Source organism: Nelumbo nucifera, chromosome 1 (assembly GCF_055504915.1).
Source record: "Nelumbo nucifera cultivar China Antique chromosome 1, China Antique-T2T, whole genome shotgun sequence".
Classification (NCBI taxonomy): Eukaryota; Viridiplantae; Streptophyta; class Magnoliopsida; order Proteales; family Nelumbonaceae; genus Nelumbo; species Nelumbo nucifera.
In genome coordinates, this window is record NC_142649.1 from 6,230,535 (window position 1) to 6,518,892 (window position 288,358).

At 38.5% G+C, this 288,358-nt stretch overlaps 7 protein-coding genes, 2 long non-coding RNA genes and 1 other non-coding gene across 25 annotated transcripts; 6 read left to right on the forward strand and 4 right to left on the reverse strand.

Moving 5' to 3' along the window:
* Positions 1 to 5,144: 5,144 nt before the first annotated feature.
* Positions 5,145 to 6,330, forward strand: LOC104605313 (protein HEADING DATE 3A-like). Its single transcript, XM_010270034.2, has 4 exons — positions 5,145 to 5,352; positions 5,484 to 5,545; positions 5,632 to 5,672; positions 5,961 to 6,330. The coding sequence occupies exons 1-4, from the start codon at positions 5,152 to 5,154 to the stop codon at positions 6,185 to 6,187; spliced, it is 531 nt and encodes a 176-aa protein (XP_010268336.2). The 5' UTR covers positions 5,145 to 5,151; the 3' UTR covers positions 6,188 to 6,330.
* A 1,682-nt stretch (positions 6,331 to 8,012) lies between these two features.
* LOC104605312 (glutathione S-transferase L1-like) lies at positions 8,013 to 46,592 on the forward strand. Its single transcript, XM_088896540.1, has 16 exons — positions 8,013 to 8,019; positions 8,831 to 9,020; positions 9,162 to 9,230; positions 9,387 to 9,447; positions 9,592 to 9,678; positions 9,923 to 10,032; positions 10,180 to 10,262; positions 10,354 to 10,430; positions 10,670 to 11,083; positions 11,170 to 11,288; positions 12,230 to 12,324; positions 12,539 to 12,651; positions 28,591 to 28,740; positions 30,765 to 30,884; positions 35,106 to 35,256; positions 45,559 to 46,592. The coding sequence occupies exons 1-9, from the start codon at positions 8,013 to 8,015 to the stop codon at positions 10,799 to 10,801; spliced, it is 816 nt and encodes a 271-aa protein (XP_088752666.1). The 3' UTR covers positions 10,802 to 11,083; positions 11,170 to 11,288; positions 12,230 to 12,324; positions 12,539 to 12,651; positions 28,591 to 28,740; positions 30,765 to 30,884; positions 35,106 to 35,256; positions 45,559 to 46,592.
* A 1,815-nt stretch (positions 46,593 to 48,407) lies between these two features.
* On the forward strand, positions 48,408 to 53,370 carry LOC104605187 (uncharacterized). Its single transcript, XR_736552.3, has 2 exons — positions 48,408 to 53,109; positions 53,200 to 53,370. It is a non-coding gene; the product is annotated as an uncharacterized LOC104605187 (long non-coding RNA).
* Positions 53,371 to 67,385: 14,015 nt separating this feature from the next.
* Positions 67,386 to 68,559, forward strand: LOC104605311 (protein HEADING DATE 3A-like). The gene is made up of 4 exons (XM_088896371.1): positions 67,386 to 67,591; positions 67,723 to 67,784; positions 67,875 to 67,915; positions 68,204 to 68,559. The coding sequence occupies exons 1-4, from the start codon at positions 67,391 to 67,393 to the stop codon at positions 68,425 to 68,427; spliced, it is 528 nt and encodes a 175-aa protein (XP_088752497.1). The 5' UTR covers positions 67,386 to 67,390; the 3' UTR covers positions 68,428 to 68,559.
* A 2,736-nt stretch (positions 68,560 to 71,295) lies between these two features.
* On the forward strand, positions 71,296 to 80,238 carry LOC148802865 (uncharacterized). Of its 7 annotated transcripts, XR_016081136.1 has the most exons (6): positions 71,296 to 71,718; positions 71,858 to 71,927; positions 72,084 to 72,144; positions 72,590 to 72,687; positions 79,870 to 79,988; positions 80,101 to 80,238. It is a non-coding gene; the product is annotated as an uncharacterized LOC148802865 (long non-coding RNA). The 7 variants fall into 7 exon arrangements; XR_016081138.1 differs by lacking the exon at positions 72,590 to 72,687; XR_016081137.1 differs by lacking the exon at positions 79,870 to 79,988 and having other exon boundaries at positions 80,101 to 80,229.
* Positions 78,558 to 91,687, reverse strand: LOC104605310 (linoleate 9S-lipoxygenase 2-like). The gene is made up of 9 exons (XM_010270031.3): positions 91,203 to 91,687; positions 90,872 to 91,114; positions 89,905 to 90,185; positions 87,783 to 88,023; positions 86,053 to 86,397; positions 82,470 to 82,555; positions 81,639 to 82,018; positions 80,040 to 80,303; positions 78,558 to 79,394 (listed from the first exon to the last, which is right to left on the reverse strand). Exons 2-9 carry the CDS (start codon positions 91,035 to 91,037, stop codon positions 78,626 to 78,628), a joined length of 2,532 nt encoding a protein of 843 aa, XP_010268333.1. The 5' UTR covers positions 91,038 to 91,114; positions 91,203 to 91,687; the 3' UTR covers positions 78,558 to 78,625.
* A 6,155-nt stretch (positions 91,688 to 97,842) lies between these two features.
* LOC104605186 (FAD-dependent oxidoreductase family protein) lies at positions 97,843 to 129,492 on the forward strand. The gene is made up of 10 exons (XM_010269824.3): positions 97,843 to 98,489; positions 110,878 to 111,027; positions 120,390 to 120,604; positions 120,692 to 120,762; positions 120,838 to 121,000; positions 121,654 to 121,843; positions 126,462 to 126,620; positions 126,790 to 126,878; positions 127,470 to 127,564; positions 128,689 to 129,492. Exons 1-10 carry the CDS (start codon positions 98,075 to 98,077, stop codon positions 128,690 to 128,692), a joined length of 1,551 nt encoding a protein of 516 aa, XP_010268126.1. The 5' UTR covers positions 97,843 to 98,074; the 3' UTR covers positions 128,693 to 129,492.
* Positions 129,493 to 132,862: 3,370 nt separating this feature from the next.
* On the reverse strand, positions 132,863 to 225,282 carry LOC104605184 (calcium-dependent protein kinase 8-like). Of its 9 annotated transcripts, XR_016083908.1 has the most exons (12): positions 224,569 to 225,282; positions 209,639 to 209,698; positions 185,906 to 186,029; positions 185,641 to 185,784; positions 185,305 to 185,457; positions 176,499 to 176,614; positions 176,217 to 176,384; positions 165,176 to 165,409; positions 164,967 to 165,065; positions 145,860 to 146,027; positions 133,142 to 133,356; positions 132,863 to 133,028 (listed from the first exon to the last, which is right to left on the reverse strand). XR_016083908.1 is itself a non-coding variant. In XM_088900405.1 (11 exons), the coding sequence occupies exons 1-11, from the start codon at positions 225,094 to 225,096 to the stop codon at positions 145,589 to 145,591; spliced, it is 1,830 nt and encodes a 609-aa protein (XP_088756531.1). In that variant the 5' UTR covers positions 225,097 to 225,282; the 3' UTR covers positions 145,189 to 145,588. The 9 variants fall into 9 exon arrangements, 5 of the variants coding, with proteins under 5 accessions (XP_088756531.1, XP_019054603.1, XP_088756952.1 ...); XR_016084360.1 differs by lacking the exon at positions 145,860 to 146,027 and having other exon boundaries at positions 132,864 to 133,028; positions 224,569 to 225,280; XM_088900405.1 differs by lacking the exons at positions 132,863 to 133,028; positions 133,142 to 133,356 and adding an exon at positions 145,189 to 145,624.
* LOC148802866 (small nucleolar RNA R71) lies at positions 149,392 to 149,499 on the reverse strand. The gene has a single exon (XR_016081577.1). It is a non-coding gene; the product is annotated as a small nucleolar RNA R71 (small nucleolar RNA).
* A 15,196-nt stretch (positions 225,283 to 240,478) lies between the features above and the next one.
* LOC104605183 (putative E3 ubiquitin-protein ligase ARI8) lies at positions 240,479 to 272,195 on the reverse strand. 2 transcript variants are annotated; one of them, XM_010269818.3, is made up of 16 exons: positions 271,711 to 272,195; positions 270,619 to 270,743; positions 269,950 to 270,058; positions 269,744 to 269,834; positions 262,366 to 262,538; positions 262,145 to 262,249; positions 261,959 to 262,047; positions 259,782 to 259,889; positions 258,432 to 258,522; positions 258,225 to 258,314; positions 249,393 to 249,440; positions 246,376 to 246,447; positions 244,515 to 244,614; positions 243,475 to 243,601; positions 240,923 to 241,174; positions 240,479 to 240,841 (listed from the first exon to the last, which is right to left on the reverse strand). In XM_010269818.3, exons 1-16 carry the CDS (start codon positions 271,864 to 271,866, stop codon positions 240,835 to 240,837), a joined length of 1,743 nt encoding a protein of 580 aa, XP_010268120.1. In that variant the 5' UTR covers positions 271,867 to 272,195; the 3' UTR covers positions 240,479 to 240,834. The 2 variants fall into 2 exon arrangements, with proteins under 2 accessions (XP_010268120.1, XP_088745168.1); XM_088889042.1 differs by having other exon boundaries at positions 240,754 to 241,174.
* Positions 272,196 to 288,358: the final 16,163 nt, after the last annotated feature.

Genomic DNA, 288,358 nt, shown 5'->3' on the forward strand with positions numbered 1-288,358 from the left:
CTAATTTTCATCCTCATCACTGCCTTCAAAGTATAAGATATATCTTGGGTCATCCTCACCTAGCCGGTCAAAAGCTCTTTCAAATTTTTCAGCAACTTCCAACATCAAATAAGTAGAATTCCACATAGTCTCAACATCAAGGCATACAAGATTCTTATTTTCTATTTTCTCCTTCTCAACACACCTTTTGAAAGTTTGAAACCTAAATAGAGATGATCTCACATATCTTACAACATTTCGGATTTTGAGAATAGACTCATGTAAATCTTCCAATCCTTCTTTCACTATTAAATTCACAATATGAGCAAAACATCTTAAATGCATGAATTCATGTTCTAAGATGGTGCATTTCCAATCCCTAGTTCTTCTTTTTAAATATCTAATTACACCATCATTACAACTTGCATTATCAACAGTAATTGTAAAAATTTCATCAATGCCCCATTCTAGCAAGCCATCCTCAATAGTCTTACCGATTGTTTCTCCCTTGTGATTAGGAACTTGACAAAAGTTCAAAATTTTTTTGTTCAAATTCCATTCACTATCAATCCAATGTGTTGTCAATCACATATAATTTAAATTTTGGATTGATGACTAAGTATCAGTGGTAAGACATACGTTGACTTTTCATCACTTTTTGCAGTTTCATCTTCTCCTCAAGAAAAATTTTCATGCAATCTCTAGAAACTGTGATACGGGATGGGACTGTAAACTTAGGTTGCAAAGCTTGAGAGTAGTTCTTAAATCCTTCCCCCTCCACAATCCTAAAAGTCAATTCATCAATTATAACCATTTTAGCAAGCTCATTTCTAGCTTCCTCAACACTAAAAGTCACTATTTTTAGCTTACCAGTAGTGAAACCATCTTCTCCTCCTTCATTTTTAGGCTCAAAAGATAATATCATTTGCCTTTTATCAACCTTATAGGGATATTTCATGCACTCTTGTTGCAAATGACTCCACATGTTACTAGTGCCATGATTTTTTGTGTCACATGCGTAGTGTTTGCCACAATAGTGACATGCAGCCCTAGGTTCATCCTTATCATCCAATTTAGCGAAATGGTCCCAAATTTCTGATTTTAATCTAGAACCTTGCCTTTTGTTTTGTTTAGTGGGCTATGTCCTAGTAATTTTACGAGGAGCAAGGGGATTTTTTACCGGATTTGTAGCCTCAGAATCTAGTTGCTTTGAGCCCATTGCTACTGGATCTTCAATTTCATAAATCCCATGCACATTTTCATTTATTTTAGGATCCATCTAAAAACAAAATACCAATATAAATTTATAATTATTATTGAGTTTCTCAAGATGAACATTCCTAATGTAACAAATTAAGAAAAAAACAACTAATTGGTTATAATAAAAAACTATATATGTTATTTTTTTATCTAACATCAATAAAACTGAAATATATAAAATAATAAAAACATTTTTCTGAATATATATAATATATTTTTGAAAATATATATTCGGATATTATATGTATCTGATATATTTCAGTAAAAATATATAGTTTTTGTGCAAATTATGAAATTACTATAAATATCTATTACTACATTTCAAATATATATATGAAAAATATATATTCCGAAATATATCAGATATATATTTGTGGAAATATATATATATTATATTTCAGATATATATTACTATATTTCAGTTTTATATATATAATATTTATTTATTTATTTCAGAAATATACTTATTATATATAAAATTTCAGAATATATTTTCTGGAATATATTTAAAAATGAAAGCTGAAATATATAATAATATAAAGATACATAGTATATATATATATTTCGGAAATACACATATTATATATAACAGTTTTAAATATAAAATAAATTTAAATTAAAACCGAAATATATATTTAAATAGATTAGGTTTTTCATACAAAACTGAAAACTGAAGTTTTTAAGATATTTTCTGGAAATATATTTAAAACTGAAATATGTATTTTAAATATATATATATATATATATATATAAACAAAAATATACATACAAATATATTGGAATATATATTTTCTGAAAATATATATCTCACATATTTCAGAATATATACTTTTTAGATATAGATTTTTTCAGATATTTCAGCTTTTTATGTAAACTGAAATATCTTTATTTAATAATTTTAAATATAAAGTTTATTTAAATTAAAACCGAAATATATATTTAAATAGATTAGGTTCTTCACTTCTTCATACAAAACTGAAGTTTTTTATGCAAATATATCATCATTAACCGGATTTTTTTTTTCAAAACTTAAACTTAAACAATACACAAATAAAATATATCAACTTGTAACATGCATTAAATTAAAAATAAATAAATAAATAAAATACTAACCTTTGAATGACTGAAGTTGAGACTTTGAGAATGAGACTTGAGCTTGAGTTGGGAGAATGAGAACTTTGAGAAGATGAGAGTTGGGAGAGCCAAGTTCAAATGATGTTTTGAAGTTGAGATGAGAACTTGAAATTTTAAATTTTTGATTCTTGAGTTGAGAGTCAAATTGTAATATTGTATTAGAGAATAAAGATTGTGCTTGAGTTGAGGGGCTAGGGGGGCGGACCAAGTTAGAATTAGAATAGAAGACAGAAATTATCAAGAAAATAGAAAGTCAAACTGATCCATAGAAAGAATGCTGAAATTTGTATATTTCTAGAAACTTTCTAAGTTCTAATCTAAGTAAAAAAAGGACACCTATTTCTAAATGTAATTGCCTAATTGGTTGCCTATTTGGTGTAAACGACTATAGAAAGTAGAAACTCGGATAGAGACAATTAGACAACTTAGTTAAGTAGGAACTAGAAGACTAGGTTAGGTTGTAATTAGGAATTAGGATAGAGGCAACTTAGTTAAGTAGGAACTAAGTCAATTCGGTTTGGGTCAGTTTCGGTTTTCACACAAGAAAATCGAAACCAACCCGAACCATCGGTTTATGAATTTGTACAACCCGAAACTGACCGGTGCTGATGAAAACCTGGCCGACTCGGGTTGGGTCGGCCCGGGTTGGTCAGTTTGGTCGGGTTGGGCCTTCTTATGAACAGCCCTAGTGTTAAATGATCGGCACCATGAACTCCAATATAGTGCTAGGGCTTTTGACATGTTGGTCTAATACTTAGGAGGAGAGCCCCCTCCAGTAGCCATGAAAGATATCATGGAAAAGGCTATGTGGATTAGAACAGGTTCTAGAGAGCTGTAAGAGCACTTGCTAAATGGAGATGGCTACTTTTCAGTAGTGATATGCCAAGAAAGGAGCTAACTATTTCTATAGTTAGAGCTGATCTCCACCATGAAAAGAGCATTCCCTCATTTTTAAAATGAGTCAAGAAAAAGTTAATCTATTTAGGCCTCATTTATTTTTCAAAAAGTTATTTACCTAGGTAATAAGTGAATTTACCTATGTTCTTTTAGTTTTTAGGTAAATTATACTATGGCTCTTTTATCCATAAAATATAATCATTGAAATGGATAAAATTGTTTCTATACATTTTGTCAAATGTTCTTCTAGGTGGAAAAATTACTTATCCACTTGGGGGATGGGTATGATACTTGGGCCTCGTTCGCTTTTAGGTAAGTTACTTACCTGGGTAAATGCAGTTAGCTAGCTAAATTTTTCCTGGGAAACACTTACCGGAGTAAGTGCATTTACCCATATTCTTTTATTTCTCATGTAAATGAGACAATGATCATTTTAGTCATAAAAATCTATTTTTAAAAATGACATTTTTGTCCCATTCAAGTTTTGGCAACTTTCCCCTTAGGTGGAAAAGTTATTTACTCACTTAGGAGATGGGCACCACTTACCTAGGAAAAAAGAATATGGGAATCTTGATCAATGGGAACCAACTTTCCCCCCTCTCAAAATCTGAAAAATGAATGCCCCCTTGGGGAAAGCGAATTTTTTGTGAGTCTTAGATGAACATGAACATCAAAAACAAGCAGGGGAAAAATGGTTACTGGGAACCACAATCCTATTGACTGACTTCCGTCCTTTCAGAATCCTAAAAAATGAATGGGGCCTTAACATTGATTGATAGACTTTACAATCTGTGCTCTAGAACCTCAACAGGTCCTATATAAATTGGCCAGATAATTATTTTTAAACCCTAAACTTAACTCCTAGTGGAAGGGGGCACCGTAAGGCTTTATTCATAGGCAAGAAAAAATCTATGAGGTGGGAGGGGGGGACCTAAATACCTTACCCTAGCGAAAATCTATATACAATAGGGATCAATAAACATATATAAATATATACATGAACATACAAAAGAGAATTTACCCCTAAATACCTCAAATTAAGCCAACTAAAGAAAAGGGAGACCCAATCTATCAGAACAAAGCCGATATGATGCTGAATATCTGCAAGAAGAAGATCTTCATGAACAAAGATGGAATTAGATCTAGTGAAGAAAGCCATATTTGTAAGACCATCCACTACCTGGTTGCCTTCCCAAAGGATATGACTACAAGTGAAAGAATCAAGTCTCTAAATCGTATTATTTAGTTGTTCATACCAACCAAAGGTTACGTTGCAAGGGAGCTGTAACTGAACCCTACAAAGGATCCAAGAATCAACATAACACTCAATACGAAATATACCAATAGCCAAAGCCAAATCAATGCCCTCAAGAAGCTCCAAGGCTTCAGCTAGCAAATTCGAGGAGTCAGCATAGAAATTTGCCAGATATTATAAGGGCTTGTATAGATAGACGTAGAGTATAAGAATTGTAGGTCTCTTGCAAAGTACTTGCAAATATATTATGGTTCGTGAGAAATTGGATGTTTAGACTTAAAGCCATATCTGTAATAGATTGGCAAACTATCTTTCAAGTATATATTTGAACTCTATATAAGTGGTGGGTCCCAATTTTCTATCCACCATTCTCAGAATATTCATAGCACACACTTTTATAACCTATATATTATTAGGGTATGCTAGAAAGTAGATTCCTATTGTGAAAGAAAGGTAAAAGAAGCAGATTCCAGCATACATTATATTTGCCATTGCTAACAAGAAAAGAAAAACCAAAAGGAAGACTTTTTGCGCTATATATATATATGTATATATATATATATATATATATATATATAGCTACGGCATATAGCCATGGATTGTAAACTATTCAGTATTCAGTTACAATGTCTGGGACAGGGAGAAGAGATCCTTTGGTCCTTGGTCGTATTATAGGGGACGTATTGGATATTTTTGAAAGGTCTGTATCTTTTAGAGTCTCATACAGCGGTAGGAATGTCAATGGACGTGAGTTTAGGCCCTCAGCTGTTGTTAACCAGCCTAGAGTTGAAATTGGAGGCAATGACCTAAGAAAACTTTACACACTCGTGAGTATATATATATAGTTAACCTACTTTAATCCATGCTTTTTCTTATTCTGTTTTGATTCAAGCAAAAACTCCCATTAATTTTCAAGTAGGAATTGCTAGCTGCAGTCTGTGGGCTGATAATTTTGCAGGTAATGGTCGACCCTGATGCTCCAAATCCTTGTGATCCCACCATGAGAGAGTATTTGCACTGGTTATGTTCTACTCTCTCTCTCTATCTCTCTCTCTATATATATATCTGTGTGTACTAATTGGTTTCTTGTTCTTGTTAAATTCTAGGCTGGTCGTTGATATCCCAGAAGGAACTGACGCAACTTTCGGTACGTGAAACAAGCGTTGAAAATGTACCTAGCATTCGTTTAATAAGGGGCTCTCTCTCATGCATCTAATGCACGTGAAATTAAGCATCGAACTCGAGAACAAAAACCTGTTTTATTTATGAAAATTTGCATCTATCTTAAGTTCTATATAACTTAATACGTCCATTTTTCTACCACTAGTGCATTTCTACTGAGCCTATCTTTTGCACCTCGATTGCTCCACTGCATATATAGTTAGTTTATTTAATGGAGCCACAAGTAAAGCAGCTTCTGATCTCCTGTTTTCAGGCCAGGAGATAACAAGCTACGAGGGTCCGAGTCCAACAATTGTTGGGATTCACAGGTATGTCTTCGTGTTGTTCCGGCAATCTGGCAGACAGACGACTGGTGCTCCGGGCTGGCGCCAGAATTTCTGCACCAGAGACTTCGCTGAGATCTACAATCTTGGACTGCCGGTTGCTGCCACTTACTTCAACGGCCAGAGGGAGGGCGGTTGGGGAGGAAGAAGATGGTAAACGACCGAGTATCTATCTATATAGATATCTACTGTTAAAATAATAAATAAATGGATATATAGTTATATATATGCCTGGAATATTATACTTATGTTCAGCTCATGTTTCATTCTTCGTGTATTGGCTTTTAGAAGGCATGAAATCTAAATATACACATATGGATCGATGCATGTATTACTTTCCATTTCACTTTTGATGATCCCCTGTCTCCCTTACTCTTCGCTGTGTTCTATCTGATATATAGCCCTTAAGGCTGTGTTTGGTTTGAAGGAAAAGGTAGGAAAAGAAAGGGAAAGGTAAGAAAACCTTTATAAACATTGTATAGGTTTTCTTAACTTTTCTTTCCTTTTCTTACCTTTTCCTTCGAACCGAACATAGCCGAAGAGAATTCTGGTTTTCTGAGTTGCCTAGCTAACGGGATTTCCTACTCTATCCACCCTAAATTGCAATCATACATCTCTCAATTCATAATAAAGATGTGTGGCTGCAATTCAAGGCGAGTAGAAAGTGGGTAGGAAAAATGAATAAGAAATCTGGGTTCAAAATACTTTGAATTAAACATTCGCCAAGAATTAGAGTCCCCACAAAAACCCTGCAGACGTTTATTGCAGTCACACATAGAGAACACCTCATCCTATGTTGTGGGTAGACGTGGGCAGTACTTTTTTATTCAAGCGATAAGACAGTACTGCTTTTATTGACCACCCTTAACTGTAGCTGTTTTATTAATGAACTCATATCTTGCTAGTCTTTACAAAAGCAAAAGAAAAAAACATGAATAATATAAACGATTGGCAAGCAAATAGAAATATAATAGGAAGAAAGAACAGCACGCATAGAAAGATTTACGTGGTTTTGTTTCTACGTCTACAAGGAGAAGAAATCCACCAATGAACAATAAAGATTTATAGTTACAGCTTCACACCAAATCTCTCTCTCTCTCTCATATCAGAACACCCAAAGTTCCCTCTTCCCTATATCTCAGACACTCTCTGGTTCACTTTTCGTAAGTCCAGGCTTTGACTACGGTATGATTATCATCTGATTTGTGATTCCAAATACTTGCGATTTCCACCTGATCTAGGATGCAATATCCAAGTGATCTACGATTTCGGATACTTGCAATATCCACCTGATCTGTGATGCGATATCTAAGTTCAAATGACTCATCTTATTGAATATAATTCCATCCGCTTTCACCATAGATGATTCTGAAATTTTGCCTATGGGGTTCTCAATTTTATTTGGGTCTGGTCATAGAGCGGATTTGTCAATCACCAACACAATAGTACCTGTTCATAAAGAGAGGAAGCTCTACGAAAAGTTTACTTTCAAAAGCCTAAACTCAATCGAGTTTAATCTTAAACGTGGCGGGATTACTAACTTGTGAACCCAATTAAAGAAATTGCTATTGATTTTAAATTTACATTTCATGTTGAATTTCTGAACAAAATTAGTCCAAAATGTAACCTTTTCTCATCACCTCACCTCAGCCACCGGTAGACCTGTTCATGAGCTGGGCTTTTACTCTTTATAAATAGGATTTTGTTAGGCCCATGCCTGACCCCGGCCCGACCAATGGGCCTATAACATGTGCCCGAGTCCGGCCCTAATAAAAAGTCTGAAGCCCAGGCCCAGCTCAAAGTTGATTGTAAACATCGATATTGAGTTTGAAATTCACTTCATGGCTAAAAATGGATTGGAGCCGCCACCCATCAAAACAAATAACATAAAAGTGATGGGTCTTCCATGTTCAAGAAAACAATAATAAATGACTCACACTAAAAAATAAAAATAATCTAAATACTTTATAGGATGGAGAGAGATGGAAGGTATTAGACACCCATCTCCCACAATAAGTAGTACAATTTCCCTAATTTAGTGAAAGGAAAAAAAATCTATAAAGAATTAAGTGTACAAAATGCTAGTGATTTTATGCATAAAAGATGGGGGTTATCATAGAGGATTCTTCTCTCAAATGACTTAACCCTTTCATTCTCAATTCGGGTGCGGGAAACCTTTGAAGGAGCAAAGGAATTGACAAATACATGCCACTCTCCTTTTTTACCGATGGTTCTCCTCACTCTTAGAAAGCAAATGGAAAAGGAAAAGCCACAACTGATTCAATCCCCTGTGAAAATCCCTTATAATTGTTATCCCCAATGTTAGAAAAAAAAGTTCAACGTGATTAACAAAATGTTCTAATGATTCCTCATCTCCCCACCACCATTAAAACTATTCAAAAAAATTACATAATATCACTTAGGTGAAAATGTTACATGCTAAAATTAGAAAATGCATAGTCATACCAACAAAATTCCACTACTAGAATTTCTATTTTTAGAGGCTCCTCGCAGGAGGCAGTCAAGAAAATCTGCCTCCATAACATATTAAACGAGGTAGCTTTAATGGATTATTATAGAGGCAATTTTTAATGCCTCTTGAGGTATAATTTTGGCGCACAAAAAAAAGTAGTCGCTGATTTTAAGTTTGGCACTCAAAACCCATTATGCGCCTACACCCAAATCTCTCTCGAACGAATCTCTTAGTCTCTCCCTCAAAAGCAAATCCCGTTTCCTCTTTCATTTCATTCTCCTCTCTTTTCTCTCTTGGACGAACAATTATTCACTTTCTTGCTCTAAGCAAAACCTGGGTTTCAAGTCGGCACAACACTTGGACTGGATATCTCCCTCGCGCCTCTTCCTCTTCGGATTTTCATCCTCTTCCCGCCCACTCTGTATTTCATTCTCTCCCACAGTCGTCTCTTTTTCTCTCTTATTCAAACTTCTCACAACCCTCGTGGACGGAACCAGCGGACGGCATCTAATCACCGGTAAATCTCTATCTATCCTCTCTCTCTCTCTGTATTCATCTCATATTTAATTTTCTTTGCCCTCTGATGACACCAACCAGCGACTTTATTCTCATTGTTTCGGTTGATGGGTTAATGTTCCCTGTTTTTTCCTTGTTACAGAAGCGTTCGGGAGTTTCTCCCCCTGGATTCTACCTCCTCTCCACCTTCTCTGTTCGATGGAACAACGAGGTTGGTTGTATCTAAATTCATTCTTTTATCTTTCTACCCTGGTTTCTCATTTCTACAGTTTATTCTTGACTTAAATGTTTGTTGAATATTTAAGGAGAAAAATTGCCCTCTTTAGGTTATTTCTTGGTTTTCTGATGTTGGGTTTATTGCTTGAAGGCTGTATATATCTTACACATGCCCATATGCCCAGCGAGTGTGGATTACTATGAATTGCAAGGTTATTTCTCGGTTCTCTTCACGATTTGTTTTCTATTGGTTCAATTTTCTGGGAGTCTCGATCTTCAATAAAGTATTTGGCATAGTTCTCTGAGCTTTTCTCTCTACAGTTTTACTTTTTCTATTATAACTTTTCGATAAATAGGGATTGCAGGAGAAGATACAACTGATTCCTATTGATTTACAGAATAGGCCTGCTTGGTACAAGGAGAAGGTCTACCCAGCAAATGAGGTGACACGCTTTGAACCCATACATGATAATGATATTACCAACGTTTTCTAGACTTAAATAAGACTGTTGTTTCTCTCTTTCTGAAACCTTATTGATTCTTGACTTAGTTACATTACATGAAAAGTTATAACTTAAAACCAGTGCGTTCATGGTGGGCTTGAAAACATGAATCCTTTAGATATAGGAAAAGGAACGGATGGGGTTAAGCTGAGAAGTCTTTTTATATTTCCTGTATTTGTTGCAGGTGCCATCATTGGAACATAATAATGAAGTCAGAGGAGAGAGTCTCGATTTGATTAAATACATAGACAGTCACTTCGGAGGACATCCACTTTTTACTAATGTGATATTGAGATAACATATGTTGATACCATTTATGAAAACCCTTTTCTATAGCTTCAAATTTTTAATAGAGGCTATGCTCAAATAAAAAAAAACTGTAGGATCCAACGAAGAAAAAGTTTGCTGAAAGTTGCTGTCCTACACTGACACATTCAATAGAACTGTGATAACTTATTTATCAAAAAAAAAAAAAAAAAGAACTGTGATAACTTCATTCATGGAAGATATACAAAAAGAAGTTGGTGAGACTTAAATTTACAGTCTTTTGAGCTCTGATCTTTCAAAATTAGGATGTATATAACCTTAAGCTAATGTACTAGTAATCTGTATCAGAAACTGCACTTGATTACATAGAAACTGCTGTTTCCAAATACAAAGATGGGCCTTTCTTCCTTGGACAGCTCAGTCTGGTAAGTGGATATTCCATACATGTCTCCCTTCTTCCATGTTTTCATATTTTTTTCAGACACTGCTAATCATGGTTTGATTATAATCAAGCATTAATAAACCAATATCTCCATACCCATCTTATGAAACATTGTATGGATTTTTATATTGCTTTAGACTGGGTAAAAAAAATGTAGAACTTAGTTTGATTCTCTTGTTTTGTGTTGAACTCTGATTTGTAACTGAAAATGTCTAACTTCAGGTGGACATAGCCTATGCTCCATTTATTGAAAGATTTCAGCCCTTCTTGTTGGAAGTAAAGAAGTATGACATCGCATTTGGAAGGCCTAAACTAGCAATGTGGATAGAGGCGAAAATTTATTCTTTGAGTTAGTTGGATTCACACTACTAGAATGGCTTAGTTGGTGGGTTCTCTCACTAGTTGTAGACTTGTAGTAGAGACTCTGCCACCGGGGTTTGGGGGGGGGGAGGTATGGGTACAGGGGAGGGGGTGGGCTACCCCCAACTGTGTAGCCCCATAAAGCCAAAAGAAAAAGTTAAGTAACAATTTTCTCCTTATTCTTTCTCCTCCTGTAGCTTTGTTTCTGTTGTGCATCTACTAGTTGGAGTAGGGTACTTTCTTGTAAGATGGGCTATTGGCCTGCCAAAACATGCTGTAAGTTTTTACACCCAAGAATTGCAGTTACATTTCCTTAAGATATGGTTTAAATAAATGGGTTATTACTGTTTCTGTTTAAACAGCCAATTGATAAGGATCTCTTAGCACTCTTCGTGCCGGTTGCTTTCTGCCATGCCCTTGGACATGTAATGTCAAATGTCTCATTTGCAGCTGTTGCTGTTTCTTGTACACACAATCAAAGGTATATAGGGCTGAAGAAAGTAAATCTCCCTCAATTAAGTAAACATCTTTCATTCATATGCTACTAAGTTGTTTGTCAGGGAGTCCATGATTCGATTTGCACATAATAGATGGAAGTACTTGTCATTTACAAGTATACTTTTTCCACTTGGATGTTCTAGAGGTGGGCCTACTTTATCATGTACTGTATTTTTATAGGATTCTTACCACCTAATGACCTAGAACTAAAGTTTAATCTACTTATTTTAAATTGTTCTTTGCTTAGCAGTTGGCATTGTGTTATATTCTCAAACAAATTGACTGAGGGAACCAGAACTTTGGGGATCCCCCTCCTAGGGGTGGGAAATGATACTCTTGTCTGAATGACCATGCTCTAAAGCTGGCCCTTAATGTCTAGATGAACCAAATTATGCATTGGGAATGGAAGGGAGTCTAGGGACCAATTCCAAGTGATGGTCCTCAAGATCAGCCTAGCTATCATTTTGTTAATAAATGTTCCTACTTTTTTCTATTGCTTCATAATTTAACAAACTTCAGTAGTAACTGTGTTGTTATCATGAATCTATCTTCTTCAAAGTTCCATTTAGGATTCACTTGTCAGAGGTTTGAAAGCAGTACTCTTGCTAGGCTTGCTAGGTGCTACTAATAGTTAGAACTTACTCTCCAATTTCCTTAATTAATTGACTGGATCTGTTTCTTGAATTACAACTCACTGTTTCGTATTATGTTATTCAACCTGTAAATGATCACATATACTCTTTTAGTCTTTACTTATTAGAACCAATGCTTCCTGTCCATCTGTTTTTTCTTATAGATGATAATTAAATGGTCAAAAAATAGAAACATGGCAAGTGTGGGATGGTAACTTGACAATTTCATGTTGCTCCCTACATAGTATTCTTTTTAGGCCCTTACCGACACCTTTTTCATTTTGTTATGCAGCGCTAGAGCCCTTTTCAATGCTGTTGCTTCACAGTTAATTTTAGGCCACCGGATTCCATTAGCCTTATGGCTATCATTGGCCCCTGTTGTTATTGGTAACTTTGTGGCATCTTCACATTGTTCCTTTCTTTCCGCCTAAGTTAAACATCTATATGGTCCCCTTCTCTTGCCCCCACGCCTGAAATATTTGAATATTTGTTTTGGCAGTTTTGGGTTTGTGCTTGATGCTTGCTGGTAATAAGTTCAAGTATGAAGTACCTGCATGGTTATATCTTATTTGCTGACATGATCATTGGATTTGTGTTTTAGGTGTATCTATGGCATTGTTGACTGAACTTTCTTTCAACTGGACTGGTTTCATTAGTGCAATGATTTCCAACATTGCATTCACCTACAGAAGTATCTATTCAAAGAAAGCAATGGTACAATTTTGGAACAATATCTTCTTTATTTGTAACTTTAAAGTTTTTGCCTCTTCATGCTCTGTGGACTGTTGAACTATCAGACAAAAAGCTCTGTGGACTATTAGGAACAAAATATGTTCCCATTAGCCCATGTAAATTCCTGGTTACCCTGGTGCGTAAGACCCTGAGATATAAAGCTGTTGACTTTCTGGGTTTTGTACCTTAAGTTTCCTATGGAAGCCTCCTGGGCCATTGGGCCTCCCATGTGCTATCTTTTGGAATGATGGGCTATACTCTTAGAATAAAAGTGGATGCTAGAACCAGAGGAAAGCCAACTTTTAATAAAACCAGTAACTTAAAAGAAAGATATTACTGATGCCTCATAAACCAACAATATTTTTATTAATATACTACATATTTTTTCATGGGTAGCTGATCAAAAAAATTATGAAATTTCTGATACAACTAGTAACAGTTAATTCAAGAAAGGAAGTATTCTGTTTTAATCCTACATTTTTATTCTCATTCTTTAGTTCACAAGATGGGCCTAGCTTTAAGTTCTAACGATTTCTGACTTAATGCATTTAAGTCCTAATACTAGTTTACTACAAAGTTTAAGCAAAACTAATGAGGGGAATCTCAGTTATCTTTCTTACCTAAATTATGACATCAAAATTTTATCCCTTAATGGACCTAACTAAAAGATTTTAGAAATACTGCATTTCATCATCTGTTAATTTATTCATTGACTCTAAAGTAACCGACTTTTTTTTAATCAATTTTAAAGTAACAATCATCAATAAAAGCATTCTCTATTTACCTGGGCTGGAAGAAAAATTAAACTCTCCATAAAGTATGGAATTCATGCATGGATGTTTTCAAATTGTATTATTATGCGATTTAGATGTCTTATTTGTTTTGTAAATGATCGGAATTGAACAACATAGGCCATATGTTTTCTCTTGATCCTTTTTTTATCAGTAACCGAAAGTACCTTTTTATTCAGTTAAAAGATAAACAAATAGGTATATCTTTCAGCTCCCATTAAGCCAACCCCTTACATCTTAAACTCAAAAACAAGCCCAAAACAAATGTTCCCTCAATCCTTAGTAATTTACTCTTACTTAATGTGGCATGCCAGTACTATTTCAGGTTAAATAGCACTTCTAGTCTTTTAGATGCTGTTTTGGTCCTTCAGGAAACTTGCATGTGTTCTTTTCACAAATAAATCTACCCCTGTTTGTGTGCTTTACACATACACATGGTTGATTGCACATATATAAGTTCATTTTATTTGGGCATATAAGTTCTAATTTCTCATGGAGACAATTTTGTCTAGTCAAACAAAGATCTGGTGTTGATTGCAAGTTAAGCTGGACGAGGCACTTTTCTGCACAGATTCCCTATATCCTTATTTTCTTTCAATTTTCACTACTAGAATTTCTATCTTTAGAGGCAATCGGCAGGAGGCAGTCTGTGTTTTCTGCATAGATTCCCTATATCCATATTGCATAAACGACGAAACTGGAATTCTTTGTATCTGATCATGATGAGATGCTCTGTGTTTTCATCCACCAAGATGGTTGAGTAATGGTTTGTATCATGACAGTATTTTAGTTTTAATTTTTTTAAGGGTCTGGCATTCGATATATAACAGCTGAGAGGGATGAACTGAAAAGATAATTGCGTTGTCTTTTATTAAGACTTTAAGGAGGGTGTGAGATCCTTAATGGCTGAAACTGAAGTTGGACAAACCACTGTATCTTTGAAAAATTTTATTATTTAATTGTTTTAACAATTAAAAAACAGAACAAGTCTTTCAATTCAGCAACTTCAGTGCATAAACAATTAACCAGTCCACAAAAGAAAAGCGTATATAAGTGTTGTTTACCGCCTCCCCTGCAATGCTATTGTTATGGACACACTGCCCGGCAGTGCACTGCGGCGCAGTCATAGGCAGCAGCACGCACCGCCCGGCAGCGCGCAACACGCACCGCCGGCAGCGCACAGCACGCACCACACGACAGCAGCACGCACCTCACGACAGCAGCACTGCGAGACGTGCGCACCGGCCGGCAGCAGCAGTAGGGCGGGGCCCACATGACAGCTCATCAGGGTGGGCCCGCACTTATCTTACCACATCAGCTCTGCCCGCCAACTCGCCGCCAGGTACACCATTCCTCATCCCTTATCCTTATCTTATCTTAAGTAAGAGTTGTGTTACCCTTAGGAGTAGGTAATTAGGAGTTTGAGTTTAAGTTGGATTACCCTAGCCTAGCCGAATCCAATAAGGAGTTTCCTTCTGTAATCTCCTATTTAAGGAGCTACGAATTGAAGTAAAGGTATTCGGTTTTCCAGTCAAGAAAAGAGTGAGGAGAGTTCGGGTGGTCTTTTGGACAAATCACCCAAAATGAGAGTTCGGGTGGTCTCTTGGACAAATCACCCATTCAGTTTCCGCAATAGGGTCTGCACGCAAGGGAAGGCGCAAGGGAAAGCAGGGATTTCTCCCTGTGGACCGACCCATGACGAGATCTTACGCGCAGGACCATAACAGCTATTAAGCATTCTACTTCATGCATCTATTTATTAATGCTAAACTGAAGTTTCCCATATGAGAATCTTATTTATCAGAAATCTACTTATCTCTAGACCACTCTTGTTTTGTCAATTTCTAGTTGGGTTGTTTGGTGAAGAAATCAAAACAACCTAGGAAACTCAATGTGTCGATGGGGCTTGAAAATAGTCTCTGGATTTCTTTCATCACCTCATACATAGAAGACATTTCAGCCTAAAATACCTTTCCACTTACTCAAAGAAGCCCCCTTTTAAGTTGCAGGTTGTAGAGGAAGAAAGGATTTGATTAAGACTACAAAGAGCATTTTTTGTTGAGATGTCAAAAGGAATTTCTTTTAGGCTACTCTATATTTGATTTATAGGTTAAAAAAAGAAGACATCTGCTCAAAAGGAAGAATGAATATAATGAGGGCTGGATGTTGTGTTTTTTTTTGTTTTTTTGTTTTGTCTTTATTCTTAAAATGATGATGGAAGTCAATTGGAATTTTATGAATATATATATATATATACACATATATATTCATACATGTTTTATGTTTTGTTTGAATATATTTTTATATAGGTGTATCAATTTGAATTTTTATGTAGTAATATTTACAATATATTGCACTTTTTAAAAAAAAAAATTGGAACCTTTTTAGAGGCGGCCAAAAGTGCCTCTAAATATTAAAGCATACAGATTTTTTCTTTCTTAGATTTCTTTTAGAGGCACATAAAATTGTTGCAAAATTATTTAGAGGTATTCATATGCGCCTCTAAATTGAACTTTCAGAGGCACTTTTAACTACCTTTATATAGGACTTTTAGCGTCAGTGCAATAGAGGCAGTCGTATGTGCCTCTAAAAGTCTATTTTAGAGGTGGATTATAAAGCCACCTCTAATGCTCAACCAAGTGCCTCTAAAACATTTAACGGCAGGGCTTTTAGAGGCACTTACCTGGCTGCCTCCTATAACCTTTAGAGGCATTTTTTAAGCTTTTAGAGGCAGTTATGATCGCCTCTATAGATGAAATTTTCCAGTAGTGTTCAAGAAAAAAAATGTAAAAAAGAATGAGATAAGAAGCTCACCTCTTTGTGGCCTTTTGACAAACAATTAGTGATAGATGGGATGAGTTGAAGTTGATGGTGTTGAAATGCTAAAAGAATGACAGCCCGAATTTGATTGGAGGTAATTGGGGTTTTGTTCTTTCCTTTCTTCCTTGACTTGGCCGAAATGGAGTAGGGCTTTCTCTTCCTTTCTTCTTCTTCCTTGCTTCCTTTGGCCGAATGGGAGGGGGTTCTATCTTCTTCCTCTTACTTCTTCCTTGTTCCCTCTTATTCTTCTTCTCCCTTGACCGTGTGAGTAAATGGTGTTGCTCTTTCTTCCTCTTCTCTCGTTTCTTGGGTGAAGATGGAGGGTAATGATCAATTGGTGGTGGAGAGAAAGGAGGCTAGGGTTTTTGGTTGTTGGGTGTGAAGGAGAAGAGATGAGTAAGAGGGAATTAGGTGGTGGAGGAAGGAGGTAGAGAGAGAGGAGGAGAGTGTAGTTCGGTTCTTGAGAGGGAGAAGGGAGAATGGTATAAGTGTTAGAGAAAGGAGAAGAGTCTCAAAAAGAGTCCAAAAAAAAATCCCCCATGTTATGTTCGGATTTGGGTCTTATGGCCTCTTTTCTTTGATTTTTTTTAGTTTTCTTTGGTTTTTCTTGGTTCAAAGAAGTGGGAAGGGTCCTAGTTTGGTTTGGGGGGTGGTTTAGTTCCATTAGAACTGAATTGGGTTTTGTTTAGGGTTTGGTTAAACTTGGACCAAATTTGGAGAGTTTGGTTAGGGTTTAAGTGTGAGAGGTTAAGGTTTTGGGCATGGTTTTCAAAAGAGATGGAAGGCTAGGATGGTTCGATCCTAATCTAAGGGATGGTGGCTTCCTAGATTCTTTCTTTATTAATCTCTTGCATTTTGACCGAATTTAAGGTAAAGAGACAACTTCCCTTGATTTTCTCCTCCTTCTCTCCTTCCCTTGAATGCTTAGAATGGGGGGAGTTTTCAAAATTTGAATTGAAAATGGCTTAGCCGAATTTTAAGGAGGATGGCTAGGGTTTTGGGGTGCTAAATGATGGTTAGGCCGATCCTAGGGTGGAGAAGCAAGGGGGGCTCAAGTCTAAGGCTAGGATTGATTATAAGTTTAGTAAGGGCTTTGGCGTGATTTCTAGAAATGTGAAGGGACTTGAGTGAAAAAACAAAAAAGGGGGTTTTTTGCAATGAGAGGGCAAGTCCAAGGGGTGTAATGTGGAGGATTCAAGGGCTGAGATTAAAATTCAAAATATTAGGGTTTTTCTCAACCAACGAGATCGTACGAATTGGAATCTTTGTAGATGGAGGGGTAAAATGGGGAATTTTGTAATGAAATTTTCCAAGGGGGTTTTAAGGTGTCTGAAAAGGGAAATGATGGGGTTTAATGGCCTCGAGGGGTGTCAGAGTGAGAAATCATGATTTGGAGTGTGTCGAGCAATGTGGGCCGTTAAATCAGGATTTTTCTTGATAGAAGGGTAAAATGATAATTTTGAGTCTAAAGATGGGGGAGGGTTTATCCGGGTGTCTAGGAAGCTAATGTCGTGGTCTAGGTGTATATGAGGGTGTACTGGAATGCCGGTCTTGAAGTAGGAGAGTAACGACTAATGAGAGCCTTTGATTTGGAATCTTTATAGATGAGGGGTAAAATGGTAATTTTAAGGCTTGAGGTTTAACGAATCGATGATCGAGGTTTTGATGGGGTTTGTAGGTGTTAGATGATGTGTGATGATGGATCTTGAATTTGGGGTGTATTGGGCGATGATGATAGTCCATTTCGAATCTTTTTAAGCTAAGGGTAAAATGGTCATTTTAGGGTCTAAATGTGATGGATCATTGATCGGGAGGTTTTGATGGGGTTTAGAGGTGTTAGATGATGTGTAATGATGGATCTTGAATTTGGGGCATATCGGGCGATGAGGATGGTTCATTTGGAATCGTTTTAAGCCAAGGGTAAAATGGTCATTTTAGGGTCTGAAATGTGATGGATCATCGACTGGGAGATTTTGATGGGATTTGATAGGTTTTGAAGGTCCTAGATGATGTGTCTCAATGAAGATCGTCGATTTGGAATCTTTTTGGATGGAGGGCAAAATGGTTATTTTGAAGTCTGATGTTGGGTGGATGGTTGATCGGGTAGTTGGTGGAGGTCTCGGGGTCTTGGATGGAGTATCTCGATGAAGATCTTGGATTAGGAGAGTGGTGGCTAATAAGGATCGTCGATTTTGAAATCTGTGTATGAAGGGCAAAATAGGTATTTTGAGGTCTGAAATTGGATGGATGGTCGACCAGGGTTTGATGAAGGTTTAAAGAAGACGTGTCTCGGGGGAGTTTTCGTGATGGAGATCTAGAATTTTAAGAGTGGCAGCCAATGAGGATCGTCATTTTGGAATCTTTTTGGATGAAGGGCAAAATGGACATTTTGAGGTCTAAAGTTGGATGGATGGTTGATCGGGAAGTTGATTGAGGTTTTGGGGGTCTGAGATGATGTTCCTAGGTGAAGATCTTGGATTTGGATAGTGATGACCAATGAGGATCGTCAGTTTGGGAATCTTTTTGATGAAGGGCAAAATGGTCATTTTAAGGTTTGAAATTTGGCAGATGGTTGATCAGGGGTCTGATGGAGGTTTAGGAAGATTTGTGTGTCTCAGGGGAGCTATTGTTATGGAGATCTAACACTTTGAGAGTGTAGCCAATGAGGATTATCGGTTTGGAAACTTTTTGGATGAAGGGCAAAATGATCATTTTAAGGTTTGAAATTTGGCAGATGGTCAATCAGGGGTCTGATGGAGGTTTTAGGAAGATCTGAGCGTCTTGGGGGAGCTATCATGATGGAAATCTAAGATTTTGAGTGTGATGAACAACGAGAGTAGTCAATTTGGAATGTGTGTACAAAGGGTAAAATGGGGATTTCTGGATCTGGTATTTGGACGGTGGATATCTTAGGGTATTTGGGGTCTAACGGGAGTGTTTGATAGTTTTAATGGTGTTGGAATTTTGGGAATTTACATCGTGGGTCTTTCGGTTAAAGAGGGGGTTAAAAATAGAATATTGGCTTGATGGATGGGTAAATGAGGGAATTTTAGGTTTACGATTGGTAGAGTGGCATGGATTTGAATTACAAGGTTGTGGAGAGGGTTTGGTCATGTCAAAGATGCGTGGATCATATGTTTTTTGTTTGAGAAGTACTGTAATGTGAGATATGTCAGAATGAAATCTCTAATGGATGAATGGTGAGATCAAAGAATTTATTGCTGAAATTTGGTGCGATTGGTTGTTCGAGAAGTACCACAAAAAATGCTGCATCTTTTCAATGAAACTCACGATGATACAAGTGAAAAAGAAAAAAAGGGATATCCGCAATTTAGAGACCTTTGGTGGAACTCAAATTTTCATCATGAGGCACCTGACTGACTTCACCCGCCCATTAAGGGAAATTTATTACGAAGTATTAGGTAGTCTTGATGCTAAGTTTCATTTTAATAAATTTATCATTTGAATAGAGAAAGAGAGCTAAATGTGGGACCCCCCTCGCGGATGAAACCAGACTGAATTTTGATGATTGTAACCCAGAGGAGTCAGTGCCCGCTGGTTGTAGATATTGACGACTGCACAAAATCTGCTTCGATGGCAATGGCGATGGACATTGCTAAGTGGATCTGATTCCTGTAGCAGTAGTGCAGACAATCTGAAGATGGTGATGGAGATTGCTAAGCAGAGGAGATTCCTTCAGGTTGAAGCTAAGAGTTTTTCTATTTGAAGAGATGAGAGCTAGAGTTCAGAGTGCTCTGAAAGTCAGGGAAATGAAGATGGTGATGGTGTTGCCAGTTGGAAAAGAAGCAATAGCTTGGCTCAAGAATTCTGTAGGAGCAATTAGGTCTTGGGGTGAGGTGGAATGGAAGAGTACACTTGGTGATGAAGGATTTATCTTGTAGAAAGGAAGGGAAGTACTAGAGGGGATTTCTTGGGCAACTATGAATACTTTGGGAATGGGAGGAAGCAACTAATGTGCCTCCCTGAAGGGAGAAAAGGTGAAGGGTGGGAGATTGGATGATTTCCTCACACTGGCAAAAATGAATAGCAAGAGTAGACTTGTTGCCATGATAGAGACAGAAGAATGGGAATGGAGGCTGGTGATGAAGGATTTATCATGTAGAAAGGAAGGGAAGTACTAGAGGGGATTTCTTGGGCAACTATGAATATTTTGGGAATGATAGGAAGCAACTAATGTGCCTCCCTGAAGGGAGAAAAGGTGAAGGGTGGGAATGGATAGCAAGAGTAGACTTGTTGCCATGACAGAGACAGAAGAATGGGAATGGAGGTTGGTGATTGAGGTGAAAGAACAAGTGCAGGGCTGGAGGAAGATTATTGATAAGTTAAAAGGATGCTGATTGTTACTCCATTTGAGAAGCAAAATGGAGTAACAAAAGGTGCATGCCTGGTGCACCTTGTGCTTCAGCCCTGGCATGTGCCTTTTTTTAATTTTTGCGCTTTTGTTCTTTGTTGAACCTAGTAGCTGGGTTGGGGGCTTTGCCCTCAGACCCCTGACCAAGCCCTTCAAGGCAAGCCCAAACAAGTCCATGCTAGGGTCTTAAATTCTTAACCTTACACAAAAAAGTGATTTCATAATTTTAATTGCCTTTTAAGAAGATATTTTACTAAGATGAATGAATGAACAACATTAGCAAATACGGGGAGGGGGGTTCTGGGAGCTTGGTACATGGATTTGTTTGTGTAAGGATTAAGAATTTAAGACCCTAATATGGATTTGTTTGGGGTTGCCTCAAGGAGCTTGGTACAAAGGTGGTTCGTAGAATCAAGAATGCATAATGTTTAACATCATAATAGCTATTTGAAGTAATGCAATTGGGAAAGAATTAAAGAGATTAAGATTTTACATGCTTGAATATGTTTTATATGTTATGCTTGATTTTATTTTTAAATTTCCATTTTAAATATGTTTTATATGTTATGTTTATGTATTTTAATTTGAGACAATACGCTTTTTAAAGCATTTATTTTAAAATTTAAGTTTATATTTTTATTAATAATTTGTTTAATATTTCAATAATTTGCATTCTTAGATTTTTTTTTTTTGCATTTTTGCACCTTGCTTCAAAAAGGCGCACGCTTTGCTTTGCGCCTCTGGCACAAAATGGCCCTTGTGTTTTTTTTTTTGGTGCCTTCCGCTTTGAAAACACTGTTTCAGCCAACCAAAGGTCCATCCAAGACAGTACTCAGGTCCCACATCTCACATCAAATCTAGTAAAACTAATGAAACTTGGGTACTGTACTGATTTCCAGGGACAAAGTACTGTCTAGGAAGAAGCTGCTTTTCATCCTCTTCATTATTCAGTGTCCTGTGAATGCTTGCAATTACCTAATGCCACAGCCTGTTGCTCTCCAGCTGGCCCACTTTTCTTCTGAAACTGTAGGCTGATCGTGAAGTTTCCACTTTCCAACAATGCTCTTTGTCATGCCAGTCCTTCCCACAATAGGAACATCTTAATTTCCCTTTGTCCACCTTCTCACCCTTCCCTTTAGCATCCCTATATGGAATCGATATAGATCACTCTAAGGATATCATACCATACTGCTGCGTAGTGATCCTTCTACTTTCCTCATTGAACTTGGGCATACACTTGGTGTAAAGAAGGTAGCTCATCCCTACTAAGCATTTGAACCCGAACTAGCTAAAACTCAGGATTAAGACCAGAAAGGAATTCAAATATGCAAGTTCCCTCTATCTTACTCTTATATGCTACATTATCAGTCTTACAAACTGGGATACACGAGTCATTATAATGTAGCTCCTCCAACAGATGCCTTAATGATGCATAGTAATTTGCAAGAGACCTCTCCCCTATTTATGATGGGAAATCTCTTGACTAAGCTGATAAAATACTGGCAAAATTCTTGACTTAGGAGTATGTTTCTGCAACTGCATCCCAGACTGCTTTGGAAGTCTTCATGAACATAAAACCACTGCTAATATCTGGCTGCATAGAGTTCAACATTAAGGACATGATCATTGGATTTTCTGCTTCCCATGTGCCAGGAATTGGATCATCTGCATCTGGATCAATTGTCTTCCCGTTGAGCTACCCAAGTTTTCCTTTACCACCAATAAGCATCCTCAGAGTGAGGACCATTATCCCACTGAGTTTCATATTTATAGCTTGTAGTCCAATGTTTTCCAAGGTAGAAGAAAGGACATTAACATTCCTTAAGACCTTTCTGGAGGTAGAGCTATCTAAAGTACCGCTTCCCACCATATCAACAGTTCAAACTTTTCAAAAAAGTGTTTAGCTCCTGTAACCCAAGACACACCAATAAGGGGAAAAAGCCAAATAACCAATCTTGGGAAAAATTGAGGCACAAACAGTCAAAGGGAAGGTTGCTATCTGATACCTTGCTACAAAGATGCTCTGGAAATGTTTAATGACTGAAATCAGATCTTAAACACCTCAAACATGAATAGTCTTCTCCTTCCAAATACCAAAAAAGGCAATAGCACCCTCTCAACACTGTTCAAGACTGATGGTACAGTCCAAAAAAGGGAAAAACTGGTCTGGGCAGTAATATAGGAGAAAAAAACCATTAGAAGTTCCAAATTTCTCCAAATAATGTCAAACTACTTGGGGTTTGAAGAAAATTTTGCCACAAATCAACCATATCCAATCTCAACAATAAAAAACTTCCCAATCGAGCCCTGGAGGGATTTAAACACAAAACTAAATGTCTACAATTTTCCTTGTAAAAAAATTGGAAAAATACCAACCTTCATATGATAGATAAGAAACATACCCCAAAATACTCCATAAATCCTACTCTATCAAGTGGTGATATTCCCTTCCCTTAGTGGTAGGTCCCTTTACGACCACTGATGTCTTTCGTATGGCCTAATGACATTAGTTGGTCATATAGGTTTCAGAAAGAGTCTCCCACTCAGTCCAACACTGCTTTGATATCAAATTAGATTTGTTAGTTGTTCTTGAATTAGTAATTTAGGGCTTGAGTGCAAGAAAAAGAAGATAAAGAAGAGAAAAGGAAGGAGAGGAAGAGTAGGGTTTGATGGGTTCAACCCAACCTCCTCAGTATGTTTGTTCTAATTAAGAATTGCATGTAACAGATGAAGGGATGGGAGATCCATCATATGGATGACCGAACCCTACAGGAAGGTTGGGTGAAATTTCAAAAAATTTCTTTACTTCCATCCGGTAATCCTATTCCCAGTTTAGAAAACTACATTTTCAAGGTTCGTTCTTATAACCAAACCAGACCAAATCTGAAACCAAATAAATGGAGGGATATACCTTATACGGAATCCATGCAAGAATGCTCCTCCCAACGCTGGTGTTCACGCCCAAAGAGAGTACCAAATCCTTCCTCTACGGGAGATGACACAGCATAGGATGAGGCAGGATCAACAAGCAGTTTTTCACCAAGAACTAGTGATTCTTCAGCAAGAATCGAATGGGACAATGAGCACAAATTCTATGTTGTTTCTTTTGGGAAGAAACAATGTCAAGATTGAAGCTTGATCAAATCCAAGAACTGGAGATCAAACAGGGTAGGGCGGCAAGAGCAGGAAGAAAAAGAGCGGAAGGCAAGAATAGTCTAACTATGTTGTCTTCTCTCTGCATTCAGTGAATGTGTTTTGAAGGTTCGCTCTGCTCTCCTATTTATAGCCTTAAAGAGACAATTTCCTAATCTCATTAGGAGTATATGGGGCAGCAGATCATTCACCACTGAACCCCTTCTTTCTTTTCTCCTCTCTTCACTCTTTTTTTATCTCTCTGTTTCTCTATTTTCTTCTCTTCAAACCTGTAATACAGTAAACAATTCTTCTTCTTTCTAGTTGGTATCAGAGCCTTAGATCTAGGGTTTCTCATGTGGATTTAATTCAGCCGACCACATGAGAATTGTTTAGGGCTGAAAGTTCAGAATGATCCTTATTTCGGCTGATTCTTGGAGGTTGCAAGAAGGCTTTAGCAGCTGTCCTAAGATTGGAGAGAGCTTCTTGTAATCAGGAAGAATCAGGCAGGAATTGAGTGATCAAGATCGATTCTTGATCAAGATTGGAGGTGCTGATCGGTTTTTTTTTCTTGGTTCTTTGATCAAGATTCATGGTGCTGATAATAATCGATTAGTCAAGTTTGAAGACTAAAGGTAGCAATCAGTTTTCTAGGCTTTTTTCTTCATAAAGTAAGTACCTTCTCTTGAGATTTATACTCAAAAGGACTTTGATATTCATTCAGAGAGGTACAGATAGAAAATCTCAGGACTGATATCAATCCCAGGACAGTAGTTGACTGTTATCTAATTGCAAAATCATTGTCCTAGGTCGGCTGTTATCAGCCTTGAAATACAATTATTTTTAGTAACAGTAGTTTTCTTAACTTAGAATGGAGTACAAGAACCAAGGGGAAGGTGCTTTTGGGACTGGTGGTTCAGGTAATGACTGAAAACACCTTTCAGATTACAATTGTTAAGTTTTATGGATCAAACTATTTAGAATGGGCCCAATCAGCCATAATGGCTATTGGGGGTAGAGGAAAATCGAACTTCTTACTAGGAGATGTGAAGGAACCCTCCAAGGAGGACCCTACTTATGCTAGGTGGGTCCAAGAAAAATTTTTGGTGATGACATGGCTGTGCAACTCTATGCAGTCACACATCAGCCGAAACTACTTGTGGGCCAAAATAGCTAAGGAAATATGGGATGTTGTGAAGGAAACTTACTCTTAGCCTCTTAATGTTGCTAGGGCTTATGAGCTAAAATGTGAGGTTAAAAATCTGAGGCAAGGAGAGAAGCAGGTCTCTGTTTACTTTTCAACCTTAAAATCCTTGTGGCATGAAATTCACCATCTTGAAGCAATTGAATGGGAGAGCCAGAAAGATGCACAAACATATAGGAAGCGGGTTGAAACTAATAGAGCTTTTGAGTTCCTAGTTGGTCTGAACTCTGAGTATGACATTGTGAGACAACAGTTGTTGACAAGAGATAGTGTGACTTTATCACAAGCCTATTCCCTAATGCATAGTGAAGAAACTAGGAGAAATGCTATGTTGCAGCAACAACTCTCTGAATCAGCCTTGGTAGCAGTTAGACCTAAATCTGGGGGGGATAAGGAGAAGAAGGAAGCTAAGAAGGACTTAGTATGTGAACACTGCAAGAAACCTAAACATACTAAGGACACTTGTTGGAAGTTGCACCCTCATCTAGTTCTAGCAAAGCTGAGAAATAAGAAAGGGAATGCTAATATGACTATCAACACTAATAGTACAACTTCATCAGGCATAAAAGGCACTCTTCTAGATACCCTAGCTGCAATCGAACTGCTCTGACTCAGCTAGAAAATGAATTTAGTAATTCAGCTCAGCCTACATCAGCTCAATAGCCTACTTCAGCCCTTGCTCATACAGGTACAAGAGCTATTGCTTGTCATGCTTCTGTCCTAAGTAATACTAGACCTTCCTGGGTAGTAGGTTCAGGTGCTTTAGATCATATAACTAGCATATCTATTCTATTTAGCACCTATTGTTTATCTTCTAGGAGAGATAAAGCTTCTTTTGCTAATGGCTCTCTTGTACCAATTTCTGGCAAGGGAGACATCAGATATCAGATACCATCACCCTATCCTCAGCTTTGCATGCTCCCAAGCTTATTGCTAACTTACTTTTAGTTAGTAGTATTACTAAAAATCAAAATTGTTCGGTAATTTTTTTCCCTACTCAGTGCATTTTTCAGGATCTGGAAACGAAGAAGGTGATTGGGATTGGCCGTGAGATGAATGGAGTCTATCTACTTGAACATTCATAGGGGGAGTAGAGTGAAGTGGGGAAATTGTTTGTTTCTGAGACTTGTAGTAAGATTATGCTTTGGCAGAACCGCTTAGGTCATTTATCTTTTGGGTTTTTAAAGAGTCTTTTTCAAATTTGTTTGAGTCGGTAGAAGTGTCTGGTTTAAAATGTGAAAGTTGTGAACTTGCAAAACATAGTAGATCATCCTATCCTTTAATTAATAAAAGAAGCAACCTTCCTTTTGAGATTGTGCATACCGATGCTTGGGGGCCCTACCATACTCCCACCATGGGGGGGGTACAGGTATTTCTTATTATTTGTTGATGATTATACCCGTTTTTCATGGGTCTATCTTATGCACCCTCAAGATGAGGTCTCCTCTCTGACCCAAGCTTTCCATTAGATGATCCTAACTCAATTTGAAACCAAGATCAAGAGTCTTAGATCTGATAATGCTAAGAAATATTTTGCAAAACCCTTGGCATCCTATCTCCTTGATCATAGGATCATTCATCAGAGCACCTGTCCTCACACACCTCAGCAAAACGGGGTTTCTGAGAGAAAAAAACAAACATATTTTAGAGGTAGCCAAAAGCATCATGCTTAACTCCAATGTTCCCATACGCTTCTGGGGAGATGCAAGCTGTACAACCATATATCTCATTAACAGGGTTCCTTTACAGGTCTTAAACATGCAAACCCTGTTCAATCTTCTATATCCAAATAAGGACCTATTCATTATTCCCCTCAAAACTTTTGGGTGTACTTGTTTTGTTCAAATCCTTAGACCTCATCGCTCCAAGTTTGATCCCAAAGCCACTAAGTGTATTTTCCTTGAGTATGAACAAAATCAAAAGGAATATTACTGTTATGAGCTAGTTTTAGGGAAGTGCTTTGTGACCATGGATGTCACCTTCTTTGAGGATATGCCCTATTATCATAAGGCTTCTCTTCAGGGGGAGAATAGTGAGGAAGGGATTTCAGTTCCGACTCTAAGAGTTCCTTTACCTGTCCCAGTTACCTACCTGCATTGCTCATAATCCGGTTCTACATGACAGGGCTAAACATGTTGTGATTGACAGACACTTTATAAAGGAGAAACTTGAAGAAGGAATAATTTGCACTCCGTTTGTACCAACCACGCAACAAATTGCAGATGTTTTGACTAAGGGCTTGTTGAGACAGCCATTTGAACTTCAAGTTAGCAAGTTGGGCATGATAGATATCTTTGCACCAACTTGAGGGGAAGTGTCGACAAGATATGATTTGCGGCAAATTAAGAAAGATATGATTTGTTGCAAATTTAGAAAGATTTGATTGATTACAAATATGAATTGATTGATTACAGATTTGAATAAATTTAGGAAAGTCATATCCTAGGATTAAGGGAAAGATTTAATCAATCCCTAATTGAGAGAGATTCTAGGAGTTTGTGTCTCCTATCTTTTCTTATTTAAGTTGTATGCTCAACATGTTTTATCAACACATTATCAATACAGAAGTATTTATGCTTCTCTCCCTTTTCGTTTCTTCTTCTCTTCCTCTTTATTTTTCCACACCTTGCTTAATGAGTTGGAGATTGATTATGAGAAGCCTCTAATGCTATATTGCATTAATTAAGCTACAATTAGTATTTCCCCCAACCCAATTTAGCATGATAGGACTAAACATATCGAGGTTGACAGACATTTTATCCGAGAGCGAGTTGCATCCCGAGAAGTATGCCTTACATTGCCTCAGACATGCAGTTAGCTGATCTCTTCACCAAAACAGTCACAAAAATCAAATTGGAGACAGATTTACGCAAGTTGGGCATGACAAATATCTACTCCCAACTTGAGGGGGAGTGAAGAAATTAGTCACGAGTGTGGTGTTCCATACCCACACTCAAGCTCTAGTGTGTGTGGTTCCATACCCACACCTAGTTTCCTAATTGTTTTTATTTTTCTTTTAAGATTGGGCCGGCTGGCCTTTTCATGTTTATCTATATTATATTTTGTCTTACTAGGACTAGGACTTAAGTATTTCTGTCCTATTATTGTAAGGAATTAAAGGTTATAAATAAGAAGAATTTGGGGCGGTAGATATCTACTTGCTATATTCAAGTAACTCCATGCATGACTGGATAATATCACACCAATTGCCACCACCATAGTTTAACTCAATGAAAGTTCAATAACTCCTAAAGTAATGATTGTCATTTTAAACACAACTAAACTATGAATAGATGAAGCAAACTCTAAGGCCAGAACCAATGGATACTATATAAAATGACTGAAACACCCCTACTATTCTAAGAATACAAATAAATAAAAAATCCATAGAACTTCATACCTGAGCTTCTTGCTCTTGCATCAAGATGATTCAGTGATTTCTTTGGAATCTTAGTTATGTTCATGGGTGTATCTCAGTCAATTCGACGGGTAATTGTGGACTTTATGCTTTTCTTCCTTTGAATGTTTTCATTACATTTCATGAACTTTTTCCTGCTTTAGGATTTCCTGACTTTCTATTTTTCCTTTTGAGCTGATGTCAGGCCAGGGTTATATATGGATGATCCACAAAACACCTGGAAGTGATATATGGGAACTTGCAATGAGAAGCAAGCAATTGTGGGAAGTACTGGCAGATAGTATACAACATCAGGGCATGAGTCCATTAGAAATATTGGGTTGGAAGAAAACAGGTACGACTGCTTTATGCTATTCTATAAAAAAAATAATCTGATTATTAATCATCTTGTTACTTTATTGGGAATTGTTTATGGAAAAAATGCCTAATCAGGTTGTCTGGATTTCTTTTCTATACTACCTATTGTATTTTCTGGTAGATTGTGCTGCAAGGGCACTATTGTAAATTTCCTTAATATTAGTTGTTGCCGTATTATATTTTTTGATAGGGAACAGAAAATATTTCATTAAAAGGCTCAATACTGCTTAAAAGCAGACAATAAGGCAAACTGGTACAAAGTACAACCATCCAATCACCATGCCAGGTGTCACACAAACATAAAAAAAACAGAAAAAACAACTGATATAATTTTTTTTGTTAAATAACAACTGATATAATTTACAGCTTATAAATTAGCACCTGACCCTAGACAACCCCATTCTTTGCATTCCCTACCAATCCCTGAGGTTTAAAATGTCAGCATCAGTGGAAATATTAGTCATCCAAATATAGGAACCATGTCAGAAATATCATATGGAAATATTGTAAAAGTTATTGACATGGTGGAAACATTCTGAAGTATGCTAAAATACAGAATGATACTTTATGAAATGATAAAAGCATGGACACACTTTTTTTTTGATAAATGCATGGACACACTTTTTTAAATTATTATCTTGTTCCAAATCATTAAAAGCTTAGAAACTAAGGTTATAGGAAAAAAGAATACGTTCTGAAGTTGTCCTGTAAACCTTAAGATTTTGAAACTACATGATAGAATGAGTTAAAGCAAAATTTAACCTTATAGAAAATGCAAATGATTCTAATAGATTAACCAAATAATCTATTATACAATGAAAAACTAATATTTAACTTCATGTATGAAATGAATATTGAGCTAGCTCAAAGTTTTAATCATGTAAATTAGGCGGGTAGTAATATTGCTACTCCACATATCTACAATATTGTCATCAACCTATGTTATAATGCTATCTCTTGTACTCCACAGTGCTGGTAGTCTTCACTGGGGAATATGAAAATTGTGTCCCTACCCATGGAATTGGAAATATGTCATAGAAATATTAGGAAATATCTGGGCACTTTAAACCATGTTGACAACAAATATTCTGTTTGGAGGAAGTCGGGAGTAATCTCATAGGTTTGCTTTGTTTTTGGCTGGGTGTACATAGAACGTTTCAGGCAGTGGCGGAGCCAGGAATTTTCTTTTGGATTGCTAAGTTAAACAAGCAAATGAATTGGGGAGGAGTAGGGTTTGGGGGAAAATGGCCTGAGATGGTTTTGGTTTATTACAGATTTTCTAAAGAAAAATAAATAATTTTTTTTTTTTAAATTTTAGGAGTTGGAGGAGCCTTAGAGTGTGATCCTTTACAATTTTAGTTCCTTTTTTATTGGGGGGGGGGTGGTGCAAGAACCCACTTTATCATGTTTCTAACCCAGCCTCCACTAGGTAACCATGGTTTTAACAAAATGTTTGGGTGGCCAAGGACCCCCCACCAATATACTTGGCTTCGCCCCTGGTTTCAGGGTGTCCAACTAACTTCTTTATTGCAAGCTTTCCCTTTTTAGGGATGACTCTTCTTTGTTTTGTATATTACCAATGTACGGTTTCTCATTGTACATGAGCTGATGTATTTTTGCTCTCTATAGTAAATCAATACAATATCGATACTTAAACCTTTTTTAAAAAAATAATAATTACTTCACCTGTTCAAAAAACTAAAAAAAGAGGGGCTGTGGGTGATTAAATATGAAGGATATGTGAAGAGTCCCGATGTTGTACTATATTATTGTAGCCCCTGTTGTATGCTATTCTTTATTTGTTTCTTTGTTTTCTTCTACTTTAATCCTATAAGGGCTTTTCTGTAATTGTACATATATTGGCTCTTTTGGGGTGGGGTTGATTCATTCTGTGAAACGCCCCTGATTTCTGGTGCATTCTATCTAGCACGCACTGGTTATGTGACATGGTATCAGAGTAGGTCATGGATATCAGGTTGTAATCTCAGGTTCTTTTTCCAGTCTGAAGGGTTTTCATTAGGCTTTCAACATCCATCTTCAAGCCTTTGGTTGGAGGTCATTTGAAGGCTGTTTTGATCAGCACAAAACAGCACAGTTTTTTCAAGAGAAATCACATAACAGGTTGGTTGAATCCCTTTTTTTCTTAATCAGATGTTTCATTTTTCTTGGGACCCTAGATTTGGTGTCACCCTAGGGTCTTCTTGCTTCTCAGTTTCTTGGTTGAGGTTCTAAATTGGTTCTAAAGGGTTTTAATCCATTTTCTTACTTCAACAGTCCTATCACCCTACTGGTTTGGACTGTCAACACTAAGTATCAGTTGTTTGGAGCTGTTTTGGTATTTTCTTGGAGGATTTCAATTCCTTTATAGGGTAGAGCATCTTTGTGGCTTGTTGAACCGAAGTTGATTGATTTTATTACTTTTTGGACTTGATTTATCTTGTGTTTCTTGATAGTATCTTTTTGGCCTTGCTGTCAGGTGTTCATTTCTTGAGAAATCCCATTGTTTGGGTGTTGTGATATTGATTTCAGTATTTGGCGTGTTTCTTGATCAAGTTAAGTGATTAACAACCTTGAATAATCTGTATTAGTGCTGTCATTTTGTTCTCTGGATTGTATTTCTTGTTCAAAATGGCTGAAAAGATGGATATCATTCCGATGAAGTTTGATGGAACCAACTACAACATGTGGAAGTTCCATTTTGATTTCTTTGTTGAAGGAAAAGGACTTGAAGGCTGTTTAAATGGGATAGTTACTAAACCTGATGAAACAAATACTAAGGCCTTTACGCAATGGAAGCTTGACAACAAAAAAATAGTTACTTGGCTTCTGAGCTCAATTGTATCTCACATTGCTGTTCCCATGAAAAGAATGCAAACAACCTATGAGATGTATACCTATTTGAAAAAGGTTTACCATTAGTCCAATTTATTGAGACAATATCAAATTGAGTCTGAGGTTTATTGCCAAGGGCTAAAAAGATATATGAATATTATGCAGGCTTTCTTGACTTGTGGGCAAAGTATGAACTGGTTCATATTGATCCCTTACACTCCTTAGAGTGTGTTAAGTATCTTCAAAAGCAATATTTGAAGAAGAACGTGAACTAGTTCCGTATGAGACATAAACTTGAGTATGAACTAATAAGGTCTAATATTTTGAGTAGAGGCACCCTTCCAAATTTAGGTTTTGTAATGGGAGAACTGCAAACGGAAGAAACTAGACTTATGATTGCTGTAAACATAGGTGGAAGGTTACTTGACTCTAGGGCTGATACAGTCTTTATTGCAAGGGAGTAAGAAATCTGTTGGCAAGGATTTTTCTAAAACCTAGTGGTATGAATGTAAAGGGTTTTAACATATTGTTTCTCATTGCAAATAAAAGAATGTATTTACTTATTGTAAACAACATGGTCATATCATTCCAGATTGCTCAGTTCGACCATCGAAGGGTACTATTAAGAAGAATCAACCACGAGCTTATCAGGTGACTAAGGGACAAATGTCTAATGCCTTTTTTATCAAAGGTGAATCTTTTGCTTATATGGATGAGGAAAAGATCTGCCAATTGGTATCCTCTACTATCTCATCTGCATTTTCTACTATTGGCTTATCTGGTGAGTTCTTTGGTTACTACACTTTTCCCTCTCATGTTGGGATAATTGATTTTGGAGCTACTAATCATATGATTAGAGCCTACCTTGAATCTTTAATTAAATTTTCTAAGGCCTACTATAAACACATTTGTTAAAAGCCGAATAGAGAAGAGAGGAAGGAGAACAGAGAGAGGAAGAGAGGAGAGAAGAGTGAAGAGTGAAGAGGAGAGAGATGTCTGCAAAGTGAGTTGTCTTAGGTGTGCACTCCTAAGAAAAAACTGCTTTAACTAGTCCAAATGGACCCTAACTCAGCAGAATACAAACATAAGAAATAAAACTAACATTCCTACACTCCCCCTCAAGTTGGGACATGGATGTCAATCATGCCCAACTTGTCACACAAATTATTATGTCGCACATGGTGAAGATGTCTGCAAGTTGTTCCTTTGAACTGACATAAGGAGTGCACACCTCTCCGCTTACAAGTTTTTCTCTAATAAAATGCTTGTCCATTTCAATATGTTTTGTTCTATCATGGAGGACTGTGTTAGCAGTAATATTGATAGTATCTTTCTTGTCACAGTAGAGTGACATAGGTTTATTTATTGCAAAACCCAGCTCTCCTAACAAGTTTTTTATCCACATCATTTCAACAACTCCATGAGACATGGCTCTGTATTCTACCTCAGCATTAGATCTAGCCACCACATTTTGCTTTTTCTCCAAGTGACTAGGTTTCCTCCCACAAAGGTACAATCACTGGTAGATTTTCTGTCATTGATTGCCCTTGCCCAATCAACATCTGTATACACCTCCACTTTCAAATGCCCATATTTATAGAAAAGCAAACCAGCTCCTGGGAATTTCTGGAGGTATCTAAGGATTTTTTTTGCAGCTCCAAAGTGAGTTGTCTTAGGGTTTTGCATGAACTGGCTAAGGACACCCACTGCATAGGCAATATCAAGTCTTGTCATAGACAAATATAAGAGTCTCCCTATAAGTCTTTGGAACTTCTTCGCATCTTTCAAACACTCCCCTTGACCGTCTCCTAGCTGATGGTTGGGTTCAATGGGTGAATCAATTGGTTTCACTCCCAACTTGCCTGTATCCTCTAATAGATCTAGTACGTATTTCCTTTGAGAAATAAAGATGCCATTTTCTGAGCGGGAAACTTCAATTCCAAGGAAATAACGTAAGGGGCCTCGATCTTTCACCTCAAATTGAGTGGCTAGGAATTTCTTCAGCTTTTGTATTTCAGTCTTCTAGTCTCCGATGATTACTATGTCATGAACATACACAATTAGAGCTGCAATTTTCTCTTTACCTTACTTCACAAACACAGTATGATCTGACTGGCATTGTTTGAATCCCATCTGTTGTACTGTTAAATGAAACCTACTAAACCAGGTTGAGAAGCTTTAGCATATAGAAAAATGTAAACCTACATGGTCGCGGCCACTCTTGATACCTCATTTGGCAAAGAGAGCTCCAGATAATGCGTCTGTAGTGACACGGTTGACGTTGCTTTGGAAGCACTCGTCAAGTCGTGCGAGTCCAAAATCAACATCCCACATTAGAGTCATTCCCTACAAAAGCCTAACTTTGAACATTGACTAGGGAAAGCTTCTTACCAAGGAATGTGGATCCCGGTGGGGAAGGAAGGGAAATACCAGAGTTGTTGCAGCGCTGGTCTTCCACCGTCCTACATTCCTAAATTAGGGCTGTCAACGGGTAGGGTCTGCCCAACGGTCCTTGGCTAACCGAACCTAGTATAACGGTTCCGGTTCCATAAATTTGTCGACCTGAGAACAGGGTCGGTTCTTGCTATCAACACTCCCAAAACGATTAAGACCCATAGCCAATTGCTTGATTAATTTTATATAATAATTTGGTGATTTTCTTATAATTTTATCACAATATATGCTGAAAATTCTATGTTTTACTTATAGTATTAGTTTTAAGTGTTTGGTATTTTTAGCTTATCAATGGTTTAGTGTTTTCTGTCAATTTTTATTATGGTTATATTATCAAATTTTAAATTTGGGTTGCTTTTTAAATAAAACACTAATAGCTTTCTATATGATCGGTTTGGTTATTAGCGTAGTTTATTATATTATCCTAGATTTTATACTATCAAGAACGGTTCTAGGTCTACAATTTTGTTCCGATTAACAGCCGGTTGGGAACTGTTCCTGCCTTGATCCGACCTGGACCATACCCTTTGATAGCCCTACGTTGACTGGCCAACTCCTGGTGGATCCACCCCTTGAAGTTTCAGAAGGACCGGTCGACCACTCATCCAGCACAAGGATAAGAGAAGATGAACCCATTAAGCATGTGCAAAACAGAATTAACAAAAACCAAATCATCACATAAATTGATGTTTTGTTACCTTGCCAAAATCAGCATTCACAACAGCACTGACAAAAGGTTTCCGCTGACGTCTTTGTGCCTGGCTGAATCTGCGTTGTCACCAGATGTTACCTAAAAAAGCCATACATAATGAGTTCATAATGCTGTTGTCTATGCTATTTCTACCTACTTCTTCAGACACACAAGTGTGATGAAGCGTTGTGTACTACCAAGAATAAGGTTTGTCTTTGCCATAGATAATGCTGTTGTCTATGCTATTTCCATCTCATAAAATTTTCCTCGAGTATAATCAGAATGAGGTTTAATTATCTTGCGATTAATAGCATATGTGCTCTTTAAATCTTATAAACCTTTGAGACCTGCACTCCTTTTTGCAGTACTTATGGCAATGTTTATCTGGGCTCCATGGCCACTTAATTGGTTATCCATGGATTTGAAGGATTGGTTTCAATGTGAAGCCTTTATTTTCTGTTTTTTAGGAGATAGCAAATCTTTTTTGTGGATATTCAGTGGGCATCCTAGTCAAGTGTAAGTACATTTTTCCTCTATACTCGTTCTGTAGAAATATTGAAAAGAAATAGGTTGTGGAATCTGATGCTACAATGATCATTGCTCTTTCTTTTAATGTTTATAGCTTTCTTTAAACATATTGTTCAATTGTAGACTTTTATTTCTTTAAGCAATAAATCTAAGGTTGTTACCAGTAAATGCTTTTCTTTGTCTTTTTTCCTGTTTTAGTTCCATAATACCTATAGATGATCCCAAATAATTGGGACTTGGGATTAATGCTGATTTGAGTTGAGCTGAGCTGGTTCAGTAGTACCTAGATTTTTTTTCTTCTATTTTTTTTTATAAGAAGAAGCAGATTTTAGTAGCTTTCTTCTGAGAATTTCTCAAGTGGTATTGATTCTACAACCCCCCACCCCCACCCTTGTCTGTATTATGGATTTTGTTAGTAACAGGGGGAATGTGCAGAGATGCGTTTTTCCCTCTCCCTCACCCATGATGAGTATTTTTTGGCAGCATTTTCCATTTCTGTACATCTTCTGGAAGTTATGTAGAGTAGTAATTACTTTGTTTCTTGAAATGTTAATATGTTTGCCTATATTTGCTGTTGTCATTGTTTTGTAGGTATTATCTACATCCAAAGATTAGATGTTCCTAAAAATTGGAAGGAAACAACTCTTGGTTTTACAGTTAAATCAGCTTAACGAATCCAAATTCAAGAATTATGTCAGAGAAATGAGGATAAGATCCCATTAGAAGCTAGCTACTTGATCACCTCATCCGTCTTCAGATAATAAAATACAACTCCTCCTTGGACAACATGCAGTAAGTGAAAACAATTAAAGCAATAAGAAATCCACTTAGCAAAAAGAGATGAAGGAAGATTTGGCCCGACCTCGCAAATCACGTCACGTGGCAAAAAAGCAAATAGCTCGGCACTTAAAACAGCGTATCGAGGGTACAAACGCCAAATGGAAGAGACCAGCGGTCCGAACTCCCTAGAGATTGCCCGAACTCCCTACTTAGTGGTCGAACTCCCTGCAAGGAGCCCGAACTCCCTGCAAGGTGCCCGAACTCCCTACGAGGAACCCGAACTCTCCCTTTGGCCCCGAGTCGCACAAAGCAGAGATCCGAATTGGCCCGTCCTATGACACTTCGGGGCCCCCTTATCCGAACTCAAGACTTCGCCTCACGCACCGCTCCAGGCACTTCGCTTCTGGAGCATTGAACTGGATGAACCGTGCCGTATCTGACACCGAAGGAGTCCGTATACAGGGGCGGCGCACCTGACTGACTTGGGATCTGACGCTTGACGGCCGCATTTCAAACGACCACCTACCACAGTCACCTGTCACCGCTATCTCCAGTTATAGAGACGGCTCCGACAAAAGGAGCAGTGACGGTTTTGCCCCAGCAGAGGCGATGACGCCCGAACTGGCAGAAGCACGGAAATACTCATTCCCGACCTGACAGGAGTCTAGGAGTGAGTGCGCGAGGTGGTTATAAAAGGCTCTCCACCCCCAAAGAGGAGGTATGCAAACTGTGCTATTTGGTTTTACCTTGCCTTTGAAGGATTCTAACTTAAGCTTCGGAGGCTTTACACCGGGTTCCCCCCGGAGATTCCTCGCCTTCTCCGTTTCAAGTTTTTTGCTACTCAGTTCAGAGGCAAGGTCGTTGATAGCTAAGACCGGCCGGATTGCACATCATCAATTGGCGTCGTCTGTGGGATCGCTTCAAAAAAGCCTCCCTCCAAACTCTCATACCCCCTTTTCTTCTTCAAAAAACCCAACACTCATGGTCTCTTCCAGCAACGCCAAATGTGGCACGGAGACAAACACCACCGGGGAACAACTTCAAGTTCCCGTGGTGTGCATTGGACAGTTCACCATCCCCCTTTCGGTGGATGGAATCCCCAGCTTGAATGCGCCACAAGCAGTGGCGCTCATAAACCTTCCTGCCACAAGCATCCCCTTTCCTCCCCCTATTGAGACAACTTTTACTGAACCGACTGTCGTCCCCCTGGCAGCCAGCCAAAACTGGTTGGACGACCTGATGTAGTGCATGCGGGCAATGCAAGCCCAAATGCAACAGTTCCAGCAACACCAGCTTCACCAGCACCAAGTGCTGCACAACATCTCCCAGTATCACTATCAACAGCAGTTCCCCCAACTGCCACTGAACCAACCACTACTTCCACCTCGCCACCCTTTTCCGAGGCCGGTCAAGGCCTCCTCGCAAGATGGACGCCCCCACCAAGGAAAGGCCTCCAGGGCCCAGAACCCCCATAACAGCCAGGCCTCGTCCCCAGGCCGAAGAGAAAAAAAAATCATCCCCGCCTCGTAGCTCGCAGTCCATGGCCCTTCGCCCAATGGGGCATTGACCTTCTCTGGCCATTCCCACCAGCGATAGGTGGGAGAAAATTCCTAGTGGTGGCAGTAGATTACTTCACAAAGTGGATAGAAGCTGAACCTCTAGCGACAGTTACAGACCGAAACATACAAAACTTCTTTTGGAAGAACATAGTATGTCGCTTCGGGCTACCTCGGGTACTGATCTCCAACAACGGCAAAAAGTTCGAGGATATCAAGTTCCAAGAATGGTGCCAAAGTATGGGAATTAGTCAGAACTTCACGCCGGTCGCACACCCGCAGGCAAATGGCCAAACAGAAGTAATGAACAGAGCCATATTCCGCGGATTGAAAGCACGACTAGATCGAGCTAAAGGGTTGTGGGCGGACGAGCTATCAAGTGTTCTATGGGTTCACCGAACCACGGAAAAAACCGCCACAGGGGAGACCCCCTTTAACCTCTCCTACGACACCGAAGCGGTAATCCCGGCGGAAATCGAAGTACCTACGCTGCGACTAGAAGCATACGACGAGCAGACAAACGAAGACGAGTTACGCACCAACCTCGACCTACTGGACGAGGTGAGAAACCTCGCGCACATCCGAAGTGCGGCCTACCAACAAAAGGTAGCTCGGTACTATAACGCCAGAGTAAAGAAGAGGAACTTCCACGTCGGCGACCTGGTTCTCCGTAAGGTCATGGTACCCGAACCCGGCGTAGGAAAACTCGGACCAAATTGGGAAGGACCCTACAGAGTAAAGAAAGCACTCGGGGGGGCATACGAGCTTGAAACCCTAGAGGGAAAACAAGTACCCCGAGCATGGAACATTGTCAACCTAAGGCGATACTACTTGTAACCGTCAAGCAAAGTGGATAAAATCACCACCAAAGCCTACGGGATAGGATGCCGAACTAACAAAGGAACCTCGGCACAGGCAAGCAAAGAAAAGAGCTAAAGCCGAAACGGAGACAACGAACTAATAGAAACGGACATATAGTCAGTTCGGCAAATACGTTCAGTTCGGCAAATATGCTCAGTTCGGGAGAAAGAATAATCAACACTTAAACAAAGTCATTCCATTCCAAAAGTAAGGTAGTACATAAAAAAAAATATTTACAAGCCCGGAGCTATTTCTTCATCATCAGAAGGCACTTCAACAAAACCCGAAGGCCTCGCCTCGCCATCAGAGTCTGGCTCGGTGTCAGCAACATTAGCCATCTCCTGAGTTATGCGCGAAGTGGATATGGCGCTAACATCAAGCTCGGGGTACGTATTCCGGATCATCCATTGGCTTAGTTTAAAACCCCTCCTATATGAATCCACCATCAGATCATCAAAGCCCGGCGAAGCAATGTACTCATCGACGACCTTCTTCTTGGCATCTTCGATACCTTGAGAAAAGATCTGCGTCCTCTCCCTGATATCCTCCTAAAACCCACTAGGGGAGTGTTCGCGGGTTTTAGTTCGCTCCTCTGTAACTGTAGTTGGTCAAATGCTGATTTAAAGAGGATGTCCGCCGAGCTGCTCAAATCTACGAGTACGTGTCTGACCTCGAAGTCGCTGATCCTTAGTTTAATGACGAGCGCATCATCGTGGGGGTAGCGGACCCCCCGCGCGTCGTCCTCCGTGAAGAAGATTGGTTCTTCGGTCTTTGGTCTCTTTGGGGGGTTCCGTTCCTCGAGGGCCGCTTCGCGAACTGAAGTCTGGGCTGCTGCCGAGGTACACCCTGCTACCACCGAACCTCCCACAATTACATGGATGGTTCCCCGAACTGGCCTCTCCTTCGGAGGCTATCGCTGCAACGGTTCGGTAGGTCTGCTACTAGATTCGGGGGCATCCTTTTCGTGCTCCCCTTGCCGACCTGCCTTATTGTTATTATTGTTATGCTGTACAAAATTTCTCAAGTATCCGCGACGGATGAGCCCCTCTATCTCGTCTCGGAGATTATTACACTGCTCGGTACTATGACCATGGTCTCTATGGAAACTACAATACAAATTCTTATTTTTTCGTACGGATTTCCCTTTAGGCGAGGTGTCCACTTCACGTATGGGGCGTCCTTGATCGTCATTAAGATCTCGGTCCGCCTTGTGTTCAACGGCGTGTAATCCGTCCGAACTGCTAGGGGAGCTCAGAACAACTGGTTCGGCTTCGCCTCTCGGGCCGGGTTTTTCCAGTCGATTGGGTTGGAGGGCTCACCTTCCCTCTTTCTTTTCTCGTTCCCACCCTCGGTTCGTTGGTTGATTTCTTCCTCTGTCCTCATGAACTTGTCCGCGAGCTTGAGGAATTCGGCCACGGTTGCGGGCTGGTTAGCTACCATGTGCCATTTGAATTCTTTGTGCGTTACCCCTCTTTTTGCCGCCGCAAGCTACACCGCGGGGTCCAACTGCGGTATCTGCAAGCATGCTTCATTGAATCGCTTAATGTAGCCCCGTATGGATTCTCCTTCCCTTTGGACTACTCTGAAGATGCTTTCCTCTGTTCTGGGACACCGTTTGCTGGTGACAAAGTGTGCGGTGAAGACCTGCAAGAATTGAGCCCAACACTTTATCGACCCAGGGGCCAGGTTCCTGTACCAAGTGCGGGCTACCCCCCTAAGGGTGGTGGTGAAGGCCACGCACATGCACGATTCGCTGGCCCTGGCGAGGTGCATTTGGGACTGGAAAGCGTCAACGTGGTCGTTGGGGTCGAAGGACCCGTCGTACTTGTCCAGAGGTGGGAGCTTGAAATCTCTGGGCAAGGGGACCGCCAGGAGTTCTGATGCGAGGGGGGAAGGAACTGAAAGAATCGGGGCAACTCCTACCTCGTTCGAGCTCGTCTCTTCTTTGCCTTTGAGCTTTGACAGGACTCGGGTGGCGGTTCGACGACTTCGCCGGCGCCTTCGTTGTTGAGTGGGCCTTGTACTGGCGCTGCTGGCCTCCGTGTTGCCGAGCTCGATGGGCCCGGAATGCTGGTAGTATGCTGCTGCCAGGGCGCCGAATCGGTTTTCCGTGAGTGGGAACTCGGGCTTGGAGCGCCGAGGTGCCGATATCGCAGGCGAGGTTCCCGACCCGCCTGCGAGCTACGAGGCGGGGATGATTTTTTTTTCTCTTCGGCCTGGGGACGAGGCCTGGCTGTTATGGGGGTTCTGGGCCCTGGAGGCCTTTCCTTGGTGGGGGCGTCCATCCTGCGGGGAGGCCTTGACCGGCCTCGGAGCAGGGTGGCGAGGTGGAAGTAGTGGTTGGTTTAGTGGCAGTTGGGGGAACTGCTGTTGATAGTGATACTGGGAGATGTTGTGCAGCACTTGGTGCTGGTGAAGCTGGTGTTGCTGGAACTGTTGCATTTGGGCTTGCATTGCCCGCATGCACTGCATCAGGTCGTCCAACCGGTTTTGGCTGGCTGCCAGGGGGACGACAGTCGGTTCAGTAAAGGTTGTCTCAATAGGGGGAGGATAGGGGATGCTTGTGGCAGGAAGGTTTACGGGCACCACTGCTTGTGGTGCATTCAAGCTGGGGATTCCATCCACCGAAAGGGGGATGGTGAACTGTCCAATGCACACCACGGGAACTTGAAGTTGTTCCTCGGTGGTGTTTGTCTCCGTGCCACGTCCGGCGTTGCTCGAAGGGGCCATGAGTGTTGGGTTTTTTGAAGAAGAAAAGGGGGTATGAGAGTTTGGAGGGAGGCTTTTTTGAAGCGATCCCACAGACGACGCCAATTGATGATGCGCAATCCGGCCGGTCTTAGCTGTCAACGACCTTGCCTCTGAACTGAGTAGCAAAAAACCTGAAACGGAGAAGACGATGAAGCTCCGGGGGGAACCCGATGTAAAGGCTCCGAAGCTTAAGTTAGAATCCTTCAAAGGCAAGGTAAAACCAAATAGCGCAAAGTTTGCATACCTCCTCTTTGGGGGTGGAGAGCCTTTTATAACCACCTCGCGCACTCATTCCTAGACTCCTGTCAGGTCGGGAATGAGTATTTCCGTGCTTCTGCCAGTTCGGGCGTCATCGCCTCTGCTGGGGCAGAATCGTCACTGCTGCTTTTGTCGGAGCCGTCTCTGTAACTGGAGGTAGCGTGGACAGGTGACGGTGGCAGGTGGCCGTTTGAAATGCGGCCGTCAAGCATCAGATCCCAAGTCAGTCATGTGCGCCGCCCTTGGATACGGACTCCTTCGGTGTCAGGTACGGCGCGGTTCGTCCAGTTCAATGCTTCGGAAGTGAAGTGTCTAGAGCGGTGCATGAGGCGAAGTCTTGAGTTCGGATAAGGGGGGCCCCGAATTGTCATAGGACGGGCTAGTTCGGGTCTCTGCTTTGTGCGACTCGGGGCCAAAGGGAGTGTTCGGGTTCCTCGTAGGGAGTTCGGGTACCTTGCAGGGAGTTCGACCACTAAGTAGGGAGTTCGGGCACTCTCTAGGGAGTTCGGACCGCTGGTCTCTTCCCTTTGGCGTTTGTACCCTCGATACGCTGTTTTAAGTGCCGAGCTATTTGCTTTTTTGCCACGTGACGTGATTTGCGAGGTCGGGCCAAATCTTCCTTCATCAGTATCCAAGTATACGCTTCAGAAAAATTCTAGAATTCTATGTTCAGCTTCCATTTTCCAATCATCCAGACTTAAACAGAGAACAAACAAAAAAAATCCCGCAAAGCAGGAGGGAAGCAGTAATGCAAGATGTCTAACCCCATCAAACTAGTTCAAAACATCAATCACTTGTTTCCAAAGCAAGACAGCAGTATGCTGAGAAAAACCGAAAAAGAAAACTTTCCTGTTAATTGAAGGAAAGGTCTTAATTAATTCAGACTTGTATGCAAAGCAAGACAGCAGTGTTCCGGACTTGGCTGGAGCTTTAGACATTATTGCGAAAGAAAGGCCTTAATTAATTCAGAGCTAACAGTTAAATTTTATGGATACAAACTTTCTCTTTTCTTGCCAATACATCTATTGTTGGACATTTCCCAAAGTTGCAGCCCACATCAGAACTGCAACTTTGGGAGGGGCTATCGAATTCCAAGCTCTTGCCTCTGGGCAGCAAAGTATGAGATAATTTTCATTCAATTCACAAGTTACAACTTACAATTTAGAAGAAAATGCAAGACTAAACAGCCATGGTGATTGCGTACAACACAATGTGCCAAGCGTCCCTTAATTTGATAGGCTTGCCCCAGCTAACCTATTTTTGCATGCCTTCTAATTATCATTCTGTCTATATGGGCAATGACCCCAACACCCTAATACAGAAATCTCCTGTTTATCCCTTACTTATCTAATGTATTAGCCAGACTATTGGCCAATCTTTTGGTCCACCAACTACCATTACTGTTATTTTTGAGCCAGCCCACAACTACCATTTACTCCCCCTCCACCACAAAATCTCTGTAATCAAGAACTTTGGCCAATCTCAGTCTGTGAAACAGTCAATAACTTAGCGCTTGCAATATTTCTGTAGCCTATAGGGCTAGAGAAAATGTGCCATTATATTTCCTTTACTGTTTTTGAAGACTCCACTTATACCAGATGGCTTTGGATTGCATAAATAACACCCATGGAGTGAGGTACCGGTGGAAGCAAACAAGGGTAAATAAAGGAAGTGTTCTGGATTTCTAGTGAAAGATGAGAATGCCACTGCCTATCCACACCAAATGAAATCATTTGCTATAGTTATATACCTTCTTGGATTTCATATTTCTGAAGAGAAGCTTGACAAATGAATAATAAGACAGCTCAACTTCCGATTTCCTATTTGTGTCAATGTGATTATTAAGGTCAAACATCTTTTCTGGGTTTTAAAATCCCCTATGTAATTTGAAGATACAGAGAGAGTTCTTTTGGGTTTGATTCCTGGATTACTTTGGATGTTGTAACTGAAGATGTTTAAAAGGATTTTCTTTTATTCCTCTCTGTCATCTCTTCTCTCTCTCTCTCTCTCTCAGGAGAGCTTTTATTGCCCCATCGAACCATCTCAATAATCCTAGTTGGACTCAAAGCAAGTTGTCATATCCTATTTCAATTCAAAGAAGACAAAATAACTCTAATCCTACTTATGCAATGACTCTGAAATTTTAACCATAAGCAAACTATAACTAGACAAATTAAACCCTATCAATGGATCCCACAGAAAATTGCAAAATGACGAAATTATCCTACTGTCCAAAAATACAGAAATACATAAAATTCCAATTTTGACACTTCAGCTCCTGCACAACAGCAAATGACTATAATTGGCAATTGGCGGGCTTCTAAAAGCCCAGATCTTTGGTCCACCGGGCGTCTAAAAGCCCAAAAATACATGAAATACATAAAATTCCATTTTTGGTCCACCGGGCTTCTAAAACCCCAGACCTTTCAAAAAGACTTGCCAAACAGGGCCTAAAGCAAACCAACTGGGTGCCCAAAACTGAAATTATTTTCCTTTATTTTACAGAAAAAACAAGAAAGGAAAAACAGCAAATGACTATAACCAACCAGTACCTAAGCTCAAAATGTGGCCACAAAATAATTCACAGGAATAAAACTTCTCACAATAAGCTTTCTCTGCCAATGGAATATGGAACCTTCCTATCCTGAAATCTGAGATTGACCCAGCTGTTCTATCATTCCATATGTTCATAATTTCTTTATTAGTTTGATGAATTAAATTTGATTATGGCAGAATAAGAAATATTGTATGGGGATTGGATTTTATTTGTGGGGATTGCCTTAGATGTAGAGTTTCTAGGTCAGTAGATCAATTTGTTTGACTAATATCTGAATGGCTACCTAAATTTGGAGTACTGGGACTTTGGAGTAACCTCAACAGGTGATGGGATGGCAGAAAATTGACTGTTATTATTCACTCTTGTGCATAGGTGATCGATAATATATATCACTAGTGTTTTGAAGTCTGAACTATCATTTATATACATTGGAACCATTTTCACATACTCTCCTTAAGTCCTTAGTAGCTTAATCTTCCACTTTCTCTCAATACCATTTGAAAGTTCATTCACATCTAGTGTTTATCTTCAGCTTTCTTAAAAATTTAAGTCTGCGAATCCAGCATGTGAAAAGTCTATATGTGGGGTTGTCTGATTTTAAATTTAGCCACCAGGTGGTGCATTGACCTAATCTAGCCATGTAGGATATGGTTTCTGGATAAGTATTGTCATACATTGGAAGTTTTTCATAGATCAGCCTACTTGTCCCACATCACTGATGTTTAGTATCTGTGCCTATCAGTTAAAAAGGTTCTAGCAAAGCAAGGGTCATAAAACAGGTATAGTTCAGATTAATCAAAAAAGAACCTGTCAGGACTGAGAATATTTAAGAAAGGCAAATTTATAGGAGTTAGATTCACTGAGTCCTCTGTTAGTCTTCACTGAGAATATTTAAGAAGGTAATATTATCATCTGTTAGTCTTCACTAATCCTCTCTAGTGTGGCATACGAAGCTGAAAGGAGTTAGATTCACCTTACAGCTGCTTGTGTCAATACCATCCTGAATCTTCTTTAACGTTAAATCTGGTTAGTGTTTTTTCTGACATCTAAAGCTCTTCTCTGAGAATGTAATCCATCACTTCGAAGTTCCAACACAATGAAAGCTTATTTAGATCTACTTTGCATTGGACAATTGGGACCCCCTCCCCTTCTGACACTCAAGTCTCAAGTCAATTCTTTATTCCAAAATTAAGACACCATGAATAATTATCTACCATTTCCATGGAAAAGCACACCTTGCAATATAGACAGAATTTACAATAAGATTCTATATATCCTTCCCAGAGAGCCTATAGATATAAAATCCTTTAAATAATTGTTTCCAATTTCTGGTAGGAAGAAAAAGAGGAAAACATGAGTAGTGTAGCCAGGTAGGTCTTAAACATTTAATGCGGTATCATTATCTATCAGCCTACCTGTCAAAAACAAAAAAAACTATATCATTAGAGAACACCTGGTACCTTTTCTTTTCCAGCATTTTCTGGTTGTGTTGATGGTGATGGTTTCTTGTTTTGCATTCTTACACAGTACACTAAAACTGTAAGGATCTTCGAGCACCTCTCCATGTATGACATTTTCCATAATTGGCAATTGGCGGCTGTGTCCTCTTCAGGTAAACAGTGATTGGGCCCAAAATGTGGCAAGATACAGAACTAATTTAGAACAATGGGCACATGGAGCCGGAATAAAAATGGCGAGATGCCAACTTTATGTAAATTGAACAGCCTAAAAAGACAAGGGAAAGACCAAACACTGCAATTGCTTTATCCACCTGAGCAACGAAAAAACCAAGATGTTCGTGGAAGCAAGGCATTTTTCATGTTCTTGGATTGAGAGAGGAGATTTGCAAAAGGGAAAACTTGGTTTGGCAAAGGTAGTTGGTAGTATCTATCTGATGACGACGAAGCCTAGACGACGAGTGGTTTCCATCAGCTTCAAGACTTCTGAGTTCGAAACAAACTTGACTGAATCAGAGAGGAGCAGGGGAGCTGGGATGAGAGTTACATGAAGAGCTGAACTCGACTGGAAAGTCTCTCCCGGAGATGAGAAGGAATCCCGAAAGGTTCTTACAACCTAGAAGATTTACAGTCAATAGAAGGTCTGTGACTGCGCATTCAAGTACAGGAGAATAGATGGGGTCGGTTCATCAAGTCAGTGCATTTCAGAGGAGGAGAAAAGCTCCGGTTGAGCAATCTTCCAGGAGGCCTTAACCGTTCTTGATCTAAGATTGGAAGAGAAAATCTTTTCGAATCCAAACGAACAGGATCCGCACTATCAAATCTTTTATGACTGTTGGCCGGTCACCGGTGCAATGGAAATGCGCACAGACCGAATTCCAGGTGAGGATGGCAACTATTGAGGTTCGGATTTCAGGTATTCCGAACCACACCCGTTCGGCATCCAATCCTTTCCCATTTCGTAGTTTCATTAAATAAAACCAATTCCGATCTGGGTTTTCTGACCCATACCCGTTTCCACATCCAATCCTTCCCTATTTTTAGTTTTATTAAATATTGTTTTATCACTTATTTCATTAAATCAAAGAATTAGAATTAATGTCCCTCACTTGAGTAAAATTCATCTCAAGTAATTTCCATTATTTAATAATTTTCAAGAAATAGTAATGGAAAAAATTGTAATTCTTAATAATAATAATAATAATAATTTCCATTATTTACAAAAGCTCTAATTGGGCAATCTTCGAGGAGGCCTTAACCGTTCTTGATCTAAGATTCGAAGAGAATCTTTTAGAATCCAAATAAACAAAATCCGCATTGTCAAATCTTTTATAACCGTTGGCCGGTCACCGGTGCAATGGAAATGCGCACGGACCGAATTCTGGTAGAGGATGGTAACTATTGTGGTTCGGATTTTGGGTATTCCAACTTGCACCCGTTTCGCAACCATTCCTTTCCCATTTTGTAGTTTTATTAAATAAAACCGATTCCGATTTTGGGCATTCTGACCCATACCCGTTTCCACATCCAGTCCTTCCCAATTTTTAATTTTATTAAATATTGTTTAATCACTTATAATAATAATAATAATAATTTCCATTATTATAATTACATATTAATTACAACAATGTATAATATAATTACACATTATAATAATTTCCATTATTTAATAATAATTATTACATAATAACTCTTAAATTACAATAATAAAAATTAATAATTACAATAATAGTAATAATGATATAAATATTTTTTAATAATTACAACACTGTAATTATTACATAATGGCAAATTATTATTATTATTAAATTACAATAAAATTATTGGAATATTTATTGTTATTATTGGGATAATTATTACACTAATATTTCTTACGTCAATAATCATTTAATAATTACTGAGCTATTTTACTTCCTCATTATATAATAAATTATTATTAAAAAATTATTCACATAATATTTTATCTCACTTATTTAATAATTACCTATTACATAACTATAACTATTTAAGAATTATTAAATCCTTTCTTTAAGTAATGGATTAGAGAATATATTGAAAATTATTTCGAAATGTATTTAAATTATTAAACTTTAATTTTTTAGAATAAATTATTAAATTATTTAATTATTATTATTATGGAAATTATTTACATAATAGTCCATCTTTATTATTGAAAAATAATTACTAAACAATCATTTAACAAATAATTATTAAATCAATAATTATAAACTAATTATTTACATAATATTATACCTCAAATATTTAATAATTATTTATTAAATAATTATTGAAAATTAATTAAAAATTATTAAAATAAAATATTCAGGAATATACAGAAAATTATTCAAAAATATTTTTTAAATGATTAACTTTCAATTTCCTGGAAGAAATTATTAAATTATAATAAATTAATTTTCAGAAAATTAATTTCCCCAAATTAAAAAAATTTAATTTTCGAAATGAAATATTTGATAAATATTTCAGAAATTGATTACATAATAGTCCATCTTTATTGTTTAACAAATAATTGTTAAATAATCATTTAATGAATAATTTCTTATGTAATATTTTAGCTCGATTAATAATTGTTTGTTAAATAATTTTTGAAAATTATTTTAGAAAATATTAACTTTTATTAAAATTTTTTGGAAGAATCTATTAAACTAGAATAATTTACTTTTCAGAAAATTAATTTACGCAAATTATAAAATTTTAATTTCTTTGGTAAATTATTTAATAATTATTTTCGAAATTGTTTACCTAATGGTTCATCTTTATTGTTTAAAAATAATTATTAAGTTAATTATTTACATAATATTTCACCTCACTTATTCAATATTTATTAAATCTATTATTTCAATAATGGATTCTGGAACACATTGAAAATTATTTCAGATTTTATTTAAATTATTAAATTTTAATTTCATGGAAATTATTAAATTGGAGTAAATTAATTTTCAGAAAATTAATTTCCTCTAATTATAAAATTTTTATTTCATGGGTTAAGTTGTTTAATTATTTAATAATACTTCGAAAATTATTTAGATAATAGTCCATCTTTATTGTTTATAAATGATTATTAATTAATCATTTCATAAATAATTATAAAATAATTAATTGCATAATATTTTATTTTATATAATAATTAGTTATTAAATAAGTATTTTACCTTATTTATTAATTAATCATTTCATAAATAATTATAACATTTTTATTGTTTACAAATGGAGTATTTTCTTTCTAAAAACCTAGGTAAGTTATTGCTCTTTGTAATGTTTATGCAACTATTAAAAATCATTTCTTACTAATATTAGGGTCATGTGTTTTCTTTACCTATTGTTTTATAATCTTTTCTATAATGTTCGTTAGTTTGTTTATTCATGATTGTTCTGTAATGAACATGGAATCACAAAAACGACTGTATCATGATCGAGCGTATGGTATGACTGTCTTCTCTGAAACATGGCTTAGTTTAGCAATTTTCTTTTTATTTTTAATTGTAAATGTTGTATATGGCTAATTATTAAGGCTATGTTTGGTTCGAAGGAGAATGTAGGGTAGCCTTTACAAATCTTGTACTAGTTTCCTGTATTTCCCTTCCTTTTCCTACCTTTTCCTTCAAACCAAACATGGCCTAAGGGTTCGACTATGATAGGGAAAGATATGATATCTAAAAAAACTGTAGGTTTTGATTGGTCAAAACTCTTCCAATACCATATCTTTCTGCCATCATAAATTTTCCCAATGATTAAATAGTAAATGAGACGGTGTTGTTGTTTTGAACAAAGCAAGTTGTAGAGGAGTAAACTGAGCAGGGAATAATGGAAAAGTTAATGTTTGAGAGATAAGACAAAATGCCTATGTGAAGGGCATTTATGGCTACCAACTTTGTTTGGTGGAGAGGTCAATATTTGGTGCATTAGGGGATTTGGCTTCTAATAGATATTGTCAATATTAATTAGGAATGCCTACTTCAAACATGTAACTTTATTCCTTACTATCAAATAGACTTGTTCATGGGTCGGGTTCAGGTCGAGCTTTTGCTCTTTATTAACTTAAATTTTTCAGGCCCAAGCCCGAGGCTGGCCCGACCAACGGGCCTAAAACTTGGGCCCAAGCCCAACCCTCATAAAAAGCCCAAAGCTTGACCTGGGAGTCTGAGCGTTGGTGCCCTCTGAGGATTGAGAGAATGATGTCTGTTGAGTTCGCCAATTCTTGGGAGTCTGAGAGTGAGAATAGAAACCGAGAAAGTGAGAAGATAGAAGATGACAATAGTGTCGGCCAGAGAAAGAGAGAAAGAGAGAAAGAGAGCTCATCGCTTGAGAGAGAGAGAGATGATCTAGATCTGGTGGTGCCAGCCACCGGTGCCTGAGTTCACTGAATGAAAGTAGTGCGCCTGGGTTCTGGTGGCGCCGGTTGGAGAGAACTGAGAAGATAGAAGACCTAGTTCAAAGAAGAGAGAGAACTGAGAATGAGAAGAAAGAAGATGAAAATGGTGCCGGATGGAAAGAGAGAGAGAGAGAGAGAGAGAGAGAGAGAGATCACCGCTAAAGAGAGAGATGACTAGTTCTAGTGGAGTTGGCCACCGGTGACTGAGTTCGTAGGTGCAGTTGGGTTCGTTGGTTATGAGAGTTGAGAGGGAGAAATGATTGCTGCTTTTGAGAGGGAGTGAGAAAGGAGAATGAAAAGAAAAATTTTAAGTATTTAGGGTTAGGGTTAGGCAGTTTAGGAAAAGTCGGGTCGGGCTTTTTTAACAAATCCCGAGCCCAACTCGTAAAATAGTCCGGCTCGGGCTTTTAGGCCCGAGGTCAAGCCCACGGGCTAAAACACATGCCTATGAACAGGTCTACTGCCAAAGACTCTTTTGGGTGCTGCCATGCCCATTCAAACTCCAAGATTAAGTTAATATAGTATGCAAGTGATGTAAACTCGGAAGCTGAAATTTTCAATCAAAGTATACTGTCATCTTGCCTCAAATTGGGAATTCCCCAAAGGCACATGAGCCAACTAAGGGGTGGCTTAATGACCATCCCCAACAATAGCTTCATTTCTAACTCTCTTTTCTATGTTCTCGATTTCGCACCTACTTGGTTATTGTTTGTTTGATTGTGGCCAACACTATGTTGTGGCCCTAAAATTCTATTGAGTCTATGGAGAAAGCTCCTTGTAGTTAAGTTTGTGAAATTTGACTTTGCTTTTGTCTTTCTAGATTAATTTCACATTTCACATAGGCCTCATAACTCATAATCAAGATCTTATGTTTTGACTTTGCTTTTGTTTGTATTGATTTCGCATGGGCTTCATATTGTAATTTTTTCTTGGATTTTTAGTGGATTGATTTTGTTCCATCTTTGCCCATGGATATAGGCAATTTGTTGAACCACATAAATCTTATTTTCTTGCATTTTTCTTTAATTTCTTTATTTGCTATTTGTTTGTGATGCTAGATCTCTTTGGTTTATTCATACTAGTAAACATGTGCCTGCATTTGCACGTGACAGTATCTCTAAGACAAAACTATTTATAATTCATGAACAGTTTAGGAACAGTTATAAGTGGGTAGTTTTTGGACAATTATAAGTGGACAGTTACAAGTGGGTAGTTTCTAAAATGAGAGTAAAGGGCATATATTCCCTCTTTATGCCCATTGTATGTTTAGACAAGAGGGATAGAAAACGTCCAATGAAAATTCTAGAAAGAAGGGGCATTCGCTCTTTTATAAGTAGTATAAATTGCTTGAGAAAAAGTTTTTCACATGAAGAGTATTTGAAATTAACGTGGTGGAGTATTTGTGATTATCCAATATACTCCAACAAGCGGTATCAAAGCATTGGTTTTATAATGAGAATCAGAACTTTGGAGTATGATGGCATCAAAGATTTTAAATACACGATTTGAGATTAAGAATTTCAATGGAAAAAATAACTTTTTATGGAAAATTAAAGCTCATAATTTGTTAATCCAAAGGTCTACACAAGGTTTTGAAGGGGAAGACAAATCCTTTTGTCTTTGCTTCCTTCATCTTATAAGCATCTTGTTACTATCTTGCTTTATGGAAAAGAAAGTGTTTTAATGGAGGATGTCACAACAATTCTTCTTTCTAATGAGATGAAAGAAAGGGGTTATTGTTAGTGATGGACAAAATGAAGCTATTGTTGTCTAAGATTGGACAAGGATAGGGGTTCTAAAAATCATGATGACTCAAGATATTCATCCAAACCTAAGAAAGACATTGAATTTACTATATAAGTTGGGGTGCATTAACAAAATTTTCATAAACTTGGGGAAAAGCAAGAGAAAAAAAAAAACTCAAACACAAAAAAGTGGTGGAGAGTTATTTAAAAGAATAATGGATTCTTAATTCTAGTTTTTAGTGTTCGAATATAGGCTGGTTTTTCACTTACACTTGGAATGATTCTCCATGCAACATTTTTGGGATGAGAATAATTAAAATTAGGATGAATGATGATGTTGTGATAACATTGACAAACGTGAGGCATTTTTTATCCCTAAAGTTCACTCTAAGAGGGCATTCTTTTTCTGGATTTTGAGAGGGGGGAAGCTGGTCATTGGGATTCTGGTTCTCATTGACCAAGAATCCCATGTTCATTTTTTAGATTAATGTGGGGAGTAGAGAAAGTTTATTTTCCTGGGTATCACTTACCTAGGAAAGTGATCCGCATCCCCTAGGTGAGTAAATAATTTTCCCACCTAGGAGAAAAATTGCTAACACTTGAATGGGACAAAAATGCTCATTTTAATAATGGATTTTTATAACTAAAATGGTCATTACCTTGTTTATCTGAGAAATAAAAGAATATGGGTAAATGCACTTGCCCGGATAAGTGTTTCCCAAGAAAAACTTATCCAGGTAATTGCATTTACCCGAATAAGTAACTTACAAAAAAATGAAGAATGCCTAAGTGGAAGGGTGGCCATCTTAAAATTTGCATGAAAATTATAAAGGAGGACATAGTTCACCTTTCCCCAAGCCCAATACAACATGTATACCACACTCAAAAACTTATTTACAACAAGTATCATCAAACAATAAAAATTGAACAAAACGTGGAAAAGAACTCTTGGAATAAAAAAGAAAACTTTGAGAGCTATCACACGCCACATTTTCCAAACCATCAGCCGCTGCATTTCCTTCTTTGAATATGTGAGATAAGTTGAAATGCATATCAATCATCATGTTTGAGACTTCATCCACCCAAGGGGATGGACGTGAGACATATTCTTAATTTGAAGAAAATTTGATTTCTTTGAATACTTTAGGCCATGTTTGATTCGCTGCCATTGGCCTCATTCTTTTAATTCTTGCCGATTCTGAGAAAGAATGAGCAAAATGGGATGTAGGTATTTGGATAATCATTTCTTGCCGTAGGACTCATTTTTCCCAAAATGAAATTTCAGTTTTGGCAAAAAACTTAACCTATTCTGTGGCACGAAAATTTTTTGTGCTGCATTACCAATTCTTTTTTTCCTTCGAGTTTGAAACTCAAGCCCTCTCACTGAACCCTCGTCTCCCCTCTCTTTCTCCCTCACTTTCGTAAAATTGATTGAAGCTAAGATCTCGATCTGTTGAAGTCATCGATCCAAAGAGCTCAAATCCAAGGTAATCTCTCTCTCTCTTCGTCTTCTTTATTTTTCTTTCTGGTCTTCTTCTTCTTCTTCTTCTTCTTCTTACTCTCTTTTCCCCTTTTAGGTTGACCACCAATATCAGCCCTATAACCACAGTGAAAGAAGCATCGATTAAGTTATTTGAACAATTTTTGTCTCGTCATTATTTTCTTTATTGTTAATCTAATATGTAACCCTAATTTCTGAAGTTGATACTACTGCTGAAGCATTTGAAGAGTATTGACCAATTTATCAATCATGTATCTGTTGGCGGAAAATGATTCTTATTTGATACCACGGTTTTGCTAAGCAAACACCAGCTTTTGCTAAGCAACACTTGAATTCCATGGTTTGAAACATCGGAATCTGATTCTTATTTGATACCATTGCAATAAGTTGTAATGAAATATGTGTCAGTATATACTTAAATATTCTTATATTTGTGCATTGCCTTTGAAAATTTTCATTTTTAAATATATAGTTCATTTCCATTTATTTAGAAAAATTTCAAAAAGTAATCTCAAAAGAGATTAATAAATACAAGGCAACAAACTCAAAAATACCAGAAGCCCAATAAGAAGGCTGCCCTCCTGTTGAATAGCATATGTCCTGAGAAGGTTTGGATCTTGATTCAGGAAAAGTATAAGATGTCTATCCTGCACTACCAGTAAAATGACGAGATTATTACTAGGACATCTCCCATGAATTGTTAAGGAAATATTTAACATAACAAAGGACCTAAGTATATGCTAAAAGTATGGAACAAACAAACAAATCAGAATTTAGCCATTACCCAGTTAATACAAGCCTTTTATCTTGACTCTGTAAAGCATCAGTGATGATGTCAAAGATGCCTTCATTCATGAGATCCCTACAGGAGACAAATAGAATAAATAGAACAATCAATAGATTTGATAGTCTGCCTAAATAGTCACAGTTGCTGGACCAATTATAAGCTCTTACTTAAACTACAGAACTCATGCAAGAAGAATACCTGTATCATGGAAAGCTTATATTGAGTTGACCCTAACAAGGTAAAACCAAAAAGGAAAAAAAAACAGTTACAAAAATACATGTTATACTATTATACCAACAATGTTGCATCAAAGCCGTCCAAACATTTATTGTTACATTGTGCCCAGAAATTTGTAATTAAGTTTGGCACATACAAATCAGCCAACAATATCACCAGAGATAATGCTCACATGCAGAATTCTCCTACTTGATAATTACACGTCTTTTGATGTGAAATGGTGGTAGCAAGTACATTTACAACCTAAGATTGTAGCTGTCTACGATAACCCTCCCAATTCAAATTAATATTTGAAATAGTTTTATCAACTATACTCGGGGAAAATCCCTTCTGAATTGAATCTTGTAAACAAAGAAAATCTGATTAAAGGGTTAAGAAGCAGGGGCTTGGCAATTCTTTCCTCAAGGGGTTTCTTGGCACGCAATTCTTTTGCAAACCTTTCTTTATTATCAACTCAGTAGAATTAATCGGTTACCAGTCAAAAAAAAATACAGTTCTGACTTCTAAAGCTGGGTTAGAGAAAGGAATCAAAATACAGCATAGGAGAAGGCAATAGGGGGCAATATTGACAATTTTTCGATATAGTTTGGGATAGAAATGGCTTAATACAGGACAACCATGAAATGTCCAATGCCACAGTGGTGTGGAGAACTCTTCTCAGAAGAAACTTGAATGACTGGGAACTGCCAATGATTTTGGAGCTCCTCAAGTTGCTAAATAGGGAGCATGTCAGTCTAGGTCAAGAGGATAGTAGAATCTGGAAGTGGGATTAAATCCCTATACAATCAACTTACTGGGTAAGGGCCTAATCTATTCCCATCCTCGCTGATCTGGCTTTCTACTACTATTCCATCAAAAGTATCCTTCTTCGTTTTGATTTCTGCTCAAGATAGATGTCTAACCAAGGAAAACTTAAGAAAGGGTGTTGGGCTGTCAAGCAATTGTATGTTTCTGTGATGAAGCTCCTAAAACTACGAATCATTTATTCATCCATTGCAAGATTGCAGATTCTCTGTTGGTGTAGGTGAAGGAATTTTTTAGATGAAGGGATGCAACTCAGCTTCAACAATTGATTTTCTCTCAAGCTAAAAGCTGCAAGGTCTGAGAAAATAAGGCTCCATAACATGGAAGACTGCTTTTCTTGCTATGATGTGGACAATATGGACTGATAGGAACCAAGAGATTTTTAAGAATAAAAGTAAATCTGAAGACAGGAATGCATTTTGAAGGATGGAATTTTCTCTTGGGTCAGCACACATAGGTTATTCAAAAGTAAACCTTACAATACTTTTTTTTTATAGAGATACTCTTTTTGTAAATAAGGTTAATATGTAAATTCCCAGTGCATGTCCCTTGGTGTACATGGGTCTTGTATCTTTTTTATCTTATTAATATACATGACATTTTATAAAAAAAAACAAAAAATAAAATCTTTTATCATATCCCATGATAAATGATAATGGATATCATTCCATCACTAGTTCTGTTTTATCTTTTTTCTATTGTTTTTTGTTCCTTTTCCATTGTTAATTTGCTATTTGGTTATCTCGGCATCTTCTTTTATCATTAATAAATTTAGGAGGGATAAGGAAGGGTTTGGTCAATAAAGAGTTTGAGTAATCTATTTGTTTTGGAGTTTTTGTCTCCTTCAGCTAACGACTTGCCACTTAATATAGGAATTTTGTCTCCAGAACATTTCCTCCAACTTGTACATTTCATGTAGAATCTTCCTTTTTTCTTTGAGTTGCTGCTGTTAACATCAGAATTCAATTGCAAATTATGTTCCATTTCAGCCCTTTGTACTTCATCTTCAACATCCCTAACTGCTTGATGGACATTTCCGAATTAGTCATGGTTCCATACTTTCAAGGCACATCTTCAACATCCCTGCACTATATAAATAAGTGAGATCTTTCTCCTAATGCTTACACATAATGCAAATTCTTGGAAACTGAAATCCCCTTGCCATCAACCAATATCTTTAGGAGCACTTCAGTTGTTTAATTGAGCATACATCCTTGCATTGCCCTATTTTAGTCGAGGCTTGTACATCCTTATGAGATATTTTAAATGTGTATGTATTCTTAGATTGACTTTTTAGGGCCAAGGCTAGCGTATCCTTGTGAAATATGACTTAGAAATCTCCAATACATCTAGGACTTTCAGCTTCATATGTTCTCAAAATTGAAAATATTTGAGACTTGTAGCTTGAGAGCTGACTCTGCTTTTCATCCTTTGATGTTCACTTTCTCAAGTTTGTTGGTTTCTTCTAGAATATAAATGCTGATAATTCTGGAATCCTATCAGCCCCTCTAAATATAACTTCTCGGTTTGGGGTTTGGTGCTGGATGGATAGATGCCTATCTAAAGATAAATTGGCTAAGAGGCCTGCAGAGCTCTCTGACCTTTGCTGAAGTTTTTTCATATCTTCTTACATGTGACAAATAAACAGGTGGTTATTATCTAAAATTCCTTTTTGCTTTCCCCATTTATCTTAAACTTACTCGAACTTTTCAATACCTTGGGAGTCTCCCTGTCAGAAATCAGAATCTACTTTGAGGAGAGGAACAATTTTGTATTCCCCTCCCTTAGAGGTTGCATGAAATTTTATACTACCCAACCATCTGAGAGATTGGGAGGCAGGGGTTCATCTTGAGATTCTTGGGTCTTCTGGGAGAAGGAACCTCTCATAGAGCTTAACTGCTTGTCTTACAAGGCTTAAAGTTGGCCTATTTTTTAGGTTAGAGCAGGCTGATGATTAAAGGTGATTGTAAGTGATAATAAAGTTGGTCCTTCACATTTATCCTTAGACTTTAGCTTCCCTCTCTAACAAGTAACAACTCCAGGTGTATGAGAGGATTGGATAATACCCTAGCTGACAGTCTAACTAGAGGAGTTGGAGGAGAAGTCCTTGAGCTATTGTTGTTTTCTACTATTCCTGTTATTAGACTTTCTTAATAGAAGAGGTATCTTCTCATGATTTTTCAATTTTATTATACTAATTTATTTAATTATTGCATATATAAGCAATTGTATACATCAAAATTCATATAAAATTACAATTTTAAGTTGTTTTCAATTTTTTTAAATGAATAGCTTTGGCTCGGTCCATGGCCTGACCTAGCCCAGCCCAAGGCACAGGCCCGCACGAGCTTGGGTTGTGGGACGTGTCGAGCCGACCCCCCAAGTTATCCCAAGGGAGGGTGGCACGGCACGACCTGCACTTTACGTGGATCCGACACGACACGTTTAACACCTCTAACCCTTATATTATTATTTTGATTAATAAAAAAAATGAATGAGAATGAAATTTGTAACCAAACAGGTTACAAATTTTACTCTCATTCTTGCTGTACGTTTGGTTCGTAGCAATATTTTCTCATTCTTCCCATTTTTACTCATTTTTGTACATTTTAGAATTTCATCTTGTGTAAGAATGAGAAAGAATGAGAATTGAACCAAACATGGCCTTAGATTCCAAAGGATGCAAATTTGTTGCTCAAAGGCGGTGTTATGAAGGTTTGGAAAGGTGCACTCAATGTTATATTGGAGAAAAAGATTGAGAATTTGGAGCTACAAAAGATTTGAAGCCCGAAATTTCAACCATAAGGTTTGGTCAAATGGTTGACCTTGTTACGGTAGATGCAAGCAAGTGGGATTTGGTTGTTGATCATGAACAACTTAATTAGAATGTTGAATTCAAGTGAGTATTGTGCATTCAGCGTTTGTGACCTCTTGGATTTTTTGTAGGTTGATTTTGTTTTGTCTTCACCTACGGGGTTGCTGACAACTAACCCCTGAACTTTCATTTGCCACAAATACCCTTGGCCATTAAGTCAGATGATGGAGTGCATTAAGGTCATGTTTAATTCAATTTTCATATTTTTTTATTCTTACCTAAGATGGAATTCTAAAATAGAAAATATTAGGTAAAAATAGACAGAATGAGAATATTGTTATGAACCAAAGACTTTTTTCCTAAAAATGAATTATTTTCAGACCGACAAGTGTCCTATATAGTTCATTCTTATTCTTCAAAAAAAAGTGTCGATATTTACAAACCATCAACCTAGGTCTCCAATAGTCAATGTTTACCAATTGGTATAGATGTTTTGTAAAAGTATTTTGGTAAAAATGCTTTTATAAAAGTACTTTATAAAAATGCTTTCCTAAAAGTACTTTCTTAAAAATACTTTCACAAAAGTGCTTTTAATACATGTAAGGGAAACTTTGTAATCTACCCTTTTTATTTTCTATTTCTTTTGTGATGCCATCATCTCTTTGATTTGTTCTCATTGTTTAAAAAAAGAAAATTTCAAGTGAAGAATGGGATATTTAAGTTAAGGTGATGAAGTATTTGTAACTATCCAATATACTCTCCGGTGCATGAGTAGGGCTCTACATGTAACTTCCCATTATCCCTAAATAGACTGAATGAGCTCTATAGATTACATGACAAAACAAGAGGAATGATACTTGTGGAGGATGAACAAATAGGAGAAAGAAGTAGATGGGGAAAGATAGAAGAATAAGACTGACAACGAGAGCGAAAATGAAGACTTCCGCTTTAGTGGAAACCAACCCTAGAGGGTCTCTTACCAGAATAAAAGGTAAAAGATGATGGCTTCTGTTTTATGAGTGCTTGGCCTTTGTTTTTTTTGGTAAATGCTTTTCCCAGCACCATAGGGAGACTTTCAGTCCTTACTAACAGATTTTTTCTGGTTGCAACAACTAATGTACAATTCACAAGATGCACCATATGTGCTTGTTCCTTATTAATTACAGCTAATTCAAAATTTTCCCTAGTCCATTATTTTATTGAAGAAAATATAGCTTTTAATTAATGACAATGATCACTCAGAACGTACTATCTTGTAATACAACGTATACGCTGCAACCCATGTGTTTGCAATGTCAATGCTGTATTGTTGCACCATGTTCTAATAGAGTTTTGGTGCAACATTACTGCATGTTACAGCTCTACATGCATTTTGTGGTAAAAGTACTTCTAGGCTGAGAGCTGAACATTCAGCTAAGTTGGTTCAGTTGCATTGAGGAGCTCTGTATAATCTGAGGCTGAAGCTGATTTAGAGTGTTTCTCGCAACAAATCCTATCATGTATTGGGAATATGAATAACAACGTATAAGTATAGGAGATGTTTTTGATGCACAGTGCTGTGAGATTGGATTCTTACACTTCAACCCTTTAAAAACAGGCACTAAGAACGCTACTTTTGTAATGTAAAATTGGAAAAATTTATGATGCGGAAAAGATATGATATAGGAAGAGTTTTGATCAATCAAAATCCACCCATAAATATGAATTTTGATAAATAACACCTAATTGGTTATAACATTTATGATTCTAATTGACTGGTTAGAAATTTTTCAGATATCATATCTTTTTCATATCAAAATTATTTATTTATTTCCATTTTAATTATAACGTACACCTTTAGCCTACATCCAAAATGTAGAATCTGGATTAGCTACAGTTGATGGCTGTATTAATTAATGACTGTTCAACAAATAAAAACGCCCCATGTCAATGTCTCACTTTATATACCCCACAGCGAGTTCTCAATTGTATGCTTGGCTAATGTGGGATGCTATTATTGTTTAACCCTAAAACAGCCAATGCAATTAATCCAGACTCTAAGTATAACAAAGAACTTGTTGATTACCTTTTTCTTCTTTTTTTTTTTTACTTTTTCTTTCCTTTTTTTTCTTGATATAACATTACATGGGGCTATGGGGTGGGGACAAAGAAGGGTACACACATTAAGGTTCAGCCCATGCATCTTATGGAGGGACCCGGAGTGACCACCCGAAGTCCAAATTACTACGTCATTTGGCTTGCAAAGAACCTGTACACGCAGCAGGTTTTCAACCACATATTCTGCAAACATTCAAAGTAGATGGTTTGAATTTGTGTGGTGTAGGATTTCTACGTTTGAACTGAAAAGACGGTCCAAACTATCACTTTGATCAAACTTTACTAAACTAGCTAGAAATGTGCACAGTCCAGGTATATCATGAGTGGGAGTTATCAGAAAAGGTATACTTTGAGAGGGACTCTTTTTTTTTCAGAAAAATTAAATAATGAATTATTCTGGTGGAGGAAGAAGCTTGGGTAAGAGATAAATCCTACATTTACAAAAAGGGCAAGGGAGAAAAGAAAAAAGATGAATCCTGCGACCACATTTGCTACAGCGCTGCGTTGAAACAACGAAATCAAAGCTTTGATGTATTGTTATAGCCCTACCTTGAATTAGACGAAGTGACGTCTTGAGCACTGCAATATAAGTTTAAGACATGCTGTTGTAGCAAAAGTGGATTTAAGACATGCAATGCACGTTGACAAAAATTTGGCTGTTAGAATCCTCAAGTTTGTAGGATTGGGCCTATACTCTTTAATTAATGGATTGGTGTCGTAATTTAAGTTCTTGTATACAAAATAATACAAAATACAAGGTTTTGCACTTTATATATTTGTGTTTGTATTCCTTCCAAACTTTATATATATATTTGTATATATATACAAAAAAACACTTTGCAAATTTGTATTTGTATTTGTCCAGATTATGATATTTGAATTCTTGAAGTTTTGTAGCCGACGATCGAAGAATTCCTCAGCCACAACCCACATTGCACGGGTGACGAGTTCCGCCAAGCACCGAGGAATGCGAGACAGACAAAACACTAAACCAAGACTTCAACTAAGAGTTCCTCAACCGATAAACAAAGCACCCTGTCGCGCTATACCTAGACTGAGCATTCCATTCCTCAGCTTCAAAACTGGGGGAGTGGTGTTTGGGTCATGGTTGAGTTGGCCTTAAACGACACGTGGCTGCCCAGTCATTGCCTGGTCAACCCCCACCACTTCAACATGGCCCGGCCAGTTCCATGACATATGCCGACTCCGCGGCCGTGGCCACGCTACGCTATTACTATAGTCCTCCATCTTATACTCTCAGCCACATCAGCTACACATCACATGGATAAGCACGACCAAGGATAGGAGGAGGGAGGAGGACAACTCTGTTGGGGAATAGGACTCTATCCCAAAGACCTCGGCGATTAACCTCATCCTAGCAACCCCGAAAGCCCAATCCGACTAGGACACGGACCTCCGGATATAAAAAGGTATCTCCCGTTCAAGGTAAGGGATTCCGACTTTTAGCACCCATACTAATACTTTGCTCAAACCAGCACCTTTATTGCTCGGCCTGACCATTCACCACCCTCTACTGACTTGAGCGTCGGTGTATCTACCCGGGGATAACACCTTAGGCCTTTGACACCCTTTCTTGATCACAGGTCTTGAAGCATGGCTCCGTCCTACCACCTTGGCTCCACCCTATTGGCAAGGACTATCTGACTAGTGTTCAGGTCATGGTTGAGTTGGCCTTAGACAACACGTGGTTGCCCAGTCATTGCCCGATCATCCCCGACCACGTCAACATGGCCTGGCCAGCTCTGCGGCATATGCCGACTCTACGACCATGGTCGTGCTACGCTATTACTATAGCCCCCCATCTTATCCTCTCAGCCACGTTAGCTACATGTCACGTAGATAAGCACGACCAAGGATAGGAGGAGGGAGGATGACAACTCCGTTGGGGAATAGGACTCTATCCCAAAGACCTCAGCGATTAACCTCATCCCGGCAACCCCGGGAGCCCAATTCGACCAGGACACACACCTCTAGCTATGAAAAGGTATCTCCCGCTCAAGGTAAGGGATTTTGACTTTTAGCACCCATACTGTTATTTTGCTCAAACCAACACCTTTATTGCTCGACCCAACCATTCACCATCCTCTACTGACTTGAGCGTCAGAGTATCTACCCAGGGATAACTCCTTGGACTTCTGACACCCTTTCTTAATCACAGGTCTTGAAACGTGGCTCAGTCCTATCACCTCAGCTCTGCCCTATTGGCAAGGACTATCTGACTACCCTCCTCGGTTCGTGCACCACCTCGGATCGAACAGCAATAGATTGGCGTCGTCTGTGGGAACACACAAAAAGCTTTTCCTAAAATCTCTTCCTTATCGCACAACCAAGAAAGTGATCAAGATGCCCAAGAACCAGTCCGAGCGACCGACAGGCCGATCCCCATCTCGAGAATCTCGCTATCGCAACCCTCCACACCAAGAAATCCTGCAGCCCCTAGTCGCGGTTGACCTTGCACAATTCCAAGCAATGCAAGAAAAGGTTGACAAGATCTTTGAGATGATGCAGACGATGGGTTCCGCGGCATCGCCCAACTAGGTCGTCCCTCCTCACACCCCGACGCGTACGAAGGACGATCCTCACCCTAAGGACCCCAAAACGCGCCGAAGCGCAACACAGGCTGCACAACACACGCATAGCTTGGCACACAACACTGACTCGACTAATCTTTAAATGGCCTGAGCCCGCGACGTATAGCTCGGCAGTGTATCACTAACCAAGTAAACCGCCTCGATTGTCCACGGCCCGAGCCTAAAGCAGAGAAGAATGCCCCTACCCATCATGGCCTGAGGGCGGTCATTGAACTCCACACATCCATTGACTAACAATTAGACCAAAGCTAGCTAAGCAACAACCAACCCTCAATGAGCCAAAAAGCTCCCGAGACTAGTAATTGAGCGCCGCAAATATGAGAGCTCGAAACATACTCTAGCCCCACTAACCGAAGATTGAAGATCTCGGCCACAACAAGACTGAGGAACCCAACTGGAAAAAAAAAATAAAGAGAACCCACACTGCATCCCAACCAGGCACTCCATTCTTCGACTTCAGAACTAGGGGAGTGGTATTCAGATTCCAAAATGTCGGGTATTTGTTCCTCAGCCAAAAAATGAAGAGCCCTTCCGCGACGCAGCATAGCCAAGCATCAGAGAGGTCCAGACTTCGATGCCCAATTTAGCTCCTCGCACCTAACCAGGGTAAACGACCGTGCAATGCCTCGGCTGAGCACTCCTCTCACGACCGCACAATGCCTTGGCCAAGCACTCCTCTCATGACCGCGTAATGCCTCGGTTGAGCACTCCTCTTACAGTCGCGCAATGCCTCAGCCGAGCATTCCTCTCCTCGACTTCAAAATTGGGGGAGTGGTGTTCGGATTCTGAAATTTGAATTCTCAAAGTTTCGTAGCCGACGATTGAAGAGCTCCTCAACCACAACCCACATTGCGCAAGTGACAAGTTCTGCCAAGCACCAAGGAATGCGAGGCAAACAAAACGCTCAACCAGGACTTCAACTTGGAGTTCCTTAGCCGAGAAACAAAGCACCCAGTCGTGCTACACCTCGGCCGAGCACTTCATTCCTCGACTTCAGAACTGGGGGAGTGGTGTTCGTGTCATGGTTGAGCTAGCCTTAGACGACACGTGGCTGCCCAGTCATTGCTTGGTCATCCCCAGCCATGTTAGCATGGCCCGGCCAGCTTTACGACATACATCAACTCTGTGGCCGTGGCCGCGCTACGCTATTGCTGTAGCCCCCCATGTTATCCTCTTAGCCACGTTAGCTATATGTCACGCGGATAAGCACGACCAAGGATAGGAGGAGGGAGGAGGACAACTCCGCTGGGGAATAGGACTCTATCCCAAAGGCCTCGGCGGTTAATCTCATCCCGGCAACCCTGGAAGCTCAATCCAACCAGGACATGGACCTCTATCTATAAAAAGGTATCTCCTGTTCAAGGTAAGGGATTCCGACTTTTAGAACCCATATTGTTACTCTGCTCAGACCAACACCTTTATTGCTCGGCCCGACCATTCACCACCCACTACTGACTTGAGCATCGGAGTATCTACTCGGGGATAATTCCTCGGGCCTTTAACACCCTTTCTTGATCACAAATCTTGAAGCACAGTTTTGTCCTACCACCTCGGCTCTACCCTATTGACAAGGACTATCTAACTGCCTTCCTCGATTCGTGCACCACCTTGGATTGAACTCCTTCCAAACTGAGCCTCTAAATGAGAACAAAAGTAAAATTCTAGGAGTGACAACAAGGTATATAATAAGATGTCAGACACCCTAGCTATACATGCCTGGTTAAATCAACCTCTGCTCACTAAGGGAATAAATAACTTGTGGGTTAAAATACTTGGAAATACACAATAAAACAAAGAAAACAATTAACAAACAAACAACACATTTAATGAGGAAAACAAATTAACAAATTTTAATTGTGTTATCTATCTATGATCATAGTTCAGTAGGTGAACTAGCCGCAGTTTGATTAACCAATTAATATCATTGTTTAGAAAATCAGATTGGACCAGACTGGTCAGACGTGTTTAATTATGACCTAGCCCTTTGGATTGTTCAATCATATACTGAAATTCATAATTCATGAAAAATCAGTCAAAACTAGATGATTATCTGGTTTAACCAAAAAACCAATGAACTAGTCCTAGTTTTATAAAATCACCTGGGCCATACATAATTAGATAGAAACTTCAAAATGTTGATAAGAAAACCTGAATCCAAGACCTCTTATGTAAGTGTATATATTGTTTGGTTACCATTAATTCATCTTTTTGTTTACATTTATTTATGCTTCTTTAATATTTTTTTGCTTTAATGCACATATATTCTAGAGAAAATGTGAATTAACAGACTTGAATTTTGACCATTTATTTTACAAACTTAAAAACAAGTCATCTATCCACTAGCATATTCCTTCCATTGTCACTAAAAGCATATCTTCCTGTCCACGAGGGTGAGTGTGGCATTGGGGCTTTTCTAAGACGACGAAGAAGTGTAGAGAAGAAAGCTATGATGGTTACAAATTGAATGAAGCCCAACTCAAAGCTCACTATAAGTGAAAGTTTTCTCCGGACTATAAACCACAGGCTTAGAATTAGTTATATTCTACATTTTGTAACAATGTTTTAAATCGATCTAGAACCCGAACCGCTTTGGCCACCAGTTTCTGGGTCAATGTTTCGATCGTTTGGTTTGAATGGGCAGCCAGTTGTAATTAAAAAATAAAAAATAATTAAAATAAAAACTGGCCAAAAATTGTTGTCTGGGTTGAACGGGGTTAACAATTTGATCACCTAGGTCAACGGATTCTTGACTAAGTCAATGGTTTTTGGCCAAAGAACGGGTTAAGGGGGAAATAAAACTGGTTGCCTGAATGGCTTCCTGGCCGAATAGTCCTAGGGCTTTTGACATGTTGGTCTAATACTTAGGAGAGCTCCCTCCAGTAGCCCATGAGAGATATCATGGAAAAGGCTATGTGGATTAGAGTGGGATCTAGAGAGTTGTAAGAGCACTTGCTAAATGGAGATGGCTACTTTTCAGTAGAGATATGCTAAGAAAGGAGCTAACTATTTCTATAGTTAGAGATGATATCCACCATGAAAAGAGCATTCCCTCATTTTTAAAATGAGTCAAGAAAAAAGTTAATCTATTTAGGTCTCATTTATTTTTCAAAAAGCTATTTACCTAGGTAATAAGTGAATTTACCTATGTTCTTTTAGTTTTTAGGTAAATTATACAGTGACTCTTTTATCCATAAAATGTAATCATTGAAATTGATAAAATTGTTTCTATACATTTTGTCAAATGTTCTTCTAGGTGGAAAAATTACTTATCCACTTGGGGGATGGTTATGATACTTAGGCCCCGTTCGCTTTTCGGTAGGTTACTTACCTGGGTAAATGCAGTTAGTTAGCTAAATTTTTCCTGGGAAACACTTACCCGAGTAAGTGCATTTACCCATATTCTTTTATTTCTCATGTAAATAAGACAATGACAATTTTAGTCATAAAAATCTATTATTAAAAAGGGCATTTTTGTCCCATTCAAGTTTTGGCAAGTTCCCCTTAGGTGAGAAAGTTATTTACTCACTTAGGAGATGGGCATCACTTACCTAGGAAAATAAACTTTCCCTGGTCCCCACATAAATCTGAAAAAAGAACATGGGATTCTTGGTCAATGGGAACCAACTTCCCCCCCACTCAAAATCTGAAAAATGAACGCCCCCTTAGGGAAAGCGAATTTTGTGTGAGTCTTAGATGAACACGAACATCAAAACAAACAGAGGAAAAACGGTTACTAGGAACCACAATCCTGTTGACTGACTTCACTCCTTTCAGAATCCTAAAAAATGAATGGGGCCTTAACATTGATTGATAGACTTTACAATCTGTGCTCTAGAACCTCAACAGGTCCTATATAAATTGGCCAGATAATTGTTTTTAAACCCTAAACTTAACTCCTAGTGGAGGGGGCCACCGTAAGGCTTTATTCATAGGCAAGAAAAAATCTATGAGGTGTGTGTGGGGGGGGGGGGGGGGGGGGGGGGGGGGGACCTAAATACCTTACCCTGGCGAAAATCTATATACAATAGGGATCAATAAAATATATAGATATATACATGAACATACAAAAGAGAATTTACCCCAAAATACCTCAAATTAAGCCAACTAAAGAAAAGGGAGACCCAATCTATCAGAACAAAGCCGATATGATGCTGAATATCTGCAAGAAGAAGATCTTCATGAACAAAGATGGAATTAGATCTAGTGAAGAAATCCATATTTATAAGACCATCCACTACCTGGTTGCCTTCCCAAAGGATATGACTACAAGTGAAAGAATCAAGTCTCTAAATCATATTATTTAGTTGTTCATACCAACCAAAGGTTACGTTGCAAGGAAGCTGTAACGAGCTGTAACTGAACCCAACAAAGGATCCAAGAATCAACATAACCCTCAATGCGAAATATACCAAGAGCTAAAGCCAAATCAATGCCCTCAAGAAGCTCCAAGGCTTCAGCTAACAAATTCGAGGAGTCAGCATAGAAATTTGCCAGATATTATAAGGGCTTGTATAGATAGACATAGAGTATAAGAATTGTAGGTCTCTTGCAAAGTACTTGCAAATATATTATGGTTCGTGAGAAATTGGATGTTTAGACTTAAAGCCATATCTCTAATAGATTGGCAAACTAACTTTCAGGTATATATTTGAACTCTATATAAGTGGTGGGTCCCAATTTTCTATCCACCATTCTCAGAATATTCATAGCACACACTTTTATAACTTATATATTATTAGGGTATGCTAGAAAGTAGATTCCTATTGTGAAAGAAAGGTAAAAGAAGCAGATTCCAGCATACATTATATTTGCCATTGCTAACAAGAAAAGAAAAACCAAAAAGAAGACTTTTTGCGCTATATATATAGCTACGGCATATAGCCATGGATTGTAAACTATTCAGTATTCAGTTACAATGTCTGGGACGGGGAGAAGAGATCCTTTGGTCCTTAGTCGTATTATAGGGGATGTATTGGATCTTTTTGAAAGGTCTGTATCTTTTAGAGTCTCATACAGTGGTAGGAATGTCAATGGACGTGAGTTTAGGCCCTCTGCTGTTGTTAACCAGCCTAGAGTTGAAATTGGAGGCAATGACCTAAGAAAACTTTACACACTCGTGAGTATATATATATAGTTAACCTACTTTAATCCATGCTTTTTCTTGTTCTGTTTTGATTCAAGCAAAAACTCCCATTAATTTTCAAGTAGGAATTGCTAGCTGCAGTCTGTGGGCTGATAATTTTGCAGGTAATGGTCGACCCTGATGCTCCAAATCCTTGTGATCCCACCATGAGAGAGTATTTGCACTGGTTATGTTCTACTCTCTCTCTCTCTCTCTATATATATATATATATATCTGTGTGTGTACTAATTGGTTTCTTGTTCTTGTTAAATTCTAGGCTGGTCGTTGATATCCCAGAAGGAACTGACGCAACTTTCGGTACGTAAAACAAGCGTTGAAAATGTACCTAGCATTCGTTTAATAAGGGGCTCTCTCTCATGCATCTAATGCACGTGAAATTAAGCACCGAACTCGAGAACAAAAACCTGTTTTATTTATGAAAATTTACATCTATCTTAAGTTCTATATAACTTAATTCGTCCATTTTTCTACCACTAGTGCATTGCTACTGAGCCTATATTTTGCACCTCGATTGCTCCACTGTATATGTAGTTAGTTTATTTAATGGAGCCACAAGTAAAGCAGCTTCTGATCTCCTTTTTTCAGGCCAGGAGATAACAAGCTACGAGGGTCCGAGTCCAACAATTGTTGGGATTCACAGGTATGTCTTCGCGTTGTTCCGGCAATCTGGCAGACAGACGACTGGTGCTCCGGGTTGGCGCCAGAATTTCTGTACCAGAGACTTCGCTGAGCTCTACAATCTTGGACTGCCGGTTGCTGCCACTTACTTCAACAGCCAGAGGGAGGGCGGTTGGGGAGGAAGAAGGTAAATGACCGAGTATCTATCTATATAGATATCTACTGTTAAAATAATTAAATAAATGGATATATAGTTATACATATGCCTGGAATATAATACTTATGTTCAGCTCATGTTTCCTTCTTCGTGTACTGGCTTTTAGAAGGCATGAAATCTAAATATATACATATGGATCGATGTATGTATTACTTTCCATTTCACTTTCTGATGATCCCCTGTCTCCCTTACTCTTCACTGTGTTCTATCTGATATATAGCCCTTAAGACTGTGTTTGGTTTGAAGGAAAAGGTAGGAAAAGAAAGGAAAAGGTAAGGAAACCTTTATAAAAATTGTATAAGTTTTTTTAACTTTCCTTTCCTTTCCTTACCTTTTCCTTCAAACCGAACATAGGTGAAGAGAACTCTGGTTTTCTGGGTTACCTAGCTAACGGGATTTCCTACTCTATCCGCCCTAAATTACAGCCATACATCTCTCAATTCATAATAAAGATGTGTGGCTGCAATTCAAGGCGGGTAGAAAAAATGAATAGAAAATCCGGGTTCAAATTACTTTGAATTAGACATTCGCCAAGAGTTAGAGTCCGAATCTCCTGCCCACGTTTATTGCAGTCACACATAGAGAACATCTCATCTCTGCATAATATTGTGCAGGGGAGATGTTCAATTCACAGGGGTAGTGTGTTGTGGGTAGACGTGGGCAGTACTTCAAGGGATACGGCAGCACTGCTTTTATTGACCACCCCTAACTGTGACTATTTTATTAATGAACTTATCTTGCCGAATAGCAAGTAAAGAGAAATATAATAGGAAGAAAGAACAGCACGCACAGAGAGATTTACGTGGTTTTGTTTCTACGTCTACAAGGAGAAGAAATCCACCAATGAACAATAAAGATTTATAGTTATAGTGTCCACAGCCTCACACCAAGTCTCTCTCTCTCCCACGATTGGCAAGTAAAGAGAAATATAATAGAAAGAAAGAACAGCACGCACAGAGAGATTTATGAGGTTTTGTTTCTACGTCTACAAGGAGAAGAAATCCACCAATGAATAATAAAGATTTATAGTTATAGTGTCCACAGCCTCACACCAAGTCTCTCTCTCTCACGATTGGCAAGTAAAGAGAAATATAATAGGAAGAAAGAACAGCACGCACAGAGAGATTTACGTGGTTTTGTTTCTACATCTACAAGGAGAAGAAATCCACTAATGAACAATAAAGAGTATCCACAGCTTCACGCCAAATCTCTCTCTCTCCCATATCAGAACACCCAAAGTTCCCTCTTCCCTATATCTCAGACACTCTCTGGTTCACTTTTCGTAAGTCCTGGCTTTGACTACGGTATGATTTTCATCTGATTTGTGATTCCAAATACTTGCGATTTCCACCTGATCTAGGATGCAATATCCAAGTGATCTACGATTTCGGATACTTGCAATATCCACCTGATCTGTGATGCGATATCTAAGTTCAAATGACTCATCTTATTGAATATAATTCCTTCCGCTTTCACCATAGATGATTCTGAAATTTTGACTATGGGGTTCTCAATTTTATTTGGGTCTGGTCATGGAGCGGATTTGCCAATCACCAACACAATAGTACCTGTTCATAAAGAGAGGAAGCTCTACGAAAAGTTTACTTTCAAAAGCCTAAACTCAATCGAGTTTAATCTTAAATGTGGCGGGATTACTAACTTGTGAACCCAATTAAAGAAATTGCTATTGATTTTAAATTTACATTTCATGTTGAATTTCTGAACAAAATTAGTCCAAAATGTAACCTTTTCTCATCACCTCACCTCAGCCACCAGTAGACCTGTTCATGGGCCAGGCCTGGCCGGGTTTTTATTCTTTATAAATAGGATTTTGTTAGGTCCAAGCCTGACCCCGGCCCGACCAATGGGTCTACAATATGGGCCCGAGTCCGGCCCTAATAAAAAGCCTGAAGCCTGGGCCCAGTTCGAAGTTGACTGTGAACAACCATATTGAGTTTGAAATTCATTTCATGGCTAAAAATGGATTGGAGCCGCCACCCATCAAAACAAAGAACATAAAAGTGATGGATCTCCTCTATTCAAGAAAACAACAAGAAATGACTTACATTGAAAAATAAAACCAATTTAGGTATTTTATAGGGGAGAGATGAAAGGTATTAGGCACTCTTCTTTCACAATTGATAAGTAATACCATTTCCCTAATTTAGTGAAAGAAAAAAAATAAACAAAAATAAAAACTAGAAAGAATTAAGTCTACAAAATGCTAGTGATTTTATGCATGAAAGATGGGGATTATCATAGAGGATTCTTCTCTCAAATGACTTAACCCTTCCATTCTCAATTCGGGTGTGAAAAACCCTTGAAGGAGCAAAGGAATTGGCAACTACATGCCATTCTCCTTCTTTACCCAAGGTTCTCCTCATTCCTACAAAGCAAATGGGAAAGGAAAAGTCACAAGTGATTCAATCCCCTATAAAAATCCCTCCTAATTGTTATTCCCAATATAAAAAAAAAAAGTTCAAGAAAAAAAGTTTTAACCTAGACTAAATCAAATTGAAAAACCATGAAAGTGAATAGATTTCAACATTGAAACGAATTCAAATTCAACCCAAAATAAATACTATAAGACAAGGCATATTCATTCAAAGTGATTAACAAAATGTTCTAATGATTCCTACACCCCACCATGAAAACTATTCAAAAAAATTACATAATATCACTTAGATGAAAAATGTTACATGCTAAAATTAGAAAATGCATAGGATACCAACAAAATTCCACTACTAGAATTTCTATTTTTAGAGGCTCCTCGCAGGAGGCAGTCAAGAAAATCTGCCTCCATAACATATTAAATGAGGTAGCTTTAATGGATTATTACAGAGGCAATTTTTAATGCCTCTTGAGGTATAATTTTGGCCTTTCAATTTTGGCGGACAAAAAAAAGTAGTCGCTGATTTTAAGTTTGGCACTCAAAACCCATTATTCGCCTACACCCAAATCTCTCTCGAACGAATCTCTTAGTCTCTCCCTCAAAAGCAAATCCAGTTTCTCTTTCATTTCATTCTCCTCTCTTTTCTCTCTTGGACGAACAATTCTTCACTTTCCTTCTCTAAGCAAAACCCGGGTTTCAAGTCGGCACAACACTTGGACTGGATATCTCCCTCGCGCCTCTTCCTCTTCGGATTTTCATCCTCTTCCCGCTCACTCTGTATTTCATTCTCTCCCACAGTCGTCTCTTTCTCTCTCTTATTCAAACTTCTCACAACCCTCGTGGACGGAACCAGCGGACGGCATCTAATCACCGGTAAATCTCTATCTATCCTCTCTCTCTCTGTATTCATCTCATATTTAATTTTCTTTGCCCTCTGATGACACCAACCAGCGACTTTATTCTCATTGTTTCGGTTGATGGGTTAATGTTCCCTGTTTTTTCCTTGTTACAGAAGCGTTCGGGAGTTTCTCCCCCCTGGATTCTACCTCCTCTCCACCTCCTCTGTTCGATGGAACAACAAGGTTGGTTGTATCTGAATTCATTCTTTTATCTTTCTACCCTGGTTTCTCATTTCTACAGTTTATTCTTGACTTAAATGTTTGTTGAATATTTAAGGAGAAAAATTGCCGTCTTTAGGTTATTTCTTGGTTTTCTGATGTTGGGTTTATTGCTTGAAGGCTGTATATATCTTACACATGCCCATATGCCCAGCGAGTGTGGATTACTATGAATTGCAAGGTTATTTCTCGGTTCTCTTCACGATTTGTTTTCTATTGGTTCAATTTTCTGGGAGTCTCGATCTTCAATAAAGTATTTGGCATAGTTCTCTGAGCTTTTCTCTCTACAGTTTTACTTTTTCTATTATAACTTTTCGATAAATAGGGATTGCAGGAGAAGATACAACTGATTCCTATTGATTTACAGAATAGGCCTTGCTTGGTGACACGCTTTGAACCCATACATGATAATGATATTACCAACGTTTTCTAGACTTAAATAAGACTGTTGTTTCTCTCTTTCTGAAACCTCATTGATTCTTGACTTAGTTACATTACATGAAAAGTTATAACTTAAAACCAGTGCGTTCATGGTGGGCTTGAAAACATGAATCCTTTAGATATAGGAAAAGGAACGGATGGGGTTAAGCTGAGAAGTCTTTTTATATTTCCTGTATTTGTTGCAGGTGCCATCATTGGAACATAATAATGAAGCCAAGGAGAGAGTCTCGATTTGATTAAATACATAGACAGTCACTTCGGAGGACATCCACTTTTTACTAATGTGAGATTGAGATAACATATGTTGATACCATTTATGAAAACCCTTTTCTATAGCTTCAAATTTTTAATAGAGGCTATGCTCGAAGAAAAAGTTTGTTGAAGAGGTAGGGAATGTTAGAGGATAGTCGATGAAGAGGTCGGGAAGCTCTTAGCGGTAGACTTTATCAGGGAAGTTCATTACTCGAGTTGGGTAGGTAATCCAATTCTGGTAAAAAAGGCCAACGGCAAATGGCGTATGTGCGTCGATTATACCGACCCGAATAGAGCCTACCCAAAAGATTGATTTTCGTTGCCCAAGATCGACCGCTTAGTGGACGCAACCTTTTTTGGATGCATACTCTGGTTACAAGCAGATCAGGATGGACCCTGCTGATGAAGAAAAGATGGCCTTTATAACTGAGTTCAGATTGTATTACTACAAGGTCATGCCCTTCGGATTAAAAAATGTCGGGGCCTCAAGTAAATGACATGGTCGTGAAGACCCAATTTTCAAAATTTTTGTTAGACGATTTGCAAAGTATTTTTGACATTTTACGAAAGTATAATATGAAATTGAATCCCAACAAATGTGTCTTCGGGATCACCTTGAGTAAATTTTTGAACTACATAGTCAACCGATGCGGCATCGAAACCAACCCGGAAAAAATAAATGTCATCTTAGATATGAGACCACCCCGCAAACTAAAAGAGGTTTAGAGGCTGAATGGCCGGATAGTCGCTCTGAGCCGCTTTATGTTCAAATCGATAGATCGTTGCCTACCTTTTTTTAAAGCTATAAAAAAGAATAAAAACTTCTAGTGGACTACAGAGTGTCAACTCGCCTTCGACGAGTTAAAAAGATACTTAGCTAGTACTTCAGTTCTAACTTGACCCGAGAAAGGGGATATTTTAAAGTTGTACCTCTTCGCAAGTGACAAGGTGGTCAGCTCGGTACTGATCAAAGAGGTAGATCGGGTCCAACAACCCATCTACTATGTTAGCAAAGTTTTGCAGGATGTTGAAACGAGGTACCTGGAGATCGAGAAACTGGCATACGCGCTAGTCATAGCAACTCACAAGCTTCGTCCGTACTTCTAAGCCCACACCATCATCGTCCTCACCAACAAACCTTTAAGATAGATCCTGCTCAAGCCCGAGATGTTTGGCAGATTGACGAAGTGGGCTATCGAACTCAACGAGTACGACAACCGGTATGAACCTCGGATGGCAATTAAAGCCCAAGCCTTGGCCGATTTCATGGCAGAATGTACGTTCAGTACCGCAACTCTCGAGCTGGTCGAGCTCGAGCACACGGTGGAAGTTTCAACCAATGCAACACCAATCCCGGTTAGAGCGAGTCCGACCTGGGACGAGGAGCCTTGGATACTCCACATTGACGACTCGTCCAACCAACAAGGAAGCGATGTGGGAATAATTTTGTACGGTCTAAGCGGGGTGAAGCTAGAATATGCACTCCGGTTCGGATTCATGGCATCGAACAACGAAGTAGAGTACGAAGCATTGGTTATCGGGCTCACTCTAGCAAAGGAAGTGAAAGCTAAGCACCTGGACATATGCAACGACTCTTAGCTCGTGGTCAACCAAGTCAGCGGTGAATATGAAGCCTGCGACCCCACCATGGCTGCTTATTTGGCCAAAGTCAGGGAGGTCCTGAGCGGCTTCATCTCTTACTTCATCAAACAGATCCCGAGATCCGAGAACGTTGAGGTCGACGCCTTGTCCCGATTAGCCAGCACAAGCAGCATCACCATGCGGACTATGTACATAGAGGACTTACCTCGACCTAGCATTCTCGGGAGGGCAGGAGAGGTCACTCCTATAGCACAAGCAAAGCCGAGCCAGATCGATCCACTCGTGAGTTATCTGCTTTACGAGACCCTCCCTATAGAACGCAATGTGGCCCGAATGGTAGAGCGCCAGTCGGCTAAGTACGTCATTATAAACGGACAATTGTACAGAAGATTCTTCATGCTCCCCTACTTGCACTATTTACGACCCTCAGAGGCCGAGTTCGTTCTCCGCAACACCCATGAAGACTTGTGCAGCGGACACTTGGGGGGCAGGTCCCTCGCCCGGAAGGTGTTACGGCAGGCTACTACTGGCACACGATGAAGGCAGATGCACTCGAGCTCGTCAAGAAGTGCGATAAGTGTCAAAGGCACGCTAACATCCACCACTAACTTACTACCGACCTGAAATACCTCACCAACTCGTGGCCTTTTGCACAATGGGGAATCAACATACTTGGCCCATTCCCGCCAGCAACATGACAGAGGAAGTTTCTAGTCGTGGCAGTAGACTATTTCACAAAGTGGGTGGAAGCTGAACCTCTAACAACAATCACAGCCCACAACATACAAAACTTCTTTTGAAAGAACATAGTGTGTCGCTTCGGGCTACCTCGGGTGCTCATCTCCAACAACGGGAAGCAGTTCGAGGATATAAAATTTCAGAATTTGTGTGTTGAAATGGTAATTCAGCAAAATTTCACCTCGGTGGCACACCCGTAGGCGAATGGGCAAGCGGAAGTCACCAACAAAGCTATACTCCGCAGACTGAAGGCTCACTTAGCTCGAGCCCAAGGATTGTGGGTAGACGAATTGCCCAGTGTACTCTAGGCCTACCGGACCACCATCAAGATTGTCACAGGTGAGATTCCTTTTAACCTCACTTACGGCACGGAAGCAGTGATCCCAACATAGATCGAGGTGCCTACACTACGCTTTGGAGGCTACGACGAAGAGACGATGATGACGAGCTCCGTACTAACCTAGACCTGGTGGAAGAAGTACGAGACCTAGCATACATCCGGACTGCAGCTTACCAACAGAGAGTAGCTCGGTACTATAATGCCCGAGTCAAGAAGCGACACTTCCGCGTCGGCGACCTGGTTCTTCGGAAGGTTATGGTACCTAAGCCCGGTGTCGATAAGCTCGAACCGAATTGGAAGATCTGTGCCGAGTAAGATAGGGTATATGGGGAAGGTACGTACGGGCTCGAGACTCTGGAAGGGAAACAAGTACCTCGAGCGTGGAACATCGGCAACCTAGGAAGATACTACTTGTGATCATCGAACTGGAGAGAGGACTGTGAGTCACTCCCAGAAGCCTAAGGGTCATGATGTCGAGCTAACATAAGACCTCGGCACTACGATAAGTCTCAATCGCCTCTTCGGCATGGGCGAATAAGTCCTGTCACCTCTTCGACATGGGCAGATCAGTCTTACTCACCTCTTCGGCATAGGCAGACAAGTCCTAGTCGCCTCTTCGGCATAGGCAGACAAGTCCTAGTCGCCTCTTCGGCATAGGCAAATCGATTTTCATGCCCAAGGCATAGATAGCTCGAATACAAACCCTACGACGTCTAGCCCGCCTTGGCATATAACAACAGGTTGATCCCATTTGAGGTCAGGCGCGACGACTCGACACTAAGGGATAACCGACACCTAAGCGAGTAGCCCGTGTGCAGACAGGTCGGGTATATACCCTACAATGTCCGCCCACCTCGGCGTACAATAATGCGAAGTTACCCCTACTCGGAGTCCAACTCGTTAGCTCGACAGTTCAGGGTAACCAACACTTAGAAAAAATATACTTCAGTTATCCCTACTCGTAGTCCAGCTCGTTAGCTTGACAGTTCGGGGCAATCAACACTAACAAATTTTTGCTCCTATGTGGTTTAGTTCGCCAATTCGGAAGTTACTTACACTTTTAGAAAGTTTTCACACAGAGATAGTCAAAATGCTTGCATTTCATTGACATAAAATTTTGAGTACAAAAAGGAAGAAATAAGAAAGAAAAAAAACTTTCACTATGAACCGAGCTTGGAGGCTCAGGGTATACATGATAAAGACCCAAGAGAAGACAAGACTCATGTATCCGAATTACCCGGCAGGTCAGTCTCCATGCGATCTTCCTCCGCGTCCTCTCGACCTGATGGGCCCGCCTCGAGGACTTCATCGTCCTTTTCCTCTTTAGAGGAGCCAGGTTCTTCATTCGTCGCCTTTGCCACCTCGGGAGTAAGGTCAGACATAGAAACAACTCCGATGTCCAGTTTGGGAAAATTCTGCCTCATCAGATATTTACATAGCTTGAAGCCGGGTCAGTAAGAGCTCGATTCGTACTCGACCTGGAGATTGTGGAACTCTGGAGACTCCTTGAAGCTTTCGATGGCGCGCTCTTTCTCTTCAGCCCGCGCCTTTTGAATGGCGGTCTCAAAGATCTTAGTGCGCTCTTTGATTATCACTTCAAGGTTCTCGTTCTCGCGTTGAAGCTTCTCCTTCTCCTCAGTCAGTGCCAGGATCAGCTCCTGTTGACTCCGAGCTCCCTTCTTAGCCCCTCACCCCGAGTTATGTCCAGCTCGCGGTAAAGTTTCTATGCATTCTCCTCGGCTTCCCGAGCTTGCTTCAGGCGGACCTCGGACTGGTAGACCAACGAGTGAATGGCGGAGTTCACCTAGCAAAAGGAAGCAGAGGTAAGTACACTTAAAAAGCAGACAAGGAAATGAAGTATGAAGTTAGAATACTCACCGAGGTACACTTAAAAAGCAGACAATAGCTAGCAGCCCGGCCTTTGAGTTGGCTTGTAGGCATGTCAGCCCACTCCGCAACCTCGACAGGAAATACGGCGTCCTTACTCTTGAGGAGCCCGAGCCGAGGGGTCATTATGCTCTCCCTTGGGAGCTAAGGCTCGGGCGCGGTAGTGCTCTCCAATTCACGAGGCGGAGTGCCTTCGTCATGGTCTTCGTCCAAGTACACTTAAAAAGCAGACAAGGAAATTCTCAAGTAGTATGCATGGCCTGAGGGTGTAAGTTGGGTTTGGTTGAATCTTTTATAAAACTTGTGTGTGTTGTATTTTCCTTTGTATTTTTTAAATCTATTACACATTATTATTCCTGCCACATGACTCTCTACATTATTATTTCCATAATACATCTATTTCGTATATATTGCAAGTTTTGAAAAAAGAGATTAGTTTGGATGGAAGCGTGTATAATCCAATTCACCCCTTTTTGGGTTAGGCTACTTAGAGAGAGGATATAATGGTATTGTTGGTACCTAAAAAGTTTAATTGTTGTAAAGGTTTTGTTATAGTATTTAAAAAATCCAACTAATTAGTGGAAATTCTCATGGAGAGAGGATGTAGGCTAGCTTTGATTCAACCTCTATAAAACTTGTATATGTTGTGCATTTCTTAATATTTTTTTATTTGTTACACACATTATTATTTTTGTCACATGACTCTTTACATTATTTCTCTCTAGAATATCTGATCAATATTCAAAGTTTTGAAATATTGGGAAGTAGGAGTGTAAAACCCAATTCCCTATGAAAAGACATTGATTGATGGTGTGATACTTGAAGAAATCTTAGGGTCCGTTTGGTTTGCAGGAATAGGGGTCTAGAATTAGAATTGGAATGAACTATTCCGATTCCAACTGTTTGGTTAGGCAGAATTGGAATCCCGTTCCTATTCTTGCTGGAATGACATTCCCCCATTTGAAGGAATGGCCATATCCTGCCCCTCCCTTAGGAATGAAATTCCATTCCTATTGATTTTAATTCGCATTCTCATTCTTGTCTAAACCAAATAGACTATGGGAATGGACCATTCCAATTCCGATTCCGTAGAATTTTGATTTCGACTACAAACCAAACGGATCCTTAATATATTTAAGTGCTTACACCATGACATCAAGGTTTAAGAGTGTTTTCCATTTTATATATGAACATGGAAAGCTTTAATACATCATAGAGTCCCTTCTTTTTCCAATTTTGCTCTGTATTGGATGCAATATGGGTCTCTAGACTAGTATTGCGAAAAGGAGAAGAAGAAGAATCATAAGTGGAAGAAGACGACCAAGGTGCCAATCTTTAGAAATAGTAAATGAAATTGGAAGCACTGAACCAACATAACACCAGATAGGAAAAAAAAGAAACACTAAATAGAAACACTATTTGGGATGCCCTTCCCGGTGATTCCCCATGTTGAGCCCATATTCAACGTATCAGGATACAACAATGTGTATGGAATCTTTGCAGGTCCAATCCTATTCTTAAGATTCGGATTTTTATTCCTCTCCAAGATTCTCTTCTCCGCCTCTTGGAGATGCTGCCTGAACGTTTCAAATCTCTGGCGAATTTCTCCGCTATCTGTCCATTCCAATGACCGTCCCTGACCCAAGTAAGCCTCATCAGAAGTATGCCTAGAGAGGACCTCCATCAATGCCACACCCACCGTCATCTCAAATCTTTCCGGTAGCATCTTTAAAAAGTACTTATCTGGGTTCTTAAGAAACTCAGCGTATTCAAATGTTCCTTCCTCGGGGATGAATTTCTGGCAAAGCGTCGGACGGTTTGGTGGGTAGCCACCATAGTCGTATTGCCCAAAGTTCACAGAAGCATGGAGAGCCGAAGCAATCCATATAAGAGTTGTTAGAGTCTCCACCAGATCAGAGAGGTTGTCCATTTTGTACCACCATGTCTCGTTGCGTTTGTCACCGTGACCCACATCTCTAATCTCTGACCACCATGCTTGGATTTCAACGTCAGAGAGAACATCTTCATCGCTGCTATAGAAGATTGAGCAGAAATCCATTACCCATGTCTTGACTGCAGCCCATATCTCCAGGCCATCGACACCAAATGGGTAGTCTTCAAAAAGGAGTCGGACCCCGTAGGGATGGTCTGGGTCTTCACATGCCAAACCCCTGCAAAGTTTTCAGATGAGTCACTCAGATTTTACAAGAATTCGCATCGCCCACACATCCCACAGCACATCTCAACCATGTATGGAGACATCTCACCATGAAAAGTACGGGAGATGTTCCCAATGCACATTAAGATGTGCATGTGGGGATGCGTTAATTCTGTGAGTATCAATTTGAACTCATTTTTTGCTATAGAGATAAATTGAGTATAATAATAAGGTGAATGGTATTTTCATTAGACAATTTGACTTATTTTTTAAATTTGCTCTTTATATCAATCTCTCAAAGGTAAATGTTCAACTTTAAACTCTTTTTTTTTGTTTGTTTGTAAATTCTGTATTATTTATTCAATAAAAATCAGTCTCAATTATAACTGTATGGATATTTTAGACATTTTTGTGCCTTTTGTTAGAAGATTCTAACAGAGAATATATAAAAAAGTTCATAAAAAGTAATTGCCATTAACAAATTTCAGGAGAGATTTCAACAACAGTCAAAAACTTCAGTAGGATGTTAATGGATGGAATTTGGTTGTCTTAACCAGCCGAACCGACCCAACCCAGCCCACAAATTGCACAACAATGCTCAATCAAGGTTATATTTACAAATGATCCAATCTCAAAGTCAAGGGAGAACAACAAATACCTTTTAACAAGATCAACAGGAAGTGCTTGTTCCCTGAAATTCCAGTTTCTGTATATTGCAGATGACAACTCCATGGAAATCTTGCCTGTATACATCGTCTTCTCTAGAATTCCTCCAGCATTTATGAGAATGCTCCTAGCTAGAGCATTTGTGTGCATGGTATCCTTGAAATGTGGATGTAGCAGTCGGTGAACTGGGTGCATCTCACTCAATTGCCTTCGCGTGGCGATAATGAATGGCTCGATGATGGCGTGAGTCTTTAACCTAGTTAAAAGAGGTAGCACAATATATATATGGTTTTTTATAAGTAATTTATAGTTTGAGGTGGATGTAAATACTGTTAAAGGTTCAAAGTATCTTTGAGACACCGAAATGCTAATTACACAGAGTTAGGACATTTGGCCACTCTTAAGAGTTAATAACCTTTATAGAGATGTACTAAATTAATTCTTAAAATCTAATTAAATTTTAATCTAAATTTAATGCTCATTTGAAATGCCCGATATGATTAAACCATGATAATTATAGCTGAGATAGGGCTGCAATCACATTTAATAGAAATGGAAATAGGTGGATCTAGATTTGATTTATTTATATTCGAATTCGAATTGGATGCATAAAATTCAAGACAATCTAGGCAATAGATGCTTTTGTCCCAATTCAGTTTGGAAAGAGTACGAATATAAATATGTATAATACAAAATATAAGAATTTGTACTCTACATACTCCATATATTTGTATTTATACTTTTTCCAAATGGAGCCTTTTGGAAGGAGTATAAATACAAATATGTACAATACAAATACATATAAAATACATGGTTTTACATTTGTACTCTTCCCAAACTGAGTCTTACCTTATATATATTTGCATTTATGCTCTTTCTAAATTGAGCCTTAGTCTCCTAAGAAATAAGCACTTTTATAATAAAAAATATAAATCCTAGGGTAATTCCCTCCTATGGGCTTGGGCCCATTTATGTTTCTCTTACTGTTATGTCTTATGTTTTATTACTTATTATTGTCTATAGTAATTGGATTTAAGTTATTAGGCCCATTAGTGCCTTTAAGTGATGAATCAGCTTATGTCACTAATCAGGCAATTTATTGTAGTTTTATGTAATCCTAAATATCTTCTTAATAAAAGAGATTAGGAGCCGACTATCTATGATATCTATGGTACATATCATAATGCATGCTTACGGGTATGTATCATAATATATGGTATGTATGATATTGTATCGATATTTTAAACCAATGTTTTAAAAATTAATCTGGAACTGGAACCGCTTTGGCCATTGATTTTTGGATTAGCAGTTTGACCATTCAGTTTGAACGAATGGCTCATTCTAATTTAAAGAAAAAAAATAATTAAAATATAAAATGACAAAAAACTATTATTTGGATCAAATAGATTGACAATTCAACCACCCAGGTCAATAGGTTACTGATCATATCAACAGTTTTTTGTCAGATTTGGGTTAAAAATGAAACAGAACCAATTGCCTAGACGATTTCCAGGCCGAGTGGTCCAACCATACAGGTCAATGACAGATTGAAAACCATGCTTTAAACCTTAATGCCCATGAAGATACTCACCAGTGGCTTATTAAGTGATGGTGAACTGAGTCATTAACAGCGACATGAGCTCTAGCAAACTGCCATAATGCTGCTTCCGTACCCATTGTTGCAGGAAAAAGCACCCTACTACTGCACCCAGGCAAGCTTAGTTCTATTGCTAGTGGCTTAAGCGTGTCATCGTTACTCCGAAACAAAAGCGTCCGGGATGCGTAAACGGACACCCCCTCCGAGTTGATTATTCTGGTTAGAAATGGCATGAGATAATCATGGTGGTCCAATATGAATAGCCTTCCTTGCAACCGTGCTGCTTCTAGCGTTAGACCATCCAACTGGGTCTCCTTTATATCAGAAGTCTTTATTGAATATATGTAGCCACTTCCATAGCCTCGAGGAAAATTCTATAAAACATATGAAAGATGTTAATTAGACAGGGGGAACAACTTGGCTGTCTTAAATTTGACAGCCTAGGCTGTCAATAAAACCATTTTTGCCGATTTCAGATCTGCTCCTCACACTGACTTTGCTACACATTTTGGCTGTGCACTAAGGACATGTTGTGAGGTCAATGTGAAGCGGGCTGTGTGAGGAGCAGATCAGATCTCACTTTTGTTATACTATGACAAGGTTTTAGTCAAATTTGTCTTATTATGTTTTATAAACTTTTCCTTTACATTATTTACCCATTTGAGAGATGGACAAATTTTACTTGGATAAATAAAGTTGACTTTACAGTAGGTGAGGCATAGTAGTTATTTCAAAAAGAACACTATAAAGTTGGTCAATGGGAAAGAGATACCCATTGACCAACTTTTCTCGGTAAGTAATTTTCTTTCCGGTTACATCACTCACCCACATGCATTGGATCAAGGAGGCATTAACGCCTGCAAGCATTTCCCGAGCAAATTCCGCATCATCCATCCATGCCAACTGGTTTCCTGGTTAAAGCAAATAATAATAATAATAATTAGTTAATTAATTAATTAATTAAATAATTTTCCAGTAAAAAAGAGGAAAAAATATAAAGGAGAGTTTTCAATAACAAAACTGACAATGCTAAAAGAGCAAAGAGGAAATACGTCACAGTTATTTTGGAAAAGCCAACAAACATTTTGGCTCATCATGGTTAGGGAGCAATGGATAAAACAGTAATTTACTAAAATACTCTTATGATTTTAGATATTTACTAATGCTTACTCTATAGTTTTCATTTTATTAGAACACTCATATGGTTTGTATCTGATTTACTTAATGGAAAATGATAGTCTTAACCCTAATGTCCATTCAAATAAATATAAAATCAAAAGCAAATAAAACTGAAAATGTCATTCTTGTCCTTGGTAAAGTGTGAGCAAACTCTCCTACCACATCAACAAAAATGTGAAGAGATGTCACAATAATGAGGTTGTAGTTCTAATTGATGCAAGTCAACAATGTTTTAAAAACCAACTCATAAGCTGAATTGTTTTTCTTTCTCAATGTCGGTCAATGGTTTAATTGTCCAAGTCAAACAGCTCAAACTATTAAAAGTCATCATGTGTGTATATATTTCAGTTTATAATTTTTTGATAAATAAAGAAAAAATTAAAACTTGAGGCCAAAAAAGTTGTCTTTTGGCAAAAATAACTTGGTACACAGATTGTGGAAATTTATTGAAAAAAAAAAGACGACATCGATCCAACAACTGAAAACAAAGTTATGAAACTCAAAAGTTTTCAATAGATTTGTAATGTGTAACTTGTGACTTGGTGGCTAGTTAAAGCTGGTCAACAATTCAACCACTAAAATCAACAGGTCTCTAAGGGATACATTTGTAATGTGTAACTACAAAGTTCTATTGCATTTACGTAGAACAAACTATGCCTCTAGTAGTTTTGTCATAAATGACAGTGATACTTGTATCTACAGCAAATTTAATCGCAACTCTAGAGTTATAATATGCTTATATGTTGATGATATATTAATCATAATAACTGATTTGTTGGTTATGGATTATGCTAAAAAAAATTTAACATTTTAATTTGATATGAAAGACTTGGGTAAAGCTAATGTTATCTTATAGATAAAAATTTACAACACAAATAAAGGTATTCTATTATCTCAATCACATTATGTTAAGAAAATGCTTAGAAGATTTGGCCACTTTAAATAGTAATCCTATTAAAACCCCTTATGATCCTAGTATTCAGTTGGTTAATAACAAATACAATGTTTTATCACAATTAGAATACTCCAAAACTATTGATAGTTTGATGTATTTGAAAATTTGCACTCGTCCTGATATTACATATGTTATAGGTAGATTAAGTAGATATGTTCATAGTCCTAGAAGTGATCATTGGCATACCATTGTTAAATTACTTAAATATCTTAAAAGGAATTATTGATTATGGTTTATTTTATTTTGACTATCATTCAGTATTAGAAAGTTTCAGTGATGTAAACTCTATTTGGAATTTAACTCTTCTTGTGGTTATGTTTTCACATTTGGTTGGGGGTGTTGTGTAACAAACTTATATAGCCAAATCCATCGTGGAGTCTAAATTTGTTGTCTTAGAAAAGGCTAGGAATGATGCTGAATGGTTGAGAAGTCTCTTAGCCAATATACTTTTATATGAAAAATCAATTCCATTTATTTCATTATATTGTGATTTCCACTCAAGCAAAAAATAAGACCTATAATGATAAAAATAGACATATCAGATTAAGACATAATGTAGTGAAAAGGTTAATTTATGTAGGTTATATCCCATGATTTTGTAAGGTCAAAAAAAAACTTAATTGATCCCTTGACCAATGCTCTTCCTAGAAAGCTTGTTTTTTAATCATTTAGAGGTACGGGACTTAGGCCTATTTTAGAAGTCATTAGTGATGGAAACCAAATCTATGTGAATGGAGATCAAAGAAGTTTAAATGGAAAAAAAAAAAAGTAGATGACCCAATGAGCATTATAAATATTTATTATGTCCCTATCTCATGTTTTAAGTGATCCTTTGCCATTTGAGGTTTGAGTTGTATATTTTTAATGAATCCTTGTTATATTTTGGTTTTATGTAAAATGGCAACACACATGCTAAGAGGCTATGGCCTTGTATTTTAAGAAGCGTACACTTATGAATCATTCCTCAAATTGGTGAGACGTATGCCTCACTAAAAGGAAAATTAATGAAAATTTATTATCTATAATACACCTCAAAGTTCAAGAGATATTATGAGTGATTTTTGAGCTTAAACTGATTTTGTTTTATGTATGCCAACCAAATAATTAGGCTCACTTTGGAAGGAGTACAAATACAAATATGTAGTTTAAGCTCAAAAATCACTCATAATATCTCTTCTAACCAAACATATCCCTTTGATTTTTTTTTTTTTGTCTCTTACTAAATATACATGTTAAAATAGCATCTTCAATCACATGTTTACACATGACACTTTAGTAGGACCTACTAATTTACAAACTAAAAATAACATTTATAATTTTATTTAGCAAAAAAGTAAAAAAAAAATCAATATAACAAAAATTTAATAAAATTGTTAATTAAATTATTTTTATCTGCACTCAATTATATATACAAGCCGTTTAATTTAAATAAAGAAATTGTATATGATGAAAAATATTCACTAGGTTTCTTCTTGATGTCCAATTCCAATTTCAATTAAGTTGAAAAACTTCATATAGCATTTGGATCCTCAACCAAACCTCCACCCCCCCCCCCCAACAATAAATAAATAAATAAACTTCCTTGTTGATCTAGAGGCTCCAACAGAACACCCCCTTTTTGTTAGTATTAATTATTCATTGTTTATATTGTAAAAAAATATTAGAGTACATGTAGATAAAATCAAGGTATTATTTCATCCAGGTAGAAAAAAATTATAAATGTAAAACAAATTAAAATAATATATTAAAAAGAATATAATTTAATAAAATATAAATTAACTATGAAAGAAAAAAATTGTATCAAAAAATGTACAAAGAATTAATTATAATAAATTTATTTTGTTGTGTATATTGGAATCAACTAGGACCATGTGATTAATTAGATGGATTATTTTATTAAGGTAAATAAAAATTACACATAAAAACTAAAATTAAGATACACATATACATACATATGTCTTATGTCTTATGTATTATATATATATATATATATATATATATATATATATATATATATATACTTTGAGGCTTACACCTATATACATATATATGCATATATACGTAACAACTAAAAAAAATACATTATGAAACTCGAACCAATGAACCTTTGGTTGAAACACAACAACAAACCAACTATATGAATATATAAGCATATGCGTTAAGATTGACCCATATTCGATCCAGTTATAAACAGATTGAATTCTGATCACCCTTACAGGATTCAACTAGAATTCGGTTAATCTGCAACCCTGATTAAGTGATATATGTACTAACCTTGTATGATCTGAGGCAGTGGAAATTTCCTTGGATTTTCTTTGCTTGCATGATTAATTTCTTTGACAAAGTCTTGGGGAAGCAATGTTTTCATGCCCTCTTTCACCCATCCCTCTACAAGAAGATGACGATTGCTGGAATACAAATCCATTAACTGGGCGAATGATTCGAAGCTGCCAAAATCTTGGTGGAACAAGTTCTTTGCCTCGGGGAGTATAAAATTCACGATTGCTTGGATCGAATTTCCGATAAACTCTGACATTTTCCGAGGACTGAACCTCTCGTCCGGAGGAACATAAACGTCTAATAAACCCCGTAACTCAGGTCGACTTTCAGTCAGTGGATCTAAACATGGGAAATATCAAGTAAAGAATGGTAAGTTGTGGTAAATTCATCATTGTGAAAAAATAAAAAAAAAAATGGCCGTCTTATGTTCGACAGCATGTGCTGTCTATGTTTAACAGCTTGGGTTATCAACCACAGGGCTGGCTGTGCGTATTTGGATTTCCTATCCATTAGAATCTTATTCACACCTACCCACAAGATAGTACAGTCGCATATTGTAAACATCTTTCTTATTTGCATGTTATTATTCATGGGAAGATATTCTTAACATACAGCTGTACGTAAAAGTTAGGAGCTTACCCATAGGACACTATAGTTGTACATTAGGAATATATTTTGTATTTACATATTATCTTTCATGGGAGATGTAAATACTAAAGGTGTTCCCAATGCATAGTTATAGTGTTCTGTGGGTAGGAGATCCAGATTCAATAATTAGTTCACCCAGCAGTCTGTGAACTAACATGTTCAGCTTTGCTCTTCATAGTGCACTATGAGGTTGGTGTGAGGAGCGTATGAAGAGCAAATCCAAATTCTGCCATGCATCGAAAGCTTTGTTAACAGCTCACTAGGGATGATCATTTATGACCCAGCCCGGTCTGACTGTGCAGCCATATTTTTGTCAAGTCTGGCCCAGCCCAGACCTACATCAAGCCCACACATAATGTGGACTGGTCCCGTGTCAAGCAAGCCTTAGGCCTGGCTGGTTTGGCCATCTTATATAAGAATTTCTATGACTCCGGAAAGACATGATATCAGAAATAAAGGTTGTGATCAATCAAAACTCCTCATAAATTTTGATGAATATCACCTGATTGGTAATCACTTTTGTGATGTCGGTTGATTGGTCATAACTCATAAGAATTTTAGTCCAACACATCTTTTATATATATATATTTAAATTGACATGCATATATGCATATATGATATTTATTATATTTTATCAAATATATTTGACAGTATATATGGTATTATATATTAATACATAAATAATAATTTTTAAATATAATTTTCTCTAATTATGAATATAAAACTAAAATTTTAATTTTAATTCATACAGGCCAGCCCAGGACCAGGCTGCTTGGACATGTAATATCAGGCCCAGGGTGTGGGCCAGGCCAGGCCCGACAAGGCTTAATACTGTTGATAACCTATAAAAACCCGGTCCGGCCCGGCCCAGCCCAGCCCGGGCAATGATCATCCCTACAGTACAGCTCACTCTATTACAGGCTGTCGAATGAGGACAGACAGTTTTTATTTTATTTTATTATTATTTTTTTTGGGGAGATAGAGAAAGAAAAGTACTTAGTTGTAACCAATTTTCAAGAGTAATCAACTACTTTCTTCATAGGACTAATGAGAAGAAAACCCATGACAAGTTATACCTTGCTTGCTCGGAGGACGTCCTGTTCTTCCCCTACGTGGGTAAGGGTAAGCTTTTGATCCACCAAGAACAGGTCTCTCGTATTCCAAACCTTTATCAGGATTTCCGAGATCATTGTAGCAATCGTAGTCATATATCCGATCCCATTCTTTCCTTTCTCCTGCCCCATCCCCTCTCAAGCTGGCAAGCTCTTCTTCCCTTAACTTTTTTAGTGCTTCTGGTGTAAGGCTTGGAAGATAACTCTAGGTATTATCACCAAAACAGATTTGTCATAAATATAGGTCATTAATGGACTATTTTGTTTACCCTATTCTATCTTTACTTCAACAGGTTCTCAAACTCAAAACTCAAGAAATTGGCTGGTTTATGGGGTCAAGGTTGCATGGGATGTCAATGAGTTGGGTTAAATGGTAAACCTGTAATGAACCAATGTTATTGAGTTCAAAGTCAGGTCAACCATAATCAAGTTTTTGGATCAGGTTCAGATTGAAAGTTGATCAATGCTAAACCCTATCTGTTAATATTGCTGCAGCATTGAAAATATATTTGTTCATATAGCCTTGGTTGGGTATAAATGCGTACCATGTGCCTGTTCAATAGGGTTTTTTTGTGGAGTTTGGATTTATTTGCTCCTCAAACAGTACTCCATACACCGATGCCATAAACATATTTCATCATGTATCGAGAACATCTTTTGTGCTATTTTATTTTTATGGGAAATGTTTCCAATGCACAGTGGGACGATGCACATATGAGGTGCATTCTGTGAGGAGCAGATCCCCTGTGCATTCAGTGGATTTTGAATATGTATGATGGATTTTGTGAAGATAGTTTCAAAAAGGCCAATTTTCATCTTCAAATTATAGTGTCATTTTAAGGCTAAAACACATGACCGTAAAAATGTCATTAACAGTTCCGTTAGACAAATAATAAAATAATAAGGCCTGCAAATGTGGCGCTATTTAAGTAAAAAAATGATTTGAAGCTCTTTCAACATGAATAATTTTAAGGGAAAAAACAAGTGGGTCTCACTTAAAATTTCCACCTATTCACCTTTGATTGAGAGTAATTTTATGTAGGATCTATGTGTAATTTTTCAAATAATATTTTCACTTGAAAAACCACACCAACAAGTCCTATTATTTTATATACATAAAAATATAAAATTATAGAAAATTTTAAAAAATACATATTCTAACTATCATGATCTAAAATTGTCATGGACAAAATACATACACACTTGCTAGTTATCCAAAAAAAAATAAAGAAGATTCCAATTAAATCTGAATCTTATCAAGCTCCATAGAATTCAAATCTATCCAGGATCCCTAGATTCAATCAGATTTATGTTTCAATTTTCAATAATCAGAACGCATTCGGATGTGATCGGATCCGATCCAAATCAAACCTTTCACAGCCCTATCTCAGATCAAAAGGTGCATCAAAATTATCTTAAACCATTGAAAGGCTAACCAGTGAAGACACCCATAAGACTATATGATGAAATTGTTTTTATGTCTTTTGTTGTTGGGCTAACCCACATTCCTGGGTTGTCCAGGTCAGTTGGCTGGTTTGATCAGATTAAACTAAATGCTCTGACAAGGTAGATATCCTTTAAAACGGTGTATATTCCCAAACGGGATTTCTTGTTCACTTTTCCTATTACTCTCTAAGGTTCAAAATATCATCATATATTGGCATGTACCGGCCGATACATATCATATTGGAGCCTTTTTGACATGTCTCTACAGGGAGTGTTTCAGGTCGATGAGTGGTTTAGAGGGTAGACCAGCCTTTAGACCTGCCCTCTCTGAACCAGATTTGAAAAAAAAAAAAAAACAATACCCTGTATCGATATTTTGAAACTTGCCACTCTTTACTTACCGTGAATTACAGCCATACATCTCTATTATGAATTAAGAGATGTGTAGTTGCAATTTCATTGAATTGGGTTCGCATATGCCATTTCTGGAAGGAACATTTCACCAAAATTTTATCAAATTGTGAATTATGTTGGTGATTTTATTGCAATATAATCAAAATGAGAGGAACAAAAAAGCCTACGAGAATTGCCTTAACAAACACACCTACAAACTTTAGCAAAATGAGAGGGAAAAGCGTACCGTATTGGAGAAAAACAGGCGATCTGCTTTTGTTTTGCTATTTGGATAAACCCACGAGTTGCACTCGAAATGAACGATCTGATTATCGCTTAGTTGAAGAGTTGCAAACATCAGGAAGAATTCGTGATTATTCGGATTTTGTATAAGGAATGCTCCAGGAACTCCAAATTCTGGCGGAACCTCGAACGATGTACTGTAAGTAATGGTTTTCTCACCATTATGTTGGGTTTTCTTACCATGTTTGAGGTGTGCCTTCTCACTTAGTTTTCCTTTCCCAGTGTCTGAAAGCAACAGAACTGATCAATATATACCCTCTAATCTCCTTGTAATCCTAAAGGAAACAATTTTAAATATATCATGTTATGTGCCTCTGATTAAGTCTGGGGGGATGTTTTTCCGGTATCGGCATCATAGTTGAACCCTCTTCAATCGGGAAATCTATTATGTCGGAAAGACACCATACTGAAAAAGGCTTTGACCGATCACAATCCCGTGTGAGTTTTGGTGAAAACCCATCTGATTGATTCTTACTTTTATGATCGATGCTGGTTGATATAGGTTGTATGTTTTTCCGGTATTATATCTTTTGGGCAAATCATAGTGGAACCCTTTTCAACTTAAATTGTATTTCTTGTTACTAGGCTCAAAAAACAAAACAAAACCAACTGGTTTGAAAACATATTGATTCTTAAAACTAAAACACAACATATTATTGGTATTCTTCGTTTTTTTGAATTTCTGGTATTTAAAAAACATGCTCTGATCATGTACTTTTCAAAAACAAAATCACAGTTAAAATTTTCAAACAAATGAAAACAAAACCATTTATATGTTGTACAATTAATACCCCTAAATCAAATAGCTCATATGTCTGAATTAATCGAATTAATCCTCTAGGAGAGTAGAGGGCATATTTATTAACAATAGCATAGCAGTAACTAATCATATTTCAGCAAAATATACATACTTGGATCAAATTTAGTGGCACTATAGAGCTGAACTGAGGCTGATTTTCCAGGACAACATCTGCCTACAATCTGGCTAATGACAAATGTCCCCTTAAAGGCAGGTGATTGTGCTGCATGAGAGGAGCTTACGTATTTGGAAAGGCTAGCAAACCAACCTTGACCCATTTTATTAATTTTTTTTTGTACGTACAGGCATAGATCTCTTGAACTCTATCTCAATGACCTTTTATTTGTGTTCATCTCTGTATGGAGAATTTGGGTACATCAGGAATGCTTGAATGCAAAGAAACAGTAAAACGAGTTATATGGAAAAGAAATAAATGTTCTTGCCTTAGACATTGGTTGTGCATCTGATTCCATTTCTTGCCGGTTACGGCCCATGCTCAGGTTTTAGAGTGACTGAAGATACGGAATACAAAATCCACGTGAAACCATACCCTATCTTAGGCCCAATCCCATGAAAAATCTTATATGTAAATGATAGATACGGAATACAAAATTTAAAACCAGCTTTGATGTCATAAAATCTCTCTCTGGTTTTCCCTCTCTATGCTCTGAGAGAGTCTTCATCTTAGGGTTTCTTTGGTTATTTCTCTTCGTCCACCCTCCGTCATTCTTCTTTTGTCTTCTCGTTTTTGGGGTGACTCCCCTCGTGGAGTTACCCCTATCCCCTTTCTTTTCTTCTCCCTCTCCCCCTCTCTTCTCCGTTCTTCTCCATATCTTCCTTTCCCTTACTCCTCTCTCTCCATGATTTTCTTGTTCCACTTCTCGTTCTTTCCTCTCACTCATTCTCCTCGTTTATCTTTTGTTTTTTTTTTTGTTCTTTTATACAGGGATTTTGATATAAAAGGTTGACTCTTTCTTGAAGAAATTGGTGTTGGGCGGTGGCCTTCCTCGCTTCATTGGCTTTCATCATCAGTGGTTGTTTCTAGAGTGTATTTCATCGGCAGTTACATTTCTATATGATTACAATTCCAACGGTTACATTTTTAGATGGTTACAGTTTTGGCGGTTCTGGCGGTTCTAGTTCCGACGGTTACAATTATGGTGGTTACAGTTCTGGGTGGCTTTAGTTTCTTGGTATGAATCACTACTATCTTTATCCCTAACTTTTGATGGTCGGAGATGCACTCAATTGTTTCTTTTGTTGGTGATTCTGCCTCACCTTATGTTGGTTGTAGAAGTTCTTTTTTTGTTCTCCTTTATCCACAGCTTATATTTTGTTTTTTCTAAGGATTTGTTTTTGCGCTTTTTTGCTTGGTACTATGATTACTTCCCTGTGTTGATACAAGTTTCTTAGTTTGAACGAAATATGATTCTTGCCTTAAAAAAAAAACTTTGATGTCATAAATAAATAATAAAAATAGAAAAAGATAAAAAAATATAAAAATATAAAAATGAAATGTTACATAAATTTTGAAAAAAAAAAAAAAGCTTGGGCACATCTCTAATATTGTATAGTTATCATATTAAACAAACATAATTTTGATAAATAAAAATCATTTTTATATACATCAAAATATAAAAAAAAATGCAGTCTAAGATAATGGATTTGCACAAGTACATTAACATAACTCTACCAACTCAGCATAAGTTCAACTTAAATTGAACCGTTTCATGCCAATTAGCCACTTAAACAAAACTACCTACAAATAATTCAAGAGCTAGAATTTACTAGAATAATAACATTTAAGAATACGATAAATTTCTTAAACTAAGTTATGATATAGCTAATTGACTAAGTATACCCTTATTGTTTGAAAATTGACTAACGCTACTGACAATTGACTAACTCTATCCTTGTGTTACCGTTTGTTAATACTCCTATGCACATGTGACCCTACCTAACCTATAATTTTTTTTCCAAACTCAATATTACCCTTGTCCCCTGAGCCCCCACTCTCTCCATTCTCAGACCTCTCCCTCCGCCTCTGGTCTCTCTCCCCTTCTTTCTCGGTTCTGTTTCAATTAATAAAAACGTAGGAAAAAGGAGGTTTTCTTCTCTACGAAGCTGCAAACAGAAGGGGGTCTTATTCTTCTCAACCGGAATGAACGCAATAGAGACCCATCGCCATTACTGACGAGCGATCACCCCCATTTCTCTCTCTCTCTCTCCTTTTAGTGTTCTTTCCATACTTTGTTTCTCTAATTGAAACAAGGTGGCAAACCAGCTCACCATCGGTCTCTCCCTCCTTTTCTTCTTCTTCCCCTCTCTTCTCATTCTCTCCTTTTTCTTCCTTCATCTTTTATCTCTCTCTTTCTCCATTCTCTTCCCTTTTGATCGAACGAATCAGAGGACGTAAGAACTAGTCACCGTCAACATCTCTGCCCTGTTTTCCCTTCCTTTCTTCTGCTCCTTTCTCTTTCCTCTCCTACTCTTTTCTTCTTCCTTCCGCTTTCCCTCTTTCTCCTCCCTCTCCATTTCATCTCCTTTGGTCTCCTCTTCTCCTTCTACCATTTATCCGCTCCTTTGTCTCCTCTCTCCTCTCCTTCTCTCTCTCTCTCTCTCTCTCTCTCTCTTGTTTCAGTTCATCTCTACCGTCAACTAGGATTGAGACCATCATCACTGAACATAACCCCTGCTTCGATTTCATTGTTGTTTCATTGAAACCAATCCAAACCCGACCTACCCATCAGTGTCTTGGTTGGGTGCCAATTCCTTGCTCATTGATCAAGTTCGAACGTAAAACCCAAACTATTGCAGTCCCGTGGTGCCTCTCACCCAACCATCGATGAAAAGGCAACATGAAGGGGTGTATTAGCCACCCTATCTTTCTTTTTCTGTAATGACAGATCGTCAAAGGAAGCCAGTTAGGGTGATTATGCTAGTTGTGGAAGCCTCCTCCAACGAATCGACTGGTTGGTTCTTCTTTTACTCTAGTTTGGTATTCCTTATCCTAATATCCTTCTATTCCTACTTTATCTCATTTTTAACCGGTCGGAGAAGGGTTAAATAATAAAGTTGGCATTACTCGAATCCGGATTTCATCCTCACAAATTTAATCCTCACAATTCGAATATGGATTTCATTCTAAAAAAAATTGGTCCTTGCACTATCTTCACAACATTTTTCAACCGTGCACTGGCATCACAACTCCCAATTTCATTAAGGTTTTATGCCTCGAGACTGAACAGAATGGGGGGAGAGAGATAACGAAGGGGACGAAGAGAGAAAGGGAGAGACGTACGCAGCTGCTGCGGTGGTGATAAAATAGGGGTGAGAGGGAGAGAGAGACAACGAAGGAACGAGGAGAGAGAGAGAGAGTTGTAGAGAAGTTTGGACTCATGGCTTCATTCCTGATTTCTTGGGTGGTTCCTACGAAAAATAGAAGGGTAAAATAGTCCTATTATCTTGCTATTAACGGAATATTAAGAGGTACTAATGGTAAGGGAAGTATTAGTCAATTGCCAAAAACAATAAGGGTAGCGTTAGTTAATTTTCAAACTTAGTCAATTAGCTAAACCATAAGAGTAATTTAAGAAATTTACCCTTAAGAATATTCAAGAATAACAATTAAAGGCATTTGCAAGGGCAAAATAGACAACAAGAAAATATGAAAAAGATTCTAGAAATTAGAGGTTTAAAACACTATAAATAGGACATATGGGGACTTATTATTAAGAAAACAACCCATTAACCATTATAGAGAGTGGAGCTATTCATGGGTAAAACTCGGGCTTGGCTTTGCCAAAATTTGAATGGGCCCTATTATTAAGAAGACAACCCATTAATCCATTATCTTCCTCCTCTCTCCCTTCTCTTAACAATTACCACAATTTTGGACCTTTAAAAGTCAACCACCTGAAGGGATGGGAGATCCATCATATGGATAGCCGAACCCTATAGGAAGGTTGGGCGAAATTTCAAAAATTTCTTTACTTCCATCCGGGAATTCTATTCTCAATTTAGAAAACTACATTTTCAAGGTTCATTCTTGTAACCAAACCGAACCAAATCTGAAACCAAAATTAATGAATGATATACCTAATACGAAATCCACGCAAAAAGCTCCTCCCAACGTAGGTGTTCACGTCCAAAAAGTGTACCAAATCCTCCCTCCATTGAAGATGACACAACTTAGGATGAGGAATGATTAGTAGGTAGTTCTTCACCAAGAACTTGTGATTCTTCAGCAAGAATCGAATGGGGTAATGAGCACAACTTCAAAATTGTTTCTTCTAGCAAGAAACAATATCAATATCAAATCTTGATTAGATCCAAGAACTGGAGATCGAACAGGGTAGGGTGGCAAGAGCAAGAAGAAAAAAGAATTGAAGGCAAGATCAATCTAACTGAGTTGTCTTCTCTCTATGTTGTGTTTGGTGTCTTTTTCAGGTCCGCGCTGCTCTCTATTTATAACCTTAAAGAGACAACCTCCTAATTTGATTAGAAATTTCCTGATCCAAATATTTATTTGGATATGGACTCTTTAAGTGATAAGGATAATCCCTTATCTTATCTGTAGTTCAAAATCAGCTTATTCCTAATCAAATTAGGAGTTTCCTGATCCAAATCTTTATTTGGATCTGGACTCTTTAAGTGGATAAGAATTATCCTCTTATCCTTATCTGTTGATCCAAACCCAGATCCGCCCCTATTTAATTAATCCAATTAACCCAGTTCGAAATGGGCTTTTAGGCCCATTAAGCTTTCAGACTCACTTCTTTTTTAATGCTGGCTAGCTTGGCTCTCTTTGTATGGCGTGGGACCCTAACATTGATCTACACATTAGCCACATGGATTCAGCATGGTCGAATTCACTGCTGAATACAGTGAACCCCTGAGTCCATCACTATGGGCTCTTAATGGACCCAACATTTACACTAAATGGTTATTGGGTCCAACCATTTTATGAAAGCCCAAGGACCCTCAATGGTATTACACTTAACCTCTCAGCCTTTAATGATCAAACACTGCCCAACAAGAGATGACATCTCCCTCAGCTGCAAGGTATAGTGTTGCACTCTCTACTCACATTGATCCCAGGAATTAAAACATTTTGCAAACATTTTGAAACCATAATATATATATATATATATATTGCAAAACCAAATTTCAAACACATTTGAAATCCACCGCCGGCAGTTTATGTTTCCATCAGAGAGAGCGCATCCCCGATCATTAACTTTGTCTGACAAAGGGGCTGATCCTATCACTATGATCACCCACTCAGATGAATTCTCGGACTATCCCAACATACCCAAGTTTTGGCCCTCTCTAAGGATCTCATTGATTGGCACATCAAAGACAGCCTAATCCGACACCTAGTGTAGTATCATAATCGAGTCTAAGGGTCAAGTGTAACATTCCAGTTTTGCCCATTTATCTCTAAGGTCCAGGGCAATATTGGAATTTTGGTTCGATTAAGGGTTTCAAGAAAACCCACACTACATATACCTCAAGTCTCACCCTGGCGGCTAAGACAAGCCACCCCAACCAACTTACACGAATCTCATCAAGTGTTCAGTTTAAGGATATTACACAAAAACACACTACAATAATATAAATCAAATATGTACTTTATTCATTTACAATAAATGTCATAATGTACATCATGCTGATTGGAGGTAAGGGCATACACTGTCTAACACCACCACCATCACCTTACCATATTTAGTGGAATTACATGTAAAATAAATAAATACAAGTATAAATGAGCTTGATGAACTTTCTTCTAACTAAATACCTTTTTTTTATTTAATCATTTCCTAATTCAAGTGCAAAAACATATTTTGAATTATTACTTGTCACCTCATTCAAATTCTTCCTATTTGGTCATATATCTAAGGCATTAACTTTCACTCTCTCGTGATTTATATCTAATACTATTAACAATATGAATTTTATGTTATTTTTTAAATGATAAATTGATGGATAAACATTTAATGGGGTCATGATTTCATATTATAATTAAATAATAAAGATTAAAGATAAATACATAAATAATTATGACAAACATACATAACATTTGTAATGTACAAATATTAATATGATATATCGAAAAGTACGGACATGCCCAATGCGGATAGGGGTCCACCGGTTAACTGCAGTTCGGTTTTTTGATTTTTTATGCACTTAAAATAAAAAAATAACTAAAACTGTTGCAATTGGTGGTTGCTGTTGGTGTCGGTGGTTACTGTCGGTGCTGGACTAGTTGGTGCCAGTGGACCAGTGGTTGCTGTCGAGTGTCGCCTGAAGTAAGAGCTTAAGACTTGAGAAATGGTGCCTAGTGGAGATGGCGTTGCTGGTGAGGTGGCGATCGGCGTTGCCGCTTGGTGCTGTTGCCTGCCGTGCTACTAGTGGTTGGCACGAGTCACATGGTTGTTTGGTGGTTGTTGTCGAAGAAGGCAAGAAGTTAGAAGAGTTAAGAGATCTGAGACCAAGATGTAGAGAGGAGAGGTGAGGGAGAGAAGAGAGGTGCAGATGGCATTGCCGGTGAGGTGGTGATCGGCGTTGCCGTTTGGTGCTGCTGGTGGTTGGTGCGGGCCACGTGGTTGCTGTCCAAGAAGACAAGAAGTTAGAACTTAGAAGAATTGAGAGAGATTTAAGAGAGTGAGAGAGAAAAGAGAAAAAGTGACTAAGAGGGAAAAAAGAGAAGGGGTAGTTTGGACCCTAGGAAAAGACAAGACTGCCAGAAAGAGTAGGGGCAGTCAGTCTAGGGAAAAGATAGACTGCCCATATTAAAAAAAAAAACAATTGTCAAATTCGATTTTCAAAAAATATATATATATATATATATATATATATATATATATATATAATATCGGATAATTTGGTTAACCGCCGGTTTTTTTAAATGGTTAACCAAAACTGAATTCTGTTAACCGATTTTTCAACTTTTTTTCTCATCCTAAATGTAAATTTCTGAATTTCAGTGCAGATACGTAAACATTCAAAATGTTAAATACCCACACTCTATGCACCAACGCCTTAGTCGTCATTCTCCCTTCTTATTTATAAACATTATTTCACGTACACATTTGGCAATTCCAAACGTTCGAATGCTGCAGCCTGGTCGATAAGGTCGGGTCAATGAGGGTGTACCACTTGGTCCGAACCACTTATTTCCCCTCAGAAGTTTCAATTGGACTTTTGGACTTCTGCCGGTACTGGTAGCAAGTGATGTCCCCTGCGATTAGCTGAAGTGCTGAACTGAGCTTTCTTCTTCTTCTTCTTACTTACTTACCGTACAAAGAAGCTAATGGCGACTTTGATCGGTTCTTCAGATCCTAACCTTAGCATAAGCAACGTTTTCCCTTCTCAAACACCGAAAGCACTTCGCCCTCCTTCCGCCTTTAAATCTGTGAAATTTCACAACTGTACATTGTTTGATGGTTACGGGAGTAAGATCAGACGATTAGGAAGAAGAGATCATTCATCTCAATCATTCATTCGTCGTTTTTGTCATCGAAGTGTCGTTTCGGGACCCAAGCTGGCTTCATTGTCATCTTCTTCTTTAAATCCGATCGTTGCTTCATCTTCGTTTGACTTCGATGTTGTGATCGTCGGTGCCGGAATCATAGGTTTGACTATTGCTAGGCAATTTCTTCTCCAATCGGATCTCTCCGTCGCCGTCGTTGACGCGGCTGTGCCGTGTTCCGGTGCTAGCGGTGCTGGTAAGCTACATTGATGTTTCTATCTTGTGAGTCCAGAGCGATGTTTCTTCTTCTTCTTCTCCTCCTCCTCTTCCTTGTCATTTATTACTGATCAAACAAAAATAAAACAGTAAAGATGAAAAGGAAGAGGATATTTGCACTGAGGCCAAGCTTAGTTGGTGACCTCGTGTGTCATATGATTAGTTTTAGGATGTCTGTTAGGTAGTTCTTTGATTTTGGAAATTGATAAGTAACTTGGTACTTTGTATTTTTGGTTTGTTTGCTAAGTGAGAACTGATGAAGAGTTCCTTATGATGATTAAAGTAGATGCAATTTTTATAATGTATTTTTTGGAGATGGTATTTGGTTATTGTCACCTATTATGATCACCAAATCGACAGGATGTTTTAGGATGTCTGTTATTTAGTTCTTTGATTTTGGAAATTGATAAGTAACTTGGTACTTTGTATTTTTGGTTTGTTTGCTAAGTGAGAACTGTTGAAGAGTTCCTTATGATGATTAAAGTAGATGCAATTTTTATATATGTATTTTTGGAGATGGTATTTGGTTATTGTCACCTATTATGATCACCAAATCGACAGGATGTAAGTATATGGCCATTTTCTCGTAAAGAAAAAGCGGGTATTGGTGTTTTATTGAGTCTATTGACCACAAAAAATGCTGCATCTTTTCAATGAAACTCACGATGATACAAGTGAAAAAGAAAAAAAGGGATATCCGCAATTTAGAGACCTTTGGTGGAACTCAAATTTTCATCATGAGGCACCTGACTGACTTCACCAGCCCATTAAGGGAAATTTATTACGAAGTGTTAAGTGGTCTTGATGCTAGGTTTCATTTTAATAAATTTATCATTTGAAGAGAGAAAGAGAGCTAAATGTGGGACCCCCCTCGCGGATGAAACCAGACTGAATTTTGACGATTGTAGTCTTGGTAACCCAGAGGAGTCAGTGTCAGCTGGTTGTAGATGTTGACGACTGCACTAAAATCTGCTTCCATGGCAATGGCGATGGACATTGCTAAGTGGATCTGATTCCTGCAGCAGTAGTGCAGACAATCTGAAGATGGTTATGGAGATTGCTAAGCAGAGGAGATTCCTGCAGGTTGAAGCTAAGAGTTTTTCTATTTGAAGAGATGAGAGCTAGAGTTCAGAGTGCTCTGAAAGTCAGGGAAATGAAGATGGTGATGGTGTTGCAATTTGGAAAAGAAGCAATAGCTTGGCTCAAGAATTCTGTAGGAGCAATTAGGTCTTGGGATGAGGTGGAATGGAAGAGTACACTTGGTGATGAAGGATTTATCATGTAGAAAGGAAGGGAAGTACTAGAGGGGGTTTCTTGGGCAACTATGAATATTTTGGGAATGGGAGGAAGCAACTAATGTGCCTCCCTGAAGAGAGAAAAGGTGAAGGGTGGGAGATTGGATGATTTCCTCACACTGGCAAAAATGAAGATACACAGAAGGAAGCATTGGAAAATTTAGCAAGGAAGGAAAGAAGTACCGTTGGAAGGAAAGGCAGATTGGATGATTTCCTCACAATGGCAAAAATGAATAGCAAGAGTAGACTTGTTGCCATGACAGAGGCAGAAGAATGGGCATGGAGCATGGTGATTGAGGTGAAAGAACAAGTGCAGGGCTGGAGGAAGAAAGGACATTAACATTCCTTAAGACCTCTCTGGAGGTAGAGCTATCTAAAGTACCACATCCCACCATATCAACAGTTCAAACTTTTCAAAAAAGTGTTTAGCTCTTGTAACCCAAGACACCAATAAGGGGAAAAAGCCAAATAACCAATCTTGAGAAAAAATGAGGCACAAACAGTCAAAGGGAAGGTTGCTATCTGATATCTTGCTACAAAGATGCTCTGGAAATGTTTAATGACTGAAATCAGTGAAGGGATGAGATATCCATCGTATGGATGCCCGAATCTTGCGGAATAGAATGGGCGAATTTCAAAAATTTCTCTCCATCCTACTTGGAATCGTATTCCCTATTTTAGAAAAATCATATTTTTCAAGGATCAATCTTGAACCAAGAACCGAACCAGATCTGAACAAAAGCAGTAGGAGACGGATATACCTGATACGGAGAAATAGTATCTCCCAATGGAGGTGTTCACGCCCAAAGAAGGAACAAAAAGCTGCTTCCACTGAAGATGGCGCAGTGCAGGATGGAGCAGAATCAGTAGCGTTCTTCAAAAGAACCAGATCCTTCGCAAGTATCAATTGGACGACACGTGAGCACTTCTTCCAATCAGCCCTTTCACAAAGGACTGATATCAAGATCCAATCTTAATCACTCCTACTGACAAGAGGAGATCGAATTGGCAGATATGGCGGTGGTAGGAAGGAGGCGGCAAGAGAGATTTAGCGCTGTGATGCTGAATTCTCTCTTCTGTGATTTCAGCTCTGAAGAGGATGTGAATATGAATGTCTTCTAAAGGCTGTTGCCCCCTCCTTTTATAAGCTTAAAGGGATCAACTTCTAATCCCATTAGGAGTTGCTGATCCAAATCATATTTGGATCAGAATTCCCTTTAAGTGATAAGGGTAAACCCTTATCATATCTGTAGATTAGATCAGCCCCCTCCTAATCCTATTAGGAGGTTTCCAGATCTGAATGTGATTCAGATCTGGACTCTCTGAGTGGATAGGGTTAAGACCCAATCCTATCTGCTAATCTAATCTCAGAATTCGCCCCTCATTTAACTGATCAAATCAGCCCAGTTCGAAATGGGCTTTAGGCCCATTAAGGTTATGTGCTCACTTAGCCTTCCAAATTGCTGCCCAGTTGGGCTTCCTTGTATGGCGTGGGACCCAAACATTGATCTACACATCAGCCACATGGGTTCAGCCCAACCTTTGTTACAAGGCCTGGCCGAATACACTGTTATGGACAGTGCACCCCCTGAAACCCATCACATGGGCTCTATGGGCCCAACACTTACCCTAATTTGTCCTTGGGCCAAGCCACCTTGTAACACCCAGGGACTGTGGGCAGATGCAAGATTAGCCCATCAGGTATTACCCTCAATGGTCTTACACTTAACCTCTCAGCCCATAATGATCAAACACTGCCCGACAAGAGAGGACCTCTCCCTCGGTTGCAAGGAACAGTGTTGCACTCTCTACTCACATGGATCCCGGGAATTAAAACATTTTTGCAAACGTTTGGAAACCATAATATATATATATATGTGTGTGTGTGTGTGTATATCAGTATATATTTTGCAAAACAAAATTTCAACGATTGAAATCGGTTGCCGGCAGTCTTGGTTTCCATCAGAGAGAGTGCATCCCTGATTATTACCTTTGTCCGACAAAGGGGCTGATCCTGTCACTATGATCACCCACTCAGATGAATTCTCAGACTGTCTCAACATACCCAGGTTTTGACCCCCGTTAAGGATCTCACTGATTGGCATATCAAAGACAGCCCAATCCGACACCTAGTGCAGTATTATAATCGAGTCTAGGGGTCAGGTGTAACTTTCCAGTTTTGCCCATCAATCTCCAAGGTCCTGGCCAATACTGGAAATCTGGTCTGGTTCAAAGATTCAATTAATCCTACATTGCTTGTGCCTTGGGTCTCATCCTGGCGGCTGAGACAGGCCACCCCAACATTTGGCAGCACACTAGTGTCAGCCTTGGCAGGATAAATCTCCCCAAACTTATCCAACGATTGTGAACATTCTAAACTAACACGAGTCTCATAAGTGTCCCGTTTAAGGGTATTACACAGAAACACACCACATGAACATGAATCAAATATGCACTTTATTCATTTACAATAAATTTATAATGTACATCATTCTGATTGGAGCTAAGGGCATACAACTGTCTAACAATCAGATCTTAAACACCTCAAACATAAATAGTCTTCTCCTTCCAAATACCAAAAAAGGCAATAGCACCCTCTCAACACTGTTCAAGACTGATGGTACAGTCCAAAAAAGGGAAAAATTGGTCTGGGCAGTAAAATAGGAGAAAAAACCATTAGAAATTCCAAAAATCTCCAAATAATGTCAAACCACTTATGGTTTGAAGAAAATTTTGCCACACATCAACCATATCCAATCTCAACATTAAAAAACTTCCCAATCGAGCCCTGGAGGGACTTAAACACAAAACTAAATTTCTACAATTTTCCATGTAAAAAATTTGGAAAAATACCAACCTTCATATGATAGACATGAAACATACCCCAAAATACTCCATAAATCCTACTCTATCAAGTGGTGATATTCCCTTCACTCAGTAGTAGGTCTCTGTACGACCACTGATGTCTTTCGTATGGCCTAATGACATTAGTAGGTCATATAGGTTTGAGAAAGAGTCTCCAACTCAGTCCAACACTGCTTTGATACCAAATTAGATTTGTTAGGTGTTCTTGAATTAGTAATTTAGGGCTCGAGTGCAAGGAAAAGAAGATAAAGAAGAGAAAAGGAAGGAGAGGAAGAGTAGGGTTTGATGGGTTCAACCCAACCCCCTCAGTATGTTTTGTTCTAATTAAGAATTACATGTAATAGACGCAATACAACTCTGCCCTTACAATAAGAGATATATTTCCCCCTCAGCCCATTAAACATGAGATTGCCAAAATACCCCTTTTATACTAGAATACAAGATTCCCCATACCGCAAAAATATATTATCCCACCAGAGGGGGAATGTTGTAAAATGTAATATATATGCCATAGGGGTATTAATGTCTTTTTGTCATTCATTAGGTTCTCTTACAAATATTGGCCCTTTCTATTTTCTTTGGTCTTTCTTTTCTCGTGTTCCCTTCCTTCTCTAATTGACCGACTGCAAGAAACAAGCCAAATCCCAAAAACTAATGACTGCTTGTACAATTAGAGAGAAGAAGAGAGGACTTGTTGCTCACCTAGAATCAATATAGAGTTTATAGGTATCACTAACCATAAGTACAATGTGCAAAAAAAAAAAAATCATTCATCATGTTTTTAACTTGAAAATACATATTTACACTATAGGGGTAGCCAATCTTGATATAACTAAGAAAGGTAGAAATTACAGAATTCTATGATGCATTTCTTTTTACCGTGCTTTGATAATTTGGAAGGGAAAAAAGAACAATGCTTTTTCTTCAAGGAATAGTCTACCTCCAATAGATATAGAGAAAATTTAGATGACTATCTGATTGTCTCTCATTAGTGTAATCCTCCTCCATCTACAAGGGGAAGGAGGGTAGCTCTTTGGACAACAACTCTAGATGCAAACTCTATAAAGTTAAAACTCGGTGGTTGCAGTAGGGGCAACCTAGGAGAACATGATGACACTATGTCAATCTCAGCAGAACTTCTGGCAATACTCTAAGGCTTGAAGTTGCAGAACACCCTAAGCCTAAACTACAAAGACATAGTAGTGGAAGGGGATTCAAGAACTATCAACTACGGTAGCGTGGAAAAAACAGCAAGATGGGCACATGACAGTATCAATATATACTGAAAGAGGTAAGAAGCCTCATGATGGAGTTAATAACATCAGTCAATTGGGTAGAGAAGTCAGCAAACTGTGTGGCAGATGCAATGTCCAGGAAAGGGATTGACTGAAGCTATATTGAGCACAACTTATTGTTTATTTTTCTTTCTTTTTTTTTTCATTAGTTAGGCACAACCTATTTTATATCAATGTTTAGAGAACCAGACTGGGCATAAAACCAGAAAAGGGGAGGTTCATGGGTCAGATGTTTAATTGAGGGTCACATATGTACTATATATGATATATTTTACAAATCATATCATACTTGAATGTGGTGGATAGATGACTAGTTCCTTAATTTTTTAAAGCAAATACAAGGGTTCAAACCTCTCAACTCACATTTATTTGAAATACATGTGTTTAAAGCACTATATACAGTTATGAGAGAAAACTGTCGACTGATATTAATTCTTTGCTGAAGTCTGAAGATCGACTTCTGGATTGCTTTTCTGTTCCTCTCTTAGTGTTTCAGCAAAAAAGAACTCTTCTTCTTGAAGTTTTTTGACCTATTTTCAATCTACATAGTATGGAAAGGGTTGGAAGTGAGGTGAAAACACAAGGGGAAGGTTTTGGGACTGGTAACATGGCTGAAAATTCGTTCCAGATTACTACTGTTAGGTTTGATGGAACAAATACTTGGAATGAGCCCAATCGGCAAGGATGGCCATTGGGGGCAGGGTAAAATTAGGGTATGTAACCGGAGACACAAAAGAACCAGCCAAGGAAGATATATCTCACCCAAGATGGGTCAAGAGAACTACTTGGTGATGACCTGGCTATGTAACTCTATATAGCCCCACATTAGCTGAAATTATCTTTGGGCAAAAACAGACAAGGAGATTTGGGACAGCATAAATGAGACCTATTCCCAACCCCTCAATGTTGCTAGAGCTTATGAGCTAAAATGTGAGGTGAAAAACTTCAAACAAGGAGAGAGGCCAGTCTTAGTATATTTTTCTACCCTGAAATCCCTTTGGCATGAAATTGATCACTTGGAAACCATTGAATGGGAGAGCCAGAAGGATGCAGCAACATATAGAAAACTGCTTGAAACAAACAGGGTTTTTGACTTCTTAGCCAGCCTAAACTCAGATTTTGATATTACAAGACAACAACTTCTCACTAGGGAGAGTGTGACCCTATCTCAGGCCTACTCATTAGTCCATAGTGAAGAGTGTGACCCTATCCTTCCAACCCACATAAGCAGCCTTGGCAGCAACGAAATTCAAAACTGGAGGAGAAAAGGAAAAGGAAGTTAAGAAGGAAGACAAAGGGGATATTTTTTATGATTATTGCAAGATGCCCAAGCACACTAGGGAGACCTGTTGGAAGTTGCATCCGCACCTAATGCCAACTAGACTCAGAAACAAGAAGGGAAGTGCTACTAATACAACAACAAATACTGACAGTGCATCCTCTTCCAGCACAAGGACCACATCCTTGGATGCCTTGGCAGCTGTCCAAGCTGCACTGACACAGTTAGAAAAGAAAGTTGGTATTTCTGGATCTTCAGCTACTACACCAGCCCAGCCTACTTCAGCCCTTGCTCATATAGGTAAAAGAGCTATTGCATGTCATGCTTCTGTCCTAGGTAATACTAGATGAAGAAATAGTTGGTTAGCCACGAGTGTGGGGTTCCATACCCACACTCAGGTTCTAGTGTGTGTGGTTTCATACCCACACCTAGTTGTTTCTAATTTCTTTTATTAGTAGGTTCTAATTTCTTTTTAGTAGTTTCTAATTTGTTTAGTTTCTAATTTCTGTTAAGTTGGGCTGGCTGGCCTTATTGTCTCTATTTTTTTGTTTATTTCCTATTCTTGTAAGGATCCTAAAAGCTATAAATAAAGGAGTGTATGGGGCAGCAGATCATTCACCATTGAACCCCTTCTTTCTTTTTTCCTCTCTTCACTCTTTTCTCTCTCTCTCTCTCTCTCTTTTCTTCTCCTCAAACCTGTAATACAGTAAACAATTCTTCTTCTTCTTTCAAGTTGGTATTAGAGCCTTAGATCTAGGGTTTCTCATGTGGATTTAATTCAGCCGACCACATGAGAATTGTTTAGGGCTGAAAGTTCAGAAAGATCCTTATTTCGCCTGATTCTTGGAGGTTGCAAGAAGGCTTTAGCAGCTGTCCTAAGATTGGAGAGAGCTTGTAATCAGGAAAAATCAGGCAGGAATTGAGTGATCAAGATCGATTCTTGATCAAGATTGGAGGTGCCGATCAGTTTTTTTTTCTTGTTTCTTTGATCAAGATTCAAGTTGTTGACAATAATCGATTGATCAAGTTTGAAGACTGAAGGTAGCAATCAGTTTTCTGGGCTTTTTTCTTCATAAAGTAAGTACCTTTTCTTGAGATTGATACTCAAAAGGACTTTGATATTGATTCAGAGAGGTACGGATAGAAAATCTCAGGACTGATATCAATCAGTCCAGGACTGATATCAATCCCAGGACAGTAGTTGACTGTTTTCTAATTGCAAAATCATTGTCCTAGGTCGGCTATTATCAACCTTGAAATACAATTTTTTTCTTGTCACAGTAGTTTAAAGCCTCTTCTTAACTTAGAATGGAGTACAAGAACCAAGGGGAAGGTGCTTTTGGGACTGGTGGTTCAGGTAGCATGACTGAAAACACCTTTCAGATTATTTCTGTTAAGTTTGACGGATCAAACTACTTGGAATGGGTCCAATCAGCCATGATGGCTATTGGGGGTAGAGGAAAATTGAACTTCTTGCTAGGGGATGTGAAGGAACCCTCCAAGGTGGACCCTACTTATGCTAGGTGGGTCCAAGAAAATTTTTTGGTGATGACATGGCTGTGCAACTCTATGCAGCCACACATTTGCTGAAACTACTTGTGGGCCAAAACAACTAAGGAAATATGGGATGTTATGAAGGAAATTTACTCTCAGCCTCTTAATGTTGCTAGGGCTTATGAGCTAAAATGTGACGTTAAAAATCTGAGGCAAGGAGAGAAGCAGGTCTCTGTTTACTTTTCAACTTTAAAATCCTTGTGGCATGAAATTGACCATCTTGAAACAATTGAGTGGAGAGTCAGAAAGATGCACAAATATATAGAAAGCAGGTTGAAACTAATAGAGTTTTTGAGTTCCTAGTTGGTTTGAACTCTGAATATGACATGTGAGGCAATAGTTGTTGACAAGAGATAGTGTGACTTTATCACAAGCCTATTCCCTAATGCATAGTGAAGAAACTAGGAGAAAGGCTATGTTGCAGCAACAACCCTCTGAATCAGCCTTGGTAGCAGTTAGACCTACATCTGGGGGGGATAAGGAGAAGAAGGAAGCTAAGAAGGACTTAGTATGTGAACACTACAAGAAACCTAAACATACTAAGGACACCTGTTGGAAGTTGCACCCTCATCTAGTTCTAGCAAAGCTGAGAAATAAGAAAGGGAATGCTAATATGACTATCAACACTAATAGTACAACTTCATCAGGCATAAAAGGCACTCTTCTAGATACCCTAGCTGCAGTCTGAGTTGCTCTGACTTAGCTAGAAAATGAATTTAGTAATTCAGCTCAGCCTACATCAGCTCAATAGCCTACTTCAACCCTTGCTCATACAGTTACAAGAGCTACTGCTTGTCATGCTTCTGTCCCAGGTAATATTAGACCTTCCTGGGTAATAGATTCAGATGCTTTAGATCATATGACTAACATATCTACTCTATTTAGCACCTATTGTTTATCCTCCAGGAGAGATAAAGTTTCTATTATTGATGGCTCTCTTGTACTAATTTCTGGCAAGGGAGACATCAGATTATCAGATATCATCACCCTCTCCACAGCTTTGCATGTTCCCGAGCTTAGTGCTAACTTACTTTCAGTTAGTAGTATTACTAAAAGTCAAAACTGTTCTGTAACTTTTTTCTCTGGTCAGTGCATTTTTCAGGATCTGGAAACGAAGAAGGTGATTGGGATTGACCATGAGATGAATGGAGTCTACCTGCTGGAACATTCACAAGGGGAGTAGAGTGATGTAGGGAAATTGTTTGTTTCTCAGTCTTGTAGTAAGATTATGCTTTGGCACAACCGCTTAGGTCATTTATCTTTTGGGTCTTTAAAGAGTCTTTTTCAAACTTGTTTGAGTCAGTAAAAGTGTCTAGGTTAAAATGTGAAAGTTGTGAACTTGCAAAACATAGTAGATCATCTTATCCTTTAAGTAATAAAAGAAGCAACCTTCCTTTTGAGATTGTGCATACCGATGTTTGGGGGCCCTACCATACTCCCACCATGGGGTGTACAGATATTTCTTATTATTTGTTGATGACTATACCCATTTTTCATGGGTCTATCTTATGTACTCTCGAGTTGAGGTCCCCTCTCTGACCCAAGCTTTCCATAAGATGATCCTAACTCAATTTGAAACCAAGATCAAGAGTCTTAGATCTGATAATGCCAAGGAATACTTTGCAAAACCCTTGGCATCCTATCTCCTTGATCATGGGATCATTCATTAGAGCACCTGTCCTCACACACCTCAGCAAAACGGGGTTGCTGAGAGAAAAAACAGACATATTTTAGAGGTAGCCAGAAGTATCATGCTCAACTCCAATGTTCTCGTACGCTTCTGGGGAGATGCAATCCGTACAGCCATATACCTCATTAACTGGGTTCCTTTATGGGTCCTAAACATGCAATCCTCGTTCAGTCTTCTATATCCAGATAAGGACCTATTCACTATTCCCCTCAAAACTTTTGGGTGTACTTGTTTTGTTTAAATCCTTGGATCTTATCGCTCCAAGTTTGATCCCAAAGCCACTAAGTGTATTTTCCTTGGGTATGAACAAAATCAAAAGGGATATTGCTGTTATGAGCCAGCTTCAGGGAAGCGCTTTGTGCCCATGGATGTCACCTTCTTTGAGGATATGCCCTACTACCATATGGCTTCTCTTCAGGGGGAGAATAGTGAGGAAGGGATTTCAGTTCCAGCTCTAAGAGTTCCATTACCTGTCCCAGTTACTTGGGGGGGGGGGGAGTTGCGAAGAAGGTTGTCAAAAATGCAGGAAGTTGAGGGTGTATCACAGCAAGTGGTGGAGGCAGGTTGATTCTCATACAGGTTCAGTTAGATCACACTCTCTTCTTTAAGAAGACAGGTCCTTCCCTGACTCTACTTGTAGTCTATGTAGATGACATTGTGATAACAGGAAATGACACTAGTGAAATTGAAACCCTTAAATAACACCTTCACAAGAAATTTGAAGTAAAAGACCTAGGGAAATTACACTATTTCCTAGGAATTGAGGTCGATCTAAGCATGGCATTTTCATCTCTCAAAAGAAGTATGTTCTGGATTTATTGGAAGAAATTGGAAAGTTAGGAGTGAAACCTGTTGATACTCCCATTGAGCCTAACCATAAGATAGTGCAGAAAGTGGAGAATTACTTGAGGATAGGGCTATGTACCAAAGGTTGGTTGGGAAATTTCTTTATCTCTACCTAACTCGGCCAGATATTTCATATGCTGTTAGTATTGTCAGTCAATACATGCATTCTCCCAGGACCACCCACCTCCTTGCAGTAGAAAGGATTTTTGCTTACTTAAAGAGATGTCTAGGGAGAGGTATACTTTTCAAGAATAATGGTCATATGAAAATAAGTGTATACAGATGCGGATTGGGCTAGATGTGTTGATGACAGGAAATCTACCTTTGGATATTGTGCATTTGTGGGGGGAAACCTTGTTTCCTGGAGAAGCAAGAAATAGAATGTTGTTGCTCGCTCCAGTGCAGAAGCAGAATACAGATCCGTGGCCAATGGTGTCGTAGAAGAGTTGTGGCTGAAATCCTTGCTTAATGAGTTGGAGATTGATTATGAGAAGCGTCTAATGCTATATTGCGATAATTAAGCTGCAATTAATATTTCCCACAACCCAATATAGCATGATAGGACTAAGCATATCGAGGTTGACAGGCATTTTATCCGAGAGCGAGTTGCATCTCAAGAAGTATGCCTTCCTTACATTGCCTCAGACATGCAGTTAGCTGATCTCTTCACCAAAGCAGTCACAAAAATCAAATTGGAGACAAATTTATGCAAGTTGGGCATGACAAATATCTACTCATTAGTCACGAGTGTGGGGTTCCATACCCACACTCAAGCTCTAGTGTGTGTGGTTCCATACCCACACCTAGTTTCCTAATTGTTTTTATTTTTCTTTTAAGATTGGGCCGGCTGGCCTTTTCATGTTTATCTATATTATATTTTGTCTTACTAGGATTAGGACTTAAGTATTTCTTTCCTATTATTGTAAGGAATTAAAGGTTATAAATAAGAAAGAATTTGGGGCGGCAGATATCAAGAACCGAACCCCTTTCTTCTCTCTTCTCCTCTCTTCTCTTCTTCTTATCCTCTACTCTTCTTTTCTCTTCTTCTCTTTTCTGAATTACATTAGAACAGAAATCTACTTGTTTTATTCAAGTAACTCCATGCATGACTGGATAATATCACACCAATTGCCACCACCATAGTTTAACTCAGTGAAAGTTCAATAACTCCTAAAGTAATGATTGTCATTTTAAACACAACTAAACTATGAATAGATGAAGCAAACTCTTAAGGCCAGAACCAATGGATACTATATAAAATGACTGAAACACCCCTACTATTTTTAAGAATACAAAAAAAAAAATCCATAGAACTTCATACCTGAGCTTCTTGCTCCTGCATCAAGATGATTCAGTGATTTCTTTGGAATCTTAGTTATGTTCATGGGTGTAGCTCAATCAATTTGTGGGAAATCATAAGGAATTTGATGGGTAATTGTAGACTTTATCCTTTTCTTCCTTTGAATGTTTTCATTACATTTCATGAACTTTTTCCTGCTCTAGGATTTCCTGACTTTCTATTTTTCCTTTTGAGCTGATGTCAGGCCAGGGTTATATATGGATGATCCACAAAACACCTGGAAGTGATATATGGGAACTTGCAATGAGAAGCAAGCAATTGTGGGAAATACTGGCAGATAGTATACAACATCAGGGCATGAGTCCATTAGAAATATTGGGTTGGAGGAAAACAGGTACTACTGCTTTATGCTATTCTATAAAAAAAAAATAATCTGATTATTAATCCTCTTATTACTTTTTTGGGAATTGTTTATGGAAAAAGTGCCTAATCAGGTTGTCTGGATTTCTTTTCTATACTACCTATTGTATTTTCTGGTAGATTGTGCTGCAAGGGCACTATTGTAATTTTCCTTAATATTAGTTGTTGCCGTATTATATTTTTTGATAGGTAACGGAAAATATTTCATTAAAAAGCCCAATACTGCTCAAAAGCAAACAATAAGGCAAACTGGTTCAAAGTACAACCGTCCAATCACCATGCCAGGTGTCACACAAACATAAAAAACACAGAAAAAACAACTGATATCATTTTTTTGTTAAATAACAACTGATATAGTTTACAGCTTATAAATTAGCACCTGACCCTAGACAACCCCATTCTTTGCATTCCCTACCAATCCTTGAGGTTTAAAATGTTGGCATCAGTGGAAATCAGTCATCTAAATATAGGAACCATGTCAGAAATATCATATGGAAATATTGTAAAAATTATTGACATGGTGGAAACATTCTAAAATATGCTAAAATATAGAATGATACTTTATGAAATGATAAAAGAAGCATGGTCACACTTTTTTTTTTTTGATAAATTCATGGACACACTTTTTTAAATTATTATCTTGTTCCAAATCATTAAAAGCTTAGAAGCTAAGGTTTTAGGCAAAAAGAATACGTTCTGAAGTTGTGCTGTAAACCTTAAGATTTTGAAACTACATGATAGAATGAGTTAAAGCAAAAGTTAACCTTATAGAAAATGCAAATGACTCTAATAGATTAACCAAATAATCTATTATACAATGAAAAACTATTATTTAACTTCATGTATGAAATGAATATTGAGCTAGCTCAAAGTTTTAATCATGTAAATTAGGCGGGTAGTAATATTGCTACTCCACATATCTAAAATATTGTCATCAACCTATGTTATAATACTATCTCTTGTACTCCACATAGTGCCGGTAGTCTTCACTGGGGAATATGAAAATTTTGTGTCACTACCCATGGAAATGGAAATATGTCATAGAAATATTAGGAAATATGTGGGCACTTTAAATCATGTTGACAACAAATATTCTGTTTGGAGGAAGTCAGTAGTAATCTCATAGGTTTGCTTTGTTCTTGGCTGGGTGTACATAGAATGTTTCAGGCAGTGGCGGAGCCAGGAATTTTCTTTTGGATTGCTAAGTTAAACAAGCAAATGAGTTGGGGAGGAGTAGGGTTTGGGGGAAAATGGCCTGAGAAGGTTTTGGTTTATTACAGATTTTTTAAAGAAAAATAAATAATTTTTGTTTTTTAAATTTTAGGAGTTGGAGGAGCCTTAGAGAGTGATCCTTTACAATTTTAGTTCCTTTTTTTTGTGTGTGTGGGGGGGCAAGAACCCACTTTATTATGTTTCTAACCCAGCCTCCACTAGGTAACCATGGTTTTAACAAAAAGTTTGGGTGACCAAGGACCCCCCACCAATATACTTGGCTTCTCCCCTGGTTTCAGGGTGTCCAACTAAGTTCTTTATTGCAAGCTTTCCCTTTTTAGGGATGACTCTTCTTTGTTTTGTATATTACCAATGTATGGGTTCTCATTGTACATGACTGATGTATTTTTGCTCTATAGTAAATCAATACAATATCGATACTTAAACCCTTTTTAAAAAAATAATAATTACTTCACCTGTTCAAAAAACTAAAAAAAGAGGGGCTGTGGGTGATTAAATATGAAGGATATGTGAAGAGTCCCGATGTTGTACTATATTACTGTAGTCCCTGTTGTATGGTATTCTTTATTTGTTTCTTTGTTTTCTTCTACTTTAACCCTTAAAGGGCTTTTCTGTAATTGTACATATATTGGCTCTTTTGGGGTGGGGTTGATTCATTCTGTGAAACACCCCTGATTTCTGGTGCATTCTATCTAGCACGCACTGGTTATGTGACATGGTATCAGAGTAGGTTGTGGATATCAGGTTGTAATCTCAGGTTCTTTTTCCAGTCTGAAGGGTTTTCGTTAGGCTTTCAATATCCATCTTCGAGCCTTTGGTTGGAGGTCATTTGAAGGCTGTTTTGATCAGCACAAAACAGCACAATTTTTTTCTAGAGAAATCACATAACAGGTTGGTGAATCCCCTTTTTTCTCAATCAGATGTTTCATTTTTCTTGGGACCCTAGATTTGGTGTCGTCACCCTAGGGTCTTCTTGCTTCTCGGTTTCTTGGTTGAGGTTCTAAATTGGTTCTAAAGGGTTTTAATCCCTTTTCTTAGTTCAACAGTCCTATTACCCTACTGGTTTGGACTGTCAACACTAAGTATCATTTGGTTGGAGCTGTTTTGGTATTTTCTTGGAGGATTTCAATTCCTTAATAGGGTAGAGCATCTCTGTGGCTTGTCGAACCGAAGTTGATTGATTTTATTAGTTTTTGGACTTGGTTTATCTTGTGTTTCTTGATAGTATCTTTTTGGCCTTGCTGTCAGGGGTTCTTTTCATGAGAAATCCCATTGTTTGGGTGTTGTGATATTGATTTCAGTATTTGGAGTGTTTCTTGATCAAGTTAAGTGATTAACAACCTTGAGGAATCAGTATTAGTGTTGTAGTTGGCTCCTACCAACTATGACACAGATGAAGGGAAGCGGGAGTTACAAAGAATAGTAAAGATAAAAAAAGAGGGAAAATGGAAAGAATGACAGAGAAGGTTAGAATCTTACATTGTATGAACAAGTTGGGTGTTGGAATGCATGCTTCTCTACAAAGTCCTTGCCGCATGTAGAACTAGATGTTCGAATGAACAGGTGAGTAAAGATCAAAAAATGAAGGGAAATGTGGGATTTACAAATGAAAATAAAGATAAAAAAATGGAGAGAATGACGTAGCGGGAAGAAAGAGAGAAGGTTAGAATCTTACCTTGTCTTCCATTGATCGAATGAACAGGTTTGGTCTTCGGATGTTGCGTGGAAAATAGTGAGTAAAACTGGATGTTCGTCTTCTTCAAACAAACGCCAGTGAATGGAAGAAATGAAGAAGGAAGTTGGGAGGGGAGAGAAGATTAATGCCGTTGGGAGGAGATAGAAGATTAACTGTTTAACCGCGATGGAATGTTAGGGGTATTCCTGGGTTTCTCTATAGAGGGTCGAGAGTCAAGTGGGTATCAGGGGTATTTCGGGTATTTTTATAATATGACAGGACGTTGGGGTGACGTGGGTGTGGGCCAGTGGAGTTGATGGGAATTTGTATTTGCAGGGTATAAAAATTCGAAATTTCTAAAGTAGTACATTGCTTTTGGAGGTATTTTTTATGCCCCTGGCTGGAATTTGCCTTTTTTTTAAGTAAAAACATGTATCTTAAGGTAGTTCCCTAGGTTCCATAATCATATTTCCTTTATAAATATCCATAATTTTCATAAGAAAAGTATAAACTTCATGTTAAAGTATAGAAAATCAACATATTCCAACATATTCATGAGAAGAAAAAGAAGAAAGAAAAGAAAATTCGAAAAATATAGGTATAGGAAAAGAAGAAAAGAAAAGGTGGAAGAAGAAAAAATTAGTATACAAAAACACAAAATTCGTAAATAAAAAGAAGAAAATGTGTTGATTGGGCAACATTTTATTTTCTTACTTATTGGTTCAGGTTTTGAAGTCTTTGACGGTTGAATACAGCATTTATGAATGTTTGTGTTGATTAAACCCTAACAAATAAGAAAATAACAAAAAGAAATTAGTATATAAACACACAAAATAATATTTTAGTTTAAAAATGTCTATTTTATAATTATAACCTCAAAAAATTAAGAATATAGAAGTTTGTTATAACACGCTATAGAAAACTGCTTGGCGATTAGGCGAGGTGAGACTCCAAGGGCACCTTGTCGCCCAGGCGGGTCCCTAGGCATCACCTTGACAACTATGATTCAAACACTTGGTTATCCTCCATGTTCAAACCCACAAGGCAATTCTTATCGCAATTCACTTTTAAGTTGGACATTCTCTCAAATAAGATGACAATTCTCCTATCACTCCCATCGCAAAACAAAACGGTGTCATCCGTAAACTGAAGATGAGTGATAGGGATCTCCTCTCTACCAATCAGCCCTCGTAATTAGTCTCTCAAGCACATCTGCAACCAAAGTGGAAAGAAAGGGGGATAGGGGGTCACTTTGTCTAATTCCCTTAATAGTTGGAAAGTGATCCAGTACAACAATTAACCAATTTTGAATAATGACAAGACATTAAACAACCTGAAATCCATCTACATCACCTATCACCAAAACCAAAATTCTTCATTACTTCTAACAAAAAACCCTAAGCAACCGGGTCATAAGCCTTCTCCAGGTCCAACTTGCAAACCAACCCCTTCCTTAAGAAGATCTCCTTTTGTCCTCACCACATTCATTAGCAGTTAAGATTTGATCAACGATTTTCCTCTCTTGAACAAAGGCTCCTTGAGTCGGATTAATCGAAGAAGGAAGAACAACCCAAATTCTTTTGGATAGAACCTTAGCAATGATTTTATACAAGCTATTGATTAGATTGATAGGCCTAAAGTCCTTCGGATGCAATGCTTCACACTTCTTGGGGATGAAGTTAATAAATGTGGAGTAAAGCCCTAGATTGATAATACCTCTCCCAAAATATTCATTAAACACCTTCTGCAAGTAATCCCTTAAAATTTCCTAGCAGTCTTGATAAAAATCCTTAAGGACCCAGGGGTTTGGATTTGAACCCCTTCCATCCAATCAGCATGCTTTTCTTCAATAGATATTGTTGAGGAGAATGGCCACACAAGATTTTCATTACAATCCTGAACAATATTAAACCAATCAATAAAGTCATCAGATTTGAATTCATTTGGATCTATACTTCTATGAAACTCTGGGAAGTCATTCTGGAGATTTGTTTCCCACTGCTTTGGGTTACCACTCACAACTACAACTACCTTAGTTGCTTCCTTGATGATTGTAAAGAACAAGTGAAAGAACCTCCATGAAACTTTGGGATCTCAAGTGAAAGAACCGATTTCCTGTCGTTTCTTGTCACCACCTGCAACTACAACCAATCTGGTTGCTTTCCTTGATGATGAAAAGGAATGAGTGGAGGCACTTGTGTCGGAGTTGCTATCCCTTGTTTCAGAACGAGAATGTAGCGATCTCAACTCTTGAGCAAGTGCGTCGACTTGTCTTTGTTGGACAGTCTTCTCAACTTTGCTATCCTTTCAGTCTTCTCAACTTTGCCACATCTTCTTGTGTTTTGTTGTTGATTTCCTGCTCCATGATGTGTGCCGCTTGTTTCTTCTTAGTAGACCTGTTCATGGGCCGGGCCGGGCTTTTACTCATTATTAATGGAAATACGCTAGGCCCGAGCCCGAGCCTGGCCCGACCAACGGGCCTATAACTTGGGTCCGAGCCCGGCCCTGATAAAAAGCCCGAAGCCCGAGCCCGAGCCCGAAGCCCGACCTAATAAAAAAAATTACAATTTTCCCTATTCAAATTAGAATTAAAAATTCAGATGGTTTTTTTTCCTATTTAAATGAACAATGGGCCTACAAGATGGTTTTTTTCCCTTTCTTTTATGTTTTAAAACACAATTTTACATTCTTAAATCAAAAATTTATTCAAATGGACATAATCACATAACCCATTTTAAGTTTAATTTTAGGTCGGGCCGGGCTGGGCTCGGGCCGGGCTATTTTGACAAAACCCGAGTCCGGCTCGAATTTATTGCGGGCTGGGCTTTTTGGTCCGAGTTTAAGCCCGCGGGCCTATAAACATGTTCAAGCCCATCCCGGGGCCGGGCCGGTCCGTCGGGCCACCCGACCCATGAACAGGTCTACTTCTTAGGAATCTCAATCCAAAGAAGGATTAAACTTGTGCTATGATACCAAATGGCGCAGTTTTGAAACAAATCATGTTTGGAGAAGCTTCAAAGAACGGAACCAAAGCTGAAAGAAAACATGAGAAGAACAATTCTTTGCTGAATAATTAAGAGAAAATCAACCAAAACACCCCTAGCTTTGGTCTAGCTACTCTTTATATAGACTTCTTTACACCTTTTGCCTCCGACAAGAAGGTTTCCTAATCTAATTGAACATTCCTTATTAGAATGCTACTAAATCTCTTCTAAAACGAAAGTGATAATTTAATACAAATTCGGAAATCTCGTTGAGATGCTAACTTGGTAAATGCAAATCAAGATAGATAAATCCAAAATCCTACGGTGATGCTATCTTGGTAAATACGAACTAAGATGAGTCATTGAACTAACCCAGTAAATGTTTACTCAGCTGGGCCAAATCCCATACTGCATCATCAACCCCATTTGACTGTTGTCCACCGGATTATTCACTATGTTTGTGGTACTTTATCATAGGGACTATTCTTCTGTTCAGCCTCTCCTGTCCAATTGAGGGCCTATGCTGATGTTGATTGGGCAGGCTACCCTAACACCCGACGTTCCACAACAGGGTGGTGTGTCTTTATGGGTGATTCCCTCATCTCATGGAAATGCAAGAAACAACAAACTATCTCTAAGTCATCTACAAAAGTACAGTATAGGGCAATGTCATTGTGTGCAGTGTGGTTGTTTGGCTTCAATCACTATTTGAGGATCTTGATCTCCCTCTCTCTATGCCTATCCCTGCTGTAAAGATATGCTGGGAATGTGAAGTCTTGATGTTGATCTTCCTCTCACTATGGCTTCACTCACTATTAGATATGCAGATGAGATCTAGATATCTATTTCTTGTAAGCAAACTGATGCTAATGAATTTGCATTAGTTTGAAGGGGAATGTGAAGTCTTGATGTTGTATTGTGTTACTATAGTCCCTGTTTTATGCTATTCTTTATTTCCTTTCGTTTTCTTCTTCTTTAGTCCTATAAGGACTTTTCTGTAGTTGTACATATTTCATACACACACACACACTGGCTCTTTGGGTGGGGTTGATTCATTCTGTGAAACACCCCTGATTTCTGGTGTATTCTCTCTAGTACGAACTGGTTATGTGATAAATTAGGAAGAAAGAGGTATGATCTTGCATTTAGAGTAAACAACAAAGAGTCAGATTGCTTAGAAGAAGAGAACTAAGAGAGATGGGGGAAAGAGAAAAAATTTTGGCAGCAACCAGGATTTTATAGACTCAACTTACTAACTCAAATGTCCCTTTACAGACTCCAATTTGGACTAGGAAACTGACCCAAAATCAATTTCTAAGCTTTGAAACTAAGAGAAATCCACAATTAACCCACACTGACTTAAATAAGGACTCCAACTCCTAAACAACTCTAATAAAACTTTTCTAATCCCACTAACTTAATTTTTTTTGGTAAAGACATCAGAAATTACTAAAAATAGTAATCCATAGTTTATTAAAATATTAATTATGAGAATTACTATAATTAGTAAGCCTGAAAATTATCATAAATAGTAATTTTCATTTTTTCATATTATATCATTAAATTTCACAGTTACTGATTAAAAAAACTTCTCTGGCAAAATTGAATTTCTATGATATTGGAGTCAGCTTTTATTGGTTTCAATCAAAATTCTTGCAGCATTGACTTTTTTCCATATTTCGTTCATTCGATCTATTCTTCCAAACTTGCAGATTTTACCTCCAATAGCCCTGAAAGTTTGCACACACCTACATGAAGAGGAATGCTATTATGTTGATCGGTTGATCCATAAGAATTTCCTCCCTGAAAATTTTCTAACCATACCAGCCAAAAGAAACCAATGTCCTAACTGAAGTTGAGGATATCAGTAATAGCCACTTTCCATGGCTAACAGTCTCCACCAAATCTATGTTGTCAAAGATGAACATGAATAACCCTACCTCACTATCAGTATATGCCTCTTTCCATGTCTAACATTGTAACCACCGAATCTATATTGTCAAAGATGAACAAGAATAACCGTGCCTCACTATCACTATCAGAGATCCTTCCTGATCCCATTCCTTCACAGCCCATGCAAACTTTCTATATCTGGATCTGCTCCTATAAACCTGCTGATCAAACAAGCCTCCAGTAACTTGAGTCTCAAGCTTTCCAACATAACTTGCAATAACCATTGAAATTGAATTTTGCAAAACTCTAGGCTGATAGGAATCTTCCATCAGACCTCTATGGGGGCCAGAATTTAATCTTCCATAACTCTTGCCTAATGAACTTTGGTGGCTAACAACCCTTTTTTTTCAAGGAATCTTCACAGAAGAAGAAAAGTATTTTTTGTTTCTTTTGGTGAAACCTTGTCACCTTTTGTAATGTTTGTTTATGGGTTAAGGTTTTGTTTTGTTTTGGCTGCTTTTTTGGCTTTATGTTATGGGGGTTGAAGTTTGGTCTTTGGTGTCTGGTTTTGTTTGGTTGGATTCTCTCTTGGGTGACTTATGGTCCTCTTCATTGTATCTATTATTTTTTTTTCTTTTAGTAAATTTTTATTTTATTTACCAAAAAACTCACCTTTAAGTATACTGTTCTTATGTTCTTCATATAATTTTTTCCTATTATTATAAAAGAAAATTCTTAGACCCGGAGAAGAAGGGTATGCTGTTAAACACAACCGTCTGTGTGCTTTGTCAGAATTAGTCCGAGTCAGTAAACCACCTGGTACTCCACTGTGTTTTCTCTTGTGAGGTCTGGAACAAAGTCAAGAATTTATATGAGGTGAACAGTTGCTGCCCTGAATCAGTGGCAGACTTTGTGAAGAGTTGGAGAGTCAAAGGTCTAACTAAAGAGATACATAAAAAAAAAGGTCTAACTAAAGAGGGCAAATTGGATTGGAATCTGACTCCTGCTGCGGTTTTCTGGTGCATATGGAAGGAGAGGAACGCAAGGATTTTCAAGAACCAACACAGCTCCTCTGATACAGTATTTCAGAAAGTTGTGGGAAAAATGTTTCGTGTTTAGCAGTAAACAATGTTTTCAAGGACAGAAATTTTAATTCCTTTTTTGCGGTTGGGAATCCTTTTGTAAATCGGGGTTTGGGGATCTAGCTCTGCTGGTGCAGTTTTTGTAAACCTCTGTGTACAGCTCTTTGTTGTACATGTTTTGTCTTAATGAAATTCTTACTTTACCTATTTCAAAAAGAAAAAAAAAGAACTTCTTAGACCTGAAGTTACTGATTCCAAAATTGCGTGTTTGCATGATTTTGATCAGCTGAACTTAGCATGCTTGAATAATCCAGTTGTTGTAATATGTTGGGGCTTCAAAGGAACAAATTTGAGAATGCTTAATAACGAGTTTCTTAGATCTTATAATGCTTTCTTATTTAATGATCTTTTTATATCCTTCAATACCTATAAAAATAGATGATCATGATATGATATTCTTAATTAATAGGAAGCTTGTTGATTGGTAGAACACCGGAAGAGCTAAACATCTTAAAAGGTAGGGTGCAGCAATTAGCTGAGGCTGGTTTGGAGGCAGAGTACTTGTCTGGTCATGCATTACTTTCAGAGGAACCAGCACTTGAGGTTGGGAAGGAAGGTGGAGCTGCATTTCTACCAGATGATTGTCAGTTGGATGCTTATCGTACTGTTTCATTCATTGAAGAAGTACGTTGAGATTATAGCGTTTGTTTAATTGGAAATGTACAGCCAACTTAGTGTTGGTTTTGCTAATGTAGAATGTTTAATATGTAGGGTAACAGGCATTTTGCCTCAAATGGCAGATATGCGGAATTTTATCATGACCCAGCCACTTATTTATTAAGGTCTGTTAATATCATCGGAGGTGATTTGAGATTGAAAATTTTCATTTGAGAGTGTAATGTTCATGTGTTAACCAGATCAGGTTGCAATGGAGAGATTCAAGCAATTCAAACATCAAAGAACACATTGTATTGTAGGAAGGCCATTGTAATTGCAGCTGGTTCTTGGAGTGGGTCTTTGATGCAAGACTTGGTTAGAGGATCAAATGTTGTACTGGACGTCCCTGTAAAACCTCGCAAGGTTAGAGGATCAAGTGATTTCTTAAAATGGCATTTGTCAAATGGACTTCTAAGCCTGTGAATTACTTCATTTATATTTTTTCTGTATTGAGGTTATAGCTTTACACTGATAAAATAAATTCCAGTTTTATAGGATATTGATGGAATCAATCAATGATTCTTATAAGTGGCTGTATGTCATTTTCTGATTGTATTATATGTATGCTATCATTTTTTCTGCTTTTACTTTTAGGGTATTCTGTTTGCTTGTCCTTGTGTGTGTTCTTATTATAGTACCCTAGAGAGATTGGAACTTTCTAGGGTTTCAATGAGCCAATTTTAAGAATCAGTTGCTTCTTTTACTTCCAAGAAGATGAGGGAGTCATTTGGAACACACCATCTGATGGTAGAGCAATGGGTATCCAAGCAACCAGACCAATCAACATAGACATAGACTCTAGGAAAGAGGGAAGGAACACCACTCTTGATTGGGTTAAGAAGAATGGGAAGGAAATAAAGTTAGGGAAGCACCGTCTCATTTTCTGTAGTGAAAAATGCCTCTTGGCAGACAACATAATGCAAAGTGAAAAATGCCTCTTTGTAGAACTGTGTTGCATGAATAGTTTTCAGTTAATACCCTAGCTAAGGCCATCTTTTGTTTTCTTTGCATCATAGGGTCACCTCCTTGTGGTTGAGAACTCCAACATGCTGCAACTGAACCATGGTCTGATGGAGGTTGGATATGTTGATCATCAAATGGTTTCTCAATGTTATACCAATAATGCATCTAAATTTGTTGACCATGATCAGACCTTGTCTATTTCAATGACTGCCACAATGGATGCAATGGGAAACCTTGTTCTGGGTAAGTGTTTTACCTATTGAATGTATTTTCTTTCAATACTCTGTGGTATAATAAGCTTTTTTTGACAAGTAGCTTAAACTTTATTGCTCTAACTGTATGTTGTACAAGGGTATATACAGACTGTTCATATGTGAGTTACATAGAAAAATATGCCCCAGCACCCCTATCTTGGTTGATCGACTGGAAATAGAGAATAGAATGGGTTGAAGAGTGTCCTACATGCACCTAGATATGAGTCAGACCAATAGAAAATAGTAATTTGATCTGAAATTAGAAAGAAAATAGAGAAGAAATAAGAGAAACCAGAAGAGGAAGAAGAAGACGAGAGAAGAAGGGAGAAGAAGAGAGTTCTATCAGTCCTCTTCTTTCTCCTAATCACTTTTATTAATCTAATCTCAATGCCCTTATTACAAAGATGCCCTTAATGGGGCAACCAGTTCATAAACATAACTTAAAAGAATGAAAAATAGTTAACAGGCCGATATGGACAAGGCCCGTTAACATAAACATAACAAATAAAATAAGACAAGAAATAAGAAACTAGGACCCATTTGGCACAATCTCTCTACACTCCTCAAGCTAAGCATAGATGTCAATTATGCTCAGCTTGCTTATATAATGCAGTAGCTTCCCTTTTGAAACTCTCTTTGTCAAGACATCTTCTAATTATTCTTTAGAATCAATAAATGGCAAACAAACTTTCCCTGAAGCAACTCTCTCCCATATAAAATGTCTATCAACCTCAACGTGCTTTGTTCTATCATGTTGGAGAGGATTATGTGCAATGCTTATGGCTGCTTGGTGGTCACAATATAACATCATCAGCTTCTCATAAACAATGCCCGGTTCCTCCAAAAGTGATCTAAGTTAAAATAACTCCGAAATTCCATGGGCCATTGTCTTGTATGCTTTCTCAGCAGAAGATGTAGCCACTTCTTACTTCTCCATGAAACAATGTTCCGTACCACCATAGCATAGTTACCCGAGGTGGATCTCCTTCCATCAGTACAGCCATTCCAGTTTGCATTTGTATATGCCTCCAGTTTCATATGCCCATGTTTAGTAAAAAGAATGCCTTAGCTTGGAGTACCTTCAGGCATTGTTTTGAAAACTGGATTGGAATGGACAGTCAGACCATTTGACCTGGGAACTGGTCATGTCATCGGTTCCATTTTGGTCCTGAACCTATCTTGAAAAAAATGTTGAAATGGTCAAAAATTTCTGACCTGGGTGGTTGAACTGTTGATCTGTTCAGCTCGGGCAATGGTTAGCAGTTTTCAATTGAAACTAAAAGAAATGAAAGAGTCCTAAACACGGAAACACCTATTCATTAATTAGCCTAGGGTTTGTAGTTTTCTCAAGATTCTTGAAATCTGAAGTCTCAAGACTCTCAACAAGTAACAACTCAATGGCTGGATTTGGAGTTTGCAATTCATTGTCGACAACCACAACTTGCAACAATGATCTAAAATTTGACTTTTTGTTCTTTCTCAATTCCCTGTAATTCAAAGCCTGTAACAGTGGAATATGATCTTTGCAACTCGGGGTGCGCCAGCAACATTAACCCTGTTGTAGTGGTGATTGAATCGACAACTACCACCTGCTCAAGATGCCTTTTTCTCTTGTCCTCACTTTTTTGGTTGCTTCAGGCTTTGTTCACTGACGAAGACAAATACACAGCAGACGATGCAAAAGGATTGATGAGGAAGCTTATGTTTACAGGCTAGACGGCTCACTCATCTCTTTGGTTTCTACCTGAAATTGCTCATTAGTCTTTATAGATCACTACAAGGCCAGAAAATATCAACAAATCAAATCTATTGTCAGAACAACACACATTGCCATCATTAAGGGGGTAGGTCTATTGTTCCCCTTTTGTTCTGACAATCAAATATAGTCATTACAGATCACTACAATCCGTCTTTCCCTTTTGATTGGTATCCAGAAAAACTGCATCTATGCCATGTTCTTTCTTCTAATCAAGAGAGGCCTGAGTAAGAAACCGAGTTTCCTCTATTAATAACTCTTCAAGGATCATATCTGGGTCAGGTACAGTCTTGCTACTGAGTATGTTTCACCTTACTGTCTCATAATTAGATTGGAGACACACAACTTTCCTCTTATCAAAGTTCTTCTTCACGAAACCAGCATAGTACTCCTGAATCTGTTTCTCCCCTTGAGCACAAGAAAATATATGTAATTCAATCTGATATTGCGTAGACATGTTTGACTGTTAATAGACCTTCTCAAGGTATTTAAACATGTCATGTGCGGTTTTAAGCCCCCTCATTGATATTGCAACATCAACAATGACAGAGAAGATGTCTAAAGCTAAGAGAAACTGAGATTTGAAATCACAGTCTAGACGAGGAAAGTAGGTTTTCTTCCACCCAAGAAAGATGAACACAACACCTTCAGCACTTACCCCAAGCTGATGAAACTTCTAGAATATGAAGAATAGGACCAGGCGATACTTCAGTTGAAGTTTTATCACAAATTGATGTCTTTCAAGAGAGATATAATGAGATTTCTCTTGCTGGTTGCACAGAGTAAAGGAAGACAGATTGATCTGAATGTACTGAAAATAAATTAGAGAATAACCCACTTTGATACCATGTTAACCTTGAAGAGAGAGGGAAACAAGAAAAACTCTAAGATTGTTAGGGTTGATCTAACATCGATCAAACTTAGAAAAGATATATTTTTATTAAAAGATGAATGGATAAAATTTTCCTTACAAAAGAAATAAAGTACAAAGCTATTACAAGGCTGTACATTAATATACATGCCTAATAATATACATACAAAGAAGGTAAAGAGACAAAACTAGCCCTTCTCTTCTCTACAACGTACACTTCAGGCATTTAAATAAAACATGCCATAAGGATGAGTTTCCCCTTTTCAACATAGAGCTCCTCATATATTGTACAAGTGTGCATGAACTCTATTCCTTCTTGGATGCATATAATGGTTACAATCAGATCCTTATGAACCCTGTAGATGGTTACAATCAGATCCTTATATGGTGATGCCTTTCAGGCTTAAAAACACTGAAGCCACTTACCAAAGAACTATGACATGTATCTTCCATGATATGTTGCATAAGAAGATTGAGTTTTATGTTGATAATGTGGTAGTGAAAGCTAGGCATAAAGGTCATAAATGTTTTGAGAAAGGTGTTGGCAGTATAACCCGAGGATGAATCTTGTAAAGTGTGCATTTGGTGCAAAATTGGGCAAACTTTTAGGGTATTAGGTATACTGCAGAGGAATCCATCATGATGAAGCTAAATTTAAAGCAGTAGTAGACATGCCCCACCTTACCAATGAAAAGCAACTCTAGATATTCTTAAGGTGCCATATTTACGAAGATTTATACATGTACTTGCAGTGACTACAATTCTACTAATAAAACTAACAAAGAACACCCATTTCCAATGGGCATTGAGCATGAAGAAGCATTTCAACAAATTAAACAAGCCCTAGCTAAAGCGCCAGTAATGGCATCTCTATTAGAGAGGAAGGAGTTTAGGTTGTATATTGACACGAGTCCTGAACCTGTAGGCTGTTTATTGGCCTAGGAGAACGAGGAGAGGCAGGAGTGCCCCATTTATTATGCTAGTCAAGTCTCAAAGGATGCTGAGCAAAACTACATAGATATGGAGAAGCAATGTCTAGTCTTGGTATTTGCAACACTAAAGTTCAGACATTACCTTTTGGAACACGAAGTTCTCTTGGTCATAACAAGCGATCCTATTAGGTATTTCATAGACAGACTACCACTGTTAGGATGAGTAGTTAAATAGCTCATGCAGCTTAGCGAGTAGTCTTGGTATTTGCAACACTAAAGTTCAGACATTACCTTTTGGAACACAAAGTTCTCTTGGTCATCAAGCGATCCTATTAGGTATTTCATAGACAGACTACCACTATTAGGATGAGTAGTTAAATAGCTCATGCAGCTTAGCGAGTACTCCATCAAGTGCATTCAACCTAGAGCTATGATCATTACAGAGGAGATACCAAGGGAGGTTCCATTAGTTGCTATGGTGAAACCACGGAAGAATCATAGTGGTTATTATATTTTGGTGGGTCTTTTACCACAGTTGATGAAGTGCTAGAACAAGAATTTGATCTATAATTTTTGGTTCCAACTTATAAACCCAACCCTTTTTACCAATTGTTTTCATGTCCTGAACATGCTCATTGGCAATAAGAATTTGATTTGGTCTATAATCTTTGATACAATAAAGTTCTTATCTTGTTTTTATTACTATTTTTTTTCTTCTTTCAAGTAGATCTATCAGTATAGAGCATGGATGTCAGAGTCAGACACATTAAGAAACTTTAATGTGCAATATTTTTATTACATTTTTTCAATAACAAAGATTTAAGAAAGCATGAGATTTGTCAGTACCCAACAACCAGATAGATCAAAGGAATCTTATCATGGCTTAATTTCTTTAAGCTACAAGATCACTTGTATGCCATACTTGTGTGTAAGGTTTCATGTATCAATATACACAACATAGACAAGGAATATGGCTGCCTCTCCTTATTCATGTTTGTTTCTTGTGCACTACTCTGCTCATTCATCTCCTAAGAAATGTATTTTTCAGGGAGCAGCCGCCAATTTGCTGGATTTAACACTGAAGTAGATGATGTCATCATAAACCAAATTTGGTCACGTGCTGGGGAGTTCTTTCCCTCTATAAGAGAACTATCCTTGGCTGACTTCACTAAGAACAGGAAAGTGAGAGTAGGACTGCGGCCTTATAGTAAGTATCAATTATCAAGTTCCTTGGCTTGCTATAATTGGAGAATTGTATCCATTTTTCATTAGCTTATATCACCTTTTCTCTCATATTGGAGAAAAGGACATGGTTTGTCTTTTCAAATATACCACTATGAAACTGATGAAGTGGTGTACCCTTACACTGATTTTAGTGCCTGATGGGAAGCCAATTATAGATACTGTTCCTGGTCTGCCAAAGGTCTTAATTGCAACAGGACATGAAGGTGGAGGACTTTCAATGGTAATTTTCTTATCCTTAGTTTCCAAAATATGCATCATCTTTGGGCAGGTTGACACACAAATGCAGGTAGGTTACCCTTTTACACACTTGAATTGAGGTTCATGTTGCAAGCATGAAGAAATTACTATTGGTCAGTGTTGCATGGACTCTTCTAAATGGATGAAAATGAAATGTTCATGTTGGAAACATCGTATTCTGACACTCTTTTGGTTATTGAGGGTCACTTAAAATAAAGTTTTTGTATCCTAATTTAACATAAATGTATGCCACCTTTCCTACAGAACACTAAGCATTAGACAACAAATATAAAATTGTAGACCATTTTCCATAGGCACACGATGTTAGAATTAAAAAATATATGGATTTTTTATTAATGTATACTTTTCTTTGGGTGCATCAAGTCTTTTTCTGGTCTTGTAAGTCAAACTCCTGGACATGATTGGCTTGTGACTCCCCTGCTATTAGCCCTAGTGATACATATGCCAACCTCTACTAGGTGGCAAATTATTCAGAGGTTTGGAATTTAGAGTAGCATTAGTTCCATTTCTAGTTGTCTTGTTAATTCTTACATATTTTTTCCCACCTTTTCAGGCACTGGGAACCGCTGAGTTGGTTGCTGATATGGTATTGGGCAACACATTGAAAGTTAATAATGCACCATTCTCTTTTCAGGGTCGATGTTGTAGGTAAACATCATGGTTCCTTTATTCTAAAAAAAACATCGTGTTTCCTTTGGGGGAGAGAGAGAGAGAGAGTTATGCATGCTTTCACAACCGACCAGGCGACCATCAGATAATGAAAATAAAATTATTGGAGAAGCAAGTTCTTGTCATGATTTAAATGCTATTGTCAGCCAACTGCGTTATGGACGCATGCTGTGTAAACTTAAGCTACGCCTGATTTGAATCTACTTTTAAAATTTTGGTTTTTTTCCCCCCAGGACCCTTTTTATTTCTTCAGGCTGTCTTTGGTTTGAATGAAGAGGTAGGGAAACCTATACCAGGTTTGTACAGGTTTCCCTACCTTTCCCTTCCAATCCCTACCTTTTCTTTGAAACCATACACAGCCTAAGGGAATTGATTAATGACCTGTGACTTGTGAATCCCATATGCACAACATTCAACTTATAGAATACAGGCGTGGTTTTGTATGAAGTGGCATAGAGTCTTAGACAGGTCTTGAACCTGAGCAGTGTCTTTAAATCCCAACTTTGCGATGGTTGCAAGCATTAAGTAGGCATTTATCAATGGATCCAAAATGGAAAGAAGAAAAATAACGTGAAAAATAACTGGCTGGGTTTTGCATGCCCTGTCCCCAACCCCGAACTTAAATGCCCTGCCCGAAAATCCATCACTGTCTCCACAGAGAACTCGGATCTTCGAAGTTGTCCCACCTTGCCCCTGTTACTCTTGCATATTTGTAATTTTATTTTTTGAAACCTATCTAAAACTATTTCATATATATAATATAATATGGTATAATATAATATATAATATATTATAATATAACATAATATATATTAACATGTATTAACAGTTTTATATATATTATGTCATATAATACAGTCAAGGCAGGTTTGGGGTGGGGTGGGGTGGGCAAATACTATCCCTGCCCTGCCTCCGATCCCCAGATTCTTGGGTTTTCTGAAAACCCGCCCCAAACCCTGATGAGTGGTCAATAAACTCACCCCAGTCGGGGCGGGGCGGAGTCCCACGGTACAAGTCAAATTGCCATCTCTAGGCTTTTGTGTTTTCCTTGTTTCTGCTTTCCGGTTTATAAGTGATTTGAGTTAACCTTGTTTTAATTGCAGCTGACACTAATCACCTTTAGCATATGACAATGGCGTAGTACCAGCTCCAGAATAACAACTTTGCCCTATTTTCAATTCTCCATGTAACGCTTTTATCCCTTACATTTCTCACCTCCTACCAATGAAGATTGTCTATGCCTTGGTTTTACTCGCACAAGTGAGAAAACACCTGCGTTAGGGAACTACTTTCACTTTCCAATTTTTTCTCTCGGTTTTCCTCAGTTTACCTCTCGAGATTTTTTCTGGAGTCCCTTTCCACCCTCAAACTTTTATTGTCATTTTCTTTTTGGGGAGCCCCCCTGGGGCGATTCCCCCTCCCAGCGTCCTGCTCCGCCCCCCACCCTTCCCCTCTTCTACTTCATTTCATCTTTTTTTTTTGGGTTTTTTCCGTCCTTATTCTATTCTGCTTTAATTTCTTATCTCCTTTTATCCTCTTGATACTTTCTTGTCATTTATAGTTTTCTTCCTCGTCTACTCAATTTCTCATCTTTCCTTCCCATTTTCCTTTCTCTTCTTCCATCTTTTTCCTTTTTGTTTTCCATCTATTTTCTTTTTGTTGTTTAATGTAGGTGGTTATTTCTCTATTTGGTGCTATTTTTGGTGGATTGTTTGTTCTATTTGCTGCTGATGCTTGTGATTTCTATCGGTTATAGTTTCCATATTGCTGAAGATTGGGATTCACCGGCCATCTTTTGTACCGGCGGGTGGTTGTATTGTCTTTTGTTTGCTGATTTATGTGGGCATGGTCCAACTTTTTCAGCCAATTTTGGGTTGTGGTTGGTTTGGTTAATGCCTTTTAGAGTTCTACCTTTCTACAGTTTTTTGGGTCTCTACATGCTTGTGGTTGGAGTGGTGCTGATTTATGCATCGTCTGTTGGTGGTTTGAGTACCACCACTAGGCATACCTCATGCCTCGTGTGTATGTTGCTTGCAGGAGTCTAGTTTACTATTCTCCACCATTATGGTTTTTTTTTTTCTTTTCAAGAATTTATATTTAGGTTCTCTTGCTTAGCAATTTCCTGCCATTTTATACTTGTTCTTGGATGAACGAAATCTGCCTTTAGGCCTTCTAGAAAAAAAAGGCACCTAAATTGCAGATGATATGAAGGTAGGAAGAAAACATATGAGGTCTACTTTACATGTATGTAGATTCTCTTTTGAGCATGGGTTTCCTTTTTTTTATTTTGTATTTTTTTTGGGATGTTACATTATGCACATTACAAGGGGTTCATGGGGTGGGGGCAAATAAAGTGCATTTTAGAAGTGAGCAAATGGGTTGGTTCTACCCAGAATCAAATGAAATTGGCCTCGAATCAACCCTACCCCCACCCTGGTTGGTTCCAAGGGTTGGGGGCTACCCTACTTGAAACAATCTGAAGAATCGGCCTTGATTGACCTTGGTCGGTAATTTTCTTCAAATACACCCGTGCACTCCTATATTTACAAAGATCATGGTTTCACTTGACCATTGAGCCACTTAAGTGAATTGATAATTTTCTTCAATTTAATATTTGAATATGTATATAAGTAATGTAGAAGGTAAAATTTACAAAGTTTAAATTGTAATGTCTATACTATTGTAGAGTCATTTAAAATTTACAAACTATATATTATCATGATTACTATAAAGTCAAGTTTAAACATTTTATGATTGTGATTTTTAATCAGTAATATATCTATACTATTATAAAATAGATACTTGCCCTGGTTTTGGTGCAGGTCATAAAAGTTAAATTTGAATATATAATATCAATTTATATCTTTACCTTTTTCTTGCACAAGTTTCATAGAACATGCCACTACACTAATATTAATGATCACATTATCAATGATGCAATTTGTGATTATGTAATTACGTCACAGTTCCAATTTTTAATGTTAAGAATTCCATGGTTGGCCTTGTAACCACCAAGGCCAGAACCAACCCTAGAAGTGATCTTGATAGGGTAGGTTCTAATTCCAAAAACTTAGAATCAGCCTATAAGGTGGGTTCCAGGTTCTACCTTTGAATTAAACCGAACTGACAATGCTTAACCCCAGTGCACGTGAGGTCCACCAACCTTAACATGGAGAGTGCGTATATGTGGGTTTGATCCTGCATCTCCTCTTTGAGGGGATTGCCAAGTGACCCACTAGATCATCAGTAGCAAGGTTCAAGCTCTAATGTTGTATTGGTTAGTGTTTTAAAAACTGACCTAGAGGGTGACCCATTTTTTCTTCTGGGTGGTGGGTCAGTAGTTCAGCCTTTTGGGTGGACTGACAGGTTTGGAGTTGAAGTAAATTGCCTTTCCCTCCAAACGACAGGTTTAACAATTCGATTGTATGGGTCAATGACAAGTTGAAAACATTGGTATTGGGCTGTATTATGCCAGTTGTGTATTTTTTAAATGCATTTTTATTTAATTGGGTAAAGGACTTCAACTTTGAGATTTGTTATAAATACTGAAACTTATAAGGGGGTTAAAAATGGACAGATATTCCCCCCTCGAGATGCATGACTTCATCCATGCATTCCACCATTGAAGCATGGGGCTAGAAAATCCATCGAAAAATAAGCTAACAAGGCCAGCAGTTGTGGGAATGAGGGAAAACCCTTCTCTAGTATTCTCTGTTAACAGTCGTGGCTTTTAATGGACTGCAAAACCAATAACTCCATGTTTGCATCAAAGTCCAATGCCAAAATTGATGATGCGACACAGCATACATTGATAACATTTCCACCAAAACTGCAAACTGGTGGATCACAAGCATTTGTCACGATGGTGTCTGAGTGTCTGTTGTTTATTGTTTTTTTTTCCAATGTAACAAGCGTTTACAGAAAGATTTGGTGGCGGAGATGGTCTAATCACAGGGGCTGGTGTATTTGATCTTTAGATAGACGAGAATTGAGCCAGCAATAAATGAATAGTTGAGGACATTCGCTGCATATCTAAGAATTCACGGTATCATTGAATCAAGGTTTTTAAAACCGATTCAGACAGCGAGCTTGTCAGAGGTCAGGTTCTCATGTTGATTGGTCTGATTGTTTGAACCGAACAGATGACCCATTTTAACAAAAATAAAAAATAAAGATCAACCAAACCGTTTAGTGGTTCAAATGGTTCAACTGCCCGTGTCAGTAGTTTGCTGATCAAACCAACGGTTTTGAGTAAATAACAGTTCTTGGTTTTTTTTGTCTGACCATCCGGTCCAGTATAACAATGCCTCTCCGTTCATATGCATACATAAAGAACTCTCCACTAGAATTCACCTTAATTAAGATAAAGAAAAGCAGACCATACAGTAGCTAGCAGAACTAATGGCTACTTTATTGTAGCCTTGAGATCGAATCCCACCTAGGTTGGGTGGGGGGTTTGGGATTGGGGATGGACTACCCCTGTTATGTAGCCCCTTGGAGCAAAAAACAATGGCTACTTTATTTCAAAATCTTATGACCCTCCGGTGCCCCAACCCAAACCGGCATAAAATCATACCTTGACTCTTTTATCCATCCATCAAGGATTTTGATGGATATTAAGTGTGTTTTAGTCTCCATCAACGTGGCCATCAACGTGATCAACGAATGGATATTAAGGGGTACTCATTTACTTAAAGAAATGGAATTACAGATGTTTGATGGATATGGGTTCTTTGTTAATCGAGCCGAGCTTGAGTCCAGTGAAGCTCGGCTCGTGAGGTTCATGAGCTTAATCGAGCCTAGTATAATAAATAAATAATTTTTTATTATATACATAAATATGTATATATATAAATATAAAAAATAATTTTTATTAATAAAATAACATTTTATATATAATATTTTTATTTTATGTATAATGTAATTAATTTTTATAATCCTTATTTTTGTATGTAAAATAAAAACATTTTTATATGAATATATTTTGTTATTTTTTATATGTATAATAACAACTAATTTTTATAATTTTTAATTTTTTCTACGTAAAATAGAATAATATTTTTATATGTATAACTTTTATTTTTTAGAAAAAAACTTGACTTTGCAATCGAACTCAAGCCAATCCGAATTCAAGCTTGAGCCCAACACAATTTCAGCGAACTGAGTTCAAATAACCAAGTATTTGGCTCGAATCCACCCCTATTTATGGATATATGTTCAGATCTAATATTAAGGTTTCCGAACGTGATGGAAGAGAACATCCACAAGAGGATTTTGGAATACCTCCAAGACATCTTTATTTTCTCGATTGCAATAATTCATCTTTGAACAATTTGAGGCTAAGTGTATTTTACATTGCACATGAATATTGGTGAGATGACTTTTTCCAATCCATACCGGCTTTCATCATTGCCTCGAATTCTTCATAGCTGATTCGACCATCCTACAAAAATCAATAAATCAAACAAAACAAAACGGATGTAACCTGTCAGACAACAAAGAACTTTGCACGAGATTGTTATGAAGAAGATGTTTAACAGATGTTTCTAGATTCACCTTGTCTGTATCAACATCGGAGAGTATGTCTCGAATCACCTGCTCATTGTCAGGGCCAAGGTCATCCTCTAGTAATGCTTCTCTCAATAAACCCACTATCGTTCTTGTTGAACAAATTAAAAGCTGTGTACAGATGTTCTTTACTTCTAATTCTTTTCAGGTGAATGGAGATTGTGACGAACTCAGTTCAGAGTGTCACTCCCATCAATGTCCGCCTATGAGCATCAGGACAGTGATTACTCAGGGTGGATGATAGATGATAAAAATATAGCTAAGTACAAGAAAAAGAAAAGTATTGCACAAGCTGCTTCAATGAAAAACAGAAAAAAGTCAGTATGGATGGCTTATAGAATCCCAAGTAACCGAAATGTGTAATGGAGTCTGAGCACAAGAATGTCAATTTCAAAAAGCCCACCATGGAAACTCGTCCAAGTTGCATGTGTTTGTGTATCACATTCGGTATCTAATGAAAAGGGGATGGAATATTCAATCTGTCCACAACTTAATAGAGTAATCTAGGCTTCAAAGCAATGGCACCAAAGATTTTCGCGAAGAATCAACAATGGTTTCAACATAGCACTCATCTCAATCCCATTACTTGATGAACAATGGTCCAATAAGTAGAGAATAGCAATGGGAGTTTTCATGCAGGGATCTTATCAACTTTTTTTTTCCCTCCTTAACCATCTATAAGTTCTTTTATTCCTTCTTTTTTTTATCAATAACAAAACTTTGAATAATCAATCAGAATAGTTAATTATACAAAGGGGGAGATAAAGTCTCTTAACTCCCCAGCAGAGGCATGAACCCCCACAATGAGAAAACCAGAATTACAACTGAGCCCAATATATAGATTCCTTGTCCACCCCAAGCTTAACTAACCCATCAGCAAACGAATTAGCAGATCTCTTCACCCAACTGAACTTTATTTCCATGTCCTTAACTAGCCATCTGAATTTTCTCCTTTCGTTGTTGTAGTTCCATAATCCAGCCTTGTTTTCTTGCAGCCACCCTACCACCACCTCTGAATCCCTTTCAATTTCAAGCCTTCTAATGTTCATATCCTTTGCTCTTTGGGCACCTTCTAAGACTGCAAAGATCTCAGCCCTGAGAGAGTCACCGCTCCTGATTGGGCCTGAGAATAGAACTAAAACAGTCCCATTCTCATCTCTAAATACGCCCCCTATGCCTGACTACCCAAGATTCCCTCTTCTACTACCATCAAAGTTTAGCTTTATAAATCTAGTGGGGGAGAGGTCCAAGAAAGACTTAAACCCGTTTTGACCTGGGCACTGCTAGCAATCTCTCTCCAATTCCTTAGGAGATCATCCACAGTAAAATCTATGAATAGGTTCGATGATTTCAGCCACTGAACTACCCTGATGTGAATCAGCTCTATCAAATTTTCAAACTGACTAGCACACCGCAGCCCTTAGGCATCTCCACATAGTTCTGCCCCTTTTCAAATGCCACCTGATAAAAGAACAAAAAAAGGCTCTGCACATCTACAAGGGGTTCAACTCAAGCCCGAAGAGAGAAAAGGCCCATTTCCAAATAGTTTTTGCAACCCGGCAAGAAATCAAAAGGTGAAAACCAGTCTCCCCATCATCTTTACAAAGAATACACATATGAGGAAATAAACAAGTCTTGGGTCTCTTTTTTTGAAGTAGATCACTAGTGTTGATTCTATTCAGAAATAATTTCAAACAAAAACTTCCAACCCTAGGAGGAATTGGCTTGCATCAAATCTCTTTAACAGGGAAAGAAAAGCCTATAGGATTATCTAGCTGAGTCAAGACTTTAAAGAAGGAAGCATAAGAGAAGGAACCTGATGGGGCGGGGGTCCAAATTCTAGTGTCTTCTTTAGTGGGGTCTAAGAAAATATTTTCAAGAATACCCAAGAGAGTCAAAGTGTTGTTCAATTCTGCATATCTAACAACCCTTCTCAAGCCCAGGTTCCATCCAAACCCAGAAGTTGAGGAAGGGACAATGAAGGAGGATATGGGCTCATTTTTTAGGTTAGGGAGAGCATACAAAGATGGAAACTGACCCTTCAAAGGGGAATTCCCCACCAAACTCTGTTCCAAGAATTTTATGAGGTTGTCTGAGTTTGAATCATACCTAATTACCAGAGTTCCAACATCCCGTCCATTGTCCTCTAGCCCATTAATACTTGCCACTATTTTCCCATAGCTTCTCCTTCGCTAAAGAAAACCTCCATAACCATTTCTCCAATAAGGTCATATTCCTTTTTCTAATGTTCCCAATCCTTAAACCTCATGACTCTTACTTCTAATCACCACCTCCCACTCCACTCTATGATCCCTCTTCTCCTCTCCTGACTCCCAAAGAAAATCCCATTATCTTTACCAACCTATTAGACACCTTTACTGGAATCTTGAACACTGATAAGAAGTAGATGGGTAAATTGGCTAGGGTGGCCCTAATTAGTGTGGTCCTCTTAGGGTTGTCTCCCAAAGGTAAGCCAAGATAACCTAATGGCCAACTTGATATTGTGCATCCTAAAAGCTCCACACATTCTCTTATCTCCCCATCCTCCATGTTAACTCCCACTACACAACTTTTCTCAAAATTCACTTTAAGGTTGGACATTTATTCAAAGAGCTGTATTACCATTTTCAAGTTCCTAATCCACCTCAAATTTCCACCTCCATAGAAAAGTATTGTCATCTGCAAACTGTAAATGAGTAAGTGGGATCTCCTCCCTTCCTAACCTCCACCCTCTTATTAAATCCCTTGAATTTACTCTATGAATCAATCGTCCTAAAACCTCAACAATCAAGGTAAACAAGAATGGAGAGACTAGATCACCTTGTCTTATTCACCTTATAGCTGGGATGAAATCTACCACTATCCCATTTACTAACACAGAGTAATGACAATTCCTAACACAACCCATGATCCATTTACACCATTTTCCCCAAACCCAAAATTATCCATCACTTACTTCAAAAAGGACTAGTCCACCAATTCATAAGCCTTTTTAGGTCCAATTTGCACATCGCTCCCTTCTTTTTGACCTTTTTGAGATTTTCCACACTCTCATTGGCAATTAATAGTTGGTCAACTATCTGTCTACCCTTCACAAAGGCTCCCTAGTTAGGTGCAATAATATCAAGTAGAGCTTGCTTTAACCTCAAAGACAACACCTTTGCAGTTACCTTATATAGATTGTTTACCAAACTTATTGGTTTGAAATCTTTTGGATGAGAGGCATCTTTCTTCTTTGGGATCAGAGCAATAAAGGTGGAATTCAACCCAAGATCAATTATTCCCCTCCTATGAAACTCATCGAACACTAGCATGAGATCCCTTTCCAAGATTTCCCAACAGTCTTGGTAAAAGGCCATTGTGAAACCATCCAGGCCTAGAGCTTTTGTTCTGTCCATAGAAAACACAAATTCCTTTATTTCCTCCATTTCAAACCTCCTTTCCAACCTTTGTCTATTTTCTGCCCCAACATCTAGCCACTCCAACCCTTCTAACCACACCCTCCCACTTAAAGGCCTTTTGAAGATGGATTTAAAGTGATCCGTAAAGGCCTTTGCTATCTCATCCTAGCAGGTCAAAATTGACCCCTCAACATCCAGTCTTGAGATAGAATTCTTTCTTCTTCTACCATTTTCCACCACATGAAAGAAGCCAGTATTTCTATCTCCCTCCTTCAACCACTTGCATCAAGATTTTTGTTTCTAGCTAACTTCCTCCTTGTAAAGACAATCCTCCAACTGTATTCTCTATTCCCCTCTTTGTTCCTTGTCTCCCTCTTCACATTCTCAGTTCAGAGATTCTCTCTTTAAAGGCTATAAATAGAGGAGCAGGGCAAACCTCCAATATACAATTCTCAGTTCAAAGATTAAAAAGAGAGAAGAACCTGTAATTCGACTGCTCCTGCCTTCTGCTCTTTCTTGTTCTTGCCGCCATACCAGTTCGATCTCCACCTGTGGGAGCAATCAAGAAGTGTTCTTGATATTACCTTTTGGTAGAAAAGGTAATCAGAAGTTGTGCTCACTAGCCCTCCATTAGATTCTTGCTGAAGAATCAGGTTCTTGCTGAAGAGACCATCCTACTGATTCTGCTTCATCATGCATCGTGTCATTTTCGGTGGAAGCAGTCTTTGGATCTTTCCTTGGGTGTGAACACCTTCATTGGAGGTTATTGTTACTTCGTATCAGGTATAACCCTCCACTCCCTTTTGGTTTCATATCTGGTCGGGTTTAGGTTCAAGATTGATCATTGAAAATGCAGTTTTCTAAAATCGGGAATGTGATTCCCACGTGGGAGAGAGAAATTTTTGAAATTTCGCCCAACCTTCCTGCAGGGTTCGGCCATCTATATGATGGATCTCTCATCCCTTCAGTGGTATTAGAGCCAGGTTCAAATCTTGAACCAAAATTAACCAGATTTGGAATTGTGCAAATGAGCAGAAGGCATTCTACCCAATTTGCGCAGATTAGCGATTTTTTGGAAAATCGGTTCCCAGATTTTGGGCGATTAATCTAAAATTAAATATTTATAAATCTGAATTATATTTAGAATCGTTCTGCATATTTTTATTGATTTATGGGTTGTTTGTACGGTGGAGATCGAAATCTTTAATGGCGCAAGGAATCTGCGTTTTTGTTGTTCTTTTACATTCTTGGTCTGTAAATAATTTTTTTTTTTAGACAGAATGTATAGGAATTCAATTTTAATGTAATATTAATAGAAATTAGGTTTTCTATTTTATTTCATTCGAAATTGAAGCAGAAAACGCAAGGAGGAGATTTTCACAGATTAGGGTTCGACTATCTGCAATTTACAGTTTTGGAAACTGCATGCTGCAATCTAACTTTTGTTTTGCAGGGTATCAGTCCTACGAACAACCCTCATACTGATTCTTGAATGTCTTGTTTCAGTAATTTAATTTCAGATCATGTTCTTGAATTAAAAATCAAACCCTATACCCATTCGAATTAGATTGGACCAAACTGGTTAAACCGAATCTGTGGTTCGATGGGGGCTGTTCTCAGCCCTATTTTTTCACTAATGGGTCCAGGAGTTGATGGTTAATTGCAAGATGCAATTCAGCCCACACTTGTAAAACCCAATTTTAATATGTTAAAACTACTTTAGCCCATTTTCAGCATACAAGCTATATGGGCCGAACTGCTTTCTACAATTCAGTCCATATACCTAGATAATATTAATCAGTAATATTATGAATCTTTATGGGAATTTAATTATGGGTTTACAGTTATTAATTGATTAGATCAATTATGTTGTTCCTGCATGTGATGTATGGATGTGTGATGTGCAACGTTCATGGGCCATAAGTGCTTGGCCCATGCTGAAACGATAGTGGCTCTTGCGCACACCATGGCTGAATGTACATCATTGCCATGGTGTCCTTAAGATCATTGAATGATCTCCCTTCATGGTGGGCCCCACACAAGCTTCCTCCCCAAGAGGAACCGTGTGGATCCCTAATCGTTTAGGGCCCATCTAAATCTAGCTTTATGAAAGCCAGTGGGAGCCACTCTAGTTTGACCTAAATTAAACTAGGGCGTAATATTTCATTCCCACCACTGAAATATGAGTGCATGTGATAGGGAGATTCATATGATGAACTCTTTAAAGGCCTTCCATCATTAGCATGAAGATGGGTCCTTCAGTAATGAGGAAACGCACCATAAAATTGGGCTATCCATTTGCTGTTGGATCTGTTGGATTGTTTCATAAGATGATAGGGGTGTCATAAACCGATGTGGGAGGGGCCTATCCTAAAATGGAAGACTCTCTCACGGTACCTTGGCGTTCACGAATATGATGGGTGAGCACTCACTGGACAGAAATGTTTAACCTAAAATGGCAATGAACCTTGTCTGACAGAGGCCAAAGGGAAAGCTCATAAGATGAGTGGATATAATCCTTCACAGAAAGGTGATGGGGTTATGCAGCTAAAACAATTGCCTCCATGCACCCTATGTGATTTCTCACATTTCAAGAGACATAATTTGCAATATCCATCACTGAAATAGGAGGGAAATCTCGGAGATGAATAAATGAAAATGAAACATAGATTAAAAGCCATATCTATGTAGATAACATGAATCAAATAAGGTTGCGGACTAATATTTGCTTTTTATCAGAAATGACAAGCAGACAATTCACTAAATTGTTGGACGGCAACAAACTTAAGGGCCCAAATTACGCTGACTTGTACTGTAACCTTATGTTGGTCCCAACGTCCAAAAAATTGGACAAAGTAGCTAAAAACCCTGCTCCGGACCGTCCGGGTGATAGGGCTTTTGAGGCCCGTAGGAGGGACTATCAAGAATCGGAAGAGAAAAATTCCCTTGCCCGCTGCTACATCATAGCATCCTTAGACAATCCGATACAACAACAGTTCGATCAGATCGAATTGTCCAAGGATATCTTGGACAGTTTGAGGACGATGTATGAGGAGCAAAATCATTCTACTCGTCAGAAGGTCTTGAAACAGTTCATGACCGCGCAAATGTCCCAAAACTAGCAAGTTCATGACCATTGTCTTAAGATGATGGGATACATCAATGAACTTGAGGCTCTTGGATCCGGGCTTGATCATGTCACCAAGGTTGATGCCATCCTAAATTCTTTGCCTCATTCCTTCAATCAATTCATCATGAACTACAACATGAATAAACTAAATGTTCGCATCCATGAACTCAGCAATATGTTGCAGAAGGCCGAGGAACTGATAAAGAATGATGAACCCATTGCCATGCTTGTTGAAGCAGGCAAATCGGGCAAGAAGAAGAGGAAGGCAAAGGAAAGGCCTCAGAAGAAAGCTGCCAAATCCAAAAGGCAGAGGAAGGACAAAGCATCAGATGCTTGTCACTTTTGCAAGCAGGCCAGCCACTAGAAGAGGAACTGTCCTCAGTACCTGGAGACTAAGAAACAAGGTAATTTCGAATCCTTTGTCATAGAAACCAATTTGTTGGTAACTTCTGCTTCCTGATGTATTGACTCCGGGGCTTCAACTCATGCGTGTAATTCACTATAGGGGTTTAGGACAAGCAGAAGACTGAGTGACGGAGATGTGACTCTTTACTTGGGGACTTCTGCAAGTGTTGCAGCTACAACTATAGGAACTGTAGAGTTAGCTTTCAGAGAAGGAATTATTGTACTGAAAGATTGTCTTTATGTACCCACTTTGAGAAGAAATTTGATTTCTGTTTCAAAACTGTGTGGATGGATATTCTGTTCTCTTTAGTAATATGATTACTATTAAAAGAAAGAACAAATTCCTCGCATACGGGAACTAGAGAATGGTCTCTATGTTCTCCATCCTTATCTGGAAACTAACATAACCGAAACTACGTCGGATGATATCCCCAAGAAAAGAACCCGTGATACAGTTAATCCCACGTGCCTGTGGCATTACCAACTTGGCCACATCAACATAGATCGTATCACAAGGTTGGTAAAGGATGGTCCTTTAGATTTTCTAACTGTTGAAGATCTTCCAACCCGTGAACCTTGCATTCAGGGTAAGATGACAAAACGACCATTTAACGGTAAGCCTGAAAGATGTACAAACACGCTTGACCTTATACATACTGATGTATGTGGTGCCATGAGTGTTAGAACATGTAACAACACGCTTATTTCATAACATTTACCGATGATTACTCACGGTATGGTTAAGCGTACCTAATGAGACACAAGTCTGAATCATTTGAAAAGTTCAGAGAGTTCAGACAAGAGGTCGAGAAGCTGTTAGGGAGAGAAATTAAGACCCTTTGATCGGATCAAGGTGGCGAGTATCTCTCTGACGAATTCAGAGACTACTTAAAGGACAATGGGATAGTATCACAAGTAGCTCCTCCTGCTACACCACAGCCAAACGGTGTGTCAGAGAGGAGGAATCGGACTTTCTTGGATATGGCCTGATCACTTCTCGTACACTCGGAGTTACCCACATCCTTTTGGGGTTATACATTAGAGACTGTGATATACCTGCTGAACTGGGTTCCAACCAAATCAGTTCCGAAAACTCCCTATGAGCTTTGGACCGATAAGAAACCAAGTATAAGACACTTGAAGATTTAGGGTTGTCCAATGCATGTTAAAAGAACAAGTACGGAAAAATTGGAATCCAAGACCAGCCGTTGCCTATTTATAGGCTACCCCAAAGGCTCTGTGGGTTATATTGTATGACCCAAGAGAACAAAAGGTATTCTGTAGTCGAAATGCCCATTTCTTGGAAGATGATTACATCATGAACAATCATCATCAAGAAGTTGTTCTTGATTAGGAGAGCTCATGGGTAGTGGGAGATGTCTCACAAGCTCTAGCTAATGACCAACCAAGAAGATCTACCCGAGTTTCCAGGTCTCCAATCCGTTTCGGCTATGACGAAGAAAGTTACTTAGTGGAAGCCACGACCAGTGAAGAGGATCCCGTGACTTATACGGAAGCTATGTTGGACATAGATTCTTTAAAGTGGGTAGATGCCATGAGAGCTGAGATGGACTCAATGGAGACCAATGGAGTCAGGACTCTGATAGATTTGCCCCCTGGAGTAAAAGCAATTGGTTGCAAATGGATCTATAAGAGGAAGAAGAGCCATTAGGATATAAGGAAACCTTGAGACTTACAAGGCTCATCTTGTGGCGAAAGGGTATACTCAGAAAGAAGGAATCGAATATAAGGAAACCTTTTCGTCGATGGCCATGCTTAAATCCATTAGGATCCTGCTAGTTGTAGCAGCGTACCATGATTACGAGATTTGACAAATGGATGTCAAAACTGCGTTCCTGAATGGAAATCTTAGTGAAGATATCTATATGCAACAACCACAAGGCAAGGTTCACAGTTTGATGGTAGAGTCAAACTGAATCTTCCAACCTGTGAACCTTGAACAAAATCCGGATGAACCCTGTGTTTAGAGGAAAACCAGTGGGGACAAGGTTACGTTCCTATTTGTATGTAGATGACATTCTACTTATTGGGAATGATGTAGGAATGTTGACTATGGTGAAAGTATGGCTTTCACAGCAATTCTCCATGAAAAATCTTGGAGAAGCCTCCTACATACTGGGTCTTCGACTTTATAGAGATAGATTGAAGAGGATAATAGAATTATCCCAATCTGCTTATATTCACAAAATAGAGATACAACATGGAGAACTCCAAGAAAGGAAATGTTTCTTTCAGGCATGGAGTCACTCTCTCCAAGGGTATGTCTCCCAAGACTCCCGAAGAGATTGAGGGCATGAAGGACGTTCCCTATGCCTCAGTCGTAGGGAGCATCATGTATGCCATGCTGTGCACTCGTCCTGACATCTCTCAGGCAGTGAGTGTGGTAAGCAGATTTCAGTCAAACCCAGGGCAGGAGCATTGGACTGCTGCGAAAAACATACTAAAATACCTTCAAAGGACAAAAGAGTTTTGTCTAGTATTCGATGGTAGTTCACTATAGATCCAAGGATATACTGATGCCGATTTCTAGTCAGATCCAGATGATAGAAAGTCTGCATCTGGTTATATCCACACGATAGGATCGTGTGCTGTTAGCTGGAAGAGCAGCAAACAGGGGTCCTAAGTAGTAAGAATAACAGTCCACAACCCAAGCCGAACACATTTCCGTAAGTGAGGCTGCCTAATGAATGAAGGTGTTCATTCTTGAATTTGGAATTCAGCACATCACCCATTCCATTATTGTGTGACAACACTGGATCTATGGGAGATTGATGTTAAAAGGTAGCATCAGCGAAGAATGTGACAGACCCATTGAGTAAGCCACTGACACAGAAAGTGTTTAAGAAACACGTGGAAAGTCTGGGACTCCGGCTTGTACCCGATTGGACCTAAGTGCAAGTGGGAGCTGTCAGATAGTGTATACCCTTAGCTCCAATCAGAATGATGTACATTATGACATTTAATGAATAAAGTACATATTAGATTCATGTTATTATGGTGTGTTTCTGTGTAATACCCTTAAACTCGACACATATGAGACTCGTGTTAGTTTAGAATCTTCACAGCCATTGGATAGATCTGGGGAGATTTATCCTGCCAAGGCTGACACTGATGTGCCGCCAAGTTGGTTGAGGTGGCTTGTCTCAGCTGTTAGGGTGAAACCTGAGGTACATGTAGTGTGGGTTTTTCTTGAAATTCTAAACCGGACCAGAATTCCAGTATTGCCCTAGACCTTAGAGATTGATGGGCAAAACTGGAATGTTACACCTGACCCCTAGACTCGATTATGATACTACACTAGGTGTCGGATTGGGCTGTCTTTGACATGCTAATCAGTGAGATCCTTAGAGGGGTAAAAAACTGGGTATGTTGGGACAGTTCGATTATTCATCCGAGTGGGTGATCATAATGACAGTATTAGCCCCTTTGTCGGACAAAGTGATTGATCGGGGATGCACTCTCTGATGGAAACCAAAACTGTCGGCAGTCGATTTCAACCGTTGAAATTTGTTTTGCAAATATATTTGTATAAAATATACATATATATTATGGTTTCAAAATGTTTACAAAAAGTTTTAATTCCCGGGATTCATATGAGTAAAGAGTGCAGCACTGTACCTTGCAGCCGAGGGAGAGGTCCTCTCTTGTCGGGCAGTGTTTGATCATTATGGACTGAGAGGTTAAGTGTAAGACCATTGAGGGTAATACACCTGATGGGCTAATCTTGCATCTGTCCACAGTCCTTGGGCCCATTAAGAGCCCATGGTGATGGACTAAGGGGTTCATTGTCACCTACAGTGAATTCAGCTAGGCTTTGTAACAGAGGTTGGGCTGAACCCATGTGGCTGATGTGTAAATCATTGTTTGTGTCCCACGCCATACAAGGATATCCAACTGGGCAGCAGTTTGGAGGGTAAGTGAGCAGATGGACTTAATGGGCCTAAAGCCCAATTCGAACTGTCTTAATGAGATTAATTAAAAGGGGGCGGTTCTGGGATTTGGATCAGCCGATGGGATAAGAGATTGTGTCTATCCACTCAGAGAGTCCAGATCCAAATAAAGATTTGGATCAAGAAACTCCTAATTAGATTAGGAGGGTTGATCTTTATCTGCAGATAAGATAAGAGATTATCCTTATCTCTTAAAGAAAGTCCAAATCCAAATACAAGATTTGGATTAGGAAACTCCTAATGAGGTTTGGAGATGCTCTCTTTAAAGGCTATAAATAGAGGAACAGGGTGAACCTCCAATATACAATTTTCAGTTCAGAGATTAAAAAGAGAGAATAACCTGTAGTTCGACTGCTCCTGCCTTCTGCTCTTTCCTACTCTTGCCGCCATACCAGTTCGATCTCCACTTGTGGGAGCGATCAAGAAGTGTTCTTGATATTACCTTTTAGTAGAAAAGGTAATCAGAAGTTGTGCTCACTAGCCCTCCATCAGATTCTTGTTGAAGAATAAGGTTTTTGCTTAAGAGACCATCCTGTTGATTCTGCTTCATCCCGTGTCGTATCATGTTCGATGGAAACAGTCTTTGGATCTTTCCTTGGGCATGAACACCTTCATTGGAGGTTATTGTTACTTCGTATTAAGTATAACCCTCCACTCCTTTTTGGTTTCAGATCAGGTCTGGTTTAGGTTCAAGATTGATCCTTGAAAATGCAGTTTTCTAAAATAGGGAATGTGATTCCCACGCGGGAGAGAGAAATTTTTGAAAATTTGCCCAACCTTCCTACAGGGTTCGGCCATCCATATGATGGATCTCTCATCCCTTTAGGGGTCAGGTGTAACATTCCAGTTTTGCACATCTATTTCCAAAGTCCAGGGCAATACTGCAATTTTGGTCCGGTTCAGGATTTCAAGAAAACCCACACTACATGTACCTCAGGTCTCACCCTGGCAGCTGAAACAAGCCACCCCAACCAACTTGACGACACATCAGTGTCAACCTTGGCAGGATAAATCTCTCCAGATGTATCCAACGGCTATGAAGATTCTAAACTAACACGAGTCACATATGTGTCCAATTTAAGAGCATTACACAGAAACACACCATAATAACATGAATCAAATATGCACTTTATTTATTTACATTAGATGTCATAATGTACAACATTTTGATTGGAGGTAAGGGCATACACTGTCTAACAAAATCCACACAAAATTCTGCTGTTAAAAATACAGGTACAACATCGATTTGATCCAAATACTAGACCTTAGTGCTACAACACAGAGAGATCATCCCAGACCTACAAAAATCATATAAAAGGATCACACGACCCCACTAGGAGGGGTTGGAATCCCTTTAAATTCTTCACACCATTCAGCTGAACCAGTTACAAGTATTTTTCTTGGTACACGACCAAGAGATAAGAGGAGAAGAACCCAGAAAATTCTCTCAGACCCGTCCGACAGAGTTTCTCTGATCTTTACTCAAAAAAGGGAAGAAGGAAATAAAGAATTCAGATCGATCTTGTTTTCAGGTCCAATAGACTTGTTCTGATACCATGTTAACCTGAAAAGTAAGAAGAAAAGACGAGAAGAACAGAGGGTGAGAGAAAAGACAGGGGAGAAAAGAGGAGAGAAAAGATTGAGGCAAAAAGCATGCTTGCAGTGCCAACTCTCGTACTTCTATTACGGCATCCCAAACATTAATTAAAAATACAAGAAAAGTCAATAATAACCCTACGACACTATAATTATAGAAAAAGACAATTTTGACGAGAAGTTTGAAATTGGAATACACTCACGACATCTATTAACATCTGAACATCTGGATCAGGAACAGGTTGCCCAATCATATGGAGTCCATCCTTGACTTCTTCAAAGGTCAAATTTCCATTGTTGTTAGTGTCCATCATATGAAAGATCTTTTTAATACCAATTGTTTGATCCATTGGCAAGATATCTGCTACAACCTGTATAATGTAAACTCAAAAAGATTACAAGCCTTGCATTACTAAAAATTGTAATCAATAGAACATAGACAAATAGAAAACAACTTCCACGAATTCACAGAAGCTTTTACTTACTCTTAGAGCTCTCTTCTTAAATTTATTCATCAACGAAAACTGCTTAATCTTTGTTGTGACACATTCTCCTAGAGGAACATTCAGTACCTTATTGGCATTTTGCGGCCAGGAATGTTCTTCATATAACATGTAAGAAAAAGAATAAGCTCAATTATCATATAGTGTAATTTCACTTTGTGTTAATGAGAAATTGGGATTAGCAACAAATTCAAGTGTGGACTGATACCAAAATCAAAATAAAACTAAACTAAGAAAATAATTGTCAAAGAAGTCCTATTTGACAATATATGAAACATTTCCCAAAGTGTAGGAAATTTTCAAAAAACATTTTTGTTCCTCATCTTACCAGCACAAACATAAAATATTACCAAAAGATTTTAATTAGGTGAGACAGAAGCTAGGCGTCCATGATAGAAACTAAAAATAAACAAAAACTATGCTTGAAGAAAAGAGGTCTTAATAGAATTGTGATCCAGTCTGAAAATAGTTGAGATTAATAATAAATAAGAGATTTGTCCTAGTTCAAGTGAAAGAAGAGAGAAGAGGAGGGAAGAAAAGGACTGAAAACAAAGAGAGATCGACTAGAGGCTCCCCATCACTATCAGAAATCTTCATATTATGATCTATAAGAGTATCTACTGGTGTTTCTCCTAATAGACCAGTTTCTTGTAAAATGACTACATCTGCTTTTTCTTTTCTTAAAACATCCTTAATTATTGATCTCTTCCTTGCACTCCCTAAACCTTTTACATTCCAACTTAAAATTCTCATCTCACACTACTTTAGAGACCCCTTTCTTTTTTAACCTTCTTCCTCGATCCTCTTTTCCCTTCCCTTCCTCCACTAAACTCTTTATTCCCCTCGATATCCCTTTTCAATCCCTCCACCTCACTTAGCTTTCCTCTTTCTTTCTTTCCCTCTCCTTCAAAGTGCCATAGATAAGCTTTCAGGTCATTGGGATCTTTAATTCTACATCCAAGTTTCCCAAAAAGTTCGGCTACAGAGTCTTCTAATTCTTTGCTGCCCCCCTCCCAACTTTATTATTTTTTTCTCTCAAAGTAGTACCATTATCCACCCCTAAATTAGCTCCCTGCCACCCAAATTTTCTTGCAAACTTGTCACTTTTTTATCTTTTAAGGCCCCAAACAGGCTACTCATTAGCTCCCAAACCTTCTCCCTTTTTTCCTTTTCCTCTTCATCTACTCTTACCAACCCCACTTCCACAGGCTCCTTGTTACCAACACCTTTGCCATCTTTAGTAGTAGGGGCTCTGAGCTCAACAGAGTGTGTAATCACTGGAACACCTATTTCAGGCATAGGAAAATTATTAGTTCTGCAAATTGAATTGACAAGAGTACCTGAGGCCGAGGGGAAAAGACACGACTCCACCAAGTGAGCACTCTTTGTAGTCCCATCCAATTCAAGGGTAGAGTTGCAACCTTCCAATGTGATTTGTTTGCTCTTGAGGGGAGTTGACATGTCATTATTCAACCTCTGATCACTTCCAAACCTCTCTAGTTCAGCCCCTGACGAAAGCATGAAAATGTATATCTAAAGTGTGCTCAACAATTGACATTTGTAAAATAAAAAGCTTAAAAGTAATATTTTTTTCATAATAATTTTATAAATGTCAATTTTATTATTTATGCAATTTTTATGCTTAAAGAACTAATAATTGAATGGAGGAAAGCCCAAACATAGGTCGAAGAAACCCAAACCCAAGTTCCATGACCCAGGTATGAGTGCTGATTCGTTTTCCGCTTTACTCTAAATAGGGTCCGGTATTTTGGGCATATCTTTCTCTACAAATGTTGAAATTTAATGATTCTTCAGGCTATGGACAGCTAAGAGATAGGGCTACAACTCATCTGTTGATAACTTCCTCTAAATAAATCTCTGTCCAGGCGAAAATTGGGGGATAAGACGCTGATCCGGGCTGAGTAGATTGAGGAGCTTGGCAGCACAATAAAAAGGAAAAATTTGACCAAAAAGGGGGACGACTTGCAGAGGTTATTTTGGCATTATTTTCTCAGTCTTTCACAAAGGAGAAGAGGGGAGAATGATGTCCAAGCGCGACTGAAGCTTCAACAAGGCTAGGGAGGATCTTGATCGATGAGTTTTACTTGTTATTTTACTTTGATTCCTTGAGAGATTTCAATGTTTAATTTTATTCTTGAAAGATATTTTTTATTATTTTGATAAACCCTAAAGTTATATTCTTCAATTTTCATATAATATTAGTCATTCTCTTTTTATGTGCAATTTGATGGAAAATAATTGATTGGGTAGATTTATTTTATGAGTATTAGTCATTCTCTTTTTATGTGCAATTTATTGGAAAATAATTGATTGGGTAGATTTATTTTATGAGTTGATCTTTGACTGCAATACTGTCAATCTGATATATTGTCATTCTTGGGTAGCTTGTAAGAATAGATCATTCTGTTCATTGAAAATTAATTCTCTTAGAACAAATACTTTTATTCTTGTCGTTGGTTTCAAAGTTATATTTCCCGATTGTTTGTTTGGGATGTGAAACTTGCAATTGAGTAATAAATAGGAATCAAAGTCGAGACCAGTTAAGCAAATCGATCAAGTGAATCTTGAAGCCTTGTTCATCACAGACTATTTTTCATCCTTTAATCATCGCTACTTTTATTCAAATATTTTTGTTTTTTCTTTTTATTTTTAGCAAATCATTTTTTTCTAGGTTATTCACTCTTAGCGATAACTCATTTTGTTGGTTTAATCAGCTTCTCTATGGATTCGACACATAAAGCTACGCTTCAACGATCACTTAGCCAAGGGTAATAATTTTGGGCGAGACACAAAATTTGGTGTTGTTGACTCATCCTCTGATTCTGAAACCATGAGTCAACACGAGGACAACCCTGTTAGGTCTTTGAAAGACTACCTGCACCCCACCCGGATAGCCACACCATCATGCATCATGTTCCCTCCGAATACACCACAATTTAAATTCAAACCTGGAATGATCCAACTCTTGCCTAATTTCCATGGTTTAGACCGTGAGAATCCATATGTGCACATTAGGGAATTTGAAGAGGTAGTGGCCACCTTTCATAACCGAGCTGATATTGTAGACATTGTTAGGCTGAAAATTTTCCCTTTTTCCCTGAAAGAGAGAGCTAAGAGTTGGCTATACTCCTTGAGACCGAGATCCATAGGTACATGGGTGGAGATGACCCAAACTTTCTTTAACAAGTACTTCCCGCACCATAAGACCAACAACCTTAAGAGACAGATCTCAACATTTTCTCAAAAGGATAGTGAAACCCTATCCCAAGCCTGAGAGAGATTCAAAGGAGCTACAAAACCTATGTCCGCACCATGAGTATGAAAGTTGGAGGCTAGTTAGTTATTTTTATAAGGATTTAACCAGCAGGGAGTGCCAATTCATAGAGATGATGTGTAATGGGGAGTTTTTGCAAAAGGATCCTGAAGAAGCCATAGATTACCTGAATGAGTTAGTTGAGAAATCCCACACATGGACTGGACCTAGTGCTATTGATAGTACTAATAGGTCACGCCCAACTGGGATTTACCATCTTAAGGAGGAAGACAACCTCAAAGCCCAATTAGAAGCTGTAACTAGGGAACTTAAGGCCTTAAAGATGAGAAGTAATAAAATCACCCACACGGTTGCCAGGGTAGAAACAAACTTCATGTTTTGTTTGTGAGGGATTGGATCACTTAGCTCAAGATTTCCCAACCTATGGTGAGATGAGAGAGGTTTATGAAGAACAATGTAATGCCTTAAGAATGTATAAGAAACCTTTCTATTTAGACACCTACAACCCTAACTGGAGGAACCATCCCAATTTTAGTTGGAACGTTGATCAGAACCAACTCACATCGTCCAACAATAATCGGAGTGTAGAGGCGCAACCATCCAGATTTCATCTTGCACCTCAATACAATGCTCGACCGAATAGGAATCCTTTAGAGAAAACACTTCAAGCATTTATGGAGGCACAAAATAAGACTAACCAAAAGTTTGAATTTGTTCTTGCACAGGTGGTTGAAGAGAACAAGGATATCAAGAGTCAGATAACTAAGCTTACCAATGCTCTTACTATACAAGAGAGGCAAAATTCCACCTCAGCCTCAAACCAATCCGAAGGGGTCACATATGGTACAGGGATCCACCTTTGATTTGGAGAACATTAAGGGGGTCCACGCCATCATTACTCGCAGTGGGTAGGTTTTAGATGGGCCTTTGCCAAGCCCACCTTGCATAAATGTCACTACTTCGAGCAGAACTGAAGATGCCCCCTCAAAAGAGCTAGAAAAGGAGGCTACGATCCAAGTGCCCTTTCCCAAAGCTCTCAGATCTGGAGGAAAATTTTCAAACAACTACGGTGGGATTTTGGAACATTTGAAAGAAGTTAAGATTAATCTACCTTTGTTGCATGTGATTAAGCAAGTACCAACTTATGCCAAGGTGATCAAGGATCTATGTACCATGAAAAGGAGACACCATGTCAGGAAAACTGCATTTCTAACAGACCAGGAAAGTGCGGTGATTGAGTAGAGAACATTGCCAAATTACAAAGATCCAGGGTGCCCCACAATTGCCTGTCATATTGGGACATAAGAGTTCGGTCAAGCTCTCTTGGAATTAGGAGCAAGTGTAAATTTAATGACTTATTCGGTTTACTTGCAATTAGGTCTTGGAGAGATAAAACCCACGTCTGTAGTGTTACAACTGGCTGACCGTTATTCAAAAACCGAGGGGGATAGTAGAAGACATTTTGCTTCAGATTGATAAATTCTATTATCCTATTGATTTTTTAGTTTTAGATACTCAATCTGTGGTTGACAGTGAGTCAAAGATTCCGCTTATTTTAGGAAGGCCATTCCTTGCTACAACCAATGCTCTTATTAATTGTAGGAATTGTTTGATGAAGCTTTCATTTGGGAATATGACTCTTGAGGTGAATATTTTTCATGTTGGGAAGCAGCCCTGAGACGAGGACAAGTGCTATCATATCTACATGATAGACTCTCTCATTGTAGAGGAAGTAGATGAAAGGGGAAAATTCTGAATCTTTAAAATATATCCTCTGTAATTCTGATTTTAATTCTGAAATTTTGTTTTATCCTATTAATGATTTCTCTAATGTTTCCTCTATTTCTAATGACATGCAAGATAAGCAAAAGAAGTTTTGGCAACCACGCTTTGAGGAGTTGCCGCGTGAAAGAAAACAACCGAAGCCATCTTCTATGGAGACACCAAAAATAGAGTTATCCCCACTTCCTGAATGACTGAAACATGCATTTTTGGAACCATGTATTGTTTTGGGACATATCATGTCTGAAAGGGGAGAGTTCTCCAAGTTAATGGACAACGGTTGAAGCATTGTGTGGAGAGAGTAGACCAACCTGAGAAGATCACTCTTGTATCTCCGGTCTACAATTCTTAATCAGGTTCTATCTTTCTGCACTACCATTTTTATCTTTCTTTTCTTTTATTTGTTTTTGTTTTTGTTTTATTAGTTTTTTATGTTTCCTTTTTCTAGTTGATAAATTTGCAAGTCTAGTCTCAGTCCATCGATCAGGTGTTCCCTACCCTTTGCTTTGCTATTTCTTTTATTTTTATGCCAGTGAGGACACTGTCTCGTTCAGGTTGGGGGTGGTAGCATTGCATGCACATAATATGCACACTTTTTTATATACATTCTTCTTGTGTGAAAGAGAGACAACCAAGACTTATTGTTTTTATTCTGGTAGTTGTGTGAATAAGTTTGCATTGCATGCTTGAGAAGCTTAGATTGAATTTTCTGCTCTTCTATCTAGGCATGATTTCAAAATTGTTTGGTTTAAGTCACATTTCTATCTTGATTATCAAAGAATAATTTCTGAAAACTTTTTGCGCACAATACTAAGCTTTGTGGTTAGATGGATGCTCAATATATATAGATAAGAGAATTGTCATGTTTAAGTGCACATTTTTCTAGACACACATCTTTTGTAAGTGAGTGGAAAGTTGAGGAAACAACTTATGAACTTTCATTGATCTATTGAATTGGTTAGTTGCTATTTAGAATGGAATTACTTGGTCTGAGGAATGTTTCGATGATAAGCTGAAGGATGACGTTAGTCAATTTCCGAAAAAAAAAATGAGAGGGGGAAGTAGTTTGTGTTATGTTATGTGAAGCCTTTGGAATAACATGTGCAATATTAGTTATGTGAGAAACTCTGCACTTTCCCTACTTTGCATTATCAAAAAAAAAAAAAAAGAGAAAAAAACAAAAGAAAAAAAAATTGAAGAAGAAGACTCAATACAATAAAGTCTTCCATCAATTCAAAAGACAAACTTCTTTTCTTGGGGAAAAGTTTTCTCACTAGGCCCGATTTCTATTTGTATTGCTCTCATATTTGACTAATCAAAATATTAAAGCTGGTTGGTGGTAAGAATGGTGGAGTTCTAAACAGCTAACTTTCCTATCTTTCTGATCAATGATCGTTTGTTTGTTTGTCCGTAAATTTGGCCTTTTTTTTGAGTAATTATATGATTTTCAACTCCATGAGAGAAATCCTTTGCTTTAAAACAGTTTACCTGTGAGGATATGGAGTTGAGGCTTTTACTTTGATTAATTCTCAAGGCTATATGTGTTGCGGTTTGTGGTATGAAGGTTTTGCTTAGTTCACACACATTTACTTTTGGAAGTTATAATTGAAGTAATCTTGATAGCATTTCTGATTTTTTTCTGACCTTTTTGTTTGAAATGCCTAGGGGGTTTTGCTGGATTTCTGTTTAAGCTAATCATCTTGCTTTGTCTTTTTATTTGTGCTTAAATTGCTAGGGACTAACAATAAGCTGGTTGGGGGTTGTGACGAAAGCATGAAAATGTATATCTAAAGTGTGCTCAACAATTGACATTTGTAAAATAAATAGCTTAAAAGTAATATTTTTTTCATAATAATTTTATATATGTCAATTTTATTATTTATGCAATTTGTATGCTTAAATAATTAATAATTGAATGGAGGAAAACCCAAACATAGGTCCAAAAACCCAAACCCAAATTCCATGACCCAGGTATGAGTGTTGATTCGTTTCCCACTTTACTTTGAACAAGGTCCGGTATTTTGGGCATATCTTTCTCTACAAATGTCAAAATTCAATGATTCTTGAGGTTATGGACAGATAAGAGATAGGGATACAACTCATCTGTTGATAATTTCCTCTAAATCAATCTCTGTCCAGGCGAAAATTGGGGGATAAGACGCTGATCCGGGCTGAGCAGATTGAGAAGCCTAGTAGCATAATAAAAAGGAAAAATTTGACCAAAAAGGGGGACGACTTGCAGAGGTTATTTTGGGATTATTTTCTCAGTCTTTTACAAAGGAGAAGAGGGGAGAATGATGTCCAAGCGCGACTGAAGCTTCAACAAGGGTAGGGAGGATCTTGATCGATGAGTTTTACTTGTTATTTTACTTTGATTCCTTGAGAAATTTCAATGTTTAATTTTGTTCTTGAGAGATTTCTTTTATTATTTTGATAAACCCTGAATTTATATTCTTCAATTTCCATATAAGATTAATCATGCCCTTTTTATGTGCAATTTGTTAGAAGATAATTGATTGCACATAAAAAGATCTGATATATTGTCAATCGAAAAATCTGAATTGATCCTTGATTACAATACTATCAATCTGATATATTGTCGTTCTTGGATAGCTTGTAAGAATATATCATTATGTTATTCACTCTTAGAGATAGCTCATTTTCTTGGTTTAATCAACTTCTCTGTGGATTTGACACCTAAATCTACGCTTCAACGATCGCTTAGCCAAAGGTAATAATTTTGGGCGAGACAGCCCTGATTAGAAATTTTATGTTTGGCCATTGGTTATCAAAAGCTCTGCAGAGATAATGGGCTGGATGGGCCTCAGTTTCTTTATTTTACTTTAAGTTATATTTATAACTTATGTTAGTATTTACAACAAAAGAATAAAAGAGATCATTGGGGGCTAAAGAGGGGTTTGAACTCTTTCTCTCTCTTCTTCCTTCCCTTTCTTCCATCTTCTTCCTCCTTTACTTATCTCTCTCCCAACTTCTTTAATCTTCTTCTTCTCTTCTGTTTTTATTTTCTTTATTTCAGATTATTGGATCTACAACTTGGTTTCAAAGCTGACCTTCTCTTCTCTTCTTCTTAATCCCATACATAGGTTGTAGGGAGAGTTGATTGGTTAATTGATTAACAAGTACTCAGCCCAGTTAGAGGAGGTTTTTAGAGAAGATTGCAATGCTGGTTTGGGGCCCAACGCAGGTTCTTGGAGGGTTTCCCAAAAACCCTAGCTAACTGAAGAGCCTTTTGATTACAGGGTATAGAGGGAGTCTTTAAGTGGTGCTTGGGATAGAATAGAAGCATTCTAACTATCTTTGAGATTGATACAAGTTGGAAAAGTTTTTGAAGCCTCTGGTAGGAGCGGTCAGACTTTCTCCCTCTCTCCCATTTTGTCAAGTCCAATGAAAACCCTAATTTGGCTATTTGAAGAGCAGTTTTTGACTTAGGATAGTAAGTCTTGACTAATAACACCCTATTTTGATTTTTTTTTGATAATTGAAATGATTTTATAAAACAACAATAGACAATAGTACAAAGTCCTCAAGGAAAGGTACGAGTTGCAACCTCTTCGGGCTAGCTAAGTACATATTTCCAAATTAATAACAACTTACATAGAAGCACAAAAAAGATCTTCCCTAGAAACCCCCTGTTTGGCTAAAGCATCAGCCAAAGAATTAGCAGACCTACGAACCCATTTTACCTCAACTCTCATATTACTGGTTAACCACTTTACTTTTTTGATGAGATCTTTGTAGCCCCAAATGGTGGTATCCAAGTTTAGGAACCACCTGGTTACCACTTGAGAGTTCCCTTCAACTAGGAGATGCTCCACCCCCAGCTGGTTGGCGATCTAAATTCCTTGTACTGCATCAAGGATTTTTGCCCTTGTGGAATCCCCCACTCCCACCGGTCCTGAGAATAGGGAAATTATGTTGCTGTCCTTATTTCTCAGGATACCACCTATACCTGAAGGCCCGAGGTTGCCTTGGCTACTTCCATCAAAGTTCAGCTTGATGACACATTCCAAAGGCGGAATCCATTCTGACAGAATTCTATCATTCTTTGTTGAAGTGTTAGCTATTACTAGCCAATTTCTCCACAAATCATCAAAGCAGAAGTCATCAAAGATATCCACAGTTTTTAGCCAATGGATTGCTCTTGTTAGGATACAACCCTTCATTTCATCTAACCCTCTTTCATTCTCTAAGAAAATTCTTGCATTCCTTTCCTCCCAAAGAGTCCACAGAGTGGCTGCCTTAACACATTTCCACATGACCTTACCTCTTCTAGTGTGCCAAACAAAGACAGATGGGTTGAATAACAATCTTAAATCAAAAGGCAAAAACCACCTACCTCCAAATAAACAAAGCCTCCACCTCCATATAGCTGTAGCAAATGGACACAGTCCTCATTCTTGGCCTTACACAAGGAACACCAATTTGGGGAAAGACAAAGCGAGGGTCTCTTTTTCTGTAAGTTTTCCAAAGTATTAATCTTCTCATAGAAGACTTCCCAGCAGAAAACAACAATTTTTTGGGGAATAGGTCGCGCCCAAACTTCTTTGACAGGGAATCCTTGGGAAAAGGGGTTAGAACTGAGGGATTTTAGAAAAGAAGAGCAAATAAAAGTACCTTTTGGAAGAGGAGTTCAAACCCTTTGATCAAAAGAAGTGGGGTCCAAGCAAACAGATTCTAGTAAATGAATTAGCTCAATAACACAATTTGACTCACCATCCCTTAACTCTCTACGAAATCCAAAGTCCCAATTTAAAGATAAGGGGTTTAACGGGCTCGGGAGAAAAGTTGCAATTGACTCATGTTTGTGAAGGGAAATGAAATAGAGCGAGGGGAAACAATCTTTGAGGGGTTAAGTACCCACCCAAATATCCTCCCAGAACAAAATAGCATTACCAGAACAAGCATCATACCAGATGAATCTAAGGAAGCGAGGGAGAATACCATGTATAGCCTTCCAAGGTGCAGTAAGGATAGCTCGGCGAGATATCCCAGAATCCCAACCATTTCCTGCACAACCATAAATGCTTGCCACCACCTCATGCTATAATCTCTCTCTCGGGGCCATCTCCATAGCCACTTCCCAAGAAGGGCTACATTCTTCAGCACTATGTTCCCTATCCCTAAACTCCATTCTTCCTTTGGTTTGTTAACTATCTCCCATCTGATCAAGTGATCATTTTTCACCTCTCCTGGTTCCTATAGAAAGTCCCTCATGATGTTAACTCTTGCATTTCTTTCTTTCCACACTGCCTAGATTATTGATACCCTAGCACTCTTCCACATGATGTTACCTATCTTCCTCGGCCATGGACAGAAAGTTGGATCAAAGAGACTTTTGATGTCAGTCGGAGGTGTCCACCTGCACTCAAATAAGGAAAAAAACCATTCCCAAATGCCAAGAACAAATGGACAAGTAATAAACAAATGAAAGCAAATCTCACTATTAGCCTTACAAAGAATAGACCTGTGTGGGGAAAGGAACCACTTTTTACTCTTCCTTTGTAGCCAGTCAAAAGTATTTATTCTTTCGTGTACAACTTCCCCACAAAAAGCCACAATCCTAGGTGGGATAGGCTTTCACAATACCTCCTTAACAGGAAAAGATTGAAGGGGACTAAGGGGAGGTTGGGTTAAAACTTTGAAGAATTGAGTTATAGGAGAACAAATCCGAAGAGAAAGGTGTCCAAATTCTTTCATCAAACTTATCAAGATCAAGGAAAGTTCTTTCAAGGTTTTGGATAAAAGAGAGTACACTATCAAAGTCTGAATCCTTCCCCTTTTCACGCGCCACCTGAACAAAGGAGAAAATAGGCTTTGCAAATCTGATGGAGGGTTCCACCTGTGCCCAAAGAGAGAAAAAGCCTATTCCCAAATTGACTTTGCAAATTGGCACGACACCAATAAGTGAAAGCCAATCCCCCTATCCGCTTTGCATAAAACACACCAATGAGGTGATAAGCATGTATTGTGTCTATTCTTTTGAAGCAAGTCACTAGTATTGAATCTTTCCAGATAGGCTTCCCAACAAAAACTACCAACCCTAGGAGGGACTGGTCTGCACCAAACCTCATTAACCGGGAAAAGAGAGGATGTGAGATTGGTGGACTAACATAAGACTCTGAAAAAGAAAGCATAGGAAAAGGAGCCCGTGGGAGTTGGGGTCCAAGTTCTAGAGTCCACCTTTGAGGGGTCAATGAAGACATTATCAAGGAGGTCAAGAAGGCTCAAGACACTGTGGAAGTCAGAGTCCCTCACAACCCTCCTCAATCCCAGGTACCACCCAAACCCAGAACTGGAGGATGAAGGTGTGATGAAAAAAGAAATTGGCTTATTTTTAAACTCAAAGAGGGCATACAAGGAGGGAAACAGGTCCTTAAGAGGAACATTCCCCACCCAAGTCGTTCCTAGAATTTTATGCAAGTGCCAGAGTTCAAATCATACCTGACTAGTGGGGAAAAGGCTGGAAGCAAATCATGAACGACTTTCCAAGCTGAGTTGCTTGTGGTCCTTGCTTTGATTCCAACATCCCATCCATTCTGCTCCATCCCATGTATTGTCTTGTATGGGCCATTGTCTTGTATGCTTTCTCAGCAGAAGATGTAGCCACTACTTACTTCTCCATGAAACAATGTTCCGTACCACCATAGCATAGTTACCTGAGGTGGATCTCCTTCCATCAATATAACCACTCCAGTTTCCATTTGTATATGCCTCTAGTTTCATATGCCCATGTTTAGTAAAAAGAATGCCTTAGCTTGGAGTACCTTCAGGCACTGTTTTGAAAACTGGACTGGAATGGACAGTCAGACCATTTGACTTGGGAGCTGATCATGTTATCGGTTCCGTTTTGGCCCTGAACCACTATCTTGAAAAAAAATGTTCAAATGGTCAAAAACTGCTGACCCGGGTGGTTGAACTGTTGACCTGTTCAACTCGGGCAATGGTTAGCAGCTTTCAATTGAAACTAAAAGAAATGAAAGAGACCTAAACACAGAAACACCAATTCAATAATTAGCCTAGGGTTTGTAGTTTTCTCAAGATTCTTGAAATCTGAAGTCTCAAGACTCTCAACAAGTAACAACTCAATAGCTGGATTTGGAGTTTGCAATTCATTGTTGACAACCACAACTTGCAACATTGATCTAAAATTTGACTCTTTGTTCTTTCTCAATTCCCAGTTATTCAAAGCCTGTAATAGTGGAATATAATCTTAGCAACTCGGGGTGCGCCAGCAACATTAACCCTGTTGCAGTGGTGATTGAATCGACAACTACCACCTGCTCAAGATGCCCTTTTCCCTTGTCCTCACTTTTTTGGTTGTTATCAGGCTTTGTTCACTGACGAAGACAAATACACAGCAGACGATGCAAAAGGATTGATGAAGAAGCTTACATTTACAGGCTAGACGGCTCACTCATCTCTTTGGTTTCTACCTGAAATTGCTCATTAGTCTTTATAGATCACTACAAGGCCAGAAAATATCAACAAATCAAATCTATTGTCAGAACAACACACATTGCCATCATTAAGGGGGTAGGTCTATTGTTCCCCTTTTGTTCTGACAATCAAATATAGTCATTACAGATCACTACAATCCGTCTTTCCCTTTTGATTGGTTGCCAGAAAAACTGCATCTATGCCATGTTCCTTCTTCTAATCAAGAGAGGGCTGAGTAGGAAACAGAGTTTCCTCTATTAATAACTCTTCAAGGATCATATCTGGGTCAGGTACAGTCTTGCTACTGAGTATGTTTCACCTTACTGTCTCATAATTAGATTGGAGATGCACAAATTTCCTCTTATCAAAGTTCTTCTTCATAGACTTTATACAAGAAACCAGCATTGTACTCCTGAATCTGTTTCTCCCCTTGAGCACAAGAAAATATATTTAATTCAATCTGATATTGCCTAGACATGTTTGACTGTTAATAGACCTTCTCAAGGTATTTAAACATTTCATGTGTGGCTTTGAGCCCCCTCATTGATATTGCAACATCAACAATGACAGAAGATGTCTAAAGCTAAGAGAAACTGAGATTTGAAATCACAGTCAAGACGAGATGAACACAACACCTTCAGCACTTACCCCAAGCTGATGAAACTTCCAGAATATGAAAAATAGGACCAGGCGATACTTCAGACGAAGTTTTATCACAAATTAATGTCTTTCAAGAGAGATCTAATGAGATTTCTCTTGCTGATTGCATAGAGTAAAGGAAGACAGATCGATCTGAATGTACTGAAAATAAATTAGAGAATAACCCGCTTTGATACCATGTTAACCTTGAAGAGAGAGGAAAACAAGAAAAACTCTAAGATTGTTCGGGTTGATCTAACATCGATCAAACTTAGAAAAGATATATTTTTATTAAAAGATGAATGGATAAGATTTTCCAGATTTTCCTTACAAAAGAAATAAAATACAGAGCTATTACAAGGCTGTACATTAATATACATGCCTAATAATATACATACAAAGAAGGTAAAAAGACAAAACTACCCCTTCTCTTCTCTACAACGTACACTTCAGGCATTTAAATAAAACATGCCATAAGGATGAGTTTCCCCTGCTCAACATAGAGCTCCTCATATATTGTACAAATGTGCATGAACTCTATTCCTTCTTGGATGCATATAATGGTCACAATCAGATCCTTATGAACCCCGTAGATGGGTACTATCAGATCCTTATATGGTGATGCCTTTTGGGCTTAAAAACACTGAAGCCACTTACCAAACAACTATGACATGTATCTTCCATGATACGTTGCACAAGAAGATTGAGTGCTATGTGGATGACGTGGTAGTGAAAGCCAGGCATAAAGGTCATAAATGTTTTGAGAAAAGTGTTGGCAGTATAACCTGAGGATGAATCTTGCAAAGTGTGCATTTGGTGCAAAATTGGGCAAACTTTTAGGGTATTAGGTATACTGCAGAGGAATAGGTATACTGCAGAGGAATCCATCATGATGAAGCTAAATTTAAAGCAGTAGTAGACATGCCCCGCCCTACCAATGAAAAGCAACTCTAGATATACTTAATGTGCCATATTTACAAAGATTTATACATGTACTTGCAGTCACTACAATTCTAGTAATGAAACTCACAAAGAACACCCCTTTCCAATGGGCATTGAGCATGAACAAGCATTTCAACAAATTAAACAAGTCCTGAACCTATAGGCTGTTTATTGGACTAGGAGTTTAGGTTGTATATTGACACGAGTCCTGAACCTGTAGGCTGTTTATTGGACTAGGAGAATGAGGAGAGGCAGGAGTGCCCCATTTATTATGCTAGTCAAGTCTCAAAGGATGCTGAGCAAAACTACATAGATATGGAGAAGCAATGTCTAGCCTTGGTATTTGCAACACTAAAGTTCAGACATTACCTTTTGGAACACGAAGTTCTCTTGGTCATAACAAGCGATCCTATTAGGCATTTCATAGACAGACTACCATTATTAGGATGAGTAGTTAAATAGCTCATGCAGCTTAGCGAGTACTCCATCAAGTGCATTCAACCTAGAGCTATGATCATTACAGAGGAGATACCAAGGGAGATTCCATTAGTTGCTATGGTGCAACCATGGAAGAATCATAGTGGTTATTATATTTTGGTGGGTCTTTTACCACAGTTGATGGAGGAAGTGCTAGAGCAAGAATCTGATCTATAATTTTTGGTTCCAACCTATAAACCCAACCCTTTTTACCAATTGCTTTCATGTCCTGAACATGCTCATTGGCAATAAGAATTTGATTTGGTCTATAATCTATGATACAAGAAATTTCTTATCTTGTTTTTATTACTATTTTTTTCTTCTTTCAAGTAGATCTATCAGTATAGAGCATGGATGTCAGAGTCAGACACATTAAGAAACTTTAATGTGCAATATTGTTATTACATTTTTTCAATAACAAAGATTTAAGAAAGCATGAGATTTGTCAGTACCCAACAACCAGATAGATCAAAGGAATCCTATCATGGCTTAATTTCTTTAAGCTACAAGATCACTTATATGCCATAGTTGTGTGTAAGGTTGCATGTAACAATATACACAACATAGACAAGGAATATGGCTGCCTCTCCTTATTCTTGTTTATTTCTTGTGCACTACTCTGCTCATTCATCTCCTAAGAAATGTGTTTTTCAAGGAGCAGCTGCCAATTTGCTGGATTTAACACTGAAGTAGATGATGTCATCATAAACCAAATTTGGTCACGTGCTGGGGAGTTCTTTCCCTCTATAAGAGAACTATCCTTGGCTGACTTCACTAAGAGCAGGAAAGTGAGAGTAGAACTATCCTTGACACACAAATGCAGGTAGGTTACCCTTCTAAACGCTTGAATTGAGGTTCATGGAGCAAGCATGAAGAAATGCAGGTAGGTCACTAAAAATAAAATTTTTGTATCCAAATTTAACATAAATGTATGCCACCTTTCCTACAGAACACCATAAGCATTAGACAACAAATATAAAATTGTAGACCATTTTCCATAGGCACATGATGTTAGAATTAAAAAATATATGGATTTTTTATTAATGTATACTTTTCTTTGGATGCATCAAGTCTTTTTCTGGTCTTGTAAGACAAACTCCTGGACATGATTGGCTTGTGACTCCCCTGCTATTAGCCCTAGTGATACATATGCCAACATCTACTAGGTGACAAATTATTCAGAGATTTGGAATTTAGAGTAGCATTAGTTCCATTTCTTGTTGTCTTGTTAATTCCAACATATTTTGCCCCAACTTTTCAGGCACTGGGAACCGTTGAGTTGGTTGCTGATATGATATTGGGCAACACATTGAAAGTTGATAATGCACCATTCTCTGTTCAGGGTCGATGTTGTAGGTGATCATGGTTCCTTTATTCTAAAAAAAACATGTTTCCTTTGGGGGGGGGGAGAGAGAGAGAGAGAGAGTAATGCATGCTTTCACAACTGACCATCATGTTTCCTTTGTGATGGTTGCAAGCATTAAGTAGGCATTTATCAAAGGATCCAAAATGGAAAGAAGAAAAATAACGTGAAAAATACCTGGCCAGGTTTTGCATGCCCTGTCCCCAACCCCGAACTTAAATGCCCTGCCCAAACATCCATCACTGTCTCCACAGAGAACAGGGAACCCTGAATTTGCCCCACCATGCCCCTGTTACTCTTGCATATTTGTAATTTTATTTTTTGAAACCTACCTAAAACTATTTTATATATATGATATAATATGGTATAATATAATATATAATATATTATAATATAACATAATATATATTAACATGTATTAACAGTTTTATATATATTATGTCATACAATACAGTCAAGGCAGGTTTGGGGTGGGGTGGACAAATACTATCCCTGCCCAGCCCCCGATCCCCAGATTCTTGGGTTTTCTGAAAACCCGCCCCAAACCCTGATCAGTGGTCAATTTACTCTCACCCCAATCGGGGCGGGGCGGAGTCCCACAGTACAAGTCAAATTGCCATCTCTAGGCTTTTGAGTTTTCCTTGTTTCTGCTTTCCGGTTTATAAGTGATTTGAGTTGCCTTGTTTTAATTGCAACTTTGCCCTATTTTCAATTCTCCATGTAACACTTTTATCCCTAACATTTCTCACCTCCTACCAATGAAGATTGTCTATGCCATGGTTTTACTCGCACAAGTGAGAAAACACCTGCGTTAGGGAACCACTTTCACTTTCCATTTTTTTCTCTCGGTTTTCCTCTCAGTCTACCTCTCAAGATTTTTTCTCGAATCCCCTCCCACCCTCAAACTTTTATTGTCATTTTCTTTTTGGGGAGCCCCCTGGGGCGATTCCCCCTCCCCATGTCCTGCTCTGCCCCCCACCCTCCTATTCTTCTTCATTTCATCTTTTTTTTTTTTTTTGGTTTTTCCCATGCTTATTCTATTCCGCTTTAATTTCTTATCTCCTTTTATCCTCTTGATACTTTCTTGTCATTTATAGTTTTCTTCCTCGTCTACTCAATTTCTCATCTTTCGTTCCCATTTTCCTTTCTTCTTCCATCTTTTTCCTTTTTGTTTTCCATCTATTTTCTTTTTGTTGTTTAATGTAGGTGGTTATTTCTCTATTTGGTGCTATTTTTGGTGGAATGTATGTTCTATTTGCTGCTGATGCTTGTGATTTCTATTGGTCATAGTTTCCATATTGCTAAAGATTGGCATTCACCGGCCATCTTTTGTACCGGCGGGTGGTTGTATTGTCCTTTTGTTTGCTGATTTATGTGGGCATGGTCCAACTTTTTCAGCCAATTTTGGGTTGTGGTTGGTTTGGTTAATGACTTTTAGAGTTCTACCTTTCTACAGTTTTTTTGGGTCTCTACATGCTTGTGGTTGGAGTGGTGCTGATTTATGCATCTTCTGTTGGTGGTTTGAGTACCACCACTAGGCATACCTCATGCCTCATGTGTATGTTGCTTGCAGGAGTCTAGTTTACTATTCTCCACCATTATGTTTTTTTTTTTTCTTTTCAAGAATTTATATTTAGATTCTCTTGCTTAGCAATTTCCTGCCATTTTATACTTGTTCTTGAATGAACAAAATCTGCCTTTAGGCCTTCTAGAAAAAAAAAGGCACCTAAATTGCAGATGATATGATGGTAGGAAGAAAACATATGAGGTCTACTTTACATGTATGTAGATTCTCTTTTGAGCATGGGTTTCCTCTTTTTTATTTTGTATTCTTTTGGGATGTTACACTATGCACATTACAAGGGGTCCATGGGGTGGGGGCAAAATAAAGTGCATTTTAGGAGTGAGCAAATGGGTTGGTTCTACCCAGAATCAAATGAAATTGGCCTCGAATCAACCCTACCCCCACCCTGGTTGGTTCCAAGGGTTGGGGGCTACCCTACTTGAAACAATTTGAAGAATCGGCCTTGATTGACCTTGGTCGATAATTTTCCTTAAAATAAATCCCAAAATACTTTGAGGATGTGAACATTTGCACCCGAGCACTCCTATATTTACAAAGATCATGGTTTCACTTGACCATTGAGCCACTTAAGTGATTTGATAATTTTCTTCAATTTAATATTTGAATATCTAATATAAGTAATGTAGAAGGTAAAATTTACAAAGTTTAAATTATAATGTCTATACTATTATAAAGTCATTTAAAATTTACAAACTATATATTATTATGATTACTAAAAAGTCAAGTTTAAACATTTTATGATTGTGATTTTTAATCAATAATATATCTATACTATTATAAAATAGATACTTGCCCCAGTTTTGGTGCAGATCATAAAAGTTAAATTTGAATATATAATATCAATTTATATCTTTACCTTTTACTTGCACAAGTTTCATAGAACATGCCACTACATTAATATTAATGATAACATTATCAATGATGCAATTTGTGATTATGTAATTATGTCACAGTTCCAATTTTTAATGTTATCCATTCAGCTCTAATGTTGTATTGGTTAGTGTTTTAAAAACTGACCTAGAGGGTGACCCATTTTTTATATGTATAATTTTTATTTTTTAGAAAAAAAACTTGGCTTGTAATCGAACTCAAGCCAAACCGAATTCGAGCTTGAGCCCAACACAATTTCAGCAAGCCAAATCAAATAGCCAAGTATTTGGCTTGACTTGGCTCGAATCCACCCCTATTTATGGATATATGTTCAGTCTAATAATAAGGTTTCTGAACGTGATGGAAGAGAACATCCACAAGAGGATTTTGGAATACCTCCAAGAACATTGATCTTGAATATTGGCGAGATGACATTTTCCAATCCATACCGGCTTTCATCATTGCCTCGAATTCTTCATAGCTGATTCGACCATCCTACAAAAATCAATAAATCAAACGAAACAAAACAGATGTAACCTGTCAGACAACAAAGAACTTTGCACGAGATTGTTATGAAGATGTATAACAGATATTTCTAGATTCACCTTGTCTGTATCAACATCGGAGAGTATGTCTCGAATCACCTGCTCATTGTCAGGGCCAAGGTCATCCTCTAGTAATGCTTCTCTCAACTCTTCATACTCAATAAACCCACTATCGTTCTTGTCGAACAAATTAAAAGCTGTGGACAGATGTTCTTTACTGCTAATTCTTTTCAGGTGAATGGAGATTGTGACGAAATCCTCATAGTTCAGAGTGCCACTCCCATCAATGTCCTCCTATGAGCATCATGACAGTGATTACTCAGGGTGGATGATAGATGATAAAAATATAGCTAAGTACAAGAAAAAGAAAAGTATTGCACAAGCTGCTTCAATGAAAAACAGAAAAAAGTCAGTATGGATGGGTTATAGAATCCCAAGTAACCGAAATGTGTAATGGAGTCTGAGCATAAGAATGTCCATTTCAAAAAGTCAGGGATCTTATCAAATTTTCTTTCCTTCTTTAACCATCTATAATTTGTTTGTTCTTTTTCTTCTTTCTTTTTTTTTTATCAATAACAAAACTTTCATTAACCAATCAGAATAGTTAATTATACAAAGGGGGAGATAAACTCTCTTAACTCCCCAGCAGAGGCATGAACCCCCACAATGAGAAAACCAGAACTACAACTGAGCCCAAAATATAGATTCCCTGTCCACCCCTAGCTTAGCTAACGCATCAGCAAACGAATTAGCAGATCTCTTCACCCAACTGAACTTTGTTTCCATGTCCTTAACCAGCCATCTGAATTTTCTCCTTCCGTTGTTGTAGTTCCAAAATCCAGCCTTGTTTTCTTACAGCTACCCTACCACCATGTCTGAATCCCTTTCAATTGCAAGCCTTCTAATGTTCATATCCTTTGCTCTTTGGGTACCTTCTAAGACAGAAAAGATCTCAGCCCTAAGAGAGTCACCGCTCCTGACTGGGCCGGAGAATAGAGCTAAAACAGTCCCATTATCATCCCTAAATACGCCCCCTATACCTGACTGCCCAAGATTCCCTCTACTACTACCATCAAAATTCAGATTTATAAATTTAGTGGGGGAGGGGTCCAAGACAGACTTAAACCCGTTTTGACCAGGGCACTGCTAGCAATCTCTCTCCAATTCCTTAGCAGATCATCCACAGTAAAATCTGTGAATAGGTCCGATGATTTCAGCCACTGAATTACCCTGATGTGAATCAGTTCTATCAAATTTTCAAACTGACCAGCACACCGCAGCCCTTAGGCATTTCCACATAGTTCTGCCCCTTTTCAAATGCCACCTGATAAAAGAAGAACAAAAAAGGCTCTGCACATCTACAGGGGGTTCCACTCAAGCCTGAAGAGAGAAAAGGCCCATTCCCAAATAGTTTTGGCAACCCGGCAAGAAATCAAAAGGTGAAAACCAGTCTCCCCATCATCTTTACAAAGAATACACCTATGAGGAGATAAACAAGTCTTGGGTCTCTTTCTTTGAAGCAGAACACTAGTGTTGATTCTATTCAGAAATAATTCCCAACAAAAACTTCCAACCCTAGGAGGAATTGACTTGCATCAGATCTCTTTAACAGGGAAAGAAAATCCTATAGGATTATCTGGCTGAGTCAAGACTTTAAAGAAGGAAGCACAAGAGAAGGAACCTGATGGAGCGGGGGTCCAAATTCTAGTGTCTTCTTTAGTGGGGTCGAAGAAAACATTTTCAAGAATACCCAGGAGAGCCGAAGTGCTGTTCAAGTCTGCATCTCTAACAGTCCTTCTCAAGCCCAGGTTCCAACCAAACCCAGAAGTTGAGGAAGGGACAATGAAGGAGGATATGGGCTCATTTTTTAGGTCAGAGAGAGCATACAAAGACGGAAACTGACGCTTCAAAGGGGAATTCCCCACCCAAGTCTGTTCCAAGAATTTTATGAGGCTGTCTGAGTTTGAATTATACCTGATTAAAGGGGAGAAGACAGGTAATAAGTCGTGGATGGCTTTCCAAGGTGAAGCACTTGGAGTCCTTGCCAGAGTTCCAACATCCCATCCATTGTCCACTAGCCCATGAATACTTGCCACCATTTTAGCCCATAGCTTCTCCTTTGCTAAAGAAAACCTCCATAACCATTTCTCCAATAAGGCCATATTCCTTTTTCTAATGTTCCCAATCCTTAAACCTCCTGACTCTTACTTCTAATCACCACCTCCCACCCCACTCTATGGTCCCTCTTCTCCTCTCCCGACTCCCACAGAAAGTCTCTCTTCATCTTTTCCAACCTATTAGACACCTTTGATAGAATCTTGAACACTGATAAGTAGATGGGTAAATTGGCTAGGGTGGCCCTCTTAGGGTTGTCTCCCAAAGGTAAGCCAAGATAACTCAATGGTCAACTTGATATTGTGCATCCCAAAAGCTCCGCACATTCTCTGATCTCCCCATCCTCCATGTTAATTCCCACTACACAACTCTTCTCGAAATTCACTTTAAGGTTGGACATTCAATGAGATGTATTACCATTTTCAAGTTCCTAATCCACCTGCACAGAAAAGTATTATCATCTACAAACTGTAAATGAGTAAGTGGGATCTCCTCCCTTCCTAACCTCCACCCTCTTATTAAGTCCCTTGAATCTGCTCTATGAATCAATCGTCCCCGAACCTCAGCAATCAAGGTAAACAAGAATGGAGAGAGTGGATCACCTTGTCATTTTACCCTTATAGCTGGGATGAAATCTACCACTGTCCCATTTACCAACACGGAGTAATGACAGTTCCTAACACAACCCATGATCCATTTACACCACTCTCTTTTTGATCTTTTTGAGATTTTCCACACTTTCATTGGCAATTAATATTTGGTCAGCTATCTGTCTACCCTTCACAAAGGCTCCCTGGTTAGGTGCAATAATATCAAGTAGAATGTGCTTTAACCTCAAAGACAGCACCTTTGCAACTACATTATATAGACTGTTTACCAAACTTATTGGTTTGAAATCTTTTGGATGAGAGGCATCTTTCTTCTTTGGGATCAAAGCAATAAAGGTGGAATTCAACCCAAGCTCAATTATTCCCCTATGAAATTCATCGAACACTAGCATGAGATCCCTCTCCAAGATTTCCCAACAGTCCATTGTGAAACCATCCGGGCCTAGAGCTTTTGTTCTGTCCATAGAAAACACAACTTCCTTTATTTCCTCCATTTCAAACCTCATTTCCAGCCATTGTCTATTTTCTACCCCAACACCTGGCCACTCCAACCCTTCTAACCACACCCTCCCACTTAAAGGCCTTTTGAAGATGGATTAAAAGTGATCAGTAAAGGCCTTTGCTATCTCATCCTGGCAGGTCAAAATTGACCCCTCAACATCCAGTCTTGAGATAGAATTCTTTCTTCTTCTACCAATTGCCACCACATGAAAGAAGCCAGTATTTCTATCTCCGTCCTTTAACCACTTGCATCAAGATTTTTTACTCTAGCTAACTTCCTCCTTGTAAAGACAATCCTCCAACTGCCTTCTCTATTCCCCTCTTTGTTCCTTGTCTCCCTCTTCACATTCTCCCCTTTCCTCTTTCATGTCCAAGACCTCAATCTGATCCATCAAATTTCTCTTTCTTTCTTCTAACCTACCAAACTCCAATAGGTTCCACTCCCTAATCTTTGCTTTCAAGAATTGGATTTTCTTATGAAACTTCATGCCTTCCCACTCCATTGAAGGATTACACTGTTCCCACCATTCTTTGATTTTCTTAGTGAACCCCAGGTGTAGTAGCCACATGTTTTCAAATCTAAATGGAGAAGGTCCTCCACTCCTTGCAAATCACTATCGGCCAATGATCAGAGGTAAGTCTAGGAAGTACTCTAGATGCTAAGCTCCCCCAGTGTTCTTCCCACTCTGTTGAGAATAGGAACCTATCCAACTTTGAACAAATCGGATTCGATTGATGATTAGACCAAGTGAAGGTCTTGTGGGCTAATGGAATTTCTTTAAGTTCATATGTGTCCACAAATAGATTGAATCTCCTCATACTTGTTGTCACCCTATAATTAGGGTTACTAGTTTCTTTTGTGAACCTAACCACATTAAAATCCCCACCCAAACACCAAGGCCCTTCCCATATTCCCTTAACATCACCCAATTCTTTCCACAATTCCTTTCTCTCCCAAAAATCATTTGTCTCATATACATCCGTTGACACCCACTCTCTACTTGCTTGAACTTCACAGATACTAAGTATTTACCAATTAATTACTCCACTCCCACAAGCACATCCCTCTTCCACATTGTTACAATTCCTCTCGAGGATCCCCAAGATGGAGCAGCCACCCAATTGATTCCCCTAGCTCTCCAAACACTTCTTTCCCATCTGCTATCAAAGTACATTCTCTTGGATTCCTAGATTAGCACCACGTCTGGCTTATACATCTTAATCACCTCTTTAATCATTGTTCTTTTCCTTGCACTTCCCAAACCCCTCACATTCCAGCTAAGCATCCTCATATTAACCTTTTTCCTTGCTTCCCTCCTACAATTGGCCTTTACTTCACCCCTTTCCTCCTATCCCCCTTCACTCCAAATTGCTTATCACCTTTGATGTCTCTTCTTAGCCTCTCTACTTCACTCAATTTCCTCTTCTTCGTTTTACTCTCCCCCTTGTGTAGAAAATTTTTTAAGTCATTCAGATTCTTCATTTTACACCCTAATTTTCCTACTTTCATTCCTTTTCTTCTTTTCTCATTGGTTGTAATGCCAAGGACATTCTTCTGTTGATGATTCTTGAGGTACCAAAGAACCTTTAAAAAATTTGATATGAAAGCATTGTAGGTGAATATAACTCCGTAAGGAAGATAGAAATCCAGGTAGAATCCAACAATATACAAAAGCATGCATAAGGTAATCTCACTATAGAGACCACTGATCAAGAAGTGACTTATGGACCTTATGAGGTCAAGAAGCCTAGCTAGGAAGATGCCAAAGATAAAAGGAAGAAATTTATGATGACCTATAAACAAGAAATAATTGGATAATAAAGAAAAGGCTCAGGAAAAGCCCAAGACAAAAACCACTGCCATTAAGCCATCTCAACCTGAAACCTACTAACCAATACACCGTAAACACTGAATGACAAGTGGCTACCCTGGAGAAAAAAAAGACATTTATCCTATTGCAAGTGTGTGAACTAGTAGGGAGTGGCTACTAAAGAGCCAGGTGACAACACAGAGCAGGAAGCCAATCTTAAGGAAGATGATCTGTTGGGGTAGGATGAAATAGAAAACATTAACACTAAACCAGTCCATGTATCCCATAAATGTTTGTGGTACATGTAGGGTGAGTATGATAGCAACCCATTGAATGAAGCCACTCCTTTTTCAAGCTATAGAAGACCAAGAAATTGCTTATGACCAGCATTTTAAAACCTGGCCTGGAGGCCATACCAGTGACTTAAAAGGCGCCTAGGTGCACAAGTGAGGCACATTTTAGGGTAGGCGCCTCACCCAGGTCCTAGATGCACCACTTTCAAAAGGTGCACGCTTGGTGCACCTAGGCATGTGCCTCGGGGGGCGTGGTACAAAGGCGGCTTGTAGAATCAAGAATGTAATATGTTCTACATCACATTAGCTACTTGAAGTAACACAATTGAAAAAAAAGAGAGACTGTGGGTTTTACATGCTTGAAAATGTTTTATATTTTTTATTTTATTTTTAAATTTTCATTTGAATACACTTAACATGTTAATGTTTATGTATTTTAATTTTAGAGAATAGGTTTGTGAAAACATTTATTTTAAAATTTAAGTTTATATTTTTTATTAATATTATGTTTAATATTTTTGTTGCTTTTTTTTTGAATTTCATGGTTTTTTCTTTATTTTTTGACTTTTTTATTTTTTATTTTTTTGTCTTTGTATTTTTGCGCCTTGCTTCAAAAAGGCACGTGCCTCGCCTTGTGCTTCAGGCACAAATTGCCCCTTGCGCCTTTTTTGCACCTTGCACTTTTAAAATACTAGGCCAAACCATTTTTCCACTGAATCAACATGCCACCAATTCAACCCTCCAGGCCAACAAGACAAGTGACACCATCAATATAAAATTTCATAAAAATACAAAAGAATAAAGATCTAGTAATCCACTGAATAGGTCAGATGGATCGCAGTTCAATCATTTGGGTCAATGAGCCATTGACTAAGTCAATGGGTTTTTGTAACATAGTGGGTTAGAGTTTGACTCAAACCGGGATTTTGTAGTCAAATGCTTTATTAACTACTACATATCTTATCAATAGCATTCCATCTAGAGTATTAGATTTCAAAGTTCCTTATCAAATCTTGCTTCATACTTGTCCTATGTTAAGTTTGAGTACCGAAGCCTTTGACTGTGTGCTTCACTCATTTTCTGGGTTCTGTTCAGTCTAATCTTGACTGAAGGCCGTTCATTGTATTTCCCTTAGGATACTCCACTACTCAAAAAGGCTATAAGGTTTATGATCTTGTCTCCAAGAAAACTTGTCTCAACAGTTACTTTTCGGGAATTGGTCACTTCATGACTTCTTTTTAGGGGGAGAATACTGGTGAAGAGCAACAATGCAAAGCGGACTGATAGAACAGTCCAAATAATGCATGGAGATTGATCTTGTGTTCTTATTATACCAAGGGAATAGAAAATTAAACAAGAAAATCCTGCTATATGGAAAATACAAACTGCAGAAAAAATTGTTAAATATTCAAATGCCATAGAATAAAGAAATATGGTGTGCATCAACTCTACAAATCTCATTCCAAATAGTTTAGATATTGTCCTCTAGGGTTTGACAAAACTGAGACTGATTTTCTTCTATTTTTGGAGTAAAAAAAATCCCAAAAGAGATATAAGTCCTCAATCTCCTAGTCTTGAAATTCAAATGCAAAATTAATCAAGGTCTATCTTATGCTATTATTTTTGTTGAAGAAGACGAAAATGGAAAGAGAAGGAGAAAAGAGAGAACAAACAATTATGGGTATGTCATGCAACTGCCCACTTTTATATTTTATTAGATCCAAAAAATTGGGGAAAAGACATACATACCCCTCTACAATTGCATAATAACTGGATAGCCAAAAGTAAGCAGAAATAGCTAATCTTCCCTTACATAGAGAGCTCAACAGAGAGTGGTGTAGCCAGGAATTTTATCTAGTGGGGTCATTCAATAACTTGTATCACAAATATTTTCATACATCAAATGATTTGACTAAATGTAATAATAATAATTTAAAATCTTCAAAGTACAAATACAAGGAAAAAGGTTTAGTACTTTAATCACACTACTTCAACAAAGAAAATGTCATTTTACAATTGCCCTTGACAATTGTATATCTTAAAACACAAAGTCTAGATATAAGTAGAAAAGATACTTATAAAAATATAATTCTGGAAGGAAATTAATGTGGTGAGTTCTTGAATTTAACTTCACAACAAGTCTTGATATCTAATAGGGCTATTCAATTGGAATGGTAGCTTTCCTTTTAAGATTTGTCTTTTGTGTTTTTTATCCAACAGTTAAATCCCATGTTTCTAGTCTCTTGATAGGCTAACCCACTCTTTAATATTTAAGTTACCAAATTGACCCACCCCTTTAAATTTTCATTCAATTTCATTGGAGAATGTGGGGTCAATATGGAAAAATGGCTCTTTGACCCATCTACTTTTAGGTGGCCAAGAAAAAGGGGGAGGATGCTTTGGAGATGTACAAGAGCTGCAGTATTATGGTGGATTTGGGAAGAAAGAAACCTACGAATCTTCAAAGAGAAGATCAGAAGCATATAAGTTGTGTATGAAGACATTATGGTGACAGTAGTGCATTGGGTAAAAACAGTGGACTTGTTCTCTGATTTTACAGTTGATGATGTTCTAGAAACTGGGAGGTGATTGCAGGTTCCTCTTCCTCCAAGAAAAAAACTTGTGCAACAGTGGACTCCACCATCAGCTGACTTTCTTAAGTTGAATGTCGATGGCAGAAGTTTTGGAAATGGCAGTTCTAGAATAGGGGGAGTCATAAGAAATGGCAGGGGAGAAATTTTGGGGATGTTCTCAGGGCCAATTGGGGATGGGGACTCCACTAGAGCCAAATTAGAGGCTGTCATGTATGGTTTACAAAAAGCTATGGAGTTAGGTATTCTTAACGTGATAATTGAAGGGGATTCAAAAGGGATTCTGAGCTGGTTGAGAAAAGAAGAAAAGAGTCCTTGGTGGTTCAGAAATGAAATTAAAAATTTCAGAATAATGACAAAAAATATGCAAATCTTAGTACAATGGGTTCCAAGGTCGTATAACAGTCTAGCAGATCAACTAGCAAAACAAGGGATTAGAAGAGAACATGTTTTCTGGGCACAGTTGTAATCTTAAAAGCAAATTCCTGGGGTTATTACTGTTCTATTTCTTTGATTGTTATTTGGGTAGCCAAGGCTACTCACTGCTGAAAATTGTGTTTTTCTTTATTAATGTAAGCATCTTCACTTAACTGATAAAAAAATGGAAAAATGGCTCAAAATAACGCCTATACTAATTTTTTTTTTTCAACTTCAATGGGGTCAATTGACCCCACTCTCATATATGTAGGTCTGCCCTTGTTAACAGGGTACAATCAGATTGAGAGGCAAAAATACTCTTGCATTCTCAACTCTCCCTCTCAAACTGAGCATAGTTATCTATAATGCTCAGCTTGCTTAAATTTTTGTCAAGTTTTGGCTTGGGAACACCCTTAGTAAGGCAATAAGCCAATTAATGACAACAACGAAATCCTCAAAGAACTCCCTTTGACTGCGAAAGCAACTAGTTCCCCCTTAAAATATTCACCGCATTTCTTTTACTTTCTTTAGACTGTACCAAAGCATATACTTCCTGGACTAAAGGTTACTTCCTAGATGTACCTTGATAAACTTATACACTGGGTTCAACTCTAAAAGGAAAACAAACATCTCCTGCTGGGAAACAAGAGACTTGTAAGCTTTGGCATCCACATCACACTTCTAGCTCACACTCTTATAATGGTTTTACTCCTTCCAAATTGAAGTCAAATCAGAATAATAAACTGAAAGACTCCTCTCCATGGTTTCAAATGTAACCAAATGTCGCTAAAGTCGCCCGACATATGTCGATGTCGAGGCTCTCCGACATGAAAATGGATGGTAATATAAAAATTACATTATTTCGATCGACACTTCCTATATTTCGAAAATGTCGACCAAATCGGTCCAAATAACCAAAAAAAATGCAGTTTTTCCTATTATGTCTGTAGGATGTCGACTAATTTCGAAAAGATGTCGACTAATTTCGACAAGATGTCGACTAATGTACATTAATAATATTTCCATTAATAATTTCTATTTAATATTTCAAACAAAATATTTATAAAAAAGAATTAACAAAATATAAAAACAAAAGAATAAATTAATTACTTTATAACATAAAACATAAAATATTTTTCAAGTAATAAAATATTAACTAGTTTGTATTTTCTAAAATATTTATTAAAATCAGAAAATGTTTATTAAATTTTATAATAAATCATATTCTAAATTTAATATAAAAAATCAGAATAAATTTAATAAATTTTATACTAAATCATAATAAATTATAAATTTAGTACTAAAAATCATAATAAATTCATTAAGTTTTATAAGAAATCAGAATTTATCATAATCTTAATACTACAAAAAAGGAGAATCAGTTTATTAAATTTATAATAAAACATAATGTATTATAACTTTAATATTTTAAAAATCAGAATAAATGTATTTCTACTTACTAGTGTGAAATAAATATATTAGAATTAATAATAAAACAGAATTAAAAATAAGAAAAGAAAATATCAGATAACCTTGTAAAAACATCAAAATGCATAATAAATCAGTAATTACTAATTTGTTATTGATCTTAGTTTCTTAGCTTTATATAATTGTTGGGAATAAGATAATAGTCTAGAAATATGTATTCATGCTTCTTTTATCATTTTACAAAATATCTTTGCATATTTCCACATATTTCATAATATTTCCACAATGTGTCTAATTTTTACAATATTTCCCCTCGACATTTCCGACATATGTCCTATATTTTGGTAAGCGACATTTCCATCGACATCGGCATTTTAAACCCTGCTCCTCTCCCCGTACAAACAAGTAGAGGATTCAGCCTGTAACTGATGATCTTTGCATAATACCACTGTTCAAAATAAGTAGAATAGGCTTGTTCCTAGATTTCATATGCAATGTCAGCTCACATAATGTTTCTTCTAACTTGGGCAGCAAAGACACTAGAAGCCACAAGTCCACAACATCACCATGCTGTTCTCATGGTTCCACTTACCAACTCAGCACTTCCAGACTTCAGAAGACATGATAGAAAAAAAATGAATTTACCTAATTAACCACAAAACACTGTAAACGTAAAGGACTATCACTAGGTCACCCAGTGTACTATAAAGAAGCACTGAAAGACAGGTCAAGAAACTCAAATCCACACAAAATTCTGCTGCTAGAAATACAGGTACAACATCGATTTGATCCAAATACCAGACCTTACTGCTACAGCACAGAGAGATCATCCCAGACCTACAAAAATTACATAAAAGGATCACACGACCCCACTAGGAGGGGTTGGAAGCCCTCTAAATTCTTCACACTATTCAGCCGAACCAGTTACATGTATTTTTCTTGGTACACGACCAAGAGATAAGAGGAGAAGAACCCAGAAAATTCTCTCAGACCCGTCCGACAGAGTTTCTCTGTTCTTTACTCAAAACAAGGGAAGAAGGAAATAAAGAATTCTGATCGATCTTGTTTTTAGGTCCAATAGACCTGCTCTGATACCATGTTAACATGAAAAGTAAAAGAAAAGATGAGAAGAACAGAGGATGAGAGAAAAGACAGGGGAGAGAAGAGGAGAGAAAAGATTGAGGCAAAAAGCATGCTGGCAGTGCCAGCTCTCGTACTTCTATTAGGGCACCCAAACATTAATTAAAAATACAAGAAAAGTCAATAATAACCCTGCGGCACTATAATTACAGAAAAAGACAATTTCAACGAGAAGTTTGAAATTGGAATACACTCACGGCATCTATTAACATCTGAACATCTGGATCAGGAACAGGTTGCCCAATCATATGGAGTCCATCTTTGACTTCTTCAAAGGTCAAATTTCCATTGTTGTCAGTGTCCATCATATGAAAGATCTTTTTAATACCAGCTGTTTGATCCATTGGCAAGATATCTGCTACAACCTGTATAATGTAAACTCAAAAAGATTACAAGCCTTGCAGTACTGAAAAATTTAATCAACAGAACATAGACAAATAGAAAACAACTTCCACGAATTCACAGAAGCTTTTACTTACTCTTAGAGCTCTCTTCTTAAATTTATTCATCAATGAGAACTGCTTAATCATTGTTGTGACACATTCTCCTAGAGGAACATTCAGTACCTTATTGGCATTTTGCAGCCATGGATGTTCTTCATATAACATGTAAGAAAAAGAATTAGCTCATTTATCAACTAAGAAAATAATTGTCAAAGAAGTCCTATTTGACAATATATGAAACATTTCCCAAAGTGTAGGAGATTTTCCAAAAACATTTTTGTTCCTCATCTTACCAGCACAAACATAAAATATTACCAAAAGATTTTAATTAGGTGAACAGAAGCTAGACGTCCATGATAGAAACTAAAAATAAACAAAAACTATGCTTGAAGAAAAGAGGTCTTAATAGAATTGTGATCCAGTCTGAAAATAGTTGAGATTAATAATAAATAAGAGATCTGTCCTGGTTCAAGTGAAAGAAGAGAGAAGAGGAGGGAAGAAAAGGACTGGAAACAAAGAGAGATCGACCAGAGGCTCCCCATCACTATCAGAAATCTTCATATTATGATCTATAAGAGTATCTACTGATGTTTCTCCTAATAGACCAGTTTCTTGTAAAATGACTACATCTGCTTTTTCTTTTCTTAAAAATCCTTAATTACTGATCTCTTCCTTGCACTCCCTAAACCTTTTACATTCCAACTTAAAATTCTCATCTCACACTACTTTAGAACCCCTTTCTTTTTTAACCTTCTTCCTCGATCCTCTTTTCCCTTCCCTTCCTCCACTAAACTCTTTATTCCCCTCGATATCCCTTTGATATCCCTTTTCAATCTCTCCACCTCACTTAGCTTCCTCTTTCTTTCTTTCCACCTCCTTCAAAGTTCCTTAGATAAGCTTTCAGGTCATTGGGATCTTTAATTCTACATCCAAGTTTCCCAATAAGTTCAGCTACAGAGTCTTCTGCTTCTTTGCTGCCCCCCTCCCAACTTTATTATCCTTTTCTCTCAAAGTAGTACCATTATCCACCCCTAAATTAGCTCCCTGCCACCCAAATTTTCTTGCAAACTTGTCACTTCTTTATCTTTTAAGGCCCCAAACAGGTTACTCATTAGCTCCCAAACCTTCTCCCTTCTTTCCTTTTCCTCATCATCTACTCTTACCAACCCTACTTCCACAGGCTCCTTGTTAACAACACCTTCGCCATCTTTAGTAGCAGGGGCTCTGAGCTCAACAGAGTGGGTAATCACTGGAACACCTATTTCAGGCACAGGGAAATTATTAGTTCTGCAAACTGAATTGACAAGAGTACCTGAGACTGAGGGGAAAAGACACGACTCCACCAAGTGAGCACTCTTTGTAGTCCAATCCAATTCAAGGATAGGGTTGCAACCTTCCAATGCGATTTGTTTGCTCTTGAGGGGAGTTGGCATGTCATTATTCAACCTTTGATCACTTCCAGACCTCTCTTGTTCAGCCCTGATTAAAAAATTTATGTTTGGCCATTGGTTATCAAAAGCTCTGTAGAGATAATGGGCTGGATGGGCCTTAGTTTCATTATTTTACTTTAAGTTGTGTTTATGACTTATGTTAGTATTTACAACAAAAGAATAAAAGAGATCATTGGGGGCTAAAGAGAGATTTGGACTCTTTCTCTCTCTTTGCAATGCTGGTTTGGGGCCCAATGCAGGTTCTTGGAGAGTTTCCAAAAAACCTAGCTAACTGGAGAGCCTTTTGATTACAAGGTATAGAGGGAGTCTTTACGTGGTGTTTGGGATAGAATAGAAGCATTCTAACTATCTTTGAGATTGATCCAAGTTGGAAAAGTTTCTGAAGCCTCTGGTAGGAGCGGCCAGACTTTCTCCCTCTCTCCCATTTTGTCAAGTCCAATGAAAACCCTAATTTGGCTGTTTGAAGAGCAATTTTTGACTTAGGACAATAAGCCTTAACTAGTAACACCCTACTTTGATTTTCATTTATCTCCATTTGGCCAATGGAGCAAACTGGAGGTAAGATGAAACTCTCCACCAATTTTGGGTTTGGCCTAGAAGAGTCTATGGGGACTCTGTTAAGGACAATAACCTCAGTGTAGTAGGTTGGTTAGTGAATTCCATGCAACCACATATCAGTCAGCATTGCCTATGGATAGATACTGCAAAAGAGGTGTGGGACAGTGCTACAGAGACCTATTACCAAAAGTTGAATGTTGCTAGGGCCTACAAGCTGAAGAACGATGTCAATAATTTAAGACATGGGGAGAAACCTTTGGTTGTTTATTTTTCTATGCTGAAATCTCTTTGGTAGGAGATTGACTAGATAGAGACTGTTGTGTGGGGTGTACTAAAGATGTTGAGACTCATAGGAAGTTAGTGGAGAGAAATTTGGTCTTTGAGTTAATCACTGGACTCAATCCCGAGTATGACATTGTTAGACAAAATATTTTGGCAAAAGATGAAGTTACCTTGTCCTAAGCTTATGCCATGGTTATCCGTGAGAAAAGTCGGAAACAGGTGTAGGTTACAGAGGCCTCTACAGATCAATTTGCAAATGCTAGGACGAAGCCAAGGGCTAGTACTGAGAAGAAAGATATAGTATGTGAGTATTGCAAGAAACCTAAGCACACAAAGGATACCTGTTGGAAACTACATCCAAAGCTTTTTTTTTTGGATGAATAATTGATTACTTCATTGAATTTAAAAGAAAGTGTACAAGAGAAAGTGGGAGAGAGACAAGCCCTCTTATCTCTCCCCTTTAACTTTAGTTATAATTAAAATTACATTTGTGCCCAAAATGTTTGAATTCTCCCAACCCCTTGCTTGGCTAGTGCATCAGCCATCGAATTAGCTGTTCTTTTCACCCACTGTATTCTCAGTTCCATGTCCTTTGTGATCCATCTGAACTTTTTCTTCTCATTATTGTATTTCCACATCCTACTTTCCTCATCCAATAACCAAGCCACTACCAGTTTGGAATCCCCTTCAATGATTAGCTTTCTAACATTCATGGTTCTAGCCCTTTGCACCCCTTCCATAACTTCCATTACTTCTGCTCTTAGTGAGTCTCCTTCACCTGTTGGGCCTAAGAATAATGCACACACTATACCCTCCTCATCCCTGAATACACCTCCAATTCCTGACCATCTTAGGTTTCCCATTCTACTTCCGTCAAAGTTAAGCTTTATAAATCCTCTTTCAGGAGGGGCCCAGATAGGAATAACAGGCTGCTTGTTGACATTTGAGTCTGCCACTACCTACCAGTTTCTAATGATGTCATCAGTGGATATATGTTAGAAGCTTTCTAAGGACTTCAGCCATTGAGCCACTCTAATCAGTACTGATTCAATCAAGGCCTCTTTTGTTCTTTCCTATTCTCTAAAAACTATTGCATTTCTTTCTTCCCACACTACCTAGATTATTGCCACCCTAGCACTCTTCCACATGGTGTTACCTATCTTCCTCGGCCATGGACAGGAAGTTGGATCAAAGAGACTTTTGATGTCATCCGGAGGTGTCCACCTACACTCAAATAAGGAAAACAGCCATTCCCAAATGCCAGCAACAAACGGACAAGTGATAAACAAATGAAAGCAAATCTCACTATTAGCCTTGCAAAGAATAGACCTGTGGGGGGAAAGGCACCAATTTTTACTCTTCCTTTGTAGCCAGTCAAAAATATTTATTCTTCCGTGTACAACTTCCCTACAAAAAGCCACAATCCTAGGCGGGATAGGCTTCCACCATACCTCCTTAACAGGAAAAGATTGAAGGGGACTAAGGGGAGGTTGGGTTAAAACTTTGAAGAATTGAGTTACAGGAGAACAGATTCGAAGAGGAAGGTGTCCAAATTCTTTCATCAAACTTATCAGGATCAAAGAAAGTTCCTTCAAGGTTTTGGATTAAAGAGAGTACACTTTCAAATTCTGAATCCCTTAATCCCCTTCTAAAGCCAAGGTTCCAATCAAAACCATTCATTGAGTTTGAAGAGACTAAGAAAGTAGAAATGGGCTCACTCTTGAAACATGATAAAGAATACAAAGAGGGGTATAAATCCTTCAAAGGGGAGTTCCCATACCAGATTTGATCCCAGAATTTGATTAGGTTGCCAAAATTGGGTTCATACATTACAAGAGGCAAGAAACAAAGTAGAATCGCTTGTATGGCCTTCCAAGGTGAAGCTCTGGTAGCCCGTTGCAGTGAAGCAGCATCCCATCCATTGTCCAATAGACTGTGTATGCTCACCACCACCCTTGCCCATAGTTTGTCTCTTTCTTTCGGCATTCTCCATAACCACTTCCCTAGTAGAGATAAATTTCTTGTTCGGATATTTCCTACTCCAAGACCCCCACACTTTTTACCTCTACTGACTATCTCCCAGCACACCTTATGATCTCTTTTCTCTTCTCCTGGCTCCCATAAGAAATTCCTTATTAATTTCTCAATTCTCCTGCTTACTCCCACCAGCATCTTGAAGACTGACATATAGTACAAAGGGAGGTTTGCTAGAGTTGACTTTATTGGGGTGATCCTACCTCCTAGGGAAATGTAGCCCCTTTTCCAACACGCCAGTTTCTTTGACACCTTTTCTACAATTGGATTCCAAAAGCTTGAGTCTTTTGGGTTGGCTCCTGAGGGTAATCCTAGGTAGCTTAAAGGCCATTGAAAGACATTGCAACCCAAGATTTCAGCACAAACTTCTCTATCCTCTATGTTTACACCTGTAATGCAACTCTTCTCGAAATTGACTTTTAAGTTGGATGTTGAAAAGGGTTCTGGTGATGAGAAGTCAGAAGAGGATCAACTAGCAACTGCCAAAGCAAAGTATGAGAAGTATGGACGACTCATTAGCCACATAGAGTCTATTACTACAGCTAGTACATCTTCAGGAAATGGCTCCTCATCTACATATGCCCATTCAAGTATTCGTGCTACTGCAAACCAATGCTTCCATCTCAGGTAATCGTAAAATCCCTTGGATAATTGATTTTAATGCCTTTGACCATATAACTAGTGTGTCCATTTATTTTCTACTTACCAACTTTTATCTGGCCGAGATACGATCTCCCTTGCCGATGGCTCCCTTGCTCCTATGTCTGGCAAGGGAAACATCAAATCTTCAGATACCCTCACCTTATCCTTAGTTCTTCATGTTCCTAAACTAAATTCTAACTTGCTTTCAGTTAGCAATTTGACAAAATCCTTGAACTGTAGTGTGACCTTTTTTCCTTCTTACTATGTTTTTCAGGACATGAAATTTCAAAAGGTGATTAGGAGTGGCCATGAGGCAAATGGAATATAACTACCGGACATGCTTGGTCAAAGTCAAGTATCACCTCCGAGAGCAGCTTTTGGTTCAAATGTGTCAAAGTCAATCAATCATATTATGTTATGTCAATATCGTTTAGGTTATATTTATTTTTCTTCGTTGAGTTTGTTTCCAACTTTGTTTAAGGAAACTAAAATGTCAATTTTACATTGTAAATCATGTAAGTTCTCAAAGCACTGTAGACGCTCTTATTCTGCAAGTAATGAAAGCTCTTATTCTGCAAGGAACATTATCTTTTTTTTTTTTTGATCAGTAACAACTTCAGTAATTTTATTAAAATATGATAGGAATAGTTACATCAAGGAAGACAAACACTCTTATCTTCCAAAGACAACTTAAGTCCTCAAAGAAAGAAAGGAAAAAAGAAGCAAATTAGTTACAACTTAGCCCAAAACATTACATTCATTTCCCGCACCAGCCACTTGAACTTTCTTTTCTCATTGTTGTACTTCCATAATCCACAGTTGTCTTTCCTTAGCCACCCTATGACCGCCTCTGAGTCCCCTTCAATTATGAGTTTTCTGACGTCCATTCCCTTAGCTTTCTGAACACTTTCCATAATTGCCAAGATCTCAGCTCTAAGAGAGTCCCCCGCTCCAATTGGACCTGAGAAAATGGCTGAAATGATCCCATTCTCATCCCTAAAAACACCCCCAATCCCTGGCTGTCCAGGATTCCCCCTACAACTCCCATCAAAGTCCAGTTTTAGGAATCCAGTAGGTGGGGGTCTCCAAGACATCTTCACAACTGATTTGGACTTCATACAGCTTCCAATCTCACCCTACTTCCTTAACATGTCATCCACCGTGTAGTCTGTGAATAATTCAAGAGATTTCAGCCACTGTACAGCCCTGATATGGATCACAACCCTGAATTTTTCAGCCCCTCTCTCCTTATCCGAAAAGATTCTAAGATTTCTTTCTTCCCATAAGGACCAGCATACTGCAGCCCTCAGTCCTCTCCACATTGTCCTTCCCCTTTTCACGTGCCACCTGAACAAAGAAGGAGAAAATAGGCTCTGCAAATCTGATGGAGGGTTCCACCTGCGCCCAAAGAGAGAAAAAGCCCATTCCCAAATTGACTTTGTAAATTGGCACGACGCCAGTAAGGGAAAACCAGTCTTCCCATCCGCTTTGCATAGAACACACCAATGAGGAGATAAGCATGTATTGGGTCTCTTCTTTTGAAGCAAGTTACCAGTATTGAATCTTTCCAGATAGACTTCCTAATAAAAACTACCAACCCTAGGAGGGATTGGTCTGCACCAAACCTCATTAACCGAGAAAAGAGAGGATGCGGGATTGGTGGACTGGCATAAGACTCTAAAAAAGGAAGCACAGGAAAAGGAGCCCGTGGGAGTCGGAGTCCAAGTTCTAGAGTCCACCTTTGAGGGGTTAATGAAGACATTACCAAGGAGGTCAAGAAGGCTCAAGACACTGTGGAAGTCAGAGTCCCTCACAGCCCTCCTCAATCTCAGGTTCCACCCAAACCTAGAATTGGAGGATGAAGGGGTGATGAAAAAAGAAATTGGCTTATTTTTAAATGCAGAGAGGGCATACAGGGAGGGAAACAGGTCCTTAAGAGGAACATTCCCCACCCAAGTTTCCTTGTGGTCCTTGCTTTGATTCCAGCATCCCATCCATTCTGCTCCATCCCATGTATGCTTGCCACTATTCTAGCCCATAGCTTCTCCTACTCCAAAGGAAACCTCAACGTTCTAAATTTTTTCTTGTATTTTTGTACTATTTATTTATTTTGGTATGAAACAGGGGCTCTGTCCCCTTATTTTCCTCCTTTTTTGAGGTGCATTCTACCTTTTTATTGGCCTGAAACAGACCCCTTAAACATAGTCCAAGTCGTCCTCTTATTCAAGCATTTTTATTTTCTTATTTTTTTAAGAATTTTCTTTTCGAAACGAAACAGAGCCCCCTTATTATGTAAATGATGTATTTATGATGGCATTTTTTTTGTATGAAATTTATAGTTAATTGCTCATTTGAATGCTTTTATTAGTATATAGATATGTTGGTTAGTATAAAAAACTAATATAGTAACTTAAGTAGGGATCTATAAATTTTATGCTTTCATATTCCATCGCCTAGGCACCTAGGCGCCTTGACAACTATGCTTTTATTGCCTCAGAGCAACAATTAGCAGATGTTTTGACCAAGCGTGTGTCCCCAAGGCAAAGTTACAACATTGTGTAAGCAACCTGGGCATGATTGATATCTATGCTCAGCTTGAAGGGGAGTGTAGAGAGAATGGGCCGAATGGGCCTTAATTTCTTTATTTTTCTTAAAGTAATGTTTATGACTTGTGTTGGTAGATAGAGGGCCTTAGTTATGGACCTATTTTTTCTTTTTTCTTTTTTGTTGTTTTATTGTTGTCTATAGTGATGGATGCCCTACTAAGGGCACTAATGTAATTGTCCTTATTTTTTATAACAAAAGAATAAAAGAGATCATTGGGGATTGAAGATTGGTTTGAACTCTCTCTTCTTCCTTCCCTTTCTTCCATCTTCTTCCCCCTTTACTTTTCTCTCTCCCGTCTTCTTCTCTTCTGTTTTTCTTTTCTTTATTTTAGACTATTGTAGGTAGGATCTACAACTCTGTCTTCTCACCTATTCTTGAAATCTCCTGTAAAGTGGGTCCAAATATTACTCCATCCAGAGCAACAAAGTCCTCCAATTTCATCCTTGGCACTATTGTGTCACAACTCTCTTTCATGTCTGAAAGAGAAAGGGTAGGGGTTGGTTTAACATCACTGCTGTCTTGCCCAAATAGAATCTCTGTATTTAAATCATCAAGCATTGCATCACTCACTCCTTTTATAAAAGTTTATATATATATATATAATTTAAAAAGTAACTAATGTTTTATTTTTCATTCCTTTCTTTATTTCAAATATAAAGTGAAATCGGATTAAATCCAAACCCAATCCAAGTCCGATAGGATTCAAATCCAATCTGATTGGATTTCAGATCAAATTCAGATTGAAGATTTCAATTAATCGGATCAGATTCCGATATTGCCGAATCCAATCCAAATCTGCCCTGATTACAGTGTTACTTTTAGGGGACATACGGTTTGAAGAGGTCTTCGCATTCAGTTTGTCCACCATATTCGAATCAAGTTGATGGATTAACCCCTGCTGAAGCTAAAAATCTCATATAGCTTCAGTTAGATCCTCTTTTGAACAACTTTATTAGTATTATTTCCTGACTTCTTGATTATCTTGTAAGAAAGAATTGGTGAAATTCAAATTTTCTAATTGGAAGATTCCAAAACATGGTTTGAAGTCAAAAGATGGAAGATACCCATTGAATAGCAGAAAACTATCAAGCTATTATGTATTTAATTCTATCAGAATTGTTTTCTTTAAAATTTACAAATTTATCCAAATTTTATAGGATAATGTTATGTTAATAAAATTTGAAATAACTATAAAATAATTTCAACAAATAAATTCATCAATGACCTGTTTTAATAGAAGATTGCATGCTACTAGTAGGAGGGAATACCAAGAACTTCTTTAACTGTCAATCGGCAGTACGGATTTGGATCGAGCATGCCTCTTACAAGGTCTTTTGCATCTTCAGAAACCTTTGGCCAAGGATCTCTAATAAAATCTATATCCGATCGGACAATTGCCTGTGCAACTCCTTCTTCAGTTTCTGTACTAATACAACAAAAGCCCGCTCATTAGAAACCACTGAAGAATATTCGCAGATGATGTTTTGGACAAACTGAAGTTTCAAATATTGTGTCTGAAATAAAATAGGATCAAAAGCTTCATGTCTGAACTCAGTGATTTGTAACATGAAATTCAGCAACGATACCAATAAAAAGTAATTCACCTGCCCAGAAAGGTGGAACTCCACACAACAAAATGTAGAGGATAACCCCTGCACTCCATATATCTACCTCTGGTCCATAATTCCGTCTGAGGACCTCCGGAGCCATATAAAATGGGCTCCCAACAATTTCATTGAAACGCTGGCCTTCAGCCAAAAATTACCAAAGATGCAGTTCAGTCATGTGAATATAAGACAAAGATATCACGGCATCATGAGAACTGAAGAAACAATAACAAAACAAGAGGAACAAAACTGAAAGATATACCAGGCTCAAAAAATATGGAAAGACCAAAATCAATTGCCCTCAGTACAGAATCTTCAGTTCTGTCTGTAAACAAGAAATTCTCAGGCTTTAAGTCCCGATGCATCACCCCATGATTGTGGCACATCTATGATAAGACAAAACATTCAGAAAAACTAAGACATCTAAAATTGATATTCAAAGTTTCAAACAAACAGAAGAAAACCTTTGAGAAAAAATATATCGCCCACAATTATAACTGAAGGGGTGAACTAGGCATTAAGCATTTATAATGAAATAAAATAATCTAAAGCTGGAATTTTGCTCTTCAAATTTGTCCAAACATGAAAAATTCTTGCATGAACAAGAAGCAATGAGGTAGATGTAAATCCCACCTGTAATAATCTGAAATAAAGTAGAAAAGAAGAAGATAGAAGAGAAGAAAAAATAGAGGAAGAAGATAGAAGAAAAGGAAGAAAGGAAGAGTCAATCGAACCTCTCTCCAGTCCCCCCACTACTGTATTTTTTCTTTGATTGTAAAAGGAACACAATTACATGAATAAGTAAACAATAATAAACTATAGCCAATTTGGCCCATCATCTCTACACTCCCCCTCAAGCTGAGCATAGATATCAATCATGCCCAACTTGCTTACATAATGTTGTAACTTTGCCTTACGGACAACCTTGGTCAGAATATTTGCTAACTATTGCTCTGAGGCAATGAAAGGAAGACAGACTTCTCTAGAAGCCACTTTTCTCTTATAAAATGCCGGTCTAGTTCAATGTGTTTTGTCTTATCATGTTGAACTAAATTGTGAGCTATGTTAACTATAGAACCTAGTTATCACAATACAACATTAATTGAAATATCTAGTCGTGTCATGCAAAGGTATAACAACTTCCCCAAAAGTCTCTAGAAGACTCCTCTATGGTTGGCATCAATAGGTGTAGAGGCCATAAAGGGATTTCTTCAATTTGCACACCTTACCCTTATAAAACTATTCAATTATGTCCCCATTTAAGAAGCCATTCTTAACATCAAACTGATATTACAAACATGTTAGACAGTTATGCCCTTAGCTCCAATCAGATTGATGTACCTTTTGACATTTATTGTAAATGAATAAAGTACATAATTGATTCATGTCATTATGGTGTGTTTCTGTGTAATACCCTTAAACTGGACACTTATGAGACTCGTGTTAGTTTAGAATCTTCACAGCCGTTAGATGGATCTAAGGAGATTTATCCTACCAAGGCTGACACTAATGTACCGCCAAGTTGGTTGGGAAGCTTGTCTCAGCTGCCAGGATGAGACTTAAGATACGTGCAGTGTGGGTTTTCTTGAAACCTTGAACTGGACCAAAATTCCAGTATTGCCCTGGACCTTGGAGATAGATGGGCAAAACTGGAATGTAACAATTGACCCCTAGACTCGATTATGGTACTACACTAGGTGTCGGATTGGGCTGTCTTTGATATGCCAATCAGTGAGATCCTTAGAGGGGGTAAAAAACTGGGTATGTTGGGACAGTCTGAGAATTCACCTGAGTGGGTGATCATAGTGACAGAATCAGCCCCTTTGTCGGACAAAGTGAATGGTCGGGGAATGCACTCTCTCTAATGGAAACCTAAACTGCCGGCAATTGATTTCAACCGTTGAAATTTGTTTTTGCAAAATATATTTATATAAAGATATACATATATATATTATGGTTTCAAAATGTTTGCAATTTGTTTTAATTCCCAGGATCCATGTGAGTAGAGAGTGCAGCATTGTTCCTTGCAGCCGAGGGAGAGGTCCTCTCTTGTCGGGCAGTGTTTGACCATTATGGGCTAAGAGGTTAAGTGTAAGACCATTGAGGGTAATACCTGATGGGCTAATCTTGCATCTGCTCATAGTCCTTGGGTTTTCATAAGGTGGTTGGACCCAAGGACCATTTAGTGTAAATGTTGGACCCATTAAGAGTCCATAGTGATGGGCTCATGGGTTCACTGTCTCCTACAGTGAATTCGATCAGGCCTTGTAACAAAGGATGGGCTGAACCCATGTGGCTGATGTGTAGATCAATGTTTGGGTCCCACACCATACAAAGAGAGCCAACTTGGCAACAGGTTAAAAGGTTAAGTGAGCACATAAGCTTAATGGGCCTAAAGCCCAATTCGAACTGGGTTAATTAGATTAATTAAATAGGGGTGGATCTGGGTTTGGATCAGTAGATAAGGATAAGAAGATAAGTCTTATCCACTTAATGAGTCTAGATCTAAATAAAGATTTGGATCAGAAAACTCCTAATTTGATTAGGATTAAGCTGATCTTAAACTGCAGATAAAATAAGGGATTATCCTTATCACTTAAAGAGTCCAGATCCAAATAAACATTTGGATCAAGAAACTCCTAATCAGATTAGGAGGTTGCCTCTTTAAGGCTATAAATAAGAGTGCAGAGCGGACATGCAAAACATACCAAACAAGACACAGCAAACTGCAGAGTTCTTCCCTGTTCTTGTCGCCCCTATCCAGTTCGATCTCCACTTGTGGGAGTGATCAAGAATTGTTCTTGATATTGCTTCTTGGTAGAAGAAGCAATCTGAAGTCGTGCTCACCAGCCCTCTACTCCATTCTTGCTGAAGAATTTGGTTCTTGCTGAAGAGTTGTCCTGCTGATCCTGCTTCACCACACACTGTGTCATCTTCAGTGGAAGCGGGTTTTGGTTATCTCCTTGGGCGTGAACACCTTCATTGGGAGTTACTGCTACTTCGTATCAGGTATACCCCTCTCCTCCCTTTTGGTTTCAGATCTGGTCCGGTTTGGTTCAAGATTGATCCTTGAAAATGCAGTTTTCTAAAATAGAGAATGCGATTCCCAGATGGGAGAGAGAAATTTTTGAAATTTCGCCCAACCTTCCTGCAGGGTTCGGCCATCCATATGATGGATCTCTCATCCCTTCAAAACAGTCATAACTCACTGCCAAGGACAATAAAACTCTTTTCTTGAAGGGTAAAGAAAAACTCATTAAAATAAAAAAGAGAATACAAAGGGAAAGATAACAAGAAATCACCCAAGAGAAAAGACAAAACTAATTAGACAGATACTCCCAAAGACATTGACATACAAAAACATTCAAAACAAAGAGAATACTCCAAAATGAACACTTGAACCCTGCTTCCTTTTCCATACCTGAAGATTACGAAACCCCATCGATCTTCCTTTCTTCTTTTAATTTTGTTTGGGGAAAATCTATGATGCAGAAAAGGTGGGAAGAGTTTTGACCAATCAAAACCCACCCATGAATTTTGATAAATAACACCTGATTGGCTACCACGTTTATGATTCCAGTTGACTGGTCAGAAATTTTTAGATATCATATCTTTTCCATATCATAGTCGAACCCTTTTGTTTGAGGAGATTTTGTTCAGACTCCTCCGCCTGAAACCTTGTGAACATTTAAAACAAAAAGTACTCCTTCTGTTACATTTTAAACCCAACATTCCAGGTGGACTTTTGGGCTTTCGAAATTTGGCCCTAGAGAAACTAACGGGCTGCTCCTCATACAGATTCAAAGATATCTGATTACTTTCCTTGTCAGGCAGCATCCCTTTTAGCTCTTGAACTGCCAAGTTTCCTTCACTTTCAGCCTTCCCTCCATCAACATTAAAGTTTGAATCACATAGGCCACCCTTTTTTAATTGTTCCAACATCGAGTGATCCCCACCTTTCAAAGCCTCTTTCGAAATCTCCCCCAATTCGCCCCTCGTCACCTTCCCAAAATATCGAAAGTGGATCAGCCCCAACTCACCAACCACACTTTCATCATTAGCTTGATTTATTCTAGAAGCACCCTCTCCATCAACCTCTGGTTCTTCCTTAGCTTGGAGCATGTTCGACTTCTGCAACTTCAAACTAGTTGAATGAGAAGAAGTGCTCCACTCCTCCCTCTACAAATCCATATTGTCTAACAACTACCAGGGTAGGACCCTTCCACCACCACTCTTACATCATACGGTTCTCCTCCAAAATAGAGCAACAAAGAAGTTGGAAAAAGATGGATTTCCACCACCTCAATAAGGATACGAGCAGAGACGAGGTTCTTCCAGTCAATGGTCCTTGAATCAATGAACCTAAAACTGCCACAAGCATCTCCAACCGCCCTGAAAGTTTGAAAACACCAGACATGCAACAGAATGTCATAGACATTTATCCAAACGAAACTTGAAAGCCCCAAGTTTCTTAAAATCTCTACGAGAGGGTTTCATCTCCCCAACCTTAATTCTGGATAATGATGCTTTTCTTGATCGTGATTAAGAATATCAAGAGCTTCAGCTTCACAACTAAAGGAAAAAAGGAAGAATCCCGCATTGAGTCCCCTCACCTAGAAGTGATTGCTTGGTTTCCATTCAATGATTGCCCAAGTCCGCACACTGAGGTCATTTTGGCAACTGGGAGAAAGTCTCCAAATAAAAAAATCCATACACCTATGTATAACCCTTGGCAACTAGTCGGGCCTTATACCTCTCAGCGATACCGTCAACATGATACTTGATGGTGAACACCCACTTACATCCCACTAGTTCCTCCCCATAAAGCAAAACTAATATCCCATGTATTATTTCTATGAAGTGCTTCTATTTCAGTTCTCATAGCCTCCCTCCATTCTAGCTTAGACAAGGCCTTTTATATTGACTTGGGTATAGGTTAAGAATCAATAGAGGCTAGCAAAGAATAATATGATGGTGACGACAAGCCATAAGAAAGGTGTTTGGAGATAGTGTGTTGTACATTTTCTCTTACCTTAATCCCAACTATAGGTAGGTCTAAGTCTAGGAAGGAAGGTGCTAGAGCAGGTGGTAAACAACATACTCTTCGGGTGATGGGAGTGTCTTTGGCTCAATTGTAGATGGGGGAACAACTTGTTCATGTCATAACCTTTGTGTTTGGTACCACCTCTAAACAATAGGATGAGTAGTGAAACTAGATGACTAGTAAGTAGAGAAGGAGCAGGAATAAGAGAATTGGGAGATGAGGAGACCACCAACAAGACAAAAGAAACTATAGAAGATTCAACCCCAAGGTCAACAAGAGATGGCAAAGGAAGTGGTGAAGCAAACAACTCTATAAAATGCTCCCCCTCAGGAGAATGACCATAAAAATGAACTCAACAAAGGTGATTGTTAGACAGTGTATGCCCTTAGCTCCAATCGGATTGATGTACATTATGACATTTATTGTAAATGAATAAAGTACATATTTGATTCATGTTATTGTGGTGTGTTTCTGTGTAATACCCTTAAACTGGACACATAATGAGACTCGTGTTAGTTTAGAATGTTCACAGCTGTTGGATAAGTCTGGGGAGATTTATCCTACTAAGGTTGATACTGGTGTGCCGCCAAGTGTTGGGGTGGCCTGCCTCAGCTGCCAGGGTGAGACCCGAGGTACATGCAGTGTAGGTTTACTTGAAACCCTAAACCAGACCAGATTTCCAGTATTGCCCTGGACCTTGGTGATTAGTGGGCAAAATTGGAAAGTTACACCTGACCCCTAGACTAGATTATGATACTACACTAGGTGTTGGATTGGGTTGTCTTTGATATGCCAATCAGTGAGATCCTTAGCGGGGGTCGAAACCTGGGTATGTTGGGACAGTCCGAGAATTCATCTAAGTGGGTGATCATAGTGACAGGATCAGCCCCTTTGTCGGACAAAGGTAATGATCGGGGGTGCACTCTCTCTGATGGAAATCAAGACTACCGGCAGCCGATTTCAATCATTGAAATTTGTTTTGCAAAATATATTTTATATACGGATATAAATATATATTATGATTTCAAAATTGTTTGCAAAAGGTTTTAATTCCCGGGATCCATGTGAGTAGAGAGTGCAGCACTGTTCCTTGCAGCCGAGGGAGAGGTCCTCTCTTGTCGGGCAGTGTATGATCATTATGGGCTGAGAGGTTAAGTGTAAGACCATTGAGGGTAATACCTGATGGGCTAATCTTGCATCTACCCACAGTCCCTGGGTTTTTATAAGGTGGCTTGGCCCAGGGACGACTTACTGTAAGTGTTGGGCCCATTAAGAGTCCATGTGATGGGCTTCAAGGGGTTCACTGTCTTTTCAGTGAATTCGGCCAGGCCTTGTAACAGAGGCTGGGCTGAACCCATGTGGCTGATGTGTAGATCAATGTTTGGGTCCCACGCCATACAAAGAAGCCCAACTGGGTAATAGTTTGGAAGCAGTTCGAGCACTTAGACTTCATGGGCCTAAAAGCCCATTTCGAACTGGGCTGATATGATCAGTTAAATAAAGGGGTGGATCTGGGATTAAATCAGCAGATTGGATAGGGTCTTACCCTATCCACTCAGAGAGTCCAGATCTGAATACAGATTCAGATCTGGAAACCTCCTAATGAGATTAGAAGAGAGCTGATCTAATCTGTAGATAAGATAAGGGCTTATCCTTATCTCTTAAAGAAGACTCCTAATCCAAATACAGATTTAGAATAGGAAACTCCTAATGAGATTAGGAGCTCTCTTTAATGCTATAAAAGGAGGAGGGGGCGAACCATTCATCCCATCCCAGAAATCTCAGAGGTACAAGATCTCAGAGCACAGAGAGAAGTCGAATACAGTGTGACTGCGCCTTCTCCCTGCGTTCTCCTCCTGCCGCCGTACTACCAGTTCGTTCTCCAGTTTTGTAGGAGTGATCAAGATCAGTTCTTGATATCAGTCTTTGGAGAAAAACTAATTTGAAGTTGTGCTCACTGCCTCCATCGAATTCTTGTGAAGGGTTCGGTTCTTGGGAAGGACACTGCTGATTCTGCTCCACCCTACACTGTGTCATCTTCAGTGGGAGTAGTCTTTGGAGATTTTCTTTGGGCGTGAACACCTTCATTGGGAGATACTATTTCTTCGTATCAGGTATATCCCTCTCCTTCCTTTTGGTTCAGATCTGGTCCGATTCTTGGTTCAAGATTGATCCTTGAAAAATGCAGTTTTTCTAAAACAGGGAATGCGATTCCCACATGGGAGAGAGAGAAATTTTTGAAATTTCGCCCTACCTTCCTACAGGATTCGGCCATCCATATGATGGATCTCTCATCCCTTCAGTGACAACCATTGAAACCATGGAAACAAAATGGGAGCCACTAGTGGGATCAAAACAACAATAACCCTTTTGTGTGGAGGCATACCCTAAGAAAATACACTTTTGAACCTTGGGTTCAAATTTATGACTCTTAGAGCTGGGAACATGGACATAACATGTACAATCAAAGACACACAAAGGAATAAGAAACACCTTCGAAAAAATACGCAAAGCACAAAGTACATAAAATACTTTTACTTTGGTATTCAAGCTTCGCAAACCATTTGGGTAAAAGAATTTTGAAAAGTATTCTTTCCAAAACAGAAGTACCATTTTCTGTTTGGCAAAAGCACATCCATTCATGCTTTTGGTGATGGTTTCCAGTGGTTTCGCAATCTAAGACTGGCAACAGCAGTCCGACTCTAGTGGTATCGAGTAGAGGTAAAGCCGACAGCTTTATCGAAGGGTGATCACACATGACCCGCCTTTCACACAAAACGGAAGCACCAAAGTATGAAAAGCTGACTTTGTGCTTTTGGTGTTTTTCATACTTTCAAAAAGTATGAAAGCAAAAGTATAAAGTACATGAAACAAACGCTGTATAGTGCTTATGTACTTTTGTGCTTTCAAAAGTATGAAAGTACTTTATAAAAGTCTATCCAAACAGGGCCTTAAACAATGGTTGTTCTTACTAAATACTTCCATTTTAGCTCTCACTTTATCCCTCCATTCTAGTTTAGATAATGCGTTTAGCAAATTTTTGGGTATGGGCTAAGAGGAAGCAAAGACTAAAAAGGAATAAAAAGAGATAGATAACAAGCCATAAGAAAGGTGCTTAGAGATACAATGTACAGTACACTTGCGTTCACCTTCTCTTATGACAATGGGAAGTTCAAGGTCTAAAGAATTAGATCAGAGGAATAAACAATTAGATCCTAAGAAGAAGAAAGAACTGGAGAATTGGGAATAGGAGATGATTCACTAGAGATGTCACAAGGGTTAGGAGCTAGAAGAGGAATATCAAAAAGAGGAGACTTCTCCCATAAGAAGGAACTGACTTAGCAAATGTGACATCCATGAAAATAAACCGGGTGCCTCTTAAGAGGATCATAACAATAGTTACCCTTTTATGTGGAGACATACCCAAGGAAGATACGTTTCCTTAACTTGGGTTTAGATTTGTGCCTCTGTGAATTGGGAATATACATATATACAACCAAACACTCTGAGAGGGATAGAGAATATGTCCTCATAAGGAAAAAGAAGACTAAAAGGAGATTTGAACCCAAGAAGCTGTGAAGGTGAACAATTAATCAAATAAGCTTCTATAAGAACATCTCCCCAGTATTTTTTTTTCTTTTTTTGATGGAAACAAAATGCTTTTTGAGGGGTGTGAGAGGACAAGAGCTTTGATGAATAACTCCAAAGTTATCAAGATAAGCAGAGAGGCCCTTCTCAAAATACTTAGCATTATCAGATCGGAAATCGGAATACCTTGATACAGGTTTTAAATTGAGTAAGAACAACTTGATGAATTAACTTTGGGACCTTATCATGAGAACACATCAAGTATATCCATGTATATCAAGAAAAATCATCAATAAACAAAATGAAATATTTATAACCCCCCCCCCAATAAAGTATATGGTATGGCCCTCATACATCAAAGTGCACAATACCAAAAGAAAATTTAGATCTTTTATTACTTAAGGGATAAGAATTTCTACAATGCTTTGACAATTGATATGGTTCAAACTAAAGACTAGAAGGACTAACACTTTTAAACAATTCAGGAATTAAAAGACATAAAGAAAAGGATAAATGTCCTAAACAAAAATGAAATAACAAAATTCTATGAGAAGATTCAGACATAGTTGACTCCAAAGCCACCCTTTGTGATGATAATCGGTCCTTCTTAGGCACATCAAACAAGTAAATCCCATTCATCTCATGGCCACTCCCAATCACCTTCTGAGACTTCCAGGTCCTGGAAAACCTAATGTGTCGGAAAGAAGGTTATACAATTCAAAGATTTAGCCAAAATATTAAAAGAAAGAAGGTCGGTATTAAGCTTAGGTACATGGAGGAAAGAATGTAGGTTAAGGGTCTCAATGGTTATAATGTCTTCCTTTCTAGAAATAGGAGCTATTGAGCCATCGGCAAGGGAAATCCTGTCTAGGTAAAAGCTAATAGAAACTCAAGGATATTCATAGAAAGGGAGAGGAGTATTGGGAACTTAATAGAGCTGATCCATATAAGAGTGGCACAATGGCTGAAATCCTTTGACCTATTCACAGACTTTACCTTGGATGATCTGTTGGGAAGCTGGAAAGAGATAGCAAATTCTGCCCATATTAAGAGGGTCACAAGTCCTTCTTGGATCCCTCCCCCTGCTGGTTTCATAAAACTGAATTTTGATGGCAGTAGCACTGGGAATCCAAGGCAGCCAGGTATTGGGGAAGTTTTCAGAAATGAGGAACATGCTTTAGCTCTGTCCTATGGCCCAATTGGAGAGAGTGGCTCTCTCATGGCTGAGATATATGCGGCCATGGAGAGAATCCAAAGAGCAAGCAACTTGAACATTAGGAGGCTGATTATTGAAGGTGATTTGGAGCTGGTGGTATGATGGTTAAAGGAAGATAAGAACTGCTAATTCTTTTGCTGATGGGCTAGCTAAGCAAAGGGTGAATAGGGATTCCTTGTTTTGGGCTTATTTCTAATTATGTTTTTTTTCTTTGCTTGTGGAAGAGTTAAGACAGTTTACCTCCCTTTGATTGTTTGTAATCTATTCCTAATTGAAATTCAATGAAGCTTCTTGTTATTGATCAAAAAAAAAAGTTAATAGGAACAAAAGATGTTAGACATGCTAATCATGTGATCAGATGCACCAAAATCAATAATACAAAGGATACAATGATTACCTGAAAAAGATGCATGATTAGCAGTGCATGAATACCTGAATTGCTTGCAGAGTTGGAACCAACTTCCATTTCCAAGTAGTTGAGTTTCCCATACTTTTCAAATTCAGCCCTCATAACTGCCAGTTGCATTAGCATTTCCACCTCTCTTATTATTTCTGAACATCACTGCCATCAAATGAGGATGCAATTTCCAACAAGTATCTCTAGTATGCTTAGGCTTCTTTCAAAAATCACATATGGCTGCATTCTCCTTATCCTCACTACCAATTGACTTCATACCAGCATTAGCAAAATGATCAATAAAAGAATATGAAGATGCACTTATAGAGCATTCTATATGTCTCTACATTCTTGGTGCTCTCCCACACAATAGTTTCAAGTAGATCAATCTCTTGCTGTAAGGATTTCAACATAGAATGGAATACTACTAGAGGCCTCTTCCCCTATCTTAAATTATTGACTTCATTTTTTAGCTTGTATGCCCTTGCAACATTCATCTTCTGAGAATATATTTCAGCCACACCATCTCATATTTCTTTGAGTGTATCCATCCATAGCTAGTGCTCACTAATATGTGGTTGCATAGAATTCACAAGCCACCACATAAAATAGTATATTATAGAGGCCTTTCCCCTATCTTAAATTTAGCTTGTATGCCCTTGCAACATTCATCTTTTGAGAATATTTTTCATCTTTTGGGTTGCCCTAGCATAAATACAATAGATGGCACCACCAACCTAACTTTTTGCTCTCCAAGTGGACCATTAAGGTGGTCCACTAGCTGAAGTCATCATATCTCTTCAAGGATATTTCTGGGGGCAAGGTGATGAGGAAATGGAGGGAGGTAGCTGTTTCTTCCCTCTTTAAGGAGGTGGTCAGGCATGTTTGGTCCCCACCTCCTAGAGAATTTATTAAGCTCAACTTTGATGGCAGCAGTGAAGGTAATCTAGTTATCTAGGTCCATCTGGCATTGGAGGAGTCTTTAGGAATGAGGAGGGAAATGTCATTGCAATCTACTCAAGTCCAATTGGAATAGGGGACTCCTTGAAGGCTGAAATTCTAGCTATTGTGGAAGGAATTCAAAACTCTAAGGAGCTAAACAAGGGGTGGGAGGAAAAAATTTATTTTGGAACATGTTGTAACTGCATTTTCTGTTAGGGAGGGTTAAGAGAGTATTTCCCTTTCCCTTTTCTTTCTTTATTCTTGTACTAAATTTCTTCATAATTAATGAATTTGATTTTATTATTAATCAAAAAACTACATATAAGAGACATGACTTGAACCCTAAATATCAGAATGAATAAGTTCAAAAGGACTCAAGAGTTTTATTTTCTCTTGGAAAAACTGATACTCTATGGTCTTTACAAAACTCGAAGATTCACGCTATAAATCTTTAGCTGACTCTAAACAAGGAACTAACTACTTCAAGACAAAAGGAGATAGATGACCTACCAACGGTGCCAATCATGAGAAGTGTTGAATGCTACGCATTCTAAGAACCACCACCACCCAAATGGTACAACCCACCAACATCATACATGCCATCAATCATCCTCCCCATATTAAAATCCTGAAAAACACAAAACAATGAAAAGAATGAAACACAGCAATTTAAGGTCTTTGTTAAATTGCTTACAAACATAAGACTAAATGGGAACCTAGGAACATATAAAACTGAAGGCAAAGTTTTGGGGATAAGAGAAACATTACCAAAACCTATAATTGAAGTGGTGGTACCATCAGTTAGGGTTTAATAGTTATCTTGTTGTCTTTCACAAAGCTATATGCATTCTTGTCCCCATATGAATAGTCTTATGACCACACTGCCATGGGCAACCCAAAAGAAAATGGGAATTATTTTTTTTTATCAATAACACCAGCTTCATTAAATTAAAAGAAAAGAGGGAATATGGATACAAAAGGGGAGATAAAATATCTTAGCTCCCCAAAAACAGAAAACAAAGGGAAACAAATATACAAGTATTAAAAGATCAAAGGAAAATGTACAAGTATAACTTTTAAAGCATCCCAATCTGAGGCATGAGATGCATCCTCAAAGAGAAACAAATAAAGTTACAACTGGGCCCAAAATAACTGATCCCTATTCACCCCTTGTTTAGCCAAGTAATCTGCTAACCAATTTTCCAACCTCCTTTTCCACTGAATCTTGATTTCCATATCAGTAGACAACCAATTAAACCTCCTGATAGCCTCCCCTATAAGTCCATCTTACATTACTTGGGTATTTCAGCCACCCCACCACACTCTTAGAGTCCCCTTCAATAAGAAATTTGTTAATATTAAAATTTATAGTCATTTATACCCCTTGTAGTACTGCTTAGAACTCTGCATTGACCGAGTCACCCACCCTGCTAGTCCTCCAAATAAAGCAACGATGTGGTCATCCGCATTTCTGAACACCCCTCTATTCCTGATGGCCCCAGATTCCCAAAAAAATCTTCCACCAGAATTCAGCTCAACAAACAAACTTCCAGAGGTGTCTACACTGAAGAGATTTTGCTTGTTGAACTTTTTGATACATCTTGGCAATTCTTGTAAATGTTATCATGGGAGAAGGAAGAGAAAACATCCATAGATTTGATCCAATTTATAACCCTGTACACAATACAGTCCACTATTTCAATCTCACCTCTTTCCTTTTCAAGGAATAGTTTTGCATTTCTCTCCACCCAAATTGTCCAAATTACCGCAGATCTTACACTCCTCAAGATCCTTCCCTGCATCTTTGCCCACACAAAGGTAGAAGGGTCAAACAGTCTACTAACCTGAAAAGGCAAAAACCACCTACACCCAAACATAGAGAATCTTTCTTAAATACCATCAACAATAGGATAGGAGATTAAGAGGTGGTAACAACTCTCATCATTGGTTTTGCAAAGAATACACCAGTTTGGGGACAAGCACAAAAATAGTCTTCTTTTTTACAAGAAATCCAAAGTGTTTATCTTGCAATGAAAAACTTCCCAATAAAAAGTATCAATCTTGGAGGAATAGGTTAACACAGAACAAACTTGTTTGACTGGGAGATTGAAAATTTAGAAGATATACTCCTCCATCTGCAGAAATTCCAGCCGATCAACACAGAAGAGGACAGTAGAATTTCAAAATGGGATAAGAGGGGAATTTTCTCAGGCAATACCAAGATGCAGCATCTCAATATAAATGGACCCACTTTCCCTCATAAAGTTGTTTGGGCACAGAAAGTGCCATCATAAGTTGCTTTCCTAGTCTGGACTGCAGCCCATGGCAAATACCTCACTAAAGATAAGCTAAGTGGGCAAGGTATTCCCATTAACTCCTCCAACTTTCCTCTTTGCAATGCTTCTCAGGGGACTGCAGGCCACCTTTTTCTGCATTGCCCTCTTAGCAGAACCATTTTCTGGCTAATCTGCACTTGTGTTCCTGTGTGCCAATTGGATAACACCTTCAAGTTATTTTTTACGTATCAATTCAGGTTTTGAAGTCCTAAAGGGTTCAAGAATATATCACTGCCTTGTGTCTTGATTGAACCCAAATTAATTCTTCCTTCCATCACTCCTCAACTTTGTACACAAACTCAAGATGATTAAGCCACATATTTTCAAATCTAAACAGTGTTGGGACTCCCAACAACAATTCTTGACCTAACCTACAGATAATCTAAGCATGTCAAAATCCCCACTCAAACACCAAGGACCATCCCATAAACCTCCTATTGCAAATAACTCCTTTCAAAAATCATTCATCTCCAATATAAGAATTAGGCCCATAAATATTCATTAGTACCCAAGTAAATCCATGCTCCAAACTTTTAAATTTGACTAATACCAGAAACCTACAATTAGCTCCTCAAAACATTCCAACACCCAATTCCTCCACATAGTCACCATGACCCCTGAGGCACCCCAAAAAGGTGCACATTACCAACTGATTCCCCTATAGCTCCAATCCTCCAAGACATTGTCCTTGAGTCAACAAACCTAAAGCACCCACACGCTTCCCCCACTTCCTTGAACAACTAAGGGATTCCATCACATGGTTTAAAATGTCCCAAATTTCCCTAATACTTTCACAACATATTTCCATTTCCATAGGTAGCAATACGAAATTTCACCAAACTTGACATATTCCCCAATGAATACTACAAACACTATATGGAGTACAAGAAATAGTTCCCACGACATATTTCCATTTCCACTTCCATGGGTAGAGATGGTATTTCCCGCATAACTTACATGGTTACTACTTTGAGCTAGCTCAATGTTCATTTCAAACATGAAGTTAATTACTAGTTTTTGTTTGTGTAATAAATTATTTGGTTGATCTATTACAACCATTTTCATTTTCTATGAGTTTATATTTTGCTTTTAACTCATTCTATAATGAAGCTTTCAATCTTAGGGCTTTAGAATGTATTCATATGTCTATAATTCTAGTTCCTTAGCTTTGTTTAATGATTTAGAACAAGATAATAATTTAAAAAGGTGTCTATGCTTCTTTATCATTTCATAAAGTATCATTCTATGTTTTGTATATTTTACAATATTTCTATCATGTCTATAATTTTTACAATATTTCCATATGATATTTCTAACATTTTTGACATGTTCCTTATATTTGGATGACCAACATTTCTACCAACACTGACATTTTAAACTTTGTTCCATTTCCCCAATCTAAGCAAACAAAGCCAATTTTGTTCTTGATTGAGAATCTCTAATGCTTCATCTTTGGAGTTAGATGCAAAAAAAAAAATCGGCACTAAGTTTTCTCACCTAGAAAGAACTACTTGTTCACCATACATCTGTTGACCAAATCCACACTTCTTCCACATGTGATCAAAGTTAACAAGTCGTCCCACCAAACATTTTTATAAAAATCTAATATGATCACGTGTGCTACCGGTCAAAGCCACAACCACCTCCTTCATTTCATCCCCTGCACTACCGCTCTTTGATAAGCCTTGCAAGTGTATGTTGTGTCTAGGTCAGCCTTGGAAATTATCCCCATCTACCCTCCCTTCTCAAGTCAACCAATGTCACTTTACCAGTTCGAACAAGAAAGAGAACACAAGAAGTCAGGGATGTCTTGATGAATCAATCAACCCCCACCCCCAAAGAGCCTTTCATATATTAGAATATGTACAATTACAAGAAAGCCCTCATAGGGCTGAAAGAGAAAAATAAAAGAATAAGGTACAATACAACAAGGACTATTATAATATGACACATCAAAACACTCTACACCCCCCACAAACGGATGTGAAGTCATAAGCATCAATTTGCTTACAAGAAAGAGATGTGCTTTGAGTCTCTTGACCTCATCATAGCCTTAGTAAAAAAACATCAACAATCTGCATATCTGAGGCCACATGAGGAAGTGAAATAGAATAAGCAAGAAACAAGTCTCTAATAAAGTGACAATCCACCGCTATATGTTTATTCCATCACGAAAAACTAGATTTGACGCAATCTTGATAGCACTAGTGTTGGCATCATAAAGACGAATAGGGGTAGGAAGATGAACACCGAAATCCTCAAAGAGAGATTGTAGCCAGACAATCTCACTACAAATAGATGGCATAGCTCTATAAAGTGGTTGATGGGGGCAGAGACAAACTAACTAACCTCGACCGCATGGGAGATGTTAGGACAAGTCATAATAAGATAAGGAAAAGGCCTACAAGTTGTCGCTAAAGTGTGGCATTAGGAAGTAATGAACCTTCTCACTTTGACAAATTGCCATTCAGCTCTAAAGGAGTATCAACCTACTTGTCATCAATAAGACGGTTTCAATGGTTCAGATAAGTCCTGTTCAGAGAGAGAGAGAGAGAGAGAGAGAAGGAGAAGAAGTTGCCGAACTAGAGAGTGTAATCCCTCCTAGTCGACCATAATCTTTATTATATTAGAATTAGGGTACAAGGTCAAATATACCCCTACTTAAGTATGGGACAACCGGACAAGTGAATTAAAAAAGACAAAACAAAATTGCCAGAACATTACATAACTTAAAATATAATGAAAGGACTAAGCTACCCTTACTCGACTAACTCTAACACTCCCCCTCAAGCTGGAGAATATATGTCATATAATCCCAGCTTATTACATATATAGTTCACTCTCCCTGAACTCAAACCTTTTGTAAACAAGTCTGCCCATTGATCACCTGAACTCACGCGTTCTATGCTTATCTCTCTAGTAAGGATTTTCTCCCTCACAAAATGGCAATCAACCATTGTGTTTTGTTCTCTCATGGAAAACCGGATCAGATGAGATGTGGATTGCAGCTTGGTTGTCACAGTACAATCTCATAGGTTTGCTCATTGAGAATCCAACCTCTTGCAGAAGATTTTTCAGCCATACTAATTCACATGAGGTGTGTGCCATGGCCTTGTATTCAGCTTCAGCACTACTCCTTGCCACAACAGTCTGCTTCTTATCTTCCACGTCACTAGATTTCCTCCAAGAAACATGCAATAACCTGTAGTGGATCTCCTGTCAGACACCGAGACTAAGCTCCAGCTTTCTTGGTTGACAAGCTCCAGCTTTCTTGGTTGACAAACTCCAGCTTTCTTCGAGACTAAGGCAATAAATGTTGAATTCAAACCCAGATTTATAACCCCTTATCAAACAATTTCATAATATCCTACTTCAAAATCTCCAAACAATCCTGATAGAAAGCCATAATGAACCCATCCAGCCCTGGTGCTTTGGATCTGTCCATTGCAAATATAGCTCCCCTAATGTCCTCCTCTTCAAACCTCCTTTCTAACCACACCTTGCCCTCCGAAAGTTTAGGCCAATCTAGACCTTCCAACCAAAATTTCTGGTCTAAAGGTATTCTATAGATTGACTTAAAATGCTCCACAAAAGCCCTGGCTATCTCAGCCTGTTGAGTGGGGACCACCCCTCCAACCTCTAGTTTAGAGATAAAATTCTTCCTTCTTCTACCATTGGCCATTGCATGTAAGAACTTGGTATTCCTTTCCCCCTATTTCACCCACTTTGTTGATCACGCCTTGTTTTCTTTCCTCAATTCTACCAAATTAGAGGGTGTTCCACTCCTTGACCACAAAGGCTTTTTAGCTCCCACTTTTAGGGTTTGTCTCCAATCTCTTGCATGATTGAAGTTCTCCATGTGCTCCATTGATTTTCTCCTCGAGCTTGACAAAACTACAACTTATAGACAGGCTAAACGTAAAAGGTAAATGGAATTTAGAAGAAGAGACTAATGATACATGGATTGAATGGAAAACTGTATAAAAAAGTAACAAATGAGGTTTAAGAGTGACTAAAAGAAAATGGCAAAGCTCCAAGAGAACTTAGTGGTGGAATAAAGACGTTCAAAACAAAATGAACATGCTATAAAGGTTGCCAAAAGACTAAAATTGTAGAGCTTAGAAAATATGAAAAACAAAAAAGGAAGTTACTAGTGGAATAAAAAGGTTCAATACATAATCAAAACAAAATAGACATGTTATAAAGATTAGCAAAAGACTAAAAATGTAGAAAATTTGGAAAATATAAAAACACAAAAGAAAAGAAAGTAAAAGAGTGAGTAAAGGTAAACCTAAGGCATATGATAAGCGTACGCCTCAAGGCAAGATGGGGCTAATTCACTTTGCATCAATATCCTCTTTGATCAAACATAAGGCTTATGCTTTAAAATATATGAGGCATGCGCCTTTCACCTTCACCCATATTTGTGAGAGGCCTACACCTCAACTAGTGATCCTGGAAAAAATATTGATTGTTAGATCAGGATTTTGAGGATAAAATAAGAAAAGGACAACTAATCAAAAACAAAGACTTTCTTTAGAGGGTGTTCTACAATATGAATTGTTTTTCTTGTTGCCAGTTCCAAAAATAAATCAAAACATCCGGTTTGAAAACAGATTGTTTCTCAAAACAAAAACACAAAAAACATGTTATTGGTTGTATATGTGTTTTCTGTTTTCAAAACTGAAATCAAAAAACATGTTCCTGAATTTTTTATTTCAAAATCATGTTTTCAACTGGTTATTTAATAACATGTTCTATAAATCATATAATATCTACACTACAAAATTTGTTTTTGCTTTAAGAACCATTATTTTGATAGTTTCAGAAACATGTATTGTTTTCTGAAACAAAACTAACTTGTTTTTTCCTTTGAAAACAAAAATAGAGTTCAAAAACATGTTTTTGTTTTTTCACTGATGTGGTGATTTCAAAAACAAATGAAAACAAAAACATTCATGTTGTAGAACATCCCCTTGGTGTTTTGGGGTTTAGGGATTGGCATTCTATTTAAGAGACTGAAATCAATAGTCAAAAGATATTGGCATTTTGATGGCCTGGGAGATCAATAGTTTAATAGCTTGCCAGAGATTAAGAACTAGGAATGGAACCTAGAGGTGACTAAAGGAAGAAAAAGTGGGTGATGTCAGGGAGATCAGCAGCTTTACTTCAGGTTATATTATACTGCTTCCATGTAAAAATGAAACCAAGGTCTTTCCCCTATTTCTACTTTCTTGGAATAGAACAAAACAAGGGGGTTCTCTACCCGTTCTTTTTGTTTGGCCTTCTCTACAAAATAAAAAAACGGTTCCCTTCCATCTTCTTTTTTGATTGGAAAAATATGGTACTATTATCATCCATATGAAAACTGAATAGAAATTGTCTGCTTGAAGGTTATATCTTTTTATTCTATTTGCCATGTAAGCAATAAGGGTAATTCACCCATTTTACAATTAGTCAACATATATAAATATTAAGAGAGGGTCGGCAGATGTTATGACCATCCCTCTCTCTTTTCTGAAATTCTCTTCGTGTGCTTCTTCTCCTCTTCAATTTCTGCATCTATTTTTTCTTTGATTCAAGACAGGTTGTAGTCTTGATCGACTACTTGGTATCAGAGCCGACCTAGGAGCTCTTATGCTAGTCTAATTAGGCTGACTACATGAGAATCTCCTAGGTTTGGAAGTTTTTTCAACAAAGAAGGTTACTGGTAGTGTGAGACTGCTACCAATGAGATTGTAGAAGTCTGGGAGAGTTCCAGTAGTCAGGAAGTTTTTTTCTTGAGATTAACTTTAGAAAAAATCGTCTTGGTTTATTCTGAGAGGTGCGGCTGGAAAATTTTTGTTTTTTTCCTGTGTTTTCTTTGGGGTTTTGAGAGAAACCCCTAAAATTCAGAACTGTTGTTGGTTTCAGATCAGAATTTGAACTGGTTTCATTCAGAATTCTGTTTTTTTCCTGTTTTCTTTGGGTGTTGTTTCTCCTATTACAGTAGTTAAAAAAGGTTTTTTTTTATTAATTCTTGATCAAGAATGGAGTTCAAGAATCAAGGGGAAGGTGTTTTTGGGACTAGCAATTCTGGTAACATGTCTGAGAATACCTTTCGGATTACAACTGTTAAGTTTGATGGATCAAACTATTTAGAATGGGCTCAATCGGCCAAGATGGCCATTGGGGGTAGAGGAAAACTGAGCTACTTGTTGGGAGATGTGAAAGAACCAACTAAGGAGGACTAAACTTATACCAAATGGGTTCAGGAGAACTATTTGGTATAACATGGCTGTGCAACTCTATGCAGCCACATATCAGCTGGAACTATTTGTGGGCAAAAACAGCTAAGGAAATCTGGGATGTCATGAAAGAGACCTACTCCCAACCCCTCAATGTTGCTAGGGCTTATGAACTGAAATGTGAGGTTAACAACCTTAAGCAAGGAGAAAAACCAATCTCGGTTTATTTCTCTACCTTGAAATTTTTGTGGCATGAAATTGACCACCTAGAAACACTTGACTGGGAAAGTCAGAGGGATGCACAGTCTGTTACCTTGAAATCATAATTGTTCAGTAACCTTTTTCCCTGACCGATGTGTTTTTCAGGACTTGGAGACAAGGAAGGTGATTGGGACTGGCCGTGAGACGAAGGGGATCTATCTGCTTGGAGAGAGTTCTCATTGGAAAGATAGTGAAGATAGGAAGTCTTTTGTTTCTCAGTCTGTTAGCCAGGTTATGCTTCGGCATAATCGGTTGGGTCAAATATCTTTTTGGTCTTTGAAGAGTTTGTTTCCTAATTTATTTGAGTCTGTTCAGATGTCCAGTTTGAGATGTGAAAGTTGTGAGCTTGCAAAGCATTGTAGAACATCTTATTCATTGAGTAATAAAAGTAGTAATCCTTTTGATATTGTGCATACCGATGTTTCGGGCCCTTATCACATCACTGCTATGGGGGGATATAGATATTTCTTGTTGTTTGTTGATGACTATACCCATTTTTCTTGGGTTTACCTTGTGCGTTCTCGAGATGAGGTTCCTGCTTTGACCCAGATCTTTCATCAGATGATAACCCAATTTGGGGTCAAAATCAAAATCTTCAGATCCGATAATGCAAAAGAATACTTTGCCAACCCATTAGCCTCTTATTTGCTTGATCATGGGATTATCCACCAGAGTGCGTGTCCTCATACACCACAACTGAATGGGGTTGCTAAGAAGAATAATAGGCACATATTAGAGGTGGCCAGAAGCATTATGTTTAACTCCAATGTGCCTATTCGTTTCTACGGAGATGCTATTCTTACAGCAGTGTATCTTATCAATCAATTTCCTTCACGGGTTCTTAACATGAAGCCTCCATTTACCCTTCTATATCCTGATAAAGAATTGTTTATTGTTCCCCTTAAAACCTTTGGTTGTACTTGCTTTGTTCAGATTCTTGGACCTCATCGTTCCAAATTTGATCCTAAGGCCTCCAAATGTATTTTTCTCGGTTATGCACAAACTCAAAAGGGATATTGTTGTTATTAACCCACTTCTAGGAGAAGATTTGTCTCTATGGATGTTACTCTCTTTGAGGATGTACCCTATTATCCTAGGGTTTCTCCTTAGGGGGAGAGTAGTGAGTGTGAAGTTAACTCATCAGAAGTTCCTTTACCTGTTCCATTGAGTGATGAGGGATGTAATGAGAAGGGTTGTCAGAGGTGCCGGGATTTGAGAGTTTACCACAGGCGGTGGAGGCAGGTTGATTTCAGTCATCAGCAGTCCAGGCCATCCCCAGTTCCTTCTGCAAATCCAAATCCAGGTACCACAGTCCCTTTATTAGATCCAGATTCCACTGAGATACCTTCTACTGTTGAGCCCTTACCTCCTTTGGATGACCTTAATCTCCCCATTGCAGTCCACAAAGGCAAACGGCATTGCACCACATCCACAACCAACTGCATGTCCCATTTCTTCTCCTATGATCACCTATCCCCCTCTTACAGGTCCTTTCTCACACCCATTGCTGATATTCCTATCCCCAGAACAGTGCAGGAAACATTGTCAGTTCCTGAGTGGAAAGATGCAATGAAGGTTGAAATGGATGCTCTTCTAAGGAATAATACTTGGAAGCTAGTTGACCAGCCTAAAGGGAAGAAACCGGTAGGATGTAGATGGGTATTTACTGTGAAACATAATGCTGATGGTTCCATTGAAAGGTATAAGGCCCGTTAGTTGCATAGGGATTTACTCAGACTTATGGTATAGACTACTTGGAGACTTTTGCTCCAGTAGCAAAGATGACCACTATTAAGAGTTTTATTATCCCTTGCAACCAGACTAACTTTTGTCAGTCAGTATATGCACTCTCCTAGAACTACTCACCTACTTACAGTTGAGAGGATATTAGCATATTTGAAGAGGTGCCTAGGTAGAGGTATACTATTCAAGAATAATGATCACATGAAGATAGAGGTTTATACAGATGTTGATTGGGCTGGGAGTATTGATGATAGAAGGTCTACCTCTGGATATTGTGCTTTTGTAGGAGGTAACCTTGTCTCCTGGAGGAGTAAGAAACAAAGTGTTGTTTCTCGTTCTAGTGTTGAAGCTGAATATAGATCCATGGCTAATGGTGTGGCAGAAATCCTATGGTTGAAATCACTATTTGAGGAGTTGAGTATTGCTTATGAGAAGCCCCTAATGTTGTATTGTGATAATCAAGCTGCTATTAATATAACTCACAATCCGGTACAGCATGACAAAACTAAGCATACTGAAGTAGACCGACATTTTGTCAGAGAAAGGGTTTCATCTCAAGAAGTGTGTCTTCCATATATCACCTCCAGCATGCAGCTCATAGATCTTCTCACCAAGGCTGTTCCAAGGAAGAACTTAGAGGCAGGCCAGTGTAGAGAACACTGATATGGTCCCCATTGTGTTCATATGGCAGCATTATTTCTATTAGTTATGACAGTGTTAGTTGGTAGTTATTTCAGCTTTATTATTAGTTAACTTTTTATTCTATTTGCCATGTAAGCAATAAGGGCAATTCAGCCCTTTTACAATTAGTCAACATATATAAATATTAAGAGTGGGTTGGCAGATGTTATGACCTTCCCTCTCTCTTTTCTGAAGTTCTCTTCATGCGCTTCTTCTCTTCTTCTCCTCTTCAATTTCTGCATCTATTTTTTCTTTTGATTCAAGACAGATTGTAGTCTTGATTGACTACTAAAGGACAGGTATAAACTAATACAAGCTGGTTTTGGGCATTGTTTCTCTTGTGCTTATAGATTTCCAAATTTGTATTAATCTGTTATTTGTGTTACAATATGATTAAAGAAAAACCTCAACATGCAAAGTTAGGCCTTCCCTTTCTTGCTTTTTAGATTATAAAGCTACCTATTTGGGTGTTAGTTGACACCTACCTAATGAAATCCTTTTGTTTGTAAATTATTCATTAATAGATATGCAGTTTGAGTTTAACTTTATCACAGTGAACAAGTTGATTAATAGTACCTATAACTAAATGTGCAAATTGGACAGTTCAATTCATGCTTTCTTGAAAGATTTTTTTATTTTTATTTGTACTTTTGAAGTGTATAATTTAGATGTGCAAATCGGGATAGTACTTATAAAAAAGAATTATGATAGTATTTGATTATTGTAACTGCACACGGATAGAGAGCCACAAACTTGGGGGAGCATTAGTCCAGTAAAAACTTAGTCCTCTAATTAATGCCTCATGCTTGGTTTAGCATGAATGATAAAGCTATTTCATAAATTAGAGAAAAGGAAGAAAATAGGCTTGATCTGAACCTTAATAAACAATATCTACATTCTAATGCCATGAATAAAGTTGAGTAAAAGTACGAGGGGTCAAGCAAACAGTTACATGACATTCATGCACAATTTATGAATAACTGATGAAAACAAATTGGAATTAACATAAATGAACATTATTCATAGCAGTAGGAACAATGTTTCTAGTGCTAAACCAAATAAGGGGAGAAATGATTATTCTTATGCTATGATTTTTGCTAAATGTATCATTTGTGGGGAAGCATTCTACACCTTATCTATATGTTAATTCTATCTCCCTTGCTTTGTTGATGTCAAAAGGGGGGAAGCATGTGTGCAAAATACACTTAAATCGAGATATATTTGGTTATTTACTATCGGTTTATATGCTTGTATTTTGAGCTGGTGGTTTGTCATCATAATAGAGGGAAAATGTTGACCTAGGGTCAATGTCATTTGTGCTTTGATGATAACAAGCTCACTGTAAATTTGTGCTAACAATAAGTTGAAGTCTTGCAGCCCTAACCCCCAAGCATTCTTAGCTGTGCAAATCCATTACCAAAGAGCTTCAAGTTCTACCAAAGAAAAATAGTGCAAGCAAAGGAGAATGGAAAGAAAACATTAAGTGTCTCAAGACTCCTCTGGCTACACAGTCATACAAATGAAAGGAGAGAAAGGAGAAAACATTGTTCAGATTCTAACCAGTGTAAAATACAAGAGTAAGCAGATGTCAAAGTTGTGCTCCAGCAGCATATCTGACCACTTAAGACCATTCAATGTAAATCAGTTCATGTGCCCAGAAACAGAAGCTCAAAACATCTTAAGGATAAGGTAAAATATCTTAAGGATAAGGTGCCATCTCCTAAATGCACAAGAGGCATCTCACGAGAGAAGCTCTATTTTCTTGTTATTGTTTAAAACCCGCATTAAATTCCCTGACTCAGTATCAATCACTTCTGAATTTCAATGGTGGAAAAAGCATTTAAAGCACTAACAACTAAGCAATGATAAAAATCTTTGGGAAACTATAAAAGTCAAATTAGGTCATTTTGTTAAGAGAGGTGGACCTTGGCTAAGAAAAAAGGGGAGCTAAAATCTAATGCTAAGAAATGGAAACTGGAAGAGACAAAAAAGGTGTGTATTGAATCTTGTTAAAGTCAGCTAAGTAGGGTTATTTTTGTCTTTCCTCTCTTATTTATTAAATTGTGGTTTGTCTATTTTGTTTTACTTTGAGTTACATGTCCCATACTTAAGTAGGTGCATAATAGTCTTTGTATTCTTTGGCTAATCTATATATAGTTGAGGTCAGCTGGGTTGAGAGTTCATTCTCTCCAGTTTAGACAATTTTTTATCTTCTTCCCTCTTCTTCTTCTCCTTCTCCTTCTCTCTTCTTCTCTTTTCTTTCTAACGATCCATTAAAACACAGTATCAGAGGCATAAAAAAAGGAAAGCAAGGCTGTGATTCCAATTCTTGAAGATTAAGATTATGATAACACCTCTTTCCTTCTTTCCTTTTCTGGGATTGTAGAAGGCTACTCTTCCTTTCTTTTTCCTTTTCTGGGATGCGATATGAGACAAGAAGCTGTAGAAGGCTACAGAAGCCCTACTCTAGTATTCTGTGGACTGCTGTTACTATGAGTGACAGCCCTAGTGCTCGTGTGGTGCTTTGAACTCTCTACTGAGCAATTTCAAGAGGGCTTTCTTTGATCAATTAACAGTAATGATGTTGGTAGAGGCTGGGACTGAATTTCTATGATGAAGGCTGCTGAAGTGTCCAGGGTGCTGTCCAATGTGTTTTCCTTGCTATTTGAATGGGAAGGTGCTGTTAAGTGGTGAGTGGACCGCTGTACTGTTCGGTAACAGCAATATTTTTGTTACAGTTGGTTTTGTGTTGATAACTGCATATTTGTAGTGGTGTTGATAGTTTCTTGAGTACACAACATGATGGCAGCAATAGGAGAGACTAGTGGTGATCAAAAATCTAGTGTGATGGTTCTCCCTGACTATCTAACTATGCAGTTGATATCAATAAAACTCAATGGTGATAATTATGTTTCATGGGCCAACCGGTGGAGGTTTTCCTTAGAGCCAAGAAGAAGGTGAAACGGTTAAGGATGAGAAACCATCGGATGAATCTCCAAGGTTTTTTTTTTTTTGATCAATAACAAGAAACTTTATTAAAGATATAAAACTATGTGAAGCCTAGGTACAAAGGGGAGGTAAAAAGACTTAACTCCCCACCAAAGAATACAAGGAAAATTCAAAAATTAGCCCAAAAAGTCGAAACCCTATCCACCCCTTGCTTTTCTAACCCATCAGCAAAAGAATTAGCAGTCCTCTTAACCCAGTTGTAATGAACCACAATATCCCTACTCAGCCAGTTAAATTTATTCTTCTCATTGTTATAACTCCATAATCCGCTGCCTCCCCCCTTTAGCCACCTAATCACCACCTCCGAGTCACCTTCAAGAACCAAACATCTGATGTTCAACTCCCTTGCTCCTTGGATACCTTCCAGAGCTGCGAAGATCTCAGCCCTAAGAAAATCTCCTTCCCCAATTGGGCCTGAGAACATAGCAATAATAGCCCCCACCTCATTCCTGAATACTCCCCCCAATCCCAGAAGGCCCTGGGTTCCTTATACAGCTACCATCAAAATTCAATTTTATGAACCCAAAAGGAGGAGGGGACCACAAAGGACTATAGGTCCTCTTACAGAGGGCAGAGGAGGCTATCTCCTTCCAATTTCTCACCGCATCAGCCACAAAATAATCTGAGAACAATTCCATAGTTTTCAACCAATGTGCCACCCTTAACAGGATTAGATCTAATAAGTTTCCAATGGTTCTTTCCTTATCTGAAAATATTCATGAGTTTCTTTCTTCCCATAGAGACCAACACACTGCAGCCCTAATGCTTCTCCACATAGTCTTCCCTCTCTTCTTCGGCCATCTAAAAAAAAGAGGGAGAGAACAAGCTTTGGACACTCCCAGGGAGAATCCAAACACACCCAAAAAGGGAAAAGACCCACTCCCAAACTGATTTAGCAACCGAACAAGTGACCATAAGGTGGTAACCAGTTTCCCCATCAGCTTTACAGAGAGTACATCTATTAGGAAGTAAACAAGAGTTGGGTCTCTTCTTCTGAAGTAGGCCATTTGTGTTAATTCTTTCTAGGAAAGTTTCCCAACAAAAACTACCAACCCGAGGAGGAATGGGCCTAATCCAAATTTCTTTAACCGGGAAAGACAACCCAATGGGATCAGAAGGCTGAGTTAAAGTCTCGAAAAATGAGGCACAAGATAAAACACCTAAAGAGGAGGGAACCCAAAATCCGGTGTCCTTAATGGAATCCAAGAAGACATTTTCAAGGATGGCTAACAAAGACAAAATGTGGTCCAAGTCTGTGTCCCTAATTGCCCTTCTCAACCCTAGGTTCCACCCAAACCCTGAAGGAGAGTCTGAGAGGGTTAAGAAGGAAGAAATGGGTTCATTTTTCAAATCAGAAAGAGCATACAAAGAAGGAAATTGGTCCATTAGAGGTGAGTCCCCGACCCAAAGTTGTTCCCAAAATTTTATTTTATTACCGGAGCTAAGACCATACTTGATACAAGGGGAGAATACTGGAAGCAATTTGTGTAGGGCTAACCAAGGAGAAGCGGTTGTAGTCCTTGCCAAGATTCCAGGTTCCCAACCATTGTCTTCCAACCCATGTATACTAGCCACAATCTTTGTCCACAACTTGTCTCGTTCCAACGGAAACCTCCATAGCCATTTCCCCAACAATGCCATGTTCCTCTTCCTAAGATTCCCAATCCCAAGACCTCCTAGCTTTTTACCTCTAGTTACCACCTCCCAACTCACCCTATGGTCCCGCTTCTCCTCTCCAGGCTCCCACAAGAAATCCCTCGTAAGCTTTTCCAAAGTGTTAGAGACCTTTGTGGGGATCTTAAACACTGATAGGAAGTACACAGGAAGATTAGCTAGGGTTGATCTAATCAAAGTGATTCTCCCCCCCAAGGAAAGATAATTTTTCCTCCAAGAGGCAAGCCTTTTCCCAAATCTCTCCACCACCGGGTTCCAAAAGCTTACCTTCTTAGGGTTATCCCCCAGGAGGCCTAAGTAAGCCATCGGCCAATCCGAGGTTGCACACCCTAAGACATCTGCATACTCTCTAAGCTCCCTCTCCTCCAGATTCACACCCGCCAAACTACTTTTATCCAAATTCACCTTGAGATTGGATACCCGCTCAAAGAGTTGTATTGCCAACTTTAGGTTCCGAATCCACTCAATGTCCCCACCTTCACAGAAAAGGATAGTGTCATCTGCTCACTGTAGATGAGTAAGAGGTATCTTCACCCTTCCTACTCTCCATCCTTTTATTAATTCCTTGAATCTGCTCTCGGAATCAATCTCCCAAGTACATCAGCAATCATAGTGAATAGGAAAGGGGATAGTGGATCACCTTGTCTTATTCCTCTCGAGGCAGGGAAGAAATCCACTACAGTTCCAATCACCAAGATAGAGTAGTGGCAACTTCTAATACAACCCCAAATCCAATTACACCAACTGTCTCCAAAGCCAAAACTTTTCAACACCTCCAACAAGAAGGACCAATCAACCAAGTCATAAGCCTTCTCCAAGTCCAGTTTACACACCACTCCTTTCTTCTTGGATTTCCTAAAACTCTCCAGACTCTCATTTGCAATCAAGATTTGATCAATAATTTGTCTTCCCATCACAAAAGCACCTTGGTTAGGTGCAATTATAGAAGGAAGAACCTTCTTTAACCTTAGAGACAACACTTTTGCGATTATTTTGTACAAACTGTTCACCAAACTAATAGATCTGAAGTCCCTTGGTTGTGAAGCCTCTTTCTTCTTAGGAACCAGAGCAATGAAAGTGGAGTTCAAGCCCGGGTTGATTATTCCCCTTCTGTGAAACTCCTAAAACACTGACCCAATATCTTCCTCCACAATACCCCAACAATCTTGATAAAAAGCCATTGTGAACCCGTCCAGAGCTGGAGCTTTTGTTCTATCCATTGAAAAGATTGCTTCCTTTATCTCCTCCAAATCAAATATCCTTTCTAACCACTCTCTGTTTCCTGGAATTAAGAGTCGGCCAATCTAAACCCTCCAACCAGATCCTTTCATTTAAAGGTCTTCTGAAAATAGATTTGAAATGGCCAACAAAGGTTTTTGCTATTTCTACCGGGTGGGAAATAATTGTTCCTTCGACTTCCAACTTTGAAATGAAATTCTTCCTTCTTCTACCGTTTGCCACTGAGTGAAAGAACCCGGTGTTTCTATCCCCCTCCTTCAACCACTTGCACCTAGATTTCTGTCTTTGTTTCCTTTGACTCCCAGAATCTTTGGTTGTATGTGTTTCGTTCATAATCTAGGCTCTAGTTTAGACAAGTTGGATGCATGCTCTACAAAGTATATCTTCCTTGGCTATTCTAGGACCTAGAAAGGGTATAAGTGTTATAATCCTAATACTCAAAAATCATTTATTTGTCCTGACGTCACATTTTTTGAGTCTATTCTGTTTTTCTCTAGTCCTAATGTTTCCCTCTCTCTCCTCTAGTGGTTCCTCTTCCAGTTCCAGTTGATGATCCCATTCCAATTTGTGTTTTGGCAATGCCAACTAATGATTCAACTATATCCAAAGTCATTGGAGGTTAGAATATAGTCAGTCCAGGGGCTGAAATCTAGGGTTTCCCTATTGCTATTACTGTCCTTGATGGACTGAATTATTTAGAGTGGTCGGAAAAGAGACCGGTACAGCTTGGACATTTGTCTAGTGATGTTGCTCAACCAAAAGAGACTGGTACAGCTTGTAATAAGTGGGGCCAAGACAATTATTTGATTATGTCTTGGCTTGCAACCTCCGTTCACCCTAGCCTAAGGAAAAACTTCATGTGGGTTGATACAGCAAAGGAGATTCAGGATCAAGTTAAGGCTATTTTCTCTAAGCAAAGGCACTATGCTCATATTTATTAGCTACAGGTTGAGTCATCCAATTGTAAACAAGGGGAGAAAAGTTTGTCTTCCTATTATTTTTCCCTTAACTCAATGCGGAAGGAACTTGATTATTATCAAATGGTTGACTGGAAGAATGAGTCTGATGCAAAAGAGTACAAAAAACTTGTGAATCAATAGTTAAGTGTTTGCCCTCTTGGCTGGTCTTAACCATAGTTATGAGCCCATTCAGGTCCAAATTTTAGGGAGTAAGGAACTCCCATCACTTCAGGAAATGTATTCCTTGGTTTAGTATGAGGGAAGTAGGAGGATGGCCATGAATCCTCTAGAGAGGGAGCAGCAAGTTACTCTCTTTGCTAAGGGAGGAAGTGAAAATAAAAAGGGTGGTGTAGGGATGAAGAAGACTGAGGAAGTTGACAAAGACAAGTTAAGATGTACCCATTGTGGTAGACCCAGATGTTTTAATGCATACTTTTAGGCTGAAATGGGTGTAACAGCCCATTGTAACTTCTCTTAAAAACTTTCTATTATGATTTCAATTTGAATTGTTGTAGCTAGACTCACTCCATTTGAGCCCACAAGTAGCAAATGAATAGGGCTAGTCGAATTGCTATTACAATTTGGTGGGCCCAAGGATGTTTTAATGCATACTTTTAGGCTGAAATGGGTGTAACAGCCCATTGCAGCTTCCCTTATAAATGATTTTGGGCTGAAATGAATGCTACGGTTATTAATAATAGTTGAAATTTTAAGGAAATTTGTTCACACACATGCAGTTTCTCTAACAAGTTCAAAGTGAAAGCTAAATTACTGTAGCCGAAGTAGCAGAAAAGAGAAGAAAAAGAAGAAGAGATGCAGGAATGTCGAACTCTCACCTCAGTCGACAGTACTATTATTTATATTATGGTGTAGTACAATGATACAGAAAGTTACTAGAATGCCCCTGATTAGTGATGGGACACCCAGACAACTTAAAACATTAAACAGGATTAGGCCCAATAACAAAGGCCCAGTACAGGACAACTTAAACTTAAGTATAGGCTAATAAGAACTCTTATCAACCGAATACTCATACATACAAAGACTTCAATCCAACACTCCCCCTCAAGCTAAGCATGGATATCAATCATGTTTAGCTTGCCAAGCATGTCCCTAAACTTTGCTGCTGCCAGCCCTTTAGTCAGTACATCCGCAATTTGCATCTCAGATGGAGTATAAGGCACACAGAGTTCACCCGAGACAATTCTTTCTCTAACAAAGTGCCGATCAATCTCAATATGTTTTGTCCTGTCATGCTGCACGGGATTGTTGGCAATGTTGATGGCAGCTTTATTGTCACAATACAGCCTGAGAGGACCTTCAGCCTTAATGCCAAGTTCATTAAGAAGAGTTCTGAGCCATAAGAGTTCAGCAACCCCGTGGGCCATAGCTCGATACTCTGCTTCTGCACTTGATCTAACCACTACATTCTGCTTCTTACTGCGCCATGTGACCAGGTTTCCTCCCACAAATGTACAGTAACCCGAGGTTGACTTCCTGTCTCCAACAGACCCAGCCCAATCTGCATCAGCGTAGGCTTCAATTTCAATTCTATTGTTTTTCCTGAAGAGAATTCCCTTCCCTGGGCAAGTCTTCAAGTACCTGAGAATCCTTTCAACTGCTTTCATATGAGGAATCTTTGGAGAGTGCATAAATTGATTGACAACATGCACAGCATAAGCAATATCTGGCCGAGTGAGGGATAAGTATATCAGCTTCCCTACCAATTTTTGGTATCTCTCTTTATCATAGTAGTCCTCCCCTACTGATTCCTGCAGGCCATGGTTCTGTTCCATTGGAGTATCTGCTGGCCTACACCCCATCATGCCTGTTTCCTCTAGGAGGTCAAGAACATACTTCCGCTGACATATGTAGATTCCCTCTCTTGACCTGGCAACTTCAATCCCAAGAAAATATCTCAAATGACCCAAGTCTTTTATCTCAAATTCAGAAGCTAGAAACTCCTTCAGTCTTTTTATCTCTTCCAAGTCATTCCCGGTAATTACCATATCATCCACATAAACAATGAGTGCAGTAAGTTTGCTATCCTGTCTCCTTATGAACAAGGTATGGTCTGCACCACTCTGAGTGTACCCCACTTTCTTCATGGCCCCACAGAGCCTCTCAAACCATGCACGGGGAGATTGCTTCAACCCATATAATGCTTTCCTCAATTTGCACACCTTTCTACTAAAGTCATAGCCTGGTGGAGGTTCCATAAATACCTCTTCATGAAGGTCACCATTTAAGAAGGCATTCTTCACATCCAGCTGATGAAGTTCCCATGAAAAATTTGCTGCTAGTGACAATAGAACCCGAATTGTGTTGAGTTTTGCTACCGGGGCAAAGGTTTCTTTGTAGTCAATCCCTTCTTTCTGAGTAAACCCCTTTGCCACAAGTCTGGCCTTGTACCTTTCAATGGACCCGTCCTCCCTGTGCTTTACAGTAAACACCCACTTGCACCCAACAGTGGTCTTCCCCTCTGGCAGATCCACTAATTCCCAAGTTCTTGCTTTCATTAGGACTTTCATCTCTTCATTCATAGCTTCTTTCCACCTTGGATCAGACACAGCCTCTGAGTACCTAGAAGGAACACGCACAGAGGAAAGAGCAGACACAAAGGAGTGATAGGCAGGAGATAAATGTGAGTAAGAAACAAAATCAGCAATGGGGTGCCGGGTGGTGCAAGAGCGGATAGGCTTACGGAGAGCAATAGGAAGATCCAAATCAGAAGTATGAGAGTTGAAATTACCTTGGATTGTAGAGACAGATTGATCCGAGTCCAACTGGTTGCTGTCATGAGGTTGAGGACCCCTTTTCCTTCTGTTGTATGTAAGTATCTCTTTTTGTTGCCTACTGGAGCCTTCAAGAACATCTGCAGCATCAGGAGAGGTAATCGGCACAGTGGAAGCCTCACTGGGTTGACCCGGAATGTCACAACAAGGAGTAAGAGGAGAGGATGGAAGACCCGAGGTAGATAGGGGAACAAAAAAGGAGGGACAATGAGAATCCTCTTCCATCCCACTAGTCTCCCCCTGAAGAGGATTCTGAGAAGACTGAAAATAGGGTTGAGACTCAAAGAACACCACATCTCTGGTGACATACTTTCTCTTGGAGACAGGGTCATAACACTTGTAACCCTTTTGTGTAGGAGAGTACCCCAAGAATATTCCCTTTGTAGCCTTAGGATCTAGCTTAGTCTTCTTTGGATCCTTCACATGTATGAAACATATACAGCCAAAGACCCGAGGAGGAAGGGGAAAGTCTGGAAGAGTGGGGCACAAAACAGAGAAAGGGGTTTTCATACCCAACACCTTAGATGGCATCCGGTTTATCAGATATGATGCAGAAAGTACAGCTTGAGACCAGTATTGCTTGGGGACTTTGTGTTGGAATAGTAAGGCTCGAGCTGTCTCCAATAGATGTCTATTCTTGCGCTCAGCAACTCCATTCTGCTGAGGAGTATAAGCACAGGATGACTGATGTAGTATGCCAGCATCTTCCAGGAATAAGTTCAAGGATTTTTCAAAGTATTCAGCAGCATTGTCTGACCTGAATTGCTTAATCTTCTTATTAAACTGTGTTTCAATCATCTTGCAAAATGCCATGGTTATCCGTGGTACTTCATCCTGTCCTTTTAACAGGTAGATCCATGTACAACGAGAGTAGTGGTCAATAAAACTGATAAAGTACCGGAAGCCATCAAAGGAAACAATGGGTGAAGGGCCCCAGACATCAGAATGAACCAAATCAAAAGGAGCACAAATTTCATTGCTGGAAATTGGATACACAGTTCTACATTGTTTTGACATTTGACATACTTCACAGGTTAGACTCTGACTTGGAATGCCCTTAAACAATTCGGGAAACAACATTTCTAATGAGGAGAAAGACACATGACCTAGCCTAGCATGCCAAAGATGCAGCTTAGCTATTAACTCCACACTTTCCGGATTACTAGCAGCAGATGCTTGTAAGGCTGAGCCGATGTCTGCATCAAGGTAGTAGAGGCCTCCATACTCATGACTGCACCCAATCGTTCTCCTTGTCAATCTGTCCTGGAAGACACAATGAGTAGGAAAAAAGGTTATACTACAGTTCAAATTTTTGGTAAGTTTTGAAACAGACAAGAGATTTGAGGTAAGACTGGGAACATGTAAAACTGATTTAAGAGAGAGGTCCTTGCTTAGGTCAACAATTCCCTTTCCAGAGATAGTGGAGAAAGACCCGTCAACAACTCTCATCTTATCCTGACCAGACAACAAATGATATGAAGAGAATAGGGAAGACATATGTGTCATATGGTCAGTAGCACCGGAATCAATAACCCAAGAAGTAGAGTCAATAGAGCCAGTGGCACTGAAGGCAGAGGCTGTACCTGATCTAGCAAGAGATGTAGAAGCAAAAGAATTATTTCTTAGACAGGCTAATGCCCTACTAAGGATCTCAACCTCACTAGCAGAGAAGCCCAATGTACCAGTTCCAGAGGAATCAACAACCTGTCCCATAGGAGAAGAAGACACTGTTGGTGTATTTTGTGAGTTGTCATCATTGTTGCTGGTGACAAAATTCCCACTTGCCGCAGGCCTGTTATCTCTAGAAGAAACATCTCTGGGTATTGAAGACATCTTGACTGCAGCCACTGTGTAGGTGACACTGATTGAGACTAGCCGAAGCAGTTCTGAAGGTTCTGAACCAGTTCTGGAGCAGATCTGATTAGTTGAAATGACCACAGCAGGTTCTGACAGCACTCGACACAGTTTCAGACTTGCCGAGACTGTCACAGTTCTGAAACAGTTCAGTTACAACAGCAAGCAAGGAGTTCTGGGCTAGTAACCGACCTGAAGCTAAGGGTTCTCAACTATTGTGCTATGCAGACTCTACTTGAACTTTGAGTACTGCAACTGTAAAGAGAGTGCCCTTCCTTGCGACCAATACTAGGACTGCTGACATCAGTCCTCAACTAGGGTTCACAGTGCTGAACAATCTGGAGCTGGCAGCTCCCTAGGTAATCTCACAGCAGTGGTGAGGAGTTTCGGACTGATAACCACCCTGAACTTGGAGCTGTTTGCCACATTGCTATGATGGTAGAAGTGTTCACAGTGCTGGTAGAACACTAGATAGACTTCACTTGGGCTGAACCAAAAACTGCAACAGTTCGGGTACAGTAGTGAGTGAACAGTTCGAGGCCGCAACAGTAGCAAGTGAACAGTGGGCTCTGTAGAAGAAGCTAAGTCTGTGTGCGAGTCTTGCTGGAGCACCGAAGCTGTAACTGTAGAAGTAGCTAAGCCCCTTTCGGCTAGTGCTAGGACTGCTGAAATCAGTCCTCAACTAGGTCTGTCCTACACAGACCTCTCTTAGTAGCCAAATAGCTACTATTTGCTGGAAATAACCTAGTAGGACATCTACTTCTGGGTCTTACTTCCCTTGAGTCCCACAACCAAGAGAAACCCTAGGTTCGAACTTGCTTCACTCTTACACCCCTAGGTCTTCTCTACAGCAACCCAGAAAAGGGAGAGAGAAGATGAAAAGACAACAAGAGAAGAGAGTGTGTGCCGGCTGAAACCAGGAAGAAGCTAATGCTCTGATACCATGAAAGCTAAATTACTGTAGCCGAAGTAGCAGAAAAGAGAAGAAGAAGAAGAAGAGATGCAGGAATGTCGAACTCTCACCTCAGTCGACAGTACTATTATTTATATTATGGTGTAGTACAATGATACAGGAAGTTACTAGAATGCCCCTGATTAGTGATGGGACACCCAGACAACTTAAAACATTAAACAGGATTAGGCCCAGTACAGGACAACTTAAACTTAAGTATAGGCTAATAAGAACTCTTATCAGCCAAATACTCATACATACAAAGACTTCAATCCAACACAAAGATGCTTAAGCTACCAAATTGATTGATTTACAAACACCACACATCCTTGAAATTAAGCTGTCATTAGATTAATTGGATTACACTTAGGCATAGCCAAAGCAACATCAGTGTAAATCGTAGTAGGAAACCACACTATTTACAAGTTGGATCTAATTGACAAACTAGTGATCACGTGGACCCAAAGGCAAATGGTTACTAGGTTGGCAATTGGGTGGGGTGAAATAGATGTGAATTAATTAATGGATGGAGCTATCTCAAATGCCCAAATGTACGGGACCATCATACTCAAATTAACCAACACCTAGTTCCACATTAGGTGGTTAGCCACAATGCAATTGGGTTGGATGCCCAAAGTTAAAACTTAATTGTGTTTTCAAAAGTTCTTATAATTTGTTTGCTTTTGTGGCAACTAATCTTAACTTCCTTGACCTTAGTTCAATACCTTTACTGGAACAACTTCCAAGAATGGAAAGAGAGTCTTCTCGTTGCCTTAGGCTGTGCAAACCTAGATCTGGTCCTATGGGTCAAAAAAAATATGTCATTACAGATGAGAGCACAAAAGAAGAAAAGGAATTTCACAAGAGTTGGCAAAACTCTGATAGGCTATGCAAAATGATAATGAAGTCCAAAATCAGCAAAAATATTAGAGGTGATTTTCCTGACAAAGAGACAGTAACAGAGTATCTGGCTGAAGTAGAAGGATAGTTTGAAGCCTCAGAGAAAATGGTGTCACAGAGACTTTTGAATAAAATGGTTAATTGGGTTGATCGAATGTCAACTCATTTACAAAAGAACCAATAAAATAATTAATTTTCTAATCATACCTGCAGCAGCCATTGCCATGGACCGATTTGTAGTTTTATTCTTGCCCAAATAGTTCTGAATGGATCGACCAGCAACCTTACTTGATCCTCCTTCAGTCCTTCCTTTGCTTTCAATTTCTATCTTGAAATCTCACCCAAGACATGTTCGATCCTCCTCTTTCTCTATTTCTGAATTATTTATTTTTCTTTCTCTAGTATTTGACTAGATAGCTAAAGTCTACTCTCCCTCTCTCAACAATTTTCTCTCTTGCAAAGGCATGTACAATAGTAGTAGAAATTAGAAAAAATGAATGGGGTTTCTCTGCTCCAGAACGTTAAGAGGGAGGGACCCTATCCACCCTACACTCTAGGTGGTTCCTCCCATCAAGGAACCACCTCAAGTATTAACCAACAAGAAACACACACCTCCCATACCTTACCTCAACCACTCCCTATTTTCTCTTATCCCTATATCTTATTTAAAATTCAAATTGGAGTTACAAAACAACTACGAGAGATAAGAGAGATTCTAGGGTCTATCATCCTTAGCTCATTCTTCAAGGGCTTCTAGCCAAAGCACAAAGTTTGAAACATCCATGGCTTCCTTAAAAGTGAGTGGGTTAACTAATATGTGAACCATCATTTATCAAAAAAAACTAATATGTGAACCATGGGTTGTAATGTCCCATCAATCATTAACCTTTTCAGTTTGTCAACTAATGTGTGACCCAATCTTCTATGCGACAAGACTAGTGAGTTCTCTTCTTGAGCACTCCTTTTAACACATGTATCACAATTTAGAACCAATTTGGTCTCACCCAATGAGCAGTCCAATTTATAAAGGTTGTCAACTAAGAAACCATTTCCAACTAATCTATTAGGTTTAAATAAATCAAATTTTGAACCAAATAAAAAGTAATTTAAAACCATCCAAAGTCAACTTGGAAACTGAAATAAAACTCCTGGAAAACGTAGGAACAAAAACAATTCTGTTCAAAAATAACACAAAACCAGTGGAAAGTAATAATTTAAAGGTTCCTACGCCCTTCACTTCGAGGTGGCCTCCATTTCCGAGATAGATGTACTGCTCACTTGGGCTCAATTCCTGCATCCTCGTTGAACTTCCATTAAATGCAATTCACAAACAAGGGATAGATTTATACATGCATTCTTTCCCTTCTAATCATTTTTCTTCTCTAGCCACTTCTTGGAGTGGGTGAAGTCACTCTTAAAGTGACCCTTTTTCTTATAGAAGAAGCACATTAGACATGTCCTTCCCTTTTCCTTGGTCATCTTCTAACCTTTGCCCTTTGTGAGGCTTACTTTCTTTTTGCCCTTTAGCACCAAATTCATTGTTTCCAGCTTCTCATGCTTTATTTTCCTCCTGGACATGCATTGTTAAGAACCTATTGAAATTCCATGACCCTTTTTGTGTGTCATAGGCAATGTTTTAAAAGTGCAAGGGCCAATTTGCACCTAAGGTGCAAGGAATGTTAATAAAAATATAAACTTAAATTTTAAAATAAATGATTTAAAAAACCTAATATCTAAAATTAAAATACATAAACATAACATCCCAGCCGTTGGACTCAAAAAAAGCAAAAAGCACAAAATTTTAAAAAGGCGCACGCCTGGGCTGAGGCGCCTTAGGTGCACCTAGGACCTGGGCAAGGCGCATACCCCAAAATGCGCCTCGCCTGTGCGCCTAGGCACGCTTGAGGCGCGCCTTTTAAATCATTGGTCATAGGAGACCTTGAAGGGTCCATACTCTATAGGCAGAGAGTTCAACATGAAGTACACTAGAAAGGCTTCTATAACGATGAGCCAATGACACCCAAACCGTTTAACTTGTCACTTATGTCCACCGAAAAAATAAAGTTTTCAATGCAAAAGAGGTGGAAGTAATAGTTTAAGTATTTCAATCTAAACAATTCTCCATCCATTTTATAGGGAATCAAATTTTCCATCAATTTTATAAATCCACTCTTACGATACCACAAAACTACACAAAGAGTTCAGAACTTACTTATGCTGCATTGGGTAACCTGAAAATCTTACATTTTTGTTCAACTTGTTTGAGAGGCCATGGAATCCATGACCCACCAACTAATGATGGCTCAGTTGGTAGGGTCCTTGGTTGGATAGGGTAGGGATCTGCTACCAACAGAATGCTCCCAACAGGCCACTGCAGCCCCATTGGGGACATCTCCTTTGTTGAACATCTCCTTGAGTCCAGACCTGCTCCTCGTACCGACCTCACAGCATGCACCAGCCGCACATCAGTAACATCTCCCATATTTGTATGTTATTATGCATGGGAGATATTCCCAATACACGGTGGGATGTGGCAGTGAGGTCATTGTGAGTAGCAGACTCAATTCCATCTCCTTTGTCATTCATGGGGAGATGTTAGATGTCCCCAATGTGTGACTGTTATGACTAGTTGGGACGTGTTGGTAGCAGATCTGAACTTGGCTGGTTATAAAGGAGACTTGGGATCAAATCCTGCTGCCACCAAGGCTGGGGAGGGAGGGATTGGGTATGAGGGATTAGCTGTCACTCGTTGTGTAGCCCCATCAACCAAAAAAATAAAAAATAAAATCCATGACTCATAGTCACAATGAGAGGGAGATTTTATATTTCAGCCGGTAAGTCAGTAACATATTCAGTCTAATATCCTAAATTTTCAGACCATTACCTATCAATATTATCATCACAGTTGTTCCAGTAGGGGTTTGTCCACATTTTGCAACCGAAGCAGCTTATAAGGGTTTGTCCAGAATTATTCCATTCCAAATAAGAAAAGCAATACTAAGAGGAAAAAAAAAACGTCTACAGATTCTGATCGTCACATGTAGTGAAAGAAAAAAGAACGATAACCAAAATTGAAAATGCAAGGAGAGTTTCAAATGAAACAACTACCTGGACGACCTCGATAATCGTTTTGGTGACGACGGCAGCAGCTCCCTCCGTGTAATGTCCACGGGCAACAATACGATCAAAGAGCTCGCCGCCCTCGCAGAGCTCCATGACGAGATGAACGGCCTCTTCATCCTCATAAGACTCCTTCAACCTAACAACGTTCGGATGCACAGGCAAACGCCGCATGATCTCCACTTCCCTCCTGACATCCTCCACATCGATCTCCGAACGAAGCTTATTCTTTGAAATCGTCTTGCAAGCTAGTTTTTCTCCCGTTTCGATGTCTACGCATTGACGCGTGATCCCAAACTCTCCTCTCCCGAGCTCGCTCCCGAGGTGATACCGTTTCAGAATGTCGTTTCCTGTGGACTCCGTGAGAACCGCCGGTAGGACGACCTTGGGCACCGGCACGACCACAGAATCTCGGGAGACATCATCGACATCCTTTTTGTCACCCTTGGCGCAAGGTTTGCGATGGTTAGCTCTCTGGGAGAGAGTTGCGTTTGCAGAAGAGAAACACCCTCCCATTGCAAAGTCTCATAAACAACATCCCATGGAGAGTGTGATAAACGAGGTTGAAGAGAGAGGGAACGGGAGATGGTAAGGGCGAGGGAACGGAGGGAGCAACTCGAATGAGCCCTGGCTGTACTGGTTCGATATTAGAACTCCATTGTTTCAAAAGACGTTACAAGTTTGGTCATTCGATCCCGCCTTTTTCTATGGACAGTTTTCTGTCACCAGTCACCACTCACTATTATTCAAAAATTATTCTTTCCCAAATGTAAAGAATAAATGAAAGGGTAAATTACAATGATCCCCGTACAATCGGGTCAATCCGTCGTGAATAGATGATAATAATTATAATAATAATATATCTAAAATTTATATATATATATATATTGTTTATTTTTATTTTTTGTTTTTTATTATTAATCAAATGTGGATTGAAAAATTTAAATATCATTACATAAACACCAAATATATGTTAATTAGATCAATTGTGAAGTTTCAACTATCATTGATGGGCCATAATGGTGTTTACAGGTCAGTTTGAGTCATTTTCTTCAACTAACCTGACCTAATCGGTTTACTTATTGACTAAACCGAAATCGACTGACCTTAAAGCAAAACTGATTCAAACATGAAGGGTCGATTTATCAATTTAATCGGTTTATATAACAATTAAAATAGTTTTAAACAATCCAATGTGAACACCCCTAGTTGGTTCGGCACCAAGACTCCAACAGGCAACATGAAGACTCCAACTGCAAGTAAGTATCAAACGAGTCCGGATCTCTTGCCCACAACTTCCTACCCATGTCTCTGCCATAAATTTTGGACACATGTCTATTAACATGTGCCTCTTCTTCACATGTGCAGAATTGTATGTGAAGTCAAAAGGATGTAGACAGACGTTAAGTCCATCCCGTCAGAACTCAGAATTGACCCGTTACCCCAATTAATTTTTTAACCTAAAAATAATTACTTTCCCCCTCCCAACAACCCTAATAGTGTTTCATTCTCTACAATGTATTGTTCCAAGAAACTTAACAGGCAACCGACAACCAGCAACCGGCATCTTATTCTCTCTATATTCCATCAGTTAACCTTTTTCTTCTATTCTCCGCAACGTCCTATTCCAAGAGATTCCACCAACATCTTACAACCGGCAATCGAGGACGTGCTCACCGATACACTGGTGGTTAAGTAACCTCAACCAATACAAAAAATATTTACTATATATACTCATCACTCAGAAGTCGAAACCACTGATTGATTCTGTTTTATTTTCCGGCCGGCAGCCATCTCGTGTAAAGATTAGCGATGTTCATTTCAAGAATATCATAGGCACCTCGGCATCAAAGGTTGCAGTCAATATCACGTGCAGCAAACAGGTGCCCTGTGAGGACGTTCAACTGTCGACATCGATTCGAAATACAACAACACCAAACCCGATGATTTGGCTCCCTTGGCCTTGTGTTCTAATGCTCAGCCAGAGTTTGGGGGAACCCACATGCCAGCTCCTTGCAAATAAATTGATCTCTCTATCTGATCAATTGTATTAATTAACTAATTAATTAAATCCTCTCTTCCCTTGGTTGAGGTTACTTAACCACCGGTGTATCAGGGAGCACGTCCTCGATTGTTAATTATCAGATGTCGGTGGAATCTCTTGGAATAGGACATTGTAGAGAATAAAAGAAGAAGGTTAACTGATGGAATACGAAGAGAATAAGATGCGGGTGAGCATGTCGCCAGTTGCTGGTTGTCGGTTGTCTGTGAAGTTTCTTGGAACAGTACGCTATAGAGAATGAATGGAGATAACGAACCACTATTAGGGTTCTTGGGAAGGGGAAAGTAATTATTTTTAACATCCGTCCCATTACATCCTTTTGGCTTCACATGCAATTCTGCACATGTAAAGAAAAGACACATGTTAATGGACATGTGTCCAAAATTTATGACATGGGCAGGGACATGGGTAGGAAGTTGTGGGTAGGAGATCCAGATTCGTATCAAACACTCACTTACCAATATTTCTTTAACCTCTCTTTTTGTTCTCTTTCCAAAACAAAACAGTGAAGATTCCAACAGTCCGAACACCCAACGTGTTTGTCCATTGCATGACTCCTTGAAAGCAATGGTTGCTTGTTTCCAAAAAACGCAATGGTTACTAAACCCAAAAAGATAATAAGCAAAATAATATAGGTAATTAATAACTTAAATTTTAAGTTAAATATGATAAGGAGTAAGTAAGGATTAAGGATTATCAAGTGGGGATTAATTAGTAATTTCCTAAACATGCAGGGTTGGGTCAGTTTGGTTTGGTTTCAGTTTTATACATGAAAATCGAAACTAAACCGAGTTGTTAGTTTATTTTCTCACACAAATTGAAACCAACCAGTGGTTTTAAAAAACCAACCAACTCAGATAGGGTCAGGCCGGATTGGTTGGTTTGACATTTAATGTGAACACCCCTAATAAGTCATTCTACTTGGCTAAACTCTTCCTTTTGTAGTGTTTTATCTTTTTGGTATATCTTTTTAATTTTGTTCATTTATCAAAAAAGTAAGATTTAAATAGAGGGAATTGAATGAGGTAAAAAGCAGTAGTTCAATTTACAACTTAAACCTTACAATTAAATAGGGACTAAATTCAAAATAAGTCTTTTAGTCAATGTTTTAAAAATCCGACCAAACAAGACGATCGAATTGTTTGGCCCAGGAACCAGTTAGGTCACTAGTTCCATTTTTGGCCCTATACTACTATTTTACAGAAAAAAAAAATATTGAAATGGCAAGACAACCACTAACTTTGATGATTTAACCATTAAAAGGTTTGACCTGGTTAATGGTTCTCAAGTTGCTTTCAAACTAATTCCAAATTTTTGTTTTATTTTAGAATAAAATTAAGAAAATAAAAAATAAACTTTAATATGTCATAATTAGACCTGTTCATGTGTCAGGCTCGAGCTTGGCTTTTTCCAAATTTTGAATGGGCCCTGCCATGAACATGTCTAGTCATAATCTTGTTTGATTATTCCCAATGACTAAAATTAGTGAAGGTTTTTAGTTTTTCCATTTTGATTTTGAATTTTCTTATTTTTATGAATCTTTTTATGTTGTAACAATAAAAAAAAATTGTAACTCCAATAAAGAAATAAAAAAATTAATGGAAGATAAGATAGATTAAACATCAATCTTATATTAAAAATTGAAATATACAAATGAAGCAAACAATGTGGGATTTGAGAGAGATTTAGAGAGATGAGAGAGATGTAAGAAGAGGGCAAATGGTGTTGTAGAGGTGGTGATGGTCTTCTTCTTCTTCTCAAGGCAAAACAGTTCTACAGCAACAACCGGTGAACATAGTGACAACCACCTCCGGAAACACTTCATTCCTTCCTTCTTCTTCTTCTTCTTCTTTCTCACTTATTAGCTTTAACCAGCCGCCTCCTTCTCAAAGTCTCACACTCCCATTTCATAATAATGTATATATGCAGTTGACTTTAATCTAATCCTAATCTAACAGTCAAAATAAAAAGTTACATTATATTTTACATCTTACCATTTTGACCCGTTCAAACTGGACGGTTGAACCATTGACCTGGATACTAGAAGCCAAAGAGGTTTTGGTTATGGGTCGGTTTTTAAAACCTTGATTTTAGTCAAAATAAGGTTCTACAATCTTATTCATATTTTAATAGTAGTGTAAATATAGAATCATAAATGTGTTCAATTTTTTCTATAATTTTTTTTTGTATTTTTTGTGTAAAAATAACTATGATATGTCATGCATGCTTTTTGTTTAATATGATAAGTACATGATATTATACGTGCCTAAGTGCTTTTTTTGCAAAATTTATGTACTTTTTTTATTTTTGTATTTTTATAGTTGATTAATTTTTAGTATTTATTTATGACATTGAAGGTTAACACATTTAACCCAAAAGTTGAACTATTTATTATTAATTTTTATATTATTTTTGATAGTTATAAATTATGTATTTCATTTTCATTATCAATAAAAATATGTGGGCTGAATTGCTTAGCCATTAATTGGATAAAGAATGGTTTTGTTTTTTAATCAATTTTAAAATATATGGGTTTATGTTGTTAATTAAAAATATTAACATAGATCTAATTAGTAACATTTATTACTGAAAAATAACTCAAAATATAGGATTTAATAAGAGAAAATGGGATTTAATACCTTAAGTATAAGACTTAATGAGACGGAATTAAATGAGGTAGAAAGTAATAATTGCAATTAGAAATGGATTAAATACACAAATATAATCATAATAGTACCCATTAAATGTGACAATAAAGCTATAATAAAATTACTTTTATACTTATTCTAAAGATTAATTTTATTCCAAAAGAAGTTTTACATTGCACTCACACTTTTATATATTATAAATTTATAAAATCATCTTATTTTTTTAACACTTTATACTATTCATATTTGAGTGCTTGCCTTGGGACCAAAGTGACAACATTGGTCGACTTAGTTACAAGAATTGAGATTGGAAGAGGAAATCGGGAATGGGATTAAAAGAGGAGCAGAGGAAAGGATGGAAGAAGAGCGTGGGAGGTAAAGAAGAAGGAAAATGACAGAGAGGAGAGAGCAACGGATGTCATCACCGCAACTACTCGTAGCGGCAGTGGTGCAAGGTGCAAGATTTGGTAATGACAGGCAAGCAAAGAGACGATGATAAAAGGCGCAACCTTGAGAGGTGATGAAACGGCAGGCTTGGCCAAGAACAAGAGTACCAGTTAGGCGAAGAATCTTGCTACGTGTTATTCAAACAATGTCCTCACATTTGTACTCCTCTAGGAGACACAAAGCGATAAAAAGAGCAACATGGTAACCTGGGTTCAATCTCATGATCTCGCTTGTTGTAACTAGCCAATGTAACTTTTCCACTCTGCCACTTGGCAGTTGTATTTGTTGTATTACCAGTGTTGTTGCATCTATGGCCTGGCAATTCCCCATCACTCTATCTCCCTTTTCTCACAAAACGTGGAGCAGAAGAAGAATAAAACCAACAAGAAGTGTAAGTTGTAAGAATGAAAAAGCAACAATATTATTTGTTAATTTTGGGGTCGCAGGAGGTGGTCAGCATCCAACCAATATAATTTGATAATTGGTGTTGATGGCTATATGTATCATAATCAGAAAGTAACAATGTCGACCTCCCTTCTCAGGTAAAAGTCCCAACCAACATTTGATCATTCTTACCATGGTAGTAGTATGGCTATGGCTTTCTAACCGCTAGCGTTGATAAATCTTTAAATGCTCATCCTCATTCCTCAACCAAGTAGGAATTAGTAAAAACAAATTAAACTACCCATAACCTACTATATTAATATACAATTGCACCATCAACGGTGGGTGATGGGCAGCACTGTCCCTTGGATGCTGGTATGATTGCCACGTGTCATTATTCCACAACCGTTTATATTGGATAGCATCAGCATGTTATGAGAGAGAGAGAGAGAGGTTCTTCGTTGCCTATCAATGAGTTAGAGATTCCATGAAAATAAAACCATGACTGTAGGTCTAGTGGGTCACATCTCACACGCATGCTTTGACGACTTCGGATCTACTGCCCACAAGAACTCTGCCCACACCTACCCACAATACACTACTCCCATGAATTGGGAACATCTCCCCTACATAATACTATGCAGAGGATGAGATGTTCTCCACGTATGACTGCGATAAACGTGGGCAGAGTTCTCGTGGGCAGGAGATCCAGACTCCACTTTGAAACCCCCCCCCCCCAAAAAAAAATAAAAATAAAACAACTCACTGGCTTCAGTGTTTATCGTGTGATGGTGTGAGTCATGAGATGTTCCGTACTGCACTCGTTGCATTTTGTGCATTGCGTGTATGCGACCATTATTGTAAATTTTTAACTATCTCTTTCTTTTTTCTTAGAGAGAGAGACAAGGAAAGAAGCAGAGAGAGATGAGAGGACGTCACCAATGAACTTGTCAAAGATTTTTTCCTTTTCTTGTGACGATCATTGGTGAGAAAGTCTAGATTTCTCACTGATGGAGATTTCTCACCAAAGAAAGTCTAATTTTTTTTTCCTTTTACGACGAAGATTAAAGGTATTTTGGGTCAGTTAGGTTTAAGAGAGGATGGCAAGAAAAAGAAAATAGAAAAAGCTTAGTGGAGTATTTTGTTAATTCAACGCCTTCTGTAATCTAGTTTAACGGACAAGGGGGTATTTGTCGCAACGTAGAAGTTCAGGGTGTCTTTGTTGCAAATTAAAGTATAGGGGGTCTTTGTCACTAACCCTACAGTACAAGGAGGGTCATTGTAATTTACTCTAAATAAAAAACCTGATAGAAGGTAGGTACATAGTAATTGCAAATGGGACAGGTTCAGAGAGGGTTTTGGAAATTCTATACCCTACCCACCCCTTAAACCTCCCAACTCATAGTGAGTTGGATTTTGAGAATCCAAATCCTATCTTACATGAAAATGCAAAATCCTCACCATTCCTACTCTGCCTGCATTCAAGGGTAGGTTAGGTTGGATTTACAACTTGCATCTAATTTCCTATTATTTCTTGCTACATATAAGCAATAAATGAGTAAAATAACATAAATGAACAACAGATTTCAATTATTTTATCAAGATATGTAAAAAAAAACACATAAACTATCAATTATCCTTCACATAAAATTCAAAATACTATTAAATTTAACACCTAATACACAAAGCTCATATGCTTTCCAACAATATACAGGTCAGGGAGGGTCAACTTTAGCCTAATAACGTATCCTACCCATACCCCTATAGGTTGTAGAATCACAAAACCTATTCTTGTCCCAAAATCCATCCCTAGCCCCATAGGGGCCAGTACTGATAGGGTAGGGTAGAAATTGTCATCATTATTGGTACATAGGAGTTAGTGGATCTATCGCAAAGAAAGTTAAGGCAATGCCAGTTGCTAAGGGGTTCATGAAAAGGGAAAACATTACTACAAAGAAACATTTTCTCATGTGGCACAATTAAATATGATAGAAATTCTCCTTTCCCTGGCTACAAATTACTCTTGGAAGCTTCACCAATTTGATGTCAAAAATGCATTCTTAAAATAAAAAAAAATGCCAAAAAGAAGCATCTATGGATCCCTCCTTTAGGGTATGATATGAGAGGAAAGGTGTATAGATTGAAAAGAACATTGTATGGATTGAAACAATCTCCAATAGCATGGTTTGAGAGACTCTATATGGCTCTGAAGAATGTGGGATAGAAGCAAAGTAATATTGATCATACTTTGTTCAATGATAATTAAAATGACAAGCTAAATAGGCTCCTTTTACCTTTGTATCCACTAATCCTTATTATCCTGAACCACTATGGGATCATCAGTCAACTAGCCTTTGATGATATTATGATTATGGTTAGAGCCATCTCTACTTCTTACCAATGGGGTCCAATTCACCCTAAACCCATTTAGAGCTTGCTTCCCCTCAAGACCCACTTGTTAGGTGAATAGTGATGGTACTTCAAGGGTCGGACAAGATGGAAGATTTTTGGACAGGTTCTATCTTCAATGCATCATTTAAAAGAGTCAATACTTCTTCATGTCCTATTGCAGAGGGTAGGCCCCTAAGGACAAGGTAGGGGAAGTCTAACCTCACTTTTTGAGTAGAGAACTTGAACACTCAACACCGAGGAGAAGGTCTTGCTGATCCAAATGCAGTTTGGGAAGACTACCATCAATTAGTTCCTTGTTAAGGGAGCTCTAGTGCAAGAAGGCTCAGTCCAAAAAACCTCGATAAAGCCACATTCTCAATGAAATTTTTGTTATCCATAAAGTGGATGATAATGACTGTGACATATTTATTTGTATAGATATGGATCTCATCGAGAAGAAGAGAGTGGCCATGGCTACCAAGAAGAAAGATGAAGTTGAGGCTATAGCAAAAAAGGCCAAAGTTAACAATGCTCAAAAGAAGGCTGAAGCATTGAAAGGGAAAGCAATTGCCACTGAGATGACCAAGAAGAAGAGTGCCAAGGTCGGGACCGACCAACAAAAGAAGAAGGCTTTTGCAAGCAAAAGAATGTCAAGATAGGTTGTAGTAAAGAGCCATTAGAGAAAGCAAGCAACAAGGCCAAAACTAGAGAGAGCTACCAACAGAGGTGAGGGATCATTGGCCACCACACAACATACATCCCGTTGCGACCTTGCTCCTCTCCCCATAAACTCATCTGAGGCCTGTGATAATGAGCCTCTTATGAACTGGTTGTAGTATCACAACAAATGGCCAACAAAGGAGGTGGAATTCATCCGTAATAAGGTGACCAAGAAGCTGGTCGAGGGTTGCATTCTGCCCATAGAGCAACCCTTGAGGAGAGCAACCCCTTGATCGACATGGCATTGGAAAAGGGAGGCAAGGTAACAATGACTTTGTCTAGTGCTTTCAATTTTACTCCATTTTAGCTAGTGATGACAAGTTCTCTTTGTAGATCCTCTTGGCGATAGTGGGACTCTACGATCGTATTTGGCCATTGGATGAGGTGTCCAATAAGGTGAAGGACAAGGTCAAGCAACTATCTTAGGAGAGGGACATGTGAAGGTCCATCAAGTTGAGGAGGGCGAAGTCTCTCGGATGAACGGACTACTACTAAGGCCAACGAGGAAGTAAGGGCACTCAAAAGGAGTATAGCAAGCAAGTCAATGATGAGTTATCTAAGTTTCTGAAAGTTACAAGAATGACTAGGATGCCTATGCCAACAAGTTGTATGGTGAGGTTTTCCAACTCTCAAGAACATGTGTAGACCATTGCTCCAGACTATGCCACCAACAAGTTCAACGTTTATGCCGATACCGAGAATGATGATAAAGGGATGACTAAATCCAAAGACAGAGATGGTTTAGGAGAGGTAAAGGCTCAAGGAAGTAAAGGCAAAAATGGTCGTGTTGGTGGCTCTGGTGATGGTGTTCTTGGGAGAGTTTGCAATAGTGGAGGAAGTCGATGTCTAGAGGACGGTTGTGGATACCAGGTAATAGTTTTTGTTAATGATTATCATCAAAACTAGGTGCCCTTGTATTTACATTATGTCTTGGGCCAAGGTCCCTTTTTCTAGATTTAAGTCATTTTCTTTCCCTTTTTTTTGCGGTTAAGGGATGACAAGCCCCCCAAAAGTGCAAATGATAACATTTTTCTTAAGAAATGGATATCGCTTTTTTGCAAACATTATGTTTTATGTATTAAACTCTAGCCCATTACTTAGTTTGTAATGAGTTGAGAATGTAAGGCACTTAGACTTAATAATGTGTAAGAACTTTTAGGCCTTTGTTGGACCTTGGACGAGGCTCATTCTTTTTACAATCAGTCATCATGTGTGATCAAACTTTTGAACTGAGGTGATTGAGGATCCATAAGTCATATAAGCCATTAATTTATAGGGTACAACCAGTGAAACGATGATGTTCCTTATCCAATCAAGCCAATATATTGGGTGTTTAACCAATAAGGTTGTATGCTTGAGATTTTGATTGTGTTCGACCAAGGTTGGGGTTTTAAGGAACTAAAGTGGCATTGAGGTGCTACTTGGGTGATCATTGAGGTGTTACACTTGTAGAAATTAGACATGAATGAACAAAAAAAACTTTTCACTAACATTAGGGTTACATCGGTGTAAATTAGTGGTAATACATTATGAGGATTTTCATGCTCCAAGTATAAGGTATAGGCTTCTCATTGCGTGCAATTTTTTTTCAAATAAATTTTGAGGATGAAAACTTTTCTGATAATGGGGTCACCTTCTCGAATCTGAGCCCTCAAACCTGGGAGTTGTAGTACCAAGCAACTTTCTATTGGTAAGTCCTGACTTTAAACTAGTCATATTTTGATCTAAGTTCCTCATTGTTTTCTACTTCACTATAACCATAGATTCTTAGGGTTGGATGGCCAGTCTTTGTTGGAATGATGACCTTGATACCAAAAGCAAGGTTGAAGAGTGTTTTACAAGCGGTAGTCTATGGCACCATTCTATAGGCCCAAAGTACACTATGGAGTCCTTCGGCCCATAAGCCTTTAGCTCGACCAATTCTACTGTTTAGGACATAAAATATGGTTTTGTTAATCACCTTGGTCTAGCAATTTGTTTATGGATAGCCGATCATGGTGAATTGTTATTTTACTTGTGAGGTCTATATAGAAACCCAAAAACTTTGAGTTGTTAAACTGATGACCATTACCTATGATCAAGATATAAGGTAGGTTGTAGTATATGATGCTTTTTCATAAAAAAATCTAAATGTTTCTCGTTGTAATCTACATTAAGGGATCATCTTTAACCCACTTTTTGAAGTAATCAATAGCCACTATTAGGAATTTTCTTTGACTTGAAGTGCGGAAAATAACCTTAAGATGACCATTCCTCTTTATGCAAAAGGCCATGAACTACTAATGGAGATAAGGGAGGTTGTAGGCTAATGTGGCACATTAGTGTGCCTTTGACATTAATCATATTTTTGAATGAGCCAAACTGCATCCACCTTCATAATATGCCAAGAACAGCCCTGCCTAAGAGCCTTATGGGCTAGGACTTTGCCCCCCCCCCCCCCCCCCCGCCAAATGATTATCATAGAGGTGTATATCTCCTAGAGGATAATGTCCCCATCATCAAGTCTTAGCCACCCTCAAGTGGATAGGGTAGACTGATCCAACCATTATACAACTCTTCAAGCTTCAACTTTGTTATCATGCAAGTGTCCAGGGCATAGGTACTCTAAAATTGGATCCATCTAGCTCGGTTCAGACTGAATAGGGTAGACCAGCTTGTCCATTACTCCAATCCTGGGATGCAATACCTTTTCTATGAATACCAACTTATAGAAATCTGATCTAGCTGAGCTTGCCAACTTTAATTAGGCATCGGCTTGGGTGTTCTCCAACTGTGGGATCCATTGAAGAGTGAAGCTTTGAAAATGTGTAGCAAATTCTTGGATCTTGCTGAGATATTTGGATAGTATTAGCTCTCTTGCCTTGTATTCCCCATTCACATGATTGATGACCAATTGTGAGTGACTAAAAGCTTCGACTTGCTTTTCCACAACTCCTTAGATAAAGAGAGACTGGCTAGCAAAGCATCCTACTCGACTTCATTACTAGAGGAAGGGAAATTAAACCAAAGTGCAAACTTATTTGTTATGTCATCTGGGCTTAGAAGGATGAGGCCAATTGCAATCCTCTTAAGATTCGAGGGCTCGTCTATATGCAAAGTCAAAGTAGGTCGGAGTTCATCCGGTTGAGGTGTGCTACTACCACAAAAGGTACATTTGACAATGAAGTTTGCTAGTGCTTAAGCTTTGATGGCTGACTTCGACCTGTATATGATATCAAACTCTCCAATCTCTATGGCCCGCTTCATCAAACGACCTATGGTCTCAGGCTTTTAGATGATTTACCTTAAGGGTTGGTTGGTTAAGACCACCATGATATGGGTTTGGGAGTCAGATCTCAACTTTTGGGCCTAGGTAACTAGTGTGAATTCTATATTCTCTATGTCAGTATACCTTGTCTCAACGTCATAAGGATTTTGCTAACATAATACACTACCTATTGCACCCTTCATCTTCACAAACAATTATCAAGTTAACCACTACCTACTGATAAGTATAACTCTTCTCTTAACTTTGGTTTACTTAGCACAATGGGGAAGCCAACAACTCTTTAAAATCGCTACGACACTTCCATTCACTAGAAATCCTTCAACTTTTTAATTGTTCAAATGAAAAGCAAGCACTGAAATATTGTTTAAGACGTAAACTTGTTGTTACGGGCTACTATTCGGTCGATGAGCTTCTACACCTCCTTGGCCGACCTTGGAGGTTCCCGAGGATGTATTGGTTCTTCTTAGAGCTCACCACTACGCCTTGTTGTGTCACCATGAAGCTAATGAACTTACCCAAGGTCTTACAAGGGTACACTTAATTGGATTCAATCTCATTTGATATTTGCATAGGACTTCAAAGACCACATCAAGGTCGATAACTTGTTGGTCAGCTGGAAGGGTCTTCATGGCCATGTCATTCACATATGTTCCAACATTATAACCGTTATGATCATTGAAAATCTTGTTGACCAGTCTCTAGTTGGTTGCCCTAACATTAACCTAAACAGCATCACCTTGCAACAATACATGTTAGTCTTCATAATGGAGGTGGTCTTCTCTCCGTCGTTTGGGTGCATTTTTTTATCTAATTATATCAAGAGAAGGCATCTATGAAACTGAGGAGTTCATTCCTTCAGGCGGTGTTGATGAAGTGATTAATCCTTAGCAAGGGAAGTTGTCTTTAAGTAAAGTTTTATTTAAATATGTGAAATCAATGCAAAGACATAATTTCTTATTAGCCTTTCTTACCATAACCACATTAGCAATTATTAGTGTTGCTAATTGCATTGTTAATGAGTAATTGATTACACATCAATGCAGGGAGACCCAAAACACTAATTGAAGAGGTGTGTTGTATGTTAAGACATATTATGGACACACTAGTGAAGGGCGTTCATCTTCATATGGACTGATTATTCTTAGACATGTCCATTTTCCTTCAGCAACAAGATCTAAAAGTTCATCATTAGCAGGTAGAGATACTTGCAAGGAATTAACAAGATGGTCTGAAATCTGTGTCAGGTGCTTCTACTTCATCCACTTTAATAAAAGAAAATTTGTCCTGACTATTCATCACACTCAAGTTCAACTGATCCTTACGGTTATAGCAACACGGGATACCTAGGTTATTGTCACAGTTATATACACGGGATATCTATGCAGGTATCTACTCCTCTGTCCCAGCTTATTCTCTTGTAAATGTGAATTACACATATATCCTCTCTCGGCTCTTTATATGCATCCAAGATGATGGGGTATATCATATATGGTGCCAAGAGATAACCCTAGAGCAACCCAAGAGAATATCCATTAAAAGAAATCTCATCTTAGCCCTACATAGTTAAAACTAATCAAAACCCCCCACCAACCCTCTCATCCACAAACCAAACTCATCAATCAAACAGTGCATAAAAACAAAAGCTTACTAGCAATTCCAACCATCCGAAAAAAATGCATTCTGCTTTTTTTTTTCTCAATTAGTTTTCATCCTTTCTACAGCAAGATCTCCGGTGGTTTTTGCAGAATGAAGATGGAAAGCCTACAAATTGGAAAATGTGCCAAAAAATTGAAACCAACAAATATAGCATATTCTGTTAGCACATAGTCTATATCAGTCCATATCAACCAAGAGTCCAATACAAGTTAGACGTACTCCAATATAGACTGGCATGTCTGAAATGAATTGGCACAAACCCCTTTCCACCTGTGCCATGTCGGCTTATATGGAAATTGATACAATACACCCAATGAAATATTCCAAAATCTCTCATGTTGTAACCCGATTGTTTCATCTCTCTCTCTCCATGTCTTGTATTTTTTTAAGGATTTTAGATTTTCAATAAATTACAAGTAAAAAAGAAGATGCAATGTTTACAACCGGTTATATTAAACAGGTCTAACGTGAACAGATGGTTTTTACTCCAGGTAACAAATCAAGAGTATGGACTGGCGGTTTGGAAGCATCAGCTTTAAAAGTAGTGGACAACATGCTGGACAATGGAGATGCTAGACTGCTAGTCTTTGTCAAAATCCCGCATTGCACCATTACAAAGGAAAAGTAAAAGTAAAGCAACATAATGCATAATTCTTCCAGTATCGCCTTAATGGTAGAGGCAGGTGCTTATATTTAGATTTTAGACTGAAAATAATCAGAGAATTCAAGAAATTTTCAAATTCATAAAATATAAGTTTAAGCATAGAATGATAAAAATAATTTATTGAGAATGATGCAAAGAAACTTGGCTCAAACCCATAGATCCATTGAATCGGAATTCGGAAATCATTACTCCAACATGTATCAAGTACTTATCGGTGGTGCATATCTTACAATGCATATCAATTTCAGGGTCACGGACTTGTAAAAAAAGTTCAAGGTCACTGATTATAAATAGGAGTTAGTAGGGCAGGCAATTTTAACTCATACCCATTGACCACCCACACCTACCCATTTGAGTAATGGGTCAAGTCACCCATTTGGGTCATGAGTCCAGATCTGTTCCTCACAAAACACGCCTCACACTGACCTCACAGCATGTCCTGGCCGCACATGTGAACATTTCTATACTTGCATTTACTATTCAAGGGGAGATGTTCCCAATACAAGATGGAATGTCTCTGATGTCGGTATGAGGCATGCTCAGTGAGGAACAGATCCCAATTCTTGGGTCATAAAATAAGGGTCAGGGTGGGTTGGGTCAAGGATACCTAGGAGGGAGTTAACTTTTGCAGTTGGGGGCCAATAGCCTGTGCTGTTGAGAGTGCTTTTGGGTTTAACCCAATGTCTATCTTTTTGGACAAAAGGAAAATGGGCCAATTAATATTTTACCCCACTATCAATGTAGCGCAGCATTCCCAAAAATGTTCTCAAACAGCATAGCAGCCAAAGCTTTTTCCATAGGGTCGGGCACCTCTAACCCATCGTCAATTAGATGCTTATTCTTGACTCCACCAAATTGTAGTTGCAGAGGAGAAAAATCTGCTAGCAGTTATTGCTATAGCGATCATTGATGGACATCTCGGTATGTCTTTTTGCTTTTACTTCTTCGCAATGGCAATTACAGCAGGAATGATGGGACAGATTTCAATTTGGGTTGGAACTTGGAAGTATTGCAGCTTGAACAGTTGCTTCAGGAAAAGACGCAAGGTTGGGTTGCTTTTGACGAAAATGCACAGAAAAATATTAATCAATGCATCATCTCAAGGAAATGGGAATCCATGGATCCCATTTAGGGTTTAAAACAGAGGAAATAATACTTAGCGATGGTAATTACAGCAGTAATTTTCAATTTGGATTGAGTATGGCAGCTTGAACAGTTGCTTCAGGAAATGATGCACGGTTGGATTGGTTTTGACAAAAACGCACAGAAAACAATGGATCAATGCATCATCTCAAGGCAGGGGATCCAGGGAATCCATTTAATCCACTTTAGAAAAACTAAAAACGGTTTTGAATTTTGGAGGCATTCTCGATCTATTTGTAAAATGGGGACCGATTTGTAAAAAGGGTCTGGGAGGATGCAATGAATGGGAATGCTGCATTACGCCAGGGATGCTGTGATAGATTGAAGATGCAATAGTTGAGGATAATGCAATAGTTGTGATCGTTTGAAAATGCAATACTTGTCACTCCTTTTAAATTGGTAAAAACTGCTACTGCCCTCTCTTTGCTCTTTAACATAGTTTTTTCTTTTATTATTTGTCTACTTCTGGTAGTTAATAGGTTGGTTGATTTTTGTCTACTGCTACACTTGGAAGCTCCGGTAAGGGATCAAGTCCATTTACATTCCATCGTTAAGTTCTTCAACAGGTTACAGATTTTTTTCTACTGAATATGTGCAGAAAGATGCAAATGGCATTGGCCATCTGCCAATGTTGTCTGCCTATTATATTATGATTAGTTCACACAACCACTTCAAGCACTAAGAGAGAGAAATCATTATATACAATTAACTTTTAGTAAGATATCTTACTAAAATTTTACCACTACAAGTCCACAACCACGAGAATGCTTGGCTGGTTTCTTTCCTTCCCCGTATACTTCTTTCCCTATACCAAGACTTGAGAGCCTCATAGTTGTCTGACCGAGTAATACCATCCTCGCAGCAGAGCAGTTCAACCACTGAGAACAGCCAAGGATATGAAAAAAGGGTCCCTATCAGATGGGAGGGCAACGGCTTAAGTTATGTAGATCACCACCTACCGGTGCTGGTGGCACATCTGACAAGTGTCTGCAGATTTAATATTGGCATAGGTGCAATGCTCACAGGACCAGTGACCTGAATCATCCAATCGACTGGGACCTCGGGATGTTGTTCCTTTGCCTCTCCCTCCCCTTCCCTTGCCTCCTAAACTCTTTGAGCTTGCTGTTCTGCTGCAAGCAGCATGGGAATCCACATCTGACAACCCATTCTCCAGTGCCCGTACCAGGTTCTCGAAGTAATTCCGAGTTACACTGTCAGATAAAATAGAAAGAGACACAGTTAAAATTTGAATTATCTATTGTCAATAAATGCTGACACAAGGAAAAAGAAAAGAACCATGAGGATGTCGCAAGACTGAACAAAGTTTAACCAATCTAGAGCAGGAATCAATTTAGCCGATTATGTTTTTCCTTTGAAAAAGTATTGTATTAACAACAGAAAGGAAACAAATATAGAACATTTACACCCATTTGTTTACACAATTTCTGATCGCAAGATATTCCCTGTCAAAAAAATCAGTAATATTCTAGCCGTCTGAATTAACAAAATGGAAACAAATATAGAACATTTACGCCCATTTGTGTACAGCTACGAGTGAAGTACTTCTCAACAGAACCTGGTCATCAGACCTCAAGCTTTTAAAGATCCCAATATCTCTTTCACCCCAAACACACCAAAATACAGCTATTGGAATCATACCACATGATTTTCCCTCTCTTGTTCAGCCTTTCACATGCCAACTCAAGGAATGAATAAATGGACGGGGAAAAACAACCGACCCATCCTATGTATCAAGGACCACAACCCACACATTTATAAATATTAAGCTGTTTCCATCCCTTCAGAACAGAAAAGACATCCTACCTGGTTCAACACCATTCCCCTACTTAATAATTTAACACAGCTCAGACACTTTCTCCAAGGAAGCTATCCATACAAAGAACTTAATCTTGGAGGGAGCACCACTAATACCAAATTCTACTGGCAGGGAATTCACCGAGTTCCTCCCCATTTGAAGCACCTCCAGCAGCTGAACCATGTCCCAGTCATTCAGGTTTCTTTAAGTTGGGAACCAATTAACTAATCCACTGAAGATTGAGTAGCAGTCAGAGAATAGACCATTGTTATCACTACACCACCTTCTCAAGTCAGACATGCTCACTTTAGGAACATGAGACTGAACCATTTGAAGCACCTCCAGCAGCTGAACCATCTCCCAGTCATTCAGGTTTCTGAAAGTTGGGAACCAATTAACTACTCTGTTGAAGGTTGAGTAGCATCCAGAAACAGACCACTGTTCTCACTACACCGCCTTCTCAAGTCAGAACATGCTCACTTGAGGAACATGAGAGTATGAGACTGAACCTGAACCATATCCCAATCATTCAGGTTTGTTCTGAAAGTTGGGAACCAATTGACTATTCCGTAGGAGACTTGAGTAGCAGCGTCTAACCAAATATCCCTGTCCTGAGCATCCAAAACAAAAAAGAAATGGAACACAGATGTAACAAAGGATGCTCTGCCCATACCATTTGTCCACCCAGAACCTTGTTCCATTGCCATCTCCAACTCTAAATCCTCGAAGGAAAGAAGGGTATGCTTTTCCAATACGTTTCCAGACCAAAATGCCATTCCATGCCCATAACACCAAATGTAGCTTTGATCACTCTTCTCCACAGGTTGCCAGGTTCCTCACTGAAGCACCAGCACCATTTCCCAATCAAGGCCAGGTTGAATTTCTTCAGATTTCTGATCTCCAAGCTCCCAGCCTTCATCAGTTTGCAGACCCTGTCCCAGCTCAACAGATGGAATTTGAACTCTTCATTCCACCCCTTCAACAAGAAATCTCTCATTTTCTTTTCCAAAAGATGAGCCAGACCTGAAGGAATCCGGAAGAGCAAGAGGTAAAATGTAGGCAAAGCAGCTGAACACTATTAATAAGAACCACCTTCCTTCCACTGGATGGATACCTTGTTTTCCACAAGGCCAACAAGAACCAGCTTTCTATTTCTTATTAATTTAGCTGACAATTAAAATAGTTCATTTATAATATGATATTGAAGAACTAATATCACTGCAACCTAGGTTAAATAAGACCACATCACATACAACACAACTCAGGCTTTATCCCAACTACATGGGGTTGACTAGTGAATCCTGCTTTGCATTCCACTCCACATAGGGCTATATCCATGGAATATGATAAATAATGCAATAACCAAAAAAGATATGACTACTTGATCAGTTGAAGTAAAAGGCAGCCAACAAGAGGAATTAGTTCTACTCCAGAAAACTCCATTCTCCCGTCCAATAAAAGATACTTGAATGAAAATGCAATAACGACCATGCACTTGGTGAACTAAAAGTCTAAAACCATGAAGAGTGGATGGAGCTTTTTCAGTTTGCTTGCTTGTTTCAAGTAGGGTTGTTTCGTGTGAACTTTGTTAAGACAGAAAACATTTAACCTTGTAGGATGAAGCAGATCAAATTAGGCACATGAAACCACACAAAAATGTGTTCAGTTCTAGAAGATGAATTTTCTAATAATTACCTGGTTAGTCCAGCAAGCTTTGTACGGAATTCATTGAAATCTTCTGATGGGCCCTCTGCATTCAGATAAACTTGCAATTCCTTCTCAGCACATTGATGAAGCCGTTCTAACCCAGATTCAGCCTCTCCTACAAAACAAGAAGATATATCTTACATACGACTGGAAAAAAAGAGGATAACAAGAGAAGCAACTACTAATCTACTAATAGGGGTGCAACTCGGGTTGGCCCAACTTGAGCCTTTGGGCCAAACCCAGTGTTTTAAAAGCGCAAGGCGCAAAAAAAGCGTAAGGGCCAATTTGGGCCTGAGGCGCAAGGCGCAATTAAATAAAAAAAGATAAAAAATAAGAAAAAGGTCAGAAAATTCAAAAAAATGCCAAATTTTTTTCAAAAAACGCAAAAAAAAAATCAAAACAAAAATATTAAACCTAATGTTAATAAAAAATATAAACTAAAATTTTAAAATAAATGTTTTAAAAAGCCTATTATCTAAAATTAAAATATATAAAGATAAAATGTAAAGCATATTCAAATGAAAATTTAAAAATAAAAGCAAACATATAAAGCATTTTCAAGCATGTAAAACACACAATCTCTTTTTTTACTCAATTGCATTACTTCAAGTAGCTAATGTGATGTAAAACATATTGCATTCTTGATTCTATGAGTCGCCCTTGTACCACGCCCCTCAAGTCTGAAATTCTTCTCACATAAAAAATAATGATTTTATAACTTTCAATACCTTTTAAGAAGAGATTTTATTGCAATGAATGAATGAACAACATTAGCAAATAGGGGCATGGTCGGGTGTCCGGGGACAGAGCCCCCGGCCTAGGCTAGGCTGAGGCACAAGGCACTTCAGGCATATGCCTTTTGAAAGAGGTGCGCCTAGGACCTGAGCAAGGCGCATACCCCAAAATGCGTCTCGCCTATGTGCCTAGGCGCGCTTTTTAAATCACTGGCCAGACCCATTCAAAATTTTGACAAAAAACAACCCAAGCCCACCAAAGGTGCACACCTATCTACTAACAAAGAAAATTACCTTGCAGATACTCAAAGAACTGCCTTTTAGCATTTTCATGTTCAGGTAGGTAATATCCATAGGCATAAGTCCACTTGAGCACTCGCCTACATTCGACTATCTGCAACAAAAACCAAATTCAGTAAGAGGAGAACAAGGTTTGAGTCTGACAATGTGCACTTTGTGCAAGACTACTGGTTGCTATTAAACCTAGGGAACTACCCTACGATTTAATTTTCTTTTTATTATAAAAAGCCAATCACATAGGCAATGCCCAAGTGAGGAATCCAGATTTTCTCCTCACAGAGTGCTCCTCCCACCAACCTCACAAAACTTTCAGCAACACATTTGAAACATCTTCCATATTTATATATTGTCATTCATGGGGAGATGTTCCCAATGCATGGCTGTGATGTGCTGTGAGGAGCCAATCTGGTTTCAAAAGCAGATGCCTAGGTAACAATAGTTTCACCTTTCTGCCTTGAAAACTATTGACTATACATCAATATTTTCTCTTTTTTTTTTTCAATTTGATGCTGTCTAGTCTCAAAGCACTCACCAAATTGAAGCGTGAGGCATACACCTCACATAATTTGAGGCATAGACCTTGCCACATGAACAAGGTAGTTTGGCGTATGCCTCACTGGCTTTTAGAATCATAAAATAAACTTCAGCTTAGAGCATAAACATAACAACAGACGTTTTATAATAGTAATTAAATACAAAAGGATGATATGTTCATAATGTTTATCATAAACATAGAAACACAAATTTTGATTTTGCTCAGGAAAGGAACAGTTTGGTGAAAGAAAATTATTTTTTTGTAGATCGCAGAGTAAATATGGAGACCCTTTCTAACAAGGCATTTGAATGATTGGGAACTGCCTATGATCGTTGAGCTTCTCCAAGCCTTAAGGAAAGTGGAGACTAACGTGGAGAGTGAGGATAAAAGGTTGGGGAAGTGGGACACCAGATCAGACAGGTTTCCCTCAAAGTCTTCTTTACAATCCCAAAACAGGACTGGAGGTTATTCTCTTTCCAGCTTCTCTCATCTGGACTTCAACTGTCCCCCCCTCCCCCACCAAGGTGTCCTTTTTGGTTTGGAAGGCAGCATTTAATAAGTGCTTATACAAGGTAAATCTGGTAAGAAGGGGAGTACAGCTGAAAGATGAAACTAGCATTATGTGCTATACCTCACAATAGACAACTGATCACTTGTTTATTCACTACAAGACTTCAGAGGTGCTGTGGGTTTGGATGAAAAAGCTGTTCGATGTGAGTGTCATTCCTTTTCTCAGAAGCTGGGCCAGCTGGCAACCAAAAGAATTGAGTAAAGAAGGCTCTATTGTGTGGAAGGTCACTTTTCATGCTGTGATGTTGACTGTGTTTGGTCAGAAATAACTTTAAGAATTTTGAAAACAAGTTTGAATCTGAAGATAAGCTGAAAGCTATTCTAAAGGGGAGAATTGTCTTGGGTTGGGGTGCATAGACTGTTCAAAGGAAAGTCTTGTCATTTTCTTCATTTTGATTCCGACTCTTTTTGTAAATTAAAGGTCTGTCAAGTAAATTCCCATTGTATAGAACCTTGGTGCAGATAGGTTCCCTTAATGGTTGAATGAATATGCTTTAGCTTTTCAAAAGAAACATCGAATCAAAATGGGACATTGGAATTTGAAAGATAACAACTGCAGTTACATGTTTTCATTTGATGGATTTTGTATATGATATTATGATCTATCATATAGGATGACACATTTATAATCTTAAAAGTTTAATACCAATATATATTAATTCATCTTTTGCCCTTGCATGGGTATCACCATTTTTGCCAAGGCTGCTATGTATCCAAAATATGAGGTAGATGACAAAATTTAAGATTTACCTGTAACCAAGCCTCTGTTATGAATTTAAGCTGTGATTCTGGTTGAGATTGTTTATCGCTTAGCTTCTCAATCTGCAGATATCAAGAGAAATGTCAATCTGTATGCAATATGGCAATATGATAGTAACATAAACAAAAAAAACATATCTTTTGCCAAGGCTGCTGTGCATCATAGCAGGAATAGAAGTTCAACCCAGGAAATCTTACTAGGCAAAAAACCATCTTGACCAAGAGGATTGATTCAGAGCAATGTTTTAAAACGCGGAGGCATGACACAAGGCACTCCATTACCTAGAGCGTGAGGCGTAGTTCAGAATGTAAGAGGCATAAGCCTCCTGAACACAAGGAGGCGTAAACCTCCTTAAGAGGAGAGGAGGATGAGGAGGAACGCCTCCTTCCTTTCCTTTTCTTTTCTTTCTTTTTTTTTTTTGATGAATGATAATAAATTTATTAATTCAGAAGCATATTTAGAGTGAGTTCATACAACATCCCAGGGAGAGGCGCGAGCTGCAGCCCCTCCTTGAATCTTACAAGTAAACTAGGAAAGAAAAGCAAGAATCACAACTGAGCCCAAAACAATTCTTCCCTATTTACCCCTTGCTTGGCTAACACATCTGACAAAGTATTTGCTGATCTCCCCACCCACTGTACAGTGACCAACATATTCCTTGTCAACCAACTAAATTTCTTCATTTCATTCTTGTAACGCCACATAGCCTCTTCAGGATTTTTCAACCAACCCACCACTGCTTTGGAGTCCCCCTAAATTGTTAGGTGTTGTACCCCCAACTGGTTTGCAAATCGCACCCCTTGTACAGCAACTAAAAGTTGTGCCCTGATGGAGTCCTCAATTCCCAAGGGACCTGAGTAGAGCAACAAAACCTCTCCCTTCTCATTTCTCAAAGCACCCCCCATTCCGGATAATCCTGGATTACCCAAGCTACTTCCATCAAAGATCAACTTCAGTGAGCCTTCGGATGGAAGAGACCAGCTTGTAATTGATTTGTCCTTTAGGGATGAGCACCTCACTACTGCTAACCAATATCTCCAAAAGTCATTAAAGGAGAATTAATGAAAAATTTCCAAGGTCTTCAGCCAAGTTATTGCCCTATTTAACACAGTCTTTCAATTCCTAACTGCTCCTTTCCTTTTCTTGAAAAATTCTAGCATTCAATTCTTCCCAAAGAGTCCAAAACAAGGCAGCACGAGCACATCTCCACATAATTCTCCCTATTTTTGTAGGCCAATAAAAGGTAGAATGGTTGAAGAGCATGTGAACTTCTGCTGGTAGACTCCAACTGCTCCCAAACAACAAAAGTAGCCAAGCCCAAAAGTCTGTAGAAAAGGGACAAGATATTAATAGGTGGTAACAATCCTCACCATGAGCTCTACAGAGGATACACCAATTAGGAGAAATACAGAGGAAAGTTCTTCTCTTTTGTAGGTTATCTAGAGTGTTTACTTTCCCATGGAATACTTCCCAACAAAATGCCATAGTTTTTTGGGGAACTGGCCTGCACCAAATATTCTTTTCTTTCTTTTTCTTCCCCTTCCCTTTCTTTTCCTTTCCTTTCTTTTTTTTCTTTTTTTTTCCGTCTTTTTACATGAAGTGTGCAAGAGGCATACACCTCTAGCATGACTCATGAAAAAAGCATATGAGGCGTACGCCTAAGAGGTGTCAGCGCTTCTGGCATACGCCTTAGGGCATTTTGGGGACGCCTCACATGGAGGTATGCCTCCAGGCATACACCTCCTACGCCTTTAAAAACACTGGTTCAGAGGAAGCATATGCTGAACGTTACGAGAATTTTATTCAGAGCAAGCATATGAATTTATAGCTAGCATCCACAATTTGGTGAATGCATATACTGAGATGGATAGGTGGAAAAATTAGCTCCAATAGATGATAAAACGAAGTCATTTAAAAGAACCTATGAAGTAGCTCCAAGAGATGATAAAATGTGAGGTGAGGAAGTAGACTATGATGGTTTCATCACATGCATAGAAGACCACCAACAGCACCTGTAAGAAGAATTGATCTGTTGCAAGTTGAAGGGGCCTAGGGGTGGACCAAAAAGAACATGGATGATGATGGTCCACAATTTGGGGAGATCTTTTACGCTATGATACCCAAATAAGGATAGGGAGTTAGGGGCACAAACACATAGACAACTCTCCACTTACAAAAATTCTGGACAGAGGTGCATTAGGCATTTACAGGCATCTCGGTATCATGTTTCACCTACGAGTACCCTCAGTTCCAGCAGAAGCAATCATCACCATGTGAAATCTGTAACTGCAATTTTGTTCAAATTCACCAGTCATGGGAAATGTTTCACCATGGAGCTACTTTCAATGACACCTGCTGAAGAATGAAGACTAATCCCAAGCCTTCAGAATGTGAACTCCATAGGTTTCATACCTTAGCGAAGTCAGGTTAATATGGAGATTGATTCTATGAAGCCTTTTCTATGAAAGCTTCCTTTTTAATTCAGAACAGCCTTGACAATTGGCTAAAGAAAATTATAACCTATTAACAGTACGAGTTTGCAGCAGGTGGGCAATTAGGAGAAATTCTATGTCCCGTGGAAGCTGAGTTTCAATCTATTTGGAGGGCTCTTCTGTTAGCTTCTGAAAAGAATGGAAGGAAATCATCATCATCTCTGATGCCCATTTAGTTCTGAGGACTCATTTAGTTCAGTTTGTGTACAAACCTCGTACTTTCACTAAGGCAGCCCATGCTATAGCCCAAAACGTTAAGCAAATTGACAATGTGCCTTTTGATGGGCTTGTGATCCCCAAGTGGTTTGAACCTTTTGTATGGTGCCAGTTTGTTGATGTATCCTTTTTTTACTAATCAAAAAAAGGACACCTTATGCCTTTTTAGTTATGCAATACACAAGGGCATAGGTAGCTCTTATATATTAAGATGTTATGCCGCATTGGCATGCACTTCAAAAGGTTAACAGATTCACAAGCCACCTAGATCATATTACAATTAAGAGAAATTTGTATACCTGCACAGCTTGCATTTGCTGCAAATCTGCAAGAGCCTTTTGCCTCGACTGTGAGTAAACAAAAACAAAAGAAAAATTTTAGATGCAAAACAGGTAATGCTTTTTTATCAGCAACAAAAACCAAAATACTTTATTAGTATAACATACAAAAGCTTCCCACTCTGAAGTCAAGAGGCAAAGACAAAAATAAAGCACATGAACTAAAATTTTTATGAAGTCTGAAGATTTTGAACATCAAAGTAGCTAAGCATAACCTTTCAAGGATTTTTTTGTTCCACCAATAACAATCAACTTTATTGAACTATTGAAAATTTATGTACATGAAATGGTGACAATATGCTTCCCTAATATCAGGCCTTGTAGAGCTGCCTCCAATTCTGCCCTTGTACAAGTCCAACCCCCAAGTCCAATTGACTAGTTCCATGTTGGCTTGGCCCATGTTACCTTGTTCTTCTAGTTTAATAGGATTTACCTTTTGATTTTCAGTTTGCATTAGTAGGTACAAAGATATTGAGTTTCTTGATCCACAAGATGGGCAATACATCTTGTAATTATAATGAACAGTATTCCAGGCGACACAAGTTACTCTATAAATAGATGTATTCTCTTCCATTTGAAGCTAATGGTTTCTTTTTTTTATGCAAGTTTGCTATATGGTGTGATATCTACAAACCCTAGAGTGATTCTAGGCCCCATGGAGTGATTCCTTGGGGTTTCTTTCTTTTCCTCTTTCTCCTCTCTCCCTATACTTCTCTCCTATCTTTTCTTAGTTTATTCTAGCCCTGCGGCATCCTCTGTCCATTGAAAAAACAACATTTTTTATCTCTTCAACATCAAATTTCCTTCCCAACTATTCAAGAAAAGTCCCATCCAAAGAAAGCCAATCTAAACCAAGTACCTCCACCCTATCAGTCTCAGGTCTTTTGATTTTAAAACGGTCAACAAATATCTTTGCAATTTCCTCCTGATTTGTGATCTCTTACCAGTCTTTTATCAATTTGGATATAAAATTATTTTTCCTTCTTCTATTGGCTATTGCATTAAAAAACTTTGTATTGCCATCACCCTCTTTAATCCACCTATGTCTTGATTTTTTTATCAATAACTTATGTCTTGATTTTTGTCTCCAACACACCTCTTCTCCAAATAGGGTTGCATCTAGCTCCTTCAACTTCTACCTATGAAAATTTTCATCCTCACTGTTCTTGGGCTTCCTTCCTATTGAATTCTTCAATTTGAACAGTTATATTTTCCTTTTTCTCCTCTACCTGCCCAAAGTAATCCCTAATCCACTCCTTTATTTTGGATTTCAACCATTTTACCCTCTTGTAAAATTTTACTGCTTTCCATTTAAACCAAACCAGCTCTTCCACCACTTTCTACTTTATGCACAAACTCAAGGTGAGTTAGCCACATACTAAAATCTAAAGGGTGAAAGACCTCTCACAACTACTTCCTAACTAACCTAATTGGGCAATGGTCTAAAGTTACCCTACATAGGGCTTAATCCTACCCAATGAGATTCCCAAACTAAAGAGAAAAGGAATCTAACCAATTTTGAACAGGTTGGGTTGGTTTCGTAATTGGACCATGTGTACCTAGCATACAATAGAGAAAGCTCCTTGAGCACACATGAATCGATGAACTATTAAAATGCCTCGTACAGTGGTTACTTGCTAGTGGGATCCATAGTTTCATGAGAATACCTAATGACTTTTTTGATAAATGAAAAATACCTAATGACTTTTTATAAATGAAAATACCTAATGACATTAAAGTCTTCACCCACGCACCAAGGACCATCACAAAAGCCTCTATTTGCAAAAAGCTCCTCCCAATACTCGCTCCTCTACCCATACAAATTAGGTCCATAAATATTAGTCAAAAACCCATGTGCATCCATATTCCAAGCTTTTAAGTTTAAGTGACACCATGGGAATCTCAATTGGATCAGGAATTTGAAACTCACTACACAGCTTTTTGAACAAATGTCAAATCTTAAAGTAAATTTTGAGAAAAGTTGTATAGTAGGTGCAATGTTTTAAAATGTGGAAGCATGAGGCATAGTTCAGAATGTAAGAGGCGTAAGCCTCCTTAAGAAGAGGGGGGTTAGGAGGAAGAGGAAGGGGGATCTCATTTTTTTCTTTATTTTTGATAAAAATCTTTTATATAAAGAAGAATAAAAATGCACAACACTGGTTGAAAGGGGGTCTTGTCAAAGCGGAGCAAGACCCTCCCTAACACAAAAAAAGGGCTGCATTGAAGGGGGGGGGGGGGGGGGTCTGGAGGTCAAAGCCACCCAGCCAAAGGGACCAAGGCAGACCACTTTCTTTCCCCTGATCTTTTCTTTCCCTCCCTTTCTTTCTCTTTCTTTCTTTTATTTTCCTTTTTTTCTTTTTCCTTCTTTTGTCTTTTTATATGAGGTGTACACCTCTAGCATGCCCCATGAAAAAAAAACGCATGAGGTGTACGCCTCAAAGGTGTCAGCACCTCTGACATATGCCTCAAGGCATTTTGGGAGTGCCTCGCCTAGAGGCACACCTCCAAGCGTACACCTCCCATGCCTTTTAAAACACCGAGTAGGAGTTAATTTGGGGGAAGGGGAGATTCTAGTGTGTTGATATCTTGGAGTGTGCAGTGTCTAACTGACCTCTAAATTACCTTTGTTTGCCATTGGGAGATAGTCCACAGAGAGGAGGGTACTGAAATCTAAATGTGGAGAGGTTTGAGAAGAAACTGGCCTCGTGAAAGAAAATTTATCTCTCTCTTATAGAAAGAATCACCCTAATTAGGTCTGCCTGAGCTAACTTGTCTATTTTTTGTCAGTTTTCAAGGTCTCAGCAGGAGTGGCTAGCAAGTTAAGAGAAATTAATGAGGGATTTCCTTTCAGAACCAAGGGAGAAAAAGTACCATAGGGTTGGGTGGGAGGTGGTATGTAGGAAGTAAGAAGGATGGAAGCCTAGGCATTGGGAACATAAGGAAGAGAAATTTGACACTTTTAGAGAAATGGTTGTGGAGATTCTCACTAGAAAAGGAAAAGTTGTGGGTTAAGATAGTGGGTAGTATTCATGGGATCACAGAGAATGGATGGCACTCTGGTATTCTGGCAAGGACTACAAGGGCTTCTCCTTGGAAAGCAATCCAAGATGTTTTGCCTCTATTTTCTCCCTAGATGAGGTATGATTTGAAATCTAACCACCTCATTAAATTCTAGGAACAAGTTAGGGTTGGGGATTATCCTTTAAAAGACCAATTTCCAGCTCTATTTGCTATTTCTACCTTTAACAATGAACTGGTATCTTCCTTCCTTGCACCTTCTCACTCGACCTCTGGGTTTGGTTGGAATTTGGGTCTGAGAAGAGACATCAGGGACACAGAATTGGACAATACCTTATCCTTATTATCCATCCTTGATCGGATTTTCTTAGAGCCAACAAAGGTAGACTGTAGACAGAAGAATTTGGACCCTCTCTCCACCTGGTACTTTTTCTTGCGTTTCCTTCTTCAAAGCCCTCATTCAGCCAGTTGTCCCTCTTTGTTTGTCTTTTCCTGTTAAAGAAGTGTAGTGTCTACCTATACCTCAGAAGGTGGGAAGTTTTTGTTAGGAGGCCTTTCTACAAAGTTATTGGTGAGTCTGGGTATCACTTACTAATTTCCTGTCAATTTGCAAACTTTATTTGGGAATGGTATACTTCTTTGTTTGAGTGCAGGTGGAACTCTCCAATGAATGTGCAAAGCTTGTTTACTTCCTTACCTTCTAACCGGCCAACGAAAAGGGCAAGGATTGTGGAGATGCGTTAGGGCTGCAGTATGTTGGTCTATTTGGGAAGAAAGAAAAGCAAGGATTTTCTCAGAACAGGAGAGAAGTATGGAAGTAGTGGTAAAAGTGATTCACATAAGAGTAACTCATTGGCTGAAAACCTTGGATCTGTTTGCAGAATTTTCAGTTGATGATCTGAGTAGGAACTGGAAGGAAATTGCAAATTCATACTCAGCCAGGAAGGTCTCTAGCGCAAACTGGAATCCCCCACCTCTTGGGTGTACCAAACTGAATTTTTATGGCAGCAGCATGGGTAATCCAGGGCCTTCTGGAATAGGGGGAGTCATGAGGGATGAAAAAGGGAATGTAATTGCCATGTTCTCTGGCCCAATTGGATTGGGAAACTCATTGAGGCCTGAAATACTAGAAGCTTTGGAAGGGGTTCAAAGGGCTAAAGATCTGCATATAAACAAACTCATCATAGAAGGTGACTTCAAGACTATAGTGAGCTGGTTAAATGAACACAACTCAAGACTCTGGAGCTACAGCAATGAAAAGAGGAAATTTAACTGGCTGACAAAGGACATGAAAGTTTGGTGCACTTGGGTAAAGAGAAGTGTGAATGCTTTTGCAGATGGTTTAGCTAGAGAAGAGTTGAATAGGAATTCGGATTTTGGGCCCAATTGTGATTGTTTTTGTATCTTGTGTGTCTAGTGACAATTATGGGCAGTTAAGATAGTTTAGCTCCCCTTCCTTGCATTATTTTCCCTAAATTTTAAATGAAATCTCTGTTATTGATCAAAAAGAAAATTAAGTGACACCAAAAATCTCTATTAACTCCACACACTCCACATCATTTTTCCACAAAGTAACAAAGCCATTTGAAGCCCTACATGATGGTGCTAAAGACCAACTTATACCCCTAGAGCTCCAAACACTCCTATCCCATCTTCTATCCACTTTTAACTAAAAAAATCTGTGCATGAGTGGCTGTTAAATCATAAGGAAATAGCAGGAGATTCAAAGAAAAACCTCCTCATGATTTAGTTTGACAGCAGTGGTAGGGGAAATCCAAGGCAATCAGGTGTAAAGCCCAGGGATGAATGATGTAATGTAGTTGGAATGTTTCCAGGGCCAATTCATAATGTTAACTCAGTGAGGGCATAAGTTATGGTGGTGACAGAAGGGATTAGAAGAGTAAGAGGACGAGATATACAGAAATTATTTATAGAAGCTGATTCAAAGATGGTAATAGCATGGCTGTTAAATAATGAGGAGGTTCTGTGGATTTATAGAAACAAAGTTAAGAGGATTAGATGGATGACAAGGAATATGACTGTTTATGTGCAGTGGGCTCCAAGATCGGCCAACTCTATGGCTGACACTCTAGCTAAACCAGTGTTTTAAAAGCAAAAGGCAAAAGGCACAAGGGCCATTTTGCGCCTGAGGCGCAAGGCGAGGCGCACGGCTTTTTGAGGCAAGGCACACAATTTAAAAAAAAAAAATCAAAAAATTATAAAACATAATACTAATAAAAATATAAACTTACATTTTTAAATAAATGTTTTAAAAAACCCATTATCTAAAATTAAAATACATAAACATAATATGTAAAGCATATTCAAATGAGAATTTAAAAATTAAATCAAACATATAAAACATTTTCAAGCATATAAAACCCACAATCTCTTTTTCTCTCAATTGCATCAAGTAGCTAATGTGACATATTACATTCCTAATTCTACGAGCCGCCTTTGTGCCATGCCCCTCGAGGCAAGGAGCAAGGCACACCAACTAAGGCGCAAGGCGCACTAGGCGTGCGCCTTTTGAATGGGCTGTGCTAGGACCTGGGCAAGGCGCCTACCCTAAAATGTGCCTTTTAAATCACTGAGCTAAGCAAGGGGCTGCTGAGAGAGAACAAATTTTGGGCTTTGTTGTAATATATATGAGAGGGTGAGGGACCATTCTTTGTAAATTAGAATGTAAAGTTTGTATATATTATTCTCTTTTTAATGAAATTTATGTTATTCATCAAAAAAAGCAATGTGTATGAGCATATGCCAATCACCATACCCATCTAAACAAGCTGTTCATAATGGTGTTAGTGATCTTACCTCCTTTCCATCTTAGTGGCTGCAGACCATCCAAATGGCTTTTCTATAGGAAATGGTAACTTTCATTAATTCTGATAATTATAGAATTACAAGTGCCACCTTCCAAAAAGGTGACCCTCATAACATAATCAATTTACAAGCGTGCCCAAAATAAAGTCTCCCTAATAACCCCTTGCTTTGCTAAAACATCAGCCAATCAGTTTGCTGACCTCCTAACCCAGTTAAATTGTGCTCCTAGCTCCCTTGTCAAGTTCATTATTTCCTTTATATGCTAAGGGGGCAAGCGTCCAAATTATCCACCCTGGGACCAATTTTGAATCCCCCTCCACTTCTAAATGTTGGAAACCCAACTGTTTATCCCATCTGAGCCCTTGAAGGAAAAACAGATTTCACAAATTATGAGTTCTACGAAGTTGTAATTTAAGCATCCCATATCCCAATCGTTTAAAAAGCTACCCTATACAATCTTACCATCCACATTAATAGCGTAGTAGCATCTCATGACATGTCTAACCCACAAAAACATAGAAGATCTTCACATTAGTCTATCCCATACCAGCTATCACTACAAAAATCAATACCAGTGATAACACCTGATTTGTATATAGGCAACTAACTTTCTAATATGATCATATACTTTTGCAATAACGTTTCATATGATTAAACCATAAAACTCGAGTATCTGCAGCTCCCAATACACCTCTACCATACTTTCATTTATAGATTTGGCCACCATTATTTTCTGTTTTTGTTAAGATGTTAAAATCTGAAGTCGCACTACAACTAGCAGTTGATTTTGGTTTAAATATGTAACTTTCATCAGATTGATTACATTTTTAAATGTCTTTCTATTAACAAAGATATAATTCTACACAATGAAAATAAAAAATATATATATATATAATTCCAAGCAAAACCAGATCCCTTACACATTTGGATGCATCAAATTAGCATTAAAATCTACTAAGTCCATAGTTGCAGGCATAAATGAAGGCTATAAAAGCAGAATATATAAGAGGCCTCCCACAAAAGGTATGCTGTACAGGAAGTTCAAGTTCAATGTCCAAGGAGAGTTCAAGATTAGAGGAAGCAAAGAACAAAAGGTTCCTTAGCTATAGAGATACTTGTGCTCTTAATTAGAGGAACCTCTATTGGGAAAAAGGCACAGGCATTCCAGGAAGAAAAATAATAATTTTAACTCTACTTTTAACAAGATTGCAATTCAACGATGCTAAACAAGAGTGAAAAAAGCATGAAAGACAAGTTATACAGAAATCTATGTTAAATATCAAGCCAATACCCAAGAAAATATCATAAGTTGATCTACAGCACTGGTCCTCTGATGGCTTTCTGTATAGTAGTTTTAAGTTACCCTAGCCCTCATCTTTGTTTTGGACTCTCCTTGTGCACAATTCAAATTCTTACTTTTTGCTTTTACATTTTTTTGAAAACCTTTCCATATAAGGCCATACTACGTATTTATACTTTCTGAAGCATTAAATAAAATAGAAGAAATCAGTGATTTAAAAGGTAGGCACACAGGCGAGGTGCATTTTAGAGTAGGTACCTCACCTAGGTCCTAGACGCAGCACTTTCCAGAGGTTCAGCCCAGGCATGCGCCTTTTTAAAACTTTACACTTTTTTGCTTTTTTCAACCTAGTGGCTAGGCCGGGGGCCAGACCATAGTTACTTGAGGGGCTTGGTAACAATGCAGCTCATAGAATCAAGAATGCAATATGCTCTACATCACATGATTCACATTAGCTACTAGAAGCAATGCAATTGAGGAAAAAAAAGAGATTGTGGGTTTTACATGCTTGCAGTGATTTAAAAGGTGTGCCTCAGACGCGCCTAGGCGCACAAGTGAGGCACATTTTAGGGTATACACCTCACCCAGGTCCTAGGCACACCCCTTTCAAATGACGCACACCTGGTGCGCCTCAGACCAGGCATGCGCCTTTTTTAAATTCTACGTTCTTGGATTTTTTTCGAGCCTAATGGCTGGGCCAAGGGCTCCACCACCAGACCCCAAACCACAGCCCTTAAGGCATGCCCAAACGAATCCATGTTAAGGTCTTAAATTCTTGTTTCTCAAAAAAAAATAATGATTTATACAATATCTTCTTAAAAGGCAATTAAAGTTATCAAATCATTATTTCTTATGTGAGAAATAAGAATTTAAGACCCTAACATGGACTTGTTTGGGCTTGCCTAGAGGGGCGTGGTACAAAGGCAACTAGTAGAATCAAGAATGCAATATGTTTTACATCACATTAGCTAATTGAATTCATATAATTGAGGAAACAAAGAGATTGTGGGTTTTACATGCTTCAAATGCTTTATATGTTTGTTTTTATTTTTAAATTTTCATTTGAATACGCTTTACAAGTTATGTTTATGTATTTTCATTTTACATAATAGGTTTTTTAAAACATTATTTTAAACTTTAAGTTTATATTTTTTATTAACATTATGTTTAATATTTGTTGACTTTTTTGTATTTTTTGGCATTTTTTAATTTTCTGACACTTTTTTTTATTTTTAGCTTCCTTTTTCTATTTTTGTGCCTTGCTTCAAAAAGGTGTGCGCCTCACCTTGTGCTGGCCCTTGCACTTTTAAAGCACTACATGCTTGAAAATGTTTTATATGTTTTATTTTATTTTTAAATTTTCATTTGAATATGCTTTACACGTTACGTTTATGTATTTTAATTTTAGATAATAGGTTTTTTAAAACAGTTATTTTAAATTTTAAGTTTATATTTTTTAATAATATTATGTTTAATATTTTTTTGAATTTCTGACATTTTTGGCATTTTCTTGTATTTTTGTGCCTTGCTTCAAAAAGGTATGTGTCTCACCTTGTGCCTCAGGAGCAAATTGCCCCTTGTGCTTTTAAAACACTGCAAGAAACAATTTTCCAGGTGAGAAAGAAATGGCTTAGTTTAGCTGAACATACTGACTGATTGGTTGCCCATCGTTCATAATAATGAGTGTATCTCTCCAAGGAATTCTTAGCCATCTCTCTTCTTCTTTCAGTTTCATCATACTATAAACAACAAAAGAGAAGTTACTTTGATCCTCAACTAGAGATTCAAATTAAACTCAGAAGCATAGAGAAAATATTGCTTGGATTGTAACAGAACGGCATAAACATGTAGCATACCGCTCCCTCTTGCTTTGCCGTCTCATACCGATTACATGCATAGAAACCACCTGTCCTCTCACCATGATCTGACCATGCACCGAGGCACAGCCTGCAAACAATTTATATCATGCATTAACAAAATAAACATCATTTCTCTTGTAACAACATATTCTCTGCATAAAAAAGTATATCACAGAAGATATAATGTACCATGGACGAGTATTCCATGTACAATCTATTCATTATTTACTTTTTTGTTATAATTGAAAAATATTTAATAAATTAATAACCAAAAAGAGACAACTGTTACAAGAATCCCAGAGTAAGGCACAAGGTGCAGCCTTACTCTAAAATAAGGCTAAAAATAGACAACAAGAAACAGAGAAAAAAGTCTATTACATTACAGCCCACAACAATGTATCCCAGTTAACCCTTGTTTGGGAAGTGAGTCAGCTATACTGTTTGCCAATTGATCTTCTCACCAATTAGCATCTCACATTCATGGATCTTGTTAGCCAACTGACTTTCTTTATAATATCACTTAAAACCCATGCAACTGCGTCCAGAGACAACAACCATCCAATAACCACCTTAAACCTTCAATTATTAGATTTTCTACACCAAGTTGACTAGCTAGTTGAACCCCTTGTAATACTGCCATTATTTCAGCCCTGTTAGAGGTGCCTCTTCCCATAGGTCCCGAAAACAAAGCAAATATATTGCTATCCTTATCTTTTAGAACCCCTCAGATACCAGACAAATCAGGTTTACCTTGACTTGAGTACAACTAGCTAATTGTTTACAATTATTTTTTGATCAATAACAAATAACTTTTCATTAATAAAGATTAAGACTGGTTAGGGGAGATAAGCTCTTAACTCTCCCATCTGAGAAAGAATGCTGTCCAAAAATTCCAGATTACGTTACAAGTGAACCCAAAATAAAGAAACCCTATTCACCCCTTTTAACCCATATAAGTTTTATATCAATTTCCTTTGTTAGCCATTTGAACCTCTTATTTTAACCCATATAAGTGTTATACCAATGTCCTTTGTTAGTCATTTTAATCTCTTCTTCTCATTACTGTAGTTCCAAAGCCCATTCATTTCTTCCTTCAGTCTGCCCACCAACACTTTAAAGTCTCCTTCTATGATCAATTTTCAAATGCTTAGCCCTTTAGCTCTTTGTACTCCTTCTAAGACTGCCAAGATCTCAGCCCGAAGAGAGACACCTATACCAATTGGTCCTGAAAAAAGAGCAACAGAATTCCCTTCCTCATTCTTTAGTCTACCCCCAATGCCTGAAGGCCCTGAGTTTTCAGCACTACTTCATTATTTACAAATTACAACATAAGGATAAAAATCTTACCAGCAGAACTCAAATTTACAAGGAGGTGTGCATGTGATATGCATACAACCTTGATTCTTCTCAATAGGACGCTTGCACTTAGGGCAAGGCTTGGAGTTAGCTAATATCCTGGACATCACCAAATGAACAAAATATGTTAGTATTAAGCAGGAATATAGAGGAATAAACAGACACAAACACAAATTGTTTTTTGTGGTTTTAACTAAGCGGAAAAGGGCAGTATTAGCAAAGATATGCACCACTAGGACAGGATTTTGATATAACAGCAGGCACATTAGGAAGCAGGAGAAAAGATGAACATTTTATCAATAGGAAAAAGAATGTTCTCTTATGAAGCAGGAATTATCTGTTTTCTGAATCTCACTTGTTTCTGTAAGTTGTATTTTATGTGTTGCCATCCATGTGCTGTTGTTTACCCATGCAACTATCAATAATATGGAAGGTAGGGTTTTGTCATCATTAATAATCTTCTTTGACCATTGTTGCAACTTGCAATAAAAAACATATATTGATGGGCTAGCTGTAAGAATGGGCTTTAAGATGGAAAATCCAAAGGCACTTAAATCCTACGCTGGGAAAGGTAAAGGGGTGAGAGTGAAAACAAAGAGAAAAATGAATGAAGTGGAGAGACTCATTAATGATGTTGAAGGGGATAGGGAGTTCAGTGCTAGGGGAGAGAGAAGGAAAGGAGGGTTGTAGATTGGTAGAGGTTGGGGTTGTAATAGAAAGATTGTCATTAATATTATTAGTTGGAATGTCAGGGATCTAGGAAGTGCTACAAGAAGGAAAATTAAGGATGTTTTCAAAAAGGGAAAACCGGATATATTGTTGGTCCAAGAATCCAATTGTCAGGAGAATGACAAGAGATGGATAATAAGTGTTTAGAGTGAGAGGAACATTAGCTGGAGCTTTGCCCCATCCTGGGGTGCCTCAGGTGGTATATTAAGTTTATTAACTGTATGGAAGGAGAAAACAGTACAATGCATGGAAGAACTGATTGGAAATTTCAAAATATCTGTTAAGTTGAAAAATGTCCAAGATGGATTTGTGTGGGTTCACGAACATCTATACGGAAAGCAACCTTGGTAGGAAGAACTCCTATAGGGAAAGACTTTGGTGTGGGAACTGGGAAGAACTTGCAGATGTAAGGGGGCTTGGGAGAGAATTTGATGTCTAGGAGGAAATTTCAATGTAATTAGATTTGCCAGTGAGTCAAAGAGTATAAGACAGAGGGTGACTACCAGCATGAGAAGATTTAATGATTTCATAGAAGCTTTTGAGCTGAAAGAAATGCCTTTGGGATAATTCAGAGTCAGATGGTCAAACCTCCTGGCAAACCCTATATGCTCCAAATTAGACAAATTTCTAGTATCCTTGATTGGGAAGAATACTGGAGTGGCCTTTTCGGTAGTGTTCTACCCAATGTTTTAAAAGGCGTGGGAGGCATATGCTTGGAGGCGCGCCTCCAGGCAAGGCGCTCCCAAAATGCCTTGAGGCGTATGCCAGAGGCACTGACACCTTTGAGGCGTACGCCTCAAGTGCAAGAGGCGTAAACGGTACACCTCATGCACTTTTTCCATGAGGCATGCTAGAGGCGTATGCCTCATGTACATCTTATATAAAAAGACAAAAAAAAAAAAGGAAAGGAAGGGAAAGGAAAAGAAAGGGAATGAAATGAAAAAGAAAGAGAAGAAAAGAAAGAGAAAAGGAAAGAAAAGAAAAGATAATGAGAAAGAAAGTAGTTTGCCCCCTGCCCCTTTGGATCCGCTTTGAAAAGACCCCCCTTTCAACTAATGCTATGCATCTTTGTTCTTCTTAATATAAAAGATTTTTATTAAAAATAAGAAAAAATTTGAGAACCCCCCTTCCTCTTCATCCTTGTAACCCCCCTCTCTTAAGGACGCTTACACCTCCTTGTGTTCGGGAGGCTTGCGCCTCTTGCATTCTGAACTACGCCTCACGCCTCTAGGCAGTGGAATGCCTCGCATCACACCTCCACGTTTTAAAACATTAGAAGACATTCTAATATCTAATGAAGTAGAGGAAATTCCTTTAAAAATAATTAGTGTGTAAATATTAAAGAATATTAGTTCTAATCTGAAGACGAGTTGGCCTCAAGATTTAATTTAATTATGGGAGTCAAGTTTACTTATAAGGAGGGCTATATATAAATTTACCAATTCATATTTTCAGATTCAGCACTATTCTTCAGAATCCACTTGGCTACAGTGCCACAGTCCACTGGACGGTGAGCTTCCTCAGTACACTGCACGTTCAGATTCAAAAGATACTAGTTTATCATGTAAAAAGAACTGAAGAAAAAAAAAACAAATGAATGTTTCTAACTACCAAATGGTACTTACATTCCAACAAAAGCCATATGAACATTTGCACATAACATCGTAACTCCCACTACCAACAACAAAATCTACAGCATAATCACAGCCTGGTGCAGGACACCATTTGGTCTACAAACACCAAAATAAAGAAAAAAATTAAACAACCATGAATAGAAATTGTAATAGCACTTGCAGAATAAGAATTTGTTAAATGATGTACTTTGTAATTCAACCCCCAGATATACCTTTCTATTGTCTTCAATATAAGATCTAAGTAGGTAACGGGAATATTTCTCCTTATCTTCATTAGGTGCCAAAATGTTGATCATATCTTGACCAACAGCAGCACCACAAGATGGATCAGGACATCGCAACATCAAACATCCAGGACCATCATTAATTGAGGTGCTAATATAACCTGTGCAAAAAGAAGATTATTGTAATTTCCTGAAAGTATTAATAGATTCTTCAATTCTTTTTTTTTTTTGATAAATATAGATTCTTCAATTCTTCAGTTCAAATGAAAAAAAAAAGATCAATTAGAAGAACCAATGAGAGAGAGAGAGAAAGAGAGATCAAATAACAGGAAACTTTACCAGCATAGCAAAAATAGGGAAAAAAAGAAAAGGGAGAGAAACAGAAAAGTAGGAGGATAAAAAAAATCAGATATTAAAAGTCAATTAAAAATATCATGAATCAGTGATATTTTAATTAGACATCATTTGGGTAAGCTTTGGCTTTTGAACTTTTTAAAGTCCAAAGTAGAAAGCTAATTACAATAGGAAGGAAGTGGCTTGTTCAGCTCCTAACAAGAATTTTCCTCATCCATTGTGGTTTATTCCAGGGTCTGGTTTCATAAAGCTTAATTTTGATGGAAACAGTGAAGGAAACCCCACCCTTCGGGCATTGGAGGGGTCTTCAGGAATCAGGAGGGCGAGATTAATGCTATGTTTTCTGACCCAATTGGGAAGGAGATTCTCTCTGAGCTAAAGTGATAGTTTTCTTGGAAGGTGTCAAAAAGGCAAAGGGATTCAACATAAGAAGTTTGATTATTTAGGGAGACTCTAAATTTGTAATAGACTGGCTGAAAAAGGAGGAGAGTAGCATGTGGAGTTACTTCATACTTGAATGAAAAAGGAATCTTTAAATGCTTGGCTTGGGATAAGATAGTGAGTTTACAATGGGTCAAGAGGTGTGCTAATTCCTTTGCAGATGCAAAGGCCAAACAAGGGTTGGCAAGAAATCATTTGTTCTGGGCTTATATGTAATTTTTTAGCTTTTTGGGGTAGCTAATAGAGTTATCTCGCCCCTGCCTTTGTACAAATCTCTCATTTTCCTTAATGAAATGTCCATCAAAGAAATAATAGATGAAACAGTCCATTAATCATAAGATCATCCTTTCCCATCCAGTCCATCAAAGAAATAATAGACGAAACAGTCTATTAAACATAAGATGATCATCCTTTCACATTCAATGCACCAAAGAAATAATAGATGAAATAGTCCATTAGCATTCTTTTTTTTGGAAAGATAATATAAAGATTTCATTGAAAAAACACAGAAAATACAAGGGGAAAGGTGATAAGATATCACCCAAGAGAAAACAGACTCAAAATCGAAGAGCACCAAGCGAACAACAAGACCAAATACTCCAAAGACTGATGACATAAAGTTTAAAGTAAGTGACCACGAAGCAAACACTCAACGCCGTTCAAACCCAAAAACAAGAGTCACAAGACTTAACCGAAAAAGAAACACAGGGGCCCCCAAATGGTCACCCTGATCCTCCTCTTCAAAGGCTTCCTCCTGACCCATGTCATCCTTGTTCCAAATTTCTCCTCCTTGACCTACTATGGCCTTAGACCTCTCTTCCCACCTCTTCTTCTGAAACTCCTCAAAGACTTTTCTGGCAAACTCCTTCCTCCCCAGAAAAGCAGCGCAAGACCCCTGCCCACCTCCACATCCCTATTAACAAGACCTTTAATTGGCACACTCCCTTGCCTCAACCCCTCATCTCTTGAGGACAACTCCTGACCTTTCATTCCAGGATTCACCCCCCCCCTCTTTCCCCTTCTAAGACGAAAGTCCCAAACTTGGGATGGGCTACAAATGAAACTTGAGCATCCCAACAATTCGACTCAGACTTCAGCACCATTGGCTTCCTCCCACTTCTCTTAAAAATCCTCTTGTATCTATTCATAGGCCCTGCCCCCCACTAAACCATCCTTAAGCTGCAAGACCAAGGTTCAAAATTTCAATACAGGCCGATATGCCGGTTGGGCCATATCAGCATGTACCAAGGCTCACATTTATTTCTTTTTTAGTTTTTTTTTTTTCAAACTGGTTCAGAGGAGTCAGTTTAAGGCCCATCTACCCCCTGAACCAGGTCAGGCCCCAAAAGACCCACTGTAGGGGCGAATCAAGAGGCAGCGATACGAAATGTATCAGGAATATCATTTTCAAAAAAAAATATCATTCTCAAAAAATCATAACAGAATTCAGACATAAGAAAATAAGAGATAACAAAATTTCTGAAAAATAAAAGTTTTCCCAATTCAAACTTCAAACTTGAAGCTCCAATCATCCAAAAACCAAAAGGGTTGCCGACTTGAAGGCTTGCATCCGTCAAATGATTAAATCACTAAGGGATAACAGAAAAATTAGAAAAACAATATAGAATAGAATGAAAAGGCTGCTATTTGGATGTAAATCGCAGTATCGCACTATATATTAGAATTAGAATTTGAGAGTTTTGAGTATTAGAAAATTAAAAAAAACAACAAAAATGAAATGAAAACTTGTCCAACAAAGAGGCTAAAACATTGAATGTAAATCATCCAAAACTCCAGATCCGATTGCAGGTCGCCGGAGATAATCACTGTAGTTGCTGGCACTAAATCTCTCATTCAACGATGGTGGGATCTCTGTTCTCTTCTTCTGAAAGACAGAAACTCCAGATCTGATTGCAGGTCACTGGAGATAATCACCGTAGTTGCCGGCGCTAAATCTCTCATTTAACGGGTGGGATCTCTGTTCTCTTCTTCTGAAAGACAAAAACTCTCTTTTGTTTCCTCTCAGAAAAAACCCTCCAAAACTCCAGATCTGATTGCAGGTCGCCAGAGATAACCACTATAGTTGCTAACACTAAATCTCTCATTCAACAATGGTGGGATCTCTGTTCTCTAATTCTAAAAGACAGAAATTCCTCTTTTGATTCTTCTCAACAAGACCCTAAATTGAAAAAAAGTAAAAGGAGAAGGAAAATAGGGTTGGGGTCGGGCAAAGGGTTAGGACATGACCGGCATTTTCAAAAATTTTAGACCTAACCGTCACCTGCTAGTGGGGTCGTCCGGGTCAACGATTTGCTGACTTGGTTAACAGTTTTTCATTAAAAGATGGGTTTTAGTGAAACCGGAACCAAAAATGTGGCCAGACGACAGTTCGAACGGTTCGACCATCTAGCTCACCGATGGGTTAAAAACATTGGTTTAAAACATAATAGGGATATTGTTTCTGTATGAGAAAGTGTAGACTACAGCCAAATGGAGGGGGTGTTAAGATACAATCAAATTGGTGTTTTAACACATAACATTATACATACGAATGGGGGTTTAATATAATAAAACACCCTATAATACGAAAGGATGGGGGTTTAATAGAACACAACATAAACATTCAAATAGGGATTTCATAGAACATGATAGAAGACATGAGCATGGGGGTTTCACACAACAAATGCAAAAATACAAGGAATAAAAGGGTTTTAAGATGCCATATTTGGGAGTGGAATCGAACATTGGATCTATGACAAACTAGTTAGGGTTTCTTTCAAAAGAGGAATGGACTTACCGTGGAAGAGAGTTGAGAGAGATGAAAGTGACGAGATAGTCGGGAGGGTCGAGTCACATTTCGGTCAAAAAGCCCAAAGTTTTTCTTTTTGAAGGTAAAGTAATAATTTTATTGAATCAGAAAACTCAGTACAACAAAAGAGCAAGCCACAAGTAGCTGCTCAGTTTTCAGGACAAGTTACAGATCCCAAATCGAAGTAGACTTAACTAATACAGGAACATTTAGCTCTTTAAAATCAGGTGTAACAGCCACCCAAGAAATCAGCTTGTTGATCGCCTGTTGTACTATCTCCTCCGTACTCTTAGCTTTGTTGCTGAAGATTCTTCTATTCCTTTCAGACCAAATTACCCACACCACTGCCGCAGGAATAGTTCTCCAAATTAAACTACCTTTTTTCTTCAAACCTTGGAGGTTCCAGCAAAGCAACAGATCTTTAACTGACTTTGGCATAACCCAATTAAGACCAGCCGCTCCAATGAAATGGTACCAGACTTTTGAGGAGATAGGACAATGTAAGCACAGATGGTCGGTGGACTCAGGCAACAAGGCACACAACCCACACATCAGAGAAGGGAGCTGAATGCCCCTTCTGTCCAGGTTGAGTCTTGAGAGACATTTGTTCAGCACCATAGTCCAAACAAGGAATACAGACTTTGAGGGAGCACAGGACTTCCATACTTGCTGGTAGGGGAACTCAGTAATACCTGTACTACTAAGCTTCAAGGTAAGGGATTTGTCTAAGAAGCAGCCATCCTTACTCCAGGACCAACTCCATTCATCTTCACCTGCAATGTCTATCGTCTGCTCCTGTAAAATCTGCAGAAGTTGCATCACACCTTCTATTTCCCAATCAAACAAATCTCTTCTGAACTGAGGGTTCCAGATCACTGAGTTGTTAGAAATCACATAAGACTCTGCCACTAAAATTTCTTGATGAACTGCACATTGAAACAGAAAGGGGAAACGCCTCAGCTAAAGGTCTGTCCATGCACCAGGGATCTTTCCAGAATTTCAGCCTATTTCCACTTCCCACTTTTAGTCTCACTCCCTCATACATCACAGGAAAAGATTTTAGAATCCCTTTCCAAACCGAACAAGCCCATGTCGTGTATGGATCCTGAGATTTCCAATTACCCCAATCCACACCAAATTTTGTTGCAATTAAAGTCCTCCACCAAGAGGATCTTTCTGCTGCAAATCTCCAGCACCATTTACTCAATAAAGCAAAATTGACCACCTTTAATCTTCTAAGACCTAATCCACCCTCTGCCTTAGGAAGACAAACTTGATCCCAATTCACAAGGTGCACCTTCTTCTCTTCTTCCCACCCTCTCCAGAGAAAATCTCTCTGCATCTTCTCAAACCTTCTTTGTAATTTTGGATGCATAGGAAACATGGACATGAAGTAGGGAGGTTGGCAAGGGTACTCTTGATAAGGACCATTCTCCCTCCTATAGACAGATATTTTGCCTTCCAGGATGCCAATTTTTCCCCACTCTCTCAATTACTGGATCCCATAAAGCAGAAGAATAACATTTGGCACCTAGTGGGGAGGCCAAGGTACTTAACTGGCAAGTAATCCACCTGGCAGGCCATCAATCTAGAAAAAGAATCCAAATTAGGAACAAGGCTCAACGGGGTTATCTTACTTTTATGAAGATTAACTTTTAGGCCTGAAACAACTTCAAACCAACAAAGAATATCAAGTAGAACATCCACCTGGTCAAAAGAGGCATCAAGGAAACAGAGAGTGTCGTCAGCAAACTGCAATAAATTAACTTTTTCCGCATCGAAGCAATTGCAAAACCATCCCACAAGCCATTTTTGCTGCCTTTAAAGAGAATTGAGTCAGGATTTCTGATATACAGATAAAAAGAGCAGTGGAGATAGTGGATCCCCCTGTCTAAGACCCCTCGTACTATCAAAAAACCCTACTGACCGTCCATTAATCAACACCGAGAATTTGGGAGAAGAAACACAAACTTTTATCCAATTTCTCCATTTCTGACCAAAATTCATTCTCTCCAGAACCTGATCCAAACACCTCCAATTTACATGGTCATATGCTTTTTCCATATCCAGCTTTACAACCAGTCCCAGGGAACCCTCCCTTAATCTTGAGTCAATAAGCTCATTTGCAATCAAGACAGAATTAGGGATGGCAATTTCCCCGTAAAACCGAGGCCCCACCCCGCCACGAACGGGGTGGGTTTCCCCAACCCTAAACAGGGACGGAGCGGGGACGAGGAAAATATTTTTCCTGAACCGGGGACAGGGCGAGGACGGGTTTTATATATAATTCCCGATCCCGCCCCAATCCCGAAGGTAAATTAGTAAAACATCTCTAGGTTTAATATTGATATTTAAAATATCTCTAAGTTTTTCTAAATTCTTAAAATCCTCAAATCCCATAATTTTATTTTTGAATTACCCCTAAAGTATTATAATTCAATTCCTAAAATACCCCTAAATTCCTAATATCCTATGTATAAATTGTTCATAAAATAGATAATTTTTAAGTAGTTGCCTTGGAACGGGGAAAATTCAGGAATTCCCCATCCCCGATGGGGAATGGATGCCCCGCCCCGCCCCGCCCTGCCACCGTGGATGGGGAGGGTACGGGGCAAAGTATTTTGACTTCGGAGTAGGGACGGGGAGGGGGCGCCCCACCCCATTGCCATTCCTAGACAGAATCCAGCATTTGTCTCCTCGGTACAAAAGCAAACTGATTATTAGAAATAACACTATTTAGCACTTTCTTCATTCTCATTGCTAACACCTTTCTGAGAATCTTGTAGAAGCTATTTCGGGATTTCAACCCTTAATTGACTTTGGCTTCAAGAAGTAGGCGCTACCAAATAAACAAAGTAAACTTTTGGCTTTTCGAACTTTTGAAAGCCAAAAGTCCAAAAGTAAAAGCTTATCCTAACAGCATCTTACTTAATACAGTTAAACTCAACAAGGAGACTTGTTCCAAGCAAACAAATTTATTGTAAGGGGGAAAGTTGGACAATAAGTGCAATAAAAAATAGATCTCTTTTGAAGAAGCTCGGGATTTCCAACCAATTTATTCCCCATAACACATTGAATCTTCAATGATACAACCAAGACATAATGATGACAAGTGAACTCAAATACAGAGGACCTTTAATTGATACAACAATTTCAACTGACAAGATGCAATAATAACTACTGAAACCCAATATCTTCAACTTCAGGTGATATAACTCTGCCTGGAGGCAGGATCTGGGAACTTCATAAGCACAAAAGACAAAAAGGATAAATAGGGTTCAACCGAACTCCAAGTATCACCAAAAGATCTCCCTTGATGTTTTTTCTCCTACTTAAGAGATATGAACGTTCTCCTTAAGAGAATAAACAACAAATAAAGATTTTGAAAAGTATATGCTCCATCAGCACACAAAAGATTTGCATTAGCCCTCCTTTTGTTTAATAATGCAAATGTAATATGGGTTATAAGGGTCAAAAGGCCAAGAGTACAAGAGAAGATAGGAGACAAGACAAGGAAAATGAAGGAAGCAAATCAATGGAGACTCCAGATCAAGACCTCTCCCCTTTCCTTTGAAGTTTGAACCCTATGAAACTACCAAAGAACCAGAATAACAGAATACAGTCATTTATCTTTAGAGTGGAACCCAGAAGATTATAACTAATAATCTTGTCAGAAAATTCTAAGTTAATCCAAACTACAGTGTAATAAACCTGTCCAACATGTGCTACAATAAATTCAGCCAAATCACAAATACGACAAACCTGTCCAACATGTGCTACAAAATGGATGACCACAAGCAGCAGCATGCATCCTATCACGAGGATACATCTCAAAACAGATTCCACAAGTCAGCTGCCATTGTCACCCATGCTATAATTAGTAACATCCTCAAGGCTTTACTGTGCAATCAAGCTTTCAGTCCAAGTATTAAATAATAATTTGCTCTATAACAATGCAGGATGCTTACTTCTCTAACATTTTTAGGAATGTGAACCACTGGTTTCTCCAGCAAGCCAACTGCCTTTCGTACTTTTTCCTCATCTGCAAACCATGCATCATGCACTTTGCTGACACTCCTGAACAATCCAAAAACATAGTTCCTCAGAATATGATGATAAAAGGATATCAACGAACTTAGGAAGACTAGGTCAGTAGCATATAGAATGTTCTCCATTCTCCTTGGGCACACATGGTTATCAAGCATTCAAAAATGATATATGAGCAAGAATCAATGCCAACCTTAACAAGACAAGAACTCAAATGACTGAGAAGGATTATGAATCAGCCACCTAACTAACAAAAACATTTTATCATCAACACTTTGATGAGTTCACATGATAGACATGGACGAACTGTCAAAAAGAAAAATGTTCAATTTAGGATGTATCTCATGTTTTCAATTATTATACTAATAAATTTTCTACATAGACCAACTATTTCTAATTCCAATCTTTTTTACACAACACTAGCAAGAACTAAACCGTGTGACACTAATTAAAAAATCTGAACAAAGAGCCTACATTTTTATTTTTTCCAAATTGACACATCCATAAATATTTGTCACACTGTTGCATCACAAAATGATTGTTTGGAGTCGAAGTTGATTGGAGGTAGAAAAATAAAAACAGGCAATTACCAGTTATAGTGACGGAGCAGAATGCTAGCTGAAACTTTTGGTATAGAAAGCACAGTAGATATTACTGATATATCTTCCTCCTGACGCTGATGTATATCATCCTCATTCAAAATAGTATAGTTTTGCTGAAATACAGAAAGCCCAACATGTTAACATAAAAGGCAATAAAAAACATCCATGGCAAGGTGTTTAAAACATCCCCCCATTTAACAGATAATAACCAATAAAAACAACCATGTGTGTTACACCCCATAAGGGAACTCCATAATAGCTGATATGTACGCACAATTAAACATTTAAAGAAAATGCCCATGAAATTTCCATAGAAGCATTTTTGTTTTCTTTTTTGTTTTTTATTAACAAGTTTCCATTGAAACATTTTAAAGATGATGGAGAATCCACTTGTTTACAGGAATTTGCTAGAACCCACTAAACACAAACAGAAGTTCTTGCAATGCTTAGACAGTTAGGCTTTCTAAATAAGCCACTTAGTACCTCACATGACGTAGGCTTTTATGCATTATTTAAGTTTTCCATTTATATCATTAAAAATGATCAGAAGAGATTGTATTAAAGATGCAAAGGGCCCTTACTACCAATATGTACTAGAAGGGAAAATAAACAAACAAGTTCAAAAACATCATATAGTGATACAGAGATGACAAAAAAAAGCAGGAGCTGACGATTTCTATAAAGCAACACAAGATCGGAATAACCTAGGAAAGATTAATCATAAATTGATTGGATATCGCCAATTAGGTTAAAAAAAAAACACATGTTTGTATGGATATTGAATCTGGGATTTTTACATATTAGAGTAAAATTCAATAAATCATTCATACATTACATGATATGGGTGGAGAATTAACAGACTGTCAGCATAATCCACTAATCCCAGTATAAACACAAAAGCTATCTGGACAAAAAAAAAAATCAAACACTGATATAGCAGAGCCAAAATAGCATCAAAACACTACGATCAACAAAAATTCCAAAACCAGAACAAACTCCAACAAAACCGAAAATCGTTTCTCATCAAATGCTCAGCCCTTTAAAACTTTCAACTTTTGGGCCCCATCGACCGGAATTCACCTGCTGCCGATGCGATGTGGTGTCATCCGAATCATCCGTATCATTAAAATCGTAATCCCCATCATCATCGTCACTCGCCATCGCCGTCTCACCACTGTAGAAATCATCGAGGGATTCCACATCGTTCGCGTCGTGCATATCGTCTTCCGAATCCATTCAGCCCACCAAACCAGAAACTCAAAACCCTCAAAACCCTAAAATTCTTCAAGGTGCACACCGACCTGTCGTTGGACCAAAATACACAACTCGACAACTGCGAATTAGGGCACAGAAAACGCGCAAAGTCGGACGAATTTTGAGTCCAGAAACGAAGAGAACCGATCCAACAACTGCCAATACGATCAATTTCGAAAGGAATTGAAGATTTCGAAACAAAATGGATTTTGGAGCGAGAACAAACGGATACCAATCAATGAAATGGGGTGTGGCTTTGGTTTCCACGGTTCTGGTTTGGTTTGCGCTCTTCGCCCAACAGACAAGCATCCATAGGTTTATACTTTATAAAATATATAATTTAGAAGAAAGGTACGATTTGGGCCAACTTTTGAGTTCTAATTCCACTTTAAGTCGATCAAATAATGTAACTTAAAATACATTCTTCATTATTTTTTTAAGAGTTGATTGTCCCGGAATACACCTGAACTTTCAGCATTATGACTTACACTACCCTTCTGTCATTTGTCCGTCACATTCCCTTTACACGTCATATCACGAGAAACTTTTAATTTTTAGAAAAACTCTTGCCCTTACCAATGACCTAACACTAAAGAGGCTTTTATGCAAAATTTCTCGAAAAGAGAGATAGATTTTATAAAAAACGAAAAACAAAAATACTTATTCTAATTAAATAATTATTAGATATGGATGAGATTTGTAAGGAAAAGTGTAAGGAATGTATTCGGGTTATGGTTGAACTGGCTCAGACGCTACGTGTAGCCTTCGTGGTCAATTTATTTATTCAACCATGTTAGCGCCACGTCACTTCGGCCCATTTTATCTCTTCGGCCACGTTAGCACTATGTCATGTGGATAACTGCGACCAGTACAAGAGATAAGCGTATGGATGATGACAACTCCACTCGAGATTATGACTTATCCTGAGAACTTCAACGGGCAGCCTCATCCCGATAACCCCAGAAGTCTCATCCAGTCAGGACACGAATCTTCGGCTATAAAAAAGTACCTCCCACTCAAGGTAAAGGATATAACCTTTAACTTCTATACTGTTACTTTGCTCGAATCAACACCATTCTCTAACTGCTCAGTCCGACCAACCACCTTTCCCGACTAACTTGAGCGTCGGAGTACCTACCCGGGGATAATTCCTCGGGCCTCTGACTGTTTTCTTGATTTCAGATCTTGAAGTGCGGCTTCATCCTTCCACCTCAGCTCCGCACAGTTGGCAGGATTATTTGACTGCGACCTCGATTCAAGAACCACCTCGGATCGAGCAGCATCAGATTGGCGCCATCTGTAGGAAACACACAAAAAGCATTTCCAAAGTTCTCTTCTTACTGTGTGATCAAGAACAATGCCAAGGAACACATCTGAACGCTCAATAGGTCGATCCCCATCTTAGGGATCCCACTCTCATCGCAGTGCTCTGCACTACAAAACTCAGCAATCTCAGCAACAAGTCGCGGTCGACCCCGCCTAGTTCCAAGCAATGCAAGAAAATGTCGACCATATCTTGGCGATGATGTAGTCGATGGGGTCTACAGCACAGCCTTAGACCATCCCCCCTCCAGCTCGACGCATTTTTAGGCCAATCCTCATCCTAAGGACCCCAAAAAGTGTCGATCGGACAAGGATAGGACGCGGTCCGACCAAGAAAAACAAACTTCAAGAAGATCGTGCTCCTCGGCCCGGTCACGTGAATGTGACAACCGTAGCCAAATACACCAATCTGCCCGAATTCCAACGAACAAAAAGGCTTAGTGGATGGATGTCACAACAACCGATCTCCGTCACCGAGTCCAGTTCGGTCAAAGATCGCCCAACACAAGAAAAAAAGAGACACACCTGTTGCGCCCCCAGACAACATGGATACAGAAATCAGAGAACTCCGACAATGCCTAACCGAGTTGGAACATAGCCAAGCTCAAAGGAGCACAACCTCTCCCATGATTGAGCCGCCCTTCACACATAACATTGTGGACGAGCTCACCCCAGCTGGATGGCGAGCATCGCAGTTTGAGAGGTAGGACGGATCCATGGACCATAGTGACCACATCGAAACCTTCAAAGCACATATGATGTTGCAACGCTTGTCCAAGGGCTTGATGTGCAAAGCGTTCGTGGCGACTCTTAAAGGAGTAGCTTTGACTTGGTACTCCTCCCTTCCCCCATGCTCTATCCCCTCTTGGGAACAGCTTGAGAGCTAGTTCCTGGCACAATTCACGACCAGTAAGAAGCACTGGAAAACTTCGGCAAGTCTCATGCAAGTGCGGCAGAGGAAGGGAGAGTTCCTTAGATAATACCTCGCTAGGTTCAACATCGAAACCTTATAGGTTCGGCCATTGAACCAGTCAATGGCCGTCACATCCATTTAGCACGGCCTGCGCCCCTCGCCATTCAACTTTTCAATCTCCAAAAATCCTTCTCAGACTATAGCCGCGTTGATGAACCACACCCAAAAAATACTTCAACGTCAAAGAAGCGCAAGCACATCAGAGGAATGAGGAGGAGTAGCTCGATAGGAAGAGGAGAGATCCAAATGACTACAAGGCTGAAAGGGCGGAGAAGGACATCAAAAGAAAAGACTGCTGGTCAGATAGAAGACCGAGGTCACCATAGCCGACCTACCGAAATTTCACGCCGTTGAACATACCGCAATCTGAAATTCTAATGCATATTTGTGACTACAATTATGTCAGATGGCCCAGGAAGATGAAGTCACAAAGCAACAAGAGAAACCCGGATGAGTACTACAAGTTCCACCGAGACCACGACCACGACATCGACAACTGTTACGATTTGTGCCACCACATCGAGGGCCTAGTCAGGCGCGGGTACCATGGTGGGTTCATCAACAACAAGGACGAGAAGGCAAATGAAGACCAGCGCCTAGCACCCAAACCTCCAGCCCAGGCTCCTCCAATCGGGGTCATCGTCGTGATCTCAGGAGTGCGGTTGCTCAAGATCGACGAAAGCGAGCAGAAAAAGGCGGGAGGACCCAATCACCTTCACAGAGGATGACTTCTGAGGTGTCCAAACCTCACACCAGGAGAAGGAAAGCTCTAACCGAAGTGGGAAGGACCTTACAAGTCGCCAAAGTGCTCGGACCTGGTACCCATAAATTAGAAGACCTCGACAGAAGGCCTGTACCGATGAGTTAGAATACCGGGATTCTAAGAATGTACTATCAGTGAATCTACAACAATAAAGAGAGCATTTTCAACAATTAGTTGTTCAACGCACGTGACATAGCATACACTGCACACATGACACAACACATATTGCACAGTACGCCCTGCGCGACGAGCACTGCCCACTCGGCCCCTAATGGTTGGACCATTCACGCACCAACTCTAAAACTTGTTTGACTAATCAACCGGTATCATAAATGTGGTAGTCAATCAAGTGTTATTTATCAAAATTCATTGGTGTATTTTGATTGATCAAAACTCTTATGATACCCTATCTTTCCCACTGAAGGGATGAGAGATCCATCATATGGATGACCGAACCCTGTAGGAAGGTAGGGAAAATTTTCAAAAATTTCTCTCTCTCCCATGTGGGAATCACATTCCCTATTTTAGAAATTTGCATTTTCAATGATCAATCTAGAACCTGAACCAAAAAAGATCTGAAACCAAAAGGGAGTGGAGGGTTATACCTGATACGAAATAATAGTAACGTCCAATGAAGGTGTTCACGCCCAAGGAAAGATCCGAAAACTGCTTCCACCGAAAATGACACGGTGCAGGACGAAACAAAATCAGCAGGATGGTTCTTCAGCAAGAATTTGATGGGGGGTTAGTGAGCACGACTTCATATCACCTTTTCTGCCAAAAGATGATATCAAGAACCCATTCTTGATCGCTCCCACAGGAGCAGGAGAGAGCAAGAGCAGAAGATAGAGGCAGTCCAACTTTATGCTATCTTCTCTCTTGAATCAGTAGACTGAAGGGTGAATTGGAGGTTCGCCTTGCTCCTCTATTTATAGCCTTAAATGCAGCATTTTCTAATCCCATTAGGAGTTTCCTAATCCAAATCTTATATTTGGATATGTACTCTCTTTAAGAGATAATGATAATCATTTATCTTATCTACAGATAAAGATTAGCCCTCCTAATCTAATTAGGAGTTTCTATATCCAAATCTCTATTTGGATTTGGACTCTCTGAGTGGATAGGGACAACCCCTCTTTAATTAATCTTATTAAGCTCAGTTCGAATTGGGCTTTAGGCCCATAAAGTCTATGTGCTCACTTATCCTCCAAACTGTTGCCTAGTTGGATGTTCTTGTATTGCGTGGGACCCAAACATTGATCTACACATCAGCCACAAGGGTTCAACCCAGCCTCTGTTACAAGGCATGACTGAATTCATTGTAGGAGACAGTGAACCCCTGAGCCCATCACTATAGACTCTTAATGGGCCCAACATTTACACTAAATGGTCATTGAGTCCAGTCACCTTATGAAAACCCAAGGACTGTGAGCAGATGCAAGATTAGCCCATCAGCTATTACCCTCAATGGTCTTACACTTAACCTCTCAACCCATAATGATCAAACACTACTCGACAAGAGAGGACCTTTCCCTCGGCTGCATGGAGCAGTGTTGCACTCTCTACTCACATGGATCACATGAATTAAAACCAATTGCAAACATTTTGAAACCATAATATATATGTATATCTTTATATAAATATATTTTGCAAAAACAAATTTCAACGGTTGAAATCAACTGCCGACAATTTAGGTTTCCATTAGAGAGAGTGCATTCCCCGACCATTCACTTTGTCCGGCAAAGGGGTTGATCCTGTAACTATGACCATTCACTTTGTCCGACAAAGGGGTTGATCCTGTAACTATGACCATTCACTTTGTCCGGTAATATATATGTGTGATATTATTTATATCATATATGTATCCCAATATCTTTAAATTATTATTTATATTTTAACATTTCATTTAATTTAAGTAAATTTTTTTTTCAAAAAATAATGTCAATTGAAAAAAAAGGGATTTGGGTCCCCACTTGAAACCCATCTCCGCCAAGGATCAGAGGTGGAGGATAACTTTTTATCATGGGAGTTGGATTTAGGGATGAGAATTTATTTCAAAATTAGGGGTGTGGTCGTGGAATATTATCCCTACCCCATTGCCATTCCTAAGTTTAGGGGTTACTTAGCTTGGTCCCTACTCATTAGAGCTATCAATCGACTCTAAAAGTCCACTACCTGATTCAACTTTGAGTCTGATTAGCTTGGATTTTGGTGTTAGAACTTGCATCCAGTTAATAATTGGATCAAATGGGGTTAAAAACCCCTTAACCCCATTCGATCCAACTAAAATCCAAGTCCAATAAAAATTATTATTTTATGTACATATGTTGTATAGTTATGTAAGCATGTAGATGTTATGTATAATTATATAAAGTTTATAATTGACAAATTTAATATTTTATATTTATATATCTTTGTTACACATATATACTTAAAATAATTAATTTTTTAATTCTTTTTTGTTATTTTAAACACATTATGATGGTTGTAGATTAAATCCAATTTTGATAAAAAATCTGACATAATAATCCGATGCAGGTGTAGTGTGAGTCTAGATATTTCATATCGAATGCAAATGCATATGTAGTTGAATCCAATCTAAATCAATTTCGTTTATGGTCCTATTACTTGCATTATTTTTTAGCTTATTGTAGATCTATGCTATAACTAGCACATAATAAAGTAGTTGCTTGAACTTGGAAATCTGTAGGTCTAAGTAGGTTGGACTAAGTTATAAATGATTATCCATGAGTATTATTTTATTTCTAATTTTTATGTGAAATATAAATATTTATTTTTATTATTCTGAACAAAATTTTCACTTCTTATTACTAATTTTAATTATGATAGTAATATTAATTGTTAAACTCCCATATCATATGAATAAACTACTTAAGTGATTAAGGTTAATCTATACGTAACAATTGATTGTCTAAAATGCAATAGTCAAATAGCTATGACATTCAAGATTGGTGTCACTTAGTAGTTACAAGTTGTGAGAGACAATCTTGGTGTCACACTGTCATCACTCGGTAGTAGGGGTGATCATTTCAGCCCGGCCCAGAATGTCTTTGTCACATGAATGAGTCTAAAATTATATAGTGTTAACTAGTGGCCTATAAAAACTCTAGAGTCTAGACTTCCTTATCACCGAATGTCTTTGTCACATGAATGAGTCTTCATTTAGCGTGTCATTAGTATTTGAAAATCTGATTTTGAATTTGATATTCAATATAATCGAATCGAATTCGAATAATTTGAATATCTAATCGGTCGAATTTGGATATGACTTGATTCAATTCGATAAATATCTGAAATCGACTGATTATTTAATTCTTATATAATATATAAAAAATTTAAATGCTTTATATAATTTATATATACAATAATTAAATTATATAAATAATTTATATATGGGTAAATTTCTTAAACTACCCTTATGGTTTAGTTAATTGACTAAGTGTATCGTTACTGTTAGAAAATTGACTAACACTATCCCTACTGTTTCTGACAATTGACTAATATTTCCCTTATCGTTAGTGCTTATTAACGGAAAGACGAAAAAGATTATTCTACCCTTTTTTTCTTATTTAAATTTTTAAAATAAAATAGGAAAAAATGGGAAAGAAACGTACGGCTCTGGTCTACATCCGTTGTCTTCTACATATGAACGGGGATGAACTGTACAATTCCACTACACACTACCAATAGGGTTGTTTCGTCGGTGGTAGTTCTCTGTTCACCATCAAGAAAACGGTGAACAGAGATGAAGATGGAGGAAGGAGAAGAAGAGGAAGAAGGAGAAAGAGAATAAGAGGGGGAAAGAGCAACCCATATTGAATCTTAGTAGTATTGACAATAAAAGCAACCCAGATTGAATCTTAGTGGAAGAATTAGCAGAGCGTATAATGAAGAGCAACCCAGATTGAATCTTAGTGGTATTGACAACAAAAGCAACCCAGATTGAATCTTAGTGGAAGAATTAGCAGAGCGTATAATGAAGAGCAACCTAGATTGAACTGGTTCTCCCCAGGTCTTTCTATCTTTCTCGTGAGAAACAACAGACTGACTTCGTTGAGGAAGCTTTGGCGCAACTACATTTCATATCTAGAGCGAATGAGCCAACGAGAGAGCTCTGCTTCTCCCCCTGTGTCTCTCTCTTTCTCGCCGAAAACAGAGCAGAATCAGAGATGGCTAGTCTAGCTTCGCTTGCAATAGCCCTGAGAATTGAGGACCTAGGCTGTCTTCCCCTATTTGGCGCCTGTGTTACAGAATATCCAAGACATAAATGCAAAAGATATTACCGTTTGGGGTATGAGCTGGAGTAGCAGTTCCACGTTTGAAAATCACTTTAATTATTATACGCTAATGACGAAGGAAGATGACACCACCACTCATGGCCGCTGCCGCCGAAGAAACACCACCAGTCACGGCTGCCGCCGGATCCTCCACCTACTCAGTTCTAATCAACCAGTGGGATGACACCACCACTCACGGTCGCCGCCGCCGAAGGAAGATGACACCACCACTCACGGCTGTCGTCGGATCCTCCACCTACTCAGTTCTAATCAACCAGCGGAATCTCTCACCTCCACTTTCTCCTTCTACTACTATCGTCACCGGTTCTATCTGCACAATCCATCAATATGAATCAACAACCGTACGGGAATTTTAACACCTCCATGGCCATCATCATTATCGTTCTCATAAGAGCATTTTTATTCAGGGTTTCTTCTCTATTTACGTATGCCAATGTGTTACGGTTCAGCACAGGCTTAGCCTTGCCTACGCTTGGTAGGCTTACGTTAGGGACATGCCCGTCATTTTCGCCTGTAAGATTTTTGGGAGAACTGATGTCATCTTCAGGCAGACCACCAGAAGCTTAACGTACTCTTTGAGGAGGGGTGGTCGACCTCCTTGGGTGCCTAACCTTGGCACTCCTAGACCTTCATCCCCTTGCGGGGCGGCCCTGGTTAACGGCTAGCATGGCTACCAGGGTTCCTCATGGGCGCACACTTGCTCATGGGGACAGTGTTGGACCGGCACTGCGCTACCGATACTCAAGGGAGGCTTGGCATGCGGGCCTAGCTCAAGCATGTCCCTTCACTTCGCCAGCCCCTTGCCCAAGCTGAGTGAGCTACCCCGTTGCCCTTAGCGCACGGGTGTGTTCCGGCCCAAGCGGTTGCCTATCATCATGGCACACAGGTGCCTGTCATCATCGGCATACAGGAGACCCTTCACATCGGTGCCAAGTCACCTTATCGGCGCATGGTCGCCTTCCATGATGGTTGTCCCCCTTTAGCACGTAAGCGGCGCCTCCCATGGACCGGTCTGAGCCAGGAGAGTGCCCCGGCCATTGGACTTGAGGTCATGATCCAGTGCTACTGACGTTGGTGGAGCCATCCCCTCGGGCAACTCCTAGCCTCTAAGCGCAGAAAGGCTTGTCCTGGCCTGCCTTGGCCAGGACGCCGCACGGGTTTCTTCCGCTGTAGAACTACCCCCGTGACAGTTGGTATCAGAGCAAGTTGGCTAATTGCAACAGCAGTTGGTTTTCAGCAGATTAGCCCAGAGCCAGTTGAAGCGGTCATTTCGACAAGCAGCATTTTGTGGGGTGCGGTCCCTAGTCACCTCCACCCAGGATCGAGTAGAACTCAGATCAGGCCTGACAAGAGGCCATTTCATAGTTCGTGTCCCCATTCCAATGACACTAAAACAGCTTCCCCTGCGGTTGCAGACGCTTTGGTTGTTGTCCTCATGCGGTAGCAGACGCGTGAGCCTTGATAGGAATGTGGGTACACTACCTGAGCAGAATTCAGATCAGGCCTATCAAGAGGCCATTCAATGTTCGCGTTCCCATTCCAATGACCCTAAAACAGCTTCCCTTGCGGGTGCAGACGCATTGGTTGTTGTACTCATGCGGGGGCAGACGCGTGGGCCTTATTAGGAATGCGGTTACGCTAGCCGTTGGAGCATGGCGGCCCTACACCGGCAAAGTTTTAGGTGGACATGCTCAGTTTTCAGGTTGAACACTTGCAGCAGCAGAAGCTTATCTTAAGGCGAGTGCATGTTCGGCAACTCATGGGTAAAAAGTTGCCACACTCGCGTTTGAAGCGGTCAGGTCTCCTTGAGGCAGCAGTGGGGCCCCCTCGGAGTGAAGATGTAGCCCGAGTCGGCGTGGCGAAGCGTAGTTTCGAGGGCCCAGAGAGCATAAGCCATGGCTAGGTTTGAGTAACCCGCGCAGGGCGAGGTGAAGTCGGCAAGCCAGCATGGTGAAAGGGTACCCGTGTCATCGCCAACATGAGGAGTAGACCTATCAACGTGTTCGGTAGCATCACAGAAAAGCTACCATGAAGACGGTTGAGCCTTGAGGTAAGATGATACATGGGGCGGACCTCCGCGAAGCACCACACACATTCTTCGAGGGCCCTTCTTTCACAGTCAACGGCATAGCCATTGCGCGGTTTGAGTAACCTCGACACCGGGGGTGAAGTCCAGGCAGGCCGGCATGGTGAAATGGTTCCGTCCCCATAAATGGACACCAATATAGGCAAGACCCGGGTTGGCCAGGCGAGCCCTGGAACTGGCAAGGAAGTGAATGGCGCGGGACACAGACGCCCATTCACGAAGAAGACCCATTGTCGAGGACGACAATGGATTGAGTGGGGGAGCCTGTTACGGTTCAGCACAGGCTTAGCCTTGCCTACGCTTGGCAGGCTTACGTTAGGGACATGCCCGTCATTTTTGCCTGTAAGATTTTTGGGAGAACTGATGTCATCTTCAGGCAGACCACCAGAAGCTTAACGTACTCTTTGAGGAGGGGTGGTCGACCTCCTTGGGTGCCTAACCTTGGCACTCCTAGACCTTCATCCCCTTGCGGGGCGGCCCTGGTTAACGGCTAGCATGGCTACCAGGGTTCCTCATGGGCGCACACTTGCTCATGGGGACAGTGTTGGACCGGCACTGCGCTACCGATACTCAAGGGAGGCTTGGCATGCGGGCCTGGCTCAAGCATGTCCCTTCACTTCGCCAGCCCCTTGCCCAAGCTGAGTGAGCTACCCCGTTGCCCTTAGCGCACGGGTGTGTTCCGGCCCAAGCGGTTGCCTATCATCATGGCACACAGGTGCCTGTCATCATCGGCATACAGGAGACCCTTCACATCGGTGCCAAGTCACCTTATCGGCGCATGGTCGCCTTCCATGATGGTTGTCCCCCTTTAGCACGTAAGCGGCGCCTCCCATGGACCGGTCTGAGCCAGGAGAGTGCCCCGGCCATTGGACTTGAGGTCATGATCCAGTGCTACTGACGTTGGTGGAGCCATCCCCTCGGGCAACTCCTAGCCTCTAAGCGCAGAAAGGCTTGTCCTGGCCTGCCTTGGCCAGGACGCCGCACGGGTTTCTTCCGCCGTAGAACTACCCCCGTGACAAATGTGCTAGAGACCACAACAGTGTTTTTCTGGTTATCTAGAAAATGAGTTCGGGACAAGGGAGGGGTAACATTGGGTTTTAAAAAATTTAAACATCACGTGGTCTCATGTATACGGGTTTTGAAGGAATAATAACGGATGTTAACAATAAACGAAGTATTAGTCAATTGTCAGAAACAATAGGTAGCGTCTATTTTTAAACAGTAAGGGTACACTTAGTTAATTAGTTAAATCATAAGGGTAGTTTAAGAAATATACCTTTTATATATTTATATACTTTATATAAATAAAATATTTATTTTATTTATTTATTAATTACCTAAAAGAATTAATTAGTCGAATTCGAATCGAATTGAATATTTGAATATTTAATCGGATTTGAATTCCAACGTTTTCATGCTTTATATAGTTTTTTTAATTTTAACTATATTGATTATGATGCATTTTTTATTCTCATGTTAATTGTAATTTATTTGCACATAGTTATATCAATGGCCAATCAAAACAACGGTGACAATATTAATCATGTTGTTGAGCATGTAGATATGGATGTTAATGCAATTATTGATAGACCACAGAAAAAGAGTAAATCAATTGTTTTGTAAGAAATTGAAAAACTTCTAGCAACGACAAGTTCTAAGCAAATGGATAAATGTAAGGATTTTAATCTAGTCATGTCAACTGATTATAAAAGTGGGACTAGTCATATGTTCAGGCATTTGAAGTTATGCAATAAATGCAAAAATTAATATGTAAAACAAATGATGCTTGCATCTCAAGTAATTGGTAATATGTTGGTGATGATGAAACTACTATTTAGTTTTTTTGATTCACCATATTTTAAATTAACCATGCAAATTGCACGCTTAGAGTTTAAAATGCCATCTAGACATATCATCAAGCGGAATATCATGAATCAATACAACATAGAAAAACAAAATTTGCATGATTTGTTACAATCAATTAATGGAAGTGTATGTTTGATAGCAGATATGTGGAAATATAGGGTAGGTGATGAGTATTTAACTGTGACAACATATTTTGTTGATAGTTCTTGGAAGTTGCAAAAAAAGGATTTTGTGTTTTCGTTGTTGCACCCCTCCACATATAGGTTTAGCAATTTCTGATGCTATTATATCTTGCTTGTCGGAATGGGAGATTGAGAATAAAGTCTTTTCCATTATTTTGGATAATTGCAGTGTGAATGATGTCGTGAAAAAATAATTTGAAGTGTCATTTGTTGAATAAATATGATATTGTGTGTGATGGTAAATTCTTTCATGTTCGTTGTTGTGCATATATATTAAATCTGATTGTTCAAACTGGAGTGAATGAGTTGATGGATCTTGTTCATAAAATAAGAGATAACATTAGATATGTGAAGACTTCAGGTCCAATAAAGAAGAAATTTGATGACATTATTGCACAGTTGCGTTTAGATTCAAAGAGACATATCCACTTGGATTGTTCTACAAGATGGAACTCAACTTACAACATGGTTCAGTCAATTGTGTATTTTAAACAAGCATTTTCTTACATGGCATCTCGTGACTCAAATTTTTAGGTTGCTCCATCTAAAGATGAATGGTTTAAAGCATAGCTTTTATGTGATTTTTTGAAGGTATTTAATGACTCTATTAATCTATTTTCTAAGTCTAAATACCCAACTATCAATTTATATTTCCAGTTTGAAGGTATTTAATGACTCTACTAATCTCTACTAATCTCTTTTCTAATCTCTTTTCCAGTTTGTATACAACATAGACATGTGCTTGAGGAAGACTTTTTTATCACATTCATTCTTGGTTGACATGGTCAAACCAATGTTAGAAAAATTTGAGAAGTATTGGGACAATTGTAGATTGATCTTGTCAATTGTTGTTATTTTGGATCCTCGTTTCAAAGTAAAATTGGTAGAGTATTGCTTTCAGAAAATTTATGATTCAAGTGCTGATATATATTTGATGAGGTTATGGATGCTTTGTTTAGAAAATATACAACTCTCACAAGTTCAGCCCCTAATTTCACTGAAAGTAGTAATGTTAGAAGTAGTGATGGTGGTGAACAAGGATGGGGATTGTAGATGAAGAAGAGTACTTGAATTTTGGAATTGTGAAAAGCGGGTGCATTAAGATATCAAGAACATGCAATATTGGCACGTGATGTTTTGTATATTCCAATTACAACTGTATTTTCAGAGTATACATTTAATAATGGAGGAAGAGTGGTGGAACAATATCGGGCTTCACTTAAACCAAAAATTGTTCAAGCATTGATTTGTCTCCAAGATTAGCTATGCGGACAACAATCTCAAGGTAATTAAATTTTAAATTTTCTAATAAGTATTTATTTTCTTTTAATGCATTAATTAATATTTAGTTTTAATTATTATCTTTTGTAGATGTTCATGAAGAAGAGACCGACATGAAGTTTAGAGCGGTTGCATGTTTTGGGTAAGTTTGAAACCATTTTCAATATTTTATTACTAATTTATTTACATTAATTTGAACTATTTATTCTAAATTTGCCAGTATTTTTTTATTTCACTTTTTAGTTTTAGGAGTTCAATGGAAGATGGAGCCCCTTATAGAGATGTTTAAAGTTGTTTTGTGGATATTTCATGACAACTGATGGTTATTTTTTGATAGATATTATAGGTTATAGGTTGATTTTTGTTGATAGAAGAATTGGTTTGTTAAAATTATCATTTCAATTGAAACAATAAATTACATGGTATAATTATTTAATTTCTTTTGTTAGAAGCTTTTATCTTTATATTAAGTTTAAAGTTTCTTACAGGACTGAAATATTTTATATTAGAATCTTTTATCTTTTATGTTAGGCCCAAAATCTTTTACATTATAAGCTCTTATCTTTTATGTTAGGCCCAGAATCTTGGCCCTGTCTGGCCCGGGCCCATGTAGGGCTGGGCCCATGCTTATATTTTTAGGCCCATAATGCGGGTCGGGCTGGGCCCGGGCCTAGCCTAAGCCCATTGTTATGAAGGCAAAGCCCGACCCATGATCACCCCTACTCAGTAGTCAATTATCCAAATGGCAACAATTGACTAAGTGTAGTAGCTAAGGCCACAATTTACCTAGTAATCAATTATAGGAGAAAAGATTCCCTCGTGTAAGTAGTAATTGTTCTGATCGATCTATGGCCTTACCCAAGAGGGGTGATTTAGGTATAGCTAAAGAACCTAAAAAAAAGAAATAAAAATAGAATCTAAGCATTCTAAGATAAATGAAACATATGGCTACAAAATGAAAGACTTATAGGCATGAGAGGAACTAGGAGTTGATGGGGAATAGGGGTGAGAAAAAAAAACCAAAAAACTGAACTGACCGAAACCAAACCAAAAAATTGATTAACTAAACCGGTCGGTTCAGTGCTTCAAAAAAACTGAAGGTACTGGTTCGATGTTAGTTAACCAATTTAAAAAACCGGTGGTTAACCAAACCAACCAGTATACATGTTTTTGTATATATTTTTATATATTTATGTATATTATAAAGTCAAAAAACCAAAAAACTGACGAACCAAACCGGTCAACCGACTAATTTTGGTTCAGTTCCGGTTACCAATTTTCCAAAAACTGGTACTACCGATTCGGTCCAAAAAAAGGGCCACGATTAGGGGTGCTCACGGTTCTAGACCGGTACTACTGTGAGCACCCCTACCGATTTTGGTTCAGTGCCTAGGGTTCCTTTTATTGCTTTTTGATGTTCATGGTCCTCCATTAGTGACTGATTTATAAAAATTAATCTTGAGGAGATTCATGTATCTATTATTGAATTTCTCCATTTTCTCTTACAAGTGTTTAATATGATAGGGTTGTGAACTAATTGATTTTATTTTTGTGGATGCCTTACGATAGATACTTTGTGTTTTTAGTTTTGTTCATATGTTTTTCTTGTTATTTTCCATCGTTTATTTGTCTGGTACTTTCCATGTTGAAAATTGATTTATCATGTATGCAGGTTGAGGAGAAAGGATTAACTATTGAAACAACAGAAAGAATTGGCACTTTTGTAAAGAAAAGGGGATTCCTATTGGAAATATTGTTTGAACTGAAACAAGATGGCAGTGAGTTTCGAAACAACATTGGATCTGTTCTTGAAGTGATGAGAGATCCATCGTATGGACGCCCAAATATTGCGGAATAAGGGGCGAATTTCAAAAATTTTTCTCTCCCTTCAACTGGGAATCGCATTCCCTATTTAGAAAATCATATTTTCAAGGATCATTCTTGAACCATAAATTGAACCAGATCTGAACCAAAAAGAGAAGGAAAGGATTATACTTGATATGGAGAAACAATATCCCCCAACGAAGGTGTTCACGCCCAAGGAAGGATCCAAAGACTGCTCCCACTGAAGATGGCGCAGTGCAGGATGGAGCAGAATCAGCAGTGTTCTTCTCCAATAACTCTGTCCTTCGCAAGAATCAGTAAGATGGCATGTGAGCACAGCTTCCTATCAATTCTTTCTCAAAGAACTGATATTAAGATCGAATCTTGACTTCTTCCACAACTAGAGATCGAACTGGCAAATAGGGCGGCAAGAACAGGGAGGCGGCAAGAAAGAATTCTGCAGGGATGCTTAATTCTTCCTTCTGTAATTTCAGCTCTGAAGAGAATCTGAATATGTGTCTTTTAAAGGCTGCCGCTCCCTCCTTTTGTAAAACCTAAGAGATCAGCTTCTAATCCAATTAGAAGCTGCCTATCCAAATCATATTTGGATCAGCCCTCTCTTTAGATGATAAGGATAAACCCTAATCTTATCTGCAGATTAGATTAACTTTTCTCCTAATCTCATTAGGAGGTTTCTAGATCTGAATCACATTCAGATCTGGACTCTCTGAGTGGATAGGGTCAAGACCCTGTCCTATCTGCTAATCCATCTCAGAATTCGCCCCATAAATAACTAATTAAATAGCCCAGTTCGAAATGGGCTTTAGGCACATTAAACTTATGTGCTCAGTTAACCTTCCTAACTGCTGCCCAGTTGGGCTTCTTTGTATGGCATGGGACCCAAGCATTGATCTACACATCAGCCATCTTATGGGCTCTATGGGCCCAACACTTACCCTAAGTGGTCCTTGGGCCAAGCCACCTTGTAACACCTAGGGACTGTGGGCAGATGCAAGATTAGCCCATCAGGTATTATCCTCAATGGTCTTACACTTAACCTCTCAGCCCTTAATGATCATACACTGCCTGACAAGAGAGGACCTCTCCCCCGACTACAAGGAACAGTGTTGCACTCTCTGCTTATATGGATCCCGGGAATTAAAATCTTTTGCAAACATTTTAGAAACCATAATATATATACTTTTATTTCTCATATAAAATATACTTTGCAAAACAAATCTCAACAATTGAAATCGGCTGCCGACAGTCTTGGTTTCCATCAGTGAGAGTGCATCCCCGATCATTACCTTTGTCCGACAAAGGGGCTGATCCTGTCACTATGATCACCCACTAAGATGAATTCTCAGACTGTCCCAACATACTCAGGTTTTGACCCCCACTAAGGATCTCACTGATTGATACATCAAAGACAGCCCAATCCGACACCTAGTGCAGTATCATAATCGAGTTTAGGGGTTGGGTGTAACTTTCCAGTTTTGCCCATCAATCTCCAAGGTCCAGGGCAATACTGAAAATCTGGTCCAGTTCAAAGATTCAATTAATCCTACACTGTATGTGCCTAAGGTCTCACCCTGGCAGCTGAGACAAGCCACCCCAACCGACTTGGTGGCACTACAGTGTCAGCCTTGTCAGGATAGGTCTCCCCAGACCGACCCACTGGCTGTGAACATTCTAAACTAACACGAGTCTCATTAAGTGTCCAGTTTAAGGGTATTACACAGAAACATACCAAGGGAACATGAATCAAATATGTATCTTTATTTATTTACAATAAACTCATAAAGTACATCATTCTGATTGAAGCTAAGGGCATACAAAACTGTCTAACAGTTCTAG

Coding starts and splice junctions, on each gene's coding strand:
- LOC104605311 (XM_088896371.1), top strand. CDS start 67,391: ATGTCTGGGACGGGGAGAAGAGATCCTTTGGTCCTTAGTCGTATTATA. Junction 67,592..67,722: donor TAAGAAAACTTTACACACTC/GTGAGTATATAT, acceptor ATAATTTTGCAG/GTAATGGTCGACCCTGATGC. Junction 67,916..68,203: donor AGGAACTGACGCAACTTTCG/GTACGTAAAACA, acceptor TCCTTTTTTCAG/GCCAGGAGATAACAAGCTAC.
- LOC104605310 (XM_010270031.3), bottom strand. CDS start 91,037: ATGGGTCAAGGTTGGTTTGCTAGCCTTTCCAAATACGTAAGCTCCTCT. Junction 86,398..87,782: donor ACGTCCTCCGAGCAAGCAAG/GTATAACTTGTC, acceptor TCCCATGTTTAG/ATCCACTGACTGAAAGTCGA. Junction 82,019..82,469: donor CCTTGATCCAATGCATGTGG/GTGAGTGATGTA, acceptor TATGTTTTATAG/AATTTTCCTCGAGGCTATGG.
- LOC104605183 (XM_010269818.3), bottom strand. CDS start 271,866: ATGGATTCGGAAGACGATATGCACGACGCGAACGATGTGGAATCCCTC. Junction 270,744..271,710: donor CCACATCGCATCGGCAGCAG/GTGAATTCCGGT, acceptor TCTGTATTTCAG/CAAAACTATACTATTTTGAA. Junction 262,250..262,365: donor ATATTGAAGACAATAGAAAG/GTATATCTGGGG, acceptor TGGTGTTTGTAG/ACCAAATGGTGTCCTGCACC.
- LOC104605312 (XM_088896540.1), top strand. Junction 9,231..9,386: donor CTGTTCGATGGAACAACGAG/GTTGGTTGTATC, acceptor TATTGCTTGAAG/GCTGTATATATCTTACACAT. Junction 9,679..9,922: donor AGGTCTACCCAGCAAATGAG/GTGACACGCTTT, acceptor TATTTGTTGCAG/GTGCCATCATTGGAACATAA.
- LOC104605313 (XM_010270034.2), top strand. CDS start 5,152: ATGTCTGGGACAGGGAGAAGAGATCCTTTGGTCCTTGGTCGTATTATA. Junction 5,546..5,631: donor ATGAGAGAGTATTTGCACTG/GTTATGTTCTAC, acceptor GTTAAATTCTAG/GCTGGTCGTTGATATCCCAG. Junction 5,673..5,960: donor AGGAACTGACGCAACTTTCG/GTACGTGAAACA, acceptor TCCTGTTTTCAG/GCCAGGAGATAACAAGCTAC.
- LOC104605184 (XM_088900405.1), bottom strand. CDS start 225,096: ATGGGAGGGTGTTTCTCTTCTGCAAACGCAACTCTCTCCCAGAGAGCT. Junction 185,458..185,640: donor AGTTCCACCTTTCTGGGCAG/GTGAATTACTTT, acceptor GTATTAGTACAG/AAACTGAAGAAGGAGTTGCA. Junction 165,410..176,216: donor TTCAGATGTTAATAGATGCC/GTGAGTGTATTC, acceptor TGATGCTCATAG/GAGGACATTGATGGGAGTGG.
- LOC104605186 (XM_010269824.3), top strand. CDS start 98,075: ATGGCGACTTTGATCGGTTCTTCAGATCCTAACCTTAGCATAAGCAAC. Junction 120,605..120,691: donor CTGTTTCATTCATTGAAGAA/GTACGTTGAGAT, acceptor TTTAATATGTAG/GGTAACAGGCATTTTGCCTC. Junction 121,001..121,653: donor TCCCTGTAAAACCTCGCAAG/GTTAGAGGATCA, acceptor TTTGCATCATAG/GGTCACCTCCTTGTGGTTGA.